The sequence below is a fragment of the Ovis canadensis genome, chromosome 20 (genome assembly GCF_042477335.2).
Source record: "Ovis canadensis isolate MfBH-ARS-UI-01 breed Bighorn chromosome 20, ARS-UI_OviCan_v2, whole genome shotgun sequence".
NCBI classification, from domain to species: domain Eukaryota; kingdom Metazoa; phylum Chordata; class Mammalia; order Artiodactyla; family Bovidae; genus Ovis; species Ovis canadensis.
The window spans coordinates 62,781,619-63,065,396 of NC_091264.1; the positions used below are offsets into that span (position 1 = coordinate 62,781,619).

Sequence of the window (283,778 nt, forward strand, 5' to 3'; positions counted from 1 at the left end):
CACTCACACGCCTGGGAAACCAAAGCCTGCGTGTGACTTGCCCTTTCGGGACACCCGGTTTATTGTGCGGTCTGGAACGCAGCCTGCGGCGTCTGCGAGGTCCGCCCGTGTGTGTTCTCCCGGTCCCTTCTGGCTCCTGCTTCCGGTCCAGGCGGAAGTCCCTCCCCGCTCACTTCCACGGGAGGAAAAAGCTGTCTTCAGAGCCGCAGTCCAGGGCAGGCCTTCCCCAGGTGGGACCCAAACCACTCTGCCTTCTTGGGGCTCCTCCTTGATCTATTGTTCCCTGGAAACTGGAGGCCCTTTGAAGAATCCTCCCTTGTTTACCCCAAAGCAGTGAACTCTTAACAACGAACCACATTTTGCAGAGTCCTCTGGCCTGGCCGAGGGTCTGAAGGCTGGTGTGCGGCCGCGGAGGCGGTGGCAGAGGTGAGCTGGCTCGGCGAGGGCAGCATCCCCTAACGAGGATGTGGAGGCTGGCTCGTCGCTGGCTCCAGAGGAACGGAGGGCGATAGCTGGGGAAAGGGCGCGATCAAAGGGAGGTTGGCCTCCAGAAGAGGGCTCCGTCAGCGCGCAAGGTTAAAAATGCTCTCACCAGGCGGCTCAGTGGTAAAGAATCTGCCTGCCAATGCCAGAGGGAAACAGGAGATGAAGGTCTGATCCCTGGGTGGGGAAGATCTCCTGGAGAAGGAAATGGATACTCGCTCCAGTATTCTTGTCTGAAAAATCCATGGACGGAGGAACTGGGCGGGCTACAGTCCATGGGACCACAAAGAGTTGGACATCACTGAGCAACTGAGCACAGGGGCACACGCTTAAAACCTCACGTCTGTGAATATTTATTGGACTCTGGTCAAGGGAGGGCCACAGGGCACAGTGATGGGAGCCCAAGCGAAAAGCAAGCTGCGGGTGGAGACGGGAAGGCGGCTCAGTGGATAAAGCAGAGGCAGGGAGTGAGCAGAGGGGTAGCGAGGGTCCACTCTGGAGAGAGACGGGGCACGTGGTATGGGAGCAAAATCCCCAGGGGACGACAGAATCCAGGTTACGGAGGGGCAGTGCGGTTGGCGGGTTGGGGTGTGCTTCCCCGGGGTCCGCAACAGAGGCATCTGGGGAATGAAAAATATACTGATGCTGGGCCTTTTCCCAAGACAGTCTAACCTAATTGGCCTGGAGTTTGGCCCAAGGGATTCTGATGAGCCAGCTGGTTAGGAACACCAGCTCTAGACTTCAGAAAGGGGGCAGTGCCTCTCCTGGGGGTGGGGAGGAGGAGGGGAAGGCTGGTGGGGACTTGCGGGTAGTAAGGCGCGTTTTCCCTGTTCTTTCAATCACACTTCTCAGTCTCTGACTGCAGACGGATCCCCTGTGGGTCTTGCTGAAACGCAGATTCTGGTTGGTAGGGCTGGGCCGGGCCAAAGGCTCTGCGTTTGTAGCTCACTCCTGGGGTGCCCCCGCTGCAGGAGCCTGCTTTGGTTTCGTGCTCAGTCGTGGCTGACTCTTTGTGACCCCGTGGACCCTAACCTGCCAGGCTCTTCTGCATGGAATTTTCCAAGCAGGAGTCCTGGGGCGGGTTGCCATGTCCTCCTCCAGGGAATCTTCACGAACCAGGGATTGCACCCAGGTCTCCTGCGACTCCTGCATTGGAAGGTGGACTCTCTACCACTGAGCCACCTGGGAAGCCCGCTGCTTTGGTTGGTAAGGCTCAACGTTGACAGAGGGTTTCATGTCGACCCACTTGTTTTGTGTGATCTGGCCTACATGACCATAGGTCTTATGGTCCTGACTGTACAGGCAGGGGAAGGAGGTCAGAGAGGGGCAGGCAGAGGAGCAGGGGGTGGTCCCAGGCAGCGATATCTGGTGGGCCTTTGAGTGCCGAGCCATTTTCATCAGCTCATGGATGAGAAATGGCTGCAGGTCAGGCCCTGTCACTGGCCTCAGAGGACAGCACAGAGCTCAGGTCTTCCTGCTCTGGGGCCTGAGCCGGTCCTGGGAGCCGGCTCTGAGGACAGGCCTGGGTATGTGGCTCAGTGGAACGTGAGGCCTCATGGATGGACTGCAGTCCCTGGAGGCTGCTAGCTGAGTCAGCTGGGCTATTTCAGAAGGTGAAGTGTGGAGACCAAGGTCAGTTGCTGCAAGTGATGGGGTTTGGTGGGGGGACACCCAGAGAAAGAGGGGAGGTGGGCGATGCTGCCACAGGCCTCTCAGGGATGCGAAGGATGTTGAAGGTTGAGCGTTACCCTGGCAACCAGCTCTTCTCCCCCTAGAAATGGTGGTACCCGCCACTGCGGAACTTCCTCTCTCTTCCCTCTTGTCCCGCCGCTTCTTTGCTCTTCTTCTTGCTGCCTGGAGACTCCCTTTTCTGCCATTACTTGTCCGACTCCCTGCTTCCTGTGACCATCTGTGTGCATTATATTCCAAAATCCTTAGCAGTAAAGGTCTAGTTTGAGGATGGGCCTGGAGTTGGGGTCACAGTGTCCAACTCAGGCTGGTCCCTAGGTGGCCACTTTGGGGTCCAGTCAGCCAAGGTCAAGGTGGCAGGGGGAGATAGATGACTCAGAGCAGGTGCCCGAGCTCCCTGGGGGTTGTGGCGGCCCTCAGAAGGCAAGCCCCAGACCTTGCAAAGCTGGCCCCCCGTTCTGGGGGATTTGAGAAGAACTGGGATCCTAAGCACATTCCCAGAAGTTGCAGGATTTCCAGATGAGGGGAATGAGAGATTTCATTTTCTGGGCCTGAAGTGTTGGGCAGGGCTGTGGTGTCTGGAGCAACCCACGAGACCACAGGTGGGTGAAAGAGTGGGCAATGCTGGATGAGGTCAAGGAAGATGAAAAGTACCTGTGGGTTGAGTTGATGGTCCGTAAACCCCACTTTCTGGGGTCGGTCCTGATCCTGGACATGGAAGTCAGGCTTGGCTTGGAGGACTGGGGCCATGATGGACTGGCCAAGGCCACGGTGGACGAGCACAGATGGACCCACGTGCAGAGAACCAGGGAAACACTGTGTCTATGTGGAAAGGGGACTTTGCACACCACACACATGGCCGGGACGTGTTTTCAAACGAAGAGCTTTCAGTACTCATTTGTAAACTCCTAAGCACTGGCAAAATCACTTAATCTGTGAACATTTTTCTGTTTTTTTGGCTGTGCCGAGTGGCTTGCAGGATCTTAGTTCCCCAGGGACTGAACCTAGGCCCCCGGCAGTGAAAGCACTGAGCCCTAACCACTGGACCGCCAGGAAATTCCCGACATAGTCTTCATTACTTCAATTTGGCTTTTGCTTTTTAAACAAATTTTATTAAAGTATAGTTGATTTACAATGTTGTGTTGATTTCTTCCATAGAGCAAAGTGACTCAGCTACACATATATGTTAATATATTCTTTTTCATATTCTTTTCCATTGTGGTATATCACAGGATGTTGAATAGAGTTCCCTGTGCTGTATAGTAGGACCTTGCTGCTTATCCTTCCTGTATATAACAGTTCACCTCTGCACACCCCAAGTTCTTAATCCTTTGCTCCCCACCCCCGCCCCTTTGGCAACTACAAGGCTGTTCTCTATGTCTGTGAGTCTGTTTTTGGTTCGTAGATTGTATTGGTTTGTATTGTAGTTTAGATTCCACATATAAGTGATATTATATAACATGTGCTTTTCTGACTTAGTTCCCTTAGTACGATCATCTCTGGGTCCATCCATGTTGCTGCAAATGGCATTACTTCATTCTTCGTGATGGCTGAGTAATACTGCAAACACATTTCTAAGGTGATTAGTTCTATGCGCTGTGCCTGCCTTTCCTGCTAGACTGCGGTTTTCTGAGCAGGACCCGTGCCTTTGCAGAAGGCTTCACTTAGCATCGTCTGTTTCTTCACACAGACTGTGCCATGGTGGACCCTGGTGGACCCCTACTCGTAGGGAGGTGAGAGGGCCTCATCCTGACACGCTCGCTGGGTGAGTGGGATTATCACGTTGCCTTACGTGAGGTGCAGTAGTGGTTTCCAGCACTTCAACTGGGCTTCGAATCCTGGCTCTGTGCTCATACTCAGGATGTTTCGTTTTTCCAAGCTTTGCTTTTTCCATCTAGGAAAAGATATGATTTACCTCATAAAATTAGAATGAAATTTGAGATACTTGTTCTATATGTAAGAGTTAAAAAATAAAAAAAGTTTATTAATCTGGCTGGGCCAGGTCTTAGCTGTGGTGTGTGGAATCTTCCGTCCTCAGTGTGGCGTGTGGAGTCTTTAGTTGCAGCCTGTAAAGTCGTTGTCTCAGCATGCGGGATCTAGTTCCCTGACTAGGGATCAAACCTGGGTCTCCTGCATTGGGAGTGCGGAGTCTTAGCCACTGGACTACCAGGGAAGTCCCCATGTATATGCAAGACTTTTAGCACAGTACCTGTCACGTAGCAAAAGCTAATGCATTTGGGTATTATTACTGCGAGCAGAAAGCCTGGTCTTGCTCCAGGCTGTGAGCTTATTCATTATTTATTGAGCAGTTACTATGTGCTAACCCTTGTGTTCAGAGGATGAGATGGTCGGATGGCATCACTGATTCAATGCATATGAACTTGAGCAAACTCCCGGAGATGGTAAGGGACGGGGCAGCGTGATGTGCTGCAGTCCGTGGGGTCACGAAGTCAGATGCGACTTAACAGCAACCAGTCTTGTGTTATGGGCTCTGCCCTAGTTAATCTTCACAAAAGGGCAGAAATTTTTTTTTTCCTTCCTATTTGATAGATGAGGAAATGGTGGCCCAGGGAGGTGAAGTTCTTAACTGAGGTTACCCCACTGTTAGATGGTTCAGCCAATATTTAAATCCGCTAATGTTTATGCTTCTGTTTGTCGCCATCGTGCAAAGTTGCCTGTCTGCAAGGCCCGAGCTCAGTTCTGGATTTAAAACGAGGCAAGAATGATATCTGGGCTCTGCCCTAGTGACTTGGGCACTTTGCTTTCAAGCCACCCAGGAGTACAGAGGACTGTGCATTACAACTATGAGGGTCAGCAGACAACCTCCCAAGCTTCCTGCTCCGAGACCTGCAGTCGTCTCAGCCCTCAGCGAGTGAGCCCGCTTCCATGGCCTGGGCGGTCTGTACACCTGGGGCTGCCCACCTCCTGTGAAGCAAGTCCTCTGTTCCTGGTCTGGTTTCTGCTGCCTCCGCCAGACCCAGCTTCCTGCGCACAGAAGATGCTCGAGAAATGCCACCTGCATGATGAGTGAAAACCTGCATGATGAAGGCTAAGCCCCATGTTTCATGTACACTGTATGCCGATCTGAGGCTGTCAAACTGTGGGGCTGGAGAAGACTGTTGAGAGTCCTTTGGCCTGCAAGGAAATCAAGTCAGTCCATCCTAAAGGAAATCAACCCTGAATATTCATTGGAAGGACTGATGCTGAAGCTGAAGTTCCAATACTCTGACCACCTGATATGAAGAGCCGACTCACTGGAAAAGACCCTGATGCCAGGAAAGATTGAGGGCAAGAGGAGATGGGGGTGACAGAGGATGAGATGGTTGGATGATGTCACTGACTCAGTGGACATGAGTCTGAGCAAACTCCAGGAGATAGTGGAGGACAGAGGAGCCTGTTGCGCTGCAGTCCAGGGGGTCACAAACAGTTGGACATGACTGAGCGCCTGAACAAAAAACAACCATGTCATTTTGAAGGGAAGATTTGAAGGGATGCAAAAGGACAGACTCGGACCAGAAGGAACTTTGCAAAAGCCTTTTGCTTAGAGAGCTGAAGGGAGCTGATATTATTAACACTGACTACTTAGTAGGTGCTCTGCCTGATGCCTTCAGCGCCTGGCCTTATCAGATGCTCTCAGAGCTCTGATTACAATGACCGTCTTTGGTGTGGAGTACGTTATAACTGCTGGGCATGGTACCACCTACGATCTGTCCTGCCACCCTCAGCAGGACTCTCTCTCCCTCCCCCCGGCCCCTCCTGTTGAGAACTCTGCCCTCTGAAATTACAACGATTTTCCCCACTGGCAGTCAGAGGACAAGGTTCAGAAACTTGCTGTTGCCCAAGATCACAGAATGAGTTTCAGGGCAGAGTCAGGATTGAAATGCACGCTGATCTAGCATTTCCCACCAGCATTCACTGCCGTGTGCTGTTTCATGAACTGAAACTTGAAGAGCACTGGATTTATTTTTAACTTGCTGTTGCCTAGCATGCCCCTGTCTCCCACCCTAAGGAAGCCTGTCTTCACCAGGCCAGCCCCTCTGTCCAAAGGGAGACTGGATTCGGGTCTTCGGAAGGAGCTTGGGGTCAAGGTTACATCTGATACAGAGCAAGCGTGCTGCCCTGAAAACATGTGAATCAATGGTTGGCAAACATACCTCTGGTCACAAGCAAACAGGATGAGAATTGGGAAATGAAATGAGCAGGGAAGCAATTCAGATTTGGGGGAACATGTACTGTTTAGGAACTTCCAAACTTTGGGTGAAAATATTGCAAGAGTTGAGTGGACGTGCTTTCATTTTCAGTGAGATGTTTGTGAGCCAAACCTGAACTGGATTATTAATCCTGTTTTCTCAATGTGTGGCTTTGCTTGCACACGTGTCCTTAGTGTGGAAGATTTTCAAATCATGCTTGTTAAATTCGGGTAGCTTTGTTTGCTTTTCTCTGCTGCTAAAATATGCATAACATTACATTTACCATTTTGACCATTTTTTAGTGTACAGTTCAGAGGGTTTAAGTAGAGTCAATTGTTGCAGAACCATCACCCCCGTCCATCTCCAGAGCTTTTTCATCTTCTCAAACTGAACCTCTGTCCCCAGTAAACAGTCACTCCCCAGCCTCCCTCCTCCCACGCCCTGGCAAGCACCCTCCTTTCTGTCTCTGTGGGTCTGATTACCTGGAAGGGCCTCGTGTCGGTGGAGTAATACCGTTTGCCCTTTGGGGATGACTTAGTTCACCGACCATGATGTCCTCTGGGTTCATCCATGGTGTGGGGTGTGTCAGAACCCCCTTCCGTTTTCGGGCTGACTCGTTTTCCGCTGTATGCATCCATCTCCTTTTCTCTGTTGACTCACCAGTGGATGGACAGCTCAGGTTGATCCCACCCTCTGGCTGCTGGGAATAGTACTGCTATCAGCACTTCCAGCTTAGGGATCAGGCCTCTGCTGTTTCTCTTTTGTTTGTTTGTTTCTGTTTTTTGGCTGTGCCACATGGCTTGTGGGATCCTAGTTCCCTAGTCGGGGCTTGAACCCAGGCCCTCGGCAGTGAGAACGCATAGTCCTAACCACTAGACTGCCAGGGAATTCCCAGGCTTCTGTTGTTCCTGTTTGAGGCCCTGGTTTCAGTTTTTGTCTGTGTTTTCTCCTATTCTTTGTCATCTTTGGGCTTTCCTGGTGGCTCAGCTGGTAAAGAATCCACCTGCAATGTGGGAGACCTGAGTTCAATCCCCAGGTTGGGAAAACCCCCTGGAGAAGGGAACGGCTACCCACTGCAGCGTTCTGGCGGGTCACAAAGAGTCAGACACGACTGAGTGACTTTCACTTCACTTTGCTTGCCATCTTTAGCAGGCAGGGTTAATAGGCTTTCTAGTTTCTCCCGGAAGAGCACTTTGGGGTCCCCTTTCAATACGGTATTGTGAAGCCAAAACCCCCCCCAAAAGACTGGAAAGCTGTTTCTGACAATAAACTTGCGGCAAAGCTACTTCGCTTCCTGCTTTGAATCTTGCTGTGAAATTGGCCACTTGTAATTCCATGTCGGGTCCCGCCAAGCCGTTGCTCTTCTGTTACTGGCCAGTGTGTGGTTTGCAGGGGGATGACCCAGGCGGGTGCGATGCTGGCTCCTGGCACTGCTGTTCCTTCTGACATCCTGCACATGTTTGCTCGAGATGGGCAGCTGCCCCGCCACAGCGCCCTGTCACTTCCTTCCCTGTATTTCAGATCAAGCAGCCACATGGTTGAGAAGTCATTAGAAAAAAAAACAAAACAACAGACCAGCCCTTAAAGAATAGCTTAGTTCTATTTCACTCACTCTACATAGAAAGGACGGCTTTATTCAGGTCTCTACTGTAATGCCTCCTGAATCCTTCCATCTGGGCATCTTTCTGCATTCATTTTTCCCAAGCCCCACACGTTCAGGGTAGGGGGTTGGGGTGGGGGCTGGCGTGGAGCTGGGTGGGGTGGCCTTGCCTGGTGCTTCATCACAGTAAAGTTATTCTGGGTCTCAGAAAACCTCATAAATCTGTTCCCCAGATGGAAGTCTCCATAAAAGGCTCCTCTCTTTGTGTGAGTCTCAGATTTCCCTTCTCCTTAAATCCAACAAGTGAATAATCACAGGGATGAAGTAAATTGCAACACGGAGGGAAAAAAAAAATTAGTGTTTTAGAAAAACGAGCGCGGTTGTGAGTTCTGACCTCTTGCCTTCGTTTACGAGGAGCCACGTTTGTGGCAGGTTGACCTGCAATTCCTCAGAAACGGAAGTCAAGGGTACGCCGAAGGCCATTCACCAACACGCAGCTTTGAGTAAGCAAATGTCACTGAGTCTCAACATTTCAATTATTTATTTCTTAAGAGGAATTTCATAACACGAGTTTGAGTTTGTTGGAGTCATTTATAAGGCTGACTTTTTCTTTAAAGAGGAACATTAAGGAAAAGGGAGACCCGGAGGCCCAAGGCCCTGTGTCCACAGGGTGACCTTGGGAGTGAAGAGGATGACCTTGGATGAAAAACAGGCTCTCGGGCGCTGCCCTGGTGAGTCAGGGCTGGTGGCCTGGTGCTGAGGGACCCCACAGGGCACTGACTACTGACACCAGGCAGGATGGCAAGTCTGGATGCCCCCTGAATCCGAAGGCTGGAAGCGGCCCATGGCACTCACTGCCCCCCTCCCAGGCAGTCCTCCTTCTGCCTGGCCTTCACAATTCTCTCGGCCTGCTCTGATTTTTTTTTTAAAATTATAAAAGCGCCACATGTGGATCGAAACAATTTTAAACAATATAGTTCAGCATTAAAAAAAAACAAACATTTAATCTTTTCCCTTCCTTTCTTCTCCATCTTTGCAGAACTGGATGTGAACTTTGGATTTCCTACTGCATAGAAATGCAAATCATATGTCATATTGTTTTATATTAAAGAAGAGGTGTCACATTATACCTATTATTTTGCAATTCGTTTTTCCGTTTCTTTTAACAAAATAGCATGGCTGTCTTCCCAGATCCGTATATCAAGAGCTAAATCATTTGAGCTAAATCATTTGGTGCTAGTGGTAAAGAACCACCTGCCAACATAGGAGACATAAGAGACACAGGTTCAATCCCTGGGTCAGGAAGATCCCCTGGAGGAGGGCATGGCAACGCACTCCAGTATTCTTGCCTGGAGAATCCCATGGATAGAGGAGCCTGGTGGGTTACAGTCCATAGGGTCACAAAGAGTCAGACAGGACTAAAGTAACAACTTAGCACCCATGCAAATATTGTACACAAAACTTTGCTATACTTTATTCAGTTCTGTGGATAGTCTTTCCAATGATGTCTAGTTTTTTACTATTATAAATAATGCTTCAACCCAAAACCCCACGTATATGAGCATTGAAGCTTTTACTTCTGTAGAAAAGATAAAGTGGGATTACTAAGTATGCCCAATGTTAGTTTTTACTGAAACACTCTAATTTGCAAAAAATACAACAAATCACACCATCGCCAGAGAGTGACCATTTCTCCACATTCTCACAGAGGTTGGATTCTGTCAACTTTGTCAAAAGATACCTCATTTTAATTTCAGATCACTAGGGAGTCTGAACTTTTTTTCCCATAAACGTACTGGCCATTCACATTTCCTCTTGTGTGAATTGCCTATCTATATGGTATTGTTTGTATACTTTGGGGGTTGTTTCTCCTTTCATTGCTAATTTACAGGATTAAAATGGTTAGGGATAGTCACCCCGAGGCTGTCATAATGATACAAGTATTTTCCTCCAGCCTGTGGTTTATTTTTTGACTTCATGGTGTCTTTTGTCAAGATGATACCATGACACCATAGTGAAACTGTCACGTAGCTGAATCTCCGGTCTTTCTTTTTTAGCGTCTGAGGCCTTTTTTACAGTTTTGTTCATTTCTTTTCGGCTGCGCTCGGCCTCCACTGTTGCACTTGGGCTCTTCTGTGGCCGCTATAAGAGGGGCTGCTCTTTGTTGCAGTACCTGGGTCCCTTAGGGCACGTGGCCTTCGGGAGTTTCCGTGTGTGGGCTCACTGGCTGCAGTTCTTGGGCCCCAGAGGCAGGCTCAGTAGCTGTTGTGCGTGGGCTGAGGTGCGCTGTGGCATGTGGGATCTTCCTGGACCAGGCATAGAATCTGTGTCTCCCGCACTGGCAGGCAGATTCTTTACACTGAGTCACTAGGAATGCCCTGCTTCTGAGACTTTTGTTTGGCTTAAGACTTTCTCTGTTTTAAGCAAAGATTTTCCCCAGTGTTTTCTTCTAAATTTTTCTGTTTATTTTTGACACTAAAACTCAATTACTCTTGAAACTCAATTTCTCTTGAAATTTATTTTTTAATGTGGTATGGTAACAGGGCGTTTGAACTTTTTTCAGATGCTTCTTAGTCATCCCAACATTATTTATGAAATAATTCATCTCCCCCACCCTTGAACTGATGTGCTTCCTGTATCACACTCTAGGTTCCTGTACCCATTTTGTTCTGCTTCTGGGTTCTCTGCTCTCTTTCTTTGCCGCCTATGTGTGTTCCTGTGCCAAATCTGTAGAGTGTATTATGCTTTAAAAAATTAGTTTTAATACACGGAAAGGCAGCTCTCTCACCAGTTTTGTTTTAAAACGTTTTTGGCAATTTTTGCACATTTATTCTCCCATAGGAATATTAAGATTACTTATCCAGCATGTAAACATTTTCTTGGCGTTTGGATTAGAATTCTTAATAAATCACTATATTACCTTTGAAGATGTTTTCCCAACCAGGAACATTTTGGTTTTGGTCCTTTAATAAAATTCTATAGCTTAAAGTTTTGTATAAGAAATACAAGAAGTTATATTAATTCACAGGTATTTTGTTTTCTCCTCTGTTATGAATAAGATTATTTGTTCTTTTTTTAATTGTTAAGACAATATTTTTAAGGCTGTTCTGGGTTCACAACAAAATTCAGTGGAAGGTTCAGAGATTTACGGTGGTTCCTCTGCCCCCACCTGTGCATAACCTCCTCCATTGTCAACACTGCCTAACTGAGCGGTACATTTGTTACAATCGATGGATACACACTGACACATCATAATCACCCAAAGTCCATGGTTTACGTTAGGGTTCGCTGAGCTTGGTATTGTGCGTTCTCTGTGCACACATGTGCTCAGTCGGGTTCAACTCTCTGCAACCCCAATGGCCTGTAGCCTACCAGGCTCCTCTGTCCATGGGATTTTTCCAGGCAAGAATACTGGAGTGTTTCCTCCTCCAGGGGTTCTTCCCGACCCAGGAGTCATACCCTTCTCTCCCCCCGTCTCTTGTGTCTCCTGCATTGGCAGGCAGATTCTTTTCCAGTGGCGAGTATATTCTATGGATTTAGACAAATGTACAAACTCTCAGCCACCCTTTCGAGTTGGGCTCCAACAAAGGCCTTCCTGCCCAGTGTCACTCACACCAACAGGACAAGACCCAGTCTGGTTCAGGGCAAAGGAAAACGTCCTCCTCTCATCAGAGGATAGGGAGGTTCAAGCCAGGGCTCCAGAGCACTCACTTTCCCGCCAGGCTGCGGACAGGACTTGTCGGCCGGGCGGGGTGGGGCTCCTGAGGCGCAGGCGCACACGAAGGCGCACGTCCACTGCGCGGGCTCCAGCCTGCCCTCGGCAGCCATCTTGAATCAAGGTGTTGTGTGCCGCTGAGATGTTGGCGCCGCCGTTTCACTGCATGCAGCCCGCTGTGAGAAGTGAAGCCACACCAACATGGACGGAAAGAAAAGGTTAGACTTTATTACTAGAGTCTGTTTTTTATTTCCTGGGGATTGTTAGTGGGCTTGGCTGGTGATGTAATGACATGTATCTGTCATTAGGGTATCATACAGAGTATTTTCACTGCCCTTAAATGCCATGCTTCACCGGTTCGTCCCTCCCTCCCTTGGGCCAACCACTAGTCTTTTTTACGTCTCCATTGTTGTTGTTCAGTCACCAAGTCGTGTCTGACTTTTTGCGGCCTGGTGGACTGCAGTGAACCAGGCTTCCCTGTCCTTTACCATCTCCTGGAGTTTGCTGAAGTTCGTGTCTATTGAGGCACTGGTGCCGTCCAGTCATCTCATCCTCTGTCGCCCTCTTCTCTTCATGCCCTCAGTTTATACCAGCATCAGGGTCTTTTCAAATGAGCTGGCTCTTCACATCAGGTGGCCAAAGTGTTGTCACTATAGTTCTGTGTTTTCCAGGATGCCCTATGGTTGGAATCAGGCAGTGTCGGGTATTCAGGTCAGCTTCTTTCACTTAGCAATATGTATTTAAGTTCCTCCAATATCTTTTCATGGCATGATAGCTCGTTTCCTTTTGACAAGTGATGACAAGTCACTCAGTCATGTCTGACTTTTTGTAGCCCCATGGACTGTAAGCCTGCCAGGCTCCTCCATCCATGAGACTTTCCAGGCAAGAATACTGGAGTGGGTTGCCATTTCTTCCTCCAGGAGATCTTCCTGACCCAGGGATCAAACCCAGGTCTCCCACCTTGCAGGCAGACACTTTACTGTCTGAGCCATCAGGGAAGCCCTCCTTTCCTTTTAGTGCTGAATGATAGTCCATCGTCTGAATCTATCATAGTTTATCCATTTACACACCAAAGGATATCTTGGTTTCTTCCCTGCCTTGGCAGTCAGGGATAAAGGTGATAGAAACCACCTCATATAGCCTCCTGTGTGCACCTAGGTTTTTCTCTCCTTTGGGTAACACCATGGAGTGTGACTTCTGGGTTGAACGGAAAGAATATGTTTCCTTTTGTAGGAAACCGCCAAACTGTTTTCCAAAGTAGCTGTACCATTTTGCGTTCCCGTCAGTAATGAACGAGAGTTCCTCTTGCTCCCTGTGCCCATCAGCAGTTGGTGGTGTCGGTGTTCCGGGTTTTGACTGCTCTAGTAGGGGTGTAGTGGCGTCTCTCTGATGTTTTCATTTGTGCCTCCCTGAGGATGTGATGCAGAGCACGTTTTCCTGTGCTTGTTTGCCGTGTGTATATTTCCCTTGGTGAGGTGTCCCCCTTTTGAATCAGGTTGTTTATTTTCTTACTGTTGAGTTATGAGTTCTTTGTTTATTTTGGAAACAGTCCTTTATCAGATATGTCTTTTGCAAATATTTTCTCCCAGTCTGTGGCTTATCTTATCATTCTCTTGACGTTGCTTTTGTGGAGCAGAGTTTTTAATTCTAATGAAGTTCAGCTTATCAATTCTTCCTTTCATGGATGTGTCTTTGGTGTTGTATCATTGCCACACTCAAGATCATGTAGGTTTTCCCCCATGTTGTCTTTTAGGAGTTTCATAGTTGTGTGTCTTACATTTAAGTCTGGGATCCATTTTGAGTTAATTTTTGTGAAGGGCACAAGGTCTGTGTCTACATTATTTGTTTACTTATTTTCTACATGTGGATGTCCAGTTGTTCCAGCACCACGTGTTGAAAAGACTATCTTTGCACCATTATATCACCTTTGCTCCTTTGTCGAAGGTCGCGTGCCTGTATTTATGTGGCTGTTTCTGGGCTGTCTATACTGTTCCTTTTCCCATTAGTTCCTATCCTGTGGCCAGCGCCGCACTCTCGTGATTACTGTAGCTTTGTAGTAAGTCTTGACATCAGGTAGTGTCAGACTTCCAACTTGGTTCTTCTTACAAAAGTGCTGGCTATTCTGGGTGTTTTACTTCTCTGTGAAGACTTTAGAATTGGTTGTTGATATCCACAGCATAACTCACTGGGATTTTGTTTGGAATTGCATTGAATCTATAGATCAAGTTGGGACAAGCCGACATCTTAGCAATATTGATTCTTCTTATCCATGAACATAAAATATCTTTCCGTTTATTTAGTCCTATTTTGATATTTTCAGCTGAGTTTTGTAGCTTTCCCTATAGATCTTGTAGATATTTCATCTGATGTACCTAAGTATATCTTTTTGAGAGGGGTACTGATGTAAATTGCACCATGTTTTTAATGTCATATTATTTGTTCGTTGCCAGTAGATTGGAAGACTATTGGGAATTTCCTAGCGGTGATTCTCACATAAGACTCTGTGCTTCCATTGTGTGGGGTGAAGGTGCCATCCCTGGTCAGGCAGCTAGGATCCTGCAAGCTGAGCAGCCAATTAAAAAGAAAAGGAAAACTACTGACTTTTGTGTATTAACATCTTGCAACTCCATTTCCTTTCATTTATTTACTTACTTATTACTGTACCATGAGGCTTATGGGAAGTCTTCGTTCCCTGACTAGGAATCAAACCCACATCTCCTGCATTGGAAGGTGGATTCTTAACCCCTGGACCACTGGGGACTTCCCTCCATTCCTTTTAGAACTAGTTATTACTAGCATGGATAAGAGCTTTTGAATCTTGTACATTTGTTTTATGTTGCTACCTCGTCAAATTCTCTCAATATTTAGAATAGGTTTTAAAAATAGAATCTCTAGTTTTCTAGGTGTACAGTCATATATACTTATATCCATATCTTTTTCTAGTATTTATACTCTTTAGCTAATTTTCTCGTCTTACTGATTTAGTGAGAGCTTGTAAAAGTAGATTGAATAATTTTGGAAAAGGAGGCATCTGTGTCACAGTCCAGATTTTAATGGAATAACTTTAGTATTTCATCGTTTAATATCATGTTTGTTGTTTTTTTTTGATATATAGGTTTTTACCATATTTAAAAAAATTAGAATTGACTCCTGAATTTTATCAAATGATGGCTTTTCTTCAGTATTAATATTGCCTTCCCCTTTACAAATAAACTTCTCCCCTTAAAAACTTTTAAAATGGTTGCTTTCAGCTGATAATGAAAATTTACAGTTGGCCATGGGTGTCAAACCCGGTGTACCCTCTGGGGGCCCTGGAGGGTGCCAGCTTGGGAGATGTGGGGCGGAGCACAGCCAGACCTCAGGGTGGAGGAGAGTGTGTCCCTCCTAAGGGAGCTGGGGGAGCTTTCGTAGAGACCAGGAAGCATGGGCAGGGTGAGGAGCCGATTACCAGCTGTCATCAGTCAAAATGTCAAGGTGAGCCTGGGAGGCAAGGGTGGGGTTGAGCGTGGAAGTCAGGAAGATTCCCTCCCCGCGTGACGGGTAAGAAAACTCCAGGAACCTGTGGGACAGGCAGATACTAGAGTCTGGCTGTGACCTGCGGCTGAGGTCGCAGGCTCGCTGATGAACAGAGTGGGCAGGTGTGTGGGTGGCCCAGTGCCATCCCTGCGGCTTAGGGCTCCTGCTTAAGGACCTGGAGCTCGCTTCCTTGTCTCCTCTTTGGTAGGTATCTGTGAGTAAGATGCTGCGTGAAACTGCGCAAGACATGCAGCAATCTCCCCAGTTATTATTGGATGCTGTCACCTCTTACAAAGGGGCGATTATCTTAAGCCAAAAAATTCTAAATAATCGTTTAAAAAAACATGCCTCCCCATCCATCACTCCCCCGCCCCCCGCCTCATGCCTGGGTCACATGTCCTTGCCTTCTGGGTTGCAGCTCAGCAGACACGTCTGGCTAGATTGTCACACGCCGCCCCCATTGGTTAGAATCCCCTGTCCCCGTCCCTTGCCCCCAGCCCTCGGGAACACCCCTCAGCCTCCTGGCAGCAAACAGAAGGCGCATCCTAAATAGGTCATTGAGGAGAACGACAGACTGTTGAGAGAGGGCAGGCAGGATTACGGGAAATCAGCAGTGGAAGGTGAAGCGAGAATGGGGAAACCATGGCCGGCTCTGAGCCTGGAGGGGCAAGATGGACACGGGGCTCCGGGAGCCGGCAGAAGGCGCCAGACAGAAGCTTTGGCCAGGAGCACGTGAACTGGCAGCCTGTGGCCTCCAGGGACAGACTCCTCCTTCCTGCCCTCCCTTTGCCCACTTCCTCCTGGAGCCCCCCACCGGTCAGCCCTCTGGGAAGTCAGGAGGCTCGGGACCCCAAGAGACAGTTCATGAAGGCCAGCCCCCGAGCTGTGAGCAGGGCAGCCTGGGGACGGCATTGCTCCGGGAGGGAGAGCCCAGCACGTCGGGCACCTCTGCCCGGCACCTGCCCAGCTCCGTGACCCTGGGTGTTGCCATCTTTGCATCCCACAACTCCTGAAAGATCCTCAAGGTCAGGAACTGGGCCTTAATGACAACCCACTCCAGTGTTCTTGCTGGGAAATCCCACAGACAGAGGAGCCTGGCAGGCTACAGTCCACAGGGTCACAAAAGAGTCAGACATGACCTTGAAAGGGGGAAATCAGTGATGTGCACAGAAAGATCCGCAACACCTCTGTTGATAACAGTGAGGATTAGAAATGCCCCGAACAGGGAAGGGGTCCAGCCCAGCAGCTGGGATGTGTTGTTATCCAGCCCTGAAAAGGAGTGTCAGTGGCCGTGTTAACACACGCCAGTGAGGTACGGATAACAAATGGCAGAAGGAAAGCCTGCCAAGTACACGGTTCTCAAAAAGTGTAGCTGTGTCTGTACAGAACGGACTTAGGGGCATGTATGTTCACTATATGCTCATAACTGTTAGCTGCTCTCTTGTGTCTGTTTCCAGCCCCATGGACTGCAGTCCACCAGGCTCCTCTGTCCATGGGATTTTCCCAGGCAAGGGTACTGGAGTGGGTTGCCATGGCCTCCTCCAGGGGATCTTCTGACCTGGGAATCTAACCTGGGTTGCCTGTGCTGCAGGCAGATTCTTTACCATCTGAGTCACCAGGGAAGCAAGAAACAGTGGCCAAGTGTCACATCGCCTAATTTAGGAGAAAAAGCAAGCTTCTGAAAGAATTCATCACACAAGTTAGTGCAAAGTAGCTGGAAGTGTTAGGATGATACACCGTATAAGAAATGGGACTGACGACTTATTTTAGGAGGTTAGCTGGAAAAGCCACTTGGCTTTTGTCAACTGTTCAGCCAACCTCTAATACCCTCGTTGACTCTGAGGCTTTTTTCCAATACCCCGTGATGGGTTTGGGGTGAGGTGTGTTTTTTTTTTTCCAATATTCATTTATTTTGGCGGCTCCAGGTCTTAATTGTGGCACATGGGGTCATAGTTGCGGGATGTAGGATCCTAGTTCCTTGACCAGAGATCAAACCCGGACTTCCTGCTTTGGGAGCATGGAGTCTTAGCCACTGGACTACCAGGGAAGTCCCCTGGGGTGAATTTTTGGCCGATACACTGCAAAAAAATCTTCAGACTTTCTGTATGAATCCCCTGGGGATCTTGGGAAAAAAAAAAAATGCAGATTCTGAGTCTTTAGGTCTGGGTGGGATCCGAGATTCCTCATTTTGAACAGAGTCCCAGGAGATGCTGCTGTTGCTGGGGCTCACCGCCGACTGGGTAGTCAGGCTTTAAAACAGTGTTTGCTTTAACCTGCTGAAGCAGGGGACCCCAATCTCCGAGATCTAACGCCTGATGATCTGAGGTGGAGCTGATGTAATAATAACAGAAATAAAGCACACGATACATGCAATGCACGTATCACACGAATCATCTTGAAACCATTCACCCTCCCCCACCCCAACCAGGTCCATGGAAAAATTTTCTTCCATGAAACTTGTCCCTGGTGCCCAAATAGTTGGGGACTGCTGTTCTAAAACTTGTATTTTCTGTTGATAAATATACAAATTACATGTCTAGATTCAGATATACCTGCAGCTGAGAATCCAGTATCTTCTGGGCCTCTCCATCAGCCCAAAAGAACTGGCTGAATTTTACCTCTTAGAGTAAATATGCCCAAAATGATAGCTTTAATGTTTCTGATACATCACATTTAGAAGGATTTTTCAAACTGCATACAATGGCCATCCTTTCTTTTCCTCAGTTCAGTTCAGCCGCTCAGTCGTGTCCGACTCTTTGCGACCCTATGAATCGCAGCACGCCAGGCCTCCCTGTCCATCACCATCTCCCGGAGTTCACTCAGACTCACGTCCATTGAGTCCGTGATGCCATCCAGCCATCTCATCCTCGGTCGTCCCCTTCTCCTCCTGCTCCCAATCCCTCCCAGCATCAGAGTCTTTTCCAATGAGTTAACTCTTCTCATGAGGTGGCCAAAGTATTGGAGTTTCAGCTTTAGCATCATTCCTTCCAAAGAATTCCCAGCGTTGATCTCCTTCAGAATGGACTGGTTGGATCTCCTTGCAGTCCAAGGGACTCTCAAGAGTCTTCTCCAACACCACAGTTCAAAAGCATCAATTCTTCGGCGCTCAGCCTTCTTCACAGTCCAACTCTCACATCCATACATGACCACAGGAAAAACCATAGCCTTGACTAGAAGGACCTTAGTTGGCAAAGTAATGTCTCTGCTTTTGAATATACTATCTAGGTTGGTCATCACTTTTCTTCCCAGGAGTAAGCGTCTTTTAATTTCATGGCTGCAGTCACCATCTGCAGTGATTTTGGAGCCCCCCAAAATAAAGTCTGACACTGTTTCCACTGTTTCCCCATCTCTTTCCCATGAAGTGATGGGACCGGATGCCATGACCTTTGTTTTCTGAATGTTGAGCTTTAAGCCAACTTTTTTGCTCTCCTGTTTCACTTTCCTCAAGAGGCTTTTTAGCTCCTCTTCACTTTCTGCCATAAGGGTGGTGTCATCTGTATATCTGAGGTTATTGATATTTCTCCCGGCACTCTTGATTCCAGCTTGTGCTTCTTCCAGTCCAGCGTTTCTCATGATGTACTCTGCATATAAGTTAAATAAGCAGGGTGACAGTATACAGCCTTGACGTACTCCTTTTCCTATTTGGAACCAGTCTGTTGTTCCATGTCCAGTTCTAACTGTTGCTTTCTGACCTGCATACAGATTTCTCAAGAGGCAGGTTAGGTGGTCTGGTATTCCCATCTCTTTCAGAATTTTCCACAGTTTATTGTGATCCACACAGTCAAAGGCTTGGCATAGTCAATAAAGCAGAAATAGATGTTTTTCTGCAACTCTCTTGCTTTTTCGATGATCCAGCAGATGTTGGCAATTTGATCTCTGGTTCCTCTGCCTTTTCTAAAACCAGCTTGAACATCAGGGAGTTCACGGTTCATGTATTGCTGAAGCCTGGCTTGGAGAATTTTGAGCATTACTTTACTAGCGTGTGAGATGAGTGCAACTGTGCGGTAGTTTGAGCATTCTTTGGCATTGCCTTTCTTTGGAATTGGAATGAAAACTGACCTTTTCCAGTCCTGTGGCCACTGCTGATTTTCCAAACTTGCTGGCATATTGAGTGCAGCACTTTCACAGCATCATCTTTCAGGATCTGAAAGAGCTCCACTGGAATTCCATCACCTCCACTAGCTTTGTTCGTAGTGATGCTTTCTAAGGCCCACTTGACTTCACTTTCCAGGATGTCTGGCTCTAGATTAGTGATCACATCATCATGATGATCTGAGTCGTGAAGATCTTTTGTGTACAGTTCTTCTGTGTATTCTTGCCAACTCTTCTTAATATCTTCTGCTTCTGTTAGGTCCATACCATTTCTGTCCTTTATCGAGCCCATCTTTGCATGAAATGTTCCCTTGGTATCTCTATTTTCTTGAAGAGATCTCTAGTCTTTCCCATTCTGTTGTTTTCCTCTATTTCTTTGCATTGATCACTGAAGAAGGCTTTCTTATCTCTTCTTGCTATTCTTTGGAACTCTGCATTCCGATGCTTATATCTTTCCTTTTCTACTTTGCTTTTCGCCTCTCTTCTTTTCACAGCTATTTGTAAGGCCTCCCCAGACAGCCATTTTGCTTTTTTGCATTTCTTTTCCATGGGCCTGGTCTTGATCCCTGTCTCCTGTACAATGTCACGAACCTCATTCCATAATTCATCAGGCATTCTATCTATCAGATCTAGGCCCTTAAATCTATTTCTCACTTCCACTGTATAATCATAAGGGATTTGATTTAGGTCATACCTGAATGGTCTAGCAATTTTCCCTACTTTCTTCAATTTAAGTCTGAATTTGGTAATAAGGAGTTCATGATCTGAGCCACAGTCAGCTCCTGGTCTTGTTTTTGTTGACTGTATAGAGCTTCTCCGTCTGTGATCATCATCTTGTATTTCTCACACTAGCTTCTATGTGAGAGAGTTAAAATTCTCCATGAGTCTTTTCAGCATCATGGATTCTTCTTGATGACTCTATGGAGGTGACACATGGATTTGCTTGTGTAGTTTTCAAATAACATGACCCTTAAGCAAGGTTAGCGTTTGCTCTTGGTTTCTGTGAGTCCCGCAGCACGAGCTGGGCACCACTCGAGCCCAGCCTTGCTGTAGAGGCACCTCCTGTGGGGGGACGTGCCATCCACGCTCGCTGATGCCATCACACACCCTTCCCTCGGGCATCGTTCCGTCTCCCCTGCGCTGCCCGTGTCCGTCATGTGCAGCTGACCCCTCCATCCGTCCTGTCCTTTCCCTCCCTGCTTCTCTGGTAGCCACTGCCTGCCTTCTGGAACTGCTGATACCAGTACACATCCTCCTTTCAGGCGTAATACATGTTGCGGGTTTTTTTGTTCATTTGTTTTGAGCTTTTTGTTTGTTGATTAGTTTTTTAGATTCCACATATAGTAACATTGTACGGTATGTATCTTTCTCCATGTGACTTATTCCACTTGGCATAGTACGCTGAAGGTCCATCCATGTGGCTGCCTGTGGCAAGATTACATTTTTTTAATGGCTGAGTAGTAGTCCATTGCAAGATACTTACCACATCTTCTTTATCCATTCAGCCTTCCACAGGTATTTACGTATCTCCATATCTTGGCTATTGTAAACGCTGCAGGACAGTGAACATAGGCGTGTACGTAGGCGTGTACATGGGCGTGTACGTGGGCGTGTACGTGGGCGTGTATGTGTCTTTCTGAACTAGTGTTGTTATTGCAAAAGCAATTCTTAAAGATTTATGGTGTCTTTGTCCTTGCAGATGTTTTGTGAGGATTTAGGAAGAATCACAACAGAATTGTTCTCTGGCCCCAGTTACTGACATTGTTCACACACACACACACACACACACACACACACAGCACTCACACAAGAGAGGATCTATGCTCATAGCTCCTGAATTTGCGTGTTCATGAGTATGTACACACACTTACAAAGAGGCAAGAAATGAAATGCAGTCAGCAGTAAACAGACATTTGCCGGGGATGGCTTCTTGGTCATTACTCTTTTCTTTGCAAAAATGCAGCCCTAGTCAGCCCCTCTATTTTCTATACCTTTCATAGTGAATGAACTCTACATTAGCCTCACGGTCCTTCCCTGAAATGTGAGTAGCTCATGAATAAATATCCCATATCTGTTCAATTTTTTTATTCTTCAGGCACCTACCAATTCTTTTGCCATCCCAAACAGATAGATATATAAATATATCAGCATTTGCCTTTCTTGGTCTCTTTTCTCCCACTCCCCTTGTCTTTAAATCCTCAGAACCTCAGTCTTGGCGACACAGACCAAGAAATAGCCAGGTTCATAGACTGTGGAGGGACGGGAACAAAGTTGTCTGCCAAACCATCCACTTTTTCTCATCTTTAGAAAAAGAGGATTTACAGGTCTGGGAACAGATTATACTTAGGGGCTTACAGGCCACTAATATCCTATCCCCGTTTACAAAATTCCTCTCCTGGGTTGAGACTCCTAGAGTCACTGTGACCTCCACAGAGGGTAAATGCCCCCGAGGCGCACTCCCGTTTGGAAAGATCTTAAAAATTCGGAGTTTGGAGCTGTAGGATCTGCTCCAAGCTGCACTCGGTGCATTTCTAGCCTAGGGAAGCACCTGTCTGCCTAGAATGAAAGGCAGTTTACGTTAGAGAGGGTCTGAGAGGAAAGGGAGTAAAACAAAAGCGAGTCAATTTGCATCCAGATGTTTGCGTTAAATATGAATGGCCTTGGGGTGGGGGAGTCCCTGCCCCGGGCGCTTGGGGCGGGCTCTGGGAGGAGGGGAGGTGGTGGAGGAAAAGGGCCCCCATTCCCGGCGGGCATCTCAGGGTCACCACCGTCCTGTGTCCTGGCGCTGTGCTGTGGTCCAGGGAAGAGCAAGTCCAGGGAACAGACGGATGTGGGAGCTTCCAGCAACAGCCAGGGAACCAGCACCCGATGGGCAGTCTCTAACCGACGAGGCACTCTCCTGCTTGAACAAGAAATATCCAGGTGGTGCTCGTGGTAAAGAGCCTGCCTGCCAAAGCAGGAGACTTAAGAGAGTGGGTTTGATCCCTGGGTCGGGAAGACCCCCTGGAGGAGGACGCGGCAGGCCACTCCAGTATTCTTGCCTGGAGAGTCCCCGTGGATAGAGAAGCCTGGCGGGCTGCAGTCCGTGGGGTCGCAAAGAGTCGGACACGATGGAAGCAACTTGGCACGCACATACGCAACCTGAGCTTAGGGGCCACAGACAAGGCCAGGGCAGGGAAAAGGGTGCAGTGGGAGAGCCCTTTGCAGACGGACGTCTGATGGATGGAAGTGTCAGGGACCCTTGGAGGCGGTTAGAGAAAGTGTCCAGTCTTCCTCGGCCTGTGGAGCCGGCAGCCGGCCGCTTTCCTGAGGGATTCACAAACTGGTGAAGAGGATAAGATCTCCATCCATCCTTGGCTTTGAGGGAAGTCAGGAAGTTGGCAGCCGACAGGGAGCGGCTCCTTTGAGGAGACGGTGGCTCTGGGCCCAACGTGGGCCTCGTTACCCGCAGGAGTCCTTCCCGGAGGAAGCCGTTGAGGCTGCGAGTCGCATCAGGAGTGGGTCTCCAAATGGTTGCTCCTGTTCTTTTTGTTGTCGTTGTTGAGAATGAGGGCCTTGCAGTGCCTCTAAACTCACCCCAGCTGAGTGTTCACTTAGCCTCCCTGCAAGGCTGGCTCTCGTCACCCACGTCTGGGCCTGTCCCTGAGTTGTCCTCCACCGGGGAAGCTTGGAAATTTCCACTGCTCCCCTCTCTCTAGTCCAGCCCTGCCAGCACCAGCCAGACTGCCCCGGGGGTGCTGTGCTCTCACACCAGAGTCGGCATCCACCTCGCCTGCGCGTTGCCGTCACCCGGACACCTTTGGAACTTTGGGGTGTCCAGTAAAGTCAGCTTCTGGGGTGGATCCCCATCTCAGTAGTTTCTAGAACTTCCCAGGGTGGTTCCAGCGGCTGCCAAGTTTGAGAGCGGCTGGCACGGGTGTGGGTGCATCCAGTTGCCTGGACTTGACTCTTGGCTTCGTTGCTTACTGCTCCCTGCGTCAGTTTCCAGGTGTGCAGTGGGGATAAGGGTACCGACACTGCACACAAGGCTGCAGAGGTGTCTCGGCCGGCAGGTCACCGCGCGGCTGGCGCTGGGGAGCTGGCTGCCCCCGGCAGACCCCTCGAAGTGTTGCTGTGGGTCCCGCGGGACACACAGGCAGGAAGCTGGCCGGAGCCGAGTCTTAGGGGAAGAGGTGTCCGGAATTGCTGCTATTTCTCCTGGAAGCAGGAGGCTCCGCTGAGATGTGCTCCTTGGCTTCAGGTTGTTATCAGATGGAAAAGGAATGTGGCTTGTTTTACATGACTGTGAAGGAACAGGACTTCCCAGGTGGTCCAGTGGCTAAGACCCCACACTCCCAACACAGGGGGCCTGGGGTTCGAGCCCTGGTCAGAGAACTATGTCTCACATGCCACAACTAAACGCTGCAACTAAACAGCGACCAAGACCTGGTGCAGCCGAATAAATAAATGCAAAATCAATAAATATTAAAAAAAAAAAATCCAGGTACTTGGCTATGAAGGAAAGAAAGATTTGGGAATGGAAACTTTTCAATAGAGCCACCCAGTGGCAAGACAGACGGTGTCACGCGGAGTGGGCTTCCTGGCTCCATGTGCTCAAGCAGCAGCGGGACATTGTTGGGTGGAAGTGTTATAAGAGGAGTCACGCAGGAACTGAATGGCTCCCACAGGCTTCTTCAGCCCGCGCCCTGCAGGCGCTAAGCACTGCCAAACGTTTATTAAATGTTCTCTTGAAGCAGGCAAGGGTGGTGCGGCTAAAGGTTCTTGCCATAGTGAGTCTAAAGCTGTGCTCAAGAGAGGACCAGGGTCAAATCAGGTGAGCAAAACCTGTTTCCAGGTCGAAAGCAGAGGGATCACTTTGCTGACAAAGGTCCGTCTACTCAAAGCTATGGTTTTTCCTGTAGTCAGGTATGGATGTGAGAGTTGGACTGTAAAGAAGGCTGAGCACCAAACAATTGATGCTTTTGAACTGTGGTGTTGGAGAAGACTCTTGAGAGTCCCTTGAACTGCAAGGAGATCCAGCCCATCCATCCTAAAGGAAATCAACCCTGAATATTCATCGGAAGGACTGATGTTGAAGCTGAAGCGTCAGTATTTTGGTCACCTGATTTGAAGAGCCGACCTCATTAGAAAAGGCCCTGATGCTGGGAAAGACTGAAGGCAGGAAGAGAAGGGGACAACAGAGGATGAGATGGTTGGATGGCATCACCGACTCAATGGACATGACCTTGAGTAAACTCCAGGAGATAGAGGACAGGGCAGCCTGGCCTGCTGCAGTCCATGGGGTTGCAAAGGGTCGGACATGACCTTGTGGCTAAACAACAACAAGTCTAAAGGGTGAACTTAGGCTGAGTGGGAGATGCTCCCCATCGGCCTGGAGCAGCTGACGAAGAAGCCAGCCGCGGAGTGGGTCTGGAGCTCGTGCTGTGGTTAGTGGGTGGGATGATCAGAGCCCCTTTTATCTTGAGCTCTGGACACAGGAGAGAGGAGTGGGTCGGCTTTGTTTAAGGCAGAAGGTGAGAGAAGTAGACGCTCCCGACATCTGAGGCTCTCCCACCCCCGACGCCCGTGGACCGTTCCTCCATTTATACCGTTCACTCAGCCTGGCTTCCCTTCTCTCCTCCCAGGCCCCAGCCTCTTGGGGAGAGCTCTAGGAAGCCTGTTTTACTTGCCTTTTCATTCTAGGCGTGGGCTGGGTGGGGAACAGCTCTGCTTGTGACACTGTTCCAGGAGAAATGGAACTGTGCGTCCCTAGTAATGTCAGCTCTTCCTGGCTCTGTGTTTAGCCTGGCCTCCCTTGCTGTGCATTCGGCAGGTGCTGTCTGCACAAGCTCCGGTCCTCCCCACGCCACCCCCCTCTCCTCCCCTCCTCCATCAGGGCTCTCTCCTTGCACACGGCCACACCCGGGCCTTATCTTGCCTCCTGTGAGCTCGTCATCTCTGAAATGCCCTCTAGAGCTGTCCTTCCATCGCCCGGTTCCCGCCTTCCCACCAAGCCTGTTCTGCGCCCTCCCGGTGGCCCCTGAGCCCTCCCAGCTTTGTGCGTCTTGGACCCTCCTGGCCGCATGTTGCCTCCCTCCCCGTGGTGTTTTGGAGTCCATGTTAGCTGTTTTGGCAAAGTCCTCAAAAGTTTTGGATTCCCTTTCCCTTGTGACCTTCTGCCGCGTCTTTCTGCCCTCTCGTCCCCTCCCGACCCCCCTCTGCTCGGTTCTGTTGAAGGGACTGGGGCGCCCGCAGTAATCGGAGCCCCCGCAGTCCTGCCGTCGGGCTCTGCCGCGCCCGTGGCCGTCTTCCTGAGCCCCATTTTTAGCTCGCTATCAGATTCCCGCGACAGCTGCCCACATCGTTTCCACTCTGCTCAGGCCCGCGCTGGCCCTGCTGCCTCCTGGCTGGGAGTGGGCGTGCCCCCGGGGCTGGCTGAGAAGGGCAGCCCCCCGGCGCTGCGGGGACCCTCTCTTTCTCGCTTCCGCCCTCCCTTCCGCCTCCTCCTTCCCTCTCCTCCTGTCTTGGGGAAGGGATGGCCCTTACTCTTTCCTAGCCCAGGCCTCCCCCTCGGTCCCCGTCCCGTGACCTCGCTCAGTTGCTGCGGCTCCTGGCCGTCGCCCGCTTGCTCCGACCCTGACACTCACTGTCATCTCCACCTTAGAAGCAAGCGGGGCCACAGCCCCTCGCTCTGTGCTCCCTCGCTCCCTCCTCTCTCCCTCGATCCGTGCTCCCTCGCTCCCTCCTCTCTCCTCTTCCTCTTTCTCTAGCGACCCTCCTTCCTCCCTGGTCCCCGGGACCAGCCCTGCTGCCCTGAGACGTGGTTTGCGGTCTCCCTCTGCCCCGAGAGGCGGCCTCGTGGGCTGGCTAAAGTGGGACCCTGGAGCCAGCCCCTCGGGGCTTTCTGTCCGGCTTTGCCCTGTGTGCGTTATGTCATCTTGACCCTCACTCGACTCGTTATTAATCTTTACAAGGTTCCGCTTCCATCTCTGGAAAATGGAGGCGCCTGATTCACTGGGCGCTGTGAGTCTTGAATGATTCTATTTTTCAAAAGTGCCTGACACACCGTTGGTACAAAATAAAAACTATTCCCGTGCATCCCTGGTGTAGCCCACGCCGAGTCCTTCCTGTGGCCGGTGCTTGCTCTGTCCATCTGCCCGGAGCCCCTCCGTCCCCCTTCATGGCCTGGTCACGTCCTGCCTGTCCGTCTGCCGGGCCCAAGGCCTCCAGGCTGCTTTCTCTCTGAACTTCCTTTCCCTGCTGGAGTGGGCGCTTCAGTCTCCCCCGCATCCGGCTTTGTCGGGACCATTTGTACGTGTTTGTCGGGTCTCACAAAATCAGGAGCCTCTGCGGGCAGGGATACTGAATTTACCTTTGGCTCCTGCTAGGGGCTTCCCAGGTGGCGCTAGTTGGCGCCTGCCAACACAGGAGATGTAAGAGAGGTGGGTTCGATGCCAGGGAGCATATCTCCTGAACCTGCTCCAGCGTCCTTGCCTGGAGAATCCCATGGACGGAGGAGCCTGGCGGGCTGCACGGTCACTGGGGTCGTGAAGAGTCGGACACGACTGGAGCGATGTTGCACACACACAGGGTACATATTGGAGCACCTTACAGGTAATGGTTATTCAGTAAATGTTAAATTTAGAAGAATTTTTAAAAATTTTCCTTTTGGCTGTGCCGTGGGGGCATGTGGGATCTTAGTTCCTCTACCAGGGATTGAGCCCTCGCCCTCTGTGTTGGAAGTGTGGAGTCTCAACCACTGGACCATCAAGGAAAGCCCTAGAAGAATTTTTAAAGATGTGCTCGCTGGTAGGTGTATCCTTGGGCGTCCCTGGTGGCTCAGCTGGTGGGTTCAATCCCTGAGCTGGGTAGATCCCCTGGAGAAGGGAAAGGCTACCCACTCTAGTATTCTGGCCTAGAGAGGTCCATGGACTGTATAGTCCATGGGGTTGCAAAGAGCCAGACACAACTGAGTGACCTTCACTACTACTGCTAGGTATATCCTTATAACCTTAAAAAAAAAAAAAAAAAGCTGATTTCTTTCTCACCCAGAATATACTCCCTGACCTTGTAGAATTTCCAGTGTAAACACCCAGAGAAACCCTCCTAATGAAAACCATCAGCAGGTCTGGCCAGATGTTTGTGGTCCTTACGCTCGCCCCGGGGGAAATGATCTGCCTTCAGGTTACTAAGGTTTTGTTTTCCCAAGTAATTAGGATATTCCCCCACTTGATAGAATCAATCAGATGTCTCATGTGGAAGAGGAAATGGTCAGACTAGCTGATATCTAAGATTCCTTTCAGCTTGAATGGAACCATAACTCTGTGATCTCATGCTGGGCATGTGACATAGTTAAGACTCTCACATCTAGAAGTGATCAAGGGATGCATCGCATGTCTGTCCTGGAATGAAAGTTCCTTGGGGAGGGCTGTATGCTGCAGGTGTGTTAATGAATTGATCTGTTCTCGCAATCCATATTTATCGTGCACGGATTCCGTGTGCCTGGTTTGGGGTTAGGTGCCAGGAAGAGTGCTGACCCAAGCCCCCGGCTCATCAGAGGGCTGGCAGCTCTTCTTGAGAAAGGGAGGTGCCCGGAGGTGGGCCAGGCCAGGCTGGACAGCCTGGTGGCTCTCAGAGGGGCTGGCAGAAGCGGGGGTTCTGCAGCAGCACCAGCAGCAGCTGCCCCTCGTGGGCCCTCCTCCATGGTCCCTCCCGCCCTGAGGCTTGTCGCGTTACCCACAGGCAGCCTGAAATGCCTCCTGCCTCACCCGCTCGCTTCCCTTGCTTCATCTTTCAATCTGGAGGATTTACAAAGATTTATGCCATTAAGAGCAAGATCTCAGCAACATGCCGCATGGGGAAAACATGTTTTTCTCCTGCCCGTGGACGTGTTACCGTGTAAGCTCTTCTGGGCAGGGACCCATTTTATGTGTCATCTTCTCCGGGTGAAGCTTCCTTCCCTCTGAGGGCCGAGGTTTCAGAGATTTGGGTCCATCGTTTCACCCGGGGTCAGCGTTAATTCACACCAGCTCTTGGCTGGTGGTGAGCTGCCTGCATTTTACAGTGGGGCACAGGGACCTGAGTCCTATCTCATTAGTCATTCAGTCGTGTCCGACTCTGTACGACCCCATGGGCTGCAGCCCTCCAGGCTCCTCAGCCATGGGATTCTCCAGGCAAGAATAGCAGAGTGGGTAGCCGTTCCCTTCCCCAGGGGATCTTCCTGACGCAGAGATCGAATCTGGGTCTCCTGCCTTGCAGGCAGATTCTTTACCATCTGAGCCACCAGGGAAGCCTGGTGGTGGTTTAGTCGCTAAGTTGTGTCCAACTCTTGGACTCTTGCGATGCCACTGACCGACCCTCAAGGAAACAAAAGGTCGCCTATTACCGAGGGCCAAGCACTCTTGGCCAAGGAACGGCAGGGTTGAAATGAGCTTATTGTCCTCACAGCCCAGAGGCCGAGGCTTCAGATTCTTCTGGGTGCTGGAGATTTAACAAGGGACAGGTGGGCGAGGAGGCTGTCCAGGCTATGTGCCCCCCGCTCATGAGGAATCCAGACTGCCCTGTGGGCAGGGACGTGCCCATAAGGCCATCTGGGACATGTGGCTGGAAGGATACACGGGGAGTCTTACCCAGCTCGGCTTTGGCAACTTGGGGGAGCTTCTGAGCCCTTTCCTCTCTCCTGCTGGCCATCCCCCTCAGTTGTGGGCCCCTTGTCAGAGTCTGTTGAGAATCTTCCCCAGCTCAGCTTCGGTGACTTGGGGGAGCTTCTGAGCCCTTTCCTCTCTCCTGCTGGCCATCCCCCTCAGTTGTGGGCCCCTTGTCAGAGTCTGTTGAGGAGATCAGGTTCCCCGCTTAGCTCTAAGCAGAGGGTGGGGAGGGGCTGTGGTCCTGACGGCTTCTGTGCAAGTGTTGGGAGGGGGCAGCGAGTGGGGGGAGAGTGGGAGTGGGGAAAAGAATGGGAGGGGGCAGAGCAGTCGGCGGTGGGGGCAGCGGGCGGGGTGCCCAGCCACCCTGCCTAGTAAGCTTGTTTTCTTTTCTTATTTTTTTTTTCGTGGTCACTTTTGTGCTTCATGTGAGATCTTAGTTCCCTGACCTGGGATGGAACCCATGCCCCCTGCTGGGGAAGAGTAGAGTCTTAACCACTGGACCGCCAGGGACACCCCCCTGTGAGCTTTCACAGATGGAGTTTCTGGCTCTTGGTCAGGGTGATCCCAAGAGGAGGGACCCTGAGGCCGGCATCCTGTCATCCAGTTACTTTGCTTCATCAAAGCATCATCACCGCACCGCCCCCCGCCCCCCAACCAAGGAGATCTTTTCTGTGTTTGTAGTGAATTCGGCTAAACAGTCATCTGAAGCTCACTGCACATGCCAGGCCGCAGTATTCCTGGATAACATCTGGGTGAGATAGGGCCGTTCCCCAAACCTGTGCGTGTTTCCTCTCGTTCTCCTTGGACTGGATCCTCACGCCTCCCGCGCGTGGTGGGCAGGATGGGTATTACTCCCCCTGGTTTAGAGATGACAGATTAGAGGCTCAGGTCTCTTGTCGTGATAGAACTATACAATGTCACTGGTCCCCCAGACCGTTCACTCTTTTCCATCGCATGGTGTCTGTGAAGTGAGGGCATCGTCAGTGGGCACTTCTGTGTATGTGCCCGCATGCAGATGGAACATCTGGTTTTTACAGAGAACGGTGACAAGCCCAGGTTGTCATGGATGCAGCCTGAGGACTGAGGAGCGAGAGGAGCCTAGGCCCCGCTGAGAGGTCGTGAGCCTCACCCTTGCTCCGGGGGGTCATCGCACAGCACAGAGAGCCAGGGCATTTCTCTGATTCCTTAAGGGAGCAGCTGGCCCATGCCTCCTCTCACCCCTGCAACCCTGCAGACTTAATCTGGGGTGTAGCCAGGAGCACTGCTTAGCTGAGTGCAACTGCTCTCTATCCTTCGAATCTTTCTTAGCTCGGCCCAGATGATCAACAAGCTTGCAAAGGGAGCAGGGCTCTGTTTCACACCTGCTAAGTTTCTGACCAGCCAAAGGAAACAGTACCAACAAGCAAACAGAGAGCACCAGCAACCATTGTCAGCAATTCAAGGTGAGCAGGCTGGCTGCGTCTGGTTGACTGGGAATAGTAACGGATTGAAGTAAAGCAGCGAATTGGGTAGGATAAGTAAATGATCTTATGTTACTTTTCTCGCTGTGGCCATTTTATTAGGTGTAATTTGGATGCTGCCAACCTATGCTCACTAACTATTTCCATGTGCTCACATGAAATTTGAACTCATAAATGTTATGGCCATAGAAATTTCCAATTTGTTTCAATTTCTATGTTACATTTCCCTTTTAATGTTATGTGAATTTTTGGACGGAAATAAAAACATAGTCATAATCCTACTACTTGAGGGCAGAAAAGAGATGTTTTCTGCTATCTCTCTCATAAACTAAATATGCACGTAAGACATGTTCTGCTTCTCAACAAAAACATTGGAGACTAAGATTAGCCATGGACCACTCGCAGAGAAAGTCTGGGCTGTCCTGTAAGCTGGCAGGAGGAAGGGGCTGGCCTGTCGACCGTGGCTCCAGGCGGATCCCTGTGAGTCTTGACTGAGACAGATGCTCCTTCTGGATTCAGATGCGCATCTCCAGGAACTGAAGTGAGCATCGCCAAGACTGTAAGAGACCCAGAGCAGAAGGTGTTTTCATTTGGATCTGCTTCTCATGTGTCATCTCAAGAATCGAGGAATCCATCTTCCTACAGGTGAATATCATATTAACCACCCACAAGGCAGGGAACGGGTTGCAACTGCAATGGGCAATTGAAACATTTTGCTTAAAAAAATCGTAGGGGAGGGGGTGATCAGGGCCTGTAGGACCAGCTTGTGTGAAAGAACGAATGGGTGTTAACACACACAAAAGGACGAATTGAAATGGAATGAAGATATTAGCTGCAGGTATAAGACAGTACAACATCTTGTAGCACCTTGGACACTTAGAGCAGAAAATCAGCACGTTGCTGGCTGATCTTCAGGTTCAGCACTCACATTCCAAAGTGAAAGGCTTCAGAGTATAAACAAATAGTCATTCACGATTCCAAGGCTTCATGGATGAAGGCAGACTTGCTCTCCCAACATTTCAATCAAGTCATTTCCTCTGGGAGAGCACAGCCAGAATCATCTAGTAAAAGAAAATGAGAGAAGTTGCCTTTAAGGCTAATGTACATTTTAAATGAAATGGTTAGTGATCATTACTCTTTCAATCAGAAATGTCGATTAGTAGGGATGTTCATCTGTGGCAGGGACTTCGCTGGTGGTCCAGTGGTTAAGACTCTGTGCTTCCGCTGTAGGGGGCAGGGGTTCGATCTTCGGTCAGGGAACTAAGATCCCACGTGCCATAGGGTGTGACCTAGGGGAAGAAAAAGACAAAACAAATAATCACAAAGTTTTTTGTTTGTTTGTTTTTTACTGAACAAAGCAAAATAAACAGCAACTAACATTCGCTGACTCCCTACTATGTCCCTGGGTACTTTATTTTACAAGAGCCGCGTGGTAGATTTTGTATCCACTTCACATATGAGGACCCTGAGGCTGAGTGGCTGAGAACTTACCTTGGCAAGTCTCAGAGAGAGTAACAGGCAAGACGATCTGGTTTCAAAGCCACATTTCTTGGGCTCAGCTCTGCCTCTGTGAAGTATTTACTCAGAAAATTCTCCTGCAGGCTCCCTCCAGGCTCCATAAACGTTTAACTCCATCGTCTGTACTTTCTACAAGCACACCTATGCGTGTGTATTCACATATATACGCTTTCTATCTATCAGAGTAGATCTGTCTGAGTCTTTCTAGGGGCGTTTTCTTAATGGAGATGTCAAATTCTTCGGTTCTGAAACTGGATTTTGTCAGTTAAATGTTATCTGGGGCAGTGACTCCTGCTAACCAAACCGACTAAGGAAACAAGTATTGCTTTGCCAATTACATGTGAGCAGAAGTGATCAAACTCACCACGTTTCCTCCTGGCCTTGGTGGTGGCTGTGGAAGCATGTGTTGCGTGAAGCCTCTGTCAGTCTGTTCCAGAGACTATACTGAGCCCACCTGCGCTGGGCAGTAGTACATAAAAAGTAAATGTCGCTCAGTCGTGTCTGACTCTTTGCAACCCCATGGACTGCAGCCTACCAGGCTCCTCCGTCCATGGGATTTTCCAGGCAAGAGTACTGGAGTGGGGTGCCATCGCCTTCTCCGCTGCGCTGGGCGGGAGTAAATAAGAAGTAAATGTCGCTCAGTTGTGTCTGACTCTTTGCGACCCCATGGACTGTAGCCTACCAGGTTCCTCTGTCCATAGGGTTTTCCAGGCAAGAATACTGGAGTGGGTTGCCATTTCCTTCTCCAGGAGATCTTCCCAACCCAGGGGTTGAACCCAGGTCTCCCGCGTTGTAGGCAGACACTTCACCGCCTGAGCCGCCGGGGAAGTCCCTGGGCAGAAGAGGGAGAGGGAAATAAGCTTGCTGTTCATCAACAGAGGTGGTGGCAATGCTTGTATGCATATAGCCCAGCCTCTCCTGACTGATAAAACGGACTGGCCAGTTCCTCTTATACAGCAATGGCTAAAATCCAGTTCCAGTGAATGAGGGCTGTGCTTGAGCCCGAATAATGTTTTTAAGGTAACCTCCATGAAAATCTCAGTGACCTGCAGTCCAACGAATCAAAATGCAACTAGTTTTTGCACTTAGCCCTCTCTTCCATGTGCTGGTCCAGACCACTTTTGTTTTTGTATCATTGCAACCATCTGGTTGTGCTTTCTCCTAAGTCTGCCTTTGCCACCCAGCCCCTTTCCCTAACCCAATCCTGGGGTGTACCCTTTACAAAACGGAATTCTTACTGTTTCCTAAACGGATGCTTTAGTTAACAATATATGGGAGTCATCTTTCTATGTTGGTAAAATTAGTAGTGATTTCACACTGAAGGAACGTGGCTTGAGCATCTGAATCCAGGGCCTTTCCTCCTGGTGGGCTGTTCCTGGTGCTACACCAGAGAGAAGGCAGGTGGTGACTTGGTTCACAGAGAGTTAGAACAGAAGGACCAGAATCTCTGCAAGGAGCACTTCCCTCAGGCAGTGGCGCCCTGATGGGTGGCAGGCGCCCTCCCCATGCCAAGTCCCTTGTGCTTCTGCTGTATCTAATGCTTGCTTAACCAGAAAAGGTGTTCTGGTTAACTGGTGTTTCACCATACACTCTATTTTCTATTAAGATCATACTTGGCATTTCTAAGAAGCTTTCGCTTATCAAAAAACCAAATTAAAAAATAATTGCTTTAATAGTTGAAAATATAGCTAGAAACTGTTATAGGCACCATGATTGTTTTTTATTGCAGGATTTTCAATAATAAAGGTATTTCACAGATATATTTTCTTATTGGAAACATAAAACCATGGGCTGTTTAATCAAAGCTGACAAAAGCAATTCTGCATATCACGGAGGAATGCCTATATGGCATACAAGATGGAACAAAAAATCCATGCATTCATATGTCAGCAAAATAAATCACAGCCGAGTCCACGGCCACCAGTGGTAAGGACAGGGGCACGGTGGTGCCGGTCTAGGGCCCCTTAAGCCAAGGGTGTCTGTGACCCCCCCCCCCCAGCCTTTTCTCCTCCTCCCGTGGTACCAGTCTCTGTAGTCATCAAGTCGAAAGCAAGCATGATAGGTGCAGTTCTGATCGTGTGCCCATAATTACTGACTCATTTCTTTCAGGAAGTCTTTGTGTATCTGGCTGTATTGGGTCTCAGCCGCGGTGCTTGGGCTTCTGCAGTCACGGGGTGCAGGCTGAGCTTCCTGGCTGCAGGTGGGATCTCAGTTCTTGGAGCAGGACTGAACCTGCCTCCCCTGTCCTGGAAGGTGGGTTCTTAACCACTGGACCATCGGGAAGTCCTGCGCTTCATCTCTTACTCACACTGATGGAAACACGTGCGTGTAGGAGTTGGGTCTGTATAATACAGTCACTACCGCTTCGGCGAATCAACCGGAAAGCCAAGCAGAAGCAGCAAATGAACAAAAAGAACGCGTCTGTGCCCTTTCTCACGTGGAGGGGCAGTCTCTGTTTCAGAGGGGGGTCCCTCGAAGAGCAGGCTGCAGGGAAGGCCATGCCCCGCGTTCACTGGGTCTCGTGACCTGTGGTTCCCACAGCTGGGTGTTGTCCACAGAGGAGGGGGACCTACCACTTGTTAGAGCGGAATGCTTGCCAGAGGGCATCCTTTCATTGGGAGGTGCTCCTAAAAGGATGCATTCGAATCTTCGAACCCCGTGACGCCCAGTGTCTCATCTGGGAGTGAGTGAGGGCTGGAGGAGAGGGAGGGGCACTGGGGGAGGAAGGCTGAGTGAAGAGAAGTAACTGAAACAGATCCGTGCCCCCCGAACTACAGCGCTAGCGAGAGAAATGCCCCCAAAGCGGTAGGAACTTCTTATTTGAGGGAATAGCAGAGTAGTGTAGTGTCAGATAAGCACCAAGAGAAAAAAGTGGAGTTTCCTCGGGAGAGAAGATTTTCCAGAAAGTCCCATAAAATGTGCAAAAGAAAGTTTATTTTTGGCCAAAGTGCAACAGACAACTTTGGCCCATGGCAGATCTTGACATGTTGGAGAGGGTCCCCTCATCCTGAGGGCGCTTTCCAGGCGGCGCTAGTGGTAAAGCACCTGCCTGCCAGTGCAGGAGACACAGAAGACACGCGTTCGAGCCCTGGGTCGGGAAGGTGACCTGGAGATGGAAATGGCAACTCACTCCAGTATTCCTGCCTGGAGGATCCCCATGGACAGGGGAACCTGGCGGGCCACAGTCCATGGGGGTCATCAAGAGTCAGGCACGACCGAGTGACTAACACACTCATTCTGAGGAGCTATGAGAAGCCTCCTGGGCTGATCAGTTGCCACGGCAACCATTAATCTCTCGGCTGAAGTTCTGAGTGATTTGGGATGAAGAATGTTCCCTTGAACACAGCCTACCCCCGGCCCGTCTCCCCCCACACAGCTCCGCCATGGCTGCCCAGCACCTCCCGCGGCTCTCAGGACACGGCTGCTGCAAACGTCCAGGAATTCCGGCCCAGGCAGTCCGGCTTGTTGTCGGGAGGCTCTCACAGTCAGCCCAGCAGGTCCGAGGCAAGTCGGTGTGAACGCTGGCACGGCCCGGCTCACCTGTTGTGTGGCTAAGTCACGGGGTTGCTGCTTGTCCTCTTTGGAACCAGGCCAGGCCAGCGTTTGTTCAAGTGAAAATTCAGGCCCTGTGTGTGCAGCGTGGCTGTCTCAATAGAAACGGGAAACAGACTCCGGGAGAAGGAAAGAGAGAGGGAGTGGGCGGTGGGGGGCGAGCCGGAGGCAAGCCAGGGGCGGGCCAGCAGCTGTGTCGTAAGGTGTCTTAGTCAAGGATGGTTCGGTGGCAAGAAACAAGAAGCGACTCAGCCCGGGTGAAGAAGGGCTTGTTGGACCGTGTCAGGGTCCGGAAGCCGGCGGGGCCGGCAGGCTGACGTCATGGGAGCCGGGAAGTCCTCCTCGCCGCCTCTCGCCCCGGCCTCCGCCCTCTCGTCTCCCGGGCATGCCTGCTTCATTCCTCTCCCCGTAGGCTGAGCCTTTGCAAGGCCTCGCTGCTGTCACGGGGCCTGATGTGGGCTGGGGGCCGCCGTGGTGCCCGGGGTGGTGGCCCCTGACTCAGTGTGGCCCCTCCGGCAGAGCCCCAGCACTCCGCAACAGATCTGCCTCGAGAGGGTCTGCAGGCAGCATCTGCCACTGGTCTCATCATCATCTGTGGCCAGAGGGAGAGTTCAGAGCCGGGTTTCTCTTCTCTGGCCGAGTGGGTGGGGGAAGGTTCTCGGAGAAAGAGGTAGACCTGGGGGGAGAAACAGGAGGTGGAGGAAGTGACAGACACTTGCAGAATGAAGGCTTGTCCCGGGCCCTGGCAAACCCGGACGGGTCGGAATGGACGCTGCACGTGATCAGCAGTGTCGCTGGGCCCGACCTTCCTGCCTGGGCACCGACGCTGTGATGGGGGCACAGGCTGTCCTATGGGTTCTAGAACGGACGAGGAGGTGGTGAATCAGGAGGGGCTGGAGGGCTGCCAAGCGGATAGAGGAACTGGGTCCCTGAAGGTCCTGGTGAGAACCGAGACCAGGAGTTGGGGGAGATGGCCCGCAGAGAGGCTGCAGCCAGGCGCGAGGCATGGGCGCTGGGCTGGTGTGGGTGACGTCTGGGTGGTGGCCACACTGGGTGTGCTGGAGATGCCTTCATAAGTGTTACATTTGTGGGTGGTGTGAGGGGCTGAAATTCATGTGGGGAAGCCCTAGCCCTCAGGATCTCAGAATGTGTCTGTACTTGGAGGAGGTGGGGTCTTTAAGGAGGTTGTTTAGGTAAAAGGAGGTCATGAAGCTGGTCCCTAGTCCAATGGGACTGGTGTCCTTATAAGAAGTGGGACTCAGGACCCAGACACACACAGAAGGACAGCCCTGTGAGGGCTCGGGGAGGAGACGGCGTCTGTAAGCGGAGGAGAGAGGCCTCCAAAGGAGCCAGCTCTTCTGGCACCTTGATCTTGGCTTTCCAGCCTCCAGAACTGGGCAGGTACACTTCTATTGTTTACCCGGGTCTGGGCTCCTTTGTTATGGCAGCCTGAGCCGACGAACATGGATGGCGTGTGGGGGAGAGGGTCATTTATTGGCCTAGAAGCAGTGCTCGGATTTAAAGAGAAGGCCAATCACACCCATCTTTGCAGTGAGTCATGGGTGTGTGTGTGTGTGTGCTCAGTCGTGTCCAACTCTTTGTGACACCAGCCCGCCAGGCTCTTCTGTCCATGGGATTCTCCAGGCAAGAACACTGGCGTGGGTTGCCATTTTCTCCTCCGGGGGATCGTCCCAACCCAGGAAGCAAACCCATGTCTCCTGCATTGGCAGGCAGATTCTTGACCACTGAGCCACCAGGGAAGGCCCCGTGATTAGGTGTGATTCTTGCTAAAAGCCACCTGTCAATATGTGTAGGAGATTGTAGAAGTATTCATATTTGTTGACTCAGTAAGATTCCGATTATAACTGTATGGCTCAATCTCGGACCGAGTCCAGTCCACGATACTGAATTTCCCCACTAGAGCTGGGTATTTGAGACAAAGCTACAGTGGGCATTGAGGAGAAGGTATTGGTTGTAGAAACAGTGAGGTGTTAAGGCAAGTAGAAATGAATAATCTAGAAAATGTTCCTTACCATATGGCAAGAATTGTGGGCTTTGCTTTTCTTTGATGTAGAATGAAACAACCAAAAAAATCCCAGAAGACCAATTGTCAGTTAAGTATTAGTGTACCCAGAGCTAAGACCAAATTATTCCCTATCATATTTTATAATATTTTACCAACTTGCTTTTGCATGTCTCAAGATTGTTTTTCTTTTAAAATACTCTAGTAAGCATTTAGCTAACACTTTAAATTAAATTACATTAATAATTTATATTCAGTATAATATATTACACGGCTTCAGTTACATTGTAATCTTTTGACCAAAGTGCTTTACCATGCTTGACTTCTGGATGAATGCCTGGTGACCTGGTGTTTGCGTTATTGCTTTTATTATTTTAACACTCATAACCTGTGTTTTATGGTACAGAAGTTTCGAAAAACAGTGGAGCCTATAGTGAGTACAATAATGATATGGAAACCTTTCCCAGTTTAGAAATAGGACTGAATATAAAATACAACTCCTGACTTTCTAAACCACCACGATCGGTTTGCGTCTCGGTGTGGCTCTGATAAGGCTTGTGGAATTCATTTGTTTTTAGATTTTATTTGATGGGCAAGTGGGAATGCTTTGGGACTAAGTGGTTGTGAATAAACCTCTGAGTTGCAGATGTCACACACCTGTCAGCCTTGAATGGCCCTTTCTTTCTTGAGCGGCTGTGATGTCCCTTTGCCTTCTTCTAGCGTGACCCCTCTTTCCAGCACACTCTCGAGCCGTGAGTCATTTCGGCAGGCCGTCCCTCTCAGTATCTACTCCAGAAGCCAGCTGTGTGTTCGAGGAAGGGGGACGGTGCTTTGAAAGTTGCAAAGGGTTGCTACGTGGGGGAGGTCTCGGCCACCCCGTGGAGAGGACCCGAGCTGAGGCAGACCCTGCACTCACGCCCACCGCACGTGCTCCTTCTCAGGCCCCTGCTGGCTCACCTTCTGAAAGCTGCAGTGTGAGCCTTCCCATGAGCCCGCCGCCCTCCTCTGCGAGACCCTGATGACGTGTGGGTCAGTGAGCCACGTCCTGCTCAGTGAGAACACGCCGTCTGGGTCCCGCGTCTGCTGTTCCTACATCACGAAAACTGGCTTCTCCATCCTCAGCAGATTCTGCCACCCTGCAGTGGCCTCCTGGGGGGCATGGTCCTGCTGGACGTGTGGACAGACGTGCGCTTGCATGGGAGTCAAAACACCAGCCTGGGACTGCCGGCTCGGGTGTTTCCTTTCCTGCTCCTTTCAGTCCCCTGTAGCTTTGCTTATATCCGAGTGTGGGCTCCCTTCCTTGGCTCGCTGGCTTCCATGGTTCACCATTGCTCCAAGGGGCATGTCACCCGTTTTATTTTTAGCATGGTACCCCCTTCCCTTTCCAGCTGGCTTCCCTCCAACTGCCTGCATGCTTGCTGTTCTCTAGATCATGATGCTTGGGGCCTGGTCTGCACCTAACCTCTACGCTCGGTCCATAAGTTTTCTCCTTTGCCTGCCCCTCCTACTTTGCACTGCTCCTGTGGATCCCATTCATTCAAGGTCCAGTTAGAGACCTAGACTGTTGCAGCATCTCTGACTGCCTCGCAAAGCCAGGTTTTCGTTCTTAATGCCATGTATTCCAACCTGCTATACCACTTACCGTGTATGACAGTGACTTACGTCTTTGCTGACCTTTTCCATTGAATTATTGGTCTAATTAATTCTTTAACCTACTGTCTTTTTTCACACCTGGCATTTGATAGATGCTTAAATAAAAGTCTGTTGAATATAAATGGATAGCTCAACTTCCCTATTTCTTCCAGTTGACCATGAGCTTCTCAGAAGCACCGTTCTGTTCTGTTTCCCCACGGAACTCAGCTCAGTGCCTGTCACACAGTAGATGCTAAGTAGATGTTGAAAGTGTAACATGTATTAAAAAGAAGGCCGAATAAAGCAACATGCAAATTGCCTGGTAATATTTCAGTTAGGAGTAAGGTGGGAGAAATGCGGTTAACGCTGCTCATTCTTTTGGATGAAGAAGCTGTGGAACAGAGAGGGTGTATTGTGGGGGCAGCTCTCTTTATTTATTTAATACCTGTATTTATGGCTGTGCTGGGTCTTTATTGCTGTGTGGCCTTTTCTCCAGTTGCAGAGACCGGGAGCTGCTCTTAGCATGGAGCCTGGGCTTCTTCTTGCAGTGGCTTCTCTTGTCGCTGAGCACTGACTCAGTAGTTGGGGCACACGGGCTTAGTTGCTCCGCGGCACGTGGAGTCTTCCCGGACCAGGGATCGAACCCGTGTCTCCTGCATTGGCAGGCGGAGTCTTTACCACTGAGCCTCCAGGGAAGTGCGGGCACAGCTCGTTGACGTTCCAGTTTATTACTGCTTTGCTTCTTTGGACACTTCCGGAAGTCTCAGTTGAAGTGATGCCGAAGAACTGGGTTCACATCACAGCATTCCCTGCTGATCCTCCTTCCGGAAGTCTTAGGACCTGGAAGAGCCAAGGACTCTCGCCAGCTGAGCACATCGCCGTGTAAAGAACCCACAGCCCCTCCCCTTAGGAGGTCGGCGGCTCTTTGGGGTCCACAGCTCCTTTGGAAATCAAAGTGGTCTCTGGGTTCAGTCCAGCTCTCCCATCAGGGCAATAGGTATTTATGTGACCAGCAGTGAAGCTTCACTTAAAAGCATCGTATTTCTGTGGATTTTTTTTTTCTTTTTCACGTTTGGAATCAGGGTCATTCACTCACTCAGCGACACTGAACAGACTTTCTGCCCCCGGGTGTCAGATGTTCTGTGAGGCGCTGGCACCCAGTGACGGGTGAGGTGAACCCAGCCCTGCCTTGGGGGCTCCCAGGCCAGCGGCGGGGCTGGCCGACCCCCACACTTGACCACCGCACTTGAGGATTGTGCACAGTGGAGGGGTGCAAAGTGCTCGGGGCCCCAGTGTGGGGGGGTGGGGGCTGGGCTGGAGGGGCTTGGCCACCAGGGCCTTTTGTCCAGACGGGATGACTCAGAGCCTCCAGGCCCCAGAGACAGGAGGAAGCCAGGAGGAGCGGGGGGAGGAAACGCTTCAGAGAAGAGGAAATAAGCTCAATGTCCTTTTCTCTGCCCACGGGCGCTCAGGTAGCTTTCTATTCCATTGTCTTCGGGTCATTCTGCTCCGTTTCCCTGGAGAGTTTAACCCTGTCTCCAGTTTCTGGGCATGCACACACACACAGATGCACATATACACAGACACACGCAGACCCCCCCCCCACACACAAACACAGCCACACATTCACAGACAAACACACAGACACACAGAAAGAGAAACACACACAGACCCTCAGACACAGACACAGACTACACACAAACACAGACCCACCCCCACACACTCACATGCACAGACCTCCCCAACACACACACATACACACACATACACACTCACATGCACAGACCTCCCCAACACACACATACACACACATACACACTCACATGCACAGACCTCCCCAACACACACGTACACACACATACACACTCACATGCACAGACCTCCCCAACACACACATACACACACATACACACTCACATGCACAGACCTCCCCAACACACACATACGCACACATACTCACATGCACAGACCTCCCCAACACACACATACACACACATACACACTCACATGCACAGACCTCCCCAACACACACATACACACACATACACACTCACATGCACAGACCTCCCCAACACACACATACACACACATACACACTCACATGCACAGACCTCCCCAACACACACGTACACACACATACACACTCACATGCACAGACCTCCCCAACACACACACACACGCAACTCCCACGGTAGTCTCTGCTCCAGCTCTCAGGAAGGCTGATTCTGTCTCAGCTGCTGCTTCTGGGGCGGCCGCCCTGCGCCCCAGTGAGTGAGGGTATGTTCTTATTGGAGCAGCAGAAAATTAATGAACGGAGGCGACACAACATGGGTTTCAAGCAACAGAAGAAGGGAGAGAGCTAAACTGCTTTGTCCTGGCAGGTACGCAGCCGAGCGCTTTGTCAGCGGTTACCTGCAGAACAGTCCGCCTTGACTGGGGTGGCATTCTGTCTGTGGACTGGTGAAGCGGGCATAAAAAGTGAAACTGTCTTAACAGTTAAAATGGCAACTGTCGATTTGCTTTAACAGGTTTCACAACTCAGGCAGAGGAAGAGTTAACTTGCGGCAGAGCGAGGCAGCAGTGGAGCAAAAGTCACGGTGCTATTTCTTGGAACGATTTCTGCTCAACCAGTTATGTTTCTCAAGCTCTCTGAACGCATGCCAGGCGCTGTCTGCAGGGGCCGCGGCGGCCGCATGGCCGGCACTGGGCGTTCTCGTCTCTGCGCGCTGTGCTGAGCAGTTGTTACAGTTATCTCTTTAATTGGTCTCCCATTTGCCTTTATTTTAAGCAGTGGCTTCTGGTAGGAAGCGCACTGAACTGGGAGTCAGAGTATCTGGGGTCTCATCTTAGCAGGGCATGGTGGACCTTTGGGAGGGATTTGATTCTTTACTCTTTTCGAGAGGAGAAGCAATTAAATATCTCAGGGCTCTCTCAAGGTCCTTCTTGATTCCAAGAGCCTCTGTGCTAGACCCGGGGTTGGCAAACCATGGTCCACAGGCGCGTCATTTTGGCCCACCACCTGGGTGTCTACGAGCTGAGAGTGGCTTTTACATTTTTAATGCTTGAGTCAAAAGAAGAAGCATATTTTGTGACCTGTGACAATGACAGGCCTTCCAGCATCCATCAGTAAATTCTCATGGGAACATGCACACACCCATTCATGTGCGTGGTGCCCGCAGCTGCCTTGGCACAGCGGGGGCAGAGCTGAGGGGCTGCAGCTGAGACAGACCGTGTGCCCACAAAACGTAACATGCCTGCTACCTGGCCCTCTGCAGATGGTTTGCTGTGGCCCTACCTGTTTGCCACAGCACAACATGTAATCTGCTTCTTGCATTTAGGAAAGCAATGATGCCTCGCGAGTTACTGCAAGGATTCCCTGGTGGTCCAGTGGCTAAGACTCGGTGCTTTCACTGAAGGAAGCGTGAATTCGATCCCTGGTCGGGGAACTAAGATCCCACATACCGTACAGCAACTGTCCAAAAAATAAAAGAAAAAATGGAGCTATAAGGATTAAAAGAGATGATGGGTACAAAGGCATTTTGAGGAAGTCAAAAACATATGTAAATATTCATGATTCCACTAGTGTTGATAAAGAGGACTTCCCTGATGGCTCAGTGGTAAAGAATCCACCTGCCAGTACAGGAGATGTGGGTTCGATCCCTGGGTCGGAAAGATTCCCTGGAGAAGGAAATGGCAACCCACTCCAGTGTTCCTGCCTGGGAAATCCCGTGGACAGAGGAGGCTGGTGGGCTATAGTCCAGGGGGTCACACACAGCCGGACACAACTGAGCGACTGTGCATACAACGATGCTGATAAAGGACATTGAGTGTGTAAAAACCCAGCTCAGAGGGTGGCTGGACGGAAGAGGGACAGACCCTGATCGACAGTTTCTACAAAGACAACTCTGGTTCCAATCAGCATGGTTGAGTGGGGTTTGAACAGGTTTGTAGATGTGTAAGGTTATGTGTGAATCTGGGAGGGAAAATAAGAGCTCACTTGATAGGCTGGTGTAATTCTAGGTGAGTTCTTATGCCTCAATTATTTAAGCTACTGTTACAATTCTGTTTTTAAAAGTCAATTTATTTTGGATTGAAAGATAATTGCTCAATGATATTGTGCTGGTTTCTGCCATACATCAACATGAAATCAGCCGGAGGTATACGTATATCCCCTTCTTCTCGAACCTCCCTCCCACCTCCCACCCCATTATAATTCTGTTTTAAAATAAATAAGAGGGTAAGTACCCACCCAACTTCATTTCAGTGTTTTTATCTTGTTTACTTATTTGGCTGGGCGGCTGCTTCACCCTGTCATGCGGGCTTCCCCAGTCGCGGTGAGCAGGCTTGATTGCCCCGTGGCACGTGGGGTCTCAGTTCCCCGACCAGGGATGGAAGTGGCATTCCCCACGTTGGAAGACAGACTCCTTGGACCACCAGGGAAGTCCTTATTTCAGTGTTTCAAAAGTTTTTTTTTTCCCAAAGTGAATGTTGACCTCTCATGGATGAGACCTAGTTGTCTGAATATACGAAGTTGTCTCAGGCAAAGCTGTCCCAAATAACGAAAAAGAAGAGTTACGTATTAGGAACAAAATATAATTTTAGAAAAATTAAAATAGCCATGATTTATGGGTTTTGTCACAATAATATTAGGATAACCTCTCACCCATTAGATAATTCATCTTTTACTTCAGTGTTCAACAAGAAAGCTAAGTTCTACTCATTTACTAGAGTACAAGTTACTCTACTTGTTTAAAATTTGACTCATTCAGAAAGTTGGGGAGAAAAATGAACGTTTGAAATGGGGTTGAATCAACTTCAGATCTGGTTGAAGTTTTCAACTTTAAGAGTTGAAGTTTTTCATGAGAGGTTCCGAGGGCAGGGTAACTTAGAAATGGCAGGTCTTGGGTTTTAAGACCTTTCCTATTTTCTAATAGTCACTCTCCAGGAAGCTTCTAGATCCACACAGTATCTGTGTATTTGGTATGTTCCTAGGGCTGTTCTTTCCCTGAGAAGGTGACCAACTGTTTGCCTGAACTGGTGGCGTTTGCTCTGTGGATGCAGGCTCACTTAGAGCCGTGAACCAGCTTCACACAGGAAGCGGCACCCCCCCCCCCTCCGTTTCCTGAGTGACCCGGGCCATGAGCTCCCAGGGGGCGAGGGTACCAGTTCCAGGGCTGGTGGCCTGGCTCCTCCCGGTATTAACAGCGGAACCTTGGGCAACCCCTTAATCCTGCTGCCTCTCAACTTCCTCGTCTCCAAAGGGGGATGACTGTCGTCCTTACTTCGTGCATCTGCGAACACTGAGCGGAAAAATCCACGGAAAAGAGCTAACAAACGGTGCATAGTATGCAGCCCTCTTTCAATAGACGTTAGCCATTCTTAGTATCCTGGGTGGTGAGGTGGCTCCAAGTGAGAAAAAGCAGCCATTTGTTGGTGGGGGGGATTTGAACAAAGGCCTTTCCACTTCCTGCAAGACTTGGGTCAGTTGGCAAACGTAGAGCATCCAGCTCATGGGGCTGGAAGGGATGAAAATGTCGGCTTGAATTTATGATCAACTTAAAGTCTTTGCAGAATGCCTCAGGCAGAGGCAGTTCTTTAGGACTTGATGAGTGAGTTTTTACACTAATATCCATCCAACAAGATGATGAAGTACACGTTGGTCATTTGATGTGTCAGGAACGGTCAATAAACAATGACAAAGGATCTTGTATATTCTCACAATAAACACGGCCGCTCCTTCTCACCAGCTTCCTTGATAAGCACCATCTGGACCTGGCTCTCGCCTGGGAGGCAGATCATGGCTGTGATGCAGGGTGATATCATGGCCTCCTGAAGATTTATCTTTGCCCTCTTAAAACTTTTTTTAAAGGTAACTGAAGGGGCTCCCTGTCTTTGGACCTGGCTGGATTCTAAGGGTCCCCTTTCCGGTTTGGAGCACAATTTTGGGTAACAGTTTGATATTTTTTCTTGAATCATCCCCTCAGCCTCTTGCTTCTGCACTGAAGGAGGGGTGAGCTGGGTGTGAGGGACTTGGGAACTTGCAATAGGGAGGACAGGGCTTCGGGGTTGCCACGTGTGAGGGTGTGGAGCAGGGACACCAGGAAGGAGGGCTTGATTGTTTCGTGTGTGGTGAATGGACCCTCCCTCTCTGGTGTTCGTATGAGAATCAGCAGTACAGAACTCAAGATGTTTTTGGACACTGAGCTAGTGGTTAACTGGACCAAGATAGGGCCACCAGCTCGTGGCTTGTCCCCTAGAAGACTGCTTGACGTCGTCAGGCACTTGGATCAGTAAGCATGGGGCACCTAAGAAGGACTGGTTGAATGAGTCATCACCACCCTGGTTGAGGGTATGTACCTCATGAATCTTCAAATGGATACATCTAACTATAAACATCCTCTAAATCTCCTTTTCAGGGAACAAGCCAATTACTGTAAGTCTCTTTCAGCCTTTCCCTGCCCTCCCCCTTCCCCTACTGCCCCCGCTACACCCACATTCCAGAAGCAACTCCTCCTGCCTTTCGAGGTCATCTGCCCTAGGGTTCCCAAGTCTGTCCTGAGGCCTTCTGGCCTTGTTTGCGCGTGACTTGACAGGGGTGGTCATGAACTTGGGGAGCTCGTGATGAGGTTTGCTCAGGGAACGTGGACATTCTCTCTGGTCCAGCCAGCGCTCCCCCCACAAAGTCCCAGAGGAAGATACGGGCATGGGAGTAGCCCATGGCCACGCTGTGATGTGGAAAAGGAAGAAGTGACCTAAGGCAGAGGAGAGAGGATGGCCCCCGGTCACCATCAGGAGTGGGCAAGGAAGAGCGGCGTCATCGGCGCACAGAGCCGAGCCTCTGGTTCCTGACTCGAGCTTGGTCGCAGGGTGTGGGTACACCCTCGTGTGCCTCGTGTGTGCGTGCTGAGCGAGAGCAGACTTGAGCTGTCTCTAGAGGCTGAGCTGGCCATCTGTGTGTGGTCACACCGAGCTGTGCTGTTGTGGACCCCTGTCATGGGAGTGGGAGTCAGGAGGGCTCTGAGTGAACCAGCCATGCATATAAGGAAGTCCATCTAGCATCACAAGTCCAAACGTATTCAGTCGAATAAACACTGTGCTCTGCCTGTGTCCCAAGAGCTAGAGCTGGAAAGACGAACACGAAATGGAATCTGCTCTCAACTGTCTCACAGCTCCGTGAGACCAGAAGCATGTAATTAATGCTATAGTAGTGTATGCAGAAACAGTGAGAAACTTTACTTTTCTGGGATCCGAAATCACTGCAGATGGTGACTGCAGCCATGAAATTAAGACGCTTGCTCCTTGGAAGAAGAGCTATGACCAACCTAGACATCATGTTAAAAAGCAGAGACATTACTTTGCCAACAAAGGTCCATCTAGTCAAAGCTATGGTTTTTCCAGTAATCATGTACGGATGTGAGAGTTGGACTATAAAGAAAGCTGAGCACCAAAGAATTGATGCTTTTGAACTGTGGTGTTGGAAAAGACTCCTGACAGTCCCTTGGACTGCAAGGAGATCCAACCAGTCCATCCTAAAGGAAATCAGTCCTGAATGTTCATTGGAAGGACTGATGCTGAAGCTGAAACTCCAATCCTTTAGCCACCTGATGTGAAGAAATGACTTATTGGAAAGGATCCTGATGCTGGGAAAGATTGGAGGCGAGAGGAGGAGAAGGGGACAACAGAGGATGAGATGAATGGATGGCATCACTGATTTGATGGACGTGAGTTTGAGTAAACTCTGGGAGTTGGTGTTGGACAGGGAGGCCTGGCGTGCTGCAATGCATGGTGATGCAAAGAGTTGGGCATGACTGAGCGACTGAATTGAACTGAGTGTATGCAGAAGGCTCTGTGGGAGGCAAGATGGAGGTGAAGTCTCAGGAGCAGCAGGCCTGGTGTGGCCTGGGAGCTCATCAGAAATGTAGGTCTCAGGCTCCACCCCGAAGCCACTGAAACCAGCCTTTCAGCTGGGCCCCCAGGTGATTGGTTTGCAGAGCAAACCTGGAGACCATCAAGGTTTGGACCACACTGTGACGTAGGCTCGGAGTGTCCACCCTGCAAACGCTGTCTGTGCCCTCGTTCTGTTGCAGTGAAGTGGAGCTCAACGAGGAATGTCAGGGCTGGTCGTCTGTGTCCCCTAGGGCTTCTCTCACTCAGGGTGTTTATACTTAGCAGCCAGAACACAAACAGTTTTCTAGATGTTTCTGCCCATGAAATACTTTAAAAGGAAAAAGGGTTAGTCTCTGAGTTGTGTCCGATTCTTTGCAGCCCCATGGACTGTAGCCCACCAGGCTGCTCTGCCCATGGGATTTCCCAAGCAAGAATATTGGAGTGGGTCGTATTTCTCTTCTCCAGGAGAAGAAGAAATAGTCCTGACCCAGGGGTCGAACCTGGGTTGCCTGCATTGCAGGCGGATTCTTTACCATCTGAGCCACCAGGAAAGCCCACATGAAGTGCTTAAAACTCACTGCTATCAGATTTTCACATGCGGCCTAATGCCACATTGGAAGTTATAGGCTGTTCCCATACTTCTGTGTCAGGCTTTCTCCTACATCACATCAACAGCCCTGTTTGTAACCTTTATTATTCAAGCCTTCTTCCACTTTTCCCTTCTAGAAGTTTCCAAACTTGTTTCTGGGTCTCGTTTTTTGGAGGGCAGTGGTGGTGTCTTTGCAAATAATTCCTTAACAACCTACCAGCATCCCCTGTGTTCATAAGCAGAATGGGAAGGAAGACTTTCTCCCTTTTCAGGATGTATTGACTTCAAAGAAATGGGACCATGCTCTGGGAGGAAGGAAGAACCACATCCCGAGACCTGGGTGCTGCTTTCAGAGGCTCGCACCCAAAGGCACATGCATATGAGCCCAAAGTAAACTACTCTAGGCCCCAGAGAGGTGGTTTTTTTTTTTTTTTTTAATAAAAAAGTTTGAAAGCATAACTTTTCAGCTCTGCCCCTGCAGTTTTTCAAGCTACTGCAGAATTGATGATATTTCAAAGTATGGGAAAATATAGGGAAATGGGAAGATAATTCTTCTCTCCTTTCACCTTCCTATAGGGCCTTTCCAGATGGCTCAGTAGTAAATAATCCACCTGCCAATGCAGGAGACGCAAGAGATGTAGGCTCGATCCCTGGTTGGGAAGATCTCCTGGAGAAGGAAATGGCAACCCACAACCCACTCCAGTACTCTTGCCTGGAAAATCCCGTGGACGGAGGAGCCTGGTGGGCTGCATTCCATGGGGTCGCTAGGAGTCGGACACGACTGAGCAACTTCCCTTTCACTTTTCACTTTCATGCATTGGAGAAGGAAATGGCAACCCACTCCAGTGTCCTTGCCTGGAGGATCCCAGGGACGGGGGAGCCTGATGGGCTGCCATCTATGGGGTCGCACAGAGTTGGACACAACTGAAGCGACTTAGCAGCAGAGCTGTCTGGGTGCATCTTACCAAGTCAACCCTGGAACCAGATAACCCGTCTCAGAACATCTGATTTTGACACTGTTCCCACAGAGTGAACCCTCCGCTGAGCAGTTAATCGGATCTTCGTTCCAAGAAAGGGGAGAGAACTTGGACCAAGGAACCTGGTCGGGGAGAGGAGCGCTTTCTTACCCTAGTTTGTCAAGGGTGCATCTGAAAGAGTCACCGTTAGGACCTATTCCAACAAAGACATCCCGCCGAATGCAAAGACCTGAACACGAACGAGAAGGGACTAGAATGCGATGGACACAGAGGTTAAAGCCAGGTCTCTCAAGGGCAGCGCTAGACGTTTGGGGCTGGAAGCCTGGCGGGCTGCAGTCCATGGCGTTATAAAGACTTGGACACAACTGAGCAACTAAGCACAGCACAGCTCGGCACAGCTCTTGGTCAGTGAACTCCTGTTCACCCTAGGCCGTTTAGAAGCTTCTCTGGGCTCTCCTTACTAGATGCCAGGCTCAGTTGTGCTAACGTGAAGTGTCTCCAGTCATTGCCACACCACCCTCTGGGAGGTACCGTCACCTTGGGCCAGGAACAGCTGGCTGTGAGTAACTAATGAGCTCGCTGGATTCACAGCCCCGCTCTGCCAGCTGCTTGCCCCAAATCTTGGATTTAAATCTCCAGGTATCCCCTGAGCTCAACTGCTTCATCTGTAAAAAGGGGGATACCTCACAGGGTCACTGTAAGATTAAGGGGGTAAGTGTACCCCATCTGGCACATAGTAAGTGTTCAATAAACATTAACTACGTTTGGAATGATAGTGACAACCTCTCACCTGGAGTGAAATACTGTAACCCATAAACGGGGATGACTCACCAATAAGAGGATTAAAGACACAGAACACATCTTAGATGGTCACACAGGGAATGATTCTGCAGTAGTAAAGAAAAGCCACGCCCCCCCCCCCACCATATTCACGACCAGCTATAAGAAAAGCCACGCTTCCCCCTCCGCACCCCCCACCATATTCACGACCAGCTATAAGAAAAGCGCTGCACACATCGGATTAGCAGAGAAGCTCGGGAAAGCCTGAAGGACTCAAGCAGCCTTAATGGGGGAGCCAGTTTTAACCTTGGAAATCTGGGAAACAAGAGGGTACAGTGTAAAGAGAGTGGAAAAAAAGAACAGAGGGCCATTTAGAGGAGCTCTAAGGCTCAAACCCAACCCTCCCTCACTGTGATACCCACTGTCTCGCTTAAGCACCTCACTTAGAAAGTCCCCTTGACATCCGAGCTACATGGCGACTCCCCGAGGCCACCCCGACCTGCTCGGGCTCCCTGAAGATAGAAGCAGGAACACCCCTGCCTGGGGCTGGAGAGGCCACGGAATAGAGTTAAAGTTACACCGAAGAGGCACCAACTTTTGATTGATTTTATTATGGATGCATAAATCAAGCGAGATGTGAACTTTGAATTGATTGCGACACGTCGCGTTATCAGTGTGTTCTCAGATTATTTAATTTCTGGTCTGATCTTATCTCCTGTTTCCCAAGATGCTTCAGAAGGCTTTCATGTCCACAGCCTAAATCACACCTTATTTTTTCTCTTGCCAGGGGTCCATGTTCCCAGAGCGTGCGTAGATGGGGACACGTTTTACACAGTACAACTTAGCACTTTGGGACCTCTCCCTTGCCTTCAGCAAATTCCTTAAGGTTTGAAAGAAAAATCTATCTTTATCAAGTTCTCTTGGGTTTTTTTGGTGTGTCTTTAATCAGGGCAAACATTTGAAGACCTTGGTTTATTTTTACATGCTGTTTATCTTTTTTTTTTCTTTTTTTTGCATTTTGCATTTCATTTATTCATTTAAGTCTTAAAGTTTCAGTATCCCTTGAGTGTTACCAGGGTTATTCTTCATGGCAGAAGACTCAGAAATACTGATCTATATCTGCAGCTTTACCGGGCTCTAATTTTTATTTTTGCCCTGAGACACCATTATTACTCAGGATCCTGGTAGAAAGAAGATGACTGAACTGAAAAGAATATTAATTAAGCACTTTGGCCTGAGTTAAGGGATCAGCTGGGGATGGTATGGCCTCGGGACCAAGAACAGCGAGGAACTGTGACCACCCTGAGGCCCAAGCGAGGGGCCGTGAGCCTGATGAGGATCGTACAAGAGGCAGCCCCGGAGAAGCTCGGAGGTGAAAACCCTCTTTGCTCCCACCTTTTCACTTCTTAAGGGTGCCTGTGATCCTCTGATCTGGGAGATCTGGTCTGGAGAGATGAGCCTCCCAGGCACAGTGAAGGGCAGAGAATAATACATCTGGATGGAGGTGGGGATGAGGCACAGACAGAATAACCAAAACCAGCCCCTCTTCACATTTGGCTGTTGAAATTCTCATTAGATTATCAATAGATGAGCAGTTCTCCTTAGATTGTCAGAGAACGCATGCCAGTGTTATTCTTGTGATGAAATCAGTTTCTGCTCTTCCTGGAGATGAGTATATGTGTGTGTGTGTATATATTTTTTTTTTCTTTTCTTTTTAGCAACTTCTCTTTCTCCTACTTCATCCTTCTCTTGTCCCTCAACAGAGTGGACAGCTGTCTTTAAGAGCCTTCATGCCCATATAGAGAACGTGCTAGAAATGTTAGCTCCCAGCCCCGACTCTCCATCCACTGAGCCAGAAACTCTGGGGTGGAGCCCGCCGATCAGCATCCACAAGCCCTCCGGGCAGCCTGACGCAGGCTCGGGTCTGAGGAGCTCGGGCGGGATGCTGTGCGAACGCTCCCTGATGGTCTTCTCACACCACACCTTCTTGTTCCAGGCGTTGCTGTGGCAACCAGCAGTGCACAGGTGTAGCCTGACCACACCTCGCGCCAGCTGCTCCACGGGCATCTTCCCTGCCTCGGGCTTCTCTTCCATCACAGTGTGGGATGACTGGAGGAGCCTGCCCAGCTGTCCTTGGGCGTGTGCAGACCTGGAGTTGCTGGGGAGTTCGTGCGTAGTCCGGGGGCAGCCTTGGACCAGGGGAGGTTGGGAGCCAGGAGAGCAACCCCTCCCCCACGATCTTGGGGTGGAGGTGTGTTTTGGCGGCTCCTCGGTGGCTTCCAGTGGCACTGAGCGCCCCCTGTCCGAAGCTCTTGTCCGCTCAGTGACACTCCTTTGGGTTGATTCTCCCTCTTGCCATTCTCTTCATTTTTGTTTCCTAGGATCACTTTCCAAAAGAAACACCCTGCACACTGACCCTTGTCTGAGGTTCTATGTGGGAATCCAAGCAAAGATAATGTCCATCGCCTCTCCTTTGTCAATATTCTACTCACCATTAAGGACCAGTCTGACCTTTAAGGATCAGTTTGCGTGTCACCTTAAGCTCACCACGGCTTCCCTGGTGGCTTAGATGGTAAAGAATCTGCCTGCAATGCAGGAGACCGGAGTTCAATCCCTGGGTCGGGAGAAGGGCTACCCACTCCAGTGTTCTTGCCTGGAGAATCCCATGGACAGAGCAGCCTGGTGGGCTACAGTCCATGTGGTTGCAAAGAGTCGTAGGGTTGCAAAGACGCGGACATGGCTGGCTGACTCACGCTTTCACCTTTCTCACTTTTGACTCGAAGCCTCTGTCTCTCAATTAGAATCAACTGCCCTGTTGCTTGTGCTTCCGTGTACTTATTTTTCTTACATTCACAGCAACGGTCATATGTGTCTGGCAATGTGGTCCTGTAGCTCTCTGTCTCCCCGCTGGACTAGTGTTCCCGAGGTCAGGGACAGTGTCTTTTCATATAAGGAACACTCCCCCAACCCCTCCACCCCTGTCCTGGAGGCTTCTAGATCATGCTGAGCACAGCGAATGTCTGTAGAATTGAAGAGCACATCTGAGTCCTGACTGATGGTTTTTAAAATCACATCGTCATATTCTTAGCACACCTGACTTTAGAGTATTGCATTCTTTGAAGTTATGGTCTTGAAGCAATGAGGCTCTCTCTTTTACCTGTTCTCAATCCAGTTGGTGCTTGAAGTACGATGCAATTGGTTGTAACCATTCAGTATGCCTAGGGCTGGCTTGATGGGCATGCACCCTGAAGGGGCCCAGGGCTCTGTGTTCAGAAGGTTAAAGTTATTTAAGCTTTAAAGGTTTCACGCTGGGCTGTTGCTATTCTGAAATTCTTAATAATTTTATCCGTGAAGCTGGGTCTGGGAGTAAAGTCAGGCAGTGGAGCAGACACGTGAGCAGGGTTGGGGGGGCTGGTATCCAGCCTTCCTGACCACTCTACTCACGTGTAGCCTCATCACGCCCATGAGCAAGGATCCCAGTGGATCCACAGCAGGTGGGAGCCCCAGGAAGAGTCAAAGTGAGCCCAGGAAAGTGTGTTCCATTCATGACTGAGCAAACTGGAGGAGGGTGTGGGCAGGGGACCATGCTTCCCAGCAGAACCAGAACGGGCTTCCAGTGCAGAGAGTGGCGTTTTGAGTGTGGGTCACTCAGTCCCTGTCAAGACTTTCTGTGACCTCATGGACTGTAGCCCCACCAGGCTCCTCTGTCCTTGTAATTCTCCAGGCAAGAATACTGGAGTGGGTAGCCATTCCCTTCTCCAGGGGATCTTCGTGACCCAGGGATCAAACCCAGGTCACCCACATTGCAGGCAGATTCTTTACTATCTGAGCTGCCAGGGAGGACCACGCCAGAGGATTTCTAATAGATACTGACTGCCAAGGAGGCCTGTCACAGCCTTCTTCACTTGTGTTATTTCTCTGAGTTAGTCAACCACTTATTCTGAAAATGACAACATAGAAGAAAAAGAGAAGACAGGGTAACCCACAATTCGTTTTCCTTGGTTTCTTCCTTTCCTATCAGTAAGCGGAAGCTAGAAAACCTTGATCAAATGTGCACATGTCAAGAGGTGAAATAAACACAATCTGGTTAGTTTTATTTAGTGTTTCCACTGTTTAGATAAGAATAAAATATGTAGATCAGAACGAAATATGTATGCGTCTATGAACTATGAAATAGCAATTGTATAATTTCATTGATTCTGAGTTGAATGCCCTTGTCTTGGCGTTGAAATGGTCTTGGCATTGAAAATGGTCTTTACCCTACGTTCTCCTTTTCTTCTGCGCTGTCATCGTCAGCGTAAATGGTCTTTGCACAATATTAAGGTGAATGGGGAGATTTAAATACATTCACCAGTAAAAAGAACTCAAGAATGAAAAATAAAAGAATGCATTAAGAAAATATGCAACGGGCCAAGGGTGAGGTGTGTATGTGTGCAAGCATGTAGAATAAAACGCTGGAATAAACAAGAAAAAAAATGTCTGTAAGGTGAGCCGCTTCTCTTCCTGGTTAGAAGGCGCCAAGCTTTGGGAATACAAAGATAGAAGTCAGCGTCCCCGCCTGAGGACTTCACACAGGAGCAGGGGTTCAGACGACAGCCCGAGAATCAGAGAAGTGGATGGGGGCAGCTGAGCCTCCAGCTGCGTGGGAGTCTGGAGCCAAGGGGGCAGCCGTGAGCCTCGAGGGGGTCTCCTTCCACCCAGGCCACCAGCCGCCCTCTAGACAGCGGGACTCCAACACTGCAGGAATGAATCTGACTCAGGGTTGCTTTCTTAACCGAGAGTCAGTACATGGGCGGCGGAGGCTTCGATTGCCCAGTTCACCTCCAGACTACCATGGCGAGGTTGTGATTGAGGTTGCCAAGAAAGAGAGACTCAGGCAAAACGGTGTTTGCAAGAGAGCCCCCTCTTAGGATGGCAGAGCGTACACTGGTGGAAAAGAGAAACACAGGGCAGGGCCATGCCTGCCTCATGCGTGTTCTTATTCCCAAGGACAGTGCTTCCGTTTGCATTCTAAATTTCACAGCTAGAAACGAGAGGTCCTGGTGCCTTTCTTAAGTCGACATATCAGTAATATTTCTCCTCTCCTTACATTTCAGAAATTCATCCTTTTTTTCTCTGCGGGCATCATGTTGCTTTGCTGTAAGAGATTTAACAGCCCTGGAAAGAAAGACTCGTTCAAGAAGCCCCTCTCAGGGGGTTCCGAGACCCCTGGAGGATGATGCATGTCCGTAACTCGCATCCAGAGAGACCCCTATCAATAAGTGGCTTCGCCTGCCCCGAGTCATGACTCAATGCCACCACTGCCTGCGTGCTATTTACTTGTGGATGTGGTGGCATTTCATTGCTGTGCTCGTATTTTCTCCAGCTGTGGCGAGCAGGGCCGCCCTAATTGGGATGCGCGGGCCTCATCGCAGTGGCTTCTCTTGTTGTGGAGTGCGGGCTCTCGGCTCGAGGGCGTCGGTAGTTCTGGCGCACAGGCTTAGCTGCCCTATGGCGTGTGGGATTGTCCTGCGTCCCCTGCATTGGCAGCAGGTTCTTAACCATTGGACCACCAGGGAAGCCCCATTCGTGTATTCATTAGACTGAGAAATTCCCCAGAGCAGCTTCCTACCTGTCCCACCTCTGTGTCCACCCCCTCCAACCCCCACCCCAGGACCCAGCACGACACCTGGTCCCGAGGAGCAGCACAGTGAGGTGGGCTGGTTGAACGAATGAGCAGTGCCAGCTCATTGCCCTCAAAGTGAAAGTGGAAGCCGCTCAGTCGTGTCCCACTCTTTGGACACTGTATAGTCCGTGGGATTCTCCAGGCCAGAATCCTGGAGTGGGTAGCCTTTCCCTTCTCCAGGGGATCTTCCCAACCCAGGGATCGAATGGGGTCTCCAGCTCTTTGAATTACGATCTTTATTGCTTTATCTCTTCACTTCATTTATCACTCTTTCCTGACACCTTTCAATAGAGTTTAATATACACACGTGAACATGCACCCCCTGCCACACACACACACACACACACACACACACGCAGGCACACACACACTGACTTCGCGTAGCACAGCAGAGGCTGAGGAAGAGGTTTAGCGGGGACGCTCGCACTTGTGGCGCCGGTCCACGGGCCCGCAGCAGATGATGGATGGCCTGGCTGCACGTCCCAGCAGGATGGATCTGTCGGTCGGGTCTGATTTCAGAGCACACCTGGAGGCCTGGTGACAGCCTGTGCTCCCGAGCGACTTTGGGAGAGAACTTATTTATTATAAAGCTAAAATTAAACGACGTGTTTTTACATGTTGTTCAGCAGCAGCAGCTGAGGCAAAACCTTTGTCAACGAGAGCTTTTCACACCTCGGATTTCAACCCAGCGAGCAGATTTCTGTGTCAGGCCGGTGTCGGTTTTCAGCACTGAGAATGGATGAGCTGGGCCTCCCTGGCGGCTCAGTGGTGAAGAATCCACCTCCCAGGGCAGGAGAACGGGTTCGATCCCTGATCTGGGAAGATCCCACGTGCTGCAGAGCGATTCACCCCAATTGCAGCACAACCGTTGAGGCGGTGCTCTGGAGCCCGGGAACCGCACCTACCGAGCCCACGAGCTGTAGAGTCTTGCACAACACGAGAAATCGCTGCAAGAAGAAGCCCCCCCCCCCCCTTCACCGCAACTAGAGAAAAGCCCACTGTAGCCACAAAGACCCAGCATGGCCCCAGATAAATAAATTATTAAAAAAGGAAAGAAAAGAAAATGAAGGAGCTAATGTGGGAAAGCTGAGAGGCACGCCCTTTGTCCCTTGGGGTTAAAAATCTTCTCATTTTAACTGAGGCCATTTTTCACTCCTGACCTACTCCTGAGTGTCTCCGCTCCCAGCCAGGACATGGGGGTCCAAGGGAGGGTGAACAGGCTGAGAGGCTTTCCTGGTGTGGTTGAAGGTGTTTTTGTCATTTGGGACCTGAAAGGCTGATCTCACCATTCTCTCGTCCTTGGAGTTCAATGGCGCCTTGGCTGCCCGGCCGCCAACTCCGCTGCCCACGGGGCTGTGCTGCCAACCTTCGCGTCCCATTGTCTCCTCACCATGCTAGCTGCCCATCTGGACAAAACATCCTGTTCAGGGTGAGAGGTCCGGGATGGACTCACCGAAACTGTTGGCTGCACCAGGCCCCTCCCACGGCAGCGCTTCTGCTGAGAATAAATATCTGAGCCCAGGTTTTCCTACACTCACCCTTGGCAGTGCAGGAAAAAGAAGCCTCTAGACATAGACCGTTACAGAGCTGGCTCTAAGTCTCAAAAATAAGACAGGAACCAGACTGTAGGGCAAGATAAAGTGCTAATTGAGATGGAAAGATAAAGGCTAAGGAGACCCTCCTACCCCCTGGAATGGAAGCTAAGAAACCTTGACACCATGGATAGGATGAGCTGGATGCAAGAAAGCCACCAATTGCAACATGACCTGTAGGCTCTTATCAACCAAGGCTATTGTGATGATGACTTTACAGTTTTTTAGGTATTTAGCTCTTACGAAGTATTCAAGTACATGACTGTTGATTTTAAACCATAAGTAGGTATCGCCATCTTTTACAAATGAGGAAACTGACGCTTGTAGGAGTTAAGTGATTTTGCACAAGTTATACAGCTCGTAGCTGGCAGAGCTGAGGCTGGGAAACTAAACCCCCAGGTGTCTCATGTACTTTTCCTGCTGCTGAAGTGAAGGTATGTCCTTAGGCATCTTTAGAAAGCAGCCAGTTTAAAAGGGTATTAACAACAAATGCTCTGCAAACTTGTTACAATGCACAAACTTGCTAAAACCCAGGCGATATGCTGATGAGCCTCTCGGGGTCTAGAAAGGGAGGAATCATTGTTGAGTGCCTCCAGCTCTGTCAAGGTAAAAGGCATTGCGTTGAGTGAGCGAGAACATTCTGGCCACAACACAGTGTGTTCTTTGCTGAGGAGGAGGTATTTCCCTGAGCCCTGGTGCGATGACCTAACATATCCCCTCAAGTGAAGCAAGGCCCAGGGCCATTCGCTCCCTTTCACCGGGTTAGGTGGGCTGGCTATTAATTCTGTTTCATTGGGACCTAGGCACTGGGGAGACGATCATAGTCGTTGGGAAATTTGTCTTTTGCCTTGAGATGAAGGAGCTGGCTCCCTGCTCTTGTGGATCAGGCTCTTGGTGACTGTGGCTAGCATGAACCCGTTCTCCGGCACCAGCTCACTTCTGGGTGAACTAGACTCGACTGCGCTTCTGGGCGACAAAGCCCACGATATTCACACCCAGTGCAGCTGGGTCCCCGCTGGGTCTGCCAGTTCACTCTCTCCATCACTTGGCATGAAAGTCTGCTTAGATGGTTCCCTGAAACTACACTCTTCTCCAGCTCCTTCATCACCCGGTCCAATCTCCTCTCCATGTAGAGGTCCCATAAGTGGTCATCTGAGGCCTCAGTGAGTTGAGTTCCTCAAAATGTACTCGTTTTTGGATAGCTCTTGTGGTTGGAATTTGTTTTTCCCTTTCTAAATTAAGCTGGCATTCTTCTGTACCCTATGTTCATTTCTCTAGAGTTGCACAGAATAAATCTACTTCATCTACGTGAAAACTTTTTGAATATTAGAATGGCAGCAATTATATATAGAACGCAAATGTTTGTAACAACACATGTCTCCTCTCTTCAACCATTCGAGGACTGTTTAATCTGAGAAAAGAACGTGATTGGGCGACTTCGGGATTGTAGGCAGACCAGCTTGTCTGGAATACAATTATGAAGTGGTTTAATCATTCGTTACATGGCGACGGTCAAGAGCTGTGAAGGTCAGTAGATTGACCGACCTCCTTGCAAAGGTAGTAAGTTAGCTTACGACAGCTTCCGAGATGCCAACAAGACCTAGGAGATGCCTGGATTAGAGACAAAGGAGATTCCCAGATGGCTCAGTGGTGAAGAATCCCCCTGCCAATGAAGGAGACGCAAGAGATGAGAGTTCTATCCCTTGATTGGGAAGATCCTCTGGAGTAGGAAATGGCAACCCACTCCAGTATTCTTGCCTGGAAAATCCCACAGACAGAGGAGCCTGGTGGGCTACAGTCCATGGGGCTGCAAAGATTTGGACTTGACTGAGCAACAGAGCTCGAGAGCTCATGCGTGCCCCCCCACACACACACGTGCACGCGCATGCGCGCACACACACACACGTCTTAGTAATAGCAGTAGCCGGAGTATCATCATTGTCCCGTGCTTGTCCCCCAAGACCCAGTTCCACAGAGTGGTCAAACGGGGCCAGATGACACCTCCACCCTTCGTAGGGCACATCACAGGAGAGGAGCCAGGCTTAGGGAAACCCCAAGCTTTTATAGTGGGCTGTACACAAACCTGCAGCCTTTGCCTGGGGGAAGCCTTCATCTTTTTCGCTCTGGACAGCAGACAAACCAGCCCTGAGCTCTGGAGGGAGACACCACCTCTGTCTTCCAAGGCTGTTCTCAGTGCAAACATCCTTGAAAAGATAAGCTGAAGCAAAGCCTGTCACTGCCTCTGCTTGAACAAACAGGACAGACCCTGTGGAATCGCCTTCTGGCAGCGGCTTCCTCTGACGTCAGCTCTTCCACACAGACCTCCAAATTTTCCCAAACCTCTCACCAGACCAAAACCAGGCCGAAAGATACAAGGGGAGGACAGGAAGATGGGAGGTGCAGAGTCCCTTTTTTTGTGCTGTTTCATTTACAACTTTTTTTCCCACCTTCCTTGTATTCATGTCCAGAAATTTGGACGGTTTCCCTCAGAAGAAGGCAGATTAGAAGAATCGGATGTCTAGCAATGCATGCATTCAGCAGAAATGGTATTACAGTTTATATGGCAACTAGAACTTATGTACGACAAAAGATAAAGTTATGAAAAGTCAAGGGAGAGACTTGGATGAAACACTGCAACTTCTTTTTTATTGCAGGATAGTTGATTTACAGTGTGTTAGTTTCAGGTGTATAGGTGGGAAAAACATGTATATTATACTATTCTATTCTTTTTCAGATGCCCTTCCAAGTTATTACAAAACATTGAGTATAGTTCCCCGTGCTATACAGTAGGTGCTTGTTGGTTATCTGTTTTATATATGATGGTGTGTATCTGTTATTCCCAAATTCCTAAATTTTCCCTCCCCTCCCTTTCCCCTTTGGTAACCATAGGTTTGTTTTCTATTTCTGTGAGTCTCTGGTAAATAAGTTCATTTGTACTTTTAATTTTTTTAGATTCCACATATAAGTGACGTCATATGGTATTTGTCCTTCTCTGTTTTCACTTAGGATGATCGTCTCTAGGTCCATCCCTGTTGCTGCAAATGGCATGATTTCATTCTTTTTTATGGCCGAGTAATATTCCGCGGCATATGCATATATACACACGCCACATCTTCTTACCTTCTTTATCCATGCGTCTGTTGGTGGACACTCAGTTCTTAGTTTGTCTCCGCGTCCTGGCTCTTGGCAATAGCACTGCAGTGGACACTGGGGTGCATGTAACGTTTCAAATCATAGGTTTCTCTGGATACATGCCCAGGAGTGGGATTGCAGGGTCATATGGTAACTCTACTTTTAGCTTTTTCAGGAGCCTCCATACTGATCCTCAGAATGTGTGCAGCACTTTACCTTCCCACCAAGTGTGGCAGAGCTCCTTTCCTCCACACCCTCTTCAGCGTGTTATTATTTGATGGTGGCCATTCTGACTAGAGTGAGGGTATTCTTTAGTGTAGTTCTGATTTGCATTTCTCTAATATTAGTGATATTGAACATTTTTTCACTTCCCTGTTCACTTTTTGTGTCTTTTTTGGAGATGTGTCTATTTAGATCTTCTGCCCATTTTTTGATTTTTTTTCCGAATATTGAGTTGTATGAGCTTTGTATATTTTGTAAACTAACCTCTTGTCAGTTGTATTTCTTGCAAATATTTGCTCCTATTCTGTAGTTTGTCTCTTCGTTTTGTTTATGGTTTCCTCTGATGTGACTATTTCAGCATTTTCAGTGGAACAAAGACAAATATACAGATTACTGCTCCTACTCACTCCCTCCAGCTTCCCCTAAAATAAAAAACCAAACAAAAAAACTCCTGAACCCAATAGAATAGGGAGAGAAAATAAGAATAAATTACCCACAGAAAAAGAAATAAAACAGCCAATAATTTTATGTTAAGATGTTTAATCTCAAATAGTAATCAGGTAAATGCAAGTTTAGATAATGAGATATTCCCAATATATTGGTAAAAATGTAAAATACTGACCATAGCCAACATTGATGAGAAGGTTTGAAATCAATACTTTCCAAGTGGCTTAGGTGATGTGAAATTGATGTCACCTTTTTGGAGGCCACTTCTCGATGAGAATGTGAACCCAGTATTATTGGAAATAGCAAAACATTGGAAATAGACATAATTGATCATCAACAGAATGGTTAAATAAATGAGGATATATTTATTTCATGGAACATAGTCATGCAGATTTAAAAAGAATGAGCTACATTCTATTTATTGATTTGAAAGGATCTTTAAAGAATCTGCCTGCAATGCAGGAGACCCTGGTTTGATTCCTGGGTTGGGAAGATCCCCTGGAGAAGAGCATGCAACCCACTGCAGTATTCTTGCCTGGAGGATTCCGTGGACAGAGGAGCCTGGCAGGCCAGAGTTCATGGGGTGGCAAAGAGTCAGACACGACTGAGCGACTAAGCACAGCGCAGCACCAAGAGACACTAATAAGAGGAAGCTGTCGAGCTATATTTATGGCGCGATTAAGCACGTATATATCTGTATGTATGTGTGCACATGCAAAGGCCTAGAACACGCACACAGCTGCCAGCTTTCATTAGATCCGGGAGGACAGTGGAAGCGCAGGTGTGGATGACAGAGACATAAAAACTGACTTTAGCTTTTAATTTATTATTCTTCAGTCTTGATTGTTTTAATTGTGCATATTATTATACTGCTCATGTGATTTAAAAATGAAAAAGAGTCAGAAATAGTGTTTTGGTTCAAATTAAACTGTAAGTTTTCAATGTGAAAAAAAAATTAACAAAAATTGTACTGTAGTAAATCAACACGGTCTCTCGTGGCACTCACGTCAAAACAAGCTCCTTCTGTACCAGTGGCATATCTCTAGTCGAAAAAATGTGGTTTTAGATCAACTGTAAGGGGAAAAAAGCAGGCTTTTCATGAAAGCCCCCCACTTTTGCACAGCACAGCTCTCTGGTTTTATGTGTCTAGAGTGGAACTTCTTAAAAGAAACGTGAGATCCAACACGATTAGAGTTAGGAATTAAAACATATTAAGGGAAGAATGCAGTAATGTCAGAGATTTCAGGGGCCAGAGCACATAAAGAGATGTCATGGGCCCTCAGTGACCTGGGAAGTCAGGACTCACAGAACCGCTGCCATAAGCAGTGCCCACGGTCCTCAAAGTGTGGTCCTTGGACCAGCAGCCTTATCGTCACCAGGGAGCCTGGTAGAAATGAAACTCATCTCACCCCACCCCAGATTCTCTAACTGCACCCCACACGTAGTGAATCAGAAATTCTGGAGGTGAGGGGTAGGGGTGGGGAGCAAAATTTAAGTGAGCTTTCCAGAGATTTCTGACGTTCACTGAAGCTTGACAGCTACTGTTTTTAGACCCCTGCGTCTTGACACTTAAAATCCATGTGCATCCCCTGGGGAGGGTGTTAATCAGGCTCTCATTCTGCTCCCCCAGGAAACAGGGCCTGAGACTCTGCTTTTCTCCTAAGCTCCCGGGTGCGGCCGACGCTATTGTCCCTCAGACTGCATTGGGCAACTTTCGAAGGATGGCTGAGTGGGTACCAGTGGTGGGAGGGCTTCACAGGGGGATAATCAGCGGGAATAGCATCTGATCACCAGCATTTGATTTCTGCTGGTCTCAAAGGCAGGGAGTTCTCCAGCAGGGCTGTGTCTGCTCCTACAGGCAGCCTTCCCCAAGCCCCACGCACCCACTGCTACTTCTAACCCGTCATCAACAGCTTCTCCTCTCAGACGGGGAAGCTGAGGCTGGCCGCGGCGCTATTTGTGTCCCACGGTCACAGAGACCGGGGACTGACTGGGCTGGGAGAGGCTCCCTGGTCTGGCGGGGCCCTTTCTACCGGCCCTCCAGCCTCTCTCTCGGAGCCGGTGGCGGAGCTTGGGTGCTGTACCCCGCAGCTGCTCCGTCGTGAGACCCAGACCAGCTCACTCCCCAGGCGCCCTGCTGAATGACAGGGATCTTTATCATCCTTTCCGTCAGAAAGCATTTATTTAAAACCCCTTGGCTAACACAGAGGGTGAGCTGGCCTGTCACACAGCATCACATGGCATGGAAACTGGCGATTAAATTTAGCAACCCACCTCGGCAACGCCAGGCCCGTCTGAGCGGAGCCAGGACTTTTCAGTCCTAAATCAAGAGGTTTCCAGGGAAAGGGAACTAAGGCCGGGTGGGTTACGTTGAATTAGGAGCACCTGTCCCCATCAATAACTCGGCGTCCCCGAAGTGCCAGCATGGGATGCGCAGGGGGGTGGCTGTTTTGCACAGGGCCCAGGGGAGCTGCACTCAGAAATGGGGAGACCCCGCAGGGGAGGCCCCTGCTCCAAAGACAGCTTGTTTGTGCACTGCCTCTGGGGCAGAGAGATAACCTTAATACAAGAACACACATCATTTTCTTACACGCCCCGAGCAGAGTGCTGCTGCAGCAGCGCCTGAGCAGATTTCCGTGTTGGCAGACGGGGAGGTGGGCAGACCCAGGAGCGAGTTCTACTGGTTTACAGGGTGCGAGGCTTCCCAGGTGGTGCTAGTGGTAAAGAACCCTCCTGTCAGTGCAGGAGACATTAGAGATGGGGGTTCAATCCCTGGGTCAGGAAGATCCCCTGGAGGAGGAAATGGCAACCACTCCAGTGTTCTTGCTTTGAGAATCCCATGGCCAGAGGAGCCTGGCGGGCTGCAGTCCATTGGGTCGCAAAGAATGGTTCATGACTGAAGCGCCTTAGGATGGACAGATGGACAGAAGGCCATCAGAATGATGGCCTGGATTCGCTGGCATAGCTCTGCCTGAAATCCAGGAAGCTTTTCTGTTATAAAGCTCTACTTTTCTGGAAAACTCCTGGAGTTGAAAATTAGCAAAAATGGGATTTGTGTTTCTAGGTGTGGTGAGTGTGTCTGGATGTTCAGACTAGAGGAGACGATCGTCCTCCTTTTAGCGAAAGACACGGCTGGGCTCCGGTGTGGCTGGGAGCGTGACTGTCCCGGGTCAGAGACAGAGGCCTCGGTCTCGTCTTCCCGCCCTGGACGTGCCTGGTGAGCGACGCCTGCGCAGCCTCAGTGGGGGCTTGACTTTTCTACAGCATCCTGGCTACGGGGCTGTGGGTGGGAAGGAGAGGACCCTGGCCACCGGGAAGGAAGGTGACGGGCCCCTCTGTCCACCCAGGTGAGGGCGTCTGCTGTTCAGGTGCATTTAACTGTGTTGGAGCTGCAATGTAGTTCAGCTGCGTCTCTGACTCCCGCCTTACACGATGCCTGTATGTGCGACGACTGCGTATCTGCGACGTCTGCGTATCTGCCTATCAGATACACAGTGACTGCGTATCTGTGCTCCCACCTTACATGACGTCACTTTACAGCGAGGAACAGGACTCCTAGTGTGGGAAACTGGGTCCCTGTGGGAGGGAGAAGGTCCCCCGATGATGGTGGGGCTACCCCAGATTAAAAACCAGGGGCAGTGCCTCTATATTCTTTGGGATGAGTAAACCCGGGGGAGGGGCTTCCCTGGGGGTTGGCTTCCCGGGTGGCTCAGACCGTAAAGAATCTGCCTGCAAAACGGGAGATCCAGGTTCGATCCCTGGGTAGGGAAGATCCCCTAGCAAAGGGTTTGGCAACCCACTCCAGTATCCTTGCCTGGGAAATCCCATGGACGGAGGAGCCTGGCGGACTGCTGTCCGGGGGATCGCAAAGAGTCAGATATGACTGAGTGACTAACACACCACCCAGGCGGAACTTCCTCTGCTGTGGGGGACAGGCTGGAGGCCTCGGGCCCTGCAGAGTTGTGCAGGGCTCTGTCTCGCGGGGGGTGAGGGGCGGGAGCGGACCCCCTCGTCCGTGTGTCCGTCTCCCTTGCGCCCCGTGGTCCTTTCTTCCCCTCTGTGTTCTCTTTCCCCTTCCCGTTTTGTTTCTCCCTCGCCTTCTTCCCACGTGTGCCTTCTCCCCTTTCCAGGCCAAATGTAAGGAGTGCCCCCTACAGCTGTTTCTTAATTGCACAGCGTCCCTGGGCCCAGGGGTAACTGGTCCTCCTTGACCCCACAGAACCAGATGAGGCTGCTGTTCGCTGGCCTCGAGTCCAGCCCGACCCGCTGTGCCGGAGCCTGTGTTTCTGCAGCACCGGGGGGTTCTCTGTCTGTCAGGTGGGCCGAAAGTGCCGCCCCTTCCTTCCAAGGCTGGGCTCAAGGCCGAATGAAACCATTGACACCGAGAGCACGCCCGCGAGGAGGGGCAGACTGTGGATGCTGGCCAAGGCTGCCCCGGTGCCCTTGCCTCTCAGAACCTCGCGCTGACCTTCTCAGTCCCGACTCCCTGGTCTCGTAAAGCAGGTTGTGTCCTAAGAACGGGGTTTGGGTCAAGGTCACATGGCGTTGGGTGCCTTTGCTGAACCTAAACAAAGAGCCATTGAGCTCCTAATCTGTGCTCAGCCCGGCGGACCGCAGTGCCCTCTGCTCCTGCTCCTGGAAGCCCAGCCCCACAGGGAGCAGCGGCCTCCCGGTGCCTTGGAAGACGGTTCCAAGGCCTCCTCCCCCGCCCCACTGCCAGCTCCAGCCCGGCCCTGTCTGTGTCTGGCCCACGTCTCACACCTGCCTGGCCCCACTGGCTCCTTGCTGACAAGAGGGCACGGGGCAGAGGGGCTGGGCTGGGGGGTTGCTCAGTCAGGGAAGCGGAGACCTACAGGACACGCACCCATTTTGGGGATTCAGAAGTGGTGAACTGGCCTGCCAAGTGTGAGCTCCACAGTCTACTTACAGTGTATCCGGGGACTTCCCTGGTGGTCCACTGGGTAAGACTCTGTGCTTTCGCTGCAGCGGGCACAGGTTCAGTCCCTGGTCGGGGAACTAAGATCCGATATGCTGTGCGCTGGGAAATGTATCCATTCTTTCCAGCTTTACTTCAATTCCTTTGCACATGGGGCATCCAAAACAGGGCTCCCTTATGGCTCAGGCTGTAAAGAAATCTGCAATGCGGGAGATCCTGGTTCGATCCCTGGGTCAAGAAGATTGCCTGAGATTGCCAACCCACTCCAGTATCCATGGGGTTGCAAAGAGTCGGGTATGACTGAGCGACTAATGCCTTCATCTAAAGCAGAAAAGTCAGGACAAAACAGCAACCAAAAGTAAAAAACCAAAAACAAAAAACAGAACTATCCCCCTGGAGGTTAGGACGACTGTTATAGCCCTGGCTGGACTTGCTGGTCATTTGTCCGATTTCCCTTCCTGCCCTGGATGGCTGTGGTCTGTCTTTTGCAAAGCACATGTCCCAGGCTCCCTTGCCACATGCCATCCAGTGGGGTTCAGCCGGGAGGAGCCCAGCAGGAGCAGTCAGAGGGCTGCAGGCAGGGAAAGGCCAGGATGTCCCATCCGCCTGGCTCTGAGCTGGTTGGGATCTGACAGCGGTCCTCCTGCTGGACGGCCCCTCCCTGGTCTCACCTCGTCCAGACCGCCCAGGGTTCGGGTTCTGACAGTGTTCCCTTTCCAACCCCGGTGTGTGGGGATGCTAGCTGTGACTTCTATGCAGGATTCACGTTTCAGCTCTTCCAACACCTCTGTAACCAGTTTGTCCCAAGAAACTCCCAGGACGCTGTTTTCCTAACTGGTAAATAGTCAGAGCGCTATGACAGGCCTAGACAGCATATTAAAAAGGGGAGACACCGCTTTGCCGACAAAGGTCCATACAGTCAAAGCTATGGTCTTTCCAGTCGTCACGTATGGATGTGAGAGTTGGACCATAAGGAAAGCTGAGTCCTGAAGAATTGATGCTTTTGAATTGTGGTATTGGAACAGACTCTTGAGAGTCCCTTGGACTGCAAGGCGATCCAGCCAGTCTATCCTAAAGGAAATCAGTCCTGAATGTTCATTGGAAGGACTGATGCTGAAGCTGAAACTCCAGTACTTTGGACACATGCTGTGAAGAGCTGACTCATTGGGAAAGACCCCGATGCTGGGAAAGTCTGAGGGTAAACGGAGAAGAGGGCAGCAGAGGATGAGGTTGGATGGCATGACTGACTCAGTGGGCATGAGTTTGAGCACACTCTGGGAGATGGTGAAGGACAGGGTAGCCTGGCGTGCTGTAGTCCATGGGATTGCAAAGAGTTGGACACAACTGAGTGACTGAACAAGAAGAAGCAGACAGGGCCTCTGAGGCACCTGGGACCCGGGGACACCACGGGGACACCCCGGGGATGCCTGTGGGTGAGAGAGACCCGCAGGGCTCCTGGGGTCTGAGCCTCACATGGGGCCTTGCTTTGCTGGTAAGAAGAAACCCAGAAATGTCACTGAACTTGCCAGTTGGTGCATAGAAATGGTCCAGATACCCTAGTCAGCCAGAAAGGCCCTTCCTTTAACAGAAAAGAAAATTTAAAAAGACAGAAAAGATGAAGAGAGAAATGTAGGTGTCCAGTATCAAGGAAAGAGGTGAATATTCTTATTTCTTCTATTTGCCTCCTTAGATTTTAGAGGAGGTGTCTAGGCAGGGGAACTGCCTTCCTCCCTTATCTCGTCCTTGGCAGGACTGGAGCGGCCGGGGTGGGAGGGTGCACGCACGGCTTCCTCCGGGCGTCTTGCCATGACTCCCGGCATGCGTCCCACCGGGCCCCGGCTCCGGGCAGCCTGCACTGATACAGCGATGGCCCCTGCCTGGTCCATGGTGGCCTGGAGCCCAGCACCTGCTCCCGAAGGGCACTTGGCGGTCAGCAGGGCCGAGGAGCCCCGTGGGGAGGGTCCTCCCTGACCACGGCCCTCTGACTCACGCCTTATTCAGCCATTATTCAGGCCTGCCACCTGCCCAGCTCATGGGAAGTCCCGCTCCAGCGACTCAGCACCCAAAGGCATATATGATGAGAGAAATGTTTCTTTTAACTTTAACTATAGTGAAATACACACAACATAAAGCTTACGTCTTAACCATTTTTAAGTGGACAGTTCACTGGCATGGAGTACCTTAATGCTGTGGTCGGCCAACACCACCATCCATCCCCAGAACTTTCTCACCCTCCCAAACTGAACCTCTGTCTCCCTTAAATACTCCCCACCCCACCCCTCCAGCCCCCAGCAACCCCCATTCTGCCCTCTATTCCTCTGTCTGTATGGATTTGACACTCCGGGGACCTCGAATAAGTGGGACCATGTCCTTCATGGCTGGCTTATCTCACTGAGCATGATGTCTTCAAGGTTCATTCTTGTGTCGGAATCTCCTTACTGGTAGAGGCTGAATAACATTCCATCATCCATCCCTGCCTCCTTTGGTTCATCCATCCATCCACTGACGGACACTCAGGTAGTTCATCCATCCGTCCACTGATGGACACTTGGGTAGTTCATCCATCCGTCCACTGACGGACACTCGGCTCGCTTCTGCCTTTGAACAATGCTGCTGTGAGCACGGGGCCACGAGAATCTGCTTGAGACTCTGCTTTCGGTTCCTTCGGGTAGGTGCCCAGGAGTGGGATGGCTGGATGCTTTGTTCTAAGTTTAATTTTTTGAGGAGCTGCCATATGGCTTCCCATAGCCACGCCATTTTGCATTCCCAGCAGCAGTGCAAGAGAGTTCCCTTTCCTCCACATCCTTGCCGACAATAGTTATTTCTATTTATTTATTTGACTTATTTGTCTGGGCCAGGTTTTCGCTGTGGCATGTGGGAACCTTAGCTACAGCACGCAAACTCTTAGTTTCAGCATGTGGGAACTAGTTCCCTGGCCAGGGATCGAACCTAGGCCTCCTGCACCGGGAGCTCCGAGTCTTAGCCACTGGACCACCAGGAGGCCCATTTTAGGTTTTGGTGTTGAAGAACAATCGACTCATCATTATGATGAATAATTAGTAATTCAGTTAAAAAGCAGATGTTATGCACTGCGTCTCATTGGTTCAGCAGCTGTGTCACCCTTCAAGCAGAGCTGTGTGTGAGTGTGTGTGTGTGTGTGCATGTGTATGTGGGTGTGAGGAGGGTGGGGACCACTTTGAGTGACAGGCTATCCTGGGGATTGCCCCCTTCCCCGATTTCCTGCTCAGAAAACTGACAGGCCGACTAAACTCCAGGTTTGCGACCAGAACTGGGCATCTAAATGGAAAGAAGAAAAGAACCTGAGCTTCTCTCTCCCTCTTCGCAGGCGAAGACATGTTCTCATCAAAGAACAGTGCAAAGAAGGGGGAAGGCTCCCTTGGGTCTGGGAAGGCCTCTGCTGCCTTAGGGCTGGGATTGTCCCTGTACCTCGAGGGACGCCAACCAGGCCTCCGGGGGACCGGCCCTACCCTCCCAGCTCACAGCCTACGTCAAGGGTAGGGTGTTCGTCACCCCGCTTTAGTGCTGTGGAAGTCCGGGCACAGAGAGGTCACCACGGCGCATGTGGTCACACAGCAGATTCAAGCAGAGACGGGCTGGCCTCGTGCGTGGTGTTCGCTCAGGACGGAGTCTGGGGCTGAGATGGGGCTCGAGGCCTGGGGGCATCGCAGAGAGTTTGGCTTGTCCTGCATCTGACATCAGCGGCTCCGAAGCTCCTGCTCCAGGGGTCCAGGTCTGACTCACCTCTGTGTCTTCAGATGGCTGTGTGATTCTGCCTCCACCCATCCAGCCTTTCTTCCCTGACCCCGCTAGGCTTGCCCAGCCGGGGGGCACCCGTCCTCCACCTGCAGGAGCCCTGTCTGTTGGCTTCAGGAGGAGGTGCTGACGTCCGGTCTGCGGTCGGCCGGGGGTCCTAGCTGCGCCTGGTAGTTCCGAAACCACCCCCACCAACCCTGGACCACACAGGGCGGCTCTGGTCCTGACAGCCCCCTACGCAGCTGCAGCTGCCCAGAGGCCTTCAGCTTCGGTCGACAGCCAAGGACACGGCCGTGGTCTGTGTGCGGGTTGGAGAATTTCCAGACGTGAGACAGGATGAGAGGGAAATAAGGTGTGAGAGAGCAGGAGGGACAGAGCAGCAGCCAGCTCAAGGCAGCGCCCAGCTCAAGGGAGTGCCCACGCTGAACAGGGGTCCTGGGGCCACTTCTGTACCCAGGGTGCACAGAGTGGGATGGGTCTTGCGGGTCGTTTGCTGATTGAGTGAGGCACATATACTGGGTCGGGGAAGAGTAAGGCAAACACCTTTTCCCTGTGGGGTAGGAGGGCAGACAGCTTATACTGCTCAGGAGGACCTGAAATCCATTAACAGTTACTACTGGGTGAAGGACAGGAAGGGTCTGGCTTTTTCTGTTTCTGCATTCCAAGACCCTCCTTGGTTTTCCCTCTGTTCTTTCGCCCTTGGGACACCACAGACACTGCCTGTTCCAGAAGCTTCCCCTGTGTGACTGGGAAATGCCTCGAGGGGGCTGGGAAGGGGAAGGTGTGGCCGTCACCCAGGGTCTCCATCCAGGCACAGTTCTCTGCTTGCTGTCAGAGCTCCGGGAGCCCCTGACGAACACTGGGCAACAGGAAGGGGCTGGACAAGCCCACCGAGCAGAGGCCCCGGGCCAGGGCACTGCCAATGCAAGACCACGACCTAGAATGTGCCCGGGGTCCCTGGATTCGGGCTAAACTAGAGCTCCCGCTGGACACGCTCCTGACCTCCATCAGTCACCCCAAACCAGCCAGAGGTGGCAGTGCGTGCTAGACCGTGTGTGTGCACGCTCGCGCGCTGGGGGCAGTGCTGTGGAGCCAGCCTTTCCGAAGGTGTCTGGAAGCAGCCTCCCTGGGAGCTCCCAGGCCGCATGGCCGGCGCAGGAGGCTGCTGGTGGGCAGGTCCAGAGCTCACGCGCTCACAGGCAGCCTGAGCCACTCGGGGGGGGGGTGGCATGAGGGACAGGAGGGAAGGCCAGGTAGCGGGGGCTGGTGGGAGGGTGGGCTGCCCTGGGTGGGGGCACAGGGCCGGTACGTGGAACGGGTTTGCAGTCGGTCTCAAGCTGTGTCCCTGAGGCTGGGGCTCGGGCAGGGCCTCTCTGCTGAGAAGCCGGGTTCCTGCTGACCTCTGGGTAGCGCCGATCAGGTCTGAGACAAGCAGAGTGAGGTTTCACTCCTCCGCTGGTGGATTGAAAAGCCTCGGTGCTCATCCGCATCTGAGCTGCACGCAATCTCTGTGTGTGTGTGTGCGTGTGTGTGCGTGTGTGTGTGTGTGTGTAGGGTGGGGGGCAGTGGGAGGTCACCGGAGGCCGGGCTGCTTCCTGCAACCCCCCGGGGGCCGCCTTGGATTGGACAGGTCCCCTGGCCACGGGCGCCCCACCGCAGGCCTGGCTCTGGCCAGGCTTGGGGCTGAGGCTCGGTGCGGAACGGTGACCCAAAACCCGTGGGTCCATAGGGCCCCTCACACAATGCCGCCCGTGCGTGTTTTCATCACAGACTTAGGAGCTGTCACGTCAGCGTGTGACCTTTGAAACTGTTGAACCCCCCGCATGTGGGCCATGGGCTCGGAGGAACACGCCCCCACCCTGCCACCCCCCCGCGGGAGTGGTCGGAGAGGAGCCCGTTTGGATCATCCCTTGGCATCTTGTCTCTCTGTCTCCCGTCCTGACTGGTTTTCCTGCTATCGTCTTGTGTGCAGCTGTTGAGACGCTGGCGTTCATCCACGTCTGAAGACCCAACATCCTTGCCCTGTTTCTCCTCCTCACACTCACTCACCCGAGGGAGCTGCCCCCACCACACACAGGCACCCTGGCATTCTCTGATTCGCAGTGGGGCTCACTGAGCTTCATCCCCCTGCAGAGGATTCAGGTGGAAGGGAAAGCACAGGTATTGTGGAGGGGAATCTGGCAGAGGAGGCTGAGGGGTGCTACGGGGCCCCAAAGAGGGCCATTCCTACAGAGGACAGGTCAGGGTGCCTGGCAGTCTAAGCCTGGCGGGAGGAACCCCCAAGTTCAGCCCCCAGGCCCTCCTGGGAGACCCTGTCTCCCTCATTCCAGTTTTGGCTGCCCCGCCCTGTACCATCAGACAGTCTCTCTCTTGTCCCTTGGAATATCTCACACTGGGGTTAGACGGATGCAGAGATTCTCCAGTAGCATCCTCGACTAAGGGTTGTGGGCGCCGATGGTTTCAGCTCCTCCTCGCAGCCCAGCGCCCAGCAGGAGGCCTGCCCACCCCCCGCCAGAGCCAACCCACCACCTGCTCTGCTGACTCCGGTCCCTCCACATCCATCAGGATGTCCACCGCTTCCCAGCTCTGGAGAGTGGACTACAGCCTCCGGGCCGGATCTGGACCGCCGATCTTCCAAATGGAGGTTTAGGGGAGAGCAGCCGCGCGCCATCCCGCCATCCCGTGCTTGCTTGCTTTCTTGCTAGAGCGGCCCCCCGTGTCCCACCTGCCCCTTCCCAGGGCTCTCTGGCCCCCGCCCTCCTTCACCAGCACCCCCTTCCAGTGGGACGGGTGAACCGTATTCCCACCGCTGCCCCTCTCCTGCTTGCCTCCCCTCCCGTCCATTGTCCCCACTCCCCTTTCGACGCTTGGTTTAGCCAGACGCCTGAAGGGTCCTGCACGCCGGCCAGCCTAAACTAGAGACTGGGTGAGGCCGCTTCGCCGAGGCTCCTGGTGCTCGCTGGGCGAGTTCTCAGCGCCATCTCCAGGTTTGCGGCTCCTCCAGGGCTCCAGCGCTCCTCCTCCGATGGGGCCGCATCCCAGGACGCACATCTGCTAAATGCGCCCCGTTCCCAACGCCAGTCCGTCCACCGGAGTCGTTCCTGCGCTGTTTCCTCTTCCGGGAACTCCCTTCCTGCTGACTCATCCTACTGTTCTCAGAAAAGCCTCTTGACCTCCCAGCGCTGGGTTAGCACTCCTTCCCATGTGCTTCTAAGTTCAGTTCAGTTCAGAGTCTCAGTCGTGTCCGACTATTTGCGACCCCGTGGACTGCAGCACACCAGGCCTCCCTGTCCATCACCACCTCCTGGAGCTTGCACAAACTCATGTCCATCGAGTCGGTGATGCCATCCAGCCATCTCATCCTCTTTCGTCCCCTTCTCCTCCTGCCTTCAATATTTCCCAGCATCAGGCTCTTTCCCAGTGAGTCAGCTCCTCACATCAGGTGGCCAAAATATTGGAGTTTCAGCTTCAGCATCAGTCCTTCCAATGAATATTCAGGACTGATCTCCTTTAGGATGGACTGGTTGGATCTCCTTGCAGTCCAAGGGACTCCCAAGAGTCTTCTCCAACACCACAGTTCAAAAGCATCAATTCTTCGGCCCTCAGCTTTCTTTGTAGTCCAACTCTCACATCCACACATGACCACTGGAAAAACCATAGCTTTGACTAGATGGACCTTTGTTGGCAAAGTAATGTCTCTGCTTTTTAATATGCTATCTAGGTTGGTCATTGCTTTTCTTCCAAGGAGAAAGTGTTTTTTAATTTCATGGCTGCAGTCACCATCTGCAGTGATTTTGGAGCCCAGAAAAATAGTCTCTCACTGTTTCCATTGTTTCCACATCTATTTGCCATGAAGTGATGGGACTGGATGTCATGCTCTTTGTTTTTTGAATGCAGAAAGTTTAAGCCAGCTTCTTCACTCTCCTCTTTCACTTTCATCAAGAGGCTCTTCAGTTCCTCTTTGCTTTCTGCCATAAGGGTGGTGTCATCTGCATATCTGAGGTTATTGATATTTCTCCCAGCAATCTTGATTCCAGCTTGTGCTTCATCCAGCCTGGTGATATGCATTATGTACACTGCATATAGGGAGAAGGAAATGGCAACCCACTCCAGTGTTCTTGCCTGAAGAATCCCAGGGACAGAGGAGCCTGGTGGGCTGCCGTCTATAGGGTCGCACAGAGTTGGACATGACTGAAGCGACTTAGCAGCAGCAGCAGCAACACACTGCATATAACTTAAATAAGCAGGGTCACAATATACAGCCTTGACGTACTCCTTTCCCTATTTGGAACCAGTCCGTTGTTCCATGTCCGGTTCTAACTATTGCATCTTCACCTCCATACAGATTTCTTAGGAGGCAGGTCAGATGATCTGGTATTCCCACCTCCTGAAGAATTTTCCACAGTTTGTTATGACCCACACAGTTAAACGCTTTGGCATAGTTAATGAAGCAGATGTTTTTCTGGAACTCTCTTGGCTTTTCTATGATCCAACAGATGTTGTCAATTTGGTCTCTGGTTCCTCTGCCTTTTCTAAATCCAGCTTGAACATCTGGAAGTTCTCGGTTCATGTACTGTTGTAGCCTCCCTTGGAGAATTTCAAGAATTACTTTGCTACCGTGTGAGATGAGTGCAATTGTGCGGTAGTTTGAGCATTCTTTGGCATAGACTTTCTTTGGGACTGGAATGAAAACTGACCTTTTCCAGTCCTGCGGCCACTACTGAGTTTTCCAAATTTGCTGGCATACTGAGTGCAGCACTTTCACAGCATCATCTTTTAGGACTTGAAACAGCTCAACTGGAATCCCATCACCTCCACTAGCTTTGTTTGTAGTGGTGCTTCCTAAGGCCCGCCTGACTCTGGACTCCAGGCTGTCTGGCTCTAGGTGAGTGATCACACCATCGTGATTATCTGAGTTGTGAAGATCTTTTTGGTACACTTCTGTGTGTTCTTGCCACCTCTTCATAATATATTTTTATTCTGTTAGGTCCCTACCATTTCTGTCCTTTATTGAGCCCAGCTTTGCGTGAAATGTTCCCTTGGTATCTCTAATTTTCTTGAAGAGATCTCTAGTCCTTCCCATTCTATTGTTTTTCTCTATTTCTTTGCATTGATCCCTGAGGAAGGCTTTCTTATCTCTCCTTGCTATTCTTTGGAACTCTGCATTCAGATGGGTATATCTTTCTTTTTCTCCTTTGCCTTTCACTTCTCTTCTTTTTTCAGCTGTTTGTAAGACTTCCTCAGACAACCATTTTGCCTTTTTGCATTTTTTCTTTTTCTTCTGCTTCTAAGGTACCCCAGAATTCTTCCTTTACAGGATGTATTATGGTATATTGAAATTGCATGTTCATTCATTCTATGTCACAGTTACTCATCTAAGAGCTCTAAATCCCAAAGGAGAAATCCATAGCTCCCTGCTGCTCTCAGGCTTAATTCCTAGTGGGGGAAATAGAAATGAAATGGGATTAAAACTTAGGATAGTGAATGTTGGAGAAGAGGATAAGGAGAAAAAAATTAGTTGGGAAGGAGGAGCGAGATATGCTGGGAGAGCTGACTCTGGGGCAGGGTGGCCAGAGGGGGCTCCTGGAAGGCGATTCTGAGCAAAAGTTTGAAGGAAGGGAGGTGAGAGTCACTTCGCTCTCTGGGGAAGAGCGTCCTAGACAAAGGAGAGAGAAACAGGAAGATCAGAAGACACGAGCTCACGCATCTGGCTGTTTGGAAAGAAGGCCCCTGTGGCTGGAGGGAGAGAGGGGACAGGGGAGTTGGGGCGGGCAGGGTGCTGGGGGCCGTGGGAAGGGCCGGGGAGCCACCGAGTGCTGAGCAGAGGACCGCACGCCACGGCCGGAGTTCAGAGTCGGCCCAGCTGCTCCCCACGCAGCAAGGATCTTGTGACCTTTACGCTCAGGACATAACCTTCTGCCCTGTAGAAGACCTCGGTGTAGGTTTCAAAAACGAATGAGGAATGAATGAAAGCTGAATGAGTGCTGCCTCCCAACAACCAGTTTCTGCTCCCAGGGCTCTGGAGTCCCCTCGCTGCTGAAGGAGAGCAGGTGCCACCAGGAGCATCTCTCCGGGGCTCTGAGCCACCCGCTCGGGCGTTGCCATGGCAGCAACACACCTCCCAACTGGTTCTCCTCGTTGCCGCAGAAAGGGCTGCTCTGTGGACCCGTGGCACCTGGAGGGAGGGTTTCATGGTGTGTGACACACCATCCGCCTCCGCCCCACCCTGTGCAATGTTCTGCTTAGTGACGCTGATGGAGCACCGAGTTACTGCAACCGCAGGTGTGGGTGGGAGGGACGGATGGTTTGTTGATCTGCAGACTCATGAATTAAGCTGTCTTTGTCATGTTCAAGCCAAGAGGCCTGATCCAGAAGAGAAGGTAAAATAGGCGGCCATGGAAGGTTCATATCAAAGCCAAAAAAATCAGTTGCAACAAATGGAGTTGCTGATAGACAGCTTTAGGAGGTGGTATCTGAGTTAAGTGAGTGAGTGAGTGGAAGTCACTCAGTCGTGTTAGACTCTTTGCGACCCATAGGCTGTAGCCCGCCAGGCTCCTCTGCCCACGGGGATTCTCTAAGCAAGAATACTGGAGTGAGTGGTCACCCCCTTCACCAGGGGATCTTCCCAACCCAGGATGGAACCCAGGTCTCCCGCATCGCAGGCGGGAGCAACGCAATGGCTCTTTACCAAGTCTGAGCCATCATGGAAGCTTTAATCTGAGTTGAAGTGTAAAGCAATTGTCAAAAATCCTAAAGCAATCTGGGAAGCTATTGGAGACGTGTACTAACAGATGCCTATTGTCTGAGTGTGGTCATCTTCTGATTGGGCAAGGCCACTCCTAGGATTTCAAGTCCTGTCCCGGGTAACACACTGGGAGGTGATGCAGAATACAGTGGGTGCTGAGAGGATAGGAGTCTGGCTGTGGGCACTTGGTGGTTTCGAATATCTGAATTATTAGGGGAAAAGAGCTCAGGTTTAGTTATTCTGAATGATCTTAAGGCGTTGAAACTAGGCCCCGTGGACATCAGTGCAACAGATGGGAACATTAGGTGTGCTGATCAGGAAACATCAGGTGTCCAGACATCAGGTGTGCTGGCCCAGGCCTCTTTATGAGGTGCGTAGGGACTGGGGGTGGGGGGCAACCGGTGGGCAGGAAAGCTTACCCAGCAGATAAGCACTTTTACTTGATACTTAGGAGCCCACACCCTTATGCTTCCCTATTTCTGTGTGTGGTAGAATCTGCCAGTTATTCCTCAATATCCATTTTCATGACTCCCTTAATAATAAACCCCAGTATTTCCAGCGTGCCCTTCCAGAACAAAGGCTACTTTCCCCAACCTTTCTTGGAAATTGGTATGGCCAGGGAGCAAAATTGTGGATTGCGGCTGATAGATTTTTAAAAGAGGAAGTATCCTGTTCAAATTCTGGGAAGTATTACAGTAGTAAAGCATGGAGATAGACTCTTCTTTCCCCTTCCTTCTTTATGTAAACTGGAATGTAGGTGTGGTGGCTGGAGCTCAGCAGCGATTTGGGGCCATGAGGTAGAAGCTCTGTTTTGATAAGAAACTTGCATTCCATTACTGCCACCCTGAATTGTCACCTTTATTCTTTATTTATGTAAAGAACAAATGTGAAGGACATGGACTCTTCGGTTGGTTTACTTTGCTTTAAATTCCAGCTGCCTTGTACAAATTTCTTAACTTTTCTGTGCCTCAGTTTCTAGGTGTATAAACTAGGAATACTAAAAGTAACAACTGTGAAGTTTTTGCTTTTGAAGAGGGTTAACTGATCGAATACATTTAAAATCATAGTAAATATCTGATACACGCTGCCTACTATTATCAATAGACAAAGTCTGCGCATTTTTTGCTCATACTTTGCTTTCCTATATGCTGAGGCAACTATTGAGTTGTATCAGGTATGTTTTCCCTTATTTGCTTGCTCATTTGATAGTTTCCATTAATGTTCCTAAAAGGCAAGAAGAAGCAATTTAAGAACAGTCAAAAAGCAGATTATGTACACATATTCAAGGTTTTTTTCTTAAGACAATCTGTGCTAAGTCATGAGATTGAAAATTGTTTCTAGAAGAGCGGCTCGTTGGGATTTGCTGTGTGTTCTGAGTCCCTTCCCTGTTCTGGTTGCTCATGTTTAGACTGTGTACTGATACAGATTTTGTAGTGGTGAGTAGGAATTTGTACCTAGAGAAAGAATACACTTCTCCCCTAGGAGTTGTCTTCCTGAGTTTCCCAGGAAACGTGTGTCTGAACATCATCTATTGATGTATTTACTCATGGGAATTTAGAGGCAAATAAGGAGGGAGGGGTGCATGCCTTAAGCCATGACTACCAGCTTTGCAGAGAAGGCAGGCATGCTTCCTGCAGCTCTCTGGACATGCCTCTTCGTATGTCTGGCTCCCTGGGTTGTGGGTGTCAGGAGGTGAGTAAGAGTTTGCCAGGAAGAAAAGGTGGGGCAGTACTTCTGGGAATTTCACCCCTAGAGGCGTCTGCACCTGTGTGGAAGGATATGTGAACGTGGTTATTCACTGCAGCATCGTTGGGAATAGTGGAAGTCTGGAATCTACGTCTATAGATGGCTGGGTGATCCACAAACATCCCCAAGGTAGAATACGATACTGCTGTAAAAAAGAGGGGGGTAGTCATCCATCAGCACTCTGATAGAGCAAGCTTTCCAGAATATACTGTTAAGCAAAGAAAGAAAGCAAGGAACAGTGAGCATGCATAGTGGTGTACATCTTGTGTAAGGAAGGTGGGGGGATGGCATATTCGTCCATATTTCCTTGTGTTTGCAGATAGACTGGCAACATAAGTGAAGAACTGATAGAAATGAACCCCTCCAGTAGGAGGTGGGGGGCAGGAAGGCAGAGGACTATGCGAGAATGAGACCCAGTCTTCCCAAACATTCTTCATTGTTTTATTTTTCAAACCATGTAGATGTATTATGTCCTCCAGGAGCTAAAAAGAAATGTGATAAGAAAAGGGAACGACATCCTGGGCTGAGAGAGCAGTGTGTGCAGGGGCCCGGCGTGGGGAGCAGGAACAGCCCGAGAACAGAGCCCCCGTGACCTCCTTCTGGAGCCCCTCTGGCCATTCCAGCGCTGCCGGTATGTCTCTGTGATTTCTAGACAGCTTCCCTGGTGGGTCAGACAGTAAAGAATCCACCTGCAATGCAGGAGACGCGAGTTCGATCCCCGGGTCGGAAAGATCCCCTGGAGAAGGAAATGGCAACCCACTCTAGTATTCTTGCCTGAAGAATCCCATGGCCAGAGGAGCCTGGCGGGCTGCAGTCCATGGGGTCGCAAAGAGTTGGACAGGACCGAGCGCGCACACGCAGACTGGAATCCAAGCTCCTGAGCAGTGGGGATGTTCTCACGCAGACTAACGTTAGCTGCATGGCGTTATGCCCGGACCGCCTGAGACCTCTCCCTCTCAGGTGTCCCAGTGTTTTCTGAAGGAAAACCCACTTCTCTTTCCATAACCTTGCTCTGCCTCTGAGCAGGGGGCCTATGCCCTTCAATTTCCCCGACCAGGAGTTTTCCCATCTCTCTTCAAGTAAAACAGAAAACTGGCTGACTGGCCACAGAGAAGTTACACATTTATTCAGCAAACCGCTGCTCTGAGTAAAGCTGCCCACGAATGTAAATCTGTATGCATGCACACCCAAGAGTGTATAGAAGCTTAGTCTTTCACGTACGTACAGAGAGCTACCTGAAATATACAATGGACGCAGCACATTTCACCTGTTAAGTGAGTTTTCTCTTGCCTCAAGAATACTGGCCCACAAACTATCACAGCCCCCCACGTGTGTATTCTTCGAGCTCGGGAGTCTGTGTGTTGACCGAGCGGTTCTTTTTCCCTTGGCTGTGCTGAGTCGAGAGCACGGCTTTGTCGCTGCGTGTGGGCTTTCTCCAGCTGCGGGGGTCGGGGGCCACTTTTCATTGCAGTGGCTGCTCTTCTTGCAGAGCATGGGCTGGCTATAGGTGCAAGGTTGCTCCACGGCACGTGGGGTCTTCCCGGACCAGGGATCAAACCCATGTTGCCCAGCTGCATGGGCAGGCAGGTTCTTCTCCACTGGCTACCAGGGAGGTCCGGCCGAGTGGTTCTTTAGGTCCAGAAGGGCCGGCTGGGCTGGTGCAGACGTCCGCGGTCAGCACCTGGTCAGCAGGGAGGCCTGGTGTCTGCTGAGCCTGCTGGCTCGCTCTCCAGTGGACTCGCCTGGGCTTCTTCCTGGGGCCACTGGGCACGGTCCCAAGAGAGTGGGTGGAACCAAAAAAAGCCTCTTGTGCCCAGCTTCGAAACCGACTCCTTATCACGGCTGTCATATTCCACTGGGCAAAGCAAACTATAGAGCCAGTCCAGGCTCAAGGGTGGGGAAGTAGATTCACAAAGTCACATCACAAGGGCAAGATTGTAGGTTTATACTAAGCATTTCACTTTGGGATACTCAGAAAGCTGGGGTTCTTTATTGACTCTGTTACGACTTCGCTTCTGTGTTGGTCCTTGGGCCACGAGGCATGTGGGATCCCAGTTCCTCGATCAGGGATCGAACCCGTACCCCCTGCCTTGGAAGGTGAAATCTTAACCACTGGGCTGCCAGGGAAGTCCCTGGCATTGAGTTTTTGATTTCAAATTTCACCTCCTTATTGCTAATATATCGGACAGCAATTAAAAATCTGAGAAATTGTTTAAGTTTCTAAAAATATAATTCCAGTTACAGTTAAAATGGCCAGCTTATGGTTAAAATTATAAAACTCCAAGGGCCACATGGCTTTAGCTATTTGAATGTGATTTTCTTCTCAGCTAATGACACCTCCTAGGGATGAATTTTAGGAACAGCAGCAAATAATTCCTTATATTTAAAAAGGTAAGCAAGAAACTATGTTTTAGCATCAAAAATTCTTACAGAGGTACTACTTGACTTGCTCCTACAGGACCACCCTAAGAATGATGATGTTTCTCTGTTTCCCAGCCCTCTTTTTCCTCCTCTTTCTTTGACAAAGGTGAGAAAGTGCAGGGGGTGACTTTGTTGATAAAAAGTTGCTCTGATTCCAATTTCCTCGCTGATATCAGACATCCTACCATAGGGCAAAAGGCTTCCCTGGTGGCCCAGTGGTAAAGAATCCGCCTGCTGGTGCAGGAGGTGTAGGCGTGATCTCTGGGTCGGGAAGATCCCCTGGAGAAGGGAATGGCTGCTGCTGCTGCTGCTAAGTCACTTCAGTCGTGTCCGACTCTATGTGACCCCATAGACGGCAGCCCACCAGGCTCCCGTCCCTGGGATTCTCCAGGCAAGAACACTGGAGTGGGTTGCCATTTCCTTCTCCAATGCATGAAAGTGAAAAGTGAAAGTGAAGTCACTCAGTCGTGTCTGACCCTCAGCGACCCCATGGACTGCAGCCTACCAGGCTCCTCCACCCATGGGATTTTCCAGGCAAGAGTACAGGAGTGGGGTGCCATTGCCTACTCCAAAGGGAATGGCTACCCATTCCAGTATTCTTGCTCGGAAAACCCCATGGCCAGAGGAGCCTGGGGGGCTATACGGTCTATGGGGTCTCAAAGAGTTGGACACGACTTAGTGACTCAACAACAACCACCACACAGGTCAAATTCCCAGTTTGAATAACGGGGTTTCCCTTAACAAGCAAATGTACAAACCAGGGAAATCTCAAAAGCACTGTGAGTCGGCAGGGCCTTTACCGTTCATCAAAGGAGGCCCCCTCTCTGGTTCGCTGCCCTGTCCCATCACAGGATAGCGAGCCTTGGGAAGATGTACGAGAGCTGAGGGGTACACCTGTTTTTTAAAAATATAAAGTCTGCGAAAAGCTTTCACAAAATCTAGCACCCCTTCACTCTAACCACTTTAGGAAAGTGCATATGTGGAGGACGGGAGTCTGGTCCTGGATTCTCTGAAGAGCATATACGCGGCACCTCCTGGAAGCCCCCACATCCCCTGAGGCTGGGGTGCCTAGTAAGTCAGGGGCTCTACCAGCTTTCAGAGTGAGCAAGGCCTGTGCAGAAGGCCGACATTGCTTATAAGGAGAGGCCCTCCCATCACGCGTGGGAGAACTGGGGACAGCTCACCTGAGGACCTTCTTTGGGGTTCGGTACTGAGAGACCACAGAAATCACTTGTCTTTTTTTTTTTTTTTTAGATGTATTTATTTGACTGCACCGGGTCTTAGTTAAGGTATGTGGGATCTTTGGTTGTGGCATGTGGGATCTTTCCAGCCTTGTGGCAAGGCTGATCTTTCCTTGGTCTCAGAGTGCTGGCTGTTTACCCCGATATCAGCTCTTCCTTAGTCACCCATCCCCTTGCTGATAGCTGGGCCCCCAGCTGCCCACAGAAAGACCACACCCCCTGACCTCCCTTGCTTCCCAGGTGGCAGTAGTGGTGAGAACCTGCCTGCCACGCAGGAGACATAAGAGACGCAGGTTCCATCCCTGGGCTGGGAAGCTCCCCTGGAGAAGGAAATGGCAATCCACTCCAGTATTCTTGCCTGGAGAATCCCACGGACAGAGGAGCCTGGTGGGCTACATCCATAGGTCACAAAGAGCTAGACACGATTGAAATGACTTAGTTCATGCGACCTCCCTTGCAGCTGATGGTGGCCAAAAAGACATAAACAGCAGTGCTGCCTGGAAGCGTCTGTAAAGTTCCATCAAAGAGGGCGCCGCACATGCTTTTTACTTCCGTTTCTCCTGTTTACTGTCATCCATTGCTGTGGACCCATCCACTCGGAGTTAGTGGCTAAAATCAGTGCCGTTTATTATTGTTTGCGATTCTATGGGCTGGCAATCTGATAGTTTTCTTATGCTGATCTGGCTGTAGGATCCAAGATGGCCTCGTGGTCATGTCTGGTTGCTGAGGCTCCTCTGTTCTTCTCCCCAGGGTGTCTTGCTTTCCCACAGGCTAGGTGGACTTTATCACAAAATGGATATCAGGATTTCAAGAAGGAAAGCTTCAAGACCTTTTAAGGCCTGGGTTCTGGAGCGCACACGTCACTACTGACAAACTGTATCGGTCAATCTGGATTCAAGGGTGGGGAAATAGACCCCACGTCTTGATGGAAGGAGAGGCAGTGTCCTTGATATTGCAAAGGTGTGCAGACACAGGAGGGTGGATCACTGGGGACCATTATTAAGAACCATTATTGGGACTTATCCGGTGGTCCAGTGGTTAGGAATCCACCTGCCCATTCTGGAGACACAGGTTCAATCCCTGGTCCAGGCACTAAGATCCCGCATGCCGAGGGGGCACTAAACCCGGGAACCACAACCCTGAATCCCACCTGCCTAGAGCCCATACTCCACGACAGAAGCCACCGCCATGAGAAGCCCGCACACCTCAACGGAAGAGCAGCCCTCTCTCACTGCAACTCGAGGAAGCCTGATCGCAGCAATGAATGGCCCGTGAACCACAACGAAGGCCCAGCAGAGCCATTCAGTTCAGTTCAGTTCAGTTCAGTTCAGTCGCTCAGTTGTGTCCGACTCTTTGCAGCCCCATGGACTGCAGCACGCCAGGCCTCTCTGTCCATCACCAACTCCCGGAGTTTATCCAAACTCACGTCCATTGAGTTGGTGATGCCATCCAACCATCTCATCCTCTATAAATCAAATATTTTTTTTTCAAAAGAGGCATTAAAAAAAAAAAAAAACATACCACCACCTATCATACTTGTTGCCTAGGAAGGGGTTGGGATGTCTAGAATCCAAGCAGCTGTCCTGGACAAGTTTGGAGACCACGTGTGCTGGGAGTGGGGAAGCTTGACGCTGGATGGAAAGATCTCGCGCTCCTGGCAGGTTTGCCAAGGCTCTCTGTGAGAGGCAGGCTGTCCCGCCATCGGGGTTTAATGGGAGAGATCTGTAAGCTCCCATTTGTTGGAGCTACTGGCATTTTGAACTTTCTGTTCCTTGCAGCCAAATCCTTACATTCTCTCCATGCTCAACCTCTTTGAAATGCCCAGCCCTACTTAGTTTAAATTACACAACTCAGGGTTTTCTGCAGATCCAGGGTCACAGAGGAAGAGGAAAACGGAACACTTTGAAGATGACACCATGATGTTTTGATGTAATTTCGTGTTCCACCTGGCCAGCCTGGGGAAAACACGATGAGGCAGAAAGGGGTTAGAAGTTGTCATGCGCCTGAAACATTGCCTGGTTCCAGGCTGATCAGCGTAATCTCAAGGCCTAGCCTGGGGAGAGCCCAGAAACCACAGCGGCAGGTCCAGGAACGTTCCAGGCAAACCGTAAAAGCCAAACTTGCCCAGGCATAGATTTGTGGATCTGTGGTTCACTTGGATGTGGTTGGAGCGGGCCTGCTCCTTGATGTAATGATAAGCTGTGTATCTCAGATGCCATCTGGAAACCGTTCTCCTATCTCCGTGATGAGAGAAGATTTTGAGTCGGGTCTCTGGATTTTCGTGTGCACCAGGATGGGTTTTAGAGATGAACAACAGTTTTCTCCGTGACACCGTTTTCCCATCAAGTACTAGGGTTTGGTTTGGGCTGTATTTATGCCACGTCACAAGCAGAAATCGAGCAGGGCACTCCCCGGCGGACAAGCGGTGTCGTATCCTCTGACGTATTCCCACTCGTAATTACTTGAGGCGGTTTTAACTTTGCGTTTCTTTTCTGTAATGACACAGTAGACCCCAAGTGTTAACTGGAAACAGAAATGTTCCCCCCACCTCTGCCCCACCCTTAAACCATCCCCCCGCGCCCCTTCTGAGTTGCCCTGCTCCACCCTCTGTTTCCAGCAGGGTGTACACCAGTCCTGGGCTCATTAACCTACCGGTGAAACCAGATCGATCCAGAGGCTTTAGCCACTATTAGAGGCCAAGGGACGTGGAACCCTTATCTCATCCCTCTCTCTCCTGCAAACAGCATGCTTAGTTGCTCAGTCATGTCCGATTCTTTGCGACCCCATGGAACGTAGCCCACCAGGCTCCTCTGTCCCTGGGATTCTCCAGGCAAGGATGCTGGAGTGGGCTGTGGTGCCCTCCTCCAGGGGATCTTCCCAACCCAGGGATCAAACCCACGTCCCCTGTGTCTCCCCCACTGCAGGCAGATTTTTAGCCTGTTGAGCCACCAGAAAGCCCAAACAGAACAGCACACAAACACGCCTGGACAGAGAGAAGCCCTCTACCTCCAGAGAAGGCCCATGCACGGGGCTGCTTCTGCGACCTTGCTTTCTTTTCATCTCCGTTTAGAGGCTTCCCCACCAGGACTGTCCAGAGCTTCTAGACCTCAGTGTGGGATCTTCCGGTCACTCAGATCCCCCGTCACTGCCTTCAGACGCTGCGTCTTGCAGGCACCTGCGCTATCTTCAGCTGTCTCTGAAGGATGAGCTGACGAGGTCACGTGTGGGAAGCCCGGACATACGACAGAATCGCAGCCTAGGTAAACAGAAAATATGAGTGTGTACATACACACGTATATTTGTGCCCAGAGGTCTCGGCTTGGGAGACAAATCTGCATATCCTGGGGGCATATATTTGCATATATGTGGCACAAATTTGCATATTATGTTCATAAGCCCCTGCTTCCAAATAAATCTACGTTCGAGCACCTTATTCTACTCTAATTTATATCCCCCCCTTAGACCCATGTTTTATCACCCATGTTACTGATGTTCTGACTCCCATGATTTGTCCTCTATATCCCAGAACCTGTTCTAGTCTTTAAGAAATGCTTGTTAATTATCACCGTTGTTGGCTGTGAAACCAGCCCATTGACATCGGTCGGTCATTGTGAATGGAGAGTCAGCTGTTAGGTACTGTCTTTAACGGGTAGAGACCAGGGATACTGCCCAGAGCCTTGAAGGCACAGCAGAGCCCCAGAGCAAAGAATCGCCCAGCTGCAAACACCAAACCCTGCTGTGGGGGGGGGGGGGGGGTTAGTGTCATTTCTGCCGGTGGGGGTGGGGGGGCGGGGGTGGGGGGAGAGAAAGGGGTATTGTCATTTCGGCCTATCTCCCTGCCTCCCTCCACAGGTGTTTCCTGGTGGTTTCAAAACTCCTCTAACAAGACACAATTTTTTTTTCATACCATAAATAGAGCTACGAGGCTATTCATGATTCCCATAGTGTGAGGCTCCGTGTTCACGTGTTATGGTCAAAGGGAGCTAGAAAGATGGGAGGAAAGCCATCGAGGATGACGTAGAATAAGATATCAAGGAGACGCTTAATGAGTTACTGTTTCTTGAGTCCTTCCTGAGTGCCAGACCCTGGGCTGAACGCTTCACGTTTCACACGTGGCCCTAACGCCAGCTGCCTGGCGACCCAAGTTCACTGCCCCACAGGTCACACTCGGACGTCCCAGTTACTTTGCTCGGCTCCTCTGCCAGCGGGAACCCCTGTGTGTCCATGGGTGACAGCACCACCATTTGCTAAGGATGCTGAGGACAGGGCTGGGCAGATTCATGAAGACACAATTCACAAAGCATGCGATTTCATTGTTTCAAACGCGCAGATCAGTGGCGTTTAGTGCACTGACCAGTTGTGAAATCGTCACCACCATTAACCTTAGAACGTTTTCATCCCCCTGAAAAGAAACCCTGTTCCCCTCAGCAGTCACCCCAACCCCTCTTCCGCCAGCAGCCACTATTTACTTTCTGTTCCTATAGATTTGCCTGTTCTGGCCATTTCCTACAAGTGGAACCAGACAGTGCATGACTGGTTCCTCTCATTTACCTGTGCTCCCAAGGTTCGCCCACGTGGTGCCAAGCGTAGTGCTTCCTTCCTTTTTCCTTTTTTCTGTTTTGCCAAGTCCTCTGTCATATGGATACAGCACATTTTATCTATCCACTCACCAGTGAACAATGGATTGTTTCCATTTTTGGGCCATTACGCAAATAGTTCTGTGAATATTTGCAGGAACTTTTTGTGTGGATGTGTGTTTTCGTTTATTTTGGTTACACATTAGCAGGATTGTTGTATCTTTGAGGGGCAGACACCTGCACCATTTTTCTTTCCCACCAGCAATGCATGAAGGCTGCTGTTTCTCCACATCCTCACCAACACGTGTTATAATGTCCTTTTGATAATAGTCTTTCTAGCACTTCTGGTTACATCTTGCTCCATTAAAAAAAAAAAAAAGTGTCTGCCCAGTTCGTAATCTCACATCTAACTTCCCGTGTCTGTTTTCTTCTTTACATCAAGCCCACGGTTTGCTGTCCGGCACATCACTCCGGAATGAATGAGTGAATGGCCTCAAACGTCCCCATGCTCCCTGCTTTCAGACCTGGAGGGCAGAACGGGGGTCAGTGACAATTTCTCCCCGACTTGGCATCTATCTTGCTGCCTCTTTCAGGGCTTGTGACCTTCCCACAATCCTTTCTGCAGTGGAAGCTACGTGAGGGCTTTCGGAATGAGTGACCGAGGTTCTGGGCTTCTGTGTTCATCCTCTGTCATGTCTGGATGGCTGGCGGGACCGTGAAAGCCTGCACTCCTAAAGGCTGATTTGAGAGAGGTGGCAGGGCTGTCCGGACGAGAGGGGCTTCAGATCACTTATAGTGACTCAGGCAGCAGTTAACCCAGCCTGAGTTCAAAGTACGAGGTAGGGAGTGTGAGTCAGAACCAAGGGAGGAAAAAGGGCCAGGTGGGGCAGCACCCAACTCAGCCTTTAGGATGGATCCAGATGCTGTCAGATGAAAGGGAGGGAGGGAAGGAAGAAAGGGAGGAGGGGCGGGAGGAGGGGCAGGAGGAGGACGGAGGAGGGGCGGGGAGGGAGGAGGGGAGGGAGGAGGAAAGAAGGGAGGGAGGAGGGAGGAGGGGAGAGGGGAGGGAGGAGGGGAGAGGGGAGGGAGGAGGGGAGAGGGGAGGGAGGAGGGGAGAGGGGAGGGAGGAGGGGAGAGGGGAGGGAGGAGGGGGAGGGGAGGGAAGGGGAGGAGGGGAGGGAAGGGGAGGAGGGGGGAGGAAGGGAGGGAGGAGGAGGGGAGGATGGGGGAGGGAAGAGGGAGGAGGGGAGGAGGGGGGAGGAATGGGGAGGAGGAGGAGGGGGGAGAAGGGATCCGCAGCCCATCCCAGTACAGCAGGGCCCAGAGAAGCCACACTGCAGCTGAGGACTTAAACAGCAGGGCCTGGAGCTGGGAAAACATCCTTGGACTGGCCCTTCTGCTCAGCTCAGGCAGGCGCCCCAAAGCAGCACACGGGGCTGGGAGGAGTCTCTTCCCGCCCCAGCTCCTCGGGAGGAGCGGGAGGAGCGTGCGGCTTTGGTGCCTGGTGCCCTGGGGCCTCTGCCTGAGCACCACCAAGCACCTTGGCGCAGGGGTGGTTTGCTGCCCAGGACACATCCACTTCTCACCTTCAGGGTTGGAGTTTATAGTGTTGGCTTTTGGGGAGCTTCCCTGGCACTGAGGTTATCCAGGAATTTCTGCCAAATCAAACCCACATGCCTTCCTCAGCATGTTAAAAAAAGGGGGAGCACTTATTTTTGGATTTCAAAAAAAATTACATGTTACCCTTGGCAGGCTTTAACGTTTAAATGATATTTTTAGAAGGGGTGATTTAAGGGCCAGGAAAGTAAATTAGAAATTTACTCACTCATTGTATTGAGTGCCTATTAGGTCGGGTATCCAGAGAGCTGTACACCAGTGGCCTGCATTCGAGGAAGATAAATCTGAGAGAACAGGCAGATAGCAGGCGACTCAAAGATCCTTCCAGACTTGGTCAGACCTGCTCTGTCCAATTTGGCAGCCACTGGCCGCAGGTGGTCCTGGGGACCTGACCTGTGCCATGTCCAAGGTGAGATGTCCTTATAACAGACACACTGGGGCCTGGGGCTCCAGCATGGGACACAGCAGGCGGAATGTTTCATTAATCATTTTAGGTATTGAGTATATATTCAAATGGAAATATTTTGGTTCCATTGGGCTGAATATATTACTAAAATGGATTTCACCTGTTTCCTTTTCTTTTAACTGGAGAAAGAAATGTCAACCCACTCCACTATTCTTGCCTGACGAATCCCATGGACAGAGAAGCCTGGCGGGCTATGGGGTCACAACTGGCGGGCTGCCGTCTATTGGGTCGCACAGAGTCAGACACGACTGAAGCGACTTAGCAGCAGCAGCAGCAGCAGCAGCAGCAGAGCAGCTGTCACTCACTTTTTCAAACCACATACCTGATCTGCTTTCTATTTTAGGGCTGGGTCAGCCCCTCAGAGCTCTTTTCCACATCCAACTTTCTGGGGAAGATTCAGGATATAAACTTTTATATAGCTGGTGTAGTTACAATATTCTGTGTACAAGGGAGACTTGAGTTTGTCAATCTGAGGCTCTTCGTTGGAAAGGTGGGATTTTTCGCCCCCAGAGGTAAAACTTAAGTTGCCAGCAGGCGTTTACGGAAGGAGCTGAGATGGAGGGGGGCTGTCACTTTGGGGGTGATTCCAGAGTGAACACAGGGCCGTGAGTCTGTGCGGTGAGAGCCTCCCCCGAAAGCAGAGACTCTGCGTTTTGTGTCCTTCTGCCACTTAGAGGAACTGCAGAGAACAAGCCCGGTGGGAGCAAATGCTGTCTGAGCAGAGGGGAGCCCTAGGACAGGAGGGTGGAGGAGAAAATTTGTTTTTAAAGAAATATTGTTTAAAAAATTTACTTTTATTTGTTTATTTGTGTGGCTGCACCAGGTCTTAGCTGCAGCATGGAAACAGCTATGGCAAGCAGGATCTAGTTCCCTGACCAGGAATCAAACCCAGGCCCTCTGTATTGGAAGGGCAGAGTCTTAGCCACTGGACTACCAGTGAAGTCCCAGAGAAGAGTGTCTTTATTCAGACTTCGTAAGAAAATAGAATTCCCCAAGCATCACATCCCTGAACTCCTCTGTGCAGGAGAGTCACTGGTTTAGGAAACGTGTTAAGAAAGGAAAACTGAGACACACACAGGGAAGGCACCCTCACGGCAGTTGGAGGCCTCTGTCCTCCTGTGGGGACTGAACCGAGACACAAGTTATGGCCTGTCGGTTCCCAGCCGTCTCCCCCGTCCACAGTGCGTGTGTAAAATCCCCCCCTCGGGGCACTTGTGCAAGGTGTGATGAGCAGAAGCACACAGGATCATGTTTATGGGTGTCTGGGGGATTCCTAAGCTGAGAGTTAGGGCAACCGAGGGGGAAAAATAAGTTCTCTCCTGGTTCTCATTTCAGCCCTGATTCCAGACATGGGATTACTGAATGGCATGAGGTGGTCTTTTGGGTCTGACGTGACATCTACAGAAATGCACGAGAAAGCACCGGGAATGGGAATCTCTGAGCTTTACCCCTGGGCCATGTGTAAGGGGCTCTCACTTTGAAACAGAAAGAGTTGGGGGCCAGTATTTCCTCCACTGCTGACTTTTGAGAAGGATTTAAGCCAGATTGTTGCTCTTCCTTGAGTGGCACTGGTTATAAATACTTACAGTATTTTTCCTTTCCATTTCATTCCATAAAGTAATTTCATTTTTCAGTGTGCACAATACCCAGGTTTCCCATCCCACATCGCAGCGCTGTTCAGACCGGATCTTTCCACAGCTTCCCAATCTCATCTCAGCATCTCTTGCTTGGTGGGCATAGTCGTGCAGTAATCTGAGTGAACTCATCTTAGCTGCCTGTCTATTATACTCCATAAGTAAAAAAAGGCAAAGGGTTTAGACTAATTTGTTGTTGTCTAGCCCTAAGTCATGTCTGACTCTTGTGACCCATGGACTGTGTGGAGCCCACCAGGCTCCTCTGTCCACGGGATTTGCCAGGCAAGAATACTGGAGTGGGTTGCCATTTCCTCCTCCAGGGCATCTTCTCAACTCAGGGATCGAACCTGCTTCTCCTGCATTAGTAGATGGATTCTTTACCACTCAGCCACCAGGGAAGCCCTTAGGCAAATTAGTGTATATTTTGAGAACAGTACAGAGTTTAGGAGTGTGATGGGGTGGGAATACTCCAGAAATAAAAGAGAAATTTTTTGATTTTCTAGAGGGCTTGTAATCTTAAACATAAATTTTTTTCTGGGGCTCTGTAATCAATGCAGAGCCGAGAGGGAGACGCGTGTTGACTTCTTTTCTTTCCGCTTTTAATCTTGATTGGTTCAGAAGTTGTGGCTTTGTTTGAGACTGTTCTGTGGGGACCAGTCACAGCTGCGTGCCCACCCTTCCTTCTGTGGTTGAGCACTGGGACACGCGGGCGTCTTTTGTGTCTCTTGACCTTTTCTCTAGCTGTCGGCCTATCAACCTTTATCCCCTTGAGATTTCTCTTCCTAGTTTGGGCACTGGAGTGAGGCAGGTCCCACTCCTAAGCCATGAGACCTTGGGCGAGTTACCCACTGTTTCTCAACCTCAGCTGTTAAATAGGCAGAATAATGGTGCCAGCACACAGGGCTGGGTAAGGATTAAAAGAGATTATTCACATAATGCCCTGAGCCTGGAGCCTGGCACTCAGTAAGCCCTGGCTATATTTATTATCTCTCCCCTGCCAGCCTCGTCCTGGGTTCCTGTAGAGCAGTGAGCCTCAAAGGGGCACCCGGGGAAGCCTCCCAGGTGCCTGAGAGCCCGTGACAGAGGCCCAACTCGAACCCCACCCTGGACCTTGGCAACCGGGCCGGCTGGGCCTGGGCCCCGCCGATGTGTGCGGACAGGCCCCCGCCCGGGGAGAGCCTGCGTGTGATCCTGCCTCCCAGGGCTCACCTGTGGGAGGAAGCCGCGCGGGTGCTGGGAGAGGGCTGCTGACTCAGCGCTTCTGCCAGGCCGCCGGGGCGGGGGCTGCGGGCACACCCCTGCCTCCAGAGCAGCTGGCACGGAGGGGCCGGAGGGGGGCTTTCTGAGGGCACCCCGCCCGAGGCCCGGGAGAGTTTAGCAGACGCTGCAGGGCAGGGCGTTGGATCCCGTAGTAAACCGGCAGGAGGAGGGGGTGGGCGGGATCAGCTCTCAGGATTCAAACTTGGCAACGCGCTCTCTCGCCCCTCCCCCTCCCCCTCCCGCCCTGGGCGGAGCTCTCTGCCCGCTCCAGCCGCCCTGCCCGCTGGCCTCTGGGGCTCCACCCGCTGCCCCCCACTTCTCCAGCAAACGTTCTCCTTGGCGCCCCCGTCCTGTGTTTCCTAGCCAATGAATTCACACCTCGGCCTTACCTGCGAGGCGGTAAGCTCCCCTCGGAGAAGGCAATGGCACCCCACTCCAGTACTCTTGCCTGGAAAATCCTATGGACAGAGGAGCCTGGAAGGCTGCAGTCCATGGAGTTGCTGAGGGTCGGACACGACTGAGCGACTTCACTTTCACTTTTCATGCATTGGAGAAATAAATGGCAACCCACTCCAGTGTTCTTGCCTGGAGGATCCCTGGGATGGCAGAGCCTGGTGGGCTGCCGTCTATGGGGTCACACAGAGTCGGACGCGACTGAAGCGACTTAGCAGCAGCAGCAAGCTGCCCTCTAGGCCAGGATTTAATTCATCCCCTGAACCACTGTTTAACCAAGGGCCTGTGGTCACCGCCATTTCTGGGGTCTGGGGACGCAGCGGAGAACAGGGACCACCACCAGCCTCCAGCCCCGGGTCCCATCACCCAAAGTCTCCCCATTGGTTTCCTTGCTTCCACTCTTACTCTTTACCCATCCAGTCCTCACAGCATCCCCATCCCACCCCAGTTCAGTTCAGTTCAGTCGCTCAGTCGCGTCTGACTCTTTGTGACCCCATGAATCGCAGCACACCAGGCCTCCCTGTCCATCACCAACTCCCGGAGTTCACTCAGACTCACGTCCATCGAGTCCGTGATGCCATCCAGCCATCTCATCCTCGGTCGTCCCCTTCTCCTCCTGCCCTCAATCCCTCCCAGCATCAGAGTCTTTTCCAATGAGTCAACTCTTCGCATGAGGTGGCCAAAGTACTGGAGTTTCAGCTTTAGCATCATTCCTTCCAAAGAAATCCCAGGGTTGACCTCCTTCAGAATGGACTGGCTGGATCTCCTTGCAGTCCAAGGGACTCTCAAGAATCTTCTCCAACACCACAGTTCAAAAGCATCAATTCTTTGGTGCTCAGCCTTCTTCACAGTCCGACTCTCACATCCATACATGACCACAGGAAAAACCATAGCCTTGACTAGACGGACCTTAGTCGGCAAAGTAATGTCTCTGCTTTTGAATATGCTATCTAGGTTAGTCATAACTTTTCTTCCAAGGAGTAAGCATCTTGTAATTTCATGGCTGCAGTCACCATCTGCAGTGATTTTGGAGCCCAAAAAGATAAAGTCTGACACTGTTTCCACTGTTTCCCCATCTATTTCCCATGAAGTGATGGGACCGGATGCCATGATCTTCGTTTTCTGAATGTCGAGCTTTCAGCCGACTTTTTCACTCTCCACTTTCACTTTCATCAAGAGGCTTTTTAGTTCCTCTTTACTTTCTGCCATAAGGGTGGTGTCATCTGCATATCTGAGGTTATTGATATTTCTCCCGGCAATCTTGATTCCAACTTGTGTTTCTTCCAGTCCAGCGTTTCTTATGATGTACTCTGCATGTAAGTTAAATAAGCAGGGTGACAATATACAGCCTTGACGTACTCCTTTTCCTATTTGGAACCAGTCTGTTGTTCCATGTTCAGTTCTAACTGTTGCTTCCTGACCTGCATACAGATTTCTCAAGAGGCAGGTTAGGTGGTTTGGTATTCCCATCTGTTTCAGAATTTTCCACAGTTTATTGTGATCCACAGAGTCAAAGGCTTTGGCATATTCAATAAAGCAGAAATAGATGTTTTTCTGGAACTCTCTTGCTTTTTCGATGATCCCACCCCAGAGAACATTTAAAAATACACGTCCCTTTACTTCTCTGCTCAAAACCATCTAGAGGCTTCTGATCAGGTTTAGAATAGAACCACGCTCCTTTCCATGTCTACAAGGATCTGTATTCCCACTCAGGGAACCTTTGCTCTTCCCCTTCCTCCTCCTGGAAAGCTCTCCCCAGACCCTGGGGCTCGCTCTTTCCTTCTCATCATCTGGACCCTCCTTGCATATAACCCCACTCGACTCTGTCATCTTCGTCTCCCACTCTGTGTAGTTTTCTTAGTAGCATTTATTATTTATTTCATGTGTTTAAAATGAAGTATAGTTGATTTATAATGTTGTGTTAGTTTTAGGCATATAGCAAAGTGATTCAGATATATATACATATACAGGTTTGGCCAAAAAATTCTTTTGGTTAGTGACTCTCATAGTCAATAAAGTCCTTGAAGATAAAAATGTCTTTTATTTTTTACTTAAAACCAAACAAACTTTCTGGCCAAACCAACACATATACTCTTTTTCAGATTCTTTCCCCATATAGGTTATTACAAAGTGCTCAGTATAGTTCCCTGTGCTATATATTAGGTCCATGTTGTTTATCTATCTCAATAGCATTTGTCATTGCCTTAAGTGATATGCTGGGCTTCCCATGGGCTCAGTGGTAAAGAATCTGCTTGCCAGTGCAGGAGATGCAGGTTTCTCTTCCCGGGGTCAGGAAGATCTCCTGGAGAAGGAAATGGCAACTCACTCCAGTATTTTTGCCTGGAGAATCCCAGGGACAGAGGAGCGTGGTGGGCTACAGTCCATGGGGCCACAAAGAGTCAGACATGAGCGAGGGTACTGAGCATGCATGCACGCAAAATGATAAGCTATTCCTATCGTATTACATACGTATTTGTTGCTTGTTTCTATCAGTCTCCTTCTCTAGGATTTGAAAGTTCCTTGGAGGCAGAACTTAATGGACTGTTCACTGTTTTATCTCCAGTGCCTAGACTATGGCTGGAAAGCAGGAAGAACTGGGCCTCTGCTGAATGAATGAACTGATGCACAAATGACTGGGTTTGGAGTTTGTAGATCTCTCATTGGATTCTGATCCTGGTGTCAATTCTTTTCTCCCCTGGTCCTTTGGAAGAGGTAGAGGCTTTTGAAACATTCAGCAGGCTGAAAAGATGATCCTCAGACTCCAAGGTTTGTTAGGGTGCTAGCCTTCAAAGAGGTCCTTCAGGATGTCGGTAAATATTAATGCATCATTATAAATAGCTTTAAGGGAAATTCGCTATTGAACAGAAGCCTGGGAATAATAAGCATCCACTGGCAATTTTCTTAGAGTACAGATACTACTTTCAGGAATTTCAAAATATTTTTTAGAGTCCAGACAGTCGTACAACATGGGTTTGTCTTAGGTCATTGATCAGCAAGTATCAAGTTGGGGCAGGTGACTTTTTTAGGATAATAAAACATCAACCTTCTTAATCCTAAAATTAAAACACAATAGGAAAGTAATTTTAATAGAAGACTTTTTCACAGAATAGAATGTTTATCTGCACCTACACGTCAGGTGGGCTTTCCTTGAGGGTGGTCTGCGGAGAGAGGAAAGGGCCTTTCTGCAGCTAGAACACAGAAAATGATCCCCCAGGCTCTTAGGTCTGAGTCCTCCTCTTTCTCTCCTTTTTTTGCTTTCTTCCTTCATCTTTTCCTCACCTATGACGTGGAAATTTAAAAAGTTTTTTCTATGTTTGCTGCTTCTCAACGTCTCAAGGGGGAAAATCAACACATGTCTATTCTGTTAGCAGATTCTGTGTCTGAAAGACGTTCATGTAAACAGTCAGACACACTCACAGACCCACGGTACCTTCCCATACGAGGCACCACCGAGGAACTGACTCTGCAGTTCCCAGCCCAGCACAATCCTCCCTGATTTGCACAAAACTCTTTGTGCTCAGATAACATAAAGAAGATTTTCACAGCGTGTCATTTAACCACGCACGCGAGCAGCCAGGGAGATGGAATTATTACACCATCAGGAGAGTGGTTCTTTGGCCTCACACAGAAGCCATTTTCTTTGCTGTTTCTAGAAACTTCTGAAAGAATTTTCTGAAGGAACTCAGTTGCCAGTGGTCTGCCTCTGTCCCGGGAGGACATCTTCCTTAGAAGACCACTAAGGAAAGATGCTCACTTTCCCTGCACTTGAAAGACTTTGTACTTCCTATCAGTGATCATTCTTTCAGTTGCAAAAGAAGCAAAACTGGGAATATGCTGGCTGGTGTAACCAAGCAGTCCAGAGTACACGGGCTGCGGCTTCAGACCAGGTTTTATGCAAGCCTCAGACGATAGAACCTGAGCCCCATCATCATCCCTTCTTTCCAAGTCCCCCTCCTGCACCGTGGGCAGGGGGCTGGGAGGGGCTGCTAGGTTCAAATATGGGGAGGGGGGTGGGCGGGGTTGGGGGGGGACAGGCTGACTTGCGATTCCCAGGCAACCTCTCACTGCGTCTCACGGCCTCTGAGTGGGCTGAGAGACTGTCCCCGAACCAATCATATGGCCAGGGATGTATACCGTGCTGATTGGATTAGACCCAGGTTCCATGAGCCGCTCCAGAGCCAGTTCAGTTCAGTCCCTCAGTTGTATCTGACTCTTTGTGACCCCAAGGACTGCTGCCTGCCAGGCTTTCCTGTCCATCAGCAGCTCCTGGAGCTTGCTCAAGCTCATGTCTGTTGAGTCGGTGATGCCATCCAACCATCTCATCCGCTGTTGTCCTCTTCTCCTCCCCCTTCAATCTTTCCCAGCATCAGGCTCTTTTCCAATGAGTCGGTTCTTCAGGTGGCCAAAGTTTTGCAAGTATAGCCAGTTCAGTTCCGTTCAGTCAGTCACCTCTACCCAAAGCCATGGGCTGAGAATGGATCACTGGGGGATCTATCTATAGGGGACCTGGGGCTGGACCAGGAGAAAGAGAAATGTGACAGCCCAAGTTGCAGGTCTCTGCTACTCACTAGCTCCGTTTTCACAGACAAGGCAGACTAGACAAAGTCTAGTCTTGGAAGATAATTCCCAAGGAATCCTACAAATGTGATCGTACTTTCTTTGGGGGCAGCTTTAGGTGGAAGTAGACGTATCCCACTGGCATATCACTAAAATCCCTGTGGGATTTAGATTCTATACGTTTGGTGTGGGACCCACTGCCTGTGATAAATCTGGTCATTTTTCAAGATGACCCAGGAGATTTGAACGATCGAGTGGCATTGGGTAGCCCTCAGGCAGCCCTGTTCTCGGCAGGGCCGGCTCCTGCAGGCAGGTGAAATAGGCCAGGCTCTGGCTGCACCTGTGCCTGCAGCCTGTGGGGTGGAGCCCAGACCTCTTAGCCTCCTGAGGTTGAGACTCATGGGGACGTTCCAGGTCATCTCTTACGTCTCTACGCGTGTTTTCTGTCCTTCAGACTGGCGTAGTCTCCTACCTAAAGAGGCCCTTTCCTCCCTTCCTGTCTTTGTTTATGCCGTTTTCTTCTGAGAGTCCTCATTGTCTGCAGACACCGTTCTACCGTTATTAAAAAGTCATCTTAAATTTCCTCTTGGAAGTGTTCTCTAGTCGCCCAGGAGAAGTGACCTCCTTCCTTCTCTACCCTGTGTCCGGACCGTGGATACGCTGCCTTGTGCCAGAGTGTTTCTGTGTGGGTTTCGTGTCCCTTTTACAGTGATAAACCCTCAGGGACAGAGGTTGCGCAGCCCCTCGAGTGTCCCGAGGCTCCTGCTGTGTCTCTTGGATGGGAAGCCCTCGATCCGTTCTTGCTGTTTGGATCAAAGTATGAGTGAATGAATGAAGGAAACGGTTGTGAATGAAATAATGAGTGAATGAATGAAGCAATCACTCCCCCCTCCCCCACACCCCTGCTTCTCCTCTCTGCCCCCTGGCCTTTTATCTTTCCTAAGTCTGTCCTTGAGAAACGCTGATGAATTGTAGCCTGACTTGCTGAAAAGGACTTGAGGCGTTACTTCCGCAGGGTTTCTAACTTTTTAAGATGAGGTTCTTGGAAGATAAGCAATTTTAAACGGTAATGTGGAACAGAAGCCAAAGAAGAGACCCAAGGCCCAGAATTCAGGGACCATCTCCTTTCTCAGAGCGCCTTCTTTTCTGCACTGGTTTCACTAGAAGTGAAGGCGGAAGGACATGGCATTAAATATATTAGAAAGAAATTTAGGAGGACAGGTAAGGATTTTTTACGAATAAGATAGGAAACCTAGATAGCATTAAAAAAGAAAAAAAGATGTGTATATATTCAGCTAAAATCAAAGAGAGATACCTGCACGGAAAGATATACCTTAATCAAAATTGATAGATGACAGGAGAAAAATTTGATAATGCCTGCAACCACAGGAGTTTACTATTTGACAAATGTTTGAAACATTGCAGTATAAAAATGGGCAACGGATATAAACAGGTGACTCACAGAAGAGGAGCCACAAGTGGCCAGTGTATCTGAAAAGAAGCTGAGTCTCAGTGTGGTCGGGGAAATAGAAGTGAAGTAAACCAGATGTCAGCTTTTTCCAGCCAATTGCAAAATTTGAAACAATCCATAAAATCTAGAGCTGGGAGTGCTGGTGAAATTGGCATCTCATCCATTGCCAGTGCAAATATGAATTGGTATAAATATTTACAAGAGTCGTTCAGAAACATCTGTACAATAAATGATGTTTATAGGCTTTGATTGAATCACGAATCATATTTCTAGGAATCCAATCTTACAAAGTGAGAGCAACTGGATGTACTCCTACAGGTATAAAGACTATTTCAGCTTCGTTTGAGGCGGGGGAAGCAAGAGGAAACGGACTCTTCCACCATAAAGGCATACACATTTGTTGTACGGCATCTCGTGAAGCTAATAAAAAGAACGAGCTCGTTCTGTCGGTGCAGGGAGGGATGATCATGATGTGGGGTATATACTGGAGTGCCACTTTTATTAGAAAGCTGTAGAGAAGGGGAGGAAACCTCTCCCATGTGTGTTCATGTTCCTATGTGTTTAGGAGCCCATGGAGGAAGGTGTGAGGGTAAGCCCAAACTGTTAACATTGGTACCCAGCGGGGTGGGACCTCACCAGGGGAGGCAGACCTGCTCTTCCCGCTGAGACAGGGAGGTCTCTGGAGGGACAGACGGATCTTGACCTTGTCTGCTCCCTGCTCTCTGCCCCAGCCCCTGGTGCCCCGTGGAGACCTGCCCACTGCCCACAAATGCCCCTGGGGTAAGTGCACTGCCCTGGGCCAGTGTGCCTGGAAGGGTGAGCCCCAGAGGAGCCCAGTGCTGGCCCAGACAGAGGGCTCGGGGCCGCTTGGGTAGGCAGTTCTAGCATCCTTGGTACCTGGAGTGCCAGCTGGGAGGAGAGTCCCAGACTGTGGGTAGACACATTTTGTTGGCCCTGGATACTCCTTGGCACACTGGTAAGGCTCAGCCTTCAAAGCAGAGGGCTTGGGGCAGGAGCCTCAGCGTTCCAGGTCTAAGGGGGGCAGGTACAGGAAGTGGGGAAGACAGTACTCTTCCTTAACATGTCTCTAAATGGCCTATACCATTACACTACATATGCAGGGATTGAAAAACGTGTTGCTTGGGCTTCCTTGGTGGTCCACTGGTTAAGAGCCCACCTTGCAATGCGGAGGACACTAGCTTGATCCCTGGTCTGGGAAGATCCCTCAGGCCACGGAGCGACTAAGCCCGCAAGAGGGAAGTGCTGAAGCCCCCCGTGCCCTAGAGTCCCGTGGTCCACAATAAGAGAAGCCGTTGCAATGAGACGTCCACGCGCCACAACTCGAGAGGAACCTCTGCTCATCGCAACTGAGGAGGACCGCACGCAGCGATGAAGACCCAGCACAGCCATAAAAAAGAAATAAATAAAATCATACAAAACATGTTACTTGCAATAACCTTAATGGAAAAAAACTCAAAGAGGATACATATATATGTATACACACACACAGACACACACACACACACAATCATTTCATATGTGAAACTAACTGAATGTTGTAAATCAACTATACTTCAATAAAAAGGAAGAAAGAAAGAAAAAAAAAAGTTTTAAGTATCCCCTTTAAGCATTTGAAACTGAAAACCAAACCTCCAACAGGGGAAAGAAAGCAGCTAAATTAATCTCTAGCGGAGAAATGTCAGGTGAGATTGTATTTGGCGAGAGAGCTGAGGGCAGGTACACTTCCTCACAACGCCTGACTCCGTCTTGCCAGGCTAATTTGTTGATTTGCCGTGAAGCCAAAGGGGCGTACAGGCACGGCGTCAGGCACACATATGTACACACACACACATTTTTGGGAGAGGATGTCCTTTTGGTTTATCCATCCATGAAATAGCCCACACTGAGGGCTCCTGTGTTAGTTACTATTTCTGATGCTGAGAAAACAGCAAAGAATGAAATGGAAAAAAAAAAAATCCCTGGCTTTGTAGTGACACACACTAACCAGATGAATATGCTGCGTCAAGGCGTTTGGGTAAAATGAAGCCAGGAAAGGGTGAAGGTAAGAGGGGCTGTGCTTTTATGTGGCGTGGCCATGGAGGCCTGACCTGGATGAGCCTTGAATCCAGGTCTGCAGGAGCTGAGCGAGCCAGGCTCAGGCTGGGAACAAAAGCAGCTGAAGTGACAGATTCATGCTCGCTTTTCTTCCCTGGAGTTGGCTGAACAACACACCAGATGTGAAGAGACATAGGGAAACTGCACGTACCTACTGCTAGGTTAAAGAAGCCGGTTTGAAAAGATGACATGCTGTTAAATTCCAGTTATATGACATCTGTAAAAAGCAAAATTAGAGAGACGGTAAACACATCAGCGGTTGAAGCAGAGAGTGAGGAGGGACAACTGAATGGAACACATATTCATATTCAGTGTTTCTAGGTATTAATATTTGCATAGATGAGGGTTCTATACCCACAGATTTCTTGTTTCTGTCAGTTAAAGAAAGTGAGCCTTCCAGGCTTCTCTGCCCATAGGGATTCTCCAGGCAAGAACACTGGAGTGGGTTGCCATGCCCTCCTCCAAGGGATCTTCTCGACCCAGGGATCAAACCCAGGTCTCCTGCATTGCAGGTGGATTCTTTACCATCTGAGCCACCAGGGAACCCCTCTGTGAGTTAACAGGGCCTTAAAAACACAAAAGGAAAAAGGAAATGGTACCCTGGTACCAAAGCGCACACCTCATCCCAGATCGTGAGTTCTCACCACAGTCCTCCAGTAAAAGAGGCAGAGCTCCTTGGAGGATTCAGGCCAGGGCAGGAAATGAGCCTGGAGCATCTCGTGGTGCCAGAGAGTAAGGCGTGCTCACCTGGGCTTTGTCGGGGGGCCCAGGGGACAGCTCAGAGAGCCTCCAGTGGCCAAAGCGGGAACAATTTGAGCAACAAAGCAGTTCATTTTCTAACCCTAAGTGGAAAATGAGTAACCGTGAGTCCTCACTGATGAAAATAGTGATGGAATAAATAAGCCCCTTGGACTGCAAGGGGATCAAACCAGTCAGTCCTAAAGGAAATCAACCCTGAATACTCATTGGAAGGACTGACGCTGAAGCTGAAGCTCCAATACTTCAGCCACCTGATGCTGGGAAAGACTGAGGGCAGGAGGAGAGGGGGATGACAGAGAATGAGATGGTTGGATGGCATCACTGACTCAATAGACATGGGTTTGAGCAAACTCCAGGAGACAGTGAAGGACAGGGAAGCGTGCCTTGCTGCAGTCCACGGGGTCACAAAGTGCTGGACCTGACTGAATGGCAGAACAAAAAGAAGTAAGTGGGAGAGTATAGACATGTCTGCATGTGGGAGAAAGTTCACCCTCCAGGAGCTGGAGCAGAACTACCCATGTAGGACCAGCTTTCTTCCAAAGGCTAGGAGGACCTAGGAATCTTTCTGTCCTGTGTTGGGTGGAGTCCCACCAACCTCGGGCCTGTCGGTTCTTGATGCACGCATGCCCGGGATGTGGCAGGGCCAGTGTGAGCTGCCTACTGGTGTGATATGAAGCCCTGGGCGGGTGAGAGTGACAGGGACCGGGGTTTTCATGCACAGAGAGGCTGGGAGCTTTGGAGGGAGCCAAGCTCCCTGGTGACTCAGAGGGTAAAGAATCCGCCTGCAATGCGGGAGACCTGGGTTCGATCTCTGGGTCGAGAAGATCCTCTGGAGAAGGGAATGGGAACCCACTCCAGTATTCTTGCCTGGAGAATTCCATGGACAGAGGAGCCTGGCGGGCTACAGTCCATGGGGTTGTAAAGAAACACAATTGAGAGACAGCATGCATGGACACATGTGTGTATATATATATATATAGGGGTGTGTGTGTGTGTGTGTGTGTATATATATATATATATAGGGGTGTGTGTGTGTATATATATATATAGGGGTGTGTGTGTGTGTATATATATATATGGGGTGTGTGTGTGTATATATATATATAGGGGTGTGTGTGTGTATATATATATATATATAGGTGTGTGTGTGTGTGTGTATATATATATATATAGGGGTGTGTGTGTGTGTGTATATATATATATATATATAGGGGTGTGTGTGTGTGTATATATATATATATATAGGGGTGTGTGTGTGTGTATATATATATAGGGGTGTGTGTGTGTGTGTGTATATATATATATATAGGGGTGTGTGTGTGTGTGTGTATATATATATATAGGTGTGTGTGTGTGTGTGTATATATATATATATATATAGGGGTGTGTGTGTGTGTATATATATATATATATAGGGGTGTGTGTGTGTGTGTGTATATATATATATATATAGGGGTGTGTGTGTGTATATATATATATAGGGGTGTGTGTGTGTATATATATATATATGGGGTGTGTGTGTGTATATATATATATAGGGGTGTGTGTGTGTATATATATATATATATAGGTGTGTGTGTGTGTGTATATATATATATAGGGGTGTGTGTGTATATATATATATATATATAGGGGTGTGTGTGTGTGTGTATATATATATAGGGGTGTGTGTGTGTGTGTATATATATATATATATAGGGGTGTGTGTGTGTGTATATATATATATAGGGGTGTGTGTGTGTGTGTGTGTATATATATATATATATATATAGGGGTGTGTGTGTGTATATATATATATAGGGGTGTGTGTGTGTGTATATATACATATATATAGGGGTGTGTGTGTGTATATATATATATATAGGGGTGTGTGTGTGTGTGTATATATATATATAGGGGTGTGTGTGTATATATATATATATAGGGGTGTGTGTGTATATATATATAGGGGTGTGTGTGTGTGTGTGTATATGTATATATATATATTTGTACTTGTAAAAGTATAATCATGGCTTTTAAACTGTAGTTTTGTCCAAGGGAGAAGCAGTATGAGAAAGATGCTGACAGTGTTTGTAAGCATATGCCTGGGGCCTTTGCAAACCCTCAAGCTTCTGGGTCCTTCTGTGGCTTTGGGTGGTCTTGGAACAAGATGGGGCTCCCAAGGCATGAATGATCTCAGACCAGCCCTGGGAACCTCGCTTTAGACCCACAACTTTCCCTAACAGAGATTCTTCTTCTTCCAAGAAACACAATTTCCTGCCAATGGAAGGCTCACCCATGCCTTCTGGAAGTGGGTATTTACTAGCCGGGTTCGGGCTGCCTCGTGTCTGGGTATAGAGAGCTAGCAGGGAATATGTGAAGTTCTGGGCTTCCCTGGTGGCTCAGATGGTAAAGAAGCCATCTGCAATGCGGGAGACCTGGGTTTGATCCCAGAGTCAGGAAGATCCCCTGAAGAAGGGAATGGCAACCCACTCCAGTATCCTTGCCTGGAGAATCCCATGGACAGAGGAGCCTGGTGGGCTACAGTTCTGGGGGTTGCAGAGTCGGACACGACTGAGCGACTGAGCACAGCACGCGTAAAGTTCCATCCCGGGTTCATGATTTTAGAGCTGCTCTTTGAACAAAATAATTCCATTGGTTTGGGGTAATTCTACTTTCTGTCTTCCTGGGGAAACTGTCAATAATTTACACTGTGCTTCTTGGGGTTATCTAGTAACTCTGGATTTTCTGCTCTAAAGGAAGAGGAGCAGCAAATGTGTTTTGTTTCTTGAAGGAGAAAATAATTCACTGCTTCCCTTGGTTGGAGGTGCAGGCATTGGGTGCCAGGCTGGACATGCGGAGAGTTAGGTGGAGGGAAGGGGTGCCGGAGAGCTGGCCTGGGGCAGAGGGGCTGGAGTTTGCCCTCTTCCAAGGGAGTTATTCCTTGCAGAGATGGTGAGATGCAGGGAGGGTAGACCCCACTGACGCCCGAGGGGCAGACACTCCAGCCCTTTCCAGTGACAGGGGTGGTACGTGTCTCTGTCTCAAAAGGAACTGAGAATGCTCTGTTCTGAGTGACTCATACCAGTCTGGTGTTATTTGTAAACATCTTTCCTCGGAGAGATTTAAACAGAAAGAGTGGACGTTCCGTTTTCCCGGCAGCTTGTTGTTGCAGTGGTTGGTTCTGCTTTAGGGCAAAGCAAAAGATGCTCTGCTCGCCAGCCTCATGCCAGGCGCCGCCACTCAGACATCATGCTGGCGAAGGAGAAGGCACCAGGATGAAATTCCCAGGGGGAGCTGCTTAGCCGAGCTGAATGACAAAGGAAGCGTTCTCTCCCGAGGGTGGGGGAGGGTCCAAGGCTGCCTCCTGGTACAGCCCCCTCGTCCCATCCCATAATGCTTGGGCTATTTTTAAAGCTCAGGGTGCTTTGGAGACCCTTTCCCTCCCAAAATGAAACATGAGCAAGTGAAACCGTCACCACAAATGCCCACAGGGGAGTCAGGCAGCCTCGATTTGCCCTCTCACTTCCTGTTCCGGCTGCCTTGCTGACCCTCCTTGCAATACTGTATGTGGGGTGTCCATACTGTGTTTTCCCCTCCCTGAGTCTTTGACAAATTTTCTCCGTAAGTCACGTCGGTGGCCGGTAAGTCAGACCGATTGCTGTGTGGAGGGGGTCCTGGAGAATCCTCTAGTTGGTGGGGGTGAGTAGGAAGGCAGGCTGGAGCAGGCCAGTGGAATGAATGTGGTTGTTCAGTCGTTAAATCACGTCCGACTCTGTGACCCCATAAACTGCGGCAGGCCAGGCTTCCCCGTCCTTCACTATCTCCTGGAGTTTGCTCAAACTCATGCCCATTGAGTCGGTGATGCCATCCAACCAACTCATCCTCTGTCGCCACCTTCTCCTCCTGCCCTCAACCTTTCCCAGCATCAGCTCTTCACACCAGGTGGCCAACGTATTGGAGCTTTAGCTTCAGCATCAGTCCTTCCGATGGATATTCAGGGTTGATTTCCTTTAGGGTGGACTGATCTCCTTGCTGTCCAAGGGGCCTCTCAAGAGTTTTCTCCAGCACCGCAATTTGAAAAATTCACCGGAATGAATGGATTGATTGCAAAGGCTTTTCTCTCCATAGCTGTCGTTTCCCACGTGCAGACATGGTTCCCATTACACTGACTCAGGCAACGTCGTGGTTTCTCCTGATTCCTTGCATGATTCCCGCACAGGGTGGTCCTTCTCCTGGTGGCTCAGCCGTTTTCCCTCATGAGACTCTTAGAAGTCTTTCAAAAAGAGTGAAAGAAAGGAAGAGGGAGAGACAGAGGGAGGGAGGACGGGAACAGGAGAGAAAGAAAGAAGGGGAACGGTGCTCGTGTGCCGGTGACGCCATCAGCGGAAACACTGTGCTTCCATGTGGACTTGGGTCAGAGAGGAAGCAAGGACAGTCTCCGTTTCTGCTTCCTCCCTTCTCCCATCTGCTCCTCTCCCTCCCCCGTCGTCCTCTCCTCGCTTTTCCTGTCTCCCTCTGCTTTCTTTTCATTTGAAAGAATTGGATGCTGGCCCATTGAGACAAAGCCGGCTTAGAGAGGAAGAGCTCAGTGAGGAAGTTAACTGAGGAGTGGAAACAGCAAGAGATCAGACACATGGATTTCCTGCCCTAAAGTCGGGAGAGGAAGAAGCCTTTTCCTGCTCCTGCAGGATCTGGGTGGAAGAAGGCAGTGCTTCTCGCCCCCTGACACCCCTGCTCCCGGGCACCCCAGTTGGAGACCGGAAGGCTCCAAGCACTGCTGCTGGCAGGGCCTGTGCCCCGTGTCCGCAGGAACACAGCCCCGCATTGTCAGGGATTAGGCGGAACAGATGCACCTAAGATGCTTAGGGCTCTTTCCAGACCCAAGACCACTTTGCAGCCAGAGAAGCGGCTTGGAGGAAGTGGGGTAATTAGACGGTCTCCTGCTGGGAGGGCTGCAAGCCTCAGACTTGAGTGTTTGAGCCCCTGCCCTTCCTCCGCTCCCTTCCTGCTTCTCATCCTTTTCTTCTTTCCTTTTCCTACTTTTTAACTTTCTTCTCCATCTACTTCCTGTTCATGTTTTCCCTTCTTTATTTGTCCCAACTTCTTTTCCTTGTTTCTTTTCTCCTTGTGCATTCCTTTCATCCCTTCTTGGACTGCCCTGGTGGCTCAGACGGTAAAGAATCTGCCTGCAGTGCAGGAGACTTGGGTTTGATCTCAGGGCCAGGAAGATCCTCTGAAGAAGGGAATGGCTCCTTGCTTGGAGAATCCCACGGACAGAGGAGCCTGGTGGGCTACAGTCCATGGGCTCACAAAGAGTCAGACACGACCGAGCGACTAAACACTTTGACTTTGGGCCTCCCTGTGCCTTCCCTTCTCCTCTTTGCTTTCTTCACTGTTCTCTTTGTGTTTTTTTCAGGTTTATCATGACTTTGAGTTTTGACTCCCTTGTCAACTGAGATGGATTGCAATTCCCGGGGAGAGAAAGTATAAGCTGAATAACTGGAAATCCTTGCCTGCCTTCCTGTGGCCACGGAGAGGTGTTAGAACACGAAAGTGATGACTGCTCAGGTGCTTGTAACTTCTGTAACAGCCCAGGTGGGCAGCTGAGTGGTTTCTGGTTTACAGATGGGACAGGCCTGGACACCAGGCCTGGACAAGGTCCCGCTAACTGTTGGGGAGCGGAGTTGAACCCATCCCTCTCCAGCGCTGAAGTCCCCCACTCTCATGCAGCCTTGACGACAGTGGATGAAGGGGCCATGGGTACTGAGTGTGGGGAGGGCTTCCGGTTTGGGTCAAACATCTAAAGCAACGTCCCCTGCCTCTCACCTGTACCAGAGTCACCTGCTGGGCCCCACCCCAGCCTTTCCATTCAGACCAGGGGCAGAGCCTGAGGGCGCGTCTAACAAGTTCCCGGGTGGTACTAATACTATTGGCCTGGCAACCATGCTTGGAGAACCAGTGGTTTAAAGGCATCAACTTTACCGACTTTGCTGGTGGTTTAGTGGTTAAGAATCTGCCTGTCAGTGCAGAGGACATGCGTTTGATCCCTGGTCCGGGAAGATTCCACATGCTGTGGAGCAACTAAGCCCATGGGCCGCAACTACTGAGCCTTCACACTGCAGCTACTGAAGCGCGTTTGCCTAAAGCCCGTGCTCCACAACGAGAGAAGCCCCCGCAACTAGCAGGCATCCCCCGCTCGCCGCACCTAGAGAGAGCCTGCAAGAGCAATGAAGACCAGTACAGCCAAGATAAGTGAATACAAATGAAAGACAAAACGTTTTTTTAAAAAGCATCAACTTTAGACTTAGGTGCCTGGTCCAAACTCAGCCCCAGGTGGCTGGAAGTGCTTTCCAGACTCTGACTCAAATGCTGAGTGGTGTAATCGGAAGTACTGAAAGGGTCCAGCCTGCCTCACTTCACAGAGACTGGATGTTTCTTTATAAAGTAGAAAAATATAAACATGATAAGCAGTTGAGGCAGTCAAATGAAGGGAAAAAATAGAGTTTAGTAAAAACAGCTGACATCCAATAAGGGTAATTTCCCCTCTTCGTTGCCAGAGTGACATGCGTGTCCCTTTCGTTTCCTGATTGACCACATCCTGTTTTCATTTTGGGAAAAGGACCCTTGAATTTTGTCTCTTGAATTCAATTCTCCTTTCTCCAAACTGCCTTCCAGAGAATGTCTTCTTACCTAGACCATTTGGAAGGTGTGAACAGATTGATCTTTATGCGTCGTTCGGCAGGTGTGGTTCTAGTTCCCTGACCAAGGGCAGAACCCATGGCCCCTAAACAGTGAGAGCGCAGAGTCTTAACCACTGGACTGCTAGGGAAGTCCCTATCTTTTTTTTACAACCTGTGAACTTTGGTAAAATGGCAGTTGAGTAATATATTAATTGTGGCAAGGCACAATGTATTAATTGTGCAAACATATTTGCTGAGTATCTCTTGCTTGTGATAGAAAACAAATCTTAAGAACCATTCGAAGGAGGTCACAAGAATTAGAATTCCTGACTTCAAGGCACTTACAGCCTGGTTTGGAGAAAAAGATGTACGTGTAAGCAACGGGACAATAATCACATCCTTTAGTAGTTTCCAATGACTCTCGATGTAGCAATTCACAGAAAGGAAAGTACAGAGTATGTTGATATAGGCACACACAAAAAAAGACATTTAATTTGATAAAAAGGAGGAAAAATTGAGAAAATTTAAAAGAATTTTAGGTATTAAAGTTAGTATAACTTTGCAGAAACAACACTTCCAACAGCTTTATGTGACACACACATGGCTGTGGGTGGTGAAGAAGATAACTGAGTCTGTCATCAGGAGGCTTGTCGTGGGGACTTCCTGGGTGGTCGAGTGGTTAGGAGTCTGTAGTCCCAGTGCTGGGGACACGGGTTCGGTCCCCGGTTGGGAAGGATCCCACATGCTGCACAGTATGGCCAAACGGAAAAAGCAAGCTTGCTGGGGACTTGCCACTTAGGACTCTGTGATCCGAACCAGTCATTTGAGCTTCTTAGGTGCTGATTTCTGCAAACAGCAGGGGGATTTCCAGTATCTATCTCTATCAGCTGAACTTCAGTCAGAAAGCGGCAGCCTGTATTTGAAGCAAAAGGGCATTTAATCTGGGAACAAGTTGCTTTAAAGGCCAGAGAAAAGATGAGGAGAATCAAAGCTGGGGGCCCTTGCACCAAAGCCCCTGTGTGAACTGCCCCTGCTGGGGAAGCCCTCCACCGTCGCCCTCCACCGTCCAAATCTTGCTCAGGGGCGTGACGTCGGCCACAAGTAGACAGCAGTCACCTTGGCCAGGAACTTCAGGGAGAGCAGCTTCTAGGCTTCTAGCCCTGAGAATTCAGGAAACAGGGTCGAAAAAGGCGTGGAGAGGAGTGCAGGCCTGCAGAAGGCAGTCAGCTCTGACTGGAAGCAGCCGTCAGTGGGCTGTGAAACTAGTTTAGAAGACTGTGGATGCGTAGCTGCAGTGTGTGTGTGTGTGTGTGTGCGTGCACATGTGTGTGATTTGCGTACGTGTGTGTATGCGTGTATGTATGCATGGGTGTGTGTGTGGGTGTGTGTGATATATATGCTGGGTCATGATGTATAAAGGTCCAAAAGTTTTAGAAACCACAGAGTAAAGAATAAGATGGAATGACTTATGTGCTCTGTAACTTCTGAAGTGCAAAGCAAACACTGCATTAATAGCCCATTTGCCTGAGCCCCACGTCCGTTTTTACTCAGCCTCGGCACTCCACTGCTGGGATGTTAAGGCCCCAGCTGTCTGCCCAGGCAGGTACCTTTGGATTCTCCCCTCCGCACGGAAGCTCACACTCAAAAGCCCTGGAGATAGAAAACAGAGATTCGTGTGTTAAACAAGAAAAGTAGGAAAATGGCCTTTAGTGTTTGACTTTTTCAAGGCTCAACCTGGTTTTTTGATTGAATATGTGCTTCACCAGTCATCACGGCTGCTGGTACTTAGCTGGGGAGAAAAGAAGCTGAGTGATCCGTGAAACAGTTTTTAATAGATGCACGGAGCACCACCCCCCCACCCCCCACCCATCATAACTGTCTATTTCCACACTGAGAGGTGTCCTCACTTGGACAGCATGTTCCTGGGGACCCTGGTTACCAACTTCTAGAAACTGAAATAATACTCCAGAGTCAGTTTCATCCTTCAGCAAAAGCAGCCTTTGACATTTTATTAACTGAAAATCCATTGTCGCCTCCTTCCTTGTAGACCACGTTTATTTCACAGGATTCACGTATCTTTGGGAATGGGTTGAATTTCGTTGTGCTCAAGAGTATGTGAAATTTTAAACTGGGTATGAACTTAATCATTTATTTTTTTCTCGTTTAGAAATTCCTTCTTATCGCTCCTTCCCTGTACTGCCTCCTTTTTAAATTGCTTGTAAGAGGGCAGCTCACGATAGCATAACTGGTTTTTCTTGGAAGAGCGAATACATAATAAAAAGAGCACCATTCACTCCTAACAATTTACTGGTTGTTCTCCGAGGCCCCGGGGAGGTGGGTGGATGTTGTGACTTTTCTCTTTAGAGCAAAGGATGTATGACGAGGTGATAGGATCCAGGTCAATGCCAAGTAGGAATTCAAAACCCAGACCTGTTTGCTCCATACAGAGCAGCGTTTTCTGCTTGCCCCTGAACGCAGGTGAGCGGGGGGGACTGCTATCAGACTGTGCTTATCACTCCGTCCCCAGTGCTTTTCCAGGCTGGTGTTTGTCCCCAGGTGGCAGGGAGGTCAGGAAATGAGAGCCTGTTCTTGCCACCCAGGAGAGGATTAAGGGAGGTGTGGCCTGGGGAGTGGTGTGGTGGGACAGGGTTATTTGGGGAGGATAGAGATGAGAAAGAATAACTGGGGGTGTTGGCAAAAAGGAGTTCAGCACACAGGCAGAGTCATAAGTCAAAAAACTTCTCTTGAATGTGTGGGTGGGGTTGGAATACAGGCCAAAAAAAGGGGATTCTGGTCAAATGAGAGTATCCCATGACCTGCATAGTTTCAGAGGCTCTCCAAGAATGGATTTAAGGCATTTGGGGACTGGAGGAAAAATGATGTGAAACTCAGAGGGCCCCAGAGAGCTGTGTTTTGGAACGAGAGTTAAGGAGGCAGAAGTGGGAAGCTCCTGATTCTGACCACACTTGAGAGATGACACTGGGTGCTCTGACGGTGCTCCCCTCCTCCCTGCTCCCTTCCTCCACCTCTCCCTCCCTCCTCACTTCTTCCCTCCTTTGCTTCCTCCCTCCCTTCCTGTCTTAAAAAAGTCTCTAATTAATTCTCCCCACACTTTTATGATTATTCCTATTTTAAAGATGAAATTTTAACATGCCCAAAAATCAAGTAACATGCACTCAGTGAAAAGGGAAGATTCACATTTGAGTTCCTCCAGACTCCCAGACCCACGTTCTTTCCAAAACATCCCACCAGCTCTCTTCCAGAAAATGGAGCGGAAAATGTCCGCAGAAACCCAACGACCATTCCAAGCCACGATGCAGAGGGAGACGGCACTGAAATTATCTTCGTGCGTGCAGCCTGTGCCCCCAAATTTCCACCAGGTTTGCTCTCTGCAGGACTGGTTACGTGTTCCCAGCTGAGGGCTTGGTAGACTCGCAGAAGTGAAAAGGAAAGGCCCGTGATCTGCAGGGCACTATCCTTGCAATAGAAATTCCTTGGCCACTGAAAGCCATCCTTGTGAACGCCGGGCCGTCCTGCAGCTCAACAGTGAGATTTCAGCTTTTTTGCGTTTCCTGTAGGTGAGCCCTGCGTGACTGAAGCTGGGGCTGGTCAGGACCCCATGCACAAGGAAAATGTGGGGGCCCCTGTTGAAATGTCATAAAGGAATTTCAAGACGGTGAAGGCAGAGTGTTACCAAGTGCAGAGACCTCAGAGCCTGCAGGGCTGTGTGACTGCAAGGGATAGCCGCCCAAGAAGCTGACCCTGGAGGGAGCCAGTCCACAGCGATTTGGTCCAACAAAAATATGCACCAAAGGCTGCAGCTCGCAGTGTGTTTCGTCAAGGTCAATAGCACACAGCATCTGGTGGTTGGAAATGAGATTCTGTAAACCAGCAAGTTAAGCAGCTGTCGTAAACTCACTCACTCGTCTTTCATTCATGAGGTCTCCAGTTCACAAGGCACTTAACCTAACCATGGGCAGGCGCCCTGCTAGGGGTGGACGATGTGAACGTCCCAGGGAGCGTGGCCTCTATGTTCCTGTCTCTCCTGCAGAGTGGCCCTTGTTGGGTCCTGGAGACAGAGCAGCTTAGATGCTGGATGCGGTCGTCAGTGGCCCAGAAGTCTGTTCCCCGGCAGGCTCTCCACCCTCCCTCAGGGACCCACTCTCTGAGAACGTATTGGGTTCTTTGGCAGCAAGCAACAGAAGCTGATTCTGCTGCCCTGATGGAGAAAAATGAGTTATTATTGGAAAAGATATGGGGAGCCCACAAAATTGACGGCAGTGGGGGATAGCCACGCCTCACAAGGGATAGAAACCCAGGCAGGGTTAGGCAGTATGGGTAGAAGGGAGTGATATCTCATCCACATGTTGCTGCAGGAGTGAATCGACTTGGCTTTAAAATTTTTTTTGGTTCTTTTTTGTAAACTCAGATAGCTGGAGAGATTAGACTCAGTCTGTGACCCCTGACCCCACACATCTGGGCAAGGCCTCTGTCTTGCTTTATTTCGTACATTTTCCTCATTTGATCCATGACTCTCACTCTCCTATCCACGGACAACCACCCTGAATGCACTTGGTTTCTGTTCTGGATGCGCAGGTATGCACACACATGTAAGGGCCTCCCCAGCGGCTCAGCAGTAAAGAATCCGCCCGCAGGAGAAGAAGGAGACGCAGGTTGGATCCCTGGGTCAGGAAGATCCCCTGGAGGGGGAAATGGCAACCCACTCCAGTATTCTTGCCTGGAATATCCCATGGCCAGAGGAGCCTGGCAGGCTACAGCCCATGGGGTTGCAAAGAGTCGGACACACTTAGCGACTGAGCACACGCACAGTGCACACGTGTACAAAACACGCAGTCATTGGTACATATGTGCGTCTTTAAAACTGATGTAACTGTCTTTATGTGGCAGACAGTGTTCTGATGCTTACCCTTTTGATCAATAAAAGCGTGTCTCCAGGCCTCTCTGGGCTGTACACTTAGTTCACGGGTCTAAGCTGCATGCTATGTTTCACAGGATCGTCCCCCAAGTTTCTCAGTCCATTTCCCTAAAGATGGTCCCCCTGCTTTGTCTCCAGCCCCCCAGTAAGGGGTTGACTGTGATGAGTCATCTCATGTGTGTCCCCTGTTGACCTGGGTGAGGCTTCTTCTGGGAGCCAAGCCTCCTGGTTAGAAAGCAGCAAAGCCACGGTTGCTGAGGGTGTGGGGTGGGCTCCCTTGATGTCCCCTCCAGCACAACTGCCGGGGAAGCAGAGGTTCCCAGGGCCCAGCCTCGCCCTTTAACCTCAGAGGCATCACTGTGCTCTGACGTCTTCTCCCCGGTTCCAGGGGATCCCAGCAAGAGGCCGTCCTCAGCTTCACCTCCCTCTCGGCAGTCCCTCGCTCACCCCCCTTCCACGCTCCAAGGTCAGACTCCTGGTGCCATGTCTGCCCCACACAAGCCTGTCCTGTCCTCCTGGCCACCTGGTGGACCAGAGGCAGAGACCAGTGGGGCCCGTCAGAGTCCCTTCTGCAAGGATGCTGCAGACTGGTTGGGATGGGGGTTGAGGGAGGGCAGTGGAGAAGAGAGAGGTCTTCTTGACACACCTACTCAGGAGCTCTGCTGCCTTCTGCCATGCACCCTGGGGAGCAGACACAGCTCAGCCTTTGTGCAGAAAGCCACGCAAGTGTGCAATACTCAGGTGAGGGACACACAAGCCCTGCTGTGGTTCTGGCCACCTTCCATCTTTTCAGAGGCCTGGACCCCTTTCTGCTTTGTCAAGATACCTATTTTCTTAAGAAAAATGCCTACTTTGTGTTTAAGCTAGAAGTGAAAGGTCAGGGCAAGGCCGGGATGAAAGGTCACGGCAAAGTCAGGATGAAAGGTCAGGGCAAGGTCAAGCGTGTTGAGGCATGCCTGGGCATGCCCGGGCATGTAGGGACATGCGCCAGCCGAGAGTGCTGCAGACACGCCCTGGAGACGGGCCGGCAACCAAGCCGACCAATCAGGAGCCAACACGAAGCCCTCGCCATCCAATCAGGAGCTGACACGGAGCCCTTGGACACCAATCACCGCTGAGCCTGCGTTTTCTTCCTTATATGGGAGCCCGGCCGGGACTATAAAACCCTTCCCCACCCTCGCAGACTCCGCAGACTCCCTTTACCCTGCAGACTCCCTTTGCTTCGCAGACCCCCCCCACTCCCCCGTCCTCGCTTCCTTAAAGGCCCTGATCAACGGTCCATAGGGGTGGCTCCTTCTTCCCGCGGCGTTTCTTACAAGAAGGAGCTGCTTTCTTTCTCTCAAAGCCAGAACATCAACTCATGCACACTTTACCACATAAGCAATTCTTGGTTTGTTGTTTAATCGCTCAGTCATCTCCGACTCTGCAGTGCCATGGACTGTAGCCCTCCAGGTGCCTCTGTCCATGGGATTCTCCAGGCAAGAACCCTGGAGTGGGTGGCCATGCCCTCCTCCAGGGGATCTTCCCCACCCAGGGGTTGAACCCAGGTCTCCTGCATTGCAGGTGGATTCTTTAATACTGAGCCACCTGGGAAGTGCAGGGGACACTTAAACAATGAGTAAAAGAACAATTGACTTACAAACGCTGTGGACAGAGCACATTAAACCCAGATCTTCGGACTGTCTCTACCCTTGCGATTTTCTCTTCGTCTCCCTCCCTCCCTTTCTCTCGCTCTCACCTCTCCTTCTTTTTTTCTTTCTGCTAGAAGTTGCATGTGTTAAATATAAGACCTCATACCTGCATTCTTTTTAAAAATATTAAAAGCTTTTAATATTTTTAATTTAAAAAACGATTTTTAAATTCTGTCCATTTTTTTTCCCAGATGAGAAATCTCAACGGGTTTTGAAGTCATTTGTTAAAAGTATAAAGTGCAATAACTTCTGATTAATTTCTAATTACAGCCAATTAACCATTAGGGGAAAATGGTACTATACTTAGCCTGCCAAATTTCGATACAATCTTTGTTTAGGATGCAAATAGGATGAAAAGATGACCCTGGGCAGCAAAGAAGGAGTAGTGACCATTCAGGATCGAGGGAAAAATCAAAATTCAAACACTGGAGTACGGTTTCTATTGGATTCATACTGCTTATGCACCATTCACCAAATCAAAAAATTAAGTTGAACCGTCGTAGGTTGGAAACTGCCTGTATTGCCTCGTTTCCGACCGGTCTAATATTTTCCCTTCAATTTTTCAGTCTTTTCCCGCTCTCTTCTAAGTCTCTTTTCGTTACCGTTGAGATTTATCCGGCTCTGTGTATTCCGCCGCTCCCCACAGGCGTCCCTCTGGGCTCCGGCGCTGTGGTTTCCCCTCGGGCTCACCTCCGCACCCCACTTTCCAGTCCTGTGTCTGCAGACTCCTTGTCTCCCTCCTCCCGCCGTCATCCCCACGCTCCTGTGCGATGCGGTCAGTTCTCGCGGGAGCGTGGGCGGTGATGACAGCGTCAGAGAGGAGAGTGGGAGCCCCTGGCTTCCGTGCCCGAGGCTGGAGCAGAAGCAGACCGTGAGGGGAAACGGGCGGCGTGTCCAGGTTCCCAGGACCACTCACAGGGCAGGACCCCTGAGGGGGGATGGGGGATGGGGCGGCTCTGACCCCAGCGGCATCGGAATCTCACCTTCCTGAACTCAGGGCTTGCTCTCACCCTCTGCTGAGAGCTTGTGGATACCGACAGATGAATTGGCTTGTTGGTTGGTTAGAGAGTGTTGCAAATAGCATCAAGTTCTTGGGTTCGATCCCTGTTCCAACCTGTGGTGGTGGTGGTAGTTTAGTCGCTAAGTCGTGTCCGATTCTTGCGATCTGGTAGACTGTAGCCTGTAAGAATGTAGATTTTTTGAGCTTCCCAGGTGGCTCAGTGGTAAAGAATCTTGCCTGCCAATGCAGGAGACACAAGAGATTCGGGTTTGATCCCTGGGTCAGAAGATTCCCTGGAGTAGGAAATGGCCACTCACTCCAGCATTCTTGCCTGCAAAGCCCCATGGAGGGGAGCCTGGTGGGCTACAGTTCACGGGATTGCGAAGAGTTGGACACAACCAAGCGCACACACGTATTCGCAGGTGATACCAGAGAAAAACTAAAACCACTCGTTGTTTGGTAGGGTTCAGGGATGTCGTGGGGCAGGCGGAAATGTCAGGCATTCAGATCTCCCAATGGAGGGCCTGAGCTTTGCACGTCCCAGAGGAGTTGCCCTCGAGTGGATGAGAAGAAATTGACGTCAGCCACTCCCAATGCTGCCTGATTAGGTCAGAAGGCAGCGTGAGGCAGGCTGGCCTGGCTCTCAGCCACAATCGCCAACCATTTCCCTTTGCAGGGTGCCCGCAGCCCCAACCCCCCAGGCACAGAGCTCTGAAGAGTGAGGCTGCAAGGCCGCTGCCTTAAAGGCCACGTTGGCCGGTGCAGACCGTGGTCCTGTTCGGGCCTTCCTGAGCCCAGTGGCTGATCACCCTGAACTTCGCTGGGCTAGCGTCCCCCGTTAGCAGCACCTTGAATACCACTGCGTCAGCACGTGCAGTGCTGGGCTGATGGGGGCTGGAGTCTCATCTGGGGGCAGTTGGCTGCCAGTGTGGTAGCAGGCCCACAGCCATGCAGGGAGGGCCTGGGCCCTTGGGGACCCTGGGAGAAGGCCCGGTGCACGGGGGCCTCGTTCAGTGGCGTGTCCTTTGGGACTTTCCACCCTGCAGCCTCTGGGGCATGCCCCGTCGGACCGCTGGGCCCGCTGCACCCCGCGTGGGTAACCTGAGTTTCTGCAGGGCTTGCGGCTGCAGCCACTGAGCCAGGGCGGTTCTGTTTTTCCTCAACGGTTAGCTTGTCCCAACACCTCTTCAATGTCAAATAATTTTCCCGTGAACGCCAGGGCAGCATCTTCCTGCCTGCCGTATCAGCCGTCACAACCAGAAGCCTGGTTTCCAGGAAAGCAGTCACTTGATCCGACCAGCTGAAACCTGGCCCAGCCCCCGGCAGGGCACGCTGCCCCAGGACTCCACAGCGCCAGGCTGTGCTAGCTGCGGCCTCATCTCATCCCTTCCAGCTAGCCAGCCTTCCTCCTCCTCTTCCCCCCCGAAGCCTTGCCCCCCGGGTCCCTCTCCTCCCCGACGTTCAGGCTGGTCATTTGTGGAGTGCTGGGAGGGCGCTGGGTTTGGGGCTGGGGGCTGATGCTCTTTGTTTCTGAAAATATCCCAGGCCCTGGCTGCTCTAATCTCTTCTCTGGGCAGAGGCTCCGGGAATGCCAGCTGCTCACTACATGGCGGGGCGGGGTTCTCCGGGGAAGACCCTCCATTGCCGCGCCTCCCTCCCTGGGGCCATGAGCAATGCCGTGTCTCTGCACCCCACATCCTGTGAAGCGCTTGGGAAAGATGACTGGGATGCTGACGTGTGATGCCTAGGTACCTCCTGAGCCAGCAACCATCTCGAGTTAGCTCAGGGGTGCCTGGGCGGGCCACGGAAAAGCGGGGCTGTGTCTTGTGATGCGAAGCGGTTCTTTTCCTAACCATATATGTCCCCCCGAGAGAACCCATAAATAATGTGGTCACCCTGGCTGGGCTGTCTTTCCATCGCAGCCCTGGGAGCCCTCTGGCCCAGCTCGCTCTTCTCCTGTTTCAATTTCCATGTCCTCTCGGCTCTGTAACCCAAGGAGCAACTCGGGGCTTAGCAACAGCTGACAACCCAGCAGGCAGCTCCCAGCCGTGGCTCTTGGGGAAGGGGCGATGGGCACTGAGTTGCAGCTGTGTTCCAGGGCACCCTTTCCCCAGGAACGAGGATGTGTACTGATAGGGGGAGGGGAGACATGGAACCTTGGGTACCAAACCCAGAGGATCTGGCGAGGCTGCGCGAGTGAGGGATGAACTGGGAGACGCTGACGAGCACTTCTCTGGAGGATCACACAGACACCCTTGCCTTACACCTTCACCCTCCGCCTCGGTTCCCCACCAGAAAGGGGGACCACCACTCCTTCGAGGGGTGTGTGTGGCTAGATGCTGCCCCCACGGCTGCATTGGGGAGCTTGAGGGACCTTTCCAAATCCAGCCCAACCCAGCTCTGAATTTTACGGGTGAAAAAACTCAAGTCCAGGGGAGAAATGACTTGTTCCAAGTTGGGGTAGAGTGAGACTTGAACCTAGAGCTGTTAGTCTGCCCACCAGGAAGCAGGGGGCTGCCCGCCCCCCACACCGTGTGTTTCTCTTGCAGGGGGTAGGGGTTGAATGCACCCTGGGGAGCTGGAAGAGTCAAGGCATCAGACTTCATCCCCAGAGTCTGGTCCCTGCACCCCCATCCCTGCCACTGGCCCCTCCTCCTGCACCCCGGGAGCCCTTCCAAAAGGGATGGCTTTTCCTTGTGCCTCAAAGTAAATCCTGCACCACCGTCGCCTGGGGGAGGGACAGGTGGAGTGCCAGGTTGGGGAGCCTGGGCAGAACACCCAGAGCCGATCCCTGCCTCCAGCTGTTCTTTTATTGTCTCGCACAGGCAGTGAAGGGAGCCAAGGGAGGAGGGCGGCCCAGCACGTCCCGGGGAGAGTGCCCGCAGCAGCGGCTGGGGGCTGACCCCGGAGGCCACCAGCGAGCCCTCAGCTCTGCTGATCCTGTCTCAGTTCTGCTGTTCCTGTCTCTCCTTCCGCGGTGGGAACCTCTGAGAACGCCCCTGAAGGCGACAATGTGGATAAGGCCGCTCCAGGCCAGGGGGCGGGGGCGGGCTTGGAGGGGCGTCTGCCCTCAGGGCTGTGGAATGCCATGCATGTGTTTATCTGCTGAGCCGGGCCCGCCCGCTTGGTCCACCTCAGCGTTCTCCATGGGCTCACATGCCATCGGTCTCTGATAAACGTGAAAAAATAGCAACATCTGAGCCACCCATCTTCACATAGAGGCCTTGGAGACCACAGCCACGGTGGTTGCTCCTTCGTGGGGTCAGACAGCCAAGGCTTGCAGAGGGGGAGAGAGAAGCGCACCCTCAGATCAGGGGCGGGGATGCTGGGGTCCAGGGCGCTGTGGAGTCTGCCCTGGACACAGCCTGGCTCAGAGGCCACGGCAAGCAGGATGGGGCCAGATGCTGTCCCGCAGATGCCGGGCGGCGTGCCCTCTGCACACTGAGGACGGGGCCTGGCCGCCCGCCCCAGCCCCGCAGACATCTCTGGGCATCTCGCGTGTCAGATGCCACACTGAGGCCAGGCCCCTGCTGGCACCTTTCTCCTTTGTCTGCCGCTCCCCCACCCCCACAAAGTTCCTGCCCCATGGTTCAGCTGAGACTTCTGGTCTGTGGTGAAGGATGGGAGGGCCTGGGGTTTTCCAAAGAGTCTGAGTTGTGGGTTCTGGTCTCTTCCTTAAAAAAAAAAAAAGAATAAGCCAACACTGCAGCCTTGCCCGCACAGTCCGGTCAGTGGAGTGCAAGCAAAGTCTTCTTTCAGAGCCAACTCTCTCCCTTTTCTTTCCTCTTTCCTAAGACTTCCCAGGTGGCGCTAGTGGTAAAGAACCTGCCTGCCAATGCCGGAGACTCAAGAGATGTGGGTTCGATCCCTGGGTCAGGAAGATCCCCTGGAAGAGGGCATGGCAACCCACTCCAGGATTCTTGCCTAGAGAATCCCATGGACAGAGGAGCCTGGCGGGCTCCAGTCCACGGGGTCGCAGAGTCTGACACAATTGAACTGGCTCAGCACGCAAACACACACAAGACAGGGGCAGGTGAAAGTGGGAGACGGGAGGCGACCTGTGTCTCCTGAGGGCTTGGTCCTCCTTGAAAGGCAAGATTAGGTCACTTATTTATGTCCCTGCCCATCTGATGTGATGGGTGAGGCAGCTGGGGTTGGAGTGGCCAGGATGAGCCGCCGGTGGGAGATGGGGCCACATCGCCGGCTGGCAAGCGGAGCCCGAGGCCTCTCCGGGGCTTGCTGTTGACACACCAATGTCCTCCCAACGACGGTCTTGTGAGGTCTTTCCCCATTTTACAGATGACGAGACCGAGGCTCAGAAGAGTTAAGTTCCCTCCCAAAATGGTGACTTGAAAGCTGTGGAGCCACTGGTCCAGCAGCATCAGGGGTCTTCTGGATGACTGGACCGTGGGAGTGACCAGCCAGCCCCGTTTGCCAGGGATTCTCATAGGCTTAGCCACGCAAGCATCCTGGGAAAGCCCTTAATCTTGGGCAAATCCAGGGATGTTGGTCACCCCATTAAATGCTCATCTGTCTCCTCTTTAATTTTTATTGCTTTTGATTTTCACAGCACACACTGTTAACTTTAGCTGCTTTTTGGGGCAAAGACAGAGAACTGCCCCAGAATGGAGTGCAGGTCCCGGTTCTGGGGGCTATTTGAGGATGATGGGGAGGAGCGTGCTTGGCACAGAGCTGGGAAGGCAACGAATGCCCACTCAATGCCCACTCAGCAATGCTTGTTGTCGCCCTAACCCGACATGGGGGGCAGGAGAAGGGGAAGGGACACAGGAGTGAGAGCAAAACGGGGGACCCGGGTGGAGGGGAGGGAGCGCCGAGTCCCAGGTTCCAGCTAGGCAGCCTGGCCACCCCCACCCACGTCCAGGAGGCTAGACTGCTCTGTGGGGCACGCCTGGGGCACAGGGGTGGAGGTCAGATGAGGAAGCTCTGGCCAAGCAAGGATGTGGGGCAGGGGGGGTCCCCTTAGGGGATGTGAGGATTGCTGTCACAGTTGGGGGGAGGAGGCAGGGAAAAGCAGAGGACCTCTGGGGGCGGGGTTGGGGGGGTGAGTAGAAGAGGTTTTTGGGCAGTCTGTAAGCTGTAAGCCGAGTACCGGTCTGCCACGTGCCAGGCGTCTCTCTGTGTTTTCCCGCATTCAGCCCCCTCGAGCCTCCGAATCCCAGCAGGTTGGTATCGTCCTGGTCCAAAGGATCTCCTTCTTAGAAACGCGAGTAAAGGCACGGATGAGTAAAGAAACCTGTCTAAGGTCACACGGGGAGACGTGATGGAGCTGGCGTTCCCATGTGTCTGACGGTGGAGGAGGAGAGGCGTTTTCCCTTCCTTCCTTCCCTTCTTCCCTCTTGCCTTCCTTTCTCTCTCTCTGCTCCCCTCCCCTTCCTCCTCCTCCTTTTAAAATGATGCAGCCTTTTCTTGACCCACCAGGCTAGGTGGGTCGAGTCTAGGCAAACTCTTCTTTTCCAGCCAGCCCCTGCCCGCTTCCTTTTTCACTGTCTTCCCCAAAGGCTGGGAGAGGGGACTATTTCAGCGCCCCCACCCTTTCCTGACTCAGGCCCCGTCTGGCAGTACGGGTTGAAACGGCGGAGAGACTTGGTGACTGGTATTCCGGGCGAGTGTGAGTGTGAGATAGGTGAGCGCCGATGAAAGCTGCTCCAGGAGAACATCGGGATCCTGGAGCCTGCCGACCGCCCGCCCCGCCCCGCGAGTCCACGTCTAAAGCCCCGATCCCTTCTCCACGGCTGGTCTCCGTTAGGAGCCCGGGGAGGGCGCACACCCTGAGGTCAGCCGCTGCCTCCTTCCCCGCCTGCTGCCCGGGAGGCAGCCTCCGGGCATCCTCCGCACCTGCGTCTGGTGGGAAATCGGGGGTGGTAGGTCAGGAGGGGAGGGAACCTGCGCTGGGTGGGTTCCCTGCCCGGGGCAAGCTCCGCCTCCGCCCCGGCCCCCTTGACAAAGACCGCCGGTGAGTCAGCACCCAGGCCCCGCCCCACCCGCGGGGCGCTCTGCCCAGAGCCACCCCTGCCCACACCTCCCCACCCTCATCCATGACTCACCTGTCTCCCACTGGCCCCCATCGCCAGGTCTCCGCGAGGCTCGTCCAGGGCCCGGCCCTGCCGGGAACCGCAGGACCACACCACGTGGCTGACCGGCCTGCACGTCAACGCCCTGAAATGAATGGACAAGACAGGCCCAGGACCAGCCATGGCGAAGAGTCCGGCTTGTAAAAAAAAATACAGCATCCGCTTCTGAGCGGTGAGGACTCTTGGTTCACATCGCTTTCGCACTGGACGCTCTCTTTTTGCCAGCACGTTAGGAATTGGACATAAGGGCTACAGAGAAGCCGTTTCCAGATAGAAAGCACTTTAGGAACTGCCTGAAACTGCAGCGCTGTGGCAGGTATCTGTGTGAATTGCAGCCCATCACAGCAGGAGTAACTGAGGCTGAAATTAGTCTTTCTGAGTGAGTGAGTGAAAGTCGTGTCCGACTCTTTGCAACCCCATGGACTATACAGTCCATGGAATTCTCCAGGCCAGAACACTGGAGTGGGTAGCTTTTCCCTTCTCCAGGGGATCTTCCCAACCCAGGGATTGAATCCAGGTCTCCCACACTGCAGGTGGATTCTTTACCAGCTGAGCCACAAGGAAAGCCCAGTCTTTTTAGCTCAGTAGAAAATTTATCGAATAAATGAATACAAATTGTTTTCAGGTCTGATGTTTGAGCAAGTGTAGACTGAGAATTCTCTGTAATCTGAATATCACTACTGATGCAAAAATGTGACTATTCCAATCTAATATGGCTTGAAAGGTGGAGCAGTTTGAGATCAGGAATAGACCATGAGACCAAGATGAAAGAATCAGTGACTACAGTACAACTCTTTGCAATACTTGGCTAAAGGTAGGTTGCACAGGTCCTGTACTGTGCAACTCCAGAAGGCAGTCTTCCTAGCAACCGCAATATGCAGAGTGTTTTGCAAAGCAATGGCTCTGGGTAACACTTTTCTCAATCCTTTAGTGAGGGGTACATGGGAAATTCCCTGGTGGCCCAGTGGTTAAGACTCAGTGCTTCCAGCGCAAGGGATGCAGACTCGACCCCTGGGTGGGGAACAAAGATCCCACAGGCAGTGCCATGAGGCCAAGAAAATAAAAAAGAAAATAAAAAGCTGCTACCAGAACAAAACAGTGCATATTATTTGGAGTTCATCTTTGTGTCTGTTTAGGCTTTCCTTAACTGTTTGGCAAATCCCATATATAATTCATTCATATGGATTCAGTCAATTCAGAAATTTTTGTTATGAAATAGTTACATATTTATAGGAAGTTGAAAAGCAGTATACAAGAAGATCCCAGTGTACACTTTATACACTTTATCGAGTTTTGCTTAGTGATGAAACTAGACATAATATCCAATATGAAAACCAGGAAATTGCCATTTATTACAATCCACTGACTTTATTCAGATTTCAGCAGCTTTACAAGCAGTTTTGTGTGTGTGTGTGTGTGTGTGCACTTCAGTACAGTTTCATCATAATAAACTGGTGGTATGTTCTGGTAAACACTTCCACAATGAACATACAGAAAACTATTCCGCATCCAAGGACACCTCCCATCTATTACACCCTCCTCCGTTCCTAACCTCTGGTGACCCCTAAGTGGTGTTCTGGCTCTGTAACTTCAAGACTGTTATATAAATGGAGATTTAATCTTTAAAAAAACTGCCAATCATTTTTTGGGGGGCTAATCATTTTTTAACTAATTCTTTTGTTATAAAGTCCTGACTTGAAGATTTCTAGGTAAGTATTCCTCAGGAGAAGTGCTTGAACTAGGGAGACCCAGCTATTAGGGATTGATTGAGAATACGGTACCTGGGGGGACAGGAGAAACCAGGAGAGCACTTATTAAGCACCTGCTGTGTGCCAGGCCCTGTGGGCCCTCAGGCTTCATGTGGGCTGCTGATAGAATGGGGCCTCGAGAGGTGGACTCCTCCTTGGGGGTCGTCCCCACTCTCCCCCAACACACACTTTTTACAGCTTCTGCACACGAGCTTCTCATTGGGTCACCGTCACTCTGACAGCAGGCGTATCTCTTGCTGCTCAGGGAGCAGGCTCTCAGGCCTGCTTGTGGCTCTTGTATTGCTCTCACTGCTGAGACTGAACGCCACCTGGGAGCTGGACACAGGTGGCCTTCCTCACTGGCATCACTTCCTGGAGCCATTCAGCTGCATCAGGTTCTCACCTCTGAAGATCTGCAGAGAAACCCTTGCAGCCACTCTTGGTGCCCTTGGCACTTCCAGGAATTAAAGGTTAATGGAGAGGAGCTCATTTTCCCAAATCCCCAGCTGTGTATGCGTCTAGGAAACTCCCTTCTTAAGGTTATTAAGGCTCAGTGGCCTGGTGAGCCCAGGTCTCCAGGGACGTAATGTAATTTGCCCAGTATCTGGGAGCTTTGGGCTGAATCGGCACAAACTGGTGAACAGGGACATTAAACCAGGGATGAATTACAGGCACCTCCAGGCTCTCAGGTCGGGAGGGCTCTGAAAACAGAAGTGAATGAACGTGACGTGTCTGACCAGTTAGGCGCCGTGTTGCCTAAAGTAAAGGCATCTGCTGAATATCACTTTGGAGCCCATGTTGCACTCTGGTTTTGTGAAATCTCTACCTGTTCATCAGTGGAGCTATGCCTGATGCAGAGCAGATACAATCTCGATGTGTCAACCTTGTCTGAACACCAGTGAATATACTCCAGCCACTTTACAGGCAGAGTCTTCTGGTGTGATAGTCCAATGCTATAGAGATTGAATATTTACAACAATTTGAAGTTGGGACACCTGTTGTTGTTTGGTTAGCACGGTGGCCAAGAAGGTCATGTTGTCTAACATTTATACGTTATTTATTTAGGTGAATAATAATTGATGGTGTTGGTGGGATTTTGTTGGGCTAAAAAAACTGGAGGCCCTTTGAACATTGCCACAGGAGATAGCCTGCTTTTAACCATTGTTTCTGAGCTAGAATCTGAGGCCACAGAGCCAGAAGTCAGAAAGACCGATATTTGGTTCTCATCTGAGGGAAACAGTCGCTGTCCTTGTCACCGGGCACGTTGACAGCCGTGCAGTTACATTCACCCCAAGCGGCAGGCAGCTTTGGTGACTCTAGAAATTTTGCAGATGGTGATTGCAGCCATGACATTAAAAGATGCTTGCTCCTTGGAAGGAAAGCTATGACAAACCTAGACGGCGTATTAAAAAGCAGAGACATCACTTTGCTGACAAAGGTCCGTCTAGTCAAAGCTATGGTTTTGCCAGTAGTCATGTATAGATGTGAGAGTTGGACCCTAAAGGAGGCTGATGCTTTTGAACTGTGGTGCTGGAGAAGACTCTTGAAAGTCCCTTGGACTACAAGGAGATCCAACCAGTCCATCCTAAAAGAAATCAGTTCTGAATATTCATTGGAAGGGCTGATGCTGAAGCTGAAGCTCCAATACTTTGGCCACCTGATGTGAAGAGCCGACTCATTGGAAAAGACCCTGATGCTGGGAAAGATTGAGGGCAGGAGGAGAAGGGGACAACAGAGGATAAGATGGTTAAACAGGATCACTGACTCAATGGACAAAAATTTGAGCAAAATCCAGGAGATAGTGGAGGACAGAGGAGCCTGGTATGCTGTAGTCCCTGGAGTCAGAAAGAGTCGGACATGACTTAGTGACTGAACAGCTACCACACTGAACTTTTGTTCTTCAACCCTTTGTCTTGGAAACCCCCTCATTCTCAGTCCCCTTCTCATTATGGTTTAAGTAGTGTAGTAGTGACTTCTGAGTCCCTCGAGGACAAAAACAAACAGATTCCCTTTTAGCAGATTACAAGTCAAAACAAACAGCATTAAGGCAAAGTCCAAAGTAAGTTGATCCTAAGAGGAACACTGAAAAATTTTTGTTTACAGATAAGAGCACCATGATGCACTGGAGATAGAATTTCTCCATAAAGAGAAGTCCTTAGATTTATCACATGGACTCACCGTCCACCCTTGTTCCTTTGTAGTGAGCATCTTTCTGTGAGAAGCACATTAAAGCCCCCCTTTCTGTCACCTACAATCCTAACATCCAGGAAGTGGTGAAAACCAACGGAGTTTTGTGTATCTGAGGCCATTGGCAGCGATATCTGACCTGAACTGACTTAAAACTACTTACAGAACTTATCTCATTTACTGTGAGCTTTCACATTTCATTGCAGAAATATTGATGTTTGAGCACGGACATGAACTTGGGCAAACTCTGGGAAGCGGTGAGGGACAGGAAGGCCTGGCATGCTGCCGTCCATGGGGTTACAAAGAGTCACACGACTGGGCTACTGGACACCCACCCTGGGGCAGGACCCATGTTACACAAGTGACGGCAGACGCACTGCGTTGTCCTTTTAAAAATCTGAAAACTTCTGAATTCTTAACACAGCTGCTGCCAGGGTTCTGAATAAGAGATTGTGGACCTAAAACACAGCCTTGCTATTTTTGATAGACGAGGGGACCCAACCAGATGGCTCAGCTCATCAAGCCTTTAGTCCTGTCCCTGACAAAGTCTAAGGCGACATAATCCCACATTAAACCCCGGACTCCAGCACTTCCTCTGTCCTGCCCTGTATCCAAGCAGTGAGGCCTTCAGGCCGGCTGGGCACAGACGTGACCGCAGCGCTGACCCTCCTGCGGCTTCTCCGTGTAGATGAGGCAAGGAGGAGCGCTGGACCCATCACTGCCTAGGCATCCATCGGGTGTGTGAGACCTCATGGTAAATCCACTGAGTCATCCCCTCGTTAATTCATCAACCTTTCATTCACTCAGTTACCACTTACCACGTACCTTTTGTGACCTCATGATGTCTCACAGAGAGCCATGCACAAAATGAGAGGGAGAGGGTGGAGCTTGGACTCAATCAGGATTTCCCAAACAATGTTCTATAGAATCCAAGAGATGGTAGTGGATTTAAGAGGAAAAAGATTTCCATATTTAAGTCTTGAAAATGATGCATGAAACAGGGGTAAAACAGGTTTCTTCACTGCCACTGGGTCTTTGATAATGTAATATGCATGGTTGACATCCAAAAGTGGGCATTAGTGTTGCCCAAGGAAGGCTTGCCCAAGGCCTCTGGGTCTTTCCCAGTTCAGAGCAGTTTCGTATTCTGTGGAGGCTGTAGGAGTGAATTACACAGAAGCTGGCAGACTGGGATAACTCTATAAGGCAATGGGAGACATTGTCCCTATGTTGTCAAGGGCTGGAGGCAATTGTTGCCTCTTCCAGCTACTCTGGAACAGTGTGCCAGAGCAGGTGGCCACCTGGGCTGTGGGAGTCAAGAGGATGCTTTTCTGAGCTCATCTAACCTGGAAAGGTAATAGCCTCTTGTGAGCAATTTCCAGCCGCATCTCTGAATTTCTTCTCTTTCCTAGACAGCTTGCCTTTCAGGGTGTTGTGCCAGGCACACAGAGAACACTCCTGCCCTCTGACCTCATAGCATTTTGAGAACTAAGATTTCTCCTGAGCCAAGAGCATGGGAGTGTAAGAGGAGTCCTGTTTTCATGACTGTTGTTGTTTCCCACGCCCCCTGGATTCCTTATGATAACCTCACTATACTATCCTTGGGATCAACCACGGTAGTGAAAGTCATTCAGTTGTGTCCGACTCTTTGTGACCCCATGGACTATACAGTCCATGGAACTCTCCAGGCCAGAATACTGGAGAGAGTAGCCTTTCCCTTCTCCAGGGGATCTTCCCAACCCAGGGATTGAACCCAGGTCTCCTGCATTGCAGGCAGATTCCTTATCAGCTGAGCCACCAGGGGAGTCCAAGAATCCTGGAGTGGGTAGCCTAAATCTTCTCCAGGGGATCTTCCTGACCCAGGAATTGAACCAGGGTCTCCTGCATTGTAGGTGGATTCTTTATCAACTGAGCTGTCAGGGAAACTCCAACCAAGGTACGTCTGTCTATCTGTCTATCTATCTATCTATCTATCTATCTATCTATCTATCTATCTATCTATCTATCTATCTATCTATCTATCATCTATATCTATCTATGTACCTGTCCATCTATCTATCATTTATCTATATCTATCATCTATGTACTTAATCTTTGTGGAGAGGGATCAGTAGGTCCATTTCCTGAAGCTGTGAGCTCACCTGGCAGTGAGGAAAGAGGCCAGGAGAGTCAAAGAGGGTGTGGGCGGCCTGACCCCAGGTCCTCCCCTTCCAGAAACCCTGGCACACCTTACCTGGGGAGAAGGCGCCTGGTTGCTCATCTACCGGCTAAGGGCCTGGACCCGCTGATTGAGCCTGAGATGCTGGGCGGGCGCTCTGGCTCTCCTGCCCTCGTGGCTCCTCCTGCCCCTGGTTCCTGCACGGCTTGTCCCCCACCTGCAGGCTCGCCCTGCTCTCAGCACCTCTCCCACCTCACCTGACCTCGCTGGGGCACACCGGGATGATGCTTGTCTCTCCCACCACCACAGAGACTTGGACTTCCCAGAAGCTGCTTCCTTGCCAGGGTCTGTGCGTGTGCGTGTATGTGTGTGTGAAATAGCTTTATTGAGATAATTTACATATCCACTATTCACCCATTTACAGCTTACAAATCAATGGTTTCTAGTATATTTAGAGCTATGCAATCACGGCTATAATCAGTTTTAGGACATTTTTATGACTTCGAAGATAAACCTCTTTAACTCCTCTTTAGCTTCCACCCTCCTGTCCTGACATCCCACTCCCCACCTGCCATAAGCAAACTCTACTCTACTTTCTGTTTTATTTACCAAGCGTGCATGTGTGCTGGGTTGCTTTGCTTTAGTCGTGTCTGACTCTTTGCGACCCGAGGGACTGTAGCCCACCAGGCTCCTCCAGCCATGGGATACCCCAGGTAAGAAGACTGGAATGCATTGCCATTCCCTCCTCCAGAGGATTTTCCTGACCCAGGGATCAAACCCATGTCTCTTCCATCTCCTGGTCTGCCAGGTGGGTTCTGTGCCAGTAGTGCCCCCTGGGGAGCCCCATTTACCAAGCACACAGGGGAAATAAATGAAAACCTTTTCTCTTGCAATGGAGACTATACTCACTGATTGTCAACTGCATAGGAATTGTGCCCCCAAAATCAGCTCAGTACGACAGAGGTGGGGGAGGCTCCGTGTGTGAACACTGGGAGGCCCGAGGTCGCAGAAGGCTGAGGATCATGGTGCCTTCTTCTGCCTCCAGTGCCAGGGGACTCAGGAGACATTTCTTGCCCCAAACTTTCCTCCTCATGACTAAGTAAAGGGCTGCTGCCAAGAAGCCGATTACAGAGCAGTCACAGGGACCTCCAGGCAGAGCTGGAACTTACATTGTGAGGCATCAGAGCTGCAGGAAGCTTGCTCGCTTAAGGCCCATTTAGCCCCATTCTGTGGATGTGAGAACTGAGGCTCGGAGAGCATCAAGACAGGACTGGAATCCAGATACCTGTGAATCCTGGACTCCATTCTCTTGGCAGAACAAAAAGCATTTTGTCCAAGTGTATGGCGAGTCAGACCAGGATGCTGCTGCTGCTGCTAAGTCGCTTCAGTCGTGTCCGACTCTGTGCGACCCCATAGACGGCAGCCCACCAGGCTTCCCCGTCCCTGGGATTCTCCAGGCAAGAATACTGGAGTAGGTTGCCATTTCCTTCTCCAATGCATGCAAGTGAAAAGTGAAAGTGAAGTCGCTCAGTCGTGTCCGACTCTTAGCGACCCCATGGACTGCAGCCCACCAGGCTCTTCCATCCATGGGGTTTTCCAGGCAAGAGTACTGGAGTGGGTGCCATTGCCTTCTCCCAGACCTGGCTAGAAGGATTGAAAAGGAAATCTGCGGAAGATGCCACTTAAGCATGGAGAAAAGGCACTGCTGTCTCATGATTAGAAAATGAAGCATCTTCTGGAAGCTTCTCCCCTCAAGCTATGTTAGCAATGGAGGGCATTGTGGGGAGCATCAGGAGGCTTTCAGGAGGGGTCGTGTTCAACTGTGGCTCAGGTGGTAAAGAGCCTGCCTGCTGAGGTAGGAGATGCGGGTTCGATCCCTGGGTCAGGAAGATCCCCTGGAGAAGGAAATGGCAGCCCACTCCAGTACTCTTGCCTAGGAAATCTCATGAACAGAGGAGCCTGCCTGGTGGGCTAGAGTCCACGGGGTCACAAAGAGTTGGACACGACTTAGCAAAAGCAGCAACAGTGTGTTCAACTAGGTTTGCATTTCAGAGAGGAGACATCACGGCGATCAGCTGCGCCACGTAGGGGAGGTACCCGGCAGGGCAGGAGGGGATCCACTTGGGATGACTGATGATGGTGGCCTGGGATAGAGGCAGTGGAATTGGCATGAAGGTTTCAGAATTTTTCTAAATTTAGTTTGGATGCTTTTAGTCATGGAAAGGTCTTTTAATTTTCCTTGGACACTCAGATGAGCTTACGAAACAACATTTTCAGTGTAAAAGCATCAGACACATGTGGGTCACTTCAGTTCCTCCCCGGCCCCACTCCAAAGAAGTGGGTTTACAACTCTGAGAAAACTGGTGCTTGGCAGCCATACACAGATAAAGTATTTGTGAAGAGTCATTTGCTGGTGCTTTGACTTTTAAAACCTGTTCTAAAAAAATTAAGAATAGGAAACGGCCTTGGGCTCAACTTTCCTGTGAAATGAAGCAGAGAGTGTGTTGAGTGACTCTCTTGCCCCCAGAAAAAAATCCTTGTGGGGAGGACAGGATGAAAATAAAAGTCGATGAGGCCTAATTCCTACCCTGTGCAACTTATAATGAAGCTGGATGATGAAACAGCACACATGGGGCTATTAATTATGTGATTAAGTGTTAGGGATCCTGTTACTGGCTTGGAATAAAGTGATGTTTTATGGCCAGCAGGGAGCTGAGTAGCTCAGAGCTGCCTGGAGGAGGTGGGCCCAAGTCGCTCAGAATGAATGTGTGTGCGTGTGTGCTGAGTTGCTTCAGTCGTGTCTGACTCTTTGTGACCCCGTGGACTGTAGCCCGCCAGGCTCCTCTGTCCCTGGGATTCTCCAGGCAAGAATACTGGAGTGGGTTGCCATACTTCCCTCCAGAGGATCTTCCGGACCCAGGGATTGAACCCGCGTTTCTTACCTCTCCAGAGAAGACCGGGGGGGGGGGGGGGGGCGGGGGCAAGCCCTGCGGTTGGGGAGCACACAGGGCTGGCCTGAGGGGAGGTCCTGAGTGCTCTGGACCAGGTCACTGCTCCCTCCAGACAGAGCCGCAGGGCACAAAGATGGAGAAGAGATTGCAGGCTCGAAAGAGCCCAGGAACCTTTTCTTAAGCAAAGAGTTTACTGTTTTGAGTGATGACTCCACGTCCCTTTGAAGTGTTTAGTGTTTAACGCTCCTGGGCTGAGAGTTTGGAAAGGAAATGCAGCCCTGGTCTTGGCACGGTTTCACAGAGACAGGGAGGCTTGTAGGGGGCTCCCCTGCCCCCCAAGGAGGAAGAGCCCCTCTTCCCATCCTGATGCGTGCCCAGAACCACTGAAAAGAGACACATCCTTTCCCAGGAGCTCTGCTGTGTCCAGACAGGCTGAGGGACTTTAAGGAGGAAGGGATTCATCTCCGCCTTTGCCAGCCCTCTCCACTCCAGGACTTCCTTGATGGATGACGTGAGACATAGTTACTGCCTCTATAGGGTCACCTGTCTCTTCCTACGTATATGAATTTTTGGCAGGTTCGAAACCATCTTTTTAACCCATCTTGATTGCCCTGCATATCTCCCAGGTGTCACCTGGGGCCTTGGGAAGAGCCGTGTGGTGGCAGAAACCTGGAACATCTACCTGGAGCCTGTGAGCTTGGAAGTGAAGGGCCTCCTTGGCTTTCATCTCGAAGCCTTTTCAGAGCCCTCATGGTGAAGCCGGCAGCCAAGGAGACACGCCCTTCCCAGGGTCTCAAAGTTGTCCGAATCTGAGAATATCTTTGCTATGTGATAAAACTGCCTTCCATGTGTCTCCTTTGAAAGAAATCAAAATAAGCCCAAATCTGTGGACTGGACTTGCCCATTGAATGCGTGTTTCTTAGTCAGGATGCTATTTAGTAGTCAGGATGCACTGGGTTATCCTACAGTAAACACTTGCCCACCCCCAAGTCTCAATGGCTTAAAGCCCAAAAGGTTCACTTCTCTTTCTCACTACATACCCACTACGAGTGGGCATCAGGGCTCTTCTCCATGCCAGCCTCACCCCAGGACTGGGGCAGCCAGACCGAGCGCCGAGCCCAGGTTTGCTATTCCCCAGGCCAGATGTAAAGAGCATCCTGGTGAATCGCCATGCTTCCTAGGGCTCCTGTCTGGACCCAGGTCACCTCTGTGTGCATTGCTTTGATCTCAGGCAGACCCCAGGCCACTTCTAACTTTAAAGGGGCAGGAGTGGCGGACCATGGTCTAAGGAGACTGGAAGTTTGGTGACCCTCAAACCGTGTGACCTCTGAAAGGTGGGGATGCAGTGACGATATGGCCTGGAAACCAGAAGGCCAGTGATTTTGTGTCATTAACTCTTGCCTGTAGGTAAATCATATAACTTCCAAGAGATCTCATTCCTCTTCCTTAAAGCGGGGAACTGGATAGGAAGGGATGGAGAACAGAACGGAAGACGCCCTCGTGTGTGGCCTGCCTCGTGCTAAAGCTGTGTGAGTGGAAATAAGACGAGGCCTGGAGAGTGAAACAGGAGGGAAAGGCAGCAGAAGCGTTTTCACGATGGCCGAGAAGGCGCCAGGGAATGGCAGCCCTGAGGCTGTCCTGGGCAGCTTCGTGCTCAGGATAAGGCTGTGTGCACGCTCAGTCATGTCTGACTCTGCGACCCCATGGACTGTAGCCCGCCAGGCTCCTCTGCCACAGAACTCTCCAGGCAAGAATCCTGGAGTGGGTTGCCATGCCCTTCTCCAGGGGATCTTCCTTACTCAGGGATCGAACGTGTGTCTCTTACGTCTCTGCCTTGGCAGGTGGACTCTTTACCAATATGCCACCTGGGCAGGATAAGGCTGCAGGTAACAGGAAAGCCAGCATAGCTGTGGCTTCAATAGGCTGGACGCTGGTCTCAGAGCTGAGGGGCACGCAGCCCAGGATGGGCAGGAAGGCTCCAGATTCTGGGGTCTCTGGCTCCCCCTACCTTGCTTCATTGCCATCCCCTGAGTGTCTCCTGTTTCAGAGACAGGTTCTTTGGGATCCAGAACTTGAGGCCGAGGCAAATGCATCCATGCTCAGTGGTGAGTGTGACCCCAGGAAGGGAGGGGGTTGGTGAGGCCGAGGAGGGAGAGAGACATGCAGGGCTGGAGGCTATGCTGTTCAGCTTTCAGCAAATGCAGCCAGCAGTGTTGTCTTGTGGGAGGGTTTCCAGAAAGGCCCCTGGAGGAGAGAAGAATCTCTGGGCCAGGGCCTCCCTCCTGTTGGCCCACATGTGCTCCACAGGGTGTCAGGAACCCACCTTTCTCGCAGCAGCTGTCTGCATCTCCTGCTCGGGAAAGCCTGAGGCCTGGACATCAGTGGAAGTGTCCTCAGTGTGAACGAGGGCATGTGGGGCTGGGCAGAGAGCGAGCGGCAGCCCGAGGGGACTCCTGACCTGAACATGTCCATCTGCACCCCGACAGACCTGGCCAGGTACAGCTCCTGGAGAGCAGGTCTCCTAGTCTCGTGAGCAGCAGCAGGAAAGCTGTGAGCAGGAGGGGAGGGGCCTGGAGCAACGGAACCTCTGCTGCAAAGGGCCCAGCCCCACCCAGCAGGAAAGGGAAAAAAGTTAGGCACCATGACCTTGGCTGCCACGGAGTGGGATGGAACTCAACCAGCCTCTCTTTAAAAAACTGATACACTCTGTGGCCTCCAAGAGTGTGGCAGGTGTCAGGTGACCCTCTTAAAGGATCATTAGTGGCAAAGAGCAGAGTAAACACAGCTGAGCAAATCCTGAGAGGTGCACACACTGATGTATTTCACAGATCAGAATGGCTGCATGGGCCCCAGCCATCATATCCACATACCTCCTATCAAGCAAGATGGACAGGACAGTTTGTACACAACCTCCTCACTGGCTTAGCTTTGGCTGGAACTTAGTCTTTTTTTTTTTTTTCAATAGAAAGAGAATTACTTTTCAACATTGTGTTGGCTTTCGCCATCCATCATCAAGAAGCAGCCATGGGTATAGATGTGCCCCCATCAGAACTTAGTCTTAAGTACCACATTTAGATAAAAAGCATCATCGTTATCCTGGGTGGTCTTCTGCTCAGCTAAATGTTGACAGATGGGTAGAGCAGAATACTGGGGCTGCCTGGCAATTGTGCCACAGCAGGCAAGGTTGACGGGCCCTGGGCTGGCACAACAGGGTCCCCACTGTGCGTCCTTATTGCAAACCAGCATGAGGAGGGATATGGGGGGAGGGGGAAGGGAGGAGACTGGGATGCATGAATAGGGGGCACCCCAGGGAAGGCAGATGTGGAGGAGGGATGAGGGGAGAGCAGGAAAGTGAGAAAAGGGGGTGAATGAAGAGAAAGGAAGAGGGGCAAGAGGCTCTCCCAACCCGTAGGCTGGGCTCTTGTTTTCCATGGAAACCCCAGACTTTGGCAAGAGGTGAAGATCCTTGTGATGGTGGGTTCTTTCCCTCCAGGGCTGCACAGACCTCACGCTGACCTTGATCTCATCATCCCCTGACCCCTGCCCCGAAAGCCCGCTAGGCAGATACACACCTACCACACCTGCCTCCTCCCCACCCTCCTCCAGTCTCGGGCTAAGAATTCAAGCAAATTCCTGACTTCATGTGGTGGGAATTCACCCCATCAGCCTGGTGTCAATTTGGGAGCCTCTGGGGTCCCCTGCACCCCAGTATGGGCCTTCCCGTGTCTAAGAAGCTCCTGGGGAAATAAAAGAAGTCTGGTCTGCTGGAAATTAAGGCCAAACCAAGAATCCATAGCCCCTTGGGCCATTAGGTCTCCTAGGGGAGCAGGCCTGTTAGAGACACAGTTCCCTTGGGGTGGACTGGCTTTGTGCCCCTCCCCTCCATGCATCATGACCGAGTGAAGAGAAGCCCCTGGCCTGCCAGGCAGCTCCTGACCTGAAACTCCCCCAGAGTTGCCTGGACCCAACCCGCCCAGCATCCCAGCCAGTCCAGCCTCTGCTGGTGAGCTGCATCCTCCTTCCGCCCCAGGAGGAGCAGGTCTCTGCCGCAGACCTCAGCCCAGCAGGATGCCATGACGCTGTCACAGCAGAAGTACCCACTCAGCCCCGGGCTGCATCTCAGGGTGTGTCTGGCACCAGGAAGGGCCTCTGCTCTCGCTGAGTCCCCCGCCTGAGGCTGTGGGAACAGGGAGGGGCCTTTGGGCCGGTGAGCAGGAAGTGACGGGAGACACTGAATCATCAGCTCCTGGAGGGCAGTGCCACAGCCTGCTGAGAAGGGGCTCAGACCCCAGGTCCCCCGTCAGTGAGCTGCTTCTGCCCGTGACAGCCTCTTTGAGTCCCGATTTCCACGTCTGTAGGAAGAGAGTGATGTAGACCACACGGGGTTGGAGGAGAGGCCCCGACTTGTCCTGAGTAATGTCTGGTTCTTCCTGTCCCCGTGGTCTGATTCCTTGCAGGCAGGTGGCTTTCTGGGGGCCCCTCAGATACAGATGGACCCTGAAACACCCTGCACGTGCTACGGTCTCCGGGCACAGCCAGCGTGCAGGACCATGGGCCTCCCAGGTGCTCAGCGGGGCCAGCAGCTGGCAGCATCCTTCTGTGTGTCCAGCGATTACAGACCCCAGCAGCTGGGTGGGTGGGTGGGTGGGTGTGCTGGGCACAAGAAAGGGGCTTGGGGCAGCTGACCCCACCGTCTGCCACTCCCTCACCTCCGGGAGCCTCTGCTTCCCCTCAGAGGGTGCGGGGACCCCGGGATGGTGCCTGGGAGGCAGACTGCAGCCCCAAGACAGCCTGGTCCCACTGGAGCATCTGGTCTCAGATGCTCTGAGCGACCCCCTCCCAAACATCTCAGCAGGGAGCCTGGGGTCAGAATACCCCCCTGACCTGTGCCCCATTCCCTCTTACTGCCTTCCTTGGCATTCCCTCAAATCTTTTCCCTTTAAACGTTTTTTTTTTTTTTGATGTGGATAATTTTTGAAGTCTCTATTGAATTTGTTACAGTACTGCTTCTGATTTATGTTTTGATCTTTTGACCTTGAGGCGCGTGGAATCTTAGCTCCTCCACCCGGGTGCGAACCTGCACCCCCTGTACCAGAAGGTGAACTCCGGGCCACTGAACTGGCAGGGAAGTCCCCAAGCTCTTAAAGAAGACTGTCCCTCACCTGCTCCCCCCCAGCAAAGAAACAAGTTCCTGGCCCGCATAAAGGCCACCCTGAGCATGCAGGGAGTGATGATGGCTCTGCTATCCACCCGCTGGTGATGTGAGGACCTCTCGTGGTTTCCTGAAGTGGCTGCCTTATTTCTTCCCGAAGGGGGCAGGGTGACTGTCCCAAGGAGAGGGGTGTGGTGTAGGGAGCCCAGCATGTGGATGGGGTGATGGCACTGGGTGCGAAGGTTGGGGGTGGGGCTGGGCAGCGTGATGCCCACCTGGGCTGAGCGGAGCAGGGTTTGCAGAGGAGGGAGAGAGTGGGGGTGAGGCGAGCCACTGAGGTCACCCCATCCCAAGGGTGCAGGGAGAAGTGTGTGGCGGGTGATGAGGCTGAGTCAGTCTCCTGGGAGCTCGAGGGGACGGGGTGGGGGGTGGGGGACACTGGGGCTTTGAGACGCAGGGAGGAGCTTTGGGGTCGGGTCTGGGCGTGTGTGTGGTGTGTGCCCGGCCACAGCCCGAGCCATGCCCGGCCTGGCTCTGCTCCCGTCCCTGCCAGCCTGCACAGCATGCCTTGTTCCGTGGCTTTCAGGCGGATAGGCTGAAGGGGGAGCCACCCCAGACCCAGGGAGGCGGGAGGCAGGGGCGTCGGTCACTCTTCTCATGGTTTGTTCACGTGCTCATGTCTGCCCCGGGCTCAGCTGGCTCCTGGAGGCACCATGTGCTGTGGCCTTTCCAGTCACCCACCCCCACTCCCCGACCCTTCCTGTCTCCCCTGCGGCCCCTCCTGCTCCCACCACCTCCTTCCTGCTCTGCACGGGCTGTGGCTGCACTCCGGTGCCTTTGTGCGGTTTTTCTTCTTTCCGTCACTGCTCCTGATCAGGGGCCGGGAGGAGGCAGCATCTTCGGCCTGCCAAGTGGAGACCAGAGGCATCAAATGGTCTTTTTCCCCTTTTCTGCCCCAGAGAGTGGGAGTCTCCCACGTGTCATCTCCCGCACATCTTGTGAACACAGCACAGCTGCCCAAACCCTGGATGCGATTGAAGGCAACAGGCCCGGGGGTGGGGGACAGGCCCAAACGGCCTATATCTCGCCAACGCCCGGGGCCGCGGTGCTCACAGGGCTGGGAAGGGGAGGCTGGTGCTGTCCCCTGTTCCAGTCTCTTCTTCCTGTTTCACCAGTTGAGCCTGAGGCTGGACAGGACCAGGCAACTTGAAATGCTCACTTCTGCTTTTAAAACAGAAAACCCAACAGAAACCACTGTTCAGCGATCTCCCAGCCAATCAGAGAGCAGATTCAGGGACGGGGCCCAAGCCTGGCCACCACCAGGCTGAGCCCACGTGGTCAGGCCGCCGAGTCTTTCACAGCCCTGGCTTCCACTCTTGTAAGTTGGCCAGAGTGGATGGTGTTTCTCCAAGGCATCTCTGCTTTTCATTATGATGATGCCCAGTCCCAGAAACATTAATGTGGTCAAACATCACCAAAAAAAAAAAAAAAAAAGGTGCAACTCCTCTGATTTTTTTTTTTTTTAATGCAAGTGTTTTATTTTCAAAAGTGACTTGGAAAATGCAGTTGTCCCAAAGAGATGAATAGTTTCTTGTGCCATAAAAGGGGCCAGGACTGACGTGACTTGTTCGGTCGCTAAGTCGTGTCTGACTCTTGGCAACCCCACGGACTGCAGCATGCTAGTCTCCCCTGCCCTTCACCATCCCCTGGAATTTGCTCAGATTCACATCCATTGAGTCGGTGATGATACCTAACCATTGCATCCTCTGCCCCTTCCTTCTCCTTTTGTCTTCAGTCTTTCAAAGCATTGAGGTCTTTTCCAATGAGCTGGCTCTTTCCATCAGGGTGCCAAAGTACTGGAGCTTCAGCTTCAGCCTCCGTCCTTCCAGTGAATATTCAGGACTGACTTCTTTTAGGATTGACTGGTTTGAACTCCTTGCAGTCCAAGGGACTCTCAAGAGTCTTCTCCGGCCCCACAATTTGAAAGCATCAATTCTTTGGCGCTCAGCCTTCTTTATGGCCCAACTCTCACCATACATGACTACTGGAAAAACCAGAGCTTTAACTATACAGACCTTTGTCAGCCAAGTGACGTCTCTGCTTTTTAATCTGCTTCTACCTCCTTCCCATTAAGAGATCAGCCCCTCTTAGGGAACAAGCAAGGGAACCTGTTACTTGTCTCTATTCTCTTTCTGCAGCATGAGTCCCAGTACAGCCTCGCCTGAATTTCTCCTCTGCCCTCGTATCAATTCCATTGATTAGAGTCCAAGAACCAGGACGGTAACACTCTGAATTACATACAAATATTAAATTTATAGTGAGATCCTATATTGGGCCTCAAAAGTCTTGCCTTTTGACCCCGTCATTCCCGAGGTCCGTTGGACGGATGTTTTGTCCACACCTGTTAATCAACGACCGCAGCCCAAGGACTTCACACAGCTTATCTCGCTCCCCTCACCACTGCCCCGAGCAGCTGGCACCGCGCTCTCCAGTTTAGAGACAAGAAGCGGAGATTCCTTCGAATCACGTGAAGCAGAGCCAGGCTTGAGTGCTGAGTCCTCGTGTGCTCCATATTGACCCGCTTGCTCCCTGGGCAGGGAGGTTACCTCAAGGCTTTGTGATTAGTGGGGTACACAGGAAATGTACAAAATATCACAGGACGATACGGAATATAACTGGAGTCCTAAGCATGGATAAATGGTTAAATAAATAAACTCAGACCTAAGAGAGCATTTTAGTTGAGAGCTTCGGAGGACGTCACCAAGGCAAGCTGGACGTGTGGGCTCAGCATGGGAAGGGGCGGAGCTAAGAAGGGGGCGGGTCCTGTGTGGGGCGCATGGCGGCAAGGAGCGTGGAGGGGGGAGTTCCCTGGTGGTCCAGAGGTTAGAACTCTGTGCTTCCAATGCAGGGCCCGTGGGTTCGATCCCAGGTACGGGATATCAGATCCTGGAAGCCGTGAGGGCTAGGCAAAAAAAAAAAAAGGTAGTGGTGCTATTTTTTGATGTGTTAATTTTAGACACTACTTATTGTCTTCCAGTCCTGACCTTCTAGCTCTCTCTGCTGGACGCTGTCTGTCTCCTGCAGAAGTCTTCTTAACCCTGGGTGTTCCTCGGGATGCTGACCTTTGTGGATGAGGTGGACAGGCTCCCTCCTCCTCCGGCTTCCTGCTGGTTAGTGGAGGCTTCAGCAGATGACTGGATGCTAAGGGAATGGAAGTCGGGGAGTGGGGTATTTCTTCCCCTGGATAAGAGCCCCCCACCCCACCCCCACTCCTGGCAGGCTGCCCTAACAGCTGCTCTGATGACCGCCCCTCCCCTTGCCCTTGAACTCAGGTCTGAGGGTGGCAGGGACTGCCTGCTACTGTTAGCGCCAATGCTTCACTGTTTTCCTAACCACTGCTCACACCTTTGTAAACAGGTCCTGGATTGTATTTGAATACATTTACCCCCACCCTCCCCCCACGGGCTATATTGCTTACGTCGCTGTTACTACAATGCTTACATTTTGAAACTATTTAAATAGTGCTGACTGCACAGCCCAGGGGTGAGTTATGAATTACATCTCCTTACTGAACAACTTTTTGTTTTTGGTGCCTTTAACTGTGTCCTTTAAAAACTGCTTTCATTTTCTAGCTATCTGCCTCAGTGTCTATGGCCTTGGCCTACCTTCAGCAAGAATCTTGTTAGGTGGGATTATCAAGCACCCTTCCACCCCTGAGGGTTCTGAGTGATTTTCCATCCACTGACCCCTCACTCTGCTCCGTGGGTATACATCCCCACTCCTTACTGTATTTGGAGCTGAGCTTCATTTTCCTCAATTGTATTACTGTACCATTCCCTGGTGGCTCAGAGGTTAAAGCGTCTGCCTGCAATGCGGGAGACCTGGGTTCGATCCCTGGGTCTGGAAGATCCCCTGGAGAAGGAAATGGCAACCTACTCCAGTATTCTTGCCTCGAGAATCCCATGGGCGGAGGAGCCTGGTGGGCTACAGTTTGCGGGGTTGCAAAGAGTCGGACACGACTGAGCGACTTCACTTTCACTTTCACCATTTTAACAAGTGCCAGAATAATTTTTTCTTTAATGTTGGCCTTCAAGAAACCATTCAGTCAGTGGCTGAACTGGGCATGAAAAAGCCAGCTTTGCTTTAAGAATGCTTTCAGTGGCCTATAAACATAGCATGGAGGTGGCTCAGTGGTAAAGAATCCACCTGCCCACACAGGAGACACAAGAGATATGGGTTTGATCCCAGGGTTGGAAAGATCCCCTGGAGGAGAGCGGGGCACCCCCTCCAGTATTCTTACCTGGGAAATTCCACTGACAGAGGCACCTGGAGGGCTACAGTCCACGGTGTTGAAGAGGGTCAGACACGACTAAGCTTGCACGCACATAGTACAGAAGGTGGTTTTCCAGGGCATGGTTCTTCCAAACTGTGAGCTGCAACCTGTTTGCTTAGTCACAACCAACATTCAAAACAAGAATTCGGGTAGGTTAGAAAACACAATTGTGCATTGCCTGCAGCTGAGGCAAGTGTTGACTCAGGAAACCTTGCTTCAGTTTCTGTGTCTGGATACAAGGTCAAGGTGGAAACTGGTAAGGTCTGAAAACCACTGGTCTAGGAAGTAGACTTAAAGAATTTTTTTTATTATAGTAGAGTTGATTTACAATATTGTGTTAGTTTCTGCTGTAATGCAAAGTAAATCAGTTATATAGATACATACATCCACTCTTTTTTAGATTATTTCCCATATGGGTCATTACAGAGTGTTGAGTAGAGTTCCCTGTGCTCTATAGGAGGTCCTTACTGGTTATCTCTTTCATATATAGTAATGTGTACATATCTGTTCCAATCTTGGGGACCTAAGGAAAGAGAACCTGATTTAACTTTTTATTGCCTCTTGGTGAGAGGGGGGAATTGTGCAGTAAAGGGTAACTGGCAAGATTTGATTTCTGGAATCACAGAAAGGTTATGTAAAACTAACCTAGACATCATATTAAAAAGCAGAGACATTACTTTTCCAACAAAGGTCTGTCTAGTCAAGACTATGGTTTTTTTTAGAAATCGTGTATGGATGTGAGAGTTGGACTGTGAAGAAAGCTGAGCACCAAAGAATTGATGTTTTTGAACTGGGGTGTTGGAGAAGACTCCTGAGAGTCCCTTGGACTGCAAGGAGATCCAACCAGTCCATCCTAAAGGAGATCAGTCCTGGGTGTTCATTGGAAGGACTGATGTTGAAGCTGAAACTCCAGTACTTTGGCTACCTGATGCGAAGAACTGGCTCATTGGAAAAGACCCTGATGCTGGGAAAGATTGAAGGCAGGAGAAGAAGGGGACGACAGAGGATGAGATGGTGGGATGATATCACCGACTCAATGGGCTTGAGTTTGCGTGAACTCCAGGAGTTGGTGATGGACAGGGAGGCCTGGCATCCTGCAGTCCATGGGGTTGAAAAGAGTTGGACACGACTGAGTGACTGAACTGAACTGAATCCTATAGGTGATTCTGTGGAAGAAGGATAAGGATTCAAAAGGCCGTTGGAAGCTCTGTGGCCAGCATGTCTGCAGGAATTCTGGTGGCCGGGATTTAGAGGGATCCACACCCCCAGAGCCTTCCCAGTTCTGTTTTGTGCAGGAGGAGAACTCAGGTTCTGATGGCTCTGGAGCCCTGGGAGGGTGCAGACCTGATAGCCGGTCAGGTGAAGCTCAGGTGAACTTTCACTGGAGCTTAGAACCCCCTGGGGCCTTCTGGGATCCCTGTGAGAGAGCTTCACGGTGGGCAAGGACCGTGAAAGGCCACGGTGAGCTTGGTTCTTCACCAGCAACTGATAGTAGTTGATCTTGCTAATAAATAGGAGAGTCTATTGTCTCGGCATTTATTTTAACTTTGCCCTTTTGTCTAAGCCAAAGACTCGTTTGGTGAATCTATGTAGAATAAAGAATCAGAGGAAGAATTTCCTTGGTGGTCCAGTGGCTAAGACTTGGTGCTCCTGAAGCAGGGGGCCCAGGTTTGATCCCTGGCCAAGGAACTAGATCCCACATGCTACAGGTAAGACCCAGTACAGCCAAATAAATAAATAAATTACCAAAAAAAAAAAAAAGAATCAAATGAAGCCCCCTTGCTTCTTCTGTGGCAAAAAGCATACAAACCCTGCGACTAACCTAAAATACTTTACTGTTAAAAAAACAAACAAGGAAACAAAAAGTTCTAATACATGGAACAAACTTAAGTAAGGATTGGATCAGTAGACTCATCTTTAATCTAAGAATATTCTCTGCTTTGTAACTGGGAATCAAGTGCCTCAAGGCTTCCCTCCTTTCCTTTCCTTCAATGGAATTAAATTTGATTTTAGGGGAATGATGGAATAACACTATTTTTGAATTCTGTTTGGTTAAGGTTGCAAAGTAAGTGACTCTAGACACCTAAGTGCTAGGGGAATCTTTTATCCAGGAAAAGAAAGCAGTTTTGCATTTGGTTACCCATGGTGTGAATGTCTGCATTTTATTTAAATTGTTGTTTAATTATTGATTGTTCAGCATTTGTTTTGCAACCAGACATCCTAGAGGAGGAGTTTCCTTTCCTACAAAGCTCCCTGTGAGAAGCCAGGAAGATCTGACCTCTCAGGCATTAGCTGGCACCTCTCAAGTGCATGGTGACGGCCACATAGCAATAGTGATAATAAACAGCTGTATATAACAAGAGATGATGCAGGTTGGTTTTTTGTTTCATGATGAAAGGGGAGAGCAAAGGAGAAGGTGGTTGAAGGGACAGGAAGAGAACCTTCGAACAGAATTTCTCATCCCTCACAGAAGGGCAGTTTTTCTAGACCGGAACTATTTTTAAAGAGAGAGATAAAGTGCATGCGTGACCAGTTACTCAGCTGTGTCCCAGTCTTTGCAACCCCATGGTCTTTGCAGCTTTGTAACCCACCAGGCTCCTCTGTCCATGGGATTTCCCAGGCAAGAATACTGGAGTGAGTTGCCCTTCCCTCCATCAGGGGGTCTTCTGGACCCAACATCCGGGTTCTGGACGCAGAACCACGTCTCCTACATCTCCTGCTTTGGCAGGCAGAATTCTTTACCACTAGTGCCACCTGGGAAGCCCCAAAAAATGTTAGCTCCGAAGCCTTCTTTGGTCATCTGCATTTCCCCACAAAGAATGTGTGGCTTCCTTCTCTGTCTGCAGTATTTTATTTATATGTGCGTATTCAGTCACTCTGGAGAAGGCAATGGCACCCCACTCCAGTACTCTTGCCTGGAAAATCCCATGGATGGAGGAGCCTGGTGGGCTGCAGTCCATGGGGTCGCTAACAGCTGGACACGACTGAGCGACTTCACTTTCATTTTTTACTTTCATGCATTGGAGAAGGAAATGGCAACCCACTCCAGTGTTCTTGCTTGGAGGATCCCAGGGACGGGGGAGCCTGGTGGGCTGCCATCTATGGGGTCGCACAGAGTCGGACACGACTGAAGCGACTTAGTAGCAGTAGTAGTAGTAGTAGTAGTATTCAGTCACCCAGTCGTGTCTGACTCTTTGTGACCCCATGGACTGTAGGCCTCCAGGCTCCTCTGCCCTTGGGATTTCCCAGGCAGGAATACTGCAGTGGATTGCTAGTCTCTGGGAAGTGGGCTATCCCTTCCGAAGGAGGAAAGTGTGACGTTTGTATGAACTTCGTTTGTTGGTAATGAGTAACATACAAGACACGACCCAAGAGATGATTTACCCAGGGGCCTAGCTGGCCAGGTAGGGCAAAATACTGACAAGGGACACTATATTCCTTCTTGAAAAGAAGCATCTGGAGGATTTGTCTATTCGTCATTTATCTAGCATCTGCCGTGGGGAATAAGGTTTCCCAATTCCCAGCTCGCTCGGAGCAGGCGCACCCCGTTGCTGTTTGCTTGATAATATAACTCCTTTCTCTCAACTTGTCTTTAAAATCATGCATATGTTAAAGTGCAGCTAAAGTGAATTTAGATTTGCCTAAGTTTAAAAACATTTTCCCCTTGAGATAATTACAGTCTTCTCTAGGGAGCCATGAAACCATACTTTGTCTGGAGCAGTATACAGTTAGGCTTTAATAATCACTGGATGAGTCAGCACTGGCTGACTTCCCAGGAGGTGGTTCCCACCGTGGGGAATAGTTTTCCATTCCCGGCGGGGGAGTCCCCTGGGAGACAAGCTCTCTGATCTTGCTCTGTTTCACCTCCCTGGCAGCCCTGTGTCGTTTCCAGCCACGTTCTGTTGTCTGTGGACGACAGGATGTCATCGTGACTCGCCTCTCCTATTAGATGTCAAACTCTTTGCTGAAGGGTCTGTGCTTGCCCCTGGAGTTTATGAAGTAAACTTTGACCCCTGTTTTGAGGGGTTAGGGTTCTTGCTTGTCATAACCGGAAACAGAGTGCCCTAGCATCAGAACAAAGTTTTCAGTATCGGATGTCTCAAGAGACGTGTGTGGGGAGATAACCTGGTGTGACTTGAATTTCTGAATAGATATGGAATATTCTTCGATGCAAGTGTTCACCGAAACTCTTCCTAGAGAAGAACTTATTTTCTGAAAGTTTAAAAGAGAGTCATTTACTTAAGGCAATGCGTTTATTCAACAGATTGGTAAAGGGACTGCTTGTTTCTTTCTAAGAAACTTGTTTTTGGACACTGCAGCAGGTACTGTTTGGAGAGAAGTAAAGATTTGGAACTGAAAATTCTGGATAAATGCCTGTTGTTGGAAGCATCCTGTAAATCGGCCCCAGATGAAGAGGTACAGGGTGCCCTGAGCAGGTACTGCCTCTTCTTGATCAAACGGAAAGCCGTGATCTGATTTGGGACACGGCTGCATACTTCCTCTTCATTGACTAGCCCTTTCTTGGTTAAGGTCGGGGAGGAAGCTCAGATAAAATGTAGATGCCTCAGTTCAGTTCATTTCAGTTGCTCAGTCGTGTCCGACTCTTTGCAACCCCATGAATCGCAGCACGCCAGGCCTCCCTGTCCATCACCAACTCCCGGAGTTCACTCAAACTCATGTCATTGAGTTGGTGATGCCATCCAGCCATCCCATCCTCTGTCGTCCCCTTCTCCTCCTGCCCCCAATCCCTCCCAGCATCAGAGTCTTCTCCAGTGAGTCAGCTCTTCGCGTGAGGTGGCCAAAGACACACTGAAATGGATCTGACTTCTTACCACACGGCAGCACCTTGCTCAGGGCTCTCTTTGCCAGCATTTCCTTACAGGGTTTATGATCCTGGAAACAGTTGAATGTAAATTGGGAAGGGTTTTGGCAAAGCTCTTGGAATTACTTGCTGCGCTTCCAGCCTTCTATCCCCTATTTACCTTGTTGTCTGTTTCTTCCCAGACATTCCTTTCTCTTTTAGGCATTTCATAATTGATGAGCTGTTTGTGCAATAATTGTTATCAGCAAGGGTCATCAATAGACGTCAAACCATTGGATGGAAGGCTATTGGGGACAGGACATGTGCTAAAGTATGCTCCAGAGCTACCTACTGAGTGGAGGAGAGGAATCTTCTCGATGGAGAGAGCTGATGGTCACCACTTTATTCTTTGCCATCAGAGGTGACAGAGCACTGTAGCAAAGCAGCCTCCCAACAGGATGAACCATGAACTCCATAACATCACTGGAATCTAATCAAGTCTCTGGACTTAGCCTTCAGTTGACAGGAAATACAGGGCAGAGGCTAGGGGCAAGGTAGACTGCAGTATGATGAAAACATCAGCCAAGCCAGAATACGGGAACTTTTACAACACTGTCCTGGACTCTTGAGAAACACCAATACTAATGCCCTGGAGAAGGGAAAGGCTACCCACTCCAGGATTCTGGCCTGGAGAATTCTGTGGGCTGTATAGTCCATGGCGTTGCAAAGAGTTGGGCACAACTGAACGGCTTTCATTTCACTTCATGAATAAAAAGTGGGGAGGGACTGTTCTAGATGAAAGGATTTAAAAGAGTGTAAAGAGACATAAGATAGTCCCTTGGACAGCAAACCAATCAATCCTAAAGGAGATCAATTCTGAATTTTCACTGGAAGGACTGATGCTGAAGCTCCAGTGTTACAGTCACTGGATATGAAGAGCCAACTCACTAGAAAAGACCCTGATGCTGGGAAAGACTGAGGGCAGGAGGAGAAGGGGCTGACCGAGGATGAGATGGTTGAAGGGTGTCACTGACTCAATGGACATGAGTTTGAGCAAACTCCAGGAGATGGTGAAAGACAGGGTAGTCTGGCGTGCTGCAGTTCATGGGGTCTCAAAGAGTCAGACACAACTTAGTGACTGAACAACAAAGAGACAAAATGGGGCTTCCCAGGTGGCGCTAGTGGTAAAAAAAATCTGCCTGCAAATGCAGGAGATGCAGGAGAAACAGGTTCAATCCCTGGGTCAGGAAGATCCCCCGGAGTAGGAAGTGGCGACTCCAGTATTCTTGCCTGGAAAATCTCACGGACCAAGGAGCCTGGCAGGCTGCAGTCCATGGGGTCACAGAGTCAGACAGGACTGAAGCAACTTGGCATGGGTATTAGATGATAGTAGGGACTTGTTAATTTTCTTAGACGTGATGCTTAAATGAGGCTTTTCAGAAGAACGTCTGTATTCCTGGGTGGTGCACGTTGAAGCATTTAGGGGCAGTGGTCCTGATGCCTGGGCTCTCCACCCATATGGTGTGCGAAAGCCTACGATAGGGCGGAATACTGACAGTCCTTGGGTCCGGGTGGCTCGTATGAGTCTTCACTGAAACATGTTTCTAACTTTTATGCTTGTTAAAAATTTTTTTTTAAGTTGGGAGAAGAAAAATAAATGATGGACTGCTTGGTGAGGCTGGAGAAGAAAAAAAAATTTTTTTAACCCTTGTAAATAAAATCCAGTGCTTAGCTTTTACCTCCGCATGCTCCCAGGATCCTTTCTGTTTTGGGCTCTTCCCTGGACTTGTGGGAGCCACATTCCTTCACCCATCATTCTTTTCCCCCATTCACCTCTTCCTCCTCATTTTGTAAGTGCTTTCAAAGGCATTCGAGGTTTCTTTTCTAAAATTTTTTATTGGAGTATATTCGCTTCACATGTTGTGTTAGTTTCTGCTGTAGAGCAAAGTGGATCCGTTATACGTATTCACATATCCCCTCTTTTTTAGATTTCCTTCCCGTTTAGGCCGCCACAGAGCATCAGGCAGAGCTCCTTGTGCCGAGTGTTAGCTTCTCATTAGTTATCTACTTTATACGTGAAAAGAAAGTGGAAGTGTTAGTTGCTCAATCATGTCTGACTCTTTGTGACCCCATGGACTGTATACCTGCCAGGGTCCTCGGTCCGTGAAATTTTCCAGGCAAGAATACTGGATTGGGTTGCCATTCCCTTCTCCAGAGGATCTTCCCAACCCAGGGATTGAATCTGGATCTCCTGATGTATATATGGGAAGATGTATATATGTTGGGAGTGGGATGAATTGGGTGACAGAGGCATCTGGGTTTTTGGTTTTTTGACCTTTATTTATTTATTTGGATGCATCAAGTCTTAGTTGCAGTACGTGGGATTTAGTTCTCGGACCAGGGATTGAATCTGGGCCCCCTGCAGTCTTAGCCACTGAACCACCACGTGAGTTTTGATGAACCTACCTAAGGGGCTTTTCTGCCAATAGGACAAGAGGCCCTGAGACATTCTTCGGCAGCTGTGGGTGTGTGTATTTGGTGGTGATGATGACCGTGGTGTAGGACACCCATTTACTGCTTTGTGTGGCTCCTTACATTCAAGGGTCTTCGTGCTCAAAGCAACTGCTTGTTGGAGAAGGACTCTCTGGTTTCAGTGTCAATACCGGCTGCAGCATTCTGTAAGTCAGGGTCTGTGAACCATCTTGCCCCGGTCCATGGACCCGGATGCCTAAGACTATTCTGTCGGGATTGTGATTTGAGCTCAAGTCTGTGTGGATCTCGGGTGGGAGGTAATCTAGTTGGCTCAGGAGACCACTGTAGGTCTTTCCGGATTGCAGAAGTACCATTCTGTTCCAAGAATGAAGGAACAAAGAGATCAGAGACAGAACCTGCCAACCTAATTGCCACCCACACCGGGGAGGCCGACCTTCAGCGAGTTGGGCAAAGCCTGAAGCGTCTTGTGAAACAGGCCAGGGGACCAGTCTTCTGTTCAGAGGGAGCACTCGGAACCAGGGGAAAGCCAGCCAGTCCAGTGCGTTACGTCATGAGATTTTAACGTCTGGCTCTTTGTTTCCATTCTTTGTTGGGACAGTGTGTAATCACCTCGGAAGAGTGACTTAGCACCTCTGCCCTGTCTTTGTAACACCTTCTAACTGGCTCCGTTTCCGGGGTTTGGAAATACATGACTGGAAATTCAGGATTAAGATGGCAAAGCAAACCCACACATCTATAATCCTTTCTCCACCTTTACTGAATGAAAATAAACTACTGGCCCATCAGAAAGAAATGAAAGCCCTTCATTAATAAAAGTGCTTGTGTGCCTAAGTCAGATTTTACTCTATAATCTCAAACAAAACTCCTTACATGACATCTGCCCACTGGGCAATGTCCTCCATGGGGCAGAAGAGGCGCTTCCTCCTGAGTCATACCGAAGACCTCAGCACAGGCCTGGATGGAGACCTGATCACCATGCAGACCCGGAAACCAAGAGGAGTTTGAGGAAGAGGAACATGGAGTTTAAGGAACAAAATCCACTGATCTTGTTTGGGTTCTAACTGGCCGTGGCTTTACTTGGCTGGTGTCTATGTCCAGGGGTGGGGGTGGGGGTGCAAAAACGGAGGTCCTGGGCCTGCCCTGTCTCTTCTTATCTGAGTCCATTCGTTAAAAGTAAATTTAAAAAGTCTCCTGCATAAAGACACGTATAACATGGTATGTGTGAGTAGACAGTGAGGATCTGAAAGGTTCGCTCCAGCTGTGCTGTCCCGGCCTGCGGCAGCTGAATCATCTCTGTGTTCTCACTTGAACAGGGCTCAGTAACACCACGGACCTGGCTTTCCTTTCTATCAGCCGGAGGACCCATCCTCATTTGGCAGCTGTGTCTTCATCTCTCAGCTTACAGTGTTGAAGGAGACTCTTGTTGGCGAGCTTGTAAACTCGTTGCCCAGCACAAGTCGTCCAGTACTCTGGGTGCCCGTGGGCACGGGGGTGGGAGAAGGAGATAAGGTAGGGAAGTGGGAGGCTGGTGGTGGGAATCCCAGGGTTTATGGTCTGCCCCTTTAAGAGACCGCCATGGGCAGCCAATTAAACAAGTCTTGAGTACAGGTTGAAAGCAAGTTGGGTAAAGACCACATTGGTCTCAAGGAAGAGAGGAACATCTCTTCCCAGAACTCATGACCCCCCGGGACCTGTTTAGCCTCCATCCTTCCTTGCACAATACATGATCTTCTTGATGTGATTCATTCATGGGAGAGGCTGTAAAACCTCTGCAGAAATGAAATTCGGTGACTTTGCTGTTCTTTTATGGAAAGTCTTGGTTGTATTGATTAATTAGTTAATTAACTCATCAGCTTCCAGACGTTTATCGAGTGCTGCCTACGTGCCAAGCCCTCTGCTCTCCTCCTCAGTGGACAGAGGGTATCAGACCCTGGACCACGTGTGGCTGAGTGATAAGGCAAGGGTCCCCACACCTGGTAAGAATTTTCTAATCTCCCTGGCACTGTCTAGGAGGTCTTCACATATTATCTCATTTAATCCCCCAAGTGTTAGGTGTTATAACTTCCTTGTTGTAGGAATTAAACCAAGGCTCAGAAAGGTAAGAAGCTCTTCCAAGTCACACAACTATTAAGCGGAGTGACCAGGAATTACACCCAAGAGGGTCTTTTACAATGCTTGTGCTTTAAATACTACTTCTAAAAAATGAAGTACACTTGATTTACAAAGTTGTGTTAGGTTCAGGTGTACAGCAAAGTGATTCAGTTATCCATATATACATTTTTTCAGATTCTTTTCCATGATAGGTTATTACTAGATACTGACTATAGTTTCCTGTGCTATATAGTGGGTCCTTTAGAGCTTCCCTCATAGCTCAGTTCGTAAGGAATCTGCCTGCAATGCAGGAGACTCTAGTTCAATTCCTGGGTTGGGAAGATTCACGGGAGAAGAGATAGGCTACCCACTCCAGTATTCTGGCCTGGAGAATTTCATGGACAGTATAGTTCATGGGGTTGCAAAGAGTCGGACACTACTGAGTGACTTTCAGTTTCAATTTAAAAAAAATCTATTTTATATAAAGTAGCATGCATCTGTTAATCCCAAACTCCTAATTTGGAATAAAGCAGAGTTTAGCACTGTTTCTAATGGCCTCATTCAAAAGCATAAACTCTTCCTGCTCTTAATTCCTATCCTAGTAAGGACTCTTTGGCCCTTGGCAAAGTCACAAACTCAGGCAGGCAGGCAGGCAGGCAGGGGATACTTAATTGAAATACATAGTCTGTAGGCATATGTCTAATTTCCCGCCAGAAATATAATACAGATGCTTCAACTTTAAAATAAATTAAAAAAAATACTGTGCCATTCTGATGGTTAAGGCATCCTTGAAACAATTAACTTTATAAACCATTAGTGGCTGGAAAGAAACTAAACCATGAAAATATGTTTGAAAAATAAATTCTATCTTTAGAAAAAGTAGAGTTCACAGTGGTCAAAAAAATCAAACCACTATTTTAAGCATTCTTTCAAAATTCTTCCAATGGCTTGTAGATGGACATTTATGTCAAACTCATTTTGGTTCTATAATTAAATATATTGTCATTATCATCTCCTTTATTCTTGAAGGAAATGACATTCTCCACAGTTTTCTCTTGGAGAAATCTATAGTTCTAGAACTCTCTAGCATTAATCTCTAGATCTTGGTTCCACCCATTTATTTAAATTTGTTTTCATGTTTTTTCTCTCATGCGAAGAGACACAGAACTTAAGAAACAATTTAAGTAGTTTTTGAAAATCAAAAGGTAAATTAAAATATTCGAAAGAATTTTATCCCGTCAGGCTTTTGAATTCAATTAATGAAATATCCTCCTAATGTTGCTTCATCCAAAATGGCTGTAAAATAACCCTCTTGGAATCTCAGTGTGATGACGGGAAAGGCTTCAGAACAGGGAGAGCTCCAGTGTCACAGGGCAGCTGCTAGAAGGCTCCGTGGGACTCCAGGCTTATGGCTCACCTGAGTCAGCAGGAAGCTGAGAAGTGTCCACGGGGACAAAGGGAGTAGTTATTTCTTCCCACTCGGGTCCTTTGCTCAGCTTGACCTGGCTCCTGCCAACTTTCCAAACCCCCCTTCCACTGCTGTCTCCCACGCTCTGATCCACTGCTCGCTCCTCGGCCGCGACCCTGCCAAGCTGGCCCTTCTGCTGGGGCTTCCCCGGGGCTCCTCACTGTCTGGGTTTCCTCTGAGGTCTCTTCCTCGGCAGCCCACAGGAAGGCAGAGCCTCAGGTCCCTCTACCCCACGGCTCTTTGTACGTGGTCTTAGGACATCACCCTACTAATGGTTAGTCGCTCAGTCGTGTCTGACTCTTTATAACCCTTTGGACTGTAGCCCGCCAGGCTCCTCTGTCCACGGGATTTTTCAGGCAAGAATACTGGAGTGGGTTGCCTTTTCCTCCTGCAGGGGATCTTCTCATTCCAGGGATCGAACCTGTGTCTCCTGCATTGCAGGCAGATTCTCTACTTGCTGAACCTTCGGGGAAGCTCTGAATATATCTTGTTTATTGGTTTCCTTACCTGGATTTTGTCTGTTTTTCTTCTCTTAAATGTAAGCTCTTTGAAAATAGGATCTCACATTTTCTCAGCCCCTAGAACTGTCCTTGCTCCTAGTCATTCAGATCGTGGGTAGTAAGTATTCCAGGATTGTCGTATATTCTTCACCTTTTTCTGTGCAAATTTTCTTCTTATGTTGGTTACCATACAATAGTTTTGCGTACAATGCTTTTCACTCAACTTTGATAGGTGGATTTTTTACACAGTATTTACCTGTGTCCCTGAGCACCTCTTTAACGACTGTATACTACTGTATTCCATGGCTGTTTACTTTGGCTTATTTCGCTGTCAGTTCCTGATTTTTCGCAGTTATCAACAACACCTTCATGCGTGTGTGCGTTGCCCTGTTGGCTCTGCGCCTCCACGGATGATTAGATGGAGAGCGCAATACTATAGCATCTCTCAGAGGCTTCACACCTGGTCTGGCTCCATGCAGAGAACAAGCCAGTGTCTAGAGTGCAATTAGCATCTGAATTAGTGACATGAGGATAAACAGGTGATTATCCCGTTTAACAGCTGTTGAGCAGTGTTAAAGAGACACTGTCTGACAGCTTCAGCTTCAAATGTAGGGTTTATTAACAAATGATTAAGAAAAAGAAAAGTAAAGAACTATTGGGTTTTTAAAAATATAAATGAAACTAGGCTTTCCAAACTGAAGTCATTTCAGTGTGCTTTAAACAAAACTAAACAATTCCTAAATCAAGTTACTTATCTAAAAAGTGAATAGCAAAAACAAAGAAGATTGCAATTTTAGTTTATGTTTCTATTGCCAACTTTAATCATACCCTATGTATACCATTTATATTATAGTAGCTCAGTCAGTAAAGAATCTGCCTGCAGTGCAGGAGACCCGGGTTCGATCCCTGGGTTGGGAAGATCCCCTGGAGAAGGAAATGGCAACCCACTCCAGTATCCTTGCCTGGAAAATCTCATGGACAGAGGAACCTGGTGGATTGCAGTCCATGGGGTTGCAAAGAGTCAGGCACGACTGAGCGACTAACACACACACACATACACAAGATTCTAAACACAAAATGAGAAAAGAATTGAGGTAATTTTCTGGAATATATGTGTAAACCCATACATTTTCTTTCACTTTTCCAGATATTTCAATGTAAGAAATATATATTCAAAATTATTAAAATATTTGCAGCCTGCATGCTCAGTCATGTCTGACTCTTTATGACTGCATGAACTGTAGCCCGCCAGGCTCCTCTGTCCGTGGAATTTTCCAGGCAAGAATACTGGAGTGGGTCGCCATTCCCTTCTCCAGGGCATCTTCCTGACCCAGGGATCGAACCCATATCTCCTGCATCTCCTATACTGGCAGGCGGATTCTTTACGACTAAGCCACCTGGCAAGCCCAAAATATTTACTAAATTTTATTTTAAGGAACAGAATGAATAATCACATATCATGCTTCCTGCCTTTTGTCTGAAGAACACAGAGTGATTTATAGATATTCTCACAGTACCCCTTCAGTGAGACAAAGGGCATTAGCAGCACCCCGGGGCCTGCATGTTGCCCGTGGGAAGCTTAGTCGCAGACTGCCCACAGATGTTCCCGGAGCCACATTCAGAAGAGGAAACAGAATTAGAACTCGCTTGAAGCATCAGCTTTTTTAGTCTGGGCGAAAACCGTATTGAGATTTTTTTAGAGTTAGTAACAGGTGAGAATGTTTTTATTGTCTGTGATGTTTGTCTTGACAGCTTCCCTGTAATTACTTCTCTTGGGTTTGAACTGTGGGAGCCTTGCCGTCTGCCTTGGCAGTGCCTCTCGGAAAGAACTGTCGCTACTATTTGCTTTGTTTTTGTGTCTGTTTATGTTTCTTGACTTATTTGCCCTAAGTTTTAGGTTCGTCGGATTTAGAGTCAAAACAGATGCAAAACTCCCAAAGGTACAGTGTTGCGACGACTGGTCCGGTTTTCTAGTTCTACAGAAGTCGGCACAACTTTCATCGGGCCAGGCTTTGCGTGGTGGCTAAGCAGCAGGACCTTAGCTGAAGGCATGCTGGGCAGAGGGTGCCGCTGACACAGCAAATGTCATTTCCTCCCCGTGGACACAGGGACCCAGGCATCAAAACCACCGAGGACCAAGGAGACCGAGATGACATACCGGCGCCCCAAGCATCTTCCGCACTCAGACTTACCAGTGGAATACTTGGAAGCCAATATCACTTATTCCTGGAAAAAAAAGGGGTATTGAAAATGTTTTTCCTGGGACTTTCCCACCGGCTCTTCAGTGGTTAAGACTCCACGCTTCCACTGCAGGATTTATCCCTGGTTGGAGAACTAAGATCCCGCAGACTGCATAGCATGGCCAAAAAGAGAAACGTCTTTCCTGTCCTAGAAACAAGAGTCAGAGCTGTTTAGAAAGCTGACTCTCACTGCTCGTGAGAAAGTTGAAGTAATGTCTCAGTAAGATCAGCCCCGAGTCTCTTCTCTTTAGCCATCCGGCCCCTGAGCTGGTTTGGATCCGAGGGGCCATTCAGGGCCTCTCCCGGCAGGGGTTGAGCTGACTGGCCTCTGGTTTGCCGTTCACATATGGGCGAATTACTCCCTTGCATTTTTTCATGATCGGCAATCTAGTCCAAGGGTCAGACCATCCTAAACTCTAATCTGGCACGTGATTTGCCGTAGCGAGAGAATTCCTCTGTTGTGCTTTTATTTGGAGACAGCAGTAAAGGAGAGGAGGAGGGTTTGAATAGGGTTGGCTTAAGTTTGGGTCTTCCCAGGCGGCTCAGTGGTAAAGAATCCACCTGCCAATGCAGGAGACACAAAGAGTCGGACACAACTGAGCAAGCACATGTTCACGGGTTAAGTGTGACTTACCCTATGGACGTCCCAAAGGTTGGGTGGGATAGGCTAATGAAAACTCATTTCATTGTTTATCTGAAAATCAGATTTAATCGGGCATCCTTTACTTCTTAGTTTGCTAAACGAGGTTGGTCAGTCGGGTTAGAGATGGAAAGTTTTCACGGCAGGGTGTCATGGGAGATTCCCTGCATGTTCCCTCCAGGTGGAGGGCCCCGTTCTGTGGGGCTTGGACCTGGAGATGGGAGCCCTGTTCCAGTGGCTGCTGCCTCCCTTGCCGTGAGAAAGACGGAATAGTAACAGCCCATAAAGATCTTCCTGATGCTCGGTGAATACATTATATTAATGAAGTTATCACTTTAAATGAACCCTGGCAGCTGCCCTTGTTCTCTTAACTCCTAACAACTGCCTCCAGGGCCAGGCAGGGGGGTGCACACAGAGGGGAGGGGAAGATCTGGGAGACGCAAGGATAAGACCTCCATGCTCCTATCGGAGGTTCTAGAACAGCTTTCACAGCAAAGAAGAAGATTGCTGAGTGCAATGTGAGGCTCTGAAGGATGCTTCTGCTCTTAGGAGACTTTTCCATGTGTTTCCTCCCCGGGTATCTTGGTCTTTGTTTTCAGCCATGCTCTGCACAGGAGCTGGAAAGCTAACTCCCCAAAAGTGAACTTCCTCTTCTTCTATAAACTGACCCCTGGTGGTTGCTATAGCAACTGCAAAGCGAGCATAATGAGCCGTGTAAACAAGGCTGATTCCCAGAGCTAGGGCAGGGCAGCCGGGGAGGGACGGGAGGAATTTGATGTGCCTGGAAAGTGGCTCTGGGGAAGAGAGGGAAATGCTGCAAAACATCCCCCCTCCTCCCCTCCTCCCCAACCTTCCTCCCCTTCCCTCTTCACTCCTCCCCTCTCCTCTCACCTCCAGCCTCCCCAACTAGCCAGGAGACAGGAGACAAAGGCTGTAGGCGGACAGCATGTAGGGGCCTGCCTTGGATGCTGAGGAGCTGAACACCATATGACTGAAAAATGAAATCGACACATTTACCCAGAGCCCTAGGCTAGAAATGCACCTATCTGGCCCCTTTATCTTTGTGGGGTTCCAAAATCACTTCAGATGGTGACTGCAGCCATGAAATTAAAAGACGCTTGCTCCTTGGAAGAAAACTTATGACCAACCTAGACAGCATATTAAAAAGCAGAGACATTGCTTTGCCAACAAAGGTCTGTCTAGTCAAAGCTTTGGTTTTTCCAGTGGTCATGTATGGATGCGAGAATTGGACTATAAAGAAAGCTGAGCGCTGAAGAATTGATGCTTTTGAACTGTGGTGCTGGAGAAGACTCTTGAGAGTCCCTTGGACTGCAGGGAGATCCAACCAGTCCATCCTAATGGAAATCAGTCCTGAAGATTCATTGGAAGGACTGACGTTGAAGCTGAAGCTCCAATATTTTGGCCACCTAATTCGAAGAACTGACTCATTGGATAAGCCCCTGATGCTGGGAAAGATTGAAGGCGGGAGGAGAAGGGGACGACAGAGGAAGAGATGGTTGGATGACATCACTGACTCAATGCACATGAGTTTGAGTAAGCTCTGGGAGTTGGTGATGGACAGGGAGGCCTGGAGTGCTGCAGTCCATGGGGTTGCAAGGAGTCGGACCCGACTGAATGACTGAACTGAACTGACCCCGAGAAACAACCCCCCTGTGTCACTGCCGCATCTGCTTCAGGCCTGGGCTGCGCCAGGTGCTGGGGGATGGTTCTAGGGCCTCAGCGAGCTTGCTGCGATGTCTCAGGGGGAACCTGAGCCAGAGGCCTGAAGGTTCCCCAGAGCTGCACTGCTAGTGTTGATGCTGTTCCTTTTCTGGAAGGAAGGACGGAGAAGGCTTGTGGTACCTAAGAGGACCATGATTATGAAGTCAACCACACACGCACAATACACACACCCACACAGTGCACATGTGCACACGTGCGTATACACGTACACGTCTGCCCTTGTTACCCAGATAGCAAATCTCCCTGTATCTATATGCCTCTAGGTAGTAAAGAAAATTCACATAAACTATAGTGCCTTATATTCACGCAGCATTTTCCTCCCATACGTTCAATTATCTTCTGTTTAGTACTATTCTTTACGATATCTTTTCACAGTAGGGGGCCAGGTTCTACTGTATGAATATGATTCTTAACTCTTGCCAATAAGCTCCAATACTTCAGCCACGTGATGTGAAGTGTCGACTCATTGGAAAAGGCCCTGATGCTGGGAAAGACTGAGGGAAAGAGGAGAAGCGGGCAATACAGGGTGAGATAGTTAGATGGCATCACCGACTCAATGGATATAATTTTAACAAACTCCAGGAGATGGTGGAGGACAGCGGAGCCTGGCACACCACAGTCCATGGGGTCGCAAAGAGTTGGAGGCGATTTAGTGACCGACCCAGAATGACAGTTCTTGCCTGTCCTTTGTTTTGCTCTCTGGCATCAAAATACTGCTCTGATTTTCCTTTAAAGCAGTATTATCAACTACAGTCCAAGGCATACCTGCTTGAAGCTTATTCCCTTTAGAGCAAAGAAGAGGCCTCAGCACAGTTCTTGCTTTTTCCGCAGAATTTCTTCTTCCTTTTTCTCCCTTTTAAATTAAGTCACAGGGCCACAGTATTTGTGGGCTTAACCACTTCCTGATGGGTGGGACATGGCTCTGTGAGATTTTTAGTAAGATAAAGGGAAGGAAATCTGGAATAGCAGTGCTATTTCCTCAGGGAAAATAGGGAAATTTATGAAGAGTAGCAGTATTTTGGAGCCTGTTCTTGTCTTATTAATGTTCAAAGGCGGGGAGAGATGGCTGTCTTCTTCTAGATACAATTTATGATACCCAGGGATGGGCTGGTAGCAACCTCTGTGGGTGGGGTGGCTTGTCTTGATACAATCAAGCAATGCATTCCTTCCAGTGCTTGCAGTCTCCACCGCTAAGAACAAGAGGCTGGATCCTGATGGCGTCTAGTCTCTCAGAAAAGGATTGGTCTTTGTCATCCGGAGGTACTGGAAAGTGTTGAGATTTCCGCGGAGACCACCCTTTTCTATCCCCAGCCCTAGTCATCCTTCCCTCAGACGATGCAGGATTTTACCCACCGAATTTTCAGACACAGATGCTTTCTCCCCTCGGTTCAGGACCTCAGCAAGCTCTGGAAACCAGGAGGCCCCATCCCAGAGCCCATGCCCTCCACAGAGGCAACTGGGCCGCTGGATCTTTGGATGTTCCAGGTTGCATGTAGGGGCTTCCTCCTTGTAGGTGAGTAACTCCTGACATGTTTTAAGTGAGAGCTCCAGTTTAAGTTCTTTGAGCAGAGAGAGAAAGAGAGCTTTACCGTCTGAGCCACCAGGGAAGTATTAAGATTTATACGATTTTCACACAACCTCCTTCCCTTTTTAAGTGTGAAAACCTCCCCGTTAAGGTGGCTGTCTCTCCTGAGGTCTGGTAAGGGCTGCTTCCTTCTTCCCAGCCCCTTTTCTCTGCCCTGTGGCCGGGCAGAGTGGGCAGGGCTGGGTGGGCAGGGATCTGGTCCCGGCCCGGAAAGCAGAGGCTGTGGCCTTTCTCCCCACAATCTCCGGCTGCCGTGGGAGGCTGGCAGTTTGCTGGGAATGCCAGGCCTCCTCCCACACCTCCTGGCTCTCTTCTGCGGGTGTGCAGGGTCCACACCACGGTTGAGTCCACTGTGCGGGCTCCTGGGTGTCCAGAAATGACTCTCACCTCCAGGGGCTCCATCTTGCTTTGCGCCCAGAAGAGACGAAACTGGAATAGGGGTTAGGGAGGATGGACTTGAAAAGTCAGTGTTTCCTCAAACACAATCTCAACCTCAACCCTGCCCACCAGCCGGCCAAACCGTGGATGAGCAACAGGCAGGCGACACAAAGTCCTTGGCAGGGGATGTGCGGGTCTGTCCGGCCAGGAGCTTGTGTGTGCCTGTACTCGTGAATAACAGGCGGTGAGCCTGCGGAGAGACCGGCCGGTTCAATTCCTGGCCCTGTTTTACGACCTCAGAGTCCACTTCCTCCTCCGGAAAGGGGAGGAAACAGCTGTCACCAGCAGGCACAGCCGGGTGGCCTCTGATCCTTGTGGGTAAGGCCGCTGGCTGAGCCCAAAAGCGAGGCTGGTACTGCTCAGGGCCGAGAGGCGGTTGCTAGGAGGGAAGGGGCGTGGCCCCCTGCCCTCCGCTGCCAGCAGCCTCTCCTACCTCCTGCAGCTGCAGGCGGCATCCTGCCCCTTGGAGCTCCCCCGCGCTCTCAGCCCTGCAGGAGTGCTGACTGCTGTTCCTTTTATTTTCAGAAGCCTAGGGCTCCAGAGACAGCCCTGGGGTATTTCCACACCAGAGCTGGGAACAATCAGCGGCCTGGCGCATCAGGAAAGTGGCCGGGGAGGCCCCAGCCTCCGCTCCTTGCAGGGCAAGGCCCTGGCTCCCGGGGCCTGGCTGTGGGCCAGCGTCCAGGCCTACCCTTTCCTCCCACTCGCGTGGATACCCGGGGTCTGCCCACCGCTCCCCGTTCTCAACAGCCAGGCTGCAGGGAGAGTTTGAGGAAGACCACCCAAGGCAAACAAGGACGACGACCGCGATGCTTGCTCTGATTCCCCGTGGGATTCATGTCACATGCATAAACAGCTCACAAAGCTTATATTCATAGAAACGCTTAGGATGTGGAATTGGAGCCAGAGGGTTCTGTGGACAGTCAGGGAGAGGGGGCGTGGAAGGGTGGGCGGGGCTCAGGGGCAAGGGGGAAGGTTGGGGGAACTGGGGCGGGGCGGGGGCGGCCGGCTCCAGGACTCGGAGGGGCCACATCTGCAGAGTGGTCAGCCATCTGTACAGTGGTCAGCCGCGGTGGGTCGTCAGGACGTGAGAGGAGTGGGGAACTCCTGCCGCGACACCTGAGCCTCAAGCAGATCCTGCGTCCGGAGCAGGAAAGCCCCAGCGTGCCTCCGAGGGATGGGGAGGGGCCGCCCGCCTGGCGCTGAGGCTGCTTTAATGCTTCCAGCCCCTGCCTCTCCCAGGTCCCTCCAGGGAGCGGCCCTGTCGTCAGCTGAGTGATAACCTTTGTGTTTTTTTTTTCCCCCTTAAGGAAAGATCTGAAGCAAACATGGCAAAATGTGAAAGTAATTGGTGGGTTCTTTGTGTGTTTTTCTACATCTTTTAATTATTTCATAATTCAGAAAAACGCGTTTAAACAGAAGGCAATGGATACTCTATGCCGTCCAGTAGCACATTTTCTAATTATTTCCTAATTAAGGAAAAGGTATTTAAGCAGAAGGCGCTGGGTGCCCTATGTCATCCGGCAGCAACGCCTTGTGGAGGTTCCAGGCAGGGCCAGGAGGCCAGGGTCGTTGAGGCTGCGCTGGGGCGGGGGCGGGGGGGAGGCCCCTACCTCCGGCAGGGCAGCAGCGCCGCCGGGCTGGGCCTCTCAGGAACTCCCGGTCCTGTTCCCCCATCCTTGGCTCCGCTGGTCCCCCGGCGGGAGGCGTACGGAGGCCCCATGCGGCCTCGGTGTCCCTCTGCCGTCCCTGGGCTGGAAACACCCAGGATGAGTCATCGCCCGCCTCGGGAAGTCGGTAGTAACCGCCCGTTTCACAGAGAGGGGAGAGAGCCGCAGCACCGCAGGGTGTGACCTGCCTGAAGGCAGCGGGAAGATAAATAACCAGGAGGGAAAACCGGAGTCGAAAAGCTCCAGCTGAGATGCGAGGCCCTCAGCTCGGCTGGTGAGCTGCGAGCTGTTCCGGGCAGGGCTGGGCGCTCCCCGACTCAGGCCTGTGTGACCGCGGGGGCCTTGGTGCCCCCTGGAGCGGCCGGTGGTCGGTGCGGGCCGTGGGGTCCACCTCCGACCGCGGCTCACACCCTGCCCGGCGCCCCGCGGGTCGGCTGGGGGCAAGCGGCCCGCAGTTCAGACGTTCAGAGAAGGTGGCTGGAGGCTCGGGAACCGGCAGGACTGGTTTCCAAGGCTGGAGCCGCAGCAGAGGCCCGCAGGAAGGTTAGGTGAGGAGATGCCTTCACCTTCGGAGTGGGCGGAAGGCAGAGATGCGGCCCCCAATCTCGAAGACGCTAGAAAAGCTTCTGGAATCTTCGACTCTTATTTCTGGCCGTCTGTCTTCCCTGGACATTTTACATCTCGGTTGTGATCCCGTTATGCGGTGACCCTTTCGCTGACCTGTCTGGGAATCAATTGTGTTGGAAATAAAGTCCAAGTGTCCGGGGCCCCGTCTGAGAATTCCTATGGATCTGGTTTTGCTTTAAATCACTTGCTATATTCTTGGAAAAAGTTAAGACTCCCCCTAAAATATTTTTCAAGTTAGTGTGGCTTGGATTTTTTTTAAGTGTTCCTTTTACAGAGTAGTTTTATTTTTGTGGTTATTTTTTAAGATAAGACTTGAAGTATGGTTACTACCATACTCTGTAGACAAAGTGTTTCCTTTGAGTCTCAGATCTTGGGAGACCCATGTCATCATTTAGGTATAAAAACCTTGGACAGTTGAGTCCTCTGTTCCCTCAGGACACCTGAGGAGCTGATTCTATTGCCAGAACAACAGTCCTGCCGTATTTTTTGAGGAGCGACAAGGATTCATTTGCCTGAACTATTTATCAGTGGTTTTTAAAGACAGGGAGATGTTTATTTTATGAGAACATTTGTCCCACCTGAATTTGCAAGGGAAAAAATAAAATCATAGCTGCCAGGAAACAGGAGAGAAAAGTATTTGGTTCTTATGAGACACACAAGTGTTTGTGAGAGAATCTCCCCTGCATAAAAACGCCTCAGAAATAGCTCTCAGGTCGTCCCATCTCCCCCGTTGCCTCCACGTCATGTCTTGTCACTTGCAGGGACCCACACCCCAAGTCCCCGTTGTCTCTCTCAGCGGGATCTCACTGCCCCATGCTTCTCGCCTTCCTCACCCAGAAGAAAGTCCCCGTGGCCTATTTTCTGGGCAGTGCTTTTCCACTCTTTCCTAATCTAGTATTGTGACCTTGAAATGAGAGAGGAGGCTTGGCAGGGTTCGCCCCACGTGGAGGCAGGGTGCCTGTGGCTGTGGCTGTCCCTTGTCTCTGCCATCCTGCACCCTGGCCCCCAAGTCTGGGGCTGCGGGGCCCTGGGGGCCGAAAGGATTCTCCCGTCAGGCTCTGCGAGGAGTGCAGTGTTCCTGGAGGCTGGGTCAGCAAAGAACATCCTTGTGGGAGAAGGTGTGCATGTGTGTGTATTTTACAGACAGCAACCAAGACAGAGAGAGTTAACAGAGATAAAAGAGACTCTGCTTTAAAACTAGATTTCAACTATTTTTCTAGGACTGTACCTGATAGTTTTGATCCTTTTAAAGATCCGTTATGAAAGCCACACACTCAACGCAAGACAGCTGATTCTTAAGAAGACGTGAGAGGAACCCTGGACAACTGCAGAGGGGAAGGGCTGGAGGCGGGCAGGGAGGTGGGGGCGGGAAGGGGTCTCTGGGTCCCAGTTTGGTCTGGTCCCCACTCCTGGCCTGCACTCCAGGGCTCTCCCCCACCCTCTTGGCCCAGCTCCCGTTGGCAGAGAGAGGCTCCCTCCATCAGAAGCAGCGAAGGGAAATCCGATTTGGTGTAATTGGACTCACTGTAGGCAGTGAGGGTTAAGCTGACGTGAGGGCCCATCAGACGCTGGGGCTTTCAGTGCTTTCCATCACATTCCCGGGAAGTTCTTTCGGAATCCAAGTGCTTACGTCAGGATACTGATGTGCAGAATTTACAGTCACTCTAAACCAGTGCTCTTGTGGTCTGGAAGTCGGTGCATGCACTGATGTTATATACTCTACCATGTAAATATTTACAGTTTACATATGGTACCTAATTGGAGAAGGAAATGGCAACTGACTCCTGTATTCTTGCCTGGAGAATCCCATGGACAGAGGAGCCTGGCGGGCTAGAGTCCAGGGGGTCGCAGAGAGTCAGGCACGACTGAAGCGACTGGGCACATAGAATGTAATATACTTGTGCTATGCTTAGTCACTCAGTCGTGTCTGACTCTTTTCAACACCATGGACTGCAGCGCACCAGGCTCCTCTGTCCATGGGATTCTCCAGGCAAGAATACAGGAGTGGGTTGCCTTGCCCTCCTCCAGGGGATCTTCCCAACCCAGGAATCAACCAGGCCACTCATATTGCAGGCAGATTCTTTATCATTTGAGTCATCAGGGTATATGATATTTATACAGTATGTGGTACATATAGAGTACATAGTGTATATATACAAAGATATATATAGTATACGGTATAAGTATATAGTACATGGTATCCAGCTGACTCTTAAACAACATGAATTTGAACTGTGTGAGTCAACTTATATGTAGATTTTTTTCAACTGTAAATATTACAGTATTACATGATCTGAAATTAGTTGAATCCTTGGATGCAGACCCATGGAACTGGAGGGATTACATATATAAAGGGCTGAATGTAAGTTATATTAAAAATATATATTCTTATCTATAAAAATAAAAATATTTTCCTGCATGGGGGGTGAGTGTCCCCAGACCCAGCATTGTCAAGGGTCAACTGTGTGTACCTATGTTATAATATATGATTTGTATATAGTACGTGGTATAAACAGTATATGATATATAGTGTGTGATATATATTATACAGTATTGATATACTGTTTGTATGCATATACAGTATATTACATATACGTATGGGGCTTCCCTGGTGGCTCAGAGGTTAAAGTGTGTGCCTCTAATGTGGGAGGCCTGGGTTTGATCCCTGGGTCAGGAAGATCCCCTGGAGAAGGAAATAGCAACCCACTCCAGTATTCTTGCCTAGAGATCCCATGGATGGAGGAGCCTGGTGGGCTACAGTCCATGGGGTCACAAAGAGTCGGACACGACTGAGTGACTTAACTAACTAACATATACATACAGTATATGATATATTATACAGTATAAATATGTATGTCGTATACGGTGTATGGGTGTGTGTGTGTCCAGTTGCTCTGTCGTGTCTGACTCTTTATGACCCATGGACTGCAGCCCATATATCTGTATATCTTCAGCAGTTGCAAGAGATGTGTGTTCAACCCCTGAGTCAGAAAGTAGAAAATGGCAGCCCACTCTAGTATTCTTGCCTGGAAAATCCCATGGACAGAAGAGCCTGGTGAGCTACAATCCATGGGGTCGCAGAGAGCTGGAAATGACTGAGTGTGCACACACACACTCACACACACACATACAAATACGGTATGTGTGCACATGTATCTTCAGTTCAGTTCAGTTCAGTCGCATCTTACATGTCTTCATATCTTCAGCTAAACAAGGATATATAATGAAAATGCACAGGGTGTTTTCCTTTGTATTTCCTAAATGTCTTGACCTTTTGTTCCCATCTTCACTCAGTCGTTTACACTGAGGAGGGCTGGGACATTGCTCCTGAGCACTCTGTTTCCTTCCTTGAAAGGACTTTTCCACCTGCATCCCAAGAATATTACGCTCTTAACCACCCGTAGCGAAGCTGCTGCTGAACCACTTCTCAAATCTTAGACCCTGTGCTCAAAGGCAGATGCATCTTCTTCACTGCCCAATCCATCCAGTTGCTTAATCCCTCATTAAGTGAATTAAATCATTATTTAGCAAACATTTGGTTATTGTCTGCTCGCCAGAAAGCTAATACAGCTAATGCCCTGCTCAGTTACATCCAGGTGCTCATCATGAAGTTTCTCACTACCCAGAGAGAGGAGTTCTGAAGGAGAACTCAGACTCTGCCCTTAAATTTTGTAATTCTCTGCACTTTGCACAGTTAGTGGCACATAATAAGGGTTCACAAAGTGCTTGTGCAATAAATCTATGAGCCAACAGATTCATTATTTTCCTCTATGTAGCATATAGGTACAGAACATCGATTTTTTGCCCTTTTTTTCCCCCAAATGATGAGGAGGAGTTAGTGTGCAGGGCTGTTCCCTCACAGGGCTGGGGCATCGGGTCTTGAGCCCTTTGCTGACCTTCTCATTGAGATGAGGCGGTTTTGTCTTTTCCACCCCACTGGCTGGGATGGGAGGTGATGAGCTTTGCTGGGGCAGGGCAACGTGGGGCATCCACGTCTGACCACTCTTTCTGTACAGCTTTGTACCTGGCTTCGTCTTGAGATGTCCAGTTTCCCTGGGGCAGGTCCAAGTTTGTGGCCGAGACTCGAGCAGGGGCCAGGTAAGTCTCCACAGGGCTTTGCCTCCCAGTTCAGACTAGATGAGACTATTTGCATCTGCCAGACGCATGGGTTTCAGTCCTGGTGGTTTATCTGGGTCAGGTTCGCCTCTGGCTTTGATCTCTCTTCTATGAAAGCGTGGCTCAGCCCGGTTAATTCCCTTGCTAAGGCCTGCTCTCCATCTGTTAAGATAATGGAGCTTCCCTGTGAATTGAGCACTTTCTTACTAGGCTGGAGGGCAAAGAACATTAGAGAACAAGGTCCCTGTCCTCCGGAAAGTCCCTCCCACTCAGCGCCCTGCTAGAAGCAAGACTAGCCATGCAGAAAAACTCATATCATGGACTGGTTTGCTCACAGTGCCAGTGGCGGATTTTTCAAGACTATTCACTCCAATCCAGGCTGTGATGTACTGTTTCAGGTCTCTTCTAGAAAACAGTTCTGGTCTTTACTTTCTTAGGGGCTGCGGGGGGAGCCCACCCCTAAGATGGGCACACAGGGAGGCGTTTGGCCGTGGTGTGTTGCGTGCATTCTTTGGAGCTCGTTTTAAAACGTTCAGACATCTTGCTAGATGCTCGGCCGTGGAAGGTGTTTTCAGCAAAGGAATCGCAAATGCAATCATCATTCCCCTGCCTGGTAGAGCGGCCACCCAGCATACCACTGCTGCCACCCCTGGATGGGGCAGCCTGGGAGGTGTCATGGCTGACGATCGCACTTGCTTATCTAGCTGTGAGCTGCATCTAGAAGTGGCATTCATAATGGGGCGGGCAGAGAGGGCACAATTAGAGTACAGTCAGCCTGTGGTAAGGTGAAGGCTCCAGCGGTGAGAACCACCCTGGCCTTGGTGATGGGACATCCGGGTCCCATCGCTGTAGCAGGGGGCCTGGGTATGCCTGGCTGCAAGTCTGCTTCCAGAAAGGGTGTCCTCAGAGAGCCTGCTTCTGTGAGTGGGCAGCTAAGCACTCCCTCCACCACCATCCCTAGAGGTTTGCCCTTGACAGGAGGTCCAGCCGGCCACCCGCCTCCCTTTTCCACCAGGGCACAAAGCCACCCGCCAGCCTCAAGATGAGGCAGCTGTGGACCAGCAGAGATATTAATAGCTGCTAATGCCTAAGCCAGTAACATCTTTCAGGTTTTTCTTAATGAAAGGCAACCAGGCAAATATTTGAGGATAAATATAAACTATTAACATGATAGTGAAACCAGATATTTTGGATTTTTTCCTAACAGTTTCCTTGGTGGAACAAACCCTGAAGACACTCATTTCAGGCAAAGAGCTGAAAGCAAAAAAGGAGGGCGCCTCACCCCTCCCACCTCCCCTGCCACTGCCCAGTAGACACGAGTTCTGGTCTGGTATGAAGAAAAGGGAGCTCCGTGTGCTCTCTTAGCTGTTATCAGCATTCCTCTACCCAATTCAAATTCCTGGTTCCAGCCCGACTTACTCAGAGGGAGGGGCTCCCTGGGAAAGAGGGTTCCCTGGGGAAAACTTCCCAGGAGGTAATCCTGCTGTGGGACTGACCAGCTGGGAGGAACCAGCCTGTTCAGTGGAGGAGGAGACCTAAGGTTGTCCAGCACCTTGGTGAAACGGAGGGAAGGCCCGGGGAACAGACACAGGGGGGAGGGGGCCGGGGGCTCATTACGAGGAGAGCCCAGAGTGGTTGGTCTGGGCCACCAGGCAGCTCTGTGAACACTCGTCAGCCAGGGAGAGGAATTCAGATCTTTTTCTGAGTATAAAACCCTAGGGCCCTCACCTTGGTGAGGCAACCACTGATCTTAATGACCTTCTGAGGGACCTCCAGGCATGTTGACTCACAAGTATTTTTTTCCATAAGGGTGACTAAGGCTGATATTTCCTAACATATATGAAAAATGGATCACTCAGACCAACAGTCCAAAATGTCACTCACTTTTCCTCCCCCACAAATTGCTTTTGCATCTAAATGATCTCCAGGTCCATGCCCATCATAACGTCCCAGCAAACCACTGTGTTTCCAGCAAATGCTTCCTTCAGAACCACCATCCTCACCTCTCACAGGCACAGCCCCCCACACACACTCGACCTGAAATCTCGTGTTCCAGGTTCACGAAGAGTTTCAGATGGCAGTTAGCTCTCAGGTTCACCTGAAGGGAGGCCTTGGGTATCAGGGGGCATGACTGGGGTGGGACAGGGGAGCAAGGAGCATAAGACGGGCTCTTCCACCTGCTGGCCAAAAGAAAATGCAAAAACTGTCCAAGTTTGTTTCAGAAGCTTTCAGCCTCCAGAAATCGGCTTAGAGACTCCAGAAAAGATTGGGTTATCTAGATGAGTCAATAGAGAAGGCCTAATGGAATCATGCTCTTTAATTCAGTTGGTGGTTGCTCTTTAGTTTTAGATTTATTTATTGACTATGCTGGTTCTTCATTCCTGTGTGCAGACAGGAATGAAGTGTTTTTTTTTTTTTTTTAGTTGCAGACAAGCCGAGGCTATGCCTCGTTGCAAGGCACAGGCTTCTCATTGCGCTGGCTTCTCTTGTTGCAGAGTGCGGGCTCCATGCACACAGGCTTCAGTAGTTGCGGGGCATGTGGCACATGGATCTTCCCGGACCAGGGATCGAACTTGTGTCCTGTGCGCTGGCAGGTGGACTCCTACCCACTGTACCACCAGGAAAGTCGTAGTGGCTGCTCTGGGAGTCAGATAGTTCAAGATAATTTTTGTTCTGTATTCATTTTGTTCTCTTTCACATCAGAATTACTTAGTAAATGGGCTGAGTACCACTCCTGTGCTGGGGTGGCAGATGAAAGACAATCCTCCCTAGGCCAGAGTGGGTGATGGACAGGCAAATGTTAATGTGTGTTGATAAAGGTACATACAAACCTCAGGAGTGTTATCTACCACTTCAAGGAGGGTTTCTGGTGGAGGGTCAGCAGATATGAAATCCCTCTGGCCTATAGGAGCCCTTGAGTGATGAGGCTGGGTCCTGAAGAAGCTTGAATGCCGTTATCATCGGTTTCACTGTTCTCTGGGAGGTTCTGAAAACCATAAAAAATGTTAAGTAAGGGAATGACATAACATACTTACATTTTGAAAATAGGGCTTTGGCTGTTATCAGGGGATAGGTTTGAAGGGCTTATTTATCTTTGCTGAAACATAAATCACTTCAAAACATAGCAGCTTAGAATACAAGGGTATTCTTCCTCAGGATTTCTGGAGCTGCTCAGCTGAGAGGTTCTGGCTTGGGGTCTCCCATGAGGTTGCTGTGAAGATGCTGGCTGAGGCTATGGTATTGGAAGGCCAAGGTGGCTGACTTTCACGCCTGCCAAGTTGGTGCTTGTCACCGGCAGATGGTCAGTTCCTCTCCCTGCTAACCTTGCCACAGGCTGTGTGAGCATGCTGCCTGCTGGGTCACTCCAGAATGGGTGACCTGGGAGAGTGAGGCCGAAGTGTCTGTTATGAACTGCATGTTTTTCCCCCTTTCCCCAACTTCATGCATTGGAACCCTAACTCTCGGTGTATTTGGAGATGGAGACCGTGGAAGATAATCAGGGGTAAGTGAGGTCATGAGGGCGGGGGGGCCCAATCTGATGGAGTTGATGCCTTTCTGAGATGAGGAAGCAACCAGAGCCCCTGCTGTCTCTGCCACATGAGGACACCAGGAGGAAACAGCTTCTATAAGCCAGAAAGCAGGCTCTCATTAAACACCGAATCTGCAGACACCTTGATCTTGGGCTTGCCAGCTTCCAGAACTGTGAGAAATAAATGTTTGTGGTTTGAGCCACCCACTCTGCAGTATTTGGTTATGGCAACCAGAGCTGATGGGGACGCTGGTATGCCTTTTGAGACATGGCCTTGTACCATCCCTGCAGTCACATTTTGTTTGCTAGAATGTCAGTCAGTCCAGGCCATATTTAAGGGTAAAGGAATTAGGCCCCACCTTGGGGAGGAAGAGAATGCGTGAATATAATTTCAATATCCCTTTGTTGCCGAGTCCAAGCTCACTCTGCTCACCACATGACAGACCAATGTATTGAGGCAAGGAGCACGCGTTTATTCAGAAAGCTGGCTGACCGAGAAGATGGCAGATTAATGTCTCAAAATGACCATCTTGTCAGTTTCTGGATGCCAGGTTCTATTATACAACAGAGAAGGAGTGGAGTTAAAAAGAAAAAAAGTATAAAGGCGTTTAATCTTCCAAAAATCTCCTGGAAGGGCCATCCTGGGGGAAGGGATGTGTTCATTTCTTCTCCTTAGTCATTCACAGGTGAGCAGGGTCAGATTGTCTTTCAGTGAGCTGAACAAAGGCACTTTAATTTAACAATTAGGCAGAGGGGCAGGGTTCCCTGAGGCAGGTCATTGTGTATGATTATAATAACAAAACTATTAAAAAGCAAAGGTTAAAGTCAAAGAAACAGATCCAACGTGGAGTAAAAAATGGCTCTTTCCTGTAACACCTTTGTGATGTTCTTAACATGTGAGAAAGGAAAGGGGTCATAATCTGGCCCTAAAGCACATGGAGAAAGGTACAAATGTGATAGACAAGAAGTCTGTAGAGTCAGCGTGACTTGGAAACTGCACTTAGACTGAGCTGGGACGAAAAAAAGGGGGTTGGGGTGGGGGATGTGATGTGGAGGAGGAATAGGAGAGTCCAGAATGTCTTAGAAGTGAGACGCCTTTGGGATAGGAAATGGATATTTCAGAGAGGCTGGGGTGCACCTGGATCTGGGGTGTTGATCTGGAGCTGTGAGCATGAAAACTATGGTTGCAGATGAGCTCACCCAGCCAAAGGGCATAAGACAAAGGGAGTGAAGGCTCAGGCAGAGGCGATCCTTCATGTGGGGTTTGTGTAGAGGATGATAATCGGGCAAAACAGACCCAGAAGGGGGATCAGAGAGGGGAAGAAGATGCAGAAACTGTTCTAAGGGAGCCAAGAGGAGAGAGTGGGCTCCTGTGTCACACACAGCAGAGGAGCTGGAAAGTTGGCTGGATTTGGTGATATGGAGGCTGTCTGTGGTTGACTAAAGAGTATCAGTGGAGTGAGTGGAAGTCAGATTGGATTGGGTTGAGGAGTGAATATCTGGAAGGAGAGGAAGTGGATAGCCACTTTCAAGAAGGTTGACAGCCCTTTCAAGAAGGTTGGCTCTAATGGAAGAGGGAAGTAAATGAAAAGTTTAGAAAAATTGTTTTACTGCTTGAGGAAGGGTTGCAGTGGAGACAGAGGGGTGGAGAGAGGGAGAAAGAGAGTAAGGTTAGGAACTGAAGTCCTCGAGAAGTCACCTGCCTTTGCTCTTACAATTTATTTTACACCCAATAGTTTGTACCTTTTAATCCGCTACCCTGATCTTGCCCCTTCCTCCTTCTCTCTTCCCACTGGTAACCTCTAGACTGTTCTCTGTGAGTCTGCTTCCTTTTTGTTGTACTAGTTTGTTTTGATTTTTAGATTCTACGTGTGGTGTCATACAGTATTTATCTTCCTCTGACTTATCTCACTTAGCATAGTACCCCCAAGTCCACCTATATTGCTGAAAATGGCAAAATTTCATTCTTTTTTATGGTTGAGTAGTATTCCATTAGGCATCACATCTTCTTCATTCATCTCTTGCTGGACACTTAGGTTGCTTCCATATCTTGGTCATTGTAAATAATGCTGCTATGAACGTTGGGCAGTGTGTGTCTTTCCAAAGTTTTTCATTTTTTTTCTGATATATATCCAGGAGTGGAATTGCTGGGCCATACGGTAGTTCTATCACTAGTTTCTTGAGAAACCACCATACTGCTTTCAGCGGCTGCACCAATTCACATTCCCACCCACAACACAGGAGTGCTCACTTTCCTCCACACAAGAGGAGCTTGTTAAATAGCCTGTGAGGACCTTGGTGGGATGGCAGTCTGGACTGTCTGCTTTTGGAATCCTGAAGAAAAAGAACTGGAGACCCAAGGACAGATCTGGCCACCTGGGGTATCTTCCCAGGGTCTCAGTGCAGTGCTCTGCTTGGACCCTTTTGCTGGAAATCAACCCTGAATATTCACTGGGAGGATTGATGATGAAGCGGAAGCTCCAACACTCTGGCCACCTGATTCAAAGAGCCAACTCTTTGGAAAAGAACCTGTTGCTGGGAAAGACTGAGGGCAGGAGGAGAAGGGGGTGACAGAGAATGAGATGGTTGGATGCATCACCCACACAATAGACATGAACTTGAGCAAATTCCAGGAGATGGTGAAGGACAGGGAAGCTGGCCTGCTGCAGCGCTGCAGTCCACAGAAGCGGGTGGGAGGGGGTGTTGCAAAGAGTCAGACGTGACTCAGTGACTGAACAATAACAACCACCTTTCCTGGCACATTCTGGCCAGTTCGGAGGAGCAGGTGATAAAGGATTATGGCTCCTATCACTGGGTCTGACCCAGTGGTACATAGTAAGCAGCTGCAGGGAGAGTGTTCTGGTTTGTCTACGGCAGGGGGCATCCTCCAGGCACCTGTTCCGATTGTTCTGGTCATCCCTGCTGGCATCTAATCCAGACTGGCCACTGACTGCAGGGGTATGGAGGGGCACCTTTTTCTAACTGGCCATCTCCACCAGAAGAGAAGTAAGCCTCTGTCAGGGGACTTCCCAGCGGGCTCAGACGGTAAAGCGTCTGCCTACAACGCGGGAGATCCGAGTTCAATCCCTGGGTCGGGAAGATCTCATGGAGAAGGAAATGGCAACCAACTCCAGTATTCTTGCCTGGAAAATACCATGGACGGAGGAGCCTGGTGGGCTACAGTCCATGGGGTCGCAAGGAGTGGGACACGACTGAGCGACTTCACTTTAAGCCTCTGTCAAGAGGTGGGGCTCTGAAGGTAAGTCACCTGAGCAGGTTCTTATCTTCCGCGTGCCTTCCTCCTCCGGTGCGGCCCTTGGCCTCCACGGGGCAACGTTACCTGGGGAAGTCCTGCCCCAGAGTACAGGGATGCTGGCCCTCACTCACCGCCATCTTGTGCGTGGAGACTACAAGTCCCAGCATCCACCGCTCGCGGCCCGGCCACGCCCCCTTTTAAAGGCCGGCCCGGGGCGGGGGGGGACCCTGCCCGCTGCTGGGACAAGTGGCCCTCGGGCGTCTCTGGCAAGCTGGCCCCGCGGCCAGCCTGGCCTTGACTCAGCCACCCGCTCTGTCTCGATGCATTGGGGTTGATCCCTTCGTGGCTGGCGGTTTCTTGGCCCCAAGATGAGGCAGGGGAAAAAAAAAAGAAGCGAGATCTCTGGCAGAGAGCTGCCCCCCTGCCTGCGCATTCAGCCCACCAGCCACCAGCAGGACCCTGGCAAGAACGGAGGGTTTTGTCAGCTGGGAGCTGTGCTGGTGAATGCAAAAAGTGAAACCAGATGTTCCGCCTTCCAGTTGCTTCACATCCATGCAGGGGCTTGGAGGAGGAGGCAGTAAAAACGCCAGGGCCCTTGATGGCCGACGCCCAGGTTTACGCGCCGGCTAACCTTGCACCATAAATCCGCTGCCCTCGCCGGAGCCTCTGCTTCCGAAGGGGCCGGGCCCAGCTGCGGCGGTGACCCGAGGCTGCGGGCTGGACAGCGGATAAACCCGCTGGGAACTGGGGGCAGGGAGCCTGACTGGGGACCAGCTAGTTGCTTTTCAAGAATTTCCCAGTGGGCGAAAGATGCTACCAGATTGGCTGGGGGGGTTGGCCTTCTTGGGAAATAAGCCCAAATTCTATCTTGCATTTTAGCCTGGAAAGGAATTGGATTTCTCTTTGGAAAGGACTACCAGATGCAAGAGAACTCGGTGGGAATGGACGTCACAGAAGCAGTTTTTGCTGCAGGTCAAAGTGCCCGTGGGAGAAAGGAGAGGTGGGTAGGGACCAGACGCCAGTTCCCCAGGGGCCATTCTCCAGAGACTGGGGTTTATCCTCTGTGCCACGGCATGCCATCCGACATTGGCTGTAAAACAGTCATTCTCTTTGCATGCGGAGGCAGAACTATTGTGGTGGGGCAGAAAGGAAGCGAGGAGATGGCTCAGGAGGCGCTTAGAGACATCCAAGTGATGTCACTGGCTGGGGCCAGGTGGAAGCCGTGAACTCTGAGAACCGAGAATGAAGTCAAGGTCTGGTGGCCAGAGGGTGGGAAGAATCCCGGAGGCCTCCCCAGTTTCTGGTGTGAGCAGCTGAGTGGTCAGTGGTGAGGCCATTGGAATGGAAGCTTGGTGGAGGATCAAGTCTGTTGAGGGGATTCAGACTTTGGTTTTGGACCCGTTGGGTTAGAAATGCTTATAGACACCCGTGTGGATGTTTTAAAGGGATTGTTGAAGACGAGGGTCTGGAGAAGGGAAGAGAGGTCAGGGCTGGGATCTAAATTTCCTCCTCATGTTGTGGGTGATAATTAGAAAGACAGAGCCTGACAGCTGCTGGTCAGGCCCCAGGTGTCCCATACTATTGACAGTGTGATTGTGGTCACCTTCTTAATTTTTCTTTCTCTTGTTAGTATTTAGGAATCCACGAGGTTTCTGGGTGGCCACCTCTGGTCTCTGCATAGATACTGGCCAGTGCCATGGGGCCCTGGGTCATGGCTTCACACCCACGGGTCACGCTCCTCCTCCTGCCTGTGGCTGGCGTCTCTCCTCCATCCTCCTGAGCTCCCAAGAGCTCGCTCAGGTCTCCCCTTGGGGCTCCTGGGGGGATGTCTGCCGTCGATGGCACTTACCACATGGCAGGAAAACTTCTTACCATCCTGACCCCAGATCAGCAGCATTCTCCCCAAGTTCTGCTTTTCTCTCTTTTTGCATCATCTGGCTCAAATTTTCTGCTCTCTTAACATTTTCCCAGCCTGTTGACATTTTTACAGTGGGTAAAACCTTATTATTTCATTATTAGTCACTAAATGGGAATGATTTGCTTTTTCATTGGATCCATGTTGCCAAGACTGTTACATTAATTTTTAGCACGTTCTAAGTGACCAAGTCCTGATAAGTGACTTGACACAGTGCTTCTAGGTCTGTATCTAAGCAGCTGATGGTGGGGTTGCTATTCGGACAGAGATGCCCGCTTACAAGGATGCCGAGGGCAGTCAACCTTGCCGTTCATGCTTGTTTCATCCATGCAGTTTTTATTTTGCCTTGCAATTATGGCTTTTATTTGTTCTAATTAAATAGGAACCTTGTTCAGATCAATGGATTCCTCATATAAAAAGACTGAAAGAACCTCCCCCCTCCTCCTGCCCTCAAGCTGGAGGCTGAAAACAGATGCTGCTTGTACCAGGGAGTCAAAAACTGCACTTGTGTGACTGAGGCTGTGACATGTGCAGGAACAGCGGAGGGGCTTGCTTGTGGGCTTGTGTGGAGCCTGTGGGCTGGGCGAGGAGGGCCCTGGGCCATCTGGTTCCCTGTCCTTGGGAGGCTGGGACTGGCACCACTCTGGTCTCTTTCTCCCTCTCTCTCCTGGAGCCCTTCTTCACTTTAAAAAAAATTTTTTTGTAAGGATTTTTTTTTTTTAATGTCAATTCAGTTCAGTTGCTCAGTTCTGTCTGACTCTTTGCGACCCCATGGACTGCAACACACCAGATCTCCCTGTCCATCACCAGCTCCTGAAATTTACTCAAACTCATGTCCATTGAGTTAGTGATGCCATCCAACCATCTCATCCTCTGTCGTCCCCTTCTCCTCCTGCCTTTGATCTTTCCCAGCATCAGGGTCTTTTCCAATGAGTCACTTCTGCACATCAGGCGGCCAAAGTATTGGAGTTTCAGGTTTAACATCAGTCCTTCCAATGAATCTTCAGGACTGATTTCCATTAGGATGGACTGGTTGGATCTCCTTGCCGTCCAAGGGACTCTCAAGAGTCTTCTCCAGCACCACAGTTTAAAAGCATCAATTCTTCAGAGCTCAGCTTTCTTTATAGTCCAACTCTCACATCCATACATGACTACTGGAAAACCATAGCTTTGACTAGGTGGACCTTTGTTGGTAAAGTAGTGTCTCTGCTTTTTAATATGCTGTCTCAGGTCAGTTCAGTTCAGTTGCTCAGTCATGTCCGACTCTTTTGTGACCCCATGAATCGCAGCATGCCAGGCCTCCCTGTCCATCACCAACTCCCGGAGTTCACTCAGACTCACGTCCATCGAGTCAGTGATGCCATCCAGCCATCTTATCCTCTGTCGTCCCCTTCTCCTCCTGCCCGCAATCCCTCCCAGCGTCTAGGTTGGTCATAACTTTCCTTCCAAGGAGTAAGCAAGCACTGTAACTAGTTTTAAGACTTTATTGAATTTATTACAATATTGCTTCTGTTTTCTGTTTTATTTGGGATCCTCTCTTCCCGACTAGGGATTGAACCTGCACCCCTGGATTGGAAGGCAAAGTCCCAACCACCGGAGCACCGGGGAGGTCCCTCCTGCAGCCCTCCTTACTCTCCTGCAGTGCTTGGTGCTTGCTGGCACCTGGATCACTCCCAGGACTGGATCTGCAGATGTCCTCCCCTTTGGGGACCCTTGTTGCAGATAACGATAAAATGCAAATGGGGGAAGGTCATGGAGCATGTGGGGTAGATGAGAGCATAGAGAAGGTCAGGCTGATCACCAGAGGTGTCTCTGGGGAAAGGCACAGAGGGGACCAGCAGGAGCTCTGGGAAGGACCAGCCAGCAGGAAGGGAGTTGGAAGAGCAGCCAGGAAGGCAAGGCTGCTGGGGGCGCGGGTGCACCACGGGCCATGGGAACAGAGAGGGGATGGGGGTCTTGGAAGCCTGGAAGAAGCAGATTTTGAGAAGCCACAGTGATGAGTCAAGACTGTAGACAAGTCAATAACTGTAGACAGTTATTAAGACAAGCAGTGAATTGTCCGCTGGGCACGGTAGTCATTCGGTCTTGTCCGACTCTTTGCGACCCCATGGCCTGTAGCCCACCAGGCTCTTCTGTCTGTGGGATTTCCCAGGCAAGAATACTGGAGCAGCTTGTCATCCCCTTCTTCCGGGGGTGTTCCCGACCCAGGGGTCGAACCCGTGTCTCCTGCACTGCGGGTGGATCTTTTACCGTCTGACCACCAGGGAAGCCCATTAGATTTAAGAGTTCAGCGCTAACTAGGGCCGTCATCAGAGCTGGTTAGAAGGAAGAGCTGGGGCCGGAAACCAGCCTCTAGCGGGCTGGAAGGCAAGCACCCAAGACAGCAAGTGAAGCCCCCTGAGGGGGATTTGGGGAAGAGAGATGGGGCGGAAGCTGGGGCGGAGGGAGGGGCTCTGTTTGCCCTGCTCTGCTTAGAGTCTGATGTGAGATTCACTTCACTTTCATCTCCTGTTCCAAAAGAGAAAAAGACAAGGGCCGTTGGGGGACAGCCCAGCCTGCCTGCGATCGCCCTGTGGATATTTCCACGCTCATGATGGAAACTGCTGGTGTGTCCTCTCGGAGTCGTCCTGTCGCTCCGATGGTGTGTCCGCAGGAAGGTCACCAGGGCCGCGAGAAGGCCTGGGTGGTGGCCGACCCAGGGAGCGTCCACTTTCCAAGTCCAGCCCTGCCGCACCCTTGCAAGCTGGCTCCTGTCCTGGCTGCACTTCCACGCCCTGTGGACTCACCTCTTCTTTTGGCCAGGGGGCCAGCCCAAGGTCCCCGCCATTGGTGAAAGTGTTTTGTGTGATTCCTCCTGTTGCCTGGAGAACACTTTTCTCTTTTATTATTGTTTTGGTTTTAACCGGAGAGAACATGGGTGAGGAGGCCAAAGGGCGTGAGGGGCGAGGGAGGGAAGGGGAGTCAGGGAGGGGGGTCTGGGGAGGGGAGGCCAAATGGGGTCAGCTCGCAGGTGAAAGCCAGGGTCAAAGGTCAGGAGTGGGGAGGGAGGGGGACAGGTGTGACCCTGGGCAGGAAGTCCAGGGACCCCACGGTGGGCTGCTGCTCAGTAGGAAGGGGGCAGGATCACTGGAGGAGGAGGCAAGAATGGATAGAAAGCTCTGTGGTTCTGCTCTCGTGGGGGCCGAGAGGAGCCAGGCAGGGACCAGGGGGCAGTTTCCTCGTCCCGCCTGCCTGGCAAGAGGGACAGTGTAGTCATGGCGACCTTCATAGCAACGGTCCAGAGTTCCCTCCATCAGTGCTGTGAGGATGTGGGAAGGAAGGGTATGTGTGGGGGTCGGAGGGGGAGCTCAAGGTAGGAAGGCAGGCGAGATGAAGGGCCAGGGGCTGGGGGAGCGAAGGGTCGGGGCCTGAGCCCTCCCCCAACCCCGTAATTCCTGGTCCTCCCCCTTCCCCACCTGCCCTAGCCTCATCCCTGGAAACCAAATTCATTTCACTCCCTGTCTATCCGGAGGTTGGCCTTCAGGGTCATCGACACGTGGAGTGGCGGGCGTGGGGGGCGGTGACGGGCCAGTGTGGGTGCATCAGGGGCACCGAGTGTGCCTCCTGGTGCAGGGGGCTGCAGGTGGGAAGGCTGACAGTTTGGGGGCAGGGGCCACGTGGGAACAAGACCCTACCGTGAGGATGAGCCGGGAGCGGAAGGGGGTTGAGAGTGGGCTTGCTCATAACCCCGACCACACCAGTGCTTAATCGGCTTTATTTTAAGAGCAGTTTTAGGCTCATGGCATAATGGAGCAGAAAATACAGAGATTTCCAAGATTCCAGATGCCCCACGCCCACGTTCACTTCCCTCACCGTCAGCGCCCCCTCCCCTTCACGTGCTCATCCGTTTAGAACATTAAGCCCTGTTTCACTTGCTGCACTTGGTGAGCCGCTTCTAACAAGTCGACAGCGATGGAAGGGAGATGCGTGGCTCCCTAGACCAGATTGCCGAGGGCGACCCAGCCTCCTCTGCCTTGACCTTGCTCATGGGGATCTTGCTCAGGGGAAAAGTGCTGTGAGGGCACTTAGCCCCGTGGCCGGATCCATGGGCAAAGAAACCAAGGCCTCCAGCCAAGAGCTCCGTGAGTGAGTCGAACTGATGGACCCGGTGGAGCTGGCACTTGACCAGTCCCAGCCAACGGCTCAGGAGAAGCTCTGAGCTGGGATCCCCCTGCCAAGCTGCTCCCAGATTCCTGCCCCTTGGACACTGTGAGATAATACTTGCTTTTTGTTCTAAGTCCCTAAGTCTTGGGTAATTGGTTATGCAGCGAGAGATAATGAATATAATACCTTTAATTTCATTCTGATTATCACTTTGTCCCTAGACTTGCCACAGGACCTACTCTGTCAAGTCTGTTTCTTCCTGGCTCTCTCCACCTTTCTGCTGCCACTGGGCTGGCGACTCTTGGGACCGGCAGCAGAGCGGTCGTCCTCCCTACCCTGCTGATTCTGCTTGCTGGTTCCGAGGTCTCTTAGTCTTCCTTAGGCCTCCTTTCCTTTTTGTAAAAGAGTTTATTTAAAAATATATTTAAAAAATTGAAGTGTAGTTAGTTTACAATGCTATATTAGTTTCGAGTATACCACAAAGTGATTCAGTTATATACATGTATGGTTCAGTTGCTGAGTCAGCTCTGACTTTCTGTGACCCCCTGGACTGCTGCATGCCAGGCTTCCCTGTCCTCCGCTATCTCCTGGAGTTTGCTCAAATATATATAGTTGTTTTCAGATTCATCTCCCTTATAGATGATAAGGTATAGAGTGGAGTTCCCTGTGCTCTATGTGGTAGATTCTTGTTGTTTGTCTGTTTTATATGCGAAATGGCAACCCACTCCAGAGTTCTTGCCTGGAGAATCCCAGGGACGGGGCAGCCTGGTGGGCTGCCGTCTATGGGGTCGCCCAGAGTCGGATACGATCGAAGCGACTTAGCAGCAGCAGCAGTGCATATATGCTAACCCCAAACTCCTAATTTCTCTCTCCACCACCACTCCCCACTATATTCTTTGAAAGCCCTGAGTTTGTTTTCTCTGTCTGTGAATCTGTTTTGCATTATAAATTAGTTCATTTGTATAATTTTTTTTAGATTCCACACATAAATGGTATCGTAGGATATTTGTCTTTGAATTACTTCGCTTAATTTGATAATCTCAGGGGTCATCCGTATTGCTGAAAAGGGCATTATTTCACTCTTTTCTGTCGGCTATGCAATATTCTGCTGCACGCATACACCATGTCTTCTTTGTCTCGTCTGTCCACTGTCGATGGACTCACGTTGCTTGCACGGCTCGGTTGTTGTAAATAGTGCTGCTGTGAACACTGGGATGCATGTGTCTTTTTATATTAGCGTTTCCTCTGGATATATGCCCAGAAGTGGGCTGCAGAATCATGTGATAAGTCTATTTTTAGCTTTTTTCAGGAAGCTTGATACTGTTCCCCATAGTGGGTACAGCAGTTCACACCCCCACCAATGGTGCAGACAGCCCCTTTCTCACACCCTCTGCAGCCGGCATTGTTTGTAGACTTTTACATGCTGGCCATTCTGATTGCTGACACGTGGTTAGGCTTCCTTTTCTTCCTTCTTATTCTTTTCTTTTCCTGAAACTCGTCAACCACTAGCACTTAGGAAAAAGTCATGGGAGATTAAAATATATATATATTTTTATCCTTGTGTGTATAAAAATACCTTTACCTGCTTTCATTCTTGTTCCGTTTTGTTGTTCAGTAAGTCTCTGACACTTTGCCACCCCGTGGACTGTAGCCCCGGAGGCTCCTCTGTCCATGGGATTCCCCAGGCAAGAACACTGGAGTGGGTTGCCATTTCCTTCTCCAGGGGATCTTCCCAACTCAGGGATCGAACCCACATCTGCTGTGTCTCCCGCCTTGGCAGATGGATTCTTTAACCGTGGAGCTGCCAGTGAAGCCCTGGTTATTGAATTCCAGATAGAATGTCATTTTCTGTTAGAATTTTGAAGTCATTAATTGTCCTAGCATCCAATGCTGTGTCCGTTGTACCATTTTCCTTCCTGTTCCTCTGTGTTCTTCCTTGATTTTCTCTCCTTGGGAGTTCGAGGGCCCTCAGTTTCCCCCGATGTGGTGGAGTTTTATGATGACACACCTTGTTGCGTCAGTTAGGATCCTAGAAGTGAAGAAAACCCAATTAAAATGTCCCCAATGACAAGTGGATTCATTTTCTTGAATGATATCAAAGTCCTGGGATAAGGTGGCTTTCAGGTTGTTTAACTCAGTGGCTGAATTACATCAGGAACCCTGGTTTTAAAAAAATCTGTTTGTTTTGCCAGAATGCCTTGGGTAGTTCCTTTTGTGGGTACAATATGGCAATGGCTTATATTCCAGAGGCAGAAGTTGGAATTACCTTGTCCTCTGACTCTTTAAAACTGGAGAATGTTTCCTAGAATTAATCCCATCATTGGCAGACTTTCTATCAAGACCCCACACCCAAAATTAGGTGTTACGGCTCTTCTTAAATGAATCACTAGACAAGGGAAATAAAATTAATATGATTGTCTTCAGCTAATCAAGGTTTTTCCAGGGGTCATGTATGGAGGCGAAAGTTGGACTGTGAAGAAAGCTGAGCACCGAAGAATTGATGCTTTTGAACTGTGGTGTTGGAGAAGACTCTTGGGAGTCCCTTGGACTGCAAGGAGATCCAACCAGTCCATTCTGAAGGAGATCAGCCCTGGGATTTCTTTGGAAGGAATGATGCTAAAGCTGAAACTCCAGTACTTTGGCCACCTCATGCGAAGAGTTGACTCATTGGAAAAGACTCTGATGCTGGGAGGGATTGGGGGAAGGAGGAGAAGTGGATGACAGAGGATGAGATGGCTGGATGGCATCACTGACTCAATGGACATGAGTCTGCGTGAACTCTGGGAGTTGGTGATGGGCAGGGAGGCCTGGTGTGCTGCGATTCATGGGGTCACAAAGAGTCAGACACGACTGAGCAACTGAGCTGAACTGAACTGAATCAAGGTTTACTCCCTGGAGCTGAAGATGAGGTTGGTCTTTCCTGACACCATGACCTTGCAGTGGAGGCTGAGGACTTAAATACAATCTGAATCTTATTACAAGGAAGAATAAGGCAAATTGTCTAGTGACTAAGGGTTCTTCTGTCATTTACTGTGATGGAAACCCAGTGATCTGTCTTCTAAAAACTTGTCAAAGTCTCCCATCCATTGACGCCCCCTCCTGTGTCCTTTGTCTTTGTGGGTCTATGGCATTTCATTCCTTTATCACCATTTTAATAGGGTTTATGAAGGGAAAGGTGAAAAATGAGTGGTCAGTCTCTCTTCCTGTTTGGAAGCCCCCAGCCAATGTTTCTCAGACTGGGAGCTGTAGAGACTCAGTCTGTACAGCCTATAGTGAGTGAGCTATGACTAGCGTTTTAACAAATGAAAGAGCGTAGAAAATGCCAGATGGTGTGTATTGCACAGAGTGAGATTAAATATTGTTTCAGTTGAGTATGCCTGTGTTGTGTGTGCTGGGAAGAGATGTAAAACATGTTTCTTCCTACAAGTTGCCCACAAAACTATTTGGAAAGCATTAAAGAAGGGGCTTCCCAGATGGCTCAGTGGTAAAGAACCTGCCTGCCAATGGCTGAAGATGCAGGTTTGATCCCTGCCTCAGGAGGATCCCCTGGAGGAGGAAATGGCAACCCACTCCAGTATTCTTGCCTGGAGACTCCCACGGACAGGGGAGCCTGGTGGGCTACAGTTCATAGGGTCACAAAGAGCTGGACACGGCTGCAGCAACTGAGCACGCGTGCACTTTGAAGAAAGCTCTTCTGAGCATTTTGTGCCCTACAATCCTATCTTACTCGGGGTGGTTTTACGGGTACGTGAGGCTCAGAGAACATAGCAAGTCCATCCGACTCCAGTCGGCATGAACTAACGTGATTTACGCATAAAGACATGGTTCAGTTCCACAGAGTCAGTCAAAACTCCATGGAAGTAAACGTGTTACTGTTTTCATGTTATTCGTCTCTGTTTTCCCAAGGAAGAAACCGCGCTCCAGAAGTATCCTTGGCTGGAGCAAGGCAGTAGGCAGGTGGGCCTGAGAGGCTCTGGACACTGAACGTGGAGCCTGGCTGAGATCCGCTCCCCTCCCCCCGCCCCGTGGTCAGGGCTGGGTCACAGCCCTCACTGAGTGTCCAGGGTAACCTCTGCAAACATCTCTCCAAAGGCCGCATTCCCCAAATGTTTGGAGAGCCTCCGACCAGAAGAGACGCTAGGCTTCCGCTGAGTTACGTAACAAAGTACTAGGCGCGAGGTTTGGTTCCAAGGCCTGTTTTCCACTCAGCCTTGCTCTTCCCAGGCAGCTGTATTCAGCAAAGACTGATGGGTGTGTTTCCTCCACCTAAAGGTTTTCAAGAAGTGAAAACATCCCTCTGGGCGAGGTCACCATCAACCTGAAAGTCTGCTCCCTGGGTCCCCGCCCGGGGCCGTGGGCGCCCCCATCTGTCGTGCTCACGGTGCTGCCGCCTCTTCTGCTTCCTTCCTGTGTCCCCTTGTCATTCTAGCCTGTGTTTTCCACTTTCCAATTTTAAAATTCTTTTTTTTTTTCTAAAATATCTTTGACATGGAAAAATCGTACCTAATTAAGGTGTCCAGCTTAATGTTTTGATATACATAGACACTGTGGGGCTTCCCAAGGTGGGCCAGTGGTAAAGGATCTGATTGTCAATGCGGGAGATGCAAGAAATGAGGGTTCAGACCCTGGGCGGGGAAGAGTCCCCAGAGGGGGAAATGACACCCCATTCTGGTATTCTTGCCTGGAGAATCCCATGGACAGAGGAGCCTGGCGGGCTACAGTCCATGGGGTAGCAAAGAGTCAGACACGACTGAACATCTGAGCAGAAGATAATATACACGTAGACACGGAAAAGATCCCAAGCTGACTGACACATCCGTCACCTTCACGTAGTTTCCGTCGTGTGTGTGTATGTGTGTGAGAGGTGAGATGGTTTCCCCTTAGCTCAGTCCTCTTTTGCAACTCTCAGGCATCCAGGACAGTATTGTTAGCAACAGTCACCACGCTGTATGACAAGTATGTTCTTTCTGTCTAGAACATACTCATCTTGCGTAACTGAAGCCCTGTGACCCACACCATGCCATTTCTCTCTCTGTCTACTTGCCAATTCTGTGCATCGGACTATCACAGATTCCACCTACAAGCAAAATCCTGCAGTGTTCCTCTGTGTCACAGCACGGGGGGCTCCAGGCCCACCCATGCTGTCACAGGTGCTGCGTCTCCTTTTAAAGGCTGCACAGTTACCGCCTAACCTTGTTTCTGATGCCGAGGGGACCAGAGAGGCGTGCACCCCAGCCCTTCATTCCTCGCACCAAAAGCCAGCATTCTGTACTTCTCAATATTTAAAAATTGCAGCAGAAGGCTTGGAGTCCTTTTCTACATTGTCCAGCTTTTAAACTGCTGTCAGTGGGAAACTTAGTCTGAATACCGCGCCTGGTGCTGTTGGAAGTTGGAAACCTTCCCGGCAGCGCGAGGCTCCCGTTCAGTTCCAAGTGCGTCCTATTCTCTACGGTGTCACTTCTATAATTAGCCTGTCCCTGGCTTAGAGGCTGCAGCCCCTCTCCCTTGGATCATGGGATGGAAGGAGGGGGGGACGCGGGCCCAGAAGCTGAGCCCGACAGGGTCCAGAGCTAGGGGTGCTGGGGGTCCTGGCACCCTCATTCTTGCTGTGTTGCTGCTTTTCAATGCACGTGATTTGGAAAAAGACATGTGAACGGTGCTCGGAAAACCATCATCGCTCCATGAAGAAATGGCAGGCACGGCCGCAAGTGCGGTGCAGTGTGGGGACCGGCTGGGTCTCTGGGAGGAGAAGAGATGGGAGAGGTTGAGGGATGGAGGAGGAAGTGAGGCCCTGGGGCCTGTGCAGGGGCTGAGACCTCGGGCGGGGGCTTTGGCGCCGTCACCTGCAAGCAGACACTCCCCAGCCTGTTAGGGCGCAGCCTGTCCTTCGCCTGGACCGGGCTGGCCAGGGGCTCGTGGGAAAAGACAGTCCTTGGATTGCACAGACACCTCTGCTCCTGCCCCTGGTGACTTGGACAGAGGTCAGGGCTGAGCCGCGGCTCCGGGTTCTGCTCCTCAGCACGCTGCCGGGCTCTCCCCTTGGGCAGGGCGCCCCAGGGGTCAGAAGGAGGGATGCTGGGAGCTCTTTGAGTGCAGAGCTGCTCTTGCCGGGCACCCCAGAGCGTCAGCTCCCGTCTGCCCCGCCCTCCCTCTCTGGGCTGAGAGCCTGAGGCTGACACCCATCAGCTCAGAGCCCGGCACTGCCCTCGGAACTGGGCCACCTCATAGATCGCACTTGGCGGGGTCGCACTTCCCTTCTCAGACCCAGCCAGGCCCCCAGCATCTGCCAGCCTCAGGGCACTCCCCTGTCCTCTCAGTCCAGAAGGCTGAAGCACGCTGGGACACACGATGCCCTCTCTGCTCGAGGTCCGGGCGCTGAACTGGGGCTAGGAGAGGCCGAGGAGCCCATGAGACGCAGGCTCGTGGGGCGGGAGGTGTCGCTCTGCTCAGGGGCCTGCGTCTCCTGGGTTTATATGCCCAGCCTCTGCCAGGACATGCTGCCTGGCTCTTCCCTGAGCAGTGTCTCCTGCACACGGCCTGGCTTGGAGGGACGTTCCTCTGTCTCCCAGCCCAGCCCTCCCTCAAGTCTCTCAGACTTGTTTTTCTGCTGACACGCGGGAACCCCAGCATGTGTTCTCTGAGACGCCCTGCCCTTGGAAGAGAAGCCGGCTCTAGTTATCTGTTAGCACATGCTGCCCTCTATCGGCTCCCTTGGCAACAGCAGCCCCGTGCCTTCGTGGAGGGTCCACAAAGAGATTCCTTGCAAGTAAGCAGGCTCTTTCCCTTCCCCCAGCACCAAGGACCAGCCCTTGCTCTTGGGAGGGGCTGGGGGGAATGTCAAAGGCAGGCAGGCCTGGTGGGTCTGGCTGGGGGCTGGAGGGGGGAGCGGCCCAGTGTCTCACTGCTAGCTGTGAAGTAACTGGAATTTTTTAGCTTGGGAGCTGGGACCAGCCTGTCCTACGGCCGTGCCATCCACCTGCTTGCTCACAGCTCCTTGCTGGGCCTAAAGAGGAGGGTGCAGGGCCTATCCTCTGTGCACCCCGAGCGGCTTCCTTCTCCTGCCTCCTGGGGACAGGGCTCCCCTGCTGCAGCCCCGAAAACCAGCTCAAACGCTGAAAGGCGAGGCAGGGAGGACACACACACCTCGTGAAACAACGTCTCTTGTGTTTGAAGAACCCGCAGTGATTGGTTGAACATTGTCCAGTTCTGTTTCCAGGGGAGTCTGGTACCTAATCAAGGAACAAAGTTCACAAGTGTGGGAGGAGAAACTGGGAAACATTTTGTTTTGGTAGCTGGCAAGCTTGTCTCCAGAGGTGGTGGAAAGAAGCTAAAAGAGGAAAGCACTGTTTTCCTGCAATAAGCCCCAAATCTGGCAAAAGCCAAACGTCGTGCTTGAGCTTCGCTGCTCAGCAGGAAACGATGCGAAAGTGAGTTTTCATGAGTTCTGAGTTTTTATAGTATGAAGCTCCTTAGAGGAAAAAAGACTCACTTTACTATGAAGCAAAGTTTGGAGCGAGCCACCTTTAACTTTCCTTAAATTGGGGGTGGTGGTCACAGAGGTTAATGTGCTAATTCCAAGGGAGCTGAAACTACTGTTTGGTGGAAGCAAACCACTGATCCCTTCTGCCCTGGGGAGCAGGGATGGGGTTGAAACTTGAAATTATAAGCCTTATTTGAGATGATAAGGTTTTCACGTAAAGGGAAAGTGAAAGTAGTTCAGTCGTGTCTGGCTCTTTGCAACCCCGTGGCCTGTAGCCCACCAGGCTCCTCTGTCCATGGGGTTCTCCAGGCAAGAATACTGCAGCGGGTTGCCATTTCCTTTTCCAAGAGATCTTCCCAACCCAGGAATCCAACAGACATCTTTACTGTCTGAGCCCCCAGGGAAGTCCAGTTTTCCTGTGGGGTTCAAGCACCTCACCCCTTCTGATATGGTCACTCTTTGTAGAAATGGAAAAGACACATTTTTAAAAAATGTATTTTCATTTTGAATTTTTATTCGGATCTCTAGCTGCAGAAACTCATCATCAGGAGACTCATCTTTTCCACTCAACTAAAAACAAATGCTCATGTTCCTCCTTTCTGAAAATCTTGAGCAAATTCTGAAAAAGATTAAAACAAAAAAGGTTCCTTTCTTTTGACAGAACTGACCTGAAATTTGGGCCATGTTCATCTTTGATGCCTGACGGTGCTGATTCAGCCTCAGAGGAGCCCGGCATCTTTCTAAAGGTACTTAGGCACAGCCCAGGCAGGCCAGACAGCAGGCTCTGCTCTGGCTTCTAAGAGCCTGGCGGGCAGGGGGTCAAGCTCTGAGGGCTCCCTCCTGCTGGAAACGGAGCTGAGTCTGCTCGGACACGTGTATTGTGCACTCCAAGATTTGGTTTGTTTTATAGCCACACTTCCCCTCATCCTCCCTTCCCGCCCCTCCGGCGTAAAGACGGCGTCACAAGACTTTGAGAGATGATCCATGCAGTTCCTCTTCCTCACCATTTCCTGCAAGGCCAGTTCCGCCTCTCAGGAGAAGAGTGTTTTCCCAAAACCAGGCCCCTGCTGAGCTGCAGACACGGCTCCCTGGTTTTATTTGGGTAACGTCAAAGGTAAACAGAGGGCCTTGGGCTTATACGTGGTATTTAAAACACAAGAGCGTGACCATTTAAAGAATACCTCTAGGAGCCGCTGGGATTCCCAGCATTCCTTGCTTCGCTGTGAGTGTTCTCACAGTGGCCGGGGAAGCCTCCAAGGTCTGAACTGGGGAACTGGCTGAAATGCCCAGAGCAGGACCCGAACCCCTCAAGGTGTGAGTGAGGCTCCAGCACATCTGAGATGACGGGCCTGCACCATCCAGGCGGGACTGGCATCTTCTTGGCTTTGCTACTTGGTGGGATCAGAAGCTTTTTACTTCTCCCAGCCTCCATCTGGGTCCTCCCTGGGGTGGGGGGCGGGGTGGGGGGTGAAGATGTGAGTGTCATTATAGAAGTTCAATGCTTAGATGCCAATTGGTAAGATACCAGTAGATTATCTTTTTAAAAGTCTGAATTTAAAGGACCCAAAGGAAATGAGATGTGGAACTGGCTTCCTCAAGCCCCGAGCCTCACCTGGGCTTGTGGTCATGTAAGGGAAGGAACTGGGGTAGAAGCAGAAATAGAAGCTTTGGGAGGAAGACGAGGAGAAAGAGAGAGGAGAGCTAAGACCTTGTCTTCTTGAGCAGCTAGTTCCCATCACAGCCGGAGCCTGTGAAGGCGTGGGGAGCAGGCCCTGGGGGAAGCAGGGGCTAAGGGGGCGTCTGCCCTGCCTGGGGATTCAGCCCGCCGCCATAGAACCTGACAGAGCCCTGGGCTTATGGTCTGGATCCCTGTGGAGAGAGGTCTTGGCTGGGAGCAGAAGAGGGGACTTGGGGTGTGGGGGCGGACTGGGAATCAAGCCAAAGCTCCCAGTCTGCCAGGCCGAGAGGGGCCTTCGAGTGCCAGCCAGTTAACCGGTTAAGCGCCTGTGGTCAGAGCACACCTGGGACTTCCTAGATCCCCATATGCTCGCTCCAGGCTCTCTGCACACCCGGGCCCTTCCCACCCTGCTTGCTTGACTCTGCTTGCTGAGCAGCTGTTGGGGGAAGGGACCCCTGGGACAAAGTTTTCTAAAAATCTGATGTTTGGAGGGGGGAGGGGTGATGTTCTCCTCACTAACAGAAGTGGCAATGAAAACACAAAGAGGACTTGCTTCATGAACTTGGAAGCTCCAGAAGCTGTTAGGCAAGATATGGGCAAAAGTGCATCGCCTCGTATGTTATTGCAGACTGTAGATGACCTTTCATCCTTGTGGCCTTTCCTGTAGAACTGGGTTTTCATCGTTGCTCATATAATTTCTTCTAACGTTTACGTATATATAGTGGTAGAGGAGGAGGAATTGGCTGAAGGCATTTTACAATATTTTAGAAAAAATTCTAAAAAATGCATGCAGAAAAGTGCCCAAAGCCTAAACGTATAATTCACTAGCGGTTCACAACTGGAGAACACTCGTGCAACCAACACTTACACTAAGGAACAGGGCTTGCTCAGCCGCTGGGAGCCCCCTTCTCCCCAGCCAGCCCTGGTCTCGCACCATAGTTGGGTGCTGCCTCTTTTTTTCCCTTAAAAAAATTAGTTTTTAATCGTGGTGAAAAGCATAAAACCAAATTTATTGTCGTCATTGTTTCTAAGTGCCCAGCTCAGCGGCATGAAGTGCATTCAAACGGTGTGACCCTCACACTTGCCATCCGCAGACCTCTTTTCATCTTGCAAAACCGAAGCTCTGGCCCCATTCCCCCTCCCCAGCCTCTGGAGCCCACCAATCTGTGTTTGTGAACCTGCCTCCTCTGGGGACCTCTTCCACGGAGCCAGGCAGCGTTTCGCCTTTGGTGACCGGCGTCTGTCACTGCACGTGATGGCCTCACGTCCCTCCACAGTGCAGCCTGTGTCAGGATCTTCTCTTTACCAGGCCGACGGGCATTCCACTGTGTCGATTCCCCTTTTGTTTACCCGGTCATCTATTAATGGGCACTCGGGTGGCTTCTCCCTCTTGGCGATTGTGAATAAAGTCGTTATGAACATCGATGTGCAAATAGCTCTTAGAGTCCCTACTTTCAATTCCTTTGGATAATTACCCAGAGGTGGAATTGCTAAGTCAAGCGGTAATTCTAGCAATGGCTCAGACGGTAAAGAATCTACCTGCAGTACAGGAGACTTGGGTTTGATCCCTCGGTTAGGAAAATCCCCTGGAGAAGGGAATGGCAACGCTTTCCAGTATTCTTGCCTGGAGAAGTCCATGGACGGAGGAGCTGGTCAGCCACAGTCCCTGGGGTCACAAGGAGTCAGATACGACTGAGTGTCTCTACCATGTGGTAATTCTATCTGTGAGTTTTTGAGGAACCTCCATGCTGTTTTCCATAACTAGTTTTGCCCGTTTTTATGTTGTTGTTGTTGAGTCACTAAGTCGTGTCTGACTCTTTACGACTCCACGGACTGTAGCCCGCCAGGATCCTCTGTCCGTTGGATTTCCCGGGCAAGAATACTGGAGGAGGTGGCTATTTCCTTCTGCGGGGATCTTCTTGAACCCTTGTCTCCTGCATTGCATGTGGATCGATGAACCCCTGGGGAAGCCCCTTTTAAATTTCTATACATGGAACTTTTCAGTACACACTGTTTTGTCTGGCTTTTTTTCTTGAGTTTTGTGTAGCTCAATTTCTGTTGCTATATTTTTAACAGACATCCAGGTTTGTAAGAAGCTCTACTTGCTTTTTATTTGTCTGTATTTCATATTTTCCCATATCTTCTAAATAAATATGCTTGATTTACAATGTTGTGCTAACTTCTGCTGTACACACACACACATATTTTTAAAAAGGTTTTTAAAAAATAACGTGTATTTTTAAAAAGTTCACATGTATATAATAAGAAATCAAAAGGCATAAGAAGCAACAAACAATTGCTCGTGAATCACAAGCAGTTTGGCATTTGATGTGTCATTGTTTTTTAAAAAGTCCTTTTCCATTAAGGCTTAATCACAGAATGGGGAATATAGCTCCCCGCGCTATATCCCATGTCTTATTACGCTGTGTTTTTATAGGTGAGTCCTTTCAGCCCTATGGTTAACTGCCTAGCATTTTGCAAGGGTTTTCAGCGGGATAGTACATCGCCCCCTGTGCGGTCAACAGCAGGCCCTGCTGGACAGGGGCCCAGGAGTTATGCCAGGATCTGTGCTCTGGGTCCCGCATGGGGATGTCAGCTGCGCCTCTGTCTCTGCCGCTCTCACAGACTTCACAGCCTGAAGAGGCAGGCGTCTCAGCAAGGACACCTGCCTGGTGCATGAGCTGGGCCTGCTCCCGTGGCAAAGATCTGATTTGAAGATCGATTCTATAGTTTTATGATGGAGTACTTTGATCAGCTGCTCAATTACCCTGCTGATAACTGACTGCTAAATGTGATAAAATAGCTCCATGATTCCACACCTTGTCTCAACCAGATTTCCAGCCCCCATCCCGCCACCACCCCCCTCCTCCACCGCCCTGTCAAGAAAACTGTTCTTGGAGTCACAGGTTTGCAGAACTCCTGTAGCACCTAGCACCTATGGATTTTACTGATTGCTTCCCTTTAAAAGAAAACAAACAATTTCTGCAGAAAGCTGAGTGAGAAAAATATTTTGTAAGTCAGATATGTGAACCTCAGCTTCCAACAAGGTCCTATTTAAACATTCCAGCGGGTTCCAGCAATGCTAAGTGAACAGGGAAGTGAGTCCTCATTGGGTTGGTTGGGGCCTGGCAGCTGCACAACAGTAAGAGTTTCCCAAGAGGAAGGCACTTCCGGGAATAGAGCTGGGGGCCCGGAGGTCCGGCGGTCCCCTCCCTCGGCCGTCAGCTCCGCTTCCAGGCCCTCTGGGGGTCGGGCCCTGGGGTGTGGAGAGGGGGAGCGGCAGTGATCTATTCAGGGGGAGTCAGGGGTCCTGGGCTGGGCTCCTCCTCTGACACTTTCCAGAAACACGATACTGAACGATTATCTTGACCGCGCACGGCCTTGGCTTTCTCCACTTGCGGAAACAGCATAATTTATAGAGATCTTAAATTGCGTGTTGTCTGTTGTCATTTTTTTGGGGTCTTCTTTCCCAGAAGGTCAAGTGTTTGAGCTCCTTATCACTCTGGAGGTTTGTAGTGCCGGATGGAAAGCAGAGTTTTCCTGAATGGAAACCCACTGTTGTGAATTTTATTTTGGACGCTTGAAGTCACTTAGGATAAAAGATAATGTTTGCTGGTACTCAGAGGAAGGGGGGGGGTGGCGTGTGTGTGCAGAGGAGGTCGGGGGGCAGGGGTGGCTAAGCATGGTGCTTTTTGTTTTGTTTTTTTCAGTGAGAGGGAAGACTGCAGAGCTGAGGAAGAGCTTTGCTGTGGCCAGAGAAGAGGCAGGGGCAGGGCTTCCAGAAGGAGTCCCGAGAACGCGGTCCTGTCGCACTGCCAGCTCTCAGGAAAGGGCCACCTTGGAATGCCATCCCTACATGTGGCACGCAGACCCCTACAAGGCACCAACCGGCCCAAGGCGACGGCCCATAGGGATAACCAGGCAGACAGAAAATCAGAGGGGCCGCCTTGAGTGTTCTCTGCTTACGACTCTGGGGCCTTTACGTTCTGAACAACTGAAAGGAACTGGGGAGAGAAGTGAGACTGGGAAAAGAAGGGCATCTTTTTTTTTTTTTTTGAATTGCATCTTTTTTTTTTGCTATGTTTTTAAATTTTTTACTTGAATTTAATTTTTAACTTGATTTATAATATTGTGTTAGTTCTCCACTTACAGAAGAGGGATTCAGCATTTCTGCAGATCCCATCCCATTATAGGTTATTATAAAACATGAGTTATAATGCCCTATGGTCTGCAGTAGATCACTGTTGGGTCTCTGTTTCACGAACTGTCATTTCTATCTGCTAATCCCAGGCTCAGAATTTGTCCCTCCCTTTGGTACCCACAAGTTTGTTATCTATGTCTGTGAGTCTGCTTCTGTTTTGTATATACATTCATCTGTAATATTGTTTAAGTTCCACATACAAGTGATATCATAGTATTTGTCTCTCTCTGTCTGACATATCTATCAATAAGGGTAATATTCCCCAGGTACATCCTCATTGCTGTAAATGGCAGTTGTTAGGGTTGAGAAATATTCCATTGTATATGTATGTATATACCATATCTTCTTAATCTAATCGTCTGTTATACTAGGGGTGTTTCCATGTCTTCGCTATTGTAAGTAGTGCTGCTGTGAACATTCAGATGCCTGTATCTTTTTGAGTTAGTAATTTTGTTTATTTCCAGATATACCCCCAGAAGTGGAATTGCTGGATCATATGACAATTCTATTGTTTAGGTTTTTTTTTAATTGGAGTATATTAATAGTTTCTTTACAATGTTGTGTTAAGGATTGCATTACTTTGATTTAGTAAAAATGACCTGAGTTTCCAGAGCAAAATTCCTATTGGCCAAATATAAATAAAATGGAGACAGCCTAGCGTCCAGCTCACCTGATTGTTTTGGGGATGGAGGGAGGTGATGGAGGTGGGACGTGCCTCATGACATGCTCCACCAGCTCCTCTGACCCCCGGCTCTCCTGGCTACGGGGGGTGGTGCACCCCCAGGCTCTCCTACAGGTCGGTAGGAGTGGAAAGTTTCCCGGGCTCCTGCGTGGGGTGTCCAGGGTCTGTTGCTTCCATCAGACCTGAGTAGGATGTTGACAGCTGGGGCCGCTTCCTTTGTGGGATGTTGCGGGGTGTCGCCTCTAAATGGTGACACCGCAGACTGTGTGACGGTTCTCACTGAGAAGAAACCTGGGCGAGAGCATCGGAGACTTTCTGACGATTCTGTGTCTCCTCTGTCACGCCTCGGCTGCCAGATCCATCACCAGGGCAGAGAGTCCTGACAAATGCTTGCTTTGCTGGTGTGGCAGCAACTCACTCCCAGGGACTCTGGACCTGCTCAGGGAGGACCTTAGCAGGCAGCGTCTGGACCTGTGCTGAGCAGTGGAAATCTAATGCCCCACCAGCTGAGCCACATATGATATTTCAACATGTTAGGTGGCCACGTTATTCAAAGTGAAAAAAAAAAAGAGAGAGAGGTAAAATCAATTCTTACATTTTATTTTATATAACTCAATGGATTAAGAATCCTATTATTGTAACCAGTAAAAATGTAACATAATCGTATAAAAATATTTCTGAGCTGGTTTACTTTTTTTCTTTCCATGTAAACACTTGAGATCCAGGATACAGTTTATGCCCACAGCACGTGCCACTTTGGACTAGCCACGTTTCACTTGCTCAGGGGCCCTGGATGGTTTCTGGATTAGATGGCGCTGTTTCGGACTGGTGGTTCTCCTGGGGAAGTTCCCCTCCTGCCTGGGGGGCATTTATCAATGTTCGTGGATCCTGGGGGTTGTCACGCCTGGAGGGGATGCTGCTGGCTGCTTCTGGGTGGAGACAGGGATGGTGCTAAGCCTCGGACACACAATGCCCAGCTATCCCCCTACGCCCCATCCCCAACAAAGGACCATCTCTCCCAAGATGTCAGCAGCACCAAGGCGGAGAAACCCCAGTCTGGACCAATTCCTTCCCCCTTGCTTTTCCCCCAGAGCAGTGAGAATGAGGCAGCAGGTGGCAGGACAGGTGATTACTCACAAGTCTCTTGAGTTTAGCCCTAGGGCATTTCCCTACATCCACCCCCGCCCACCACCCCCCCACCACCCCCCCACACACCATGGCTTCCTTGCAGGGGCAGATGAGGGTGGGGGGATGGTAGTGAGTTCCCTACCTTTTCACCAGCCCAGGAGGTGAGTGTGAGTGACAGGACGCAAGCCACCGGCAAGGAACCAAAACCCTCCACAAAGTTCCACAGCACAAAAGCAGCTTTTGTGCTGCAAGAAATTTTAGGGAAAATTCATACACTTCTCAGAACCTGAGGACCAGCCCGAGGGACAAAGGAAATGCTGAGACCAGCAAGGGGCCTGCAGCTGACGGCGGGGCCAACCCTGGACATGAGCTGCAGCACCTGGGCGATCGGGAGAGCATCTTCCTACGAGAGCGGGCTTCTTACTCAACTGCCAGGACCAGGAACCTTTCCTGAGCCTCCATTTGAATGTTTATTCTTATCAGTCAGAGAAAAGTACTTTTCAGTGCCTGGAAGCCACAGCTTAGAGCTCCAGTGACCAAGTGTTTGTCCCCTCCCTCGGTCTCTGTAGGGCTCCCCGCTCCCCTCTCTACCCGTCCTGCATAGGTTTGCAGACAGGGCACTTTCAGAAGTGTTTGTAGACGTTGGTAGGAGAAAGTGCGTGAGGGAGTGAATGAACTGCATGGAACCGCTTCAGGTAGGAACCAGACTCCCCCCCTGTTAGTTTCAATGTTAAGTAAACAGATTCTTTTCTAGTCTCTCTGGGCCCTTGGCCTTCTTTTCCGGTGCTGGGGCTCTGGCCTCCCTGCCTTTGTCCAGCTCCATCTGAATTCCCGTGTTTGTCTGGATGGCCTGATCCACGTCGGAAAGTGAAACTGTGAGAGCTCCCTGGACGCCCTCCTCCGGCCTGGGGCCAGTGTGCTGTGTGCCTCGTCATGCCTGACTCTCTGCGACCCCATGGACGGCAGCCCACCAGGTCCCTCTGTCCGTGGGATTCTCCAGGCAAGAGTACTGGAGTGGGTTGCTATTTCCTTCTCCAGGGGATCTTCCCAACCCAGGGATCGAACCTGCATCTCCTGCGCCTCCTGTATTCCAGGCAGAGCCAGAGGCTTCTATTAAAAACACCCTTTCCTGGGCCCCACACTCTTGGAGATGGTCAGACCGCTTCCTACATCAGTGACCTCCAGGTGCTTCTCGTACCCATCCAGCCTCCACAGAGAAGGCTTCCTTTCCGCGTGGTCCTACGACCAGGAGCCCTGCAGCCCAAGCAAGGGACGCCTTCTACCTGCCGTCTACTTGCTGGTTGCCAGATCCTAGGCAGTCTTTTGTCTGCGTGGTTGGTGCTTTAAGACTATTGCTTGCTTTCGCCACCTTTGTGCGTTCCGCAGTGCGTCCGTTCAATGGAGGATGAGAAAGCCGGTCTCAAACTGACTCCGGCCATTGTGTCATCAGCATGGGTTACGGACAGAGTTAGATGCTCAGAGCTGTTTAAAACGGAGTTTGGAGAAGCCGTGCAGCCCTCACACGTGGATCCTTCCCCAACCCTGTCTGTTTAGTGAGGAGCTGACCGCTGGTGCTCCGGCCCCAAAGATGCAGAGACGTCAAGGCTGAGGGATCCTTGGGAATTCCCAGGACTCTGACCCTGCTGCCTCCTGACCTGGCTCCTCTGTGGTGCCTGTTTTTCTCAGGCCTCAGCAGGAAATCAAGAGTCTCTAAGTCCACTGGGTGTGCTGGACGCCAGGACAACAGTCCCATCCTGGGACATGGAAAATATGATGTGTTCAGCTGAGAACACGGGGCCTGTCCCGGAAAGGAGGAAGAGCATGTTACTTGGAGATGGATCAACCTCCTTAGTGATCGCCGGCCTTGGGGACAAGCTCCTGGCCACACAGGGTGCTGGCTGAAGGGCTCAGCCAGCGCATCAGTTCCTGGTTCTGAGCAGCTGCCCACTCTGCTCACGGGATAGGTGTGTCTGTGGAGACAATGTTGTCCCAACAGGTGGACTTCTTTGGCCACTGATGAGGTGTAGATGACGTCCTTTCTAGACACCAAGCGCTGCTCTTCTCAGGGGAATTCAAGGTTGTTTTTGAAAATGATTTTCCTTTCTCCTTCCTCATCTCATCATTTTATTTGCTTTAAGCAACATCGTCCATCCGTCCTAAGTCATTTCAATCATGTCTGACTCTTTGTGATCCCATTGACTGTAGCCTGCCAGGATCCTCTGTTCATGGAATTCTTGGAGTGGGTTGCCATTTCCTTCTCTGGGGGATCTTCCAGATCCAGGGATTGGACCCACATCTCTTCAGTCACCTGCATTGGCAGGGGAGGTTCTTTACTAGGAACGCCGCCTGGGAAGCCCTTAAACAACATACATGGTGTCTTTCTTAATGAAGACGTAGCCCAGAATCTAGGGCTCTGTTTACAGCACAGTGGCTTTCCTCAGATTGCTCCCAGGAGCTCTGCTTTACCTCCACAGCCGCACAAGCCCTGCCTGTGAGGGGCACCCAGGCAGGGTAGGAAGTGGCCTACGAGGATGCTTCTGTTTGCAAACTATCTCCCAGGCAGGCGGCTCCTGCAGCGGGACCTGGGCGTGTGCAACTCTGCAGCGTTGCCGGTACACAGGGAGATGCCAGGGCCAGGGAAGCACCCTAATGCAAACCCTGAAACTAACCGGAGAAAGAGTTCCCTCTGCACCCGTGCTGTGGTTTTGCAGTGTTTGCTGACCCAAGCACATCGACTTAGCTGCATGTTAACAAAAACGTTTTTGGACGGGGGTGACTGTCACGGGCGTTTTCATTAAGCTGATTTCAGCATATCGTTGACCCCCTGTTCTCAAGGGGACACACAGCTTCCTCTGGGGCTGCAGTACAGTTGTTTAATCCTCATGGCAGCGGAGGAAGTTCACATCAAGGAAGGGCCCCCTCACTCTTCCTGCTCTGCTGGCTTGATTTTTAAAGAGACAACACGATGTTTCTGCTGGAGGAGGGTAAGTGCCTGGGAGAGTCATTTTCAGTGGGAGCATGTGGGGATGTTAGCAGAAGGAAGACCTTCTGTTTGAACCGCGCTTGCTTTCCCTGGCTTTTTTTTTTTTTTTCCTACCGTAGTTCACCAAGTTGGAAGTTCAGATCTCCTTAGGGAGGTTGGAAGTTGGCTTTAATAATGCAGAAATGGGTCCTGAAACTACCTGCACCCTGGGCTGGTCTGGGTTGGAGGCCAACAGAGCTGTAAAGGCTCTTCTGTGTGGGGCGGAAACTCCTCCCGATGCTGAGCCGCGGCCCCCCTGAGAAGGGCGTTGGTCCACTCCCAGCTCCTGAGCAGGTCACCGCCAGTCATGGGCGCTCGCCCTGCACACCTCCAGCACCGCCCAGAGAGAAAACACACTCCCACACCGGGAGTTTCCTCTCTCCTTCTGAGCCCTTTGCAGGTCTCTGCTTGGCTCCCCCCACTTCCATTGCTGAGCAAGGCGGCTGAGATTGCGTGGCACCCAGACTCCCCCTCACCAGTGTGCTCCCCAAGGAGGCAGAGGCTGGGAGGGGCGGTGAGGAGAGCTGGCTGGCATTTCCTCTCTGTCAGCCCTGCTATCCTCAAACCCCAGATCGTTCTTCTTGGCACTTAGCTTATTTCCCAACAGATTCCCAGAATAGAACTAAATTCAGATCATCTAAGCGTGTTGCTGGGGGGAGCAGGGCACATGCTAACCAATCCGGGGCCCCAGACCCAGAGCCTGACCCCACTGGGCTCTTGGGCGGCCCCTGGCCTGGCTCTGTGCCTCCCCCAACCCCCTGATCTGGGTCCTCTGGGCAAGCAGCAGGCTTGGTCGACTTTCTCTTGCAACACTCTGACCACATTGCTCACAGCACAGAAGAGCTCAGACAGTCACAGAGCTCCTGGCTGGTCAGGACACAGCGGGTAGAAGAATTGGGACTTTCGTGCCCCAGAGAGGAGGTGCTAGTTGAAAACACAAGTAGGTGCAAAACAAGGTTTGGGTTGATTTGTGACTGTTTATAGGATTTTCAAGGGGATCCAGCAGTCACTTGTATATAAGCCTCTGCTGTCTAGCAGGGGACACACAAAACGGATAGGGGCCTTGCATTCAAAGAGCCTTCGGTCTGGGAGGGAAACGGGATGTGCAGCCACGTACCTGGCAGGTGAAACACTACCCCCATCCCCACCCGGACAAACCTTCCTGCTCCCCCTGCTCCCTGACCCACCAGGCCAGGACCACAGATTAGATGCCATGGGTCTTGGACAGTAAGGAATACATTTGCTGAACAGTTCAGAGGAACTGTGATGAGGTGGAGGCTTTCCTGGTGGCTCAGATGGTAAAGTATCTGCCTGTAGTGCAGGAGACCCCCGTTTGATCCCTGGTCCAGGAAGATCCCCTGGAGAAGAGAATGGTTACCCACTCCAGGATTCTGGCCTAGAGAATCCCCAAAACAGAGGAGCCTGGTGGGCTACAGTCCATGGGATTGCAAAGAGTGGACACGACTGAGCGGTTAACACTTTGTGTGTGTGTGTGGAGGTGAGAGACTGGGCATTACAAGGAACAACACAGTGGAAACTTTCGGACCCACCTTCCTCTGGTCCTGGGCCTTCTGAGGGATGAAATCTCTCCTCTCTTATTGTCCAGTGTCCTGCTGCTTGGCGGTCTCCTTCCTCTCTCCCCTTGGCGACCTCACACCACGTCCCCCACCCCTCGCCCTCCCCCCTCGCGCTCCCCCCTCTCCTTTCCCCTCCCTTCCCCTCCCCCTCCTCTCCTTCCTCACTTACTTTCTCTGCTCCTCTGTGTGGCTCCCTGCCATGGGCTCTTCCCTGGGGCTCTGCAGGCCCCCCCGTGGCTCTTCACAGGTGCTTTCCCACCACGGCCCCCATCAGCCACGGGAGGCTTCAGTGGGCCGAGCAGGCAAGGGGGCGGGGCCCTGGAGACAGTGCTGGACTCTAGCTGGATCCCGAGTTCCCCAGGCAGCAGAAGCCCCCCAGAAGCTTCATCCTCCCGAGCTCCATGACCAAGCTCTCCCACACTGTGTGTTCTGGGGCACGACTTCCTGCAGAAAGCACTCTCCCCCACGGACTTATAGAAGACCCACTGCTATGGGCTGAATGTATACCCCGCTCCCCCTCCAAATTCACTGTTCAGTCCTAACCGCAACGCTTTGCAGGATACAGAACAACTGGTGCGCCCATTCGTGCTTAGCTGGTGGAATACGAATCGGAACCACCGCCTCTGAAAACAGCTGGGCTTTCTTTTTTAACAAAGATAAACATACACTTACCCTAAGAGCTAGCATTTGCTTTCTGAGGAATTCATTCTCTTGAAAAGAAATGAAGACATGTCCACATAGACACTTAACCACTGGTCCTCAAAACAGTTCTATTCACAGCAGCCTCAAAGTGGACACAGCCCAGCTGTCCATCCATGAGTGCACACTCAGCCGTGTATGACTCTCTGAGACCCTGTGGACTGTAGCCTGCCAGGCTCCTCTGTCCATGGGACTCTCCAGGCAAGAACACTGGGATGGGCTGCCATGCCCTCCTCTAGGGGATCTTCCCAACCCAGAGATGGAACCTGCATCTCTTACGTCTCCTTCACTGGCAGGCGGGTTCTTTACCGCTGGCACCACCTGGGAAGCCCTTGTCCATCCATAGGTGAAGGGGTAAAATGAGTTGGGGTATCTGTACAGTGAGTTACTACCTTGCAATAAAAAAACTCCGAACAACTGAGCTGTGTAACCACTGTGGCTAAATCGCAAAGGCACTGTATCGAGAGAAAGAAGCCAAGCACCGAAAGCACACGTGGGACACAACAGGATTTTGTTTATATCAAACTCTTGAAAAGACGAATCTCATCCACAGTGACAGACAGCAGGTCAGGGGTTGTCCGGGACTGAGCAAGGAGATGCCTGATGGGGAAGGGGCCCCGCAGAAGTCTTTTCTGAGGGATTGAAATGCTTTTACCTTGACTGGGACTGCAGTTACACACACATGTATTTGTCATGCAGGAGTGTCTTATTGCACGCAAGTTATATTCAATGAAGTTAATATAAATTTAGAATCTAAAAAGAATGTCATGTGTACTGACCTGGAATACTTTAAAAGTAGGTCACAGAAGAATAAGCCTAGAATTACGTTAAAGATAATCACATTTTAACCATCTCCCCATCTCTGTAAATGCAGGGGAAGGATTCAGAAAAAAAAAAGGCAATAAAATGATAACTGGGTGTTACCCAAGGGGAAATGAGTGAGGTGGAGGGGACTTTTCATCTACAGTAAGTGTCTATTCCTTCTGTATCATTTGGTTTTTATAATCAGTATCTGTGTACTGTTTGTATACTGTCTTGTTGTTGTTGTTAAGGTTAAAACACATACACACACACACCGAGGCTCTTGTCCCAAATCACATGAGTCTGAGCCCATTCTGACTCCAAAGCCGGAAGCTAAGAGCCTCTAGGCGCTCGCTGGGGCTCTGCCATGAAGAACTGCAGCTGCCTTCCCATCGGCTCCAAGAGCAGCGCCAGGCTGAAGGGACAGGGTGCTCCTCGCATGCTCTCGGCTCCACAGGACACGTGGAAACACAAGCCAGTGTGGAGGAATGCCTCTGACTCTCCCGGTTCCCTGTATCATTTGACTACGAAGCTGAAATAACCTTGAACAGCTGTTTTGGTTGTTGCTGGTGAGTGTTTCCTGGACCCAAAAGTCCAGTTCTCTTTTGATCAGGGCTTCCCTGGTGGCTCCTGGGTAAAGAATCCGCCTCCCCTTGCAGGAGATGTGGGTTTGATCCCTGGGTCTGGAAGATCCCCTGAAGAAGGAAATAGCAACCCACTCCAGTATTTTTGCCTGGGAATTCCCATGGTCAGGGGAGCCTGGTGTGGTCACAAAGAGTCAGACAGGACTGAGCTTTTCAACAAGTGACAAGCAAATAATCCAGTTTCCTTTTATCAGTGGTTCCTAACTGGGGGCAACGTTGCCCCTGGAGAGACACCCGGCAACATCTGGACACACTTCGGTTGTCACAGCCCACCGGCGGAGGTGCTGCCAGAGCCCAGCTGGCCGAGGTCAGGGCTGCTGCCCCCCTCCAGCAAGCCCGGGGCAGCCCCCGAGCGGGGACCGTGCTGCCCCCAGCGTCAGCGCTGCCAGGGCCAGGACAGCCGTCTGCCGGCAGGACAGCTTCTACCGTGGTCTCCAGTCTCACTTAAGAAACAGAAGGAAACCAGCCCCTTGGCATCAGCACCCCACTCCAGTACTCTTGCCTGGAAAATCCCATGGATGGAGGAGCCTGGTGGGCTGCAGTCCATGGGGTCGCTGAGAGTTGGACACGACTCAGTGACTTCACTTTCAGTTTTCATTTTCACGCATTGAAGAAGGAAATGGCAAACCACTCCAGTGTTCTTGCCTGGAGAATCCCAGGGATGGCGGAGCCTGGTGGGCTGCCGTCTATGGGGTCGCACAGAGTCGGACACGACTGAAGTGACTTAGCAGCAGCAGCTTACAGAAAAGTTCTGTCTCTGCTTTTTGCGAGCTGCAGTGTGAAAATAGAGTTGGTTGTCTTCTTGCTTCAGGACAAAAGCTGGTCTTGGGCACATACGTGAGGGGCGGCTCTGGGGAGCTAGATATAGTTGTTGGAACAGAACTGGGCCTGGAGCACGCGCCCTGGGTCCTGGCTCTGCACGCGCCTGCAGCATGTCGTTGGGAGTGCCACTCTCCTCGGGGTGGAAATAAGCACCTTCGGCTCTTTTCTGGCCCTGGCAGCTTTTATTCTCTAACAAGTCTGTGCACGAGTGGGTGTGGAGTTGCTGAAGCTCAGCAGGAAGAAGGAAGAAGAAACCACGGCGCTCCGCCTTCCTCGCCCAGGCGTGCTCCCCGCACGTGTGCCCGGCTTTCCATTCCTCACACAGGATTGAGAAGCAGCCGCTGAGAAGGGCGCGGGGAGACGGGAAGGCTGGCCAGGGCGAGGTCTCCGTTTCCCGGCAGAGTAGCTTCTGCAGAGCTTGCTTCCGCGCTGGGATCAGTGTGTTGCTGCTGATTTTCAGTCACTCAGTCGTGTCCGACTCTTTGTGACCCCGTGGACTCCAGCACGCCTTGCTGTCCGTCAGCCTCTCCCAGAGTTTGCTCAAACTCATGTCCGTTGACTCAGTGATGCCATCCAGCTTTCTCATCCTCTGTCGTCCCCTCAGGGGAGTTGTGGGTTGCCAGTTATCTTCAAGAAAGAAATGATGACGGACCCTGACATTTTGATGCCACTCTTTGAGAAGATTTTTTTTTTTTTTTCTGGGATGGATGATAGCTCCTTTTTTCCCTTGGGTATTCATGAAAGAGGTTTGAGTTGTTTTATTTTCCTTTCTGAAACAACTGAGGATAGGTGATGGTAAAAATATAGATTTCATGTCTTTGTTCAGTCGCCAAGTTGTGTCCAACTGTTTTGGACCCTAAGGTCTGCAGTGAGCCGGGCTTCCCTGTCCTGCAAGTCCATGAAGTCACAAAGAGTCAGACAGGGGCTTCCCTGGTGGCTCGTCGGTAAAGAATCTGCCTGTAATTCAGGAGACCTGGATTCGACCCCTTGGTCCGGGAAGATCCCCTGGAGGAGGGCAGTGGCTACCCACCCCAGTATTCTTGCCTAGAGAATCCCACGGACAGAGGATCCTGGAAGGCTACGGTCTGTAGCATCACAAAGAGTTGGACACAACTGAGTAACTAAACGCACACACAAATATAGATAATAGGCTTGTTTTCTAGATCCTGTGGACACATGCTAAGGCATTCAAGTATGAAAGAGGGTGTACAGTGAAAAATAAGCTCTGGGATGGATGTTCCCTCTTTTCTTCTCAAAATACTCTTGGAGGAACTGGAGAAGTTGGGGACTTGTTGCTTTAGGGGAGCAAACACCAAACCTTGGGGCTTACGTGACAGCCACGGAAAGGAGGCTGGAGGGCCAGCGTCCAGGAAGATGACACAGTTCTGGGCAGACATCCACAGCGAGAGAGACCACTGCCCGCGACTTAGGTGGTTGCCTGCTGCTGTGTTGATAGAAGAAGGAAAACACAATCAAGGGGCAGGAACAAGGCAAAAAATTGCGGCCTTCAGAGCCACAGGCTGGAGTTCTACTGGCTTCCTTCTGGAATAATCCATACCCGTGTGTTAAGCCAGCCACTTCTGTTTTTCCTTCCATGTCTTTTTCAGAGTAAGTGCTTGGCTGATACAGGGAAGTAACAGCAGTGAGAGAATAGAACGGTTTCTCGGGCTTCGTGCTTTTGTAGAGCTCTGCGGTCTTCTTCCTGTGTTTAAAGCCAGTTCCAGTTTGGACGGAATCATGGCCTCTAGGGGCTGCCTGCGCCCCCAGCTGCTCAGGGCAGGTGTATTATACTTGAGTCCCAGGGGACTCCCGGGTGTGTGGGCCCCCAGGATTCTGTGCTCATGACGTCAGGGATGAGGGCCTGTGAATGGGGCAGCAGGGAAGGGTGGGTCCCGCATTGCTCATGTGCACGCCTTATTGTCCCTAGGACTCCACTCACAAAAGACAAGTTCAAAGGTAAAAGTGCTAAAGATTTCACGATGGTGACAGCAGCGCATGAAAGAAGGTGGGGGCCCCGGGAAGCTGCGCGACTGACGCCCCAAGAGGCCGCCCTGCTGGTCTGGGTGTGAACCCAGGGCCACTAAGGGCTCGGGGAACCGTGAGACAAGACGCCTGAGCCTGAGGACGGGAGAGCCCAGGGCTAGCAGGGACTGGCTCCTGATGACTTTTTAAAAACATGTTTTAGGTGAAGCAGCAGGTGGTAACTTAGTTCACTGACCAGGGATCAAACCCACACCCCCTGCACTGAAAGTGTGGAGTCTTAAACGCTGGACCACCAGGGAAGCCCGAGTCTGGCGATCTTGTTGTCAACATTCTCAAGTGCCCACAGTCCTCAGACTCACAGAAGTTTATGGCTGGAAAAATCCCACAGGAGTTTAAGCCTGGTCTAGCCCTACCCTGGAGGTCACTGAAACACAGCTACGAAATGTTCAAGGTCAGTGCTTAACGCAGACCTGGACGAGAAGTTCGGCTCTCCTGCCCCGTGCTCCCTGCACCCCTCCCCCACTCCCACCCCTCCCTGGCGGCTCACACTAATTTATCGCAGGTCCTGTTTCTATAGCCTCCGCTGATTGGTTTATTTTCATTGGACACTCTTTTCAGGATAAGGGTACATTATTTTCTCATATTTCTTTTTCCTATTCTCTCCGCTCCCCCAAAGCTGCTGAGTCTCCATCTGAGATCAGTTAATTAATAGGAATTCACTTCCAAGTGGCTTCTTCCGGGTGACAGATGTGCAGAGCCGGGTGTGGAAGGGAGGGCATCTGGCCATCTTCTTCCTGATATGTGTTACACATCAGCCTTGAGCTAATTTTGTCAGGCTCAGAAATGATCCTGAAAGTGATCCTGAAAACACTCAGCATTGCAGAAAGTCAGATTCAGAGCAAAGTCTTGCAGTTCTGTGAATATGCTCCAGGGAGCCCCAGGGGCTGCCTTCTGCTTGGCCATTAAGAGCAGGTGGGCTGGGGAACTGAGCAGACCTTCGTTCCCTCCCATGAGTTTTTTATTCAGCCGGGTCTCTGGGAAGGATTTCTCATGAGGAAAGGCTTCAACATTACAAAACGGTTTATCACGATGGATATGGTTCATCTAGAATATGATGAGATGGCTGGATCTGGACAGCCATATTGGGCCATGAGACAGAAGCTGTCTGGGAGGGGCAATGAAGCCGCAAATTAAGACAAACTCAAGCCCTGCTGATCATGGACCATCCAGGTTCATGGAGAGAAACTCAACGTCTAACTAAATATGGGGAAGTGGAGGATCGGCGGGAGAGGAGAGGGACCGTGACCTCTCCATACCAAGCTGCCCCAGCAGCTAGAGACAGAGCGGGGCTGGAAACCTGGTCTGCAGATGCCCCTGGGGTCGCCTCGTGGAGGGGACCTGGTATCTCTAAGAAGCGATGTGTGTGGCTTGGCTGAGAGGTGGAGCTGGAACCTGTTCTACGGTGGCTACTCACCTGGGAAGGAGGGGGGACAGGATCAACACGTACCTTGTGACACAGGGTGACAGACACGGAAGACATATCTGTGCCCTGGCCCCAAGCAGGCTCCCCCAGCGCCTCTCCTGGGGCAGGACCACCCTGCCTGCCTCTCCTCTGAGCCTCAGACAGCAGCAGGAGCAGCCGCAGCTCATCTCCGAGGTGAAGGCCTGGAGAGGGTAGGTGACTAGGGGCCACGTCTGAACCCACATCTCCCGAAACCCACACCCTGTGCTAAGACACTTCTTATTATGTTTAAGGCTCAGGAAGTCAGCAGCTGCCAGTGGCACATGAGCCCTCCAAATACTTGAAACCCAGTTAAAAAACAAACAAACAAAAATACTTGGAGTTTTCCCTGGTCTATTTGGAAGGTGGCAAGCCTCCCCAGGTGACGCTAAAGGTAAAGATCCCTCCTGCCAATGCAAGTAGATTTAACAGACGCGGGTTCGATCCCTGGGTCGGGAAGATCCCCTGGAGGAGGAAATGGCAACCTGTTCCAGAATTCTTGCCTGGAAAACTCCAAGGACAGAGGAGCCTGGTGGGCTCAGGAAGATCCCCTGGAGGAGGAAATGGCAGCCCACTCCAGTCTTCTTGCCTGGAGAATCCCCATGGACAGAGGAGCCTGGCGGGCTCAGGAAGATCTGGAGGAGGAAATGGCAACCTGCTCCAGAATTCTTGCCTGGAAAACTCCAAGGACAGAGGAGCCTGGTGGGCTATGGTCCACAGGGTGGCAAGCACGACTGAAGGTCGGAGCACACACACATGCCTGCACAGCTTCCCCTCTACGCCCGTTCTCCCGGGGACACGGCTTCACCAAGGGGATCTGGGTCCCGTTTCCCCGCCCAGAGGCTTCCGTGAGTCACCGCACGCAGCCCAGCCTGGCTGGAAACCACTGCTCATCCTGCCTCAGCCATGGGCGGGTCTGGCAGCAGCCCCCCTCCCCCTGCCCCGGGCGACTCCTGGGGCCTGTGAACCAGCAAGGGGCAGACAGCAGTGGTGTGTGTGCGGGGCGAAGCACACGTGAGGGGCCCGTCTTCTGCTGTGCAAGGAGTTTCCAGCTGTCTCTCAGGAGACGGCATGTCTCCATAGCATGCTGGCGACTTCGGGAGCTGGTTCAGTCCAGTTTGTTCTCCATGTTTGAGGCTTCTTCCTGCTGGACCCTGGCCAGCCTCCTGATCCTCTAAACATTCTTCGCAGACCCTGGGAGTCATCTGGATAAGTGGGAGGGATGTGGGTGCTGGCCAGGGAGGGATGATGGGAGGAAGGATGGGTGTGTGCAGACTCTCCTGGGATGTGTGGCGGTTGCCAGTCCCTCTGAACACTGGCCTTTTCAGCCGTCAGACCCACCCACTTTGTTCCCCGCTTTTAGGGGATTTTTTTTTTTTTTCCTGAACCACACAGCATGTGGAACCTTAGTTTCCCAACCAGGGATCGAACCTGCACCTCCTGCCTTGGAAGTGAGGAGCCTTAACCACTCAACCACCAGGAAATCCCTGGGATATTGTTAAAAGTTGGTGGTACTGATGGTCTGACGGGAATGTGGGCCTGGCTGTGGGGTCTGAATATTAAGGCTTGAACTTGAGGTTTGCTTTGCTAGTTCTAGAGGTAAACACGCTGTCCCTCAATTTAAAAAATTAAACCATAAATCTTTGTGAAGTCATTCGAACTTAAAGGAGAAGCTGAATGAATTATTCCAAGTGAGCACAAAAATGTACGAAGAAATTCAAACCACAGCCTCCTTTTTAATTTTTATCTAGTTACTAATTTACGATCATATTTCTCCCACTGGAAAGAGATTAGTTTTTGGACATTACTTCTAAAGAAGCTGCTTTCCTGAGGCAGCTCAATTTGAATATTCCCCACCCCCCACCCAGCTCCTCCTCGGCAAAGTGAAAGTGAAAGAAAGTGAAGTCACTCAGTCGTGTCCGACTCTTTGAGACCCCATGGACTGTAGCCTATCAGGTTCCACCATCCATGGGATTTTCCAAGAATACTGGAGTGGGTTGCCATTTCCTTCTCCAGGAGATCTTCCCCGACCCAGGGATTGAACCTGGGTCTCCCGCATGGTAGGCACTGTAGGCAGACGCTTTACTGTCTGAGCCACCAGGGCAATTCTCAGCCAAGTATTTCTGGGCAGATGAATGCCCAGGGGTGGGTGGCCCTGGACCCTGGGTAGCTGGAATGGCTGCAGGCTGGTCAGCAGAACTGGCCGCTGCCCGCCCCGCCCTGGGCCCTTCTTACAGGGGTGAACACCTGTGAATCCATCCCTGCTCCCCGGCCCTGGGCCGGGCTCTGGGACAACGGGGTTCATCCCCGGGGCGGGTGGGGCTCTGGTCTTCCTGGCTTTGCGATCTGAGTGGAGGGGTGGGGGTGTCCATTGTGAAAACAGTATTTTCTGATGCTTTCTGACCTGCAGGGCTTCCCGCCTGCGGGGTAAAGTGTTGAGAGGGGAGTGCAGGCGGTCTGCCCCCAGGGACGGGTGTCACTTCACAGTGTGCGTGTTCAGGGAGCCCCTCGCTGCTTGGGATGGCCATGATCGCGAGCACTGGGCCGGCAGATCACCAGGGCCTGCCGCGACTCAGGCCGTGCTGCACGCGGGAGGTTTGCCCTCCTTTGCTTGTGAAGAGCTGACACCTCTAGTCCCAGCCGTGTGCTTCTTTTACCTTGCCCGCCACTGATTCCTCTGTCTTGGAGCCGATTCAGGTCACAGGAGGCTTAGGGGCACCAGGAACCGGCCAGGCCGGACCTCTTGTGCAGGGGGGACATTCTCTCTCAAGAGCTTGGAGTTTCAGGAACAGCCGGTGAGGTGTTCAGGGTTTAGCGACCAGCCAGCGTCCGAGCTCCAGGAACAGCCTTCTTTAGCTCTTTAGGATTGGGGTTAAAGGTGCCAGGAAGCTGCTGCTCCCCAGACGGCCGCCAAGTGGACACCATCGAAAGACTCCGCCAACAGCCCAGAGGGTCCCACGGAACAGCCTCGGGACAGCTTTTAGAGGAGGACGGTGTCTTCTCCAACTGCTGGGCCTCCCCCCGCATGTCAGCCAGAACCCTTGAGCACTGCGGCACTGGAGGCCTGGGGCGAGGCTGGTGGCCATGGCAACGAGACAGAGAGGTCCCTGGGACTGAGACAGTGGTGAGTCCCGGGCCGTGGCGGTGAAGGTAGGCTGGCCGGCAGCGCAGAGTCACCTTCCTGCCGCGGAGGAAGCCCCTGAAAGCCCATCACAGACGCTGACTGGGGTCAGACTCCAAGCAGCGGGTGCAGCTGAAGCCGGGAGCTGCCAGACCCCAGCCTATAACGGACGCACCAGGCCCATCGAACGGTGAATCAGCAGGCGCAGTGCTGGTCACGTGCTGCCTGCCTGCAGAGGGCAGACCCTTGCTGAGATATTTACGTGGAAGATGCTCTCCAAAGACATGTGTCTGATGAGAGAGTGAGTGTTATCTTGCCCCACCTTAGGTCTCAGCCTGTGAATGAGAAAACAGAACCCACCCTGCGGGGAGGGGTGGCCTGTGCGTGAGAAGCCTGCTCCTCGGAGCCCTGGGCTTAGTGCAAAGCTAGAGTTCCAGTCCCAGCAACACCGTGACCCCTCACGTGACCTCTCCGTGCCCTGGTTCCTTCACCCATAAAATGGGAGCAGTGAGGCGGTCAGGGGCCCTCCAGCTCTGAATTTCCGTCTGACTGTGGAGGGGACGACCGAGGATGAGATGGCTGGATGGCATCACGGACTCGATGGACGTGAGTCTGAGTGAACTCCGGGAGATGGTGATGGACAGGGAGGCCTGGCGTGCTGCGGTTCATGGGGTCGCAAAGAGTCGGACATGACTGAGCGACGGAACTGAGCCGTGGAAGCAGAGTTAACAGACGGTGTGGGCCTTGTGTTAGTTCTGTGTTCATTTTCTCTGTCTCCTGAAGCCATTGGCTGGAGTCGAGGACAAGCTTTACACGTTGATGGCTTTCTGCTCTCCTTTTCCCCCCACCCCCTCCTTCTCTCCCATCTTTTCTGCCTTTTTCCTTTTTTTTGAAATTTAATTGTATTTTATATTGGTGGTTTCCCTGGTGGCTCAGATGGTAAAGCATCTGCCTGCAGTGCAGGAGACCTGGGTTCTATCCCTGCGTCAGGAAGATCCCCTGGAGAAGGAAATGGCAACCCACTCCAGTACTCTTGCCTGGGGAATCGCACGGACAGGGGAGCCTGGCGGGCTACAGTCCATGGGGTCGCACAGAGCTGGACACGACTGAGTCACTTCACTTTCAACTTTATATTAGATTAAATATAAATATTTACACTTTCAATTTCATATTAGAGCATTTGTTGTTGCTGTCCCGTGGTTCAGTCGTGTCCAGTGCTTTATGACCCCGTGGTCGCCAGGCCTCCCTGCTGTAACAGAGCTCGGTGACTGAGTGCTGTTCCAGGGGTACTGCAGAGGAGCACAGTTATGCATGTATCCGTTTCTTCCTTTCTTCCTAGCTCTTGCAAGTATCATCACCTGCAGAACTTGATGGGCATTTTGCTAAGGTAGACAGTCGTAAAAAGTCGCTGTGTCTCCTCACCTGCTGCGTGATCCCAACCCTCCTTCAGGCTAAGCTCCCCGGGCTCACTTCCCCATCCACTCTCCAAGCACAGGCGCCCATCTGAATTCCAAGCTGCTGGTCCCGTGCTTTTTTTTGTTCCAACCCTGACACTGAAGCATCTGAAATTGTTTATCTGAGGCACTGATTCTCAACCCTAGGAAATTAAAAAAAAAAAAAATCAGTGCCTGGAGATTCAGATGCAATTGACCTTCACTGGCATTTTTAATGTTCCCCAAATGATGCAAAAGTAGAATCGCTATGAAACGAAAGCGAAAGTGTCAGCCCCTCACTTTGTGACCCCATGGACTGGAGTCCTCCAAGCTCCTTGGTCAGAACGCTAGAGAAATGAGAGAATACTAGGAGAAACGGGTTGGCATTTCTTCCCGATCCAGGGATCAAACCTGCACCCCTGCGCAGAGGTCCAGACTCGGAAGGTTGGCCGTAATTGTAGAGATTCCTCAGCAGAGCAGGCATGCTCTTCCTCCCACACCAAACCACAGACGCATGTGAGCCTGGGGTGGAGCCCGAGGCAGCCAGGAGAAAGGCGTTTGAAGTCTTTTTTAAATGAAAAAAAACCTTACAATTTCATGTGAATCAATGGAATGTGTTTATTACAATAAAAAAAATAATCTCCTCCCCAAGTATCTGTGTACAGCTGCACCCTCAGGAAGGTGTCCTGGGACTGCTGGGGGACCTGGGAACACGCCCCACCCCACCCAAGGGCGCTGCCCCCGCTCCGGCTCCCACTGCGCCCGACCTGAAACCCCACCTCCTACACGGACCGTCCAGCTTCCCTCACGCTCACTCACTTCCGGTCTTGACCTGTTCCCGCCACTGTTCCTCTCTCACCATTAGCTGTCTCCTGCCTTTACTCTGGTCTCTGCCAAGTGTGGGTCCAAGGTCATGTGCTACAACTGTGCTCACGGTCAGCCCCATACCCAGGATCTCCCACCACACCTTCCTCTGTAGACCCCACCCCTCCACCCCGGGATGGACCCCCACCCCGGGATGGGCCCTCACCCTCCGGAATGGACCCCTCCCTCCAGGATGGACCCTACCTTCCAGGATGGACCCCTCCCTCCTAAAAGACCCCACCCTCCTGGATGGACCCCACCCTCTGGGTAGACCCCACCCTCCTGGGTAGACTCCACCCTCCTAGAAAGACCCCACCCTCCTGGATGGACCCCACCCTCCTGGGTAGACTCCACCCATAACGTCCAGCCCCACCGTCAGCTTTCTCCCTGCAGGCTTTTGGGCGGTGGTGTTTTGGAGTGAAAAGGATGCCAAAGGGTCCCCTCAGGTTCATGTCATCTAGCCGCTCCTGGGCTCTCCAGAGTCAGCACTAGTTTAACCCCCCGCTTCCTGCAAACTTGCCTGGTGTCCCACTGATCCAGGGGCCCTCGCTGCCCCCTGCTGTGGCACAGGGCCCTTCATCACCCCCTTTCCTGCACATTTGGTGTTTCCCTCATCAGAGGATTGTTCTGTGTTGTTCTTAGAACTGGGCTTACGGTCTTCAGCTCCCTACACCCTTCAGAACTTTACCTTCTCCCTCCAGCTCCCAGAGCAGACCCTCCTCCTTCTTTCCATGGAAGGTCTCATCTTCCCCGGCAACCCCCTCCTCTCTCCCTGTCTGGTTACACGGGGCACCTGCACGGCACCTTGGCAAGGTGTTTGCAAGCCCCTGATGGCTCAGACGGTGAAGAATCCGCCTGCAGTGCAGGGGACCCAGGTTCCATCCCTGGGTTGGGAAGATCCCCTGGAGAAGGAAATGGCAGCCCACTCCAATATTCTTGCCTGAAGAATCCCATGGACAGAGGAACCTGGCAGGCTACAGTCCACGGGGTCGCAAAGATTTGGACGTGACTGAGTGACGTCACTTTCTTTCTTTCTTTCTTGCAAGCCCCTGCTTGAGCCAGGCAGGGGAGATAGTGGTCAGAGAGCAGACGCCACCCGCTTCCTCTGGACCCAGCACGGCCTGGGATTTTCTTTCTCTGCCCAGCTGCTCTGATCCAAGCCTCTGCCCCTTGGGACCTCCTGCAAACACAGGGCCTGTCTCCTATGGATAACCACAGAGAACCCACAGAAATGGGGATCAATCGCTGCCTTGTGGCTCCGAGGATGGGAAGCTGCGGAGACCTGCAGGGGGCTGCTCTGCACAGACTGTGGTGGAGGTCCCTGGAGAAGACCCCCTGGGGCCAGGGAGCATCTGGGCCAAACGCCACCTCTGAACTCAGAACCCAGCATTCCTTCACTCCTGCCCACACCCACCGGCTTCATCAGCAAGTTTTGTTGGACTTAAAAAATAATTTATTGAGGCAGAACTCTTGTAACATCAGCTTCACTGGAGTAGCGGTTTCGGCTTTTAGCGCATTCACAATGGCGTGCAAACACCACCCCTGGCGAGGTCCAAAATGTTTTCATCACCCTAGAAGTTTCCCCGGTCTCCCTCCCAGCTCCAGCAACCACTGAGCTGATTTCTGTCCCTGCGGATTCATCTATCCTGGAAGTTTCCTATAAATGGACTCAGACCGTTTGTGACCTTTGTGACTGTTTGTTTTTTTTTTTTTTCCTTTAGCATCACATTTTCAAGGGTCATCCATAGCGTGGTGTGTATCAGTACATGCTTCACCCCTTTGCTCTCTTTAAAAGTTTTCCATTGTGGTCAAGTATGCATAACGTAAAGTTTACCATCAGATGTATTTTCAGCAGACAGTTCAGCGGTAAATATTAAATACACGCGCTTTGTGCAAGCCTCACCTCTGACGTGTCCAGAACGCTTCGTCTTTCTCAGCTGAATCTCCGTCTCCATCAAACACTATTTCCCACATCCCCCACCCCCACCCCGCTCCTGGCAACCCCTGCCGTGTGTGTCTCTGTGATTTCTACTTTAAGTGTCTCATGTGAATGGAATGAGAGGCAATTTCTTTTTTTTTTTTTTTAAATTAAAACAGTTTTTTGGCCGCTCCGGGTCTTTGCTTCTGCAGGCAGGTTTTCTCTGGCTATGGTGAGCAGGGGCCGCTCTCCAGGTGCGGAGCTGGGGCTTCTCGCGGTGGTGGCTTCTCTTGTCCTGGAGCAAGGGCTCCAGAGCGCCTGGGCTTCATTTGCTGTGGCTTGCGGGCTGCAGAGCACAGGCTCAGTGGTTGAGGTGTGCAGGCTTAGCTCCCCGACCTGGGATTGAACCCGTGTCCCGCGCATTGGCAGGTGGATTCTTCTCCACGGGACCACCAGGCAAGTCCTGAGAGACCCTTCTTAGAGTAAAAACAGGCTTTCATCAGTCCTCTCTCTCCTCACACAGCCCTGCAGCTCAGGACTCCCTGCGTTTTGTCTGCTGGCGAGGATCCGATGGGGCTTGTACAACAAAGGACAACACATGGGCTGGAGATTCCACGTCACTGGAGACTCACAGCCGATGCTGCTCGGGAACCAGAGGAAAACCTGGGAGGATGCAGTGCCTTCCTGTCTCCTCCAGAAAACCTTCATTTCTGGGCAGCACTTTCACTGTGACTGTTACCGAGTCCAAGCCTGTGCTGGTCGCTGAGCGACAGGTCAAAACATCAAGAGCCGAGTTGTGCGGTAAGGAAGAGTGATTTTATTTAAGGCAGTAGATAGAGACGGTGGTGGACTCATGTCCCAAAGAACCATCTGTCTGAGTTAGAATTCAAGCTTTTTGATACTCAAAGGGGAGGGAATAAAGTCAAACATTTCCTGGTTCTGTTCAGCTTCCAGAGGGAATGTGATAACTTCTTCCTTCCGGCAGTGTTTCACAAGTAGGCCTGGTCAGGTGGTTTCCTGTGAGCTAAACAAAGGTAGTTTAGCCTAATGCTCATTACGTGGAAGGCAGGGTCCCCAGGGATGAGCCATTATGTATAATTTAAGCTTAAAGGCAACGTCCCTTTAGTGATTAACTTGCAATCTTATCCCACCACTGACATCTCCAACCTCATGGGTCTACCAGATCGTATGGTTCCAGGAGTGGGGGTGTGTGTGTGTGTGTAAACCAAAGCTTGGACCTCATGCAGTTTTCACTCAGAGTTAATATCCTCTGTACCACCCAGTGTTTGGGCTGGAGCAGTATTTCTGGGTGTAGAACGTTTTGCCTTCAGGATCAAATGAGGCACCACCAACACTGTGTTTCCTTCTTTGTAGTAAGGGATGCAAGACGCAGAAGTTTGTATTTTACCTTGGAGGCCACATTCAGGCATTCTCTAGCCGCTGGACTCCTGAAGACATCAATGACACGTAAGCCCTGAATCTTCATGGGATCCATCTGCCATCCTCTCTAACGTATGTATTTCACCAAGGTGAACTTGTTATTTCTTCTGTCCAATCACCACGATGTCATTGTGTTCTGTAGGATGCTCAGGTGGTCCACATATCTTCAGGCCATTTTATGAAGAAGCTAGAAGTTCCTATAGCCATGGGCAAAGTGCTAACTGAATACTGGTTTCCATCCCACATAAATGCAAACTGTTTCTATTCCTCTTTCTTGATTGGAATTGAAAAGAAAGCATCTGCCAGGTCAATGATTGTTTGTCATGGACCGAATCCAACACAGTCCCTGAGAGCAGGGTGGCTGTTTGTTTTGTCTGTTGTAGATTGTAGTCATTCCCTCAGATCTATTCACCTTCTGTGGAGACCAGACCGGTACATTAAATGGAGACAGAATTGGTACAATGACTTTGCACCCCTGAGGTCTTTAATGGTGACACAAATTTCTGCCACCCCTCTCAGAATGCAATATTGTTTTTGATTTACTGCCTTGAAGGACCTGGATATTTTCAGAGGTTTCTGTTTGGTGTCCTCTGCTACGATAGGACTTATCCCAAAGATGAGGGTCCCGGTGTTGACGATAATCCAACCACTAAGTACAGCCATTACGATGGTAAGGAAGTGGTCACAGGTGTGTTGGTGGAAAAAGCAGGACCATCTAGAGCTGGACATGGAGCAGAACTCTATCTATCGCCAGGCCCCAGAGGCCCCCACTCTAAGAAGAGGGCCATGATGACACTCTGGATCTCCAGGGGTCAATGTCAATTTGGACCCAATAGTTCTTACATTATCTGGGTCTTCCCCTTTCCCCAGTGACTACTTACCTAGCATATGACCTTCCTGGGGGTGCTACTGATATGAGCTGAGTTGTGTTTACCCCCCAGAGAAGACAGGTTGAAGTCCCAACCCCTATACGTGTGGATGTGACCTTGTTTGGAAATAAGATTTTTTGCAGGTTTAACCACAGCAGGATGAGTTCAGTTCATGAAGGTGGACCCCAGTCCGATGTAACTGGAGCCATTATAAAAAGGGGCAGTTTGATAGAGAAGGGCCTGCCCAGAGGAAAGGGGGTGTGAAGACACATGGAGAGATCCACGTGAAGCTGGGGGACGGGGCTGATGTGTCTGCCAGAGCTTCCTGGAGAGGCACTGGAAGCCAGCAAGGCGCCAGGAGAGATGACCTGCAGGTCTGAGAGGGCGCCTGGCCCTGCCCACGCCCTGCTGTCAGGGAAGCCACACTGTGGCTTCCAGAACTGTAAGAGAATAAACTTCTCTTGTCATCGGTCAGCTACTTGGGGTGCTTTAGGAGGCTAATGCATCTCTGACCCCAGTGGGGCTGGCAGTGGCGTTGCAGAGCTCCACCGCTGCAGCCAGCGGGTTCCATATCTGAGGGCTTCCCAGGTGGCACTAGCGGTAAAGAATCCACTGCCAGCGCAGGAGATGCAAGAGACGCAGGTTCGATCCCTGGTCCAGGAAGATGCCCTGGAGGAGAAAACAGCAGCCCACCTGCGTACTCTTGCCTGGAAAATCCCATGGACAGAGGAGACTGGTGGGCTACAGTCCATGGGGTCGCAGAAGAGTCGGACACGACTGAGGAACTAAACAGCAACACAAGCCTCTAGGAGCTGAGAGAAGAGGTGGGAAGCTCCCGAGGGGCCCGAGAAAGGCTGCAGAGTCCTGGGCTGAGACCCAGCTGTGGCCTCATGGAGGGAGGAAGGCATCAGTGCAGGTCTAAGAGAGGCTCAGCCAGGTCGATGGGGAGTCGTAATGCCAAAGCCTTTCTCTCTCTCTCTTTTTTAAATTTTTTGGCTGTAGCTTGCAGCTTGTGGGATCTCCATTCCCTGACCAAGGATTGAATCTGGGCCACATCAGTGAAAGCCTGGAATCCTAACCACTAGGCAACCAGGAAACTCCTACCAAAGCCATTCTTTAGAGGAACCTACATGTCCCAGACATAAAGATGTCCCCTTTTTGAACACAAGACCCTCCATTGCTTTGTTTGTGAATCGAGGCTGATGGTGGTGCTAGTGGTAAAGAACCCGCCTGCCAATGCAGGAGACCTAAGAGACACGGGTTCTCTCCCTGGGTCGGGAAGATCCCCTGGAGAAGGGCATGGCAACCCACTCCAGGATTCTTGCCTGGAGAACCCCATGGACAGAGGAGCCTGGCAGGCCAAAGTCCACGGGGTTGCACAGAGTCAGACACCACTGAAGCGTCTTAGCACACAGTACCCAAGGATCAGATGAGGCAGTGCCTGAGCATGTAGCCCGCTGATGGGGGCAAGCCATGCCACCCCCTTCCCCTGCCCAATGCAGATGGCACGGAGTCACCAAAAAGTTTGTTTTTCCCCAGGAGGGACTGATTCAGCAGCTGAACTTGCTATACTGTCTCAATACAGTATAGCAAGTGGTCTCTGAAACAAAATCTAATTCCTAAGCAGGACCTAGGCACTGTCCGGCTCTCTGTCCCCAGAAAAGTCTTTGTTGAGACGCCTAAGACATTTCAAGGGCTTATGAATGGGTAGCTGTGTTTAATGAGTATATTCTGTAACTTCCAGGCATTCTGTTCAGATGGCATTATCCAAACAGTGCTGAGCAAAACTTCAGTTCATCGGGGGACACCGAGCACACCTCCTTGGGTTCTTTGCCAGATCTTGATTTAGGGAAGTTGAGGGCGGAGGCTCCATAACCATGGAGGAGAGAGGTGGCAGGACACGGGTGTGTGCGCAGGCGGAGAGTGGGCGGAGGCAGGAAGGGCCTGCTTCTCCGCTGGGGAGGGGAACGGGGAGGGCTGCACAGGGTCACAGGTCTGTGTCCCCGAGAGCAGATTAGGAAACACTGGGTTACGGTCTTCAACCCCAGAGGCTCCTGCCTTTAGGAGTGGAGTGAAGATGAAGGGAAGGGAACAATTTTTCTTCCGTCTGCTCTTGTCTCTGCGCTCTCCCACCTGATCAGACGGCACTTGTGCAGCTCTGGGTGGCATGGAGTGGGTGCGCCTCAGAGCAGCCTGTGCTGGCTTCACGCTGTGTGCGCACATGCACACCAGTCACACACGCACACACGCGCAAAAACGTGCACACAACTCACATGCACAGCTGCAAAACCACACACATGTACACTCAAGCACTCACACACATACATTCATACACAAACATGCACACACTCACACACACTCACACGCATGTGCAAAACACACACAACTCACGCACACATGCAAAACCACACACAGATGCACACTAAACACACAGGCACTTGCACACAAACATGCACACACAATCACACATGTACACATGTCAACACAACTTATATGCACACACAGTTGCACATGTATGCATGAAAAACCACACACGTGCACACTCAAACACTCATGTACACTCACACATAAACATACGCACGATGTTTTCAGCAGTTTCCTATAGCAGTGGCTGCAAGGAGGCAGGCAGTGTCTCCACGGTCAGTCAGGCTCCAGGCCGGGCCCTGCATGACTAGCTCACCAGCTGACACGCACACGTCTCACCATGATACCGTCTTCTCATTGTTTTAGGCAGACATTTTTTTCTCTTTGCCCAGAGGGTCCTCCCAGGCTGCACTCTCTTCCCTTCCTCCTTTTCCCTCGTAGCTTCCACATGTACATTTTCCTGTTTAACTCCTTGGCATCAAGGAGAAAGCCCTCTCATAATTTCCAGGCATACAGACTTGTCTGCAAGCCCTGAAAGATGCTGGTCCTTGCCTTTGGACCACCTGTGGGAACTCTCTGGTTCCAGCCTGGATTCCTCCTTCTGGAAGGATTTGTGTCCCAAATGCCTCTCTTTGGGTAGGCTGTAAGAGGTCACGATGGCTATCGTTTAGAGTTTGGGATTTCTGCATTTTCCTGATGCTTCTCCCTGCTTGCTCCCTGTGTGACGTCTGCACATCCTTGACTTTTGCTGATTATTTCGGGGAAGTGTCCTTTTGCATTTAAAGGGGTAATCGTTTCCCGTGTGTGTTGGGAGGGGAAAGGAAGATAGGCTAGGCTAGGACAGCAAATACTGGGGAAGAATACGGCCCTGTCCTGCTGGGAGAGGCATTTCTCTCAGTGCCTTGGATGAGGCAGCCTGGGAGGGGCTTTCTTCTTTCTGTGATTTCATTTTTTCTGGAAGTGTGGTTGATTTGCAGGGTTGTGCCTGTCTCTGCGGTGCGGCAGTGACTCGGCTGCGCGTGCTGACGTTCTTTGGTAGTCTTTTCCGCGATGGTTTATCACAGGATACTGCAGTGTGTCCCGTACTGTTTATCCATTGAATGTAGCCGTTTGCATTTGCAACATCAGCTTCCCAGCCCATCCCTTCCCCACCCCCTCCCCCTCGGGGAGCATAAATCTGTCCTTTACGTCTGTGAGTCTGTTTCTGCGCTGCTTTGGTGGAACAGGCCCGGGTGACTGTTTGGCTATGTGAATTAGAGAGGACTCCGCATCACAGGATGGGAAATCTGCAGTTAGTGGACAGTGAGGTCAATGGGAGCCGACCTGCCAGGAGTGCCCTATGTGGGCGGGACAAGGGCAGGGGGCTCCGGGGGTGGAGGGGCACCGGCGGCCAGACTGCACGGAGCAGACAGACGGGATCCCTTGCTGCTGAGGGGATCAGGAGTCAGGGAAGCGGGGGGAGCCCCCTGGAGTCAGGGAGAGGGAGGTCTGGAAGGTGGAGGGGTGCTGAGGGGGCAGGGAGGTCTCGAGGAAGAAGAGATTTCTTGTGGATGTGGAGGAGATGTGTTTCAGACACAAAGAGCTGAAAGTGCCCGTGGGAACATCCAGAATGTCCCTGAAACGTGGGTCAGCCCTTTAGGAGTGGGGTTTGTACCAAGGATGTGGGGACGGGCGTCACTTGCTTAGAGGTGACAGTCAAGACTGTAAGGAGAGATGAGACTCCTGAGGGCCTGTGATGCGTTAGGAAATTTAGATTGCTAAGCTCCATCCTGACACTTCCTTTTGTAGGCTAGATAGGCAGATGAAAGATAGTTGATTGATCGATGGATAGATAGACATGGTATCTCTTATGAGCTGTGTTTCTACTGAAATAAGACCTTATTGGCATTTTCTGGTTGTCTAAATATGTTCACAGAAAACTCACCACACTCATCAGGGGCTTAAACTCTTGGTCTGTAAGCACAGTACCAGTCTGGGGCTCCTGCTTCACTGCCCTCAGCTGCAAGGTGGGCCTGTCTAGTGGGGTGAGCCCTCCGCTCTCGATGTTTCCTGCTCTGCAGGGCCGTCTAGAGGCTGCGTCCACACTCGGTCACGGAGGACGCTTGCACGGGTCCCATCTCAGCGGCGGTGCTCCCGGCTCCCACTGGGTTCCCCTAAAGCCTGGGGAGGACTCCTGCAGGGCCCCTTCCAGCACTCACACAGGACCCTCTGGAAATAAGGGCCAGTGTGACGGGGTGCGGCACGGGAGGGATGCCCCATCTCTCAGGCCAGTGGTTCTGAGATGCCCTCAGGGGGGTGTGCTCCAGCCCAGCAGGATCTCTTTCCAGGCAGTGGTCTTGGTAGCCAGTCTGGTAACACATCCTTGTGTTGACTTGTCCTCCTTCGATCACTCTTGCTCCCCGGACCTTCTTCCCAGATACACTGCTGCACGTACACGTGACACTCAGCTTTCAGGGAAACGCAAGCTGGGGCCGATGGGGTCTTCTAACCTGCTGGACCGGACCCCTGGGGCTTCACCTTTCCTACCGCAGACAGGAATGAGATGGGATGGGGTGATGGGGTGCTGTGGTGTGGTGGGGAGGACTGCTGTTTCCAGAAGCAGAGGGGAAATAAACTGCACACACCAGGAACAGGGAAGAGAGACTGAGCGGGCTGTTTTCTCTCTCTGTATATACACCTGTGGGAATATAGGACACTGTTTACTGAATGGTCAAGCTGGAGGGTCACCCATAATCCTGCCTTAGTGGTACTGAGCGATCCCTCTGTGTTCCACCACCAGAGGGTACAAAGCGGTCTTGTTTTGCAAATTCTTAGCCCTACAGACACACTGACCGCTCTCATTACGGGGACGGGAAACCAAGGCAAAGGGATTCCCCGAGCTCCCAGGGCCGTGACCGGCAGTCGGCGCTGAGTTTCAGATTACCTTTCGGGCTTCCTGCCTGCTGCAGCCAAGCCCCACCTTTGACTGGAACCGAGTCTCAGCAGGGAAGGAGGTTTGTGAGGTTCCTGGAAGGCAGAGGTTGGTTTTGGCACGTCCTGTGCCGGGGCGCTCGCCTGGCGTGGCCGGGAGGATGCTGCGGGAGGCGAGCCTGGGAACGGGAGGGGCGCGCTGTTCTGAGCGGCCGGCTTGGGATCAGCTGCGTCATCACTGCCGTCTGCCCGTGACTGGACTTGCCGTCGCCGGGGAACCGTCTGACTCCAGCCGCGGCTGCCAAGGACAGGGCAGATCTCATCTCTCTGCAGACTTGAGTCATGCTGGCATGTTCCGTCACTCAGTCCTGACCCCGTGGACTGCAGCCCGCCGGGCTCCTCTGTGCACGGGATTCTCCAGGCAAGAATCCTGGAGTGGGTTGCCATGCCCTCCTCCAGGGGATCTTCCCGACCCAGGGATCAAACCTGCAGTTCTTAACGAATCCCGCATGGGTAGGCGGGGTCTTTACCACTGAGCCACCTGCGAAGCTAAACCTACTTATTTAGCCTCCATTTCCTTTTTGTGCGTGTAGAAGAGTGATACATGGTTTAAAGCTTTTCTGTGTTCAAATAGGTCCAAGAGTTCTTTTAACAAGTTTAAAATAAACATTCCAAGTGCTGAGTCAGCACTGTGCCACACGCAATGAGCCGTCAGCATTTTCTCGTGCGTGGTGCTTCATTTAAATATCTTAGGCTGGTGGAGACTCACAGTCCGTGAAATATGGCAGCATTTATGTTTTCTGTTTCAATTGTTATCAATCTGTTTCTAATCTATTCATGGAAAAACATGTGAGCCATCTTGCCATGAAACTATTTTCAAAATCTCATGGAAGCCTACCAAGTTTTTGTAATTTAGCTATGGAACTTTCTTGCTTTTGAGAGAAGAGGTTCTGATACCGTAAGGCTATGTTTCTGAGTGTATTTTTAGTTCAATTTTGTTAATTCCGGCTTTTGTCTTAAATAAATAAATAAAAAAATATAAATAGATTTATATTTATATATTTATATTTATAAATATATAAATAGATGACATTAACAAATAAAATACATGTAGAGAAAAATTAAAATGTTTGTATTATAAAACATGCACTTTGAAGAATGAACAGTCATTTGTGCAAAGTCGATGTGGCTTCGATAAAAAGGTTTCAGTTCAAAGAGCCTGGCCTGTCTGTTCCTGCACTGACTGACCGGTAGTTAGAGATACGTGTGTCCTTGAGTGCCTTTGGGTTTGTTCACTAATATAGTTAAATAGAAAAAAACACTAAACTTACCATGGGTGCAGCAGGTGTATTTATTCGCACTATCTTTACTTTTAGAAAAACACTATGATATCATGAAAATATTTCAACTTTAAATGACTTCCCGCAGGCCCCGAGTTCCATGCGGGACACACAGAGAAATCAATCTATTCTGGCCTGAAGGACGATGGACTTTGGTTTTGTCCCACGTGGAGAAACAACAAACGCCTCCCAGAAAACAGACCCTTCTTTCTGCCGTGCTCCATTCTCTCAGTTCTGGCACTGCCCCATGGGCGCTGGGTCTAGGCTGATGGAAATTTCCAGGCCGGGAGGAGACGGAATTTCCAAGGAAGCAAAATGCAGGCTCCCCTAGTTGTGCACACCTGCCGCCCAAACTAAAACAAGCCCCCGACTTCGGATCTGGAGGCGTGTTGGCCTTTTGAACAAACAACCGCTCCTCCTCCTCCGCCCCCAATTCTGAAGCTGAGGCCTCAGGGTCCACCCCCTCGCCCACCGTCGGGGAGCCCAGGTCCTCCCTCCTAAGTGCATGCTCCTCCCTGCGGAGTTTGCACCCACCTTTCAGCCTTGAGGGGAGAAGGGCTTCGCTCTGGTCAGGGGGCTCCAAGTGGGAGAGCCTCCAGATGGTGCCCCATTGTCCTCGAGGCAGATCCGAAGTCCTAAGTGGCTTCCAGGATTCTTCCTCATCTCCCTGGGCATCTGTGTACCTTCCCCACTTCAGCGTCCTCTGCATTCCCTGACCTCTCTTGTCAATTCTCCCCCAACTCTGATCTTGGTCTGGTCCCTGGAAACTTGTCAGGCTTTACCCGACCTTTGGAATCCACACGAGGCCTAGAAAGGGTTTGATCTTCTTTAGGGAGTCCTACACACACGCAGTCCAAGACCCCTTGTCTTGATTGGGAAACCCATTTCAAACCAGCTTTCAGAACCACATTCAGTGCATAGGAAGCGGCAAGCGGGGGCTCACAAGTTCCGTCACATGAGTCCAGCTGCACTAGGAGGTCTGGGCCTGGCAGCGGCCCCTGGTCCCGGGAGACCGCTCTTCAGAGCTTTGGCAGTGTGGACAGGGCAAGCCGACCCATTTGCTGCCCACCCCGTTTGTCACAGGAAGGCATCTGGACTCGACCTAGGTGAAGGCTGAACTCTACACGGTGAGCTCTACATGCTAAGCTTCTCTGCGGATGCCGGGCGGGAAAAAGCAGGCCCTGCCACACCTCAGGTTCTCCTCCAAGGGACAGGCCCCTGCCCGGGCTGGCAGGTGGAACACGGTGTTTATCAGCGGGGCTTCTTCTTGCGAGGCTCCCATGAGGGGCCACCTTCTTCCTAACCTCACGGCACACCTGCCCTTCCTGGCGGTTCCAGTACGTGCAGAGCCTGGGCTTGGCCTCAAGGTGTCTGGTCCCGCAAGCAAACATTTCTATCAGGCAGGAGGTGACTTGACTCTGGCCACAGAGCAGGGCAGGCCTGCTTAGGTCAGCCCTGGATGGTGGCAGGAGTCAGGGGCACTGCAGTGGGCAGAACCCCGGGGGGCTGACCCCCAGGTGGTCCCTCCAGACGCACACCCATGCGGACGGAAAAGGGAGCCCTGCAGGCACCGTGGAGGAGGCAGGGAGTCAGCTCAGAGCAGAGCTGGGGGTGTGTGAAGGAGCAGGGGCCCTCTGTGCCTCAGTGTTCGGGTGTGTGTGTGTGTGTGTGTGTGGACCTGCGCAGAGTCTGTAGAATTGTGCACGCATGGGATGAGCCCCAGGGCTGGATCAGCACCTGCTGGTGAGCTTGCTTTGCTTGGTGACCACTTCCCGGGTTGCCTCGGCCTGTGGCGCCCAGCTTACTGAGCACGTGTTCTAGCTCAGGCACCGTCCTAAGAACTTATCTGTCTTCTCGTTCCACTCACAGCAGCCCCTGCGGTAAATACTTTCACCCCCATGCAGCACACGTGGAACTGTGTTCTGCTCCATCTGCCCTCTCCGGCTGGAAATCTTCACCTGGCAGCCACCGGATCAGGTCTGGACTCCTTAAGCGGCTTTCCCAATCCGCCCAGAACCCTTCGCTGTCTGAGCAGCCGGCCTAGGTCTGTAGCTAGAGAGGTGGCGATGATGCCGATTCAATGATCACCTCTCGGGAAAGACCGCTGGACCCGTGTTTGCATGAGGACAGCACGCGGGCGTTGCTGCTGGGAAAGCACATGGCGTGAATGACTCAGCTCCGTGACCTCAACACAACAGCCGCCTGGCTTCTTGTGATTTCCTGCAGAATCCTCCAGCTGCTCGGCCTTCCCGGGGCTGGGATCAGTCTGGCAGTCTGCGGAGCCTGCCTGCCTTGGACCCCTTCTGATAAGACGGTGGGGCTTCAGGGAGAGGCCTGCGCCCACCCGGCTTCCCACGACGTGCCAGCCTCTTGGTGCTGGGAAAGTACTTACTGAGGGTCTGGCTAGAGCTAAGAGAGCTTGTGAGGCACAAACAGTCTTTATCTGCAGGATGAGGTTAGTTTCTGTTTGGGCCTGATGTTTTTGTAAGAAGGAAATCGCTTTCATAAGAATCAGATTAGGTCCAGGAAGCATCCACCGGCAATGAACAAGCTGATAGGGGCAGAGTGGCAGGGTTTTCTCATTGGTCACGACTGCCACCTCCTGGCCACGTTTGTGAACTGCAGAGTGTGGACTTCCTGCATGCGTGCCAAGTCCTCCAGTCCAACTCTTGGCGACCTCATGGACCGTAGCCTGCCAGGCTCCTCTGTCCACGGGATTCTCCAGGCAAGAATACTGGAGTGGATTTCCATGCCCTCCTCCAGGAGATTTTCCGGACCCAGCGATCAAACTCAGGTCTCCTGCATCTCCTGCATTGCAGGCAGATTCTTTACCACCAAAGCCGTCAGGGGAAGACCTAATTTGTTACGTGGAAAGAGGTAATTCACACAGTCCTCTAGCTGATGCTCCCCTCAGAGAAGTTGTACGACTTGCAGGAAAGGGCTGTCTTAGTGTTACTGATGTACTCAGGCTGGGGCAGCTTGCAAGAAGCATGACCTCCCTGCAAATGCAGTGAAGGATTTTGGAACACAACAGCTGGGGACCTCGAACGATTGTACTCCCTGCAGTCAGAAGTCTGAGAGGCACATTCGCAAGCTGCTGCAGACACACCAGATCAAAGATCACTTTCTTCGTCCTCCCTGGAAGCTTTGATGGCCTTGTGTTGGGCTCTGGTCAGTGTGGCATCTGTGTAAGCTGTATATACAGCTTTCAGGAAGAGTCCTTAAGAGAGGGCTTATTCCTTCCCTGCCCTTTCACCTCTTTTGCTGGCTGGAATGTGATGAGATGACTGGATCTGCACAGCATTTTGGTCCACGAGACAGAAGCCATCTGAGGAGGGTGATAAAGCCTCAAAATAAGACAAACTCAAGCCCTGCTAATCACAGACTGCCTGGGTTCTCCGAGGAGAGAATTGAACTTCTAACTTGTGTAAATCACGACTTGATTTTCTGTTCCTTGAAATGGAACTTAATCCTCCTACATTTCATAGGCTCTTTTCAATTAGTGAAGTCTGAAGGTTAAAGAGGTAAATATTTCCCAGAGGGTAAACCATGGCACAAAGAAAGGTGTAATTACCCAAGATTACTGCTGGGAGGTGATCTTTGTTCCATCTGTTGAGGGTGGGGACAGGTCTCCCCTTCTGTTGCTAAGAAGTCATCTCTCTTGGTTCTCAAGGACACGAGAAGGAAGCCACAGATGCCCAGCCCGGAGAAGTCTTTGAAAACAGCACGTGAGAAAGCAGCTACCCTCACCCCCAACTGTGTGCCCGGCTAAGAACACTGGCCCCAGAGGCTGACAGAGTTTGCTCAATGAGGGGACCAAAAGGAAACCAGCTTGATTTCAATCATCTGTCAAAACTGTTGGAAATGAACTTTCTCTCAGCTAATTCTTTTTGAAGCTTTCAAAGCCTAAGAACATAGTAAAGGCCACCCTTTTTCGTGTTTTTCATCTGTTTTTTTGGCTATGGCACAAGGAGGTAGCTTTTGGAAGTATACGGCTGTCCTCTCTGATGACTTTCAAAACAGGGATTTGCTCATCAAAACTTCTTTTTGGCTATATCATCCATAGCATCTTTAACCTTTACATGCATTTTTGATATGTGACTTCTAAGACTTAGCAAATCCCGTCCTTACTAAGTGTTCCACAGGTCAGGGGGCAGTGGAGACGAGTGGTAAGTACAGTCTCTTAATCTCTGAGACTGTCTCCTCACTTGCACCATGGGCTTAACAACAGTCTCTAGCTTGTGGGACTGCTGTGAAGATTAAGCTTGATATGCATGAAAAGTCTCAGAGGCTCAGTAGAGTCCTGGGCAAGCAGCAGGGACATCGTCTCCCCTATTATCACTATTACTGCCCGCCACCCGTCCTGTGCTGTCCAGGGCGGCAGTCACCGGCCACCTGCAGCCACTAGGCAACCGAGCGAGATGAGGCCAGTCCACAGTGAAGTATGCTGACAGTGGAGAGTGCAGACTGGATCGCGATGTCTTAGTATGAAAACAAGAATCTCAGATGTGATCCAGATAATTTTTTGAAACTATTGATTGCATGTTGAAATGATGACGTTTTGGCCATATTGTGTCAAACAAAACATATTATTGAAATTAATTTTACCGGTTTCTCTTTTCCTTTTTAATTTTGTTTGCTTATTTGTGATTGGCTACGGTGAGTGGGTCTTGGCTGCTGCGTGCCCTTTCTCTGGCTGCGGTGAGTGGGGTCGCGGTGCTCGGCTTCTCTCGCCACAGACGCGGGCTCTCGGGCATGTGGGCTCAGTGGTTACAGCCCCTGGGCTCTCCCAGGCTCAACAACTGTGCTCGGGCTAGGGAGCTCTGAGACGCGTGGAATCTTCCCAGATGAGGGGCTGAACCCATCTTCTGCTTTGGCAGGCGGATTCTTTCCCCCCGGGGAAGCCCTCTTCTCCGTCTTGTGAAATACGGCTTCTAGAAAATCTAAATAGCATGGATGGCTTCCACGTCAGATTTCCCCAGGATGGTGTGGGTGTAGGCAGACAGTTGGGGCAGGGTGGAGAAAGTGAGCTGGGAAATGGTGGTCCACATGGTCAGTACTGGTGGTGATTCAGACAAAGGGGGCAGAGGCGCAGAGGGGGATGTCTAATCCCAGGGCACTGTGGACTCTGGCGTCGTTTAATTCCACAGATGACTTTGGGGGTTAAAGGGCGGTCCTCACAGGGACCAGCTCTCTGCCCCGTGAGTCTGAAGACAAGCTGAAAATCGGTGGGCTCAGATAAGGGGGTGTCTGGAGAGGGCACACTGGGATCCCCCAGGGGAGACCAAGCCCCAGGGTGGAGCATATTTTTGACAGGAAACCACACAGCGGGTGGTTATCAAGGACGTCAACCAAGAGGGTGGCAGTGGAGGGGTACGAAGCCCACTCTGGGGTCGCTGCTGCTACGGATACAATTCAACCCCACAGGTGGCGGTCAACATTCACTCAGGGCCAGGCCCTCTGTTAGAAACCAGATGGAACATAGAGCCTGCCTGCAGGGTGGTCCCAGTGAAGTGAGGAAGACAGAGCAAACAGGTGATCATGGCCCAGAGGGTGATCGTGGCCCAGAGGGTGATCGTGGCCCAGAGGGATCAGTGCCGTGATAGGAGGGGAGGGCGGAGAAGGCAATGGCACCCCACTCCAGTACTCTTGCCTGGAGAATCCCATGGGTGGAGGAGCCTGGTGGGCTGCAGTCCATGGGGTCACTAAGAGTCGGACATGACTGAGCGACTTCACTTTCACTTTTCATGTTCACGCATTGGAGAAGGAAATGGCAACCCACTCCAGTGTTCTTGCCTGGAGAATCCCAGGGACGGGGGAGCCTGGGGGGCTGCCATCTATGCGGTTGCACAGAGTTGGACACGACTGAAAGGACTTAGCAGCAGCAGCAGCAGAGAGAAGAGGACACGATTTCTCTGAGTGGTTAGCTAATAACTCATAAATATTGTCTAGTAGGTAGGATATTGTCCCCTACGCAGTTCACTCTTGTCCTATACATAGTAAAGATCTAACATGTTGTAATGCATTGTAAAAAGAGGCTTGCTCCTTGGAAGGAAAGCTCTGACAAACCTAGACAGCGAATTAAAAAGCAGAGACATCACTTTGCCAGCAAAGGTCCATATAGTCAAAGCTGTGGTTTTTCCACTAGTTATGCACAGATGTGAGCGTTGGACCATAAAGAGGGCTGAGCAACAAAGAATTGATGCTTTTGAACTGTGGTGTTGGAGAAGATGCTTGAGAGTCCCTTGGACTGCAAGGAGATCAAACCAGTCAGTCTTAAAGGAAATCAGTCCTGAATATTCACTGGCGAACCGAAGCTGAAACAATACTTTGGCCACCTGATACAAAGGGCGAACTTGTTGGAAAAGAACCTGATGCTGGGAAAGATTGAGGGCAGGAGGAGAAGGGGGCGACAGAGGATGAGGTGGTTGGATAGCATCACCAACTCGATGGACATGAGTCTGAGTGAGCTCCGGGAGATGGTGAAGGACAGGGAAGCCAGACATGCTGCAGTCCATGGGTTGGCAAAGAATTGGACACAACTTAGTGACGGAACAACGACAATGTTGTGAATTACCCTGGGTTTGGAGTTTCTTCTGCTATACACCCCACCACAAGTTTCCTCCTGGAGTAAGGTGAACAGAGGGGCTGTAGGGATTGGGGATGTGTGTGGTCCAGGCCGTAAACAGACGCGAGTCCAGTGTTCTTGTTGGGAGGGGCTGAGGGAGGGAGTCCAGGGTGAGAGCAGAGCATCCTTCCTGTCATCAGGGAGACGGAAAAACAACAGAACGGGGCTAGCGCTGAGGTTCCAGGGAGGTCCAAATGGACCCCCATGTGTCTGCAGGGAAACTGAAGGAGCTGAGAAGGGAGCACATGGGGAGGAAATGGGATTCCAGTCCTGGGGGAGGGGCTCTCCGGAAGGGAACCCCACCCACCAGCAAAGCTGGACCGTCTCAGGCATACGTTTGTGGGTTCCAGTGAAGACGTTCTGACGACGAGAGCTGAATTAAACGTCACTGATGGAGCCCTCGACTTGCATGTGAAGGGATCTCTGCAGACTCTCCTCCCGCCCCCCCGCCCGCTGGTTATTTCTGGGGCCTCTGTCAGCAGAGGCACACTTCTTCCCTGTCTCATTCTCAGGCGCCTCCCCCGGGCCCAGACCCAGGCTCTTGGGGTGCAAGAAGGCTGAGCATCGCTGGCCTCGAGTGTCCTGGGGGCATGTGGCGCCATGCCCAGGCCTGGCTCTCCCCACCCTGCTTGGTGCTCGGCCCCCTAGTTCGTGGAGATGCCGTGCGGTATTCTACCCTCCAATGCCTGTACCCTGTTATTGTGTGGACCCCACAACATGGCACAGGGGGCCTGGAGGCCCTGGAGACCCTGAGTACCTGGCGTGTCAGCTACTAGCCAGACTCCCGCGGGCGTTCTCTCCCCCTGAGGCCCGATGCACGTCTGCAGGGCTGGGTGGGGGCGTGGGGCCCCAGGCCCCTTCCCCTCTGCCTCTGTCCTCGGAAGCTCGCCCACAAGGCAGAGCCCACACCACGACTTCCACCCCGAAATATCCAGAAGAGACAACGCGGTGCCCTTTGCTTCAGGGAGGATACGCTTCCTTCCACAGCTGTGCTGAGTCTCAGGTTCTGATTTTTAGGGCGGTTTCTCCAGCATCTGGGAGCCAGCTCCCTGAGTGGGGGAGGTGTGACTCCCTCCCAGGGGTGACCTTAGGGGCTCTTCTCCAAGTCCAGGGTTCTACAGCCTGAGCGTGACTGTGAAATATTGAAGTCAAAACACGGAAAAAATTGAACAGTGAGATCCAATTAAAAAATTGAACAAGAAGCAAACAGCTGCAGACAGACAGCCCTCAGGGTATGTGAAAGGGAAGGGAAAAAACGCAATTCAGACAAACAAATAGTCTGGTACCTTTGGAGGCAACAAAGGGAAAATCCAGCGCAATGATGAAAACCTGTGGACAGGGAACGAGGCAAGAGGGGAAGCACCTTTCTCTGTTAAAGACAGCAGACCAGATGTGAGTCGCCCAGGGTGGTGGAGAGGGCCGGCACCGAGAGGGCAGACGTGGACGGGTGACCACGGGTGGTTTACTCCTTCACTTATTATTTTTTTTTAATCAAATATATTGACATACAACAATGTGTATGTTGAAGATGTACAAGGTATTAAATAATACAGCCATATATTGTAACGATTGCTGTCAAAGCGACAATTACTGCTTCTATCGCATTGTGTAACTCTTCTTTCTTTTTGGTGGTTGGGATAATTCATTTTCAATAGGGGAGTTTCATCGTTAAGCCGTCTTTCAGTTTCTTCCATTTCATGACCAAAAAGGAGGTGAGAAAAGGAAAAATAGAAAGCAGGTGTGAGGTCTGAATGTTTGCATCCCTCAAAACCTCAGAGGTTGAAACAGACCCCACCCCTGTGATGGTGTTGCCAGGTGAGGGCTCTGGAGAACGGTGGGGTCAAGAGGCTGGACTCTCCTTGGGTGGGTGTGGAGCGCTTATCAAAGAGGCCACAGGGAGCCCCCTCCCCACTTCCAGCACTCAGCACGCAGTGGGAAGACAGCTATCGGCCTAGAACCAGGAGCCAGGAGGGCTGTCCCCAGACACCCTGGACTTGCAGCTTCCGGAAATGTGAAAAGGGGTGTTTCTGTTGCTCCTAAGATGCCCATTCCATGGTGCTTTTGCTCCAGCAGCAGAATGAACTAAGACAGGAGGAGAGGCTACGAGCACGTGACCCTTTTCTAGGGAAAGGGGTGACTCAGGGTGTTACTGCGTCTGGCTGGGAGTAAGCGCGGGAAGGAGCCGATGGACACCGAGCACCCCGAGGGCCCCACTGCTCCTGTCAGGGTGCCAGGGCAGCTGCGGTCCCACTGATCCCTGAAGACACCGGGCTCTGCTTCTTCACTTCGCTAACCCTGACTTCCTCTTCTATAAAGTGGGCCATTGGATCATCCCCCATGGGCTCAATGAGACCAAGTATCGAGACGGAGGCTGGACTCCCCTGGTGGCACAATGGTAAAGAATCTGCTTCCCAATGCAGGAGACACAAGACACTTGTGTTTGATCCCTGGGTGGGGAAGATCCCCTGGAGTAGGAAATGGCAACCCACTCCAGTATTCTTTCCTGGAAAAATCCCTTGGACAGAGGAGCCGGGCAGGCTATAGCCCATGGGGCCTCAAAGAGTAAGACAACGTTGAGTAACTGAACACAAAGTCCCTAGCACAACGCCAAAACATAGCAAGTGCTCAAAAAATTGTTAGCTTTTAAACTGGCGTTATTACTACTGCGGTTGTTCCGCCTTCTCAAACGTTATTTTTCTATACCACGTATTTTAATCTTTTTAGTCTACATTTATGTGGAATTCTTGATTCCTGATGTGAAGAGCTGACTCATTTGAAAAGACCCTGATGCTGGGAAAGATCGAAGGCAGGAGGAGAAGGGGACGACAGGGGATGAGATGGTTGGATGGCATCACCGACTCAATGGACATGAGTTTGACCAAGCTCCGGGAGATGATGACGGACAGGGAGGCCTGGTGTGCTGCAGTCCATGGGGTCACAAAGAGTCAGACATGACTGAGCGACTGAACTGAACTGATGTGGAATCCTTGCTGTAACTCTTTGATTATTTCAATAATATTCTCTGGCCCCCTCTCCAGTTTTCTCCAACCATTTCTGAGTAGAAGAAAAGGAGGGAAAACCACAATAAAATGATATGAGCTTGTGTGGCATGGACTTTTTCCTTCTTTGCATCCTTGGCTGAGTTTCAAGGAATCCATAAAAACATCAGCTGGAGGAAGAAATTATTGTTTTCAGCTGAAATAACATCAATGCAAATATTCTTTTCTTCAAGAGTGAGAGACCAAGAAACTGAAAGAAAGAATTTGGTGTTGTCCTACCTTTTAAAGGAAATCTGGCTTTAGGGAAAAGAAAAAAATCAGGTTGGTACATTTGAAGGCAGCTGAGGGCTTCAGTTCCAATGGAACAACCGAAGTTATTTACAAACTAGATGTTAAGTGGCTGATTCCCAGTTCCCCCAGAACCCCTGCTTGCTCAGAGCAAACGATGGGGGAACCAGACAGAGAAACTTGCCTGAGGAGGCTGGCTGGGAAAACTGTAGCTGATTCAAACCTGACATTGAGCCGCTGAGATGGGATGCTTTCCCTCCTTAACAAGTCTGGGTTAAAGTCAGCACGTGGCCTTTTCCATTCTCTCACTAGCTATTTTGGGTGATTTTTTCTGGAGGCAGACGTAATTGTTCCATTTGCAGATGTTACATTTAGTTCTTCACATCCCCGATGCATATCTTTTCTTTCTTTTTTAAACAGGAAACAAGTTTAATTAAAAATTACATGCATTTTTTTTCCTAGGCCTTTTTTTTTTTTTTTTTTTGGCCTGGAAAGTTTCTGTTTCAGGGGAAACTTGTCCCTGAATGTTTCCCTTAAATTCTTCTCAGGGTTTATGTAGTTCAGCGAACATGTCCCTAACCCAGATTGACTTAAACCAGCCACACTTAGAAGCAATCAAGGTGCCAAAGAACCATGTCAGGACGTAAAAGAAATGCGGGCTCCTGGGTGAGGTCAAGGCTCAGAGACAGTTTGCACCCGACGATGTCGAAGGGAAATTAGGCAACAGGCCTTCAGCTCCAAGGTGAGTACCCATCTGCTTTGGACTGAATGTCTATGTCTCCCCTAAGTTCATAGGTTAAAATCCTAACCTCCATCATGGTGCTGTTAGCGGGTGGGTCTTTGGGAGGTGATGACATGATTCATGTTTCTATAAAAAGGGACTCAGGAGCACTCCAGCACCCATCTCGTCATGTGAGGGCACACCAGAAGGACAGCTGTCTGTGGTCCAGGAAGCGGGCTCTCACCAGACATTGAATTTACCAGCAGCTTGGTCTTGGTCTTTCTGAGCTCCAGAAATAAATGAGAAAAATGTGAGAAGTAAATGTCTGTTGTCTGTAAGGCACCCAGCTTATGGTATTTTTATCATAGCATTCTGAACTGACTCATGCACCTCCTGAACAGAATAATAACTCACATTCATTGAGCTACACGCCTGGCACTGTTCTTTCATTTACTCTCAAGGTATTTCTGTGAGTAAGGCAGGTATTATTACTGTTGACGTGTGCACATGAACAGAGGCTTTGAGAAACTGAGGCCCTTGCCCAGTTAACAGCTGAAAAGATGGCCTAATTCTAGATGCTTCTTCCACAACTCTTTGCTCTCTGTATACTCTCTAGCCTCCCCAGTGTCCGCTTAGGGGATGGTGTGGTTTCAGTGGGACTAATGCCAATCCAGCTCTCGTGGCGGGTCATGTGACACAGGCAAGCCAATCAGCACCGGGGCAAGGTGATTGGCCAGGAGTGGTCAGGCGATCCAAAGCATTGCACTCAGAGTGAATGCCGGTGGTAGGGAGAAAGGCCGCCCTCATCCTTACTTTGGACAAGTGTGAAACTATTTACTATTATAGGAAGGGCTGTCGGAGGGTGAAGCCAATACTCAGGGAGGCCAGAGGTAAAAGAACTGCAGAGAAATAGAGGTGGCATGCTGATTACCGCGTGAAGCTTGCTAGAGAACCGTGGCTGAAGCCTGAACCGCATGACCTCAGCAGTGAGTGCTGAGCCCCTGTGTGTAACCAGATGGAGCTGGTCTCCATTCCTTGCAAACATTGCAAGCGGGGCGATCACACTGACCCAATGGATCTTCAGCTTTCTGCCTGAACCTCGCCTGTGGAAGCTCTCCTTGGGCACCAGAGTTTCCTTAAAAATAACACACACACACACAGAGAAGTGCCCTTAAAATATAAGGAAGAGCCTTCGGACATCAAAATGACTGGAGCTCGATTATTTCCACTTGAGTCCCTTGATTTGGAGGCATCCTAGCATAATCTTAAATCAGGGATTTTTTTTTTTTCCAGAGAAGTTTATTTAGGAGAAATTTTTAGAATACTTGGTGATTTTGAAACAGTGGCAAATCATTGATAAGAAGCAATTAAGTTCTTTGGCAGGGCCCCTCCCCCACCCCCAAACCTGCCCCCTGGGCACACATGGGTGACCAGCCTAAGAGCTTGCCGTGGGTTGCCCACCTGCCCACTAATAACTCCCGCTTCCTGTGTTGGCAACTCCAAGCTTCACCCTCGTTATTCTGGCATTTCTCCTACCAGAACGGTTTGTACTTTTTAATAGGAGAGTCATAAACAGGGATAAACTTTCTCAATTGCAGGAGTGAAACTCAGTGAAATGTAAGGGCAGACATATCTGGGGGCTGAGAAACACTTAGTGCAACTGCTGTGAGCTCCTGTGTGCTCAGCCAAGGCAGGGTCAGCCCACGTGTGTGTGTAAGTCTCTGTTTAACTAAACCTACAGCCTCGAAAACTCTTTCTTTCTCTCCCTGCCTCTCTGGCTCGCGCTCTCTCCCTCTTCCTCTCCCCCTCTCTCTTTCTTTCACACACACACACACACACACACACACACACACAGAGTCAATGAATTTTAAGAAGAGAGCAAAGAATAGAAAAAGGAGCAGCTGACTAGCGGCAGATGAGATGTGCTCTGCTTCTTCTTCCTGTCCCCGTCTTTGGAAGGCGGCGACAGCTGTCCTAAGCCGTCTGTGGAACCTGTGAATTCTCGGACTCCACCCAGGTCCCCTACTGGATGTGGGGTTGTTTCTGGAAAGGGAGCGGGGAATGTCTGGCTGGGAGCAATGGAGAAGGACCAGCAGTACAGTCTGCCGTCTGGATCCACAACTGTTCCCCCCGCCCCCGGCCACGTGTGTGCCCTGCCCTGAGCTGTGCCCCGAGCCGGGCATGGCCACGGCGAGCCTTTGCCCTGGAGCGTTTTCGGCGTCAGCAAGAACACTGCTGTAATTTTGTCTCCCCACAACCCAGGAAACCTCAGATGCTGGGTTTAAGGTTTTGAGTCACCAGGCATTTATGGCCTGCTATTCCGGGTAGTTCAACTGCGGACAGATGGTAATTAATAGCAACGGACATTTTAAAACTATGCATTTCTTCCCTCTTTTGATCGCTAGCACAGTGGCACCTCTGTGGCTGTAAAAGACCTGTAAACACACGGTCAACCCCAGTGTCCCAGCTCCACCCCTTCGCAGGAGCAAGAGGAACAGACGTGGGCCCGGGGGGTGCTGGAAACAGAAGCGGGGGAGCAGGAGGGTGTGGAAGGAGGGCGGGGCCCCCGGGGGATTCTGCACATCCAGGGACGGGAGACATTGGGGCCCCCCATGGGCTCTGGCAACAGCAGGCAACCCCGTTGTTTATGGGGGGCATTGAAGGAGGCGGCTCTGCATGTGCACGACTGTGGGGGACGTGAATTTTTAATTTCGGGGGCCTGCAGGCTCCATGGGGGCAGAGACAAGCTGTCTTTTACCCCCTGGAGTAGCCTAAGTGCTGAGCAGAGGGCCTGGTATGTGAGTGGCCAGCAGTGACTCGGGGTGAATTAAGGAGCACACTCAGGAGAGCTGAGGTGGGCTGGGGTCAGGACAGCCACACTCCGGGATGAAGTTATCAAGAGGATAGTTCAGTGGAAACTGTGATGTCTGCACTGAGGTTTCACCAGCTTCTGGGCCTCATGTCCAGAGTATGGCGCTTCCCGGAAGAAGGGACGGCTCATCCCCAGGTCTGCCCTTGCAGGCGTGCCGTCACCTTCCTGCATCTCTTAGCATCACTTACGTTGTGGCAGCCCGTGGCTCTGTGTGCAGAGGAGCTCACGCTACAGCTACAGGCCCGAACCAGGATTCTTAAACCACGAGGCACTCCTTTTGGGCCAGTTTTTTTATTTGATCCTGGGCTCCCAGGAGCTGGAAAGAGGTGAGCTTTGTCAGGAGAGCACTTAGGGATGAGGGACGGTCCCTCAAGACTGCTGGATTGACCCCCAGGAGCTCCTGGGAGGTGGATACTCCGGGGCCTTCACTGCATCCATGGAGTAGGGGACCTGTGGTCTTGCGGCTGACAGCGCTGGCACCTTCCAGGAGGCTTGCTCTGTGGTCCACTGGTCCTCCCTCTCAGCAGGGTTCGTGGGAGGAGCTGCTGTCATCACAAGACAGCTGACAGCACTTCGAGACTCTCAGGAATAGAGGACGGTGGCATTGGCGCAGGCCACAGTGGCGTGGTCTTGGTTGTAGAGCTCCAGCAGGACCTGGTAGTCTCCCTGAGGGGCACGGGGAAGCAGCAGCTGTGAGACCTGCAGAGCCATCGCCTTGCAGCGGGCGCTCACTGAGCCCGTCACATGCAGCCTCTGCTCTCCACCCTGGGGGTTAGGTCAGCAGGAGGAACCATGCCCTCCCCGCTGGCCCCCAGGCTGGCCCAGAGAGCAGAGGGCCCCCAGGATGGCTGGCTAAGCCTGAGATGCTGGTGCTCCAGACGGTGCTCCCGCGGGGAGTGGACCGATGGGGTGGTGGGGCTGGGGTGCTCAAGGCAGGTCCCCTGAGCAGGTGACCTCAGGGCCAAGACCTGAAGGAAGTGTGGGAGCTCGCCATTCCCCTGGAGGCTGGGGGCCCCGCATTTGAGGAGGCAGACGGGACTCCCAGGAGAGGCCTGTAGGAGGAGGGGGGAGGAGGCAGGGGACAGCCCCTCGGCCCGTGGAGGGTGGCGCCGGCCTCCACTCCGGGGGGTGGCCTGTCCCAACGTGGCTGTCGGCAGGGTCCCTCGTTGGAAGGAGATGGGGGGAGATGCGGAGGAAGCGGTGGACCAGGTAGGAGGCGCTGCAAGAGCCAGGTGAGAGGTGGGGACGGTTCGGAGCAGCTGGGGGAGTCGGGGGAGAGGTGGGCGTTCTGGCTGGATTTGCAAAGACGAGCCGAGATGGTTTGCCGAGGAGACCCACGTGGGTGGAGAAGAGAGGGGTGAAGGCTGACCCCAGGGATGCTGGCCTGAGCAACAGGAAAGGCGGAGTGCTGTGTGCGGAGGTGGAGGAGACAGCTGGGGGCAAAACTCAATGGCACGGAACCCGATCGCGCCACTCGAGAACGTGTTCCTGCCTTTCAGGATCCTTTCTGGCCACGGCCAGCCACAGAGGAGCCCCTCTGCCTGCGGTCAGGAAAGGCCAGCCAGGCTGTGTGTGGCGCAGCAGAAAGGCCCCGGGCAGGAGCCACATCTGCAGCGCTCGTGGCCGAAGCCCTGCCCGCCCCACGGCCCGCGGCTGCGGACGCTCTGTCCCGAGGAGAAAGGCTCTGCGTGGTGGAGGGTGGAGGAAGCTCCTGGAACTCCTGGCCCATCTCTGAGGAGCCAGTCACCCAAGGGAAAGTGTGTATTAGTTGCTCAGTTGTGTCCAACTCTTTGCAATCCCATGGACTAAAGCCCACCAGGCTCCTCTGTCCATGGGGATTCTCCAGGCAAAAATTCTGGAATGAGCTGCCTTTCTTTCCTCCAGGAATCTTCCCGACCCAGGGATCAAATCCAGGTCTCCTGCCCTGCAGGCAGATTCTTTACCATCTGAGCCACCAGGGAAGTCCCCATCCAAGAAAGGGAGGGTGTTTAATCTGTATCAGCCTGGAGGGCAGGGCCAGATCAGACCACAGGATGGATGGTACATGACTGGTCTCAGGCTAAGAGAGAAGAACTTTCTAGCAATTAGCAGAGGCCCAGAAGCGAGTGGGTTCCCCAGCACTGACGGGGTCTGGGGTGTGAGGGCTGCTGAAGGCAACCTTAGGCACCCTTAACCTTAAAGACTCTATGACGGTCTAGGCTCCCGAGGTCTGCTCAAATAGCAGCAGCTACGACTTCAGAAGCAGTGTTAGGGATTTCAGTCACGGTGTAAAAGTCAGAGAATTAGGTCTGCATAAAGACCAGCTCACACGTGCACCTGAGTGGATTTCCTCCTCACTATCATCATCGTCATCACCATCATCTACTTTTCACTGTTCCTGTGCCTTTAAGAACAAGCCACACAAAATTATTGTAACCCAACTGAATCTTTCATCCATGCTTTAGAAGCCTAACAAAAGATGCAGTATTTGAAGGAAGGGGTTCGGGATTTCTGAATCACAAGATATATTAATACCTACTCTGCTGTAAGGGGTGGAGATGTTCAGGCAGCTGTGCCCATCTGCGGGCAGGAAGAAGGGATGAGGCACAGACCAGGGGCCTTTCCGCTTTTTGGATTTGCCAGGTAGGAGACTGTAGTTGCACCCTTGGCACTTACACGGTTCAGGCCATACCTGCAAGTTGGCAGCCAAGCAGGAAGCTCAAAGAGTCTCTAAGTCAGAAAGCAGCCGCCACAGACAGATGCCCGCTGCAGGCGGGACTTCAGTGGGGCCAAGGACTGATTGTGATAAAAAGAAAATAACACCGGCACACTGAAGACTGGCGGCTGGGTGGGAAGTTTTCAGTCGAGCAGGGGGTGGAATTAGCACAGAGCCCACCTCGGAGGGGTTTGGTGGGAGGAGGAGGACCTGGGGAATGTCTTCTAAAACCAAAAGTCTGCACACCATTTCTGTCCCACGTTAGGGAGCAGCGTCTCTGCAGCCTGCAGGCTGGCGGCCGGCCAGGGGCAACTGGGTGGGCTGGGCTGATCTTGGGCCAGCAAGGGAGCCCAGGTTGGAATTAAGGCCTCCAGCTGCCTTTGCGGCTCACGTGATGGGTCACACGTGTCCGCTCTGGTTCTGTCCCCTGCAGGCCTGGCTCGGGGGTCAGGACTGACCAGGTTCCTGCTCCACGGGCCCAGAAAGTGAAGAGGTAGGAGGACCGCACAGAGGGCTTCTGTGGATGCTTGAACAGGCAGGCGGGGGCAGGCAACCTAACCAGTGTCTTAGCCTCACACTGGGCAACATCTCAAGGAACACTGTTAGTGGGCCATGGATGTGGGTAATGCATTCACCCACGTAGCCTACGTGGATGCAATAAACCTCATTACGTCTGGGCTTCATTTCTTTCAAAGCGATCCTATGGCTTTTAAGTTCTTTCTATTTCATTGCAGTTGCTAAGAGTAACTGCTTTTTTAAAAATCAATAATGCAAAACAAAAATTAATTGCTTGCAAATTTCGAGTTGATGAATTGGGGGTGCATGGGAAGGATCTGCAGAAAAAAATGGAGAAAGAAAAAGAATTCAAATAGCAAAGATTTAAAGCAAAAACTTTGTGGGAGAAATTTGGTCTCACATCCTAGAAGGGAAGAGAGTTTGCACAACTTGCATGTTACCCTGAAAGGCTTGAGGAGAAGACTCTGGGAAGCCGGACCTGCCCCAGCTGCCAGAGAAAGACCGAGGTGGTCTGGAGACTTGGCGGCTTGAAGTGGAGGAATGCAGAGGCTGGGACAGAAAGGGAACACGTCCCGGGGGATGAAACAAGTTCAAGAGATTCTTTATGGAGAAGGAGGTCCTCTTCTAGAGTCATACTCAGGCTTTGGAAGATGAAAAGGATGAAATTGAAAACCGAAAAATGAAACCGATTACATTTCTGTGATTCTCTTGACGTTTTTCTGAAGGATGCTCTCGGGAGTATCTGTTGAGAATGGATCACTATGTCTGAGTCGCTGGAGTTCAGCTGTTTCATAAAGTAATGGTATTTTAAATAAAAAGGAATTGTTGGAAAAACAGTGAAGGTGCAAGGCGTGGACATTTTATTTACGGGGTGGGAGCTTGTGAGTACTGAGCAAGCACAGTAACCGGGGAGCTTAGCGCTTTCTGGGCTCTCTCTCTTCCCTTCTCTGAACGGCCAGCCCACCTGTGGCTGCCTGCCTCGGCTCTAACAGTCTGGCCATGCGGAGGGCCCTGGGCAGAGTCCTCAAGCAGGACAGGGCCCTAGAGCCCCTCCCTAGGGGCGCTGCCTCCACAAAAGGTGCCCCAGGGTCCCGCTGGACAAAAATGTTAAACACCCAAACGCCAAAACCCGTGCATCAAGCTTTAATTAGCAAGTGCTCATGATGAAGTAACAGCTTCACCCAGAAAGGGTCTTCTCAGTGAAAGGCGATGCGAAAACTTGAAGGTTTCAGTTTAATTTCCTCTCCTCCTCCTCTGCTGTCTCCCCCCCACCCCCACCACCTCCTTCTTTAAGAAACTGCTCAATACAAGAATTAAGGAGCAAAATAAAACAGCAAACCAAACCCTTACCTCGGGAATTTCAAATCCAGGATTATTGAGAGGGCCGGCATAATAAATCTGCTCTGGAAAAACAGACAAAACGCGCATCACGTCATTCAATCATTGAAAACAGAATTGACTCACTCTATTATCTGTGCTTATCGTGCCCTGGGGATCCAGTGATGGAAGCAAAAGGTCTCTGACTGAGGTACATAAATCCCTGAGTAAGACAGAATCCAGGCCGTAGCAAGGAGCCAGAGACAGGCAGGGCATGAGAGAGCCAGGCAGAATGAGGGTTCAGAGGGTAGGCTGGCCCTGGGATGCTCAAGGTTAACTCCTAAGACAACTTCCCGCAACTGGTCCACCTTGGACATTTATGATCCCTTTGGGCTCAGCGCCCTCGTTTTTAAGACGGGTATAGTAAGGACAGCAACAGAGCTGCGAGGAATGAAGAGAGTTAATCCATATAAAGCACTGATAACAACGTTTGGGAAGATTTGCTAAAGTTACGAACGGAGATGCTGTGTTTGAGACAGTGGTCGGTGTGGGACGTTTGCATGACAAGATCTCCCCAAGGCTTCTCGCTGATTCTGTGACTTCTCAGCAGCCTTTCAAGAAAATCCTTTTGCTGCTGATGTCAGGAGCAGGTTTCTGCTGCCTGCAGCTCAAGAACCATGGCTGCTACGACCACGAACCACTTAAAGTCCCTCAGGGAACGGGCCCCAGCTGACGGAGGAGCAGAGTCCCAGCACACCCGTGAGTGTGCCCCTCCCCGCAGGTGTGGCTGGATTCTGCTTGGATTCCCTCGGACGTGTTTTATACCCACTTCTATTTGGTGTTTTAAGGTGACACAGTGCAAATGGCTGGGCCTTGGAGGCAGGGCCCAGCTCTCCTCCTCACTAAGTGTTGGTGGACGAGCTGCTTAACTACCCCGTGACTCAGCACCTGCCCGTGCAGCACAGAAGTAGGAAGGCCTCTCCTGAAGGGCGCAGAGGGGCCAGGAGCCCGTGTGTGAGCTCGTGGAGAGCGGGGCCCCGGGAAGGGGGGAGCCAGCAGGTCTTTCCTGCACGTTTCTCCCCTTACTTCCCAATGTGAAGGAGAGGGACGCGAAGGTTCCCGGGGGGATGTGGAGAAACACACCAAGGCTGGGTTTGGGAACCTTCTTCCTGAGCCAGTGTGAACAACTGATAAGTTCTACTGGTGTCTTTTTTTTTTTTTTTCTTTTTTTAGCTTCCATTTTAAAAAATGGATGAGGGCTGTTTTTTGAAGTATACCAAACAAATGCTATCTAGCACTTTGTTACGCTCATTTAATGCTCCGAGATCTGCTGATTTGTGCTTCACTATGAGCAACCTTTGCAGGGTGAGAGATTGCCATGAATTCACTTTGCAGTTTCAACTGGAGCTTTTCTGTGGGCCCATGAAGTTCCTGAGAATTGCTGCAAGTAACTCGTGAAACTTTTTTTTTTTTTAAACCTGATGAAACAACACCTAAAATTAAATTCTTGCTCCTTCCTTTTCCAGATCATCTCGGGTTCTGAGATTCCTTTAATTAACATCCTCACACTCCAGGGCTATAAAAAGAGCCACGGTATATCTGTACCCACTTCTTTCTCTCCTTCTTTGGGAATCTTGATCAGTTTTTAATACAGAGTATATTAAAATTTTCACCCTCCTGCTTCTGAATACTTGAAGTCGTTTCTGCCAACTGGCTTTTTTTGGGGGGACCCAGATATTTGTGTGATTGGCACACAGTGTCTTTTTAGAGAGGAAATGGATTTTTAAGTGTGGAAATAACAGCTCCCAAAGAGTCATGGACCAGACGGCTGCCCTTTCACTAAGAGAGTGATCTAATGTTATTTAAACTTAGACACATTCACTGTGTACTTGCAATGGGGCGTTTATAAAATGCAGCCTTCTAGGGCTGAGTAGGGTCCCGCCAAGCCCCTTCTCCAGGCATTCAGAGATGTGTCTGTTATCCTGGTCTTTCTGCCCTAATATCACGTGGGCCTCCTCTCAGTGACAAACTCCTATAAGGACTCGTTGACAATCTTGGCCTCTTTCTCTGCCAAGAATGGTTCCGACAGACACAGGGGTTGTGTCCCCCGCTTCTAGCCAGATAGTTTCTCCTCTGGGCAGGGGACCTGGCTGGTGGGAGCTTTATGGGGTCTGGGAAAGGGCAACAGGAACAGTCCAGAAAGGCAAGGCAAACCTTTTCTGAGCAGTAATAGGATCCCCTAACAGAGAAACTCCAAAATCACTGCAGATGGTGGCTGTGGCCATGAAATTAAAAGATGCTTGCTCTTTGGAAGAGAGAGACTTCTTTCGTGGCTCAGACGGTAAAGCGTCTGTCTACAATGCGGGAGAGTCGGGTTCGATCCCTGGGTTGGGAAGATCCTCTGGAGAAGGAAATGGCAGTCCACTCCAGTACTATTGCCTGGAAAATCCCATGGACAGAGGAGCTTGGTAGGCTACAGTCCATGGGGTCGCAAAGAGTCAGATACGACTGAGCGACTTCACTTTCACTTTCACTCCTTGGAAGGAAAGTTATGACCAACATAGATAGCATATTCAAAAACAGAGACATTACTTTGCCAGCAAAGGTCTGTCTAGTCAAGGCTATGGTTTTCCCAGTGGTCATGTATGGATGTGAGAGTTGGGCTGTGAAGAAAGCTGAGTGCCAAAGAATTGATGCTTTTGAACTGTGGTGTTGGAGAAGATTCTTGAGAGTCCCTTGGACTGCAAGGAGATCCAACCAGTCCATTCTAAAGGAGATCAGTCCTGGGTGTTCTTTGGAAGGACTGATGCTAAATCTGAAACTCCAATACTTTGCCCACCTGATGTGAAGAGTTGACTCATTGGAAAAGACTCTGATGCTGGCAGGGATTGGGAGCAGGAGGAAAAGGGGACAACAGAGGATGAGATGGCTGGATGGCATCACCGACTTGATGGACGTGAGTCTGAGTGAACTCCAGGAGCTGGTGATGGACAGGGAGGCCTGGTGTGCTGCGATTCATGGGGTCGCAAAGAGTGCTGCGATTCATGGGGTCGCAAAGAGTCGGACACGACTGAGTGACTGAACTGAATTGAACAGAGAAACCCACATCTCACCCCAGCTACACGAGTAGCTGTATCACTGGCGAAGTTGTCAGAACTTCTTGGAGGGCCTTTTCATTGGAAACATACAGAGTTTGAGTTTTCTTCTGATGATGCACAATACCATGGCCTCTTCACGAGGTCATAGTATGCACAGGTCAGACAAGCTGTGCCGGTTCTCCGTTTGGAGGCTGTACAGGCTACTAATGCCCACCCCTCCCCCTACAAGATGTCCATGTCCTGATTTTTAGAGCCCGTAGATACTTTACAAAGCAAAGGGGATTTTGCAGATGCAAAATTAGGATTTTGAGATGTCATATGAAGGATTTTGAGATGGGGAGATTATCTTGGATTGTCTGGGTGAGTCCAGTGTAACTACAAGGGTCCTCATAAGCTGGAGAAGAGCAGAAGAAGAAGGGGATGTGAGGATGGAATCAGAGAGGAGGGTTGTGGCTATAAGTCAAGGAAAGCCAGCAGCCTCCAGAAACTAAAAACCTCAAGGAAATGGACCTTATCCATCCTTGGAATTCTCCCGAAGGAACACAGCCCTCCTGACTCTGGTTTCAGGCTTCTGGTGTTCAGAATTGTAAGAGAACACCTTTGCGTGGCAAGCTAGGGTCACAGCAGCAATAGGGCACTGATACACTGATCTCAGGTTCAGAGAGGAGACTGGGTGGTCGGCCTGAGAAAGGCCAAGAGTGGTGGCTTACATATATTTGAAGTGAAGTGAAGTGAAAGTAGCTCAGTCGTGTCTGACTCTTTGCAACTCCATGGACTATACAGTCCTTGGAATTCTCCAGGCCAGAATACTGGAGTGGGTAGCCCTTCCTTTCTCCAGGGGATCTTCCCAATCCAGGGGTTTAACCCAGGCCTCCTGCATTGCAGGCGGATTCTTGGGCTCCAGCAAAGACCTCTTTGGAACCACGACACCCGCATACTCTAGGTATTCAACAAAAGAGAAAGCACCTGGGCTAGACAGTGAAATTTCCAACACAAATTCCAACTCAACTCAGGACAGGTGGTTAAGAAAAATGCAGAGTGATACAGAGCCTACCAGGTCAGGGATGCTTAGCACAACATTCCACAAAAGCATGACTACCCTGTATTGGCATCATGAGATAAAGCAGCCGCCACCCACACGTGGCCATTGAGAACTTGAAAGGTGGCTAGTGTGGCTAAGTGTTTAATTTAATTTAAATATAAGTGATTTCAATAGCCCCCCCCGTGACGAGTGGCTATTGTATTGGACATTGCGGTTTTAGGTCAGCACTATCTACCGGAAATATAATATGAGCCACATTTGTACTTTGCATTATTTTTAAAAAGGAAAAAAGAAACAAGTGAAATTAATTTAATAACACATGCATATTAACCCCGATATTGAAATTATTATAATTTCAATGAGCCTATTTGCAAAGCAGAAATAAAGACACAGACGTAGAGAACAAACGAACGGACACCAAGGAGGGAAAAGAGGGTGGAATGATGAACTGAGAGATTGGCGCTGACATATGTGCCTATGGACATTATGTCTAAAACAGATAATGAATGAGAACCTACTTCGGAGCACAGGGAACTCTACTCAGCATTCTGTGGTGGCTTAAATGGGAAGAAAATCTGAAAAAGAGGGGATATGTATACGTGCGTAGCTGATCCACTTTGCTGTACGGCAGAGACTAACACAACATTGTAAAGCAACTAGACTTCAACAAAAACATTTTTTTTTTTTGGCAATAGAAAATATACTTAATACATTGCATACAAAATACAAATTTTGAATTTAATTTTTAAAAAAATCTAGGTCGCTAAAGGCAAAAAAAGTGTTAAAGAACTTAAAGCCATTGACAATGAATATTTATCTGGGAGAATGAGACCAGCTAACAATTAAAGGGGGAAAAAACCCCGATGATGCCTATAAGACAATGACATGCATATCAAAGTTAAGTTAAACTTGAAAAAACTGATCAAGGCTTTCAAAATCCTTTTCAAAAATGGCATCTTTTATGATCATATTGAAAGTAAAACATACATGAATTAAAATATGCCATTAATAATTTTATTTTGAAGTTTTGTGAATCATCTCTGCTTGAAAGATTTTTTCAACAAAATTTTTAAAAAAAGACTATAATTTCAAGAGATTATCAATGTAGAAAGCATCAATGGATTAAAAAAAATTTTTTTTCAATCTATGTTTTGTACAAAGTCTTCAAAATTTGGTGCAAACTCTGCACTCCGAGCCCACCTCACCTGGATGGGCCCCGTTTCTGATCATCAGGGGCCACACGTGACCAGTGGCTCCTGGACTGGATAGGGCCACCGATGGAGCCATGGATGGCTCAGGAGGTGAAATGATTTCCTCCAACTTCCTTCCTCCTACAAGAGCTTTCTGCCTTTGCCGCCCAGGTTTTCTCTGTAAGAGCATAACTTCTGGCAGCAAGAAGGGAAGGAGGATTTTTTTTTTTTTTCCCTTACCAACCTATTTTTGGATTTCTGTGGATAAACACTTAATATAACTCTCAAAATACAGCTTGTGAATCGGTGGGCTGATTGCATTGCCAGAAGGAGAAGCGAAGAAAATGGTGATGGGAAGAAAGGAAGAAACTGAGCTGATCCTCGGAGACCTGGGGCAGCTGCAGGGAAGGGCAGTGTGACCAAAAGTCAGGAAACAGACAGCACAGAGGGTGGTCTTCTTCAGACTGGGGGTCTCAGGTGTTTCTGCACATCAGAGCTCTCAGGACGTCTGCTAAAATGCAAACACCAGCAACCCACGGGGTCCCCAGGAGAGCTGCCAGTCCGCCGTCTCAAACAGCTTCCTACATGATGATTACACAGAATTGTGAGTACTGGCTTCCCTGGCGGCTCAGACGGGAAAGCATCTGCCTGTGATGCAGTAGACCCGGGTTCGATCCCTGGGTCGGGAGGATCCCTTGGAGAAGGAGATGGCAACCCCCTCCAGTGCTCTTGCCTGGAGAATTCCGTGGATAGAGGAGCCTTGTAGGCTACAGTCCATGGGGTCGCAAAGAGTCAGACATGACTGACTGACTTCACTTCAATTAGAGTTAATGAAACTCCACAACAGGCTGAGAATTTGTAAAGGATCCCGTATTACCTTAGAGAATTAAAAACACTTTGGCCCTTTGTTGCTGTTCAGTTGCTAAGTCATGTCTGACTCTCTGCCAACCCATGGACTGCAGTACGCCAGGCTTCCCTATCCTTCACTGTCTCCCAGAGTTTACTCAAGTTCATGTTCGATGAGTCGGTGATGCTATCCAACCATCACATCCTCTGTCATCCCCTTTTCCTCCTGCCTTCAGTCTTTCCCAGCATCAGGGTCTTTTCCAAGAAGTCAGTTCTTCACATCAGGTGGCCAAAGTATTGGAGCTTCAGCTTCAGCATCAGTCCTTCCAATGAATATTCAGGACTGATCTCCTTTAGGATGGACTGGTTTGATCTCCTTGCAGTTCAAGGGACTCTCAAGACTCTTCTCTAGCACCCCAATTTGAAAACATCAATTCTTTGATGCTCAGATTCTTTATGGTCCAACTCTCAGTGCATAACTACTAGATAAACCATAGCTTTGACTATCCGGACCTAGGTCCTAACTCATTATTAATCTCAATATTTTGGGCTCAACAAAAAGAACTGATGGATTTCAAAGGACAAGTTCAACACATTCTTGGCTCATTTACAAGAGGCTTAATTCTGAGGATGGAGGGAAGCTCCCAGGGCTATTGCTTAACAGGCAATATGTCTTTCTCTTTCTTCTTTTCTTCCTTCCTTCCTTCCCTTCTTTCTGTCTTTTTTTCTTCCTTCCTTTCCTTCTCTTAGTAAAAAAAAAAAAAGTCTAAGGTGATCATTGTTTCTATTTTATTTTATTTTTTTGCAGTTCAAGGGAGGATGTTTCCTGCCAATGCAGTAATAAACCACTGTTTTTTGTTGATTCTTCATGAATTTGCAGCAGCGGCAGCTGCCCAGTCACTGCAAGCAGGAAACCCGCAGCTGCTTGAAGTATGCAAAGAACCAAACATGACGAGAAGAAAGGCTGAAGGCTGAGCTGCTGGTGCTTCCAAATTCCAGTTTCATGAGAACTGCAGGCGGGGGTCTCTCCCCAGAGGTGGAAGGGGGCTGCGGGGGCTTTGCTCTCTCAGCCAGCAGAGGATATACAACCTGGACCTGAGTCAGGTTCCTGCTACCTCCAAGGAAAAAAGGTCTTAAACTTCTAAGCCCCCGAGGCTCTGCCGCCTCTCCAGGCCTTGTTAAAATGCAGACTTCCACTCTGAGATTGATGACTTCAGGGGCTCAGAGCCCTTGCTTGAGAAATCCCTCATCACCTGCGGGCAGTTGCTGCCATTTATCACTTACTGAGTCCTGTGTGCCAGACTCTGTCCTAAGGACTTTGTATAATTGTCCAATTTATCCTTACTAAGAATCCCATGAGGTCTCTATGTGGAAACTGAGGCTCAGACACACTGAGTAATTCTGCCTGAAGTCACATAGCCATAAGGGATGGCAAAGGTCTGGCTCTGTGTGAGCCTGGCTTCCCACCCTGTGTGGGAGGAGACTCAGAGCAAAGGCCCAGGGACCCGCAGGACGAAAGCCCGAAAAAGCGAAGCAGCTTCGAGACGCAGGAAGTCTTGATGTTGTTTAGTTGCTCAGTCGGGTCCGACTCTTCGCGACTCCATGGACAGTAGCCCGCCAGGCTCCTCTGTCCATGAGGTTTCCCAGGTGAGAAGACTGGAGTGGGTTGCCATGCCCTTCTCTGGGGCATCTTCCCGACCCAGAGATCGAATCTGAATCTCCTTGTTCTCCTGCACTGGCAGGTGGATTCTTTACTGCTGAGCCACCTGGGAAGCCCAGAGATAAGTAGGTCCCACTGAGATTGCTGGATTCAAAGTCCAGAGTGCTAACCGTTACACCACAGGGCCACTATCGGAGGTCTACAATGGCCCAGAAACCACGGATGTGCAAACAGGTAGGGAACGCTACCCCAGAGAAGATGTATTTTAAAACTAAGGCCTCAGACACAGCCACTTGCTCCCCTTCTTTCAGAGCAGAAATCAGTGGCTCAGTCCCTGGGACTGCTTTTGTTACTAACGTGTGCCGTGAATGCAGAACAGTCACAAAGGGAGGCCCCAGGTGGGGCTGCAGGGCTGCTGACAGAGGCTGGCCGGTCCTCGGCGTGGATCACCGGCGGGACGCGTCAAGGTGGCCTCCGCCTGGAAGGTGTTTTGTCTTGCTTCTACTACAGCTGTGTGAGGTATAAGGCGTTTTGGAGAAAGTGTTCGGGGTACTTTTTCCAAATCTAGGCAATTTCCTTCTTTTCTTAGACCCACAAAAAGCAGCACTTAGAAACGGAGACAGTGAGGCAGCAGAACTCTGGCTGATGAAATGTGAATTGCTGACCTAGATAGAGCTGTTAGGACTGACTGTGAGCAGCTAGAGACAGTGAGACTGAGAGGCCTTTGCAATCAATAATCTCGGGGAATGGCCAGGCTCACGTGTTCAGTGTGAACCAGGACAGACAGGAAACGCCCACGTTTGCGAAAGGGAGGGTGGGAGGGGGGTGCCCAGCCCCAGCGCATACTAAGCTTCCCGCTTTGTCTTACTTGCAGGTGTGAGATCAGTGAACTTTGTCGCAGAAGCCCTACAATTCCAGCTGCTGTTAGGAATGACACCTGCCTCCTGGGCGATGTCATGTCAGACCTGAAAAACAGCTCTCAGGGCATCTTCTCTGCTGTGTATTGAAATTCATCTGATTATGATGTATTCCCCCTTTGGACAAACACTTGCCATAGGTAAGATCGGACTGACACAAAAGATGAACTAGGGAGCAATTATTTCTTTGAATTAAGGACTCATCAGCTTGCAAAAGGTGTCGGGGTCATGTTTATCTTACCTCCAAGCTTTGCAATGCCTTTAAAATTAAGTCCGTATCTAATGTTTTCATGTAGCTTACTTACTGTACTGGTCATTTTTCACAATGTGCCACTGCTAACACTAACAACAATTTTCTCTTTGCAAACACCCGATAAACGCATTTCATTTGATGTCCACACTCGCCCTGTAAGGCAGGTCCTGTGCGATGGGCCATGTGGTCATTTTTACACAACATGTGACGATCCATGAGGCTAAGCTTATCCGCAGGGGAGGGGGACCCTAGACGCTGGTCTGGACGTCGTGACGGTGGCCGCAAGCTCCTATCCACCTCTCTCTGGGCCCCAGCCGGCCGTCAGCCGGCCCAACACCTACCTCCTTTCCTTCTTCCACAGAAAGAAAACTTGGGTAGATCCACTTCGCAGATGGGGTAGGAGAAGTTCAGGATGGACAGTCCTTTACTGAAGAGCTCGACGTCCAGAAACAGCTGCTCGATGTCCTCTCCTGGGGGCAAAGAGGAGACCAGCTTCCCTATTAGTGTGGGTTTCGCTGAGCATCAGAGTGTTCAGAAGTCGTAAAAGCCTGAGCTGAAGGACCTTTCATCTCCAGAAGTCTGCGCCATATGGCGAACAGCTTTCTGTTTTGGCGAAACAGCATTTGGGCAATGCGACTGGGACAAGTCTGTGGATGAAAGACAGCCCTTTCACAGAATTTACCTGCCTGGAGCAGCTAGCTGACCTGCACCCGTGCCCTGATGCTGTGGAACCCGGGGACCTGGCTCCTACAGCTTCTCAGCTACGTGGTCCCAGGTGCCTCCCTCAAGAGTGGTGGGCTGCGGTCCAGCCTGCAACCCCCGCCGCTGATGCCCATTATCACACAGGAAGCTTCTGGCCACTCTGCATGGCCGGCTCCCGACTCTGCCTTTTTTTCCTTTCCTCCCTGTTTAGATCCTGTTTACTCCCTTCCTTCTAGTCCTCTTTTTCTCCCTACAGCATTCCTGGAGCCCAGACACTGTGCAAGGTCTGGAAATGCCAAGATGCCTGCGCGTTCTCGGCGTCCGGGAATGTTCCCTCCATTTCTCTGGAAAGAGTCCACGTGCTCAATTTATTAAATTCTTCTGCTCTGGTTTTGAGGAAGCTGTGAGAAAGGAGAGAGTCTAGCAGCTATAGCAATGTGATGATCAACTGTGATGACATGGCCACGTAAAAATAAAAATAAGCAATCTGAAAGCATTCTGGCTCGGTGACTTGGTGGAGGGAGAAGATAACTCACGTCTTTGCCCGTGTCCGGGTTTAGGAGCTTAGATGAGTTATTTGTGGAATGAAATAATGCAAAGATAAACGGTGCTGCTGGTACCAGACTTGTTTGTGGCTGAGACAACTAAGCAAAAAAGCCTTCTTTTGATCAAACATTGATACTTAGGCTCAAAATATATTTTTTTGTTGTTGTTGGATATACTGATTCCAGGTGCTTATAGCATCCAAATGAGTGTCTAGGGTCTCTTTTCACAAAAGAACAGCTTTAAATGAGAGTTCTGCTCTATCTGGATATTACCCAGAGAGAGAAATGGAAATGGAAATAGTTAATTCCAGAGAATGATGAGGTGCAGCGGCTCAGCCACTACAGTAAATACGAATAACTGGGTGTCTGGGCCACAGAGAGGTTGTGCCATGTTTTATATTATGTCAATAATGTTTACTTACTCAGAACCATTCCAAACCTAACGTTGATATTTGGTTTTAATTGTCTGGAACACTGGTCGACAGAAAAGCCAAAATCTTGCAATGGATCTGCCAAGAAGAAAGCGACGGGTTAGATGTGAGGACACCACATGGTTTGCAAGCGCACGCTCAAGACTCACACCCATCCTGTGCCTTTTTTCCACGTGAGTCACTGAAATGGACTTGGCAGCACATTGCCCAGCACTCTTCTCGCCGAAGTCCATGATGCTTTCAACCGCCCCTCCCCGTCTCTGCAAACTGGATGCCGTGTTCACTCTGATGGCAGGTCTCAGGCTGAGAAATGAGTGCAGGGTCCTGATGGATGGGTTTCATCTTTTTTTTTCTAACTTTTTGGTTGCACCACTCAGCACATGAGATCTTAGTTCCCCAACCAGGGCTCGAACTCGAGGCCCCTGCAGTGGAAGTGCAGAATCTTAACCACCGAACCACCAGGAAAATCTTGGGTGGGTTTTATCTTTACTTGTTAAAACTCTGATTATTGCTTGCTTTTATTTCCTGAACTTTTGTCCTTAAAATTGATTGCCTGAAATACTTCACAAAGCATGTCGTACTATATTTCAAACAAGAGAAAATAGGTGCAGCTTTTCAAAGTTGAGACCTGCCTTTATCACTCCATCCCACCCCATCCCATTCAACACAGCAATTGTTTCCAAATATTCCACTATCTGAAAGGTATTGTGTTAAATGGAAAAGCTACAAAAACAATATTTTTTTACGTATAATTTCTGCTCATTCCGAACGTCCCAGTGGCTCGTTAGAGAGAATCAAGAAATGTTCTGCTGACCCCAAGTTCCGTTTCCCACATCAGAGTCCATGCTCCATTCTCAGAGGTCTTGGTGCCAAGTTTTCTAGCAAGCTCCAGGCGCTTTCTCCTAAGTCTCCTGGTCTTACCGGTTCAGGCCATTGTCTACAAACTAAAGTTGCTCATTCCCACTTTTTTTCTGGTGAAGGTTTCCCTGTGCCGTGCTAAGTCGCTTCAGCCTTGTCTGACTCTGTGACCCCATGGACCGTAGCCCACCCAGCTCTTCTGCGCGTAGGGTTCTCCAGGCAAGAATCCTGGAGTGGGTTGCCACGCCCTGCTCCAGATTTTCCTGACAGTCCCCCATGTATTCTTCTGCTTCTCTGAGCTCTTCAAACAGTTGTGTCTCAAGTACTGTTTAAGGCGTACAAGCATGTGTGGCTTTGTGCCTTGACGTTTGACTTGCCTCACGATAATTAACCTAAACGCAGACCTCCCGAAGGGCAGGAGCCAGAGTTTTCTTTCTTTCGTGTTGTTCTGTTTTCCATTTCCTTTTTCCTTATGTTTCCTTCTGGGCCCCAGAGGAGACAGCTGATTTTAAGTGAGGGTCTGCGTTACAAGAATCGCTGAGCCATGCACTTCGCCGGGTTTCCACCTAATTCTCCGCGCCTAGCGCAGAGCCTTGAGGTCAAACACAAAGTAAGGGCTGCATAAATGAGCACAATGCATGGACGAATGGGTTATGTATTAAGCTATTTCCTCTCAGCTTCAAATTAGCCTCCAGGGGCTCTGCTGTGAGAAGCTGGGGGCTCTTTGCATTCACATTTCTACTTTGACACCTGCCAGAGATGCACCAGAAAGAGGCAGGCTGAACGGGAGGACTTCTCCTTCCACTCCTGCTGATGCTCGAGTGTGTCCCCAGCTGAAGGCCTATTGCCTGGCAGCGGCAGCTGGTTCCAGAGTCCAGCTCTCTTTTGTACCTTCCTAGAACCAGCGGAGGCTCAGCTCTGCCGGCCCCAAAGCTTCTGTGGCGATGGTAATTCAGAGGGTGGCACCCCTTCCTAGGCTGCCTGCATCTCAGCCCTTCAAGGGCTCTGCTGTCAAACTTCTACATTCTAACAACGTTCACCTCTGTCCTCTGCTCATGGCCCTTGGAGGGTAGCTTCTTCCTCATTGGTGGTTTTTTTTTTTTTTGCTTTTCTGGTTCTCTAACAACTGCTTATGAGAGCTGGACTATAAAGAAAGCTGAGCGCCGAAGAACTGATGCCTTTGAACTGTGGTGTTGGAGAAGATGCCTGAAAGTCCCTTGGACTGCAAGGAGATCCAACCAGTCCATCCTAAAGGAGATCAGTCCTGAATATTCATTGGAAGGACTGATGCTGAAGCTGAAACTCCAATAATTTGGCCACCTGATGTGAAGAGCTAACTCATCTGAAAAGACCTTTATGCTGGGAAAGATTGAGGGCAGGAGGAGAAGAGGGCAACAGAGGATGAGATGGTTGGATGCCATCACTGACTCAATGGACATGAGTTTGAGTAGACTTTGGGATTTGGTGATGGACGGGAGGCCTGGTGGGCAGCAGTCTATGGGGTCGCAAAGAGTCAGACATGACTGAACAACTGAACTAAACTGAACAACTGCTTAACCAATAGCCTGTACTAAATTTTATGTTGAAATAACTGATGGGATTTCTGAATTTCTGACTGGACCTGGACTGATGGAATGAATGACAATCTTGAGAGACAGGCCTGGTCATCCTCATTTCACAGATGGGAAAATTAAGACTCAGAGAGGCGGTGTTGACTTATCCAGGTTTAAGACCTAGAAAACGGCAGAGTCAGGATTCAAACTCAGACTTAAAAACAAACAAATAAAAAGTTGCCACCCACTACTGCATAGAGGCATGCACAAAAGCAGAGCCTCGAAGGTGGATGTTAATGACCTGATTAGTGCGATGCCTGGGATACTCTGTGTGCGGGCCTGTGGCATCTGGCAGTTCTATTTCATAACTGGTTTCAATTTCATCTTAGCTATGAGCTCACATTTGTTGGTGGGAGCATTCCAGACAGTTTAATCATCCACACTGCTGACCTGGAAGACGCATAATTGTCTGTGGTATATGCCGTGGAAATGATCACTAGGCTATTCAGCCCTGCAAATCTAATCTAGCTGCACTTTTATTTGATGAAACTCCTATGATCTGGTCACTAATTTCCTGGAAGGATAAGCCATTTTCTCTGATGCCCATTTTACTTGTTCATCAGCATGTTTGTGCCCTCCTGGCATTTATTTCAGTTTGGAATATGGGAGCAGGGCTTAAGAGACAGTTTTTCCTGCTACATATTTGGCCCTCGGTATTAGAAAAGAGGCAGACCAACAGAGGCTTAGAAAAGTGCGTCCTCAAGATTGTGAACAAATTTAAGTTGCGATTTGAGGAAAGATAAAAGGGGATAAGCATGTGTCGATTAGCTAATTATCAGGCACAGAATCACACTGTGTTGATCAATATTTTAAAGGCATAGCTGGAGAGAATAAAGTGAGGCCAGAAGACGAAAATAAAACATCTCCCTGGTCCTGGAAAAATACTATTGTGAAGAAAATCATTTTAATAAGGAACAAAGTCACAAAGAAAGCAGTGGGTTGCTTCTCTCTGAGGATGTGACTATAAAACAGAAAGATAGACTGGTTAAAAAGTGCTTAGGGCTTTGGTGATCTTTCCTAGCAGTTATTTCAATTTTATATTTGAGAGTGAATTTTATTTAATTTTTTTTTTGAGAATGAATTTTATACTTTAGAGTGAGCATGCAGTTTGCAGTTGGCTCAGGGAAAATAACATCTGTTCCCCTGTCCCCCAAGCCCACCCTCACACACTTATGGCCTTTCCTCTATTGACTGATATTTTCACTCGGGCACTTAGCATGCTCTGTAAAAAATATTTTTTATTTTCTTGTAAACCTCTGCCTTTCCTCTACTAGATGCTTCAAGGCAAGCTGCTCAGCCTCAGAGCCCAGCATCACGTGCTAAGAATATACTATGTGGGACTCCCCTGGTGTCCAGGGGCTAAAGCTTCTTGCTTCCACTGCTGCGTGCACGGGTTCAGTTCCTGGTCAGGGAACTAATATCCCACACGCCACTTGGCATGGCCAAAAAACAAAATAAATTAAATAAGAAAACAAAGACATTCATAAGAAAAAGATTATACTAGGTTCCAAGTAGTAGTTTGTTGAATGAATATACAACAAACAGTAAATTTATTATATACAGTAAACTTATTGAGAACTTGAAAGCCAGATTTCTCAACTTTGTCACTATGGACGTTTTGGGTCAGAAATCCTTTTTGAGGGAAATCCTTCTTTTTTTTTTTTTTTTTCCTGTGCTCTGTAGGATATTAGCTATACCTCTAACCTACTAGACCCCAGTAGCATCCCAGCCCCAAGTTCAACAAAAAAAGGTTACGGATTTTACTAAATATCCTCTTGGGAATGAACTCACCTGGTGAGGACCCACTGCTTTGAAGAGTTGCTTTCTCAGTTGCCAGACAAACGTCTACAGAATCAGATACGAAAATGAAGAAAGTGGGCTGCATTTTTAAAGCAGGTCTCCTTAATATGGTGTGAGAGTTGACTGGAGACCAGGGTGGGGGGTTTATCCTCGGACACTTGCCCTGGGTAATTTTGACCACATAAAAATGGGATTATCTGAATTTGGATCTTCTGAAAGAATAAAACTGGGGAGTTGATGAGAGGTGTTCCTGGGCTTCAAGGGCAGAGATAACTATTTCTTCCTGACACTTCACTGTACAGCAGCGAAAGAGCCGAGAAAAGACAAGAAGCTTCAGGGTGAGACATACGATCTCCTATCGAATTTGTTTCTTCCTTAGCCTCTAAGCTCCCCCTCTGTTCTGTCTGCTCGGTCCTCCTGTACGGCGCCCGCCCGAGAGAGGGCAGCAGTTACCGTGGGTGACTGTAACGCCCCCCAAGCTGCCCCGTGCCCCCACGCCCGGGGGACAGGTGTGCCTGGAAGGCAGCCTCCTCCAAGCAGCGGACACCAAATCCCCAGGGAGAAGGGTGAGGGAAGCAGCCAGGAGCATCTGCCTTCTCGATAAGGGCAGTGCTGGTCACACGCATCCCGGAACTGGTTCGTGCTCCTTCGTTGGAGTGGAAGAGACTTAGGAAGACAGGTGCGGCTTAGCGTGTGCAGGGGCTTTACACAGCTCAGCTCCAGAGCCATTCTGGGGCCTTAAGGTCTCTTGATGGCCTGTGTTCTCCCGGGAGGGGCTGGACTCAGGCGGTCATCCAGGAGAGGATGGGCTGGCCTGGGGCGTTTCTGGCCTGCGTTGGGCTCTCAGCTGGAACCAGGGCAAGAAAACAAAACCCAGTGGCACAGCCTCGGGAAGTGCGATTCCTCTCTGAGGTCGGTGGGGCCTGATGGGGCCCGATGGGTGCACCGGGCTGGGCTCCCCGCTGATATGTCTCAGGCACACGCGTGTCCCCAAGTGCTCGAGTCCACGGCAGTCACTCTGCTCCCTGAAGCTTCTGCGCTGCTGGTTGGGCGGTTTGAGGGGCACAGGAGGGGACAAGCCTCATGCTGCTGGTCCCATTCTCCAAATTCCATAGCTCTGCCTGTTGCTGTGGTTCAGTCGCTAAGTCATGCCTGACTCTTTGTGACCCAGTCGCCTGCAGCACACCAGGCTTCCCTATCTTTCACCATCTCCCAGAGTTTGCTCAAACTCATGTCCATTGAGTTGGTGATGCCACCCAACCATCTAAACCTCTGTCGTCCCCTTCTCCTTTTGCCTTCAATGTTCCCCAGCATCAGGGTCTTTTCCAAAGAGTCGGCTCTTTGCATCAGGTGGCCAAAATATCGGAGCTTCGGCTTTAGCATCAGTCCTTCCAATGAATATTCAGGGTTGATTTCCTTTAGGATGGACTGGTTTGATCACAGTGGACAAGTCCACAAACCACATATCTCAGCTGGTTGGATAAATAAACGGAAAAGGGGCAAGGTCAAGCCGTTGAATAAGAGCAGGAGGGAAGCTGGACTCTCATGTCAGGTCTGGTGGGTGCCAGCAGTCACTTGGGAAGCCTGAGTTTTGAAGCCAGTGACTAATTTCCCCTGCACTTGGAAGACTCTTCGGAAAGGTGTTAGCACATATTAACTTTATTATCATCATAACAGAGGTATTTGCTTTGGCGCTTAGGATGGAGTTTCTGAGCGTGGATGAAAATCTAGTCTCAGGCCAAATATTAGCAGACGGACCTCTGCTGCCTTTCAGAATTCTTCTGCAAATAAAACGAAATAAACAGATCTTGCGTCTGACTTCTTCCTTTAGGCTGGGTGGTCACTAGTTTTGCAAGCTTGTGCTCTGTTCGCCATACAGGCCTGGTTGTGCGTGGATCTGAAAGTCTGCCTTCTTATATGGCTGTGTTTTGATGGGGTGTTTTAATTTTCTTGTGTGATTCCTATGATAACATTCAAGGGTCATTGTGGATCCTTGGAAAAGGAAAAAAAAAAAAAAGATGACGGGAAGGCTTCCGTGAGATGCCGTGGCTGGAATCCGTTACCATGGCAACACAAAATTAATTTCCTCTTTTCTGTCCTTGACGTGCTGCGGTGTGCTCCTTTCCCCCTTGCCCCATCCTCTTTTCCTGCCTTTGAAGAGAAAGAAATGACTTACGAGGTGGTAAATGCATCCTAGCTAGTTGTTCTGTTATTTCCTGGTCTCTCCTTTTTCCCCACCTGTCAAATCTTATTACTGTGGAATAGCGTGGCAGAGCTCCCCGACGGGCCATTGTATTTCAAATAATAGCAGTTCTGCCCCCATTCCAGTCTCCTTGGTCAGCATTTCACTGGGAATTGACTCACACAGCCAAAGACGGCTATGTGATCTGGATTTTCGTTTCTTCAGCATGGTTATGCAGAAAAGTGAAAGTGTGAAAGTGTTAGTCACTCAGTCATGTCCGACTCTTCATGACCCCATGGTCTGCGTAGCCTGCCAGGATCCTCTGTCCATATAATCCTCTAGGCAAGAATACTAGAGTGGGTAGCCATTCCCTTCTCCAGGAGATCTTCTTGATCCAGGGACTGAACCCGGGTCTTCCACGTTGCAGGAAGACTCTTAACCATCTGAGCCACCAGGGAAGCCTGGATACATAGACTGGGTGTTCAAAAATGCTTAAACATGGTTCCTAATTGCAGACGCAACGAAACGCAATGAACACCGTCACAGTTACAAGCCGAGCGGCTGCCGCTTGTAACACTGAGGGCAAGGACGCCTCCGTCCCGCAGCCCACCTGGAAGCTGGGCGAACGCATTTTTGAGTGTGAAGGTAGGTTTTGGCTGCCAAGTTCAAAATTCCATATCCTTTATCTTGTTTACTTCTAACTGCAAAAGAAACGGGATTCTTTGGAACTCATTACTGACAGATAAAGGGTGTGAATCTGTACTCTCTTTTGGCCTCTGAATTCCATTCCCCAGGGATAACCGGAGCCTGACTTCCAAGAGCTTAGGAGGAGGTGGTTTTTTATGTTATAAACACTTGAGGCCAAAAAGAGATTAAAAGGCAATGAAGATGAACTTTCATTGAAAACACCTTGCCAAATGTCTCAAGGGAAGTAACGACCCATTTGAAGCTCTTATGATTGATCTTTTGCATCCCAAGAGCAGGTGGACGACAAACGCTAAACGCAGTTTTATTGCGTGTTACCGTGGGGGTATCACATACATTGAGCTCAGCTACTCAATCGCGTCCAACTCTGTGGCCCAATGGACTGGGGCCCACCAGGCTCCTCTGTCCATGGGATTTCCCAGGTAAGAATACTGAAGTGGGTTGCCATTTCCTCCTCCAGGGGATCCTCCCACTTCAGGGACCGAACCTGCATCTCTTGTGTCTCCTGCATTGGCAGGCGGATTCTTTACGATTAGTGCCACCTGGGAAGAGCTGGGGGTATCACGGTGCCACATAAAATCTCACCATGAGAGTACAAGCAAACGTGAACTTGTCTCACCATGGAGAGTGCACATTAGTGGCTGAGGGATGGGGAATGCAGCTCAACTCCGCCTTCATTTTACTGAGGACCTGATACACGGCCTTGGGGACACACGGGCAAACCCGAAAAGGCTTCCGCTTTCACCTGGAGTATAATGCTTCCATCACCTAGTTATGACATTACATGGCCAAAACATAAACTCAATAAAAGATACACGTGTACTCTGAATCTCTTATTTTATAGTCAACATAGAGTCACACGATCTTTTGTGTGCAAGCCGTGTCTGCCATACACTCACCCCACGTTACCTGGCCTGATCCCTTCGCAAGTTAAAGTCAGTCTTAGTGGTAGGGTTGCTATTCATAGCTTCAACTTCCACCACTACAGTCAAGACACAGACATGAAGAACCTTCCTCGTTCTGCACCTTGACAATCACTCCTGACCCCAGCTCCCCTTTCCCACCCCAGCAACCACAAATCACTGCTTCAGCAACATAATTCTGTCATCTTGAGAAAGTTACATATGTGGAACCATACAATATGTAAGTGTTCTTAACTTGTCATATATATATTAAGATATAAAAATATGTCCACATTTATTTTCAATCGAGTATAGTGGACTTACAATATTGTATTATATTAGTTTTCTGCATACATCATAGTGATTCAATATTTTTAGACATTATAAAATGGTCAGCACATATGCAACCTTTTAAGGTGGGATTTTTTCTTTCTCCAAGTGGCCCTGGAGACCCATTCAGGTGGCTGTGTATCTCAGGAGCTGTTTTTTCTGCAGTGTGGATATTTCACAGCCTAGCTACGTACCTGTCCTTCATGTGGAAGGACATCTATCCAGTTTGGGGCCATTACGAAGAAAGCTGTCATGATCTCTCACACACAGGTTTTTGTGTGAACATAGTCTGCATTTCTCTGGGACACATACCCAGGACTGAGGTTCCTGGGTTCTATGGAAAGCATACGTCCAGTTTTACAAGAAACAGCCTGTTTTCCAGAGTGGCTGTGCCTTTTACATTCCCTCCAGCATGGTAGGCAGGTTCTCCTGGGAGAAGCTCGTTCCCTGGGAGAAATCAGGAGAGGGGCTTATGGGGTCGACAACTTCTATGCCCACTCAGCCTTCCAGGTTCAGGCAAAACTCCCTCCCTGACATGAGGTGACTGTTCCCAGGAAGGTCGAATCCTGAGTGAGTTGGGAGTGCAGCAGTGGCTCATTGCTGTTAACGGGTGTCGGGGAGGGTGGCTTGGGTGGCCGGCCGCGATGGGGGTTTCCTTGCTCAGCCTCCCCTGTCTCCTTCCCATCGCTGTCTTCAAGACCCCTAAGGCGGCTTTGGCCACACTCTATCACACGGAGGCCGGCAGAATTCTTAAGACTCATTTCTCCTGTGCTTCTAGTATGAGATCAATTTATTAAATATTTCTTCTCCCTCGAGTACTGCTCTCCCCCACTTGGTAAGAAATTGTCCGCTGCTGCCTCCAATCCCCCAGCCGAGCCACACGACGAAACATCAATTTACACTTTCCCTGAGAAGCAAGATTGCTGACGGAGCTGATGGTCTGTCTCAGTCTGACGGGCTGTCATAACAAAATCCCACAGGCTGGGTGGCTGAAATGGCAAACAAATGCTTATTTCTCAAAGTTCTGGGGGCTGGGAGTCCAAGGTCAGGACGCCAGCTGATTTGGTGCCTGGTGGGAGCCCTCTTCCAGATTTGCAGACTTCTCCGTGTGTCCTCACCCAGCAGAGGCAGAGAGAGCATCCACTCTGCTCTCTTCCTCTTAGAAGGACACTAATCCCATCATGGGTCCCCACTCTCCTGACCTCATCTAACCCGAATTACCTCCAAATACCATCACCTTACGGGCTCCCTCAGTCGCACAGTGATAAAGAATCCACCTGCCAGTGCGGAAGACATGGGTGGGGAAGATCCTCTGGAGGAAGAAATGGCAGCCCACTCCAGTATTCTTGCCTGGGAGAATCCCACGGACAGACGAGCCTGGCAGGCTACAGTCCATGGGGTTGCAGAGAGGCAGACACGACTGAGAACACACACACCCCCATCACATCTGGGTCTAGAGCCTCAGCATATGAATTCTGAGGAGACACGTTCAGCACGTAACTCATGTAAAGACCTTCCTTTTCACTGTTAGCATTCAGCAAAGGGGACGGAGAGTGACACTGTTTCTGAGCCTGGCCACCCTGATTTAGAATGAGCGTGAGTGTCCCACGACGGCCCTGGAGTGAGGAAGGAAGTGTTCAAGGGGGACCACAGGCTCATCCTTTATCCGAGAATTAGAGACACAGTATCTCCAGCATCTCCGGGACATGCAGCTGACTCTTCCTAAAGAGACCGTGGAGCTTCCCTGAGGAGGTGTCTGATGTTGTTCAGTCGCTCAGTCGTGTCCTGCTCTCGGCGACCCCATGGGCTGCTGCACGCCAGGCTTCCCTGTCCCTCACTATCTCCCTGAGTTTGCTCAGATTCATGCCCATTGAGTCAGTGATGCTGTCTAAACATCTCATCCTCTGCCATCCCCTTCTCCTGCCTGCAGTCTTTCCCAGCATCAGGGTCTTTTCTAAAGAGTCAGTTCTTCACATCAGGAGGCCAAAGTATTGGAGCTTCAACTTCAGCATCAGTCCTTCCAATCATTCAGGGTTGATTTCCCTTAGGATTGATTGATTTGACCTCCTTGCTGCCCAAAGGACTCTCAAAAATCTTCTCCTGACAAGGTGGAGAGGTTACCTAACAGGAGTTTCTACCAGGATGTCTTGAACTGATCAGGGAAACAAAATTCCTCATTCTTAGAACTATAAACCACTTTCCCCCGCTGCATCTCTCACTTTATGTGATGAAGCCAGAAGGAGTCTGCTGGACATTCCAGCTCTGCACTAGAGCTCTCCCTGACGGGAAAGAGGGAGAAGTTTCTCGTCTGCAGGGCATGGACCACCCAGGAGTAGGATCTTGCGGCATGAATGACCCAGGTCTGCAAGCACTCACTGCCAGATGCCAGAGGAGAGAAGAACCAGCTGCCTTTGGTTTGGACCCTCTGCCAGCGAAATAAATTCTTAATTGAGAAGAGGAATCATTTCTCTGCTTCCTGGACCAACACAATCCTATTATATTTTCCTCCTGTTTAGAGGATTAAAAATACTTTTGCTAAAAATATGAAAAGAATTCTGTTGGAAGATGGCAAACTGAAATGAAAAATAAGATGGGAAAGCTGACTTCAGACTGATAAATGAGAGCCGTGCACCTGCTGAGTAACCACAGCCTTCTTACTCCCACTGGGCTGCACACAAGTTCAGGGCCGCCCGTGAGCTGATCAAAGTAAAGTTTCAGGCAGGCCTGACTCAACACCTTACCCGTCTCCTTCACGCCATCGCTGGAACCATTTGGATATCATTCAGCCTTTTCTTGCCATCTGCTCGTGTGTTTTCAGAACATAGTATTTAAAAACCGTTACTGTATGGAAACATTACCCGACAAAACTGGTGAAACTAGAGAAATGCTGCTACCTTTGCCCAGCCTTAAGGCTCGGAAAAACGGAAAGAAAAGTCCTGGGCTAGAAAGGTTTTTTCTGAGATAAGGAGACATAAATAATAGATGCTCACAATAGTTTGTAACTGTGAAAACCTGGAAGCAACCTAAATATCTATTGGAAGGAGAACGTATGTAATTGTGGTCTGTGCACAAATGATATGTTCTACAGCCGTGAAAGTGAATTCACCACAGCTGCACACACTGGCTACCTCTTGGAATAATGCAATACATTGATTTCAAAATAAACTGCTGCTTCACTGTCATTAATTCCATACATTTTAGGCTAGACGTTTCTATGCTGTCATGCGGCATGCCTGCAATACTATTTGGTATCCTCCCTTCAGACCCTTAGACGCTGTATTTGCTGTGCTGGTGACGGCCTTCAGCACCACGGTGAACAGAAGCGGTGGTGGTGGGCCCTCTCATTTGCCCGGTTCTTGGTTTTAAAGAGAATGCTTCCAACGTTTCACCATTCAATGGGATGCTCACTGTAGATCACTATTTTAGGTGCATTTCTTTAAAGAACAGGGAGCTGATTTTCATAATGCAAACTGGCAGACCCTCAAAAAATTAAAAATAGAACTACCATATGATTTAGCAATTCTGCTTCTGGGAGTACATCCAAAGGAAACACAAACGCTAACTTGGAAAAGCGATCTGTTCCACCCTGTTCATAGCAGCATCACTTACAATAGTCCAGACATGGAGACATCTTAAATGTCCACTGGTGGATGGAGGGATAAACAAGTTGTGATTATATATATATATATATATATAAAATCAGCCATTAAAAACTGTGAGATAATGTTTGTTGTTTTAAGCTGCTAAATTTTAGGGTAATTTATTATGCAACAATAGGAAACAAATGCATTCTTATTTCAAATTAGATATTTTTATCATCCTTACATTCATTACTTATTTAAATTTATCAATTCTTTAGCCCCAGCCCATCTTGCAATTCAGAACTCATTTCTGGGATCATTTTACTTCTTTCTGAAGTGTCCCTTAGAAAGTTTCACTACTGAGAGTTTTTTAGTGGCAAACTCCAGATTTTGTTTGTCCAAAAAGTCTTTAATTCCCTCTTGTTTTGGCATGGTAGTTACCTAAATACAGAAGTCAAGGTTGATTGCTGTTTTCTCTTCTGAGTATACTGATGTTGCCATATTAAAATCTGCTATCACTCTAAATAAAATTTCTTGCTATGTGATTTTTCTTTCTCCTTACACCAATAATTTTCTTTTCCTTTGTTAACTTGTGATTTTATTCCAATGGGTCTACTTGTGGTATTCTTTTTATGAATCCCACATGGAATCTGCGTGCAGTGAATTTGGTGGTCTAGGTCTTTCATTAATTCTAGAAAATTCCAGTATTTTTCTTCAGAAATTGCCTTTTTCCTATTTTTTCTATTTTGTTTTGTAGCTGAAGCTTCTATCTCTTTATTTCTCTGTGATGCATTTTGAATAATATCTCCAGCTCTTTTGTCCAGTTCATTAGTTCTCTCTAAGTTAGCAACACACGGGATCTTTGTTGCGACAAGCAGGATTCTCTCTCTCTCTCTTTTTAAGTTGCGGCAGGTGACTCATAGCTGTGGCCTTCAGGACCTAGTTCCCTGACCAGAGATCAGACCTGCACTGGCATCACAGAATCTTAGCCATGGGACCACCAGGGAAGATCCCGCTCTCCAAGCAATTTTTAAATCTGTGTTCTAACCTAGCCATGAGGCTTTTTTATTTCAACAGTTAAATATTTCAAGGGCTTCTGTTTGATTCTTTTTAAAATCTTTCAGATTTTTTTGGACGTTTTGTTTTTTCCTCTCTCTTGTTTTAGATTCTCTTTCACTTCTTTAAACGAATCACGTGTTCTCTCTTCTATAGTCTGTATCTCACATTTTCCAAATCTGATGTATTCAGGGGTAGAATTCTGCGTTTTGTTTTTCTGCTGCCTTTCCCTTATGGTGGTTTATTTCCTTGTGGTTTTACATTTTGGATTGAAAGCCGAAGCTTCAGAAATCGCGTGAAAGTTAAATTGAGAGAAGGTGTTCCTCTGGAGCAAACGGACGTGTTCTTCTGCCAACGTGTCTCAGGTATTCCCAGGTAAGGCCCACTTTAATGTGATTTCTAGATTTTGGATTTCCTGGATCATGAAGGGACTATACACTTGAGCCTCAAAACTGTGTTGATATCAGGTCTGGAACTCCTGGTTCTCGAAGAAGAGTTATTTCCTCCAGAGGCCACACAGAGTCTGAAAACTTTCTTTTTTTCTCATCACTGTTTATTGGGGCTATCACTCTTGGCAGGTCTTGGCTTCACGATGGGATCAATTCCCACTTTGCACAGCACAGGCTGTGGTTACCAGACGCACACACAGCTGCTGAAGCCGTGTTCTGGCTCGTGGAGACCGACACAGGGCCTGAGCCAGACACAACCTCGGCACCCTCTTTCCGCTCTGCGTCTGTGCTTTCTCTCCGTTTTGGCTCCCAGAGAGCTCCCGTTCTTTCAGGCAAGCTCAGCTGTGTATGTAGAAAGATCTGCGTCACATTTTACCCACAGATTTTATAGCAAGACAGTTTTCCATCCTGTGGAGGCCGCAGCGTGCCCGTTCCAGGATGCGCTGGTCATGTTTTATGGGCTATCTTGGTCTCTCTCACCAGTGTCCCATTTATGGATGCTTTTGTGTATGGGAGGGGTTTCAGTGCACAAGGACACTGTAGCAGAGCACTTATTCTCTCCAAAGTCTTCCTGAAAATTCCATGGCTCTGCCTGAGGGCTTTCTCTGGGTGTGGGAGGGAGTTTGCTCCGTACACAGTCAAGCCAGACACGCTGGAGAAGCGACGTGCCCTGAGCCACCACGGCACACAGCAGCTGCAAGAACAACCCTTCAGCTCACTCTCCCTTCAGATCTGACCACCCCGAGGCGCGTCTCACGGGTCTCCCCGGAGCCCCAGAAGGACTGGGCTTTAGCTGCCCGAAGTGGCCACCTGCATCAGCTTCCTTTTCTTCCCTGACTCACTTCTTCACTCTCTTTTGGTTCTTCCAAGAATCACTTCTCAAATAAATTTGCACTTGATTCCTTGTGTCACTGGTCATTTCTCAGGAAACCCTATAACTTAAACCTACTCCTCTAATTTGTAAAGACTATTGACGCAATATATGGTGCTAAATGTGGACTCAAAGATAAAAGCAAAGAAATAGCTTTATCTTCAGAGTTCTTCATATTCAGGCCTCCTGCTTTCTTGCCTTTTTTAATAGAAATACACATTTTGGTGATGAGTGTAGGTAGCAAGAAACAGTTCAACAGATTTGGATCAAAATCTAACTAGCAATGTCAGGTGCTGGGGTGCTAATGGAAATAGCATGACCTGGACACGCTTGAACACTCAACTCTTGGGCTAGCAAGAACACTCCAAATTGAGTAAGTGGATTTCTTACCTTGGGGGCTTTGCACTAGGGGTGAAGGATCTGCCTGCCAATGCAGGAGACGCAAGAAACGTGGGTCTAATCCCTGGGTTGGGAAGATCCCCCAGAGGAGGAAATGACAACCCACTTCCATATTCTTGCCTGGGAAACCCCACAGACAGATGAGCCTGGCGGGCTATAGTCCACAGAGTTGCGAAAGAGTCGGACGTGTCTGAGCACACACACATGCCTAACTTACATATTTGTAATTCTTGGGGATTCCCGTGGTGATATCACTTAGCCATAGAGGATAGTGATGGTAAAACTGGACAGTAAGATGCTTTTTTTTTGGAGATGTTCTGCATCCAGGAAGGGGAGGCCTTCAGGACTAGGTATCCAAAAAAAAAAAATAAATAAAATAAATAAATAAAATAAATAAAAAGGTGTGACCAGACTAACATCTCCTCTCTCTATAGCAGAGGCTGTAAATTGCTAGGGCCTGATTTACCCCTAGCTTTCAGAACTGTTTCGTTGCCCTTCACAATGTTAAAGAACACTTAGGCTAGTTGCCATGTTAATAAATCAAGAGGCGGTGCTTCTAGACTAGGAGATTTTCTTTCAAAAAAGGAGAAGCTTGGATGTTTTAGGTTTCCAAATCCCTCCTGGCAATCAAAAGGAGCGGAACAGTAGTTTCCTTCTTCCTCGCAACTTTTATTGTGTGTTACAACTGACCCCCTTCCTTCACAACCTGCCTTTTCCATGAAGGTGTTTGAGCATCTGACTCGGGCTCTGGAGCGGGTGAGAGGTAAGGCGATGACGAGTCAGGCAGGAAGGGAACAGTGGTCTCTGCTCTCTGGCTTCTCCCTCACTGCCTTCCTGAAGGTCTGCTCCCCCAGGAAGGCGGCGTCCCTGAGACCCTGGGAATCAGCAGCATTTGCACAGGCGCCTCCTGCTCCTTGTTTTGGCAACTGGCTCTAAAACCTCAGACACGACTGGACACGATACTTGCTGCTCAACCACTGCTTCAAATAAACCAAGAGTCACTGGCAATGCTCTGTTCTCCTCAGGGATTTTTTTTTTGAAATGTGCGTATTCACCTTCACAAGAATTGCTCTTTCGTTTGGTTAAAACTGAAGCTAACTGTGAGGCAGAAAAGCTGTCCACCCTGGAAGAGGATCTTCCTGTCCACTCTCCATCAGGCTTGGATTCCAGCAGCTCTGTGCCAGTCAGACTGGAATTTAGATGCCAGAGAACCAGGGCTCCAGTGCTGTGCTTCCAGAATAGGCACCATCCAGGATCTAGACCTGAGCCTGCGGATCCGGGGGGAGGCAGGTGGGACTTGGGCATTTTCCTTGATGGCAGAAGCTGGCTGCTCTCAGCAAGCTTTTGTACACATGGAGAAGGGACCAGAGGAAGCCGGCTGCTGGCATCAAGCTGTGGGGCTTCAGGGGTCCGAGTGACCTGTCCTGTTTTCATCATTGTCCTCTGGGATGGTCATCTGTTTCCTAAGTACTGCTAGAACCCTTGATGGGGCTCATGCCACAGAAGGCGGCAGCTTTCCTCCTAAACAAGCTTTGCCTTCACTGTTCTGTGGAACCATGTCACTTCTGTGTACAGTTGGCCGTGCTAGAAACTTTATGGAACTAAATGGTCCTCTCAGTTTTGTAAAATGAGCCCGCTTAGGTCTTGCAGACACAGAGGGTCTTGTTTCGCCTGGGCCTGGCAGGAAGGGATGTGGGCACATCGCTTTCAGAGAAGGCCTGCCTAGAAAGAGGATCGGGGGTGTGAGTAGGAAGGAGAGGGTCTGGCCGCAGTCTAGGTGGCATCCTTGATCTGAGATCGGGTGCGTTCACACCGTGGCATTCACGCAGGAGACAGGAGGCAGGGCTGCCCGGAAGGGCCCAGGGACGGAGCGGTGGCCACGCTACTCTGTGGCTAGTGGTTGGGACACGCTGCTTCCCTGGCTCCGAGTTTCCTGTTCTGGATGAGGAGACACTTGGAATGAAGCCCTGGGGTTCTGTCTGGCCAGAACATTTCCCAGTTCTCTAAGAGGTCTCCTGTCTGCCCCACCGCCTGCTGGGGGCGTGGAGGTGGGGGTGGAAGGATGCTGACCCCTCCCTACATGCCTGCAGAGCACCAGGCTTGGGGAGAAATAGGTCGTCATGGACAGACCCTGGCTGCCAGGCTCCTTTCAAGGCCAAGTAACATCCAGGACCACAGTAGACGGCCACAAGGGCCCGTCAGGGATGGATGCCTCAGCCGAACCTGGCAGCTGCTCTAGGAACCCCGCCCAGGCTGGAGCGAGCTCCTTCCACTCCGCCTGCAGCTACACAGCCTCTGCAGACCGCAGTCGGGGAGAGCAAGTCCTCTGTGCTGGCCTTGGAGCTGCAAAACCACTGCTAGCCGATGAGGAGGGTGGGTGGCTGTAATACCATCTTTGACCCGGAGGGGGCAGATGGGCGGGGGCCACCAGGGACTTGCTTCCTTCTGCGGACTGGGGTGACACCAGGCAGATGCTGGGACCAGGAAGAAAGGCAGTGCCCGCTGTGTGGGGCTCCTGAAGATGACATCCCTGGGGATTCTGTCTTTCAGAGTCACTTCGCAGGCCTGTATGGGTGAGGCAACCTGAGCAAGGACGAGAAGGAAGCTGCATCACATCACAGACACTGGATGGGCATGAAGCCTTGTTCTTAGTTCTTTGGGGATCCAGAACGTTTCCACCAGTTTGGATAGGCTAGAGAGAACCGCAGGATTTGTTTCTATCTTTGTAAGTAGGTAGGAGTGAAGACAAAGCATCATGAATAAGCCAGGGAAAAAATATATGAAAAAAAAATATAACGTGTATAAATATATATATGAACACAAGGGCTTGGAAAAAATTAGAACAGAAGGATTGATCAGTTTAAGTGGTCTTATATAAAAATTGGATTGAAAGCTGGATGAGAGTCAAACCAGCATCAGCAAACACAAGGTAAAAAGATAACCCAGTGCTATGTTCTAAGAGAATAAGTTTGCTAAATATGTTAAGGTGAGCCTCAGCTGTGCAGAAGATAAAATCCATCATGGCTGCTAAATGACCCCCTCACTGTATTTCTGACATTAGGGTGGTGGGTGTATGTTTCCAGCGATGCTGACAGGCCAGGTCGATGCATAATGATGCTACGGTGACTTCACAATGACCCAGAGAAACACACATCAGCGGCTGAAAAGCAGCAGGACACAGGGAACCCTGAGACAGGAAGGGGCTGAAAGGTCTTCAGGATGTAATAGGTCAAGTTCAAGTGCAGAGACGTCAACTTGCTGGCCAGCCACCAGGCCCAGAATCAATTGATTGGTAACGTAAAACCTTTGTCCTGGCTAGTCTGAATGATAGGCTTTATGTTTGGTCTGGAACATACCCTAGGAAAATACTGACCTAGGTATTGCTATAATTGGGCTTCCCTCGTGGCTCAGATGGTAAAGAATCTACCTGCAATGCGGGGGACCTGGGTTCGATCCCTGGGTGGTGAAGATCCCCTGGAGAAAAGATTGGCTACCCATTCCAGTATTCAAGCCTGGAGAATTCCATGGATGGGGAGCCTGGCGGGCTTACAGTCCATGGGGTCACAAAGAGTTGGACATAACTGAGTGACTAACACTTTTACACTTTTATTGCTATAACTCCAAAAAAAGTAAGAATACAAGGAAGAATAAATATCAGTGTAGAGATGATTAAGTAAAATGCACAGTAGAGATGGTTGGATGGCATCACGGACTCAATAGACATGAGTTTGAGGAAGCTCTGGGAGATGGTGAAGGACAGGGAAGCTAGGTGTGCTGTAGTCCACAGGGTTGCAAAGAGCTGGACATGACTGAGCGACTGAACAACTAATAGCTTGACACTAGTTTAAGAAAAGGGTCCTAGTAAGTGAACAATTACTGTGAAAACCTGCGCTTGTCTGATTTTGAAGGTTTTAAAGCATTTAAGGAAATCTGTTGTATTTGTTTACCTGCTTAAGACAATTCTACTAGTAAGTTTGCGACCCAAGGATGTATGCCTGTGATAAAACCAATCTTTTAAATTTACAAAGCTTTGGTTTATTAATTATGCAAATAGAGTTTAATTGTTTAAAGGGATATTTTAATAGAACATGGTGGCGGCTTAGTTGCTACAACTGTGTGGAACTCTTGTGACCTCAAGCACTGTGGCCAGGCTCCTCTCTCCATGTAATTCTCCAGGCAAGAATACTGGAGTGGGTTGCCATTTCCTTCTCTAGGGGATCTTCCTGACCCAGGGATCAAACGCTCATCTCTTTCACTGCAGGTGGATTCTTTATTGACTGAACCACCAGGAAAACCTCTTAATAGAATTGAACACTAAAAGACACAGAGGCCCCCTGAATAGAAAGGCCCCAGCTACGGGAAAGGATGCTAAGGGCGAACCTGATCGCGCGTCTCCAGATTTCTCCTGGGGCTCACACAACGCCCATCCGGCCAGAGGAGAGACGCCAGGCCTCACTCAGGGGAGTCGGCTAACCTCACTGTGGTCCCCCGGCAGCCGGGTGAACCCGCACTGACCTCATTGTGCTCCCGGCAGCAGGGTTAACCCCCCCCCTGGAGGCTTGGATTTCTCTTGTGAAACCTATATGCAGGTCAGGAAGCAACAGTTAGAACTAGACATGGAACAACAGACTGGTTCCAAATAGGAAAAGGAGTACGTCAAGGCTGTATATTGTCACCCTGCTTATTGAACTTAGATGCAGAGTACATCATGAGAAATGCTGGGCTGGAAGAAGCACAAGCTAGAATCAAGATTGCCGGGAGAAATATCAATCACCTCAGATATGCAGATGACACCACCCTTATGGCAGAAAGTGAAGAGGAACTAAAAAGCCTCTTGATGAAAGTGAAAGTGGAGAGTGAAAAAGTTGGCTGAAAGCTCAACATTCAGAAAATGAAGATCATGGCATCCAGTCCCATCACTTCATGGGGACCAGTGGAAACAGTGGAAACAGTGTCAGACATTATTTTTCTGGGCTTCAAAATCACTGCAGATGGTGACTGCAACCATGAAATTAAAAGATGCTTACTCTTTGGAAGGAAAGTAATGACCAACCTAGATAGCATATTGAAAAGCAGAGACATTACTTTGCCAACAAAGGTCCGTCTAGTCAAGGCTACGGTTTTTCCAGTGGTCATGTATGGATGTGAGAGTTGGACTATGAAGAAAGCTGAGTGCTGCAGAATTGATGCTTTTGAGCTGTGGTGTTGGAGAAGACTCTTGAGAGTCTCTGGGACTGCGAGGAGATGCAACCAGTCCATTATGAAGGAGATTCGTCCTGGGTGCTCTTTGGAAGGAATGATGCTAAAGCTAAAATTCCAGTACTTTGGCCACCTGATGCAAAGAGTTGACTCATTGGAAAAGACTCTAATGCTGGGAGGGACTGGGGGCAGGAGGAGAAGAGGATGACAGAGGATGAGATGGCTGGATGGCATCACCGACTCGGTAGATGTGAGTTTCAGTGAACTCCGGGAGTTGGTGATGGACAGGGAGGCCTGGTGTGCTGCAATTCATGGGGTCACAAAGAGTCAGACATGACTAAGCGACTGAACTGAACTGAACTGGAGTCTTGGAAGCAGCGCCTTATGGGCCCGGGATCTTTTTCTTCCTCCTCCCGGCCATTGGCTGGTTACCGCTGCTGCCACTCCCCCAACCCTCCGGCCTGGTTCTGTTCCAGAGATGGAGAAGCTCGGCGGAGGAAACTGGCGCAGACCCTCAAGAAGATGCCGAGGCACAGTTCAGCCTTGTTGGGTCCCTTGCAAGGAGGCAGGTCCCTCACAATGCCAGCTTGCCCTTTGCCTGCTGCGCAGGAATGACCCCCGTGGCTGCACCCAGATCCCAGATGGACACACTTGGTCCCTGGAAGACTGCAGAGGGCTCCCGAGATGCTCACTCAGCTACTCTACATCCTAGAGGGAAGTCCTGGAGCATCACGAGGCTTCCCAGAGAAAGAACCAACACCCAGCCAGATGGCACACAGTTCCTGGGCAGGTGGCCCTTTTCTTTCAGCTAACCTCCTCTCCCGAACCATTGTTTGGGGTTGAGGTCTGGAGGGGAGCACCTGTTCCCCACCAGTGTGCACGTCTCTTACTTTTTCTGATCCTCCTCTTTGCTTGGTTGATGTCCAGGCATGTTAACTGACACACTAGGATCTACACTCAAGGCTGTGGTCAGAAAATACAGCTGCTCTCCAACTCTTACCAAAACCCCATCACAGCAGTAACAGCAGCAATGGCCCACAGTGACATTTTCGGATGGAATGAGTCCTGGACCACATGCAACTCACTCATTCCTATGGGCACCCAGCTTCCCCTTGAGCACCCCAGACCTGCAAGTGCACACTCAGAGAAGGTTGCACTGCAGCCCTTTGCAAAATCATTCCCAGCTGCATTTTGGTGATGAGCCCTTGGTCCACACTGAGGGGCGCTAGGCGTGAGTCACTGTGGCTTTGCCTGTGGAAATGCTGTCCAGGGTAACATCTATGCTAGGGAGAAGTTCCTCACGGCTTATCCCAGGGTCAGGAAAAGCTGGATATCTCCTTAAAAACTGGTTTGATTTTGTAAACGGTGTAACGTTAGTTGCTCATTCGTGTCCAGCTCCTTGCAACCCCATGGACTGTAGCCTTCCAGACTCTTCTGTCCATGGGATTTCCCAGGCAAGAATACTGGAGTGGGTTGCCATTCCATTCTCCTGGGGATCTTTCTGACCTAGGGATTGAACCCAGGTCTCCCATATTGCAGGCAGATTCTTGACTGTCTGAACCACCAGGGAAGTCCCAACTTCTAGGAAGCTTGTAGTCAAATATATCCCTAGTGGCTGTGAAGTATCTCTCAAGTCACCAGCAGCAAAGATTTATTGAGCGCTTAGTATATGCTCAACACATTTCACTTGATTCTCACACAGCCCTGAGATGCTGATAAGATTCTTGTCCCCAGTGCAGTGGGCTGGAGAATGGTTCCCAAAGATCCATGTCTCCGTCCCCAGGGTCTGTGAGTGTTCCCTCAGGTGGCACAGAAGACTGTGCAGAAGTGACGAAGCTAAGGATCCTGAGACTGAGATCATCCTAATCTCAGGGGGCCTCCCAAGAGGGAGGCTGAGGGAGACAGGACACGGAAGAAGGAAGGGATGTGACCACAGAGGCCAGGCGCTGTGCTGCTGGCTTTGGAAATGCAGGAAGGGGCTGTGAGCCAGGGATGCAGACGCTGGAAGAGGCGAGGAAAGTCTCCTTCCCTGGGGAGTTTGAGGGAGGGTCTCCTTGGACCCAGCAAAACTGACTTTGGACTCCTGGCCTCCAAAACTCTTCAGGATTTAAGAATCCTTTAAAGTCGCTAAGCGTCAAGTGGTATCTTGTTACCACCACCGCAAGAAACTCACACACCCTTGACTATCACCAAGAGGAAACAGGATTGCCCAGGGGCTGGAGTGAGGTTTGCAGGCCCCAGACCCCAAGCTCTTAGGCCTCACGCGGCCTCCCCTGTTGTAAGTTTCCCGACCTCCCTGCCCCCACGTGCTGGCTTCATGATTCCCCTCCCGGCTCTGCTTCCCCCAATCTCTAGTTCATCTTCTCATCACCTGCACTCTCGTGACCCACCTCCGTCTTTCTGTGACAGAAGCAGATATAACCGCACTGGTGGACGTTTGGGCAGATATGCGAGGTGGGGCCCCTGGGTTTTTTCTAGCCCTGGAAACTGCCCTAGGATTTAACAGAAGAAAGGCCCCCGACTGCTTTAATTCCCCCTTTCGCTTTTGTAAAGACTGTCACCCCCTTCTCTGTGGCAGCACCACCATTTGGATGGAGCAGGACTTCTGCTTTTTCAGACACTTCTGCTCACTTCCTGGTCTAAGCCTGGCGCCCAGTAACTCCTTGTGAAGTTCCTTCTTTCACCTTGAGGATTTTTATATTGTTCAGAACAGTTTCTAGCCTATGATCTCCCCTTCCCACTGAGATTATAAAACGGGCAGAGAAGGGGGAAAGGAAGCGCTAAACCCGGAAGACAGCGAATCCTGGATTGCTGATTCTACCACATCCATGGATGATCGTGATGTGAACACACCTGTACCGGGATTCCAGGAGCCCCCTGTGCCCAAGGCCATCTAAAGCCCAGGCCTGGATCCAGCATCACAGCACACAGTCTTTACGTGCCTCACTGGTGGGGCGCCTTGAGAGGCTGTCCTGCAGCAAATGCAGTAGCTGAGGGGGCATCTCCATCAGGGAGGGCGTGCAGCCATTCGGTCCCCCACAGCTCGATGGCTGGCAAGATGGGAGGGAGACCCATCTCTGGAGGAGCTCCCAGGACACCACTTTCGTCTCTGCTGACCCCAGTGTACACCAAAGCCTCCCTCTGACATTAAGGATGTTGAAATGATGCTAATGTAGGCTCCCAGCAATTCCTTCCTGGATTATTGATTTTTTTTCTTTTGCTGCACCATGCATCATAGAGGATCTTAGTTCCCAGACCAGAGATTGAACCTATGCCCTCTGTGTGGAGTCCTGCACCAAGGTCACAGGACAAACATCTCTGGAACTGACTGAACCCACAGCAACTGCTACCATGAGCCTCCGGCCAGTGGCCAGTTCCCTGACTCCATATTAGGTAAAATTTCTACCCTGTTAGTCACCTTACAGCATCTTAACCCATCACCTAATGCCACCCTCCCAGTAGGAATTTTTTCTCTTTTAGAGGCTATAAACATTGGCTACTAGCTCTTGAAAGGGCTGGCTCTCCCTGGAGCCAGCCCGCTGTTCTAAGAGTGTCTTCCACTTTAATAAACTTTATTCTCCTTTCATCCTGCCTGGAGATTCTTTTCCATCCCCCGCACAGGTCATGACCTGTTGGTGATCACGACACATACCTGTATCTGTCCTAGAAAGAGACTCGTTACACGGTGTAGGCTCATGTGATGATGGAGCCTGAGATGTTCAGAGTCTGCCATCTGTGAGCCGGAGCCCCAGGAAGGCCAGTGGTGTGGCCCGAAGGCCTGAGACCCGGGGTGGGGGCACTGCAGGTGGGAGATGGGCACCCCAGCCTCACAGTCAGGCAGAGAGTGAGTGCTCCCTGCCCCGCCTTTGTGCGGACGTCCAGCCTCACAGGTTGGGAGCCGCCTGCCCGCACCAGAAGGACCATCTGCTTTACTCAGTCCACCATGCCAGCGCTCATCTCCTCTGGAAACATCTTAGAGACACCCCGGACATGATGTTTAACCAGCCATCTGGGCATCGCAGGCCCTGGTCACACTGACACATTAAAGTCACCCATCACCCCTGGACTCTGCCCACCCTTCCCACCTAATCGCTCACCCTTCCCTGTGTCCCAGCCCTTCCCCAGCCCCTGAGGCTAAACCTGCTCCCCAGCCTTCACTCACATGGTCCTCGGCCTAAATGCTCCTTCCCGCTCCCACCCCTACGCCATTTGCCTTCTGACAACATTCTAGATGCCAGTTGACTCACAGTGGGCCTGGAATCAATGCATTTTAACTCCACAGGTATTTACTTAATGCCTGGTGGCCTCAGAAAAGTTATCTGATGTCGCTCACCCTCAGTCTGTTGCTGTTTCACTGCTCATCGTATCTGGCGCAGGGTTTCATCCCTGGTCCTGGGAGATCCCCCAGAGGAGGGGATGGCAGCCCACTGCAGTATTCTCAGGCTTCCCTGGTGGCTCAGATGGTAAAGAATCTGCCTGCAGTGCCGGAGACCTGGGTTCGATCCCTGGGTTGGAAGATCCCCCGGAGGAGGGCATGGCGACCCCCTCCTGTATTCTTGCCTAGAGAATCCCATGGACATAGGAGCCTGGCGGGCTACAGTCCATGGGGTGGCAAAGAGTCAGAGACAACTGAAGTGACTTAGCATGCACCCTCAGTTTACACATCTGTAAATAAAAATAACGCTTAGAAAGTACTTAGTGTGACACCTAACACATGTACCCTTTATGAACATGAGATGCTGTAATCACTATTCTCATCATCCTACATGGTTGAACTCAAGCTTGAGGACAGGTTCCCTGGTGGCTTAGACTCAGCCTCACCCTCTCCAGCCATCATCACATCCCCGGTGCAGGACACCGTCTCTAGTCCAGCCCTTCCCATGGGGCGTTTACCCTGTTGCTTGGCTCCTCCTCCTGCCGCTCTTGGACCAGAACTGTGTCTCCCCCGTTCCTTCCACTGAGTGCTTAGAGCAAGGCTGTGACCAGCACTCACTGACTCCACCGAGCACCTGCCCCTTCAGAGGGAGGGGTGCTCCCCAGGCAGCAGCGACACGGTCCCTTTCCCTGGAGCATCTGCTCCTGGCAGCGGTGGGAAAGGTGGTTGCCAGGCTTGGACACAGGCTGCAGGCTGGTGTGAGGGGTGGACCAGCCATGGCAACCGTTTATGGGAGGGTGAACTGGAAAAACAAATCCCGAGTGGTGCATTCATCTCAACTTTTGCTTCCCATCCTGCCCTGAAAATGAACAGATGCCAGCAGAAAGCATCCCATCCCCAAGGGAAGAGCAAGAGGAAGGCGATGAACACTTCCAGCACCCAGACTTTCCTTCTCTTCCACAGTAAACAAAATTTGCATGTGCGTGTGCATGTGTGTGTGTGCGTGTGTGTGTGTATTTCAGTCTTCTATGTTCCCTCTTTTTAAAAGAGTCACGTCTGCACATCTGTGAGGCAGCTCCTTGGGTGCCAGTTGTAGGGCCCAGCTTCTGCTCAGTGTAACATTGATGCCCCTCCTTGGCATATTGTGGGGCCAGCTTGGATACTTAAAAGGCATCTGCTTTCCACCGCCTGTAGTCTGAGCAGCATTTTGCCCCCTGTCTACTGCCAAGACGTCATGTTTCACAAGGTCACGACGTCGTGAGCCAGTCCCTCTCCTCTTCATTCAACACGCGATCCTGAGACTGGTCTGGACCCTCTGTCCATGGACTTCTCCAGGCAAAAAGACTGGAGTGGGCAGCCACCTCTCTTCTCTGACCCAGAATCGAACCCAGGTCTTCCGCATTGCAGGCAGATCTTCTTTCCCTTCTGATCTAGAGTCACTGTGCTTTTCCGGCCCTCTGGTCATGTTCTCCAGCTCTCTCCCGCCAGACCGCTTCTCCTGCCCAGGGCTTCCCATGGTCCACACCTACCCATTCATTCGCTGTCTCCCTGCCCTTCCTCCACTCCCATAAAGTGCTCAAGCATCTCAATGTGTGGGCCTTGCCTTCCCCGTAAACAGAAACCGACGTTCGGAAAGCACTTACCGCAGCTCTGGTAGAGCACTTGCAGATTCCCGTTCCTGCAGGCCGTGTGCGTGGGCCAGGCCTCCCCGCCAGCTCTCCGGGGAGACAGCAGAGTCCAGATGAGGAGGGCAGCCGTGAACCCTTTCATGGCGCGGAGATCCCGTGTGTGACCTGCACGATAACAGGGCCCAATAAACAGCGCCGTCCATGCGCTTCCTCCCCCCTTATCAAGCGGTGACATGATCAGTTTCACTTCTTCTATTTTATGCCCCTGGGGAACCACTGTGAGAAGCAAAAGGCAGTTGGCAGTAATTTAGCCTCTAAGCGGTGTTCAACTGGTTGAGACCCCAGGAACTTGGATAACCCACCAGGTTCCTCTGTCCATGGGATTCTCCAGGCAAGAATACTGGAGTGGGTTGCCATTTCCTTCTCCAGGGGATCCTCCCCACCTAGGGATCGAACCTCGGTCTCCTGCATTGCAGGCAGTGTTCAAATTCTTTACTGAGTCACCAGGGAAGTCCAAAGGCTTCTAGCAGTGGCCTTTGAATGCGGTTCCCTGAACCTTTGGAGCTTGAATCAACAGGCGAGGCTAGTCTAGGTCTGGGGTGGGTGATGTTTGACTTTCTGTTCTCAAAGAGAAGGGGCAGCAAGTAACACGTGACCTTTTGGCTGGGCCTGTACCAGGCTGCCGTCTATGGGGTAGCACAGAGTCAGACACGACTGAAGTGACTTAGCAGCAGCAGCAGCAGCAAACTGCCCTCCTTGAAGCCCCGCCCTCCTCGAAGCCCCGCCCTCCTTGAAGCCCCGCCCTCCCCACAGCCCTCCCTTCCTTATAAGCGGCCCCTCTGTGCAGCCTTGCCCAGAGTACAGACCCACCCTCCCTGGAACCCCGCCCCCAGGTAGAGCAGTGAACTCAGGAGAGAAGCCACTGGCCTCTATGTGTTTTCCATCACTGGCCTACTGTCCCAAGGGGGCTCTGATGTGGGTTATGGACTGGGGGTCTGGCCTTCGGGGGCTGCAGAAGGACCTCTGAGGTCTGCAATGAGGCTCTTGCCCTGTTGGCACTTCGCTCTGGCTTCCACTCCGGGATTCGGACTTCAGCTGGGGGAGCAGGGCTGTGTCCTTGGGGGCAGCTGCTGCGGTCTCTGGAGAGGAGATGCAGGCAAGAGCCCTGAGAAGTGAGCTGGGTTCTGTTTCTGGGCTCAGCTTAGTGGGAAGGACGGGGAGAGGAGGAGAAGTCAGGGCTTCCCTAGGAAGCCAGGGGCCTGATGGTTCGGGTCAGTGGCAGGGTTACCAATGTCACCTCCCGCTTCTTATTCAAAGCCGAGAGTCTCTCTCCCTGTCCCCCATCCTCCGTCGTCCTGCATTGTGACAGTGAAGCTTCTCACCCCTGGTCCCCAGCCCAACCCCAGCTCCTCCTTAGCTTAAGGGGACCAGAGTCAGGGCTGGGGCCAGCAGATTGTAGAAGCTGCAGAGAACACTATTTCCCCTGAGAGGAACAGCATTTCTCTGAGCACATGGAGTAAATTGACTATTTCTCCTGATGGCTTAAAGAAGAATTAAAGTAACTTCAAAACTTCTTTTTTCGCAGTAAGTGGAACTTAATTACCAGTGAAATAAGTTGACTTAATTGAAGGATACTTTGGATTTCTTGGGATATGAAAGGGTGTGGTCGTTTGGGGACTGTTTTTTTTTTTTGTTGTTGTTGTTTGTTTTTTAGGTTCAATGATGTTGGTTTTCGACAGAGATGTTCAAAGTAGGATTCCTAGACCACAGCATCAGCTTGTTAGAAATGTAAATTCTTCCACTGCAGGCTGAGAACCCGCTGAATCGGAAACTCCTGGGCGGGGCCGGCACTGTGTCTTAATAAGCCCATCAGGCGGGTCTGACACCCGTTCAAATTGAAGAACCACTGGCTTTTTGTGAAACCCAAGGGGAAATCTGAGCCCCAGAGGAGAGGAGCGGGGTGGGTGGGGGGGGTAAACTTCTACGCTCTGCAGGGTGGGCAGGAGGGCGGCGCGCTGTGAAGAGTTGAGGTGAGAGCATAAGGCGAGAGCTGTGGGCCCTGGGAGCCTGCGACCAGCAGTGACTCCAGGACAGGGACGTGGAGCCTTTCTCTAGGGACTGCTAAGGGCTCCTCTTTGAGAGGGCTCTGAACAGTCAGGGTAAAGAGCAGCTGAGGCCACGCCCCTCCACCCCTGAGAGCAGCCCCACCCACCAGGTGGAAGACCAGGAGAGGCCTGCAGGAGAGATGCCCCATGAGCAGCCCCAAGAGGGAGGCCAGCTCATCTGAGGACTGGGCTGCAGACTTTCGTAAATCAAAAGGACCTTGCCATGAAAAGAGTCATCATTCAGAGGCTGTTTTGACATCTAGGGGCTTTCCAGGTGGCGCAGTGGTAGAGAATCGGCCTGCCAACGCAGGAAACGCAGATTCAATCCCTGGGTCGGGAAGATCCCCTGGAGAAGGACAAGGCAACCCGCTCCAATACTCTTGCCTGGGAAATCCCATGGACAGAGGAGCCTGATGGGCTACCGTCCACGGGGTTGCAAAGAATTGGACACGACTGAGAGACTAAGCGCACACCGTGGCATCTAGAAATATTCAGTATGGACTATTGAGAGGCTCTGGAGGTGGGGTGGGTCTGGAGCAGTGGTTCTAGGACTTAGGAGGGGGTCAGCCTCACTTGGAGGGCTCCTTCACACCAAGTTCCCAGTCCTAGAGGTCTGCAGTGGGGCTGAGGGCTTGCGTTTCTGACAAGCCCAGGGGAGGTCATCGCTGCTGGTCTGGGGACCACAGTGTGAGAAGCTCTGCTCTAGACCAGAGGACTTGGTCTATTGCAGAGTGTACAATTTGTTTAAAAACTCATCTAAGTTCTTAATAAAATGTTCTGTGCTAAATGACAGGCAACATTTTGTGTAAAACGGAGCACATCTGTAAAAGGATGAGGAGTAGCCAGCCACTTGCTCTAAGGAGTCCTGCTGCCCAAGAACTAGGGCTTGCCTGAAGTCATCAGCTACAGCTTGCCTGGTCCAGTCAAAGCAGAGCGTGTTGAGTCCTTTAACCAGAAGGCAGCCAAAAAATTCCCTGAGAAGGTCCTGCTCCTCAGTATATTAAAATAATTATATATTAATTATAAAATAAAATTAGGGTCAGTTTGTATCCTTATTTGAAAGACGATTGTGGGCCTGTGGTTAAGTCGCTTCAATCCCGTCTGACTCTTTGCGACCCTATAGGCTGTAGCCCTCCAGGCTCCTCTGTCCATGGGATTCTCCAGCCCGGAATACTGGAGTGGGCTGCCATTTCCTTCTCTAGGGGATCTTTCCAACCCAGGGATCGAACCCATGTCTGTCTCCTGTACTGGGTGTGGGTTCTTTTCCACTATTACCTCCTGGGAAGCCCCGAAAGATGGTTCAGTTCAGTTCAATTCAGTTGCTCAGTCGTGACTGACTCTGCGACGCCATGGACTGCAGCACGCCAGGCCTCCCTGTCCATCACCAGCTCCTGGAGCTTACTCAAACTCATGTCCATCAAGTTGGTGATGCCATCCAAGCATCTCATCCTCTGTCCTTATGTGTATGTAACTATGTTACATGTATGTATTGTTGTGTGCATGTAAATAGTTACGTGCATGTAAATAGTATGTGTATGTAAATAGTGACTGAATATATCCTCAAGCTCTGGTGTTGACTTCGAGGCCCTGACCACGCCCTGCTGAAGTCACCGCACTGTTCTGTCGCGTTCAGATTTCCCTTCTTCTTTTAAATAACCGTCTTCCTTCCTGTCGCCAGCTGCTTTCTTTCCACAGAGGCTCGCTTGGCGATGGCGGCTTTCTTTTCTTGTCCGGTAAGAATGTTCTCATCAGGGTGGTGGTCGGTGCGCGCTCTTAAGAAAACTCTGGTGTTTCAGGAGAGACTGTAAGGATGAGCGGGCGCCTGAGGGCAGGAGTCCAAAGACGGAAGTGGAGGAGGGCGACACCGCCCCACAGGAGAAGGTAAGGTGACGGCAGGTGGCCAGTCTCTGCTGCAGAGCGTGAGGGAAGGGAGAGAGAAGGGAGTAGGGCCAGAGAGCCAGGACGGAGCCGCTGCCACGCCGCCGCTGGGGGCGGAGCAAGCGGCCGGCAGCAGGCGGGGCGAGCCACTGGGGGCGGAGCAAGCGGCCGGCAGCAGGCGGGGCGAGCCGCTGGGGGCGGAGCAAGCGGCCGGCGGCAGGTGGGCTAAGGGTCTCTCAGGACGGATTGGATGCTGGAGTTCTTGCTGCGGGGACTGGATTCTAAGGGGCTTCCTCGCCACCCCGTGACCCTCACAGGTTTCGTGGAGACTTAAACACTCCAGGAATGCATATGTGTGTGTGTGCATGTGCGCGCACTGCGGACAGGACAGGGGTTCACGCCCGGGCACACACAGCCCTTCTGCGGTGCGTGGATGGGGCTTCAGGCCAGCGTGAGCCATCAATATACTTCACGTGCCGACAGCGGGCCAACAGCTCTGACTACTCAGGACTCTGTCTCCCACGCCAGTGTGTCTTCTGCATTCCGCAACGGTCCACCGCACTCGACGGTGGCTGCTCTCTGAATTTGTGATACTAGGCGACAGTTCCCCTCCTAGAGTGCTGCCACTTTGCTCCCTTCCTCTGTGGGCTGACCCTGGTCTCTGCCACCCTGCGGAGGGAGGGGACAGGTGTGATCTCCTCTCACTCTCGTCTTCTGGATTGAGCGCAACCAGAACAACAGCTCCTTGCCCGTGCAGATGGCAGGAAGCCGTGCTACTTCATGAGTGACCCCATTTAGTGCCCCCCCCCCCAACCCCCCGCCACTCCAGGGCTGAGCGGTGAGGTTTCGCTCTTTAACTATTTTCACATCTACTGTTTGTAGTGTGGGTAACATGTGAGTCTCATAGGGTTGGTGCCAGCCAGCGAGGGTCTTCAGTAGTCTTCCCACAGCCTCTTGGGCCTCTGAGAGATCCACCCCCAGGAGACTCCACCTTTTCTTTAAAAAAATTAATACTTACATTTTTAGAGGAAAGCAGAGTCGGGGAGAAGTGCTGTGTGCCAGGTTCAAGAGTTTCTCAGTAACCTGGTTTGCAGACGTTTCTTTTCAGCCAAAGCCAGGCCCTGCATCCCATGGCAGGTGACTACATGGATGGACATAAATACCTTCTCATTAGAAGAAGTCTCTTCCCCTCTAGAAATGGAAAACAGGCCCTTGAGAATTTGGAAGAGAGAGCCCTCAGCTGGCCAGTGAGCCGCCCAGCCCTGAAGGGGTCTAATGAACGTTAGGCCCCTTTTCTGTCACCACTGGACGCCGCTGACACCTAAGGGTCAGACCATCTCTCAGCAAGCCGCTTAATATTCACAAACTGAGCTCTTTGCTTTCGCTTTGAAGCTTGGATGTGTCAGCTCCAATTGTAGGGTCATTGATGAATAAAGCGGGGAAAAAGGCACTTTGTACTTTCCAGGCAAAACCGTGCTTTCCACAGCTGTGGCCGCTGCTCACCTAGAATTTAATTGTGTTGCAAAGCCACCGCCCCACGTTGTCACTTCACGCTCAAAAAGATGGTCTTTCCTTTGTTCGAGCTTTTGAACCTTAAGATCGGAGACTCCCTGGTAGGGAGTCAAAGATGAAGTCACTTAAAAATAGTCTGTGCATCACTGGGTGATTTCCTTGTGACTGCATGAGGGTCTTTTTCTGCTCTAGTCTGCCCGCTGCCCCCCAGGATGGGACTCCTCGGGGTCTCCTAGAATCCCCCGGATGCTCTCAGATCCAGAGCCCTTCAGTGGGCCCCAGAATGTGGCCACAAGATTCAGCTGTGGTCTGGTCTCTTCTGCTCCAACCCCTGCTGGCCCAGCCCTCTCTCTGTCTCTATAGCAACCCTGCTCCCTCCTGAGCCAGCATCTCCAGCCCGTCCTGTTACCTTGGACTGGATGCTTGTACCTCTTTCTCACCTTAGGGCCTGAGCTCTGAAGGAAGCTGTGCCACCCCTGGCAACTCCCTCCAGAACAAGCTTGTGTACCTGAGGGCTGGTTCACAGCGCTGCTCCTGGCCACCACGTCGCTGAGGTCAGAGTCCCTCATAGTACATTAGAAGGCTTTCTTCTTCCCTCCCTCCTTCGCATCCTTTCTCCTTTCTCTTTCCCTCTTGTCCTCCTGACTGTTGTACCCCTAGTGCCTAGCACAGAGCAGGTACTCGGTAAAACACTTTAGACTGAATGGATGAAATACAGAGGATGGGTGTGACCCAATAAGCTCATCTTTTTGGCTTTGGAGACTGGACTTCTGGACTTGTTGAGTCATCTCCCAGGTAGGGCAAAGCAAGAGCTCGCCCTTGCCTGAGAGTCTGGGCTCCCCAAGAAGTTAAAGTGTGATGTCAGTGTTTCTCAAAAATGCATCACAGTTTCTTTTTCTCTTCTCATTCTTAAATTAATACATCCTAATTGAAAGACTTTGGAGATAACCCTCCCCTGCAGGGAGATGGGGCAGGGAAGCTGCTGGACAAAGAAGAAAAATCATCACCCATAATCTCAACATCCAGAGATAAGCACTACTGACATTTTGTGAAGTGTTCTTTTGGTACTCACACACAATCACACTATACAAACTGCACACGCTGTAACATACTACAGTATTTACACTGGTTATTTACAATCCCTTCCATGACATGAGTTTCAGTAACTGTATAGTATTCTGCCGCGTGGACTGATCATGATTTACTTAATCAGTTTATATTTTAGACATTTCGACTATTGTTAACAGCAAAATAATGGGAGATGCTGCTATAGTGAATGTTCTCTTCTTTCTATATTTTTGTGCTGCCATGATTATTTCCTCAGGGTAAATGCCTAAAAGTGAAATGCTTCGTGAAAAGAATCACCAGATTTTTTTCTTAATATGTATATTTTCTATTGGATTATGGTTGACTTACTGTATTTCAGGGGCACGGCAAGGGTGAAGAATCACCAGATTTTAAGGCTTTTGATACATCCTATCACACAGTTTTCCAGAAACAGTATAACAATCCCCTCAACAACCAGATTTTATTATTTTTAAATGGTTTTTGTTGATTCAGTAGATAAATATTGGTTTCCTCTTCAATTTATTTATATTTATTTCAGCACTAGTGCAGTGAAACACTTTTGGTGTGATTATTATCGGTCATGTGTATTTATTTATTCCTTTGTAAATTCTCCTGTGTGTCTAGTGCCTCTTTTTCTATGATGATGTCAGATTTGCACAAGAGAAACAGAAGGTAAGAGGCTACTGAATTTAGATCTTCCTGAAAATCCGATCAACAAACATTTACTGCTACGTCCTTTTTTGCCCAGTGCTCTTTATCTTTGGGGTAAATGGTTGTACGAGCTGGTGCAGGTAAGGAAGACCCTGCCATGAGATTTGTTCAAGACTTAGGTTTACCCAGAGGACAATACAGACTTAAGAAAATATAGAAATATTTAGTGCTTGTACTATAGAAAAACAAATAAGAATTCTTGATATACGATATTATATTAACCTGAATAATTTCATTGTGATTGTAGATGATTAGACTAGAAGTCAGGTTTCCCAGGAGGTGCTAGAGGCAAAGAACCCGCGTCCCAGTGCAAGAGACATAAGAGATGTGGGTTTGATCCCTGGGTTGGGAAGAGTCCCCTGGAGGAGGGCATGGCAACCCACTCCAGCATTCTTGCCTGCAGAATCCCATGGACAGAGCAGCCTGGTGGGCTATGACCCATAAGGTTGCAAAGAGTCGGACACAACTGAAGCGACTTAGAACCCACACACGCAACTTAAAAGTCACGTAGGAAAAGGAGAATGCTTCACGAGTATCGTCCCGGCTGCCACTGTTGACAGTGAACTCGTGACCCCAGACTGTTGCTGCCGCCGTTGCTACTGCAGCTTGGAGCATATGATCTGCTTGGAGAGTCTCCGAATATTTGGTAAGAGCAACTGAAGATGTGCGACTGACCCCTCATACTCTGAACAAATGGGAAATACTATTGTGCAACTTCTCCGAAGCACCCGCCAGGAGAGGAAGATGTACAAGGGGCGGGTGCAATCAGGCTGGCTTTCATCCACATTCTGGCCCCACCACCCACCACTGTAGGACCCTCGAAAGTCCCAGACTCTCATCTATTCAAGGGCTCTTGCTAAATCCACGTTTCAGGCTTGAAAACAAAACTAAATTGAGTTGGTATGAAAAAGTGCTTGTTATATGCTGCTGCTGCTGCTAAGTCGCTTCAGTTGTGTCTGACTCTGTGCGACCCCATAGACGGCAGCCCACCAGGCTCCTCCGTCCCTGGGATACTCCTGGCAAGAACACTGGAGTGGGTTTCCATTTCCTTCTCCAATGCATGAAAGTGAAAGGTGAAAGTGAAGTTGCTCAGTCATGTCTGACCCTCAGCAACCCCATGGACTGCAGCCTTCCAGGCTCCTCTGTCCATGGGATTTTTCAGGCAAGAGTACTGGAGTGGGATGCCATTGCCTTCTCCATATATTTGGCATCAAAAACCTGGTAATCTTCTCTATGGAATAACTCTTACTGTATAAACTAGGGGCTAGGTCAGGTACATGAATGACCACAATACTTTTGTAAAAGGATGCTAGAGAAGAAAAATATCAATAAAATACTAGTTCCCAACAGTAAGATTCAGAAGATTGGAGCTTCTTGGTGAACAAATAGAAACTGCTCTTTTAAGTTAAGTGAAAGCGGTAGTCACTCATTTGTGTCTGACTCTTTGCAACCCCATGGACTGTAGCCCCCAGGCTCCTCTGTCCATGGAACTCTCCAGGCAAGAACACTGGAGTGGGTTGCCGTTTCCTTCTCCAGGGGATCTTCTTGACCCAGGGATTGAACCCAGGTCTCCTGGTTTGCAGGCAGATTCTTTACCATCTGAGCCACCAGGGGAGTCTTAAAGGAGAATAATTTGCTCCTCATTCTCTTGTAGAATAAAGTTTGTTGATTTTTTGAAATAATGACCGGAACAGAACTTTATTCATGATTATTCCAGGCTCCCTGGATACTGTATTTTGTCAAAGAAAAAGATTATGCATCATGGTATGAACATTGATACAAGGAACACGTCTTTCTAACCTTAATGCTTCTCTTTGTGTTCCTACTTTAGCCTCATAATAGCCATGTTAGTAGGCAGTCAGGTAGATGTCTGGCTTCTCTATGGAAGAAAGAGACTTTGCCATTCACCCTTGAGTCATCGCTGCCTTGAATGGTGTCTAACCCATAGTTCACAGTCCTAGTTGGCTTAATAATAATAATAAAACAACTTAATATTCTCGAAGGCTTCTAAAATGATGGACACTGTGTTTTATGTGGATTTAAGGTAGGCATTATATAATATCCATTATGGAGAAGAAATAACTGAACTTTAGGACCATTAAGCAATTTGCCCAAAGTCACATGAGGGCAGAGTCTAGACTCAAATCTGGGGCTAACATCCAAATCCACTTTTTGAAATGTAACATTTATTGCTGCCATAAACAGATACACTACATGATAAAGAAATATATGCAGTTTGAGAAGGATGAGGTCTCTCGTCTAAATCCCCAAAGATTGTCAATGGCATATTTAGGACCAAAATTCTTCACACGACCTGTCCGTGCTCACCTTTCCTGCATCCTGGAGGTGAAGAATTGGTGTGCCATATCCAAATGGGTCATTTGTGCCATCGCCTCTCAGCCTGTTTTTTTCTTTCCTGACTTCTTCTGGGTTAATACAGTATTTCTTTAGCATTCCATTTTATCTCTATCCACTTTTCAGCCGTCCATCCTTGTTTTATGTTGTCAGTGGTGGTTTTAGAGCTGTGCTGTCCAATAGGTTAGTCTGTAGCTATGTTAGCATTTGAAATGGGGCTAAAATGAACAGATGATGCTGGTGGTTTAAATACACACTCATTTTCAAAGAATTAGTATAAGAAAAGAATGTAAAATACATAACTGAATTTTTTTATGTTGATTGAATGTTGAAATGATAGTATTTTGAAGATGCTGAGTTAAATAAAACACTACCATTAACTTCCTCTTTTTCATGTCTCCAATGTGGCAGCTAGAGAATTTAAGGTTACATATACGGCCTGCATTTCTGGTTTATGGTATATGTTTGTTAGAACAGCGTTGCTCTGTTATAGCACGCATCCATAGAAACTTGCAGTAAATACATTTCCATTTAATCTCTCTCATTGCTTATTCTATCATACTCATTTAATTTCTACACGTTATAAACTTCGTAATGCACTGACTTTTTTCTTAAACAATTGTTAAGAAATGTGGAGATTCACTGACTTTACCTTCCCTGGAAGCTGAGGGGCTTACCTGTTA

At 50.4% G+C, this 283,778-nt stretch overlaps 1 protein-coding gene and 12 long non-coding RNA genes across 17 annotated transcripts in view; 5 read left to right on the top strand and 8 right to left on the bottom strand.

The window, feature by feature from the left end:
* The first annotated feature begins 1,204 nt into the window (after positions 1–1,204).
* Positions 1,205–107,325, top strand: LOC138425863 (uncharacterized). 3 transcript variants are annotated; one of them, XR_011251432.1, is made up of 6 exons: positions 1,205–1,689; positions 3,652–3,751; positions 3,863–3,937; positions 78,050–78,219; positions 84,321–84,510; positions 105,558–107,325. It is a non-coding gene; the product is annotated as an uncharacterized lncRNA (long non-coding RNA). The 3 variants fall into 3 exon arrangements; XR_011251431.1 differs by lacking the exon at positions 105,558–107,325 and adding an exon at positions 81,264–81,298 and having other exon boundaries at positions 84,321–84,683; XR_011251430.1 differs by lacking the exons at positions 78,050–78,219; positions 84,321–84,510.
* LOC138425866 (uncharacterized) lies at positions 26,287–29,768 on the bottom strand. Its single transcript, XR_011251436.1, has 3 exons — positions 29,688–29,768; positions 28,894–29,091; positions 26,287–26,611 (listed from the first exon to the last, which is right to left on the bottom strand). It is a non-coding gene; the product is annotated as an uncharacterized lncRNA (long non-coding RNA).
* Positions 30,444–32,637, bottom strand: LOC138425864 (uncharacterized). Of its 2 annotated transcripts, none has more exons than XR_011251433.1 (4): positions 32,254–32,637; positions 31,507–31,660; positions 31,239–31,432; positions 30,444–30,928 (listed from the first exon to the last, which is right to left on the bottom strand). It is a non-coding gene; the product is annotated as an uncharacterized lncRNA (long non-coding RNA). The 2 variants fall into 2 exon arrangements; XR_011251434.1 differs by having other exon boundaries at positions 30,448–30,928; positions 31,300–31,432; positions 32,254–32,636.
* Positions 34,804–35,748, bottom strand: LOC138425865 (uncharacterized). Its single transcript, XR_011251435.1, has 2 exons — positions 35,430–35,748; positions 34,804–34,995 (listed from the first exon to the last, which is right to left on the bottom strand). It is a non-coding gene; the product is annotated as an uncharacterized lncRNA (long non-coding RNA).
* On the bottom strand, positions 81,246–91,035 carry LOC138425862 (uncharacterized). Its single transcript, XR_011251429.1, has 3 exons — positions 90,754–91,035; positions 84,257–84,506; positions 81,246–83,742 (listed from the first exon to the last, which is right to left on the bottom strand). It is a non-coding gene; the product is annotated as an uncharacterized lncRNA (long non-coding RNA).
* Positions 107,326–118,983: 11,658 nt separating the features above from the next.
* Positions 118,984–120,831, bottom strand: LOC138425867 (uncharacterized). Its single transcript, XR_011251437.1, has 2 exons — positions 120,514–120,831; positions 118,984–119,663 (listed from the first exon to the last, which is right to left on the bottom strand). It is a non-coding gene; the product is annotated as an uncharacterized lncRNA (long non-coding RNA).
* Positions 120,832–188,615: 67,784 nt separating this feature from the next.
* Positions 188,616–190,337, top strand: LOC138425896 (uncharacterized). The gene is made up of 2 exons (XR_011251443.1): positions 188,616–188,987; positions 189,190–190,337. It is a non-coding gene; the product is annotated as an uncharacterized lncRNA (long non-coding RNA).
* Positions 190,338–190,949: 612 nt separating this feature from the next.
* LOC138425895 (uncharacterized) lies at positions 190,950–196,684 on the bottom strand. The gene is made up of 3 exons (XR_011251442.1): positions 196,259–196,684; positions 191,633–191,735; positions 190,950–191,291 (listed from the first exon to the last, which is right to left on the bottom strand). It is a non-coding gene; the product is annotated as an uncharacterized lncRNA (long non-coding RNA).
* On the top strand, positions 194,351–223,400 carry LOC138425894 (uncharacterized). 2 transcript variants are annotated; one of them, XR_011251440.1, is made up of 5 exons: positions 194,351–194,474; positions 210,399–210,676; positions 211,250–211,387; positions 220,668–222,322; positions 222,472–223,400. It is a non-coding gene; the product is annotated as an uncharacterized lncRNA (long non-coding RNA). The 2 variants fall into 2 exon arrangements; XR_011251441.1 differs by lacking the exons at positions 194,351–194,474; positions 220,668–222,322; positions 222,472–223,400 and adding an exon at positions 197,939–198,158.
* On the bottom strand, positions 213,882–218,123 carry LOC138425897 (uncharacterized). Its single transcript, XR_011251444.1, has 2 exons — positions 217,472–218,123; positions 213,882–217,225 (listed from the first exon to the last, which is right to left on the bottom strand). It is a non-coding gene; the product is annotated as an uncharacterized lncRNA (long non-coding RNA).
* A 9,181-nt stretch (positions 223,401–232,581) lies between the features above and the next one.
* On the bottom strand, positions 232,582–273,741 carry LY86 (lymphocyte antigen 86). The gene is made up of 5 exons (XM_069564288.1): positions 273,482–273,741; positions 247,510–247,596; positions 246,182–246,310; positions 236,868–236,920; positions 232,582–232,972 (listed from the first exon to the last, which is right to left on the bottom strand). The coding sequence occupies exons 1-5, from the start codon at positions 273,699–273,701 to the stop codon at positions 232,889–232,891; spliced, it is 573 nt and encodes a 190-aa protein (XP_069420389.1). The 5' UTR covers positions 273,702–273,741; the 3' UTR covers positions 232,582–232,888.
* LOC138425899 (uncharacterized) lies at positions 243,842–245,727 on the top strand. Its single transcript, XR_011251445.1, has 3 exons — positions 243,842–244,657; positions 244,753–245,189; positions 245,545–245,727. It is a non-coding gene; the product is annotated as an uncharacterized lncRNA (long non-coding RNA).
* A 6,053-nt stretch (positions 273,742–279,794) lies between the features above and the next one.
* LOC138425037 (uncharacterized) overlaps positions 279,795–283,778 on the top strand; it is a 7,262-nt gene continuing 3,278 nt past the window's right edge. Inside the window, exon 1 of the long non-coding RNA XR_011251068.1 lies at positions 279,795–281,386. This is a non-coding gene — a long non-coding RNA (uncharacterized lncRNA). The remainder of the gene's footprint in view (positions 281,387–283,778) is intronic.

Coding starts and splice junctions, on each gene's coding strand:
- LY86 (XM_069564288.1), bottom strand. CDS start 273,701: ATGTCACCGCTTGATAAGGGGGGAGGAAGCGCATGGACGGCGCTGTTT. Junction 247,597..273,481: donor AGTGCTCTACCAGAGCTGCG/GTAAGTGCTTTC, acceptor TCTTCTTGGCAG/ATCCATTGCAAGATTTTGGC. Junction 232,973..236,867: donor CTGGATTTGAAATTCCCGAG/GTAAGGGTTTGG, acceptor CGTGCCCCTCAG/GGAGACTACCAGGTCCTGCT.